The sequence below is a fragment of the Anastrepha ludens genome, chromosome 2, assembly GCF_028408465.1.
Source record: "Anastrepha ludens isolate Willacy chromosome 2, idAnaLude1.1, whole genome shotgun sequence".
Classification (NCBI taxonomy): Eukaryota; Metazoa; Arthropoda; class Insecta; order Diptera; family Tephritidae; genus Anastrepha; species Anastrepha ludens.
The window spans coordinates 27,352,701-27,641,058 of record NC_071498.1 but is presented as its reverse complement, the minus strand read 5'-3'; the positions used below and the strand labels follow the sequence as shown (position 1 = coordinate 27,641,058).

At 36.5% G+C, this 288,358-nt stretch overlaps 19 protein-coding genes and 2 long non-coding RNA genes across 33 annotated transcripts in view; 11 read left to right on the top strand and 10 right to left on the bottom strand.

The window, feature by feature from the left end:
- The window catches only part of LOC128866797 (histone-lysine N-methyltransferase SETD1), a 5,897-nt gene extending 2,043 nt beyond the window's left edge, over window positions 1-3,854 (top strand). The window contains exons 3-5 of the mRNA XM_054107786.1: window positions 1-2,726; window positions 2,791-3,415; window positions 3,476-3,854. The exon at window positions 1-2,726 is cut by the window's left edge and continues 1,161 nt beyond it. Of these exons, the coding sequence (XP_053963761.1) occupies window positions 1-2,726; window positions 2,791-3,415; window positions 3,476-3,649 (3,525 nt within the window). The 3' untranslated portion in view covers window positions 3,650-3,854. The remainder of the gene's footprint in view (window positions 2,727-2,790; window positions 3,416-3,475) is intronic.
- LOC128866805 (uncharacterized) lies at window positions 3,409-4,382 on the bottom strand. Of its 2 annotated transcripts, none has more exons than XR_008454958.1 (3): window positions 3,943-4,382; window positions 3,572-3,866; window positions 3,409-3,509 (listed from the first exon to the last, which is right to left on the bottom strand). It is a non-coding gene; the product is annotated as an uncharacterized LOC128866805 (long non-coding RNA). The 2 variants fall into 2 exon arrangements; XR_008454959.1 differs by having other exon boundaries at window positions 3,572-3,863.
- An 8,041-nt stretch (window positions 4,383-12,423) lies between these two features.
- On the bottom strand, window positions 12,424-19,922 carry LOC128866791 (ubiquitin-conjugating enzyme E2 G1). Its single transcript, XM_054107773.1, has 3 exons — window positions 19,673-19,922; window positions 14,027-14,129; window positions 12,424-12,949 (listed from the first exon to the last, which is right to left on the bottom strand). The coding sequence occupies exons 1-3, from the start codon at window positions 19,716-19,718 to the stop codon at window positions 12,592-12,594; spliced, it is 507 nt and encodes a 168-aa protein (XP_053963748.1). The 5' UTR covers window positions 19,719-19,922; the 3' UTR covers window positions 12,424-12,591.
- An 8,191-nt stretch (window positions 19,923-28,113) lies between these two features.
- Window positions 28,114-68,183, bottom strand: LOC128866768 (protein unc-13 homolog 4B). Of its 2 annotated transcripts, XM_054107744.1 has the most exons (14): window positions 67,953-68,183; window positions 58,973-59,243; window positions 42,062-42,402; window positions 41,952-41,999; window positions 41,718-41,877; window positions 40,805-41,622; window positions 40,524-40,744; window positions 36,171-36,451; window positions 33,707-33,862; window positions 33,289-33,654; window positions 31,041-31,301; window positions 30,782-30,951; window positions 28,636-28,814; window positions 28,114-28,576 (listed from the first exon to the last, which is right to left on the bottom strand). In XM_054107744.1, the coding sequence occupies exons 1-14, from the start codon at window positions 68,033-68,035 to the stop codon at window positions 28,491-28,493; spliced, it is 3,441 nt and encodes a 1,146-aa protein (XP_053963719.1). In that variant the 5' UTR covers window positions 68,036-68,183; the 3' UTR covers window positions 28,114-28,490. The 2 variants fall into 2 exon arrangements, with proteins under 2 accessions (XP_053963719.1, XP_053963728.1); XM_054107753.1 differs by lacking the exons at window positions 58,973-59,243; window positions 67,953-68,183 and adding an exon at window positions 53,012-53,466.
- A 1,983-nt stretch (window positions 68,184-70,166) lies between these two features.
- On the top strand, window positions 70,167-70,717 carry LOC128866779 (V-type proton ATPase subunit F-like). Its single transcript, XM_054107764.1, has 2 exons — window positions 70,167-70,324; window positions 70,394-70,717. The coding sequence occupies exons 1-2, from the start codon at window positions 70,247-70,249 to the stop codon at window positions 70,700-70,702; spliced, it is 387 nt and encodes a 128-aa protein (XP_053963739.1). The 5' UTR covers window positions 70,167-70,246; the 3' UTR covers window positions 70,703-70,717.
- Window positions 70,718-74,926: 4,209 nt separating this feature from the next.
- Window positions 74,927-89,278, top strand: LOC128866751 (YTH domain-containing family protein). Of its 2 annotated transcripts, XM_054107725.1 has the most exons (10): window positions 74,927-75,110; window positions 75,167-75,218; window positions 75,310-75,331; window positions 75,455-75,550; window positions 75,608-75,712; window positions 85,840-85,967; window positions 86,028-86,192; window positions 86,259-86,893; window positions 86,964-87,855; window positions 87,914-89,278. In XM_054107725.1, the coding sequence occupies exons 2-10, from the start codon at window positions 75,195-75,197 to the stop codon at window positions 87,932-87,934; spliced, it is 2,088 nt and encodes a 695-aa protein (XP_053963700.1). In that variant the 5' UTR covers window positions 74,927-75,110; window positions 75,167-75,194; the 3' UTR covers window positions 87,935-89,278. The 2 variants fall into 2 exon arrangements, with proteins under 2 accessions (XP_053963700.1, XP_053963707.1); XM_054107732.1 differs by lacking the exon at window positions 74,927-75,110 and having other exon boundaries at window positions 75,417-75,550.
- Window positions 89,279-91,877: 2,599 nt separating this feature from the next.
- LOC128866706 (glucoside xylosyltransferase 1) lies at window positions 91,878-100,724 on the top strand. Of its 6 annotated transcripts, none has more exons than XM_054107643.1 (6): window positions 91,878-92,046; window positions 92,103-92,388; window positions 93,263-93,605; window positions 93,665-93,766; window positions 97,979-100,313; window positions 100,376-100,724. In XM_054107643.1, exons 1-5 carry the CDS (start codon window positions 91,922-91,924, stop codon window positions 98,023-98,025), a joined length of 903 nt encoding a protein of 300 aa, XP_053963618.1. In that variant the 5' UTR covers window positions 91,878-91,921; the 3' UTR covers window positions 98,026-100,313; window positions 100,376-100,724. The 6 variants fall into 6 exon arrangements, with proteins under 6 accessions (XP_053963618.1, XP_053963637.1, XP_053963628.1 ...); XM_054107662.1 differs by having other exon boundaries at window positions 97,979-100,375; window positions 100,545-100,724; XM_054107653.1 differs by having other exon boundaries at window positions 97,979-100,487; window positions 100,545-100,724.
- A 474-nt stretch (window positions 100,725-101,198) lies between these two features.
- Window positions 101,199-103,034, top strand: LOC128866735 (programmed cell death protein 6). Of its 2 annotated transcripts, XM_054107697.1 has the most exons (5): window positions 101,199-101,371; window positions 101,493-101,868; window positions 101,923-102,003; window positions 102,062-102,241; window positions 102,927-103,034. In XM_054107697.1, exons 1-4 carry the CDS (start codon window positions 101,310-101,312, stop codon window positions 102,104-102,106), a joined length of 564 nt encoding a protein of 187 aa, XP_053963672.1. In that variant the 5' UTR covers window positions 101,199-101,309; the 3' UTR covers window positions 102,107-102,241; window positions 102,927-103,034. The 2 variants fall into 2 exon arrangements, with proteins under 2 accessions (XP_053963672.1, XP_053963679.1); XM_054107704.1 differs by lacking the exons at window positions 102,062-102,241; window positions 102,927-103,034 and having other exon boundaries at window positions 101,205-101,371; window positions 101,923-102,060.
- LOC128866747 (uncharacterized) lies at window positions 102,525-104,055 on the bottom strand. Its single transcript, XR_008454951.1, has 2 exons — window positions 103,968-104,055; window positions 102,525-103,873 (listed from the first exon to the last, which is right to left on the bottom strand). It is a non-coding gene; the product is annotated as an uncharacterized LOC128866747 (long non-coding RNA).
- Window positions 104,056-104,107: 52 nt separating this feature from the next.
- Window positions 104,108-108,289, top strand: LOC128866728 (protein lin-7 homolog C). The gene is made up of 4 exons (XM_054107685.1): window positions 104,108-104,217; window positions 104,279-104,545; window positions 106,196-106,329; window positions 108,006-108,289. The coding sequence occupies exons 1-4, from the start codon at window positions 104,181-104,183 to the stop codon at window positions 108,153-108,155; spliced, it is 588 nt and encodes a 195-aa protein (XP_053963660.1). The 5' UTR covers window positions 104,108-104,180; the 3' UTR covers window positions 108,156-108,289.
- Window positions 108,290-111,930: 3,641 nt separating this feature from the next.
- Window positions 111,931-117,297, bottom strand: LOC128866699 (uncharacterized). The gene is made up of 4 exons (XM_054107611.1): window positions 117,016-117,297; window positions 116,885-116,958; window positions 115,109-115,178; window positions 111,931-113,455 (listed from the first exon to the last, which is right to left on the bottom strand). The coding sequence occupies exons 1-4, from the start codon at window positions 117,157-117,159 to the stop codon at window positions 113,243-113,245; spliced, it is 501 nt and encodes a 166-aa protein (XP_053963586.1). The 5' UTR covers window positions 117,160-117,297; the 3' UTR covers window positions 111,931-113,242.
- Window positions 117,298-123,138: 5,841 nt separating this feature from the next.
- LOC128866680 (poly [ADP-ribose] polymerase) lies at window positions 123,139-149,581 on the top strand. Its single transcript, XM_054107589.1, has 7 exons — window positions 123,139-123,374; window positions 123,434-123,575; window positions 131,518-131,860; window positions 131,921-132,445; window positions 134,148-134,717; window positions 136,641-136,797; window positions 148,291-149,581. The coding sequence occupies exons 1-7, from the start codon at window positions 123,261-123,263 to the stop codon at window positions 149,422-149,424; spliced, it is 2,985 nt and encodes a 994-aa protein (XP_053963564.1). The 5' UTR covers window positions 123,139-123,260; the 3' UTR covers window positions 149,425-149,581.
- Window positions 149,582-162,782: 13,201 nt separating this feature from the next.
- Window positions 162,783-168,162, top strand: LOC128866690 (uncharacterized). The gene is made up of 3 exons (XM_054107600.1): window positions 162,783-163,040; window positions 167,628-167,984; window positions 168,049-168,162. Exons 1-3 carry the CDS (start codon window positions 162,911-162,913, stop codon window positions 168,120-168,122), a joined length of 561 nt encoding a protein of 186 aa, XP_053963575.1. The 5' UTR covers window positions 162,783-162,910; the 3' UTR covers window positions 168,123-168,162.
- A 2,714-nt stretch (window positions 168,163-170,876) lies between these two features.
- LOC128866664 (dnaJ homolog subfamily C member 16) lies at window positions 170,877-192,058 on the bottom strand. Of its 2 annotated transcripts, XM_054107569.1 has the most exons (11): window positions 191,517-192,058; window positions 185,850-186,244; window positions 183,725-183,871; window positions 181,617-181,797; window positions 179,755-179,969; window positions 177,666-177,826; window positions 175,241-175,495; window positions 174,813-175,044; window positions 174,667-174,681; window positions 173,445-173,827; window positions 170,877-171,295 (listed from the first exon to the last, which is right to left on the bottom strand). In XM_054107569.1, the coding sequence occupies exons 1-11, from the start codon at window positions 191,681-191,683 to the stop codon at window positions 171,080-171,082; spliced, it is 2,367 nt and encodes a 788-aa protein (XP_053963544.1). In that variant the 5' UTR covers window positions 191,684-192,058; the 3' UTR covers window positions 170,877-171,079. The 2 variants fall into 2 exon arrangements, with proteins under 2 accessions (XP_053963544.1, XP_053963552.1); XM_054107577.1 differs by lacking the exon at window positions 174,667-174,681 and having other exon boundaries at window positions 191,517-192,054.
- A 1,185-nt stretch (window positions 192,059-193,243) lies between these two features.
- LOC128866654 (60S ribosomal protein L15) lies at window positions 193,244-194,716 on the top strand. Its single transcript, XM_054107558.1, has 3 exons — window positions 193,244-193,332; window positions 193,623-193,946; window positions 194,345-194,716. Exons 2-3 carry the CDS (start codon window positions 193,638-193,640, stop codon window positions 194,648-194,650), a joined length of 615 nt encoding a protein of 204 aa, XP_053963533.1. The 5' UTR covers window positions 193,244-193,332; window positions 193,623-193,637; the 3' UTR covers window positions 194,651-194,716.
- Window positions 194,717-197,747: 3,031 nt separating this feature from the next.
- Window positions 197,748-203,922, bottom strand: LOC128866646 (60S ribosomal protein L10). Its single transcript, XM_054107545.1, has 4 exons — window positions 203,810-203,922; window positions 203,452-203,757; window positions 199,876-200,038; window positions 197,748-197,978 (listed from the first exon to the last, which is right to left on the bottom strand). Exons 1-4 carry the CDS (start codon window positions 203,830-203,832, stop codon window positions 197,814-197,816), a joined length of 657 nt encoding a protein of 218 aa, XP_053963520.1. The 5' UTR covers window positions 203,833-203,922; the 3' UTR covers window positions 197,748-197,813.
- A 2,977-nt stretch (window positions 203,923-206,899) lies between these two features.
- On the bottom strand, window positions 206,900-216,679 carry LOC128866638 (transcription elongation factor 1 homolog). The gene is made up of 2 exons (XM_054107534.1): window positions 216,380-216,679; window positions 206,900-207,141 (listed from the first exon to the last, which is right to left on the bottom strand). The coding sequence occupies exons 1-2, from the start codon at window positions 216,493-216,495 to the stop codon at window positions 207,009-207,011; spliced, it is 249 nt and encodes an 82-aa protein (XP_053963509.1). The 5' UTR covers window positions 216,496-216,679; the 3' UTR covers window positions 206,900-207,008.
- A 2,274-nt stretch (window positions 216,680-218,953) lies between these two features.
- On the top strand, window positions 218,954-251,178 carry LOC128866607 (E3 ubiquitin-protein ligase hyd). 3 transcript variants are annotated; one of them, XM_054107487.1, is made up of 19 exons: window positions 218,954-219,132; window positions 222,033-222,233; window positions 222,290-222,575; window positions 222,637-222,854; window positions 223,799-224,034; window positions 227,254-227,429; window positions 229,208-232,591; window positions 232,651-232,798; window positions 234,500-234,733; window positions 235,558-236,033; window positions 240,400-240,595; window positions 240,655-241,248; window positions 241,612-242,553; window positions 242,890-242,963; window positions 243,937-244,268; window positions 249,757-249,963; window positions 250,032-250,179; window positions 250,455-250,685; window positions 250,747-251,178. In XM_054107487.1, exons 1-19 carry the CDS (start codon window positions 219,071-219,073, stop codon window positions 250,957-250,959), a joined length of 8,358 nt encoding a protein of 2,785 aa, XP_053963462.1. In that variant the 5' UTR covers window positions 218,954-219,070; the 3' UTR covers window positions 250,960-251,178. The 3 variants fall into 3 exon arrangements, with proteins under 3 accessions (XP_053963462.1, XP_053963469.1, XP_053963453.1); XM_054107494.1 differs by having other exon boundaries at window positions 227,239-227,429; window positions 235,582-236,033; XM_054107478.1 differs by having other exon boundaries at window positions 227,239-227,429.
- Window positions 251,179-252,529: 1,351 nt separating this feature from the next.
- LOC128866632 (cytochrome b-c1 complex subunit 6, mitochondrial) lies at window positions 252,530-255,147 on the bottom strand. Its single transcript, XM_054107520.1, has 2 exons — window positions 254,945-255,147; window positions 252,530-252,806 (listed from the first exon to the last, which is right to left on the bottom strand). Exons 1-2 carry the CDS (start codon window positions 255,041-255,043, stop codon window positions 252,633-252,635), a joined length of 273 nt encoding a protein of 90 aa, XP_053963495.1. The 5' UTR covers window positions 255,044-255,147; the 3' UTR covers window positions 252,530-252,632.
- A 2,114-nt stretch (window positions 255,148-257,261) lies between these two features.
- LOC128866590 (rabankyrin-5) lies at window positions 257,262-279,311 on the bottom strand. Its single transcript, XM_054107453.1, has 7 exons — window positions 279,214-279,311; window positions 278,421-279,157; window positions 264,669-264,803; window positions 264,518-264,612; window positions 260,024-260,892; window positions 258,543-259,968; window positions 257,262-257,563 (listed from the first exon to the last, which is right to left on the bottom strand). Exons 1-7 carry the CDS (start codon window positions 279,215-279,217, stop codon window positions 257,425-257,427), a joined length of 3,405 nt encoding a protein of 1,134 aa, XP_053963428.1. The 5' UTR covers window positions 279,218-279,311; the 3' UTR covers window positions 257,262-257,424.
- LOC128866598 (uncharacterized) lies at window positions 266,384-277,544 on the top strand. The gene is made up of 4 exons (XM_054107465.1): window positions 266,384-266,475; window positions 268,275-268,347; window positions 275,176-275,408; window positions 276,700-277,544. Exons 1-4 carry the CDS (start codon window positions 266,473-266,475, stop codon window positions 276,910-276,912), a joined length of 522 nt encoding a protein of 173 aa, XP_053963440.1. The 5' UTR covers window positions 266,384-266,472; the 3' UTR covers window positions 276,913-277,544.
- Window positions 279,312-288,358: the final 9,047 nt, after the last annotated feature.

Genomic DNA, 288,358 nt, shown 5'->3' with positions numbered 1-288,358 from the left:
CATGATAATAATGAAGTAAGTTCAGAGACTAAAGAAAAAACTAAAAATAAAACATCCGCACATGTTAAAAGAAATACAAAAAAGTCGTGTATATATGAGCAAAACGATGCTAGTGATATTTCTTCAAGTGATGACGAAATTCTCCTAAAAAAAGAATCGTCAAGTCCAATTCGAACGAACAAAGAAGAAGACCGGATGTCTTTATCAAGCCTTTCGTCTCACGATGGTGCCCAACGCCGCGAAAAACCGCCTCCACCAAGTGCTATCTTAGGAAAAAATTCTACTTCGGCGGAACCAGTTGTAAGATCAAATTTTACATCCTACTACTCTAATCATGAAAACGGGTATTATAAACAGAATTTGGCTTACCCTTTACTTCATACCGATACTTCTACATCACATCATTTTCCTAACCCGGCGTATATGCATTCAACTTACATGCCGGGTTTTGGAAGTATGACTTACGGTTCATATAATGAGGAGTTCGGTCATTGTACTCAAACATATGCCAATGATAATTATAGAATATATTCAAATTATGCCTACCATCAAAATGATCCTTTCAAGAAACAAATAGATGCAGTGGTGGAGCGTGTGAGCAATGAATTAAAGCAGATACTTAAACGTGATTTCAACAAGAAAATGATTGAAAACACAGCTTATAAAAATTTCGAGTCTTGGTGGGATGACCAAATGCAAAAAAGTCGTCATAAAGAAAGAAATTCAGTGGTAGATGATAAGTTTACCAAATCAATAGCGGGACGGACTGATAAAGCACCAGATATAAACCAGATAATTAATAATCAGTGCGATATATCTGATTTGTGTTCATTTACTAGCCTTGGTCTTCGAGCGTCGATTCCGAAATTGCCATCATTTCGTCGTATTCGAAAAGATTCCATTCCTCAGGCTAAGGATGATTATGAAAAGCATTTAAGTGATCAAGATGAAATGGTTCAAGGTTCTGATTCGGAAAAGGATGATGCTACTTCAGGCATCAACACGCTTCGTAATAAAAGTGAAAAGATTGTTACCGTTTCAGAACTTTTGTCGAATTCTGTTCGAAAAGCCAGCTCCTCTAGTTTTTCGTCTTCAACGTCTGAGGAGAGTAGTGAAGAGGGGCAGTCAAGCGATGAAAGCGCCTTATCTGAGGACGACTTCGGTTCGTGTTCTGAAAATGATTCTGCACGTGAGAATGGAAAGTGTAACGTACTAATGAAACAAAGAGCGCCAGAAATTAGTTCTTGGAAAGAGGAAAGTAAAAAGTTAAAAAAGTCTACAGGCTTGAAAAACTATATTTATTCAGATAGTGATGAGGAACAAAACAGCTATCGAAATAGGAAAGGAGAAAGCAATACTGTAGGATATGTAAAACAGCCCAAAGTACATGAAGACTTTTCCATGACGGCCGATTTAGAAGACATTAGCAAAGACAGTACTATAACGGTTGAAGGGGAAAGTGAGGAAAAGGGCAATAAACTTGAAAGTGATAATTTAAGTGTCACCACTGAAAATGAAGGTTGTACAACATTCACACGCGAATCAGTTCAAGACAAGGATGCCGCAAAATTAGCTAAAAACATATCTAATTTTGAGTATGACCGCATATATAGTGACTCGGAGGAAGAGCGGGAATATCAAGAACGACGTCGCCGTAATACTGAGTATATGGCTCAAATAGAACGCGAATTTCTCGAGGAGCAAGCCCTTAAACAGCGCGAAACTCAAAATGAAAAGGAGAGTGCAGGAGACGGAAGACGGAATCCATATACCTCAAATGATTTTTCAATGCTATCGAATCAAGCTGAAAGTCATACTATAAAAAATGTATCGGATATCCAAAAATCTACATTAACTGCAGAAAGGACAGAAGATAGTACCAATTTGCTTGTCCAGAAAAACGAGAAGAGCGAGGTAAAGAGAGATATAACTTTTGCCATTGCCTCCAGCAAAGATAAGGATGACGTAAAATATGAAGAAAAGCAGGGAATAAAACGAAAAACACAATCGATTACTGTTTCTGTTCCTTCACAAAATACAGCCTCGAAATTGGGTGAAGTATGCAACGATCAGGAACTTAAATTATCGAATGGATTTGACAGAGAAAGAAGTACTAAGCTGCATTATGAAAAGTTGTCAACAAAACAAGAATATAGCGAAGATGTGAAAATGTCGCCATCGTCTGATGGTGGCTCAAGTCAAGCAAGTCAGGCTAGTCAAGTGGCTCTAGAGCATTGCTATTCATTACCGCCACATGCTGATACATCGATGGGCCATAACCTAGAACCAACTCATATTTACTCCAACGGAGAGAATGCTACCGAAAAACAACAAAACTTGGCTCATGACCACGGTGGTTATGTAACTCTTACTTCTTCACAAAGTAACACAGAACTTTTTATTTCGGAAGAACAGATAGTCCAGCGGCAAAATACAAGGCCTGGGCCTGGGCGTCCGCGAAAGGACTCTACAAGAGTTCGAAGAAAGAATGGCTCAAAACAAAAATCATATACGCTTATTGCCGAAAAGAAGTCACTCCCTAAAGAAGTTTTAGTGCAAAAGTTGGCGTCACAGTCTAAATTTATTCCTTTGGAGCTCTTTAAAGTCCGTGATGCCACCGATGAGTTAATGGTACTTTATGAATTTCTTACCAAAGGAATTGACATTGAAGACATCGACTATATTCGAAAAAGTTATGAGATTCATCTCCAAGAAGACACTTATGGGTATTTAACTTGATGCATATTATGACTAGAGCATGGCATGTAAATATTTATTTTTATTTCACAGATTTTGGTTGAATAATACTCATTGGGTGGATCATTGTGTGACTGATCGTTCATTGATCCCGCCTCCGGCAAAAAAACGAAAAAGAGAAGATGAACTTAAGCGACATAAAACTGGATGTGCTCGCACAGAAGGTTACTATAAATTAGATATTAGAGAGAAGGCTAAACATAAATACCATCATGCGAAATCTAGTGCAGATAATGCTTTAAGCATTGATCGTCTCGACGATCAATTATTGCAATCGCATAATAAGTTGATATCTAAAATGCAAGGAATTTCACGTGAAGCACGATCAAATCAAAGACGTTTGCTTACAGCGTTTGGCTCAATTGGAGAGTCTGAATTGTTAAAGTTTAATCAATTGAAATTCCGAAAGAAACAACTTAAGTTCGCCAAGTCGGCCATCCATGATTGGGGTTTGTTTGCGATGGAACCAATTGCGGCCGATGAAATGGTTATAGAATACGTTGGACAAATGATACGTCCTATAGTTGCTGATTTGCGGGAGACTAAGTACGAGGCAATAGGAATCGGCAGCTCATATTTATTTAGGATTGATATGGAAACAATTATTGATGCCACAAAGTGTGGTAATTTAGCTCGCTTTATTAATCACAGTTGTAACGTAAGTATTTGTATGTATGATACTTTCTTGTTAATGGAATTAATTCGTTTTTTTTTACAGCCCAACTGCTATGCTAAGGTCATAACTATAGAGTCTGAAAAGAAGATTGTGATTTATTCCAAACAACAGATAGGAGTAAACGAAGAGATAACTTACGATTATAAATTTCCATTAGAGGACGAGAAAATTCCTTGCTTGTGCGGAGCACAAGGCTGCCGGGGGACTCTCAATTAATCGCAATGTTTTAGTTTTTAATATTACCTCATTAAGTAACTATATGTATATGTAGTTGAAATTCGTGTAATATGGTTTAGCGATACTGCTCTACCCAAATACCTTTCTTTTAGCATTTGTTAATTTGGTAAACTGTACTCTGCAGTGTATGCTACATTAAAAATCTTGTTCCTTAACGATGTATAAAATTCGTTTGGTTTCTGAAGCAGTAATTCTACTAAATGAAAAAATGTTATTTGTGAAGAAAATTGTATACACCGTAAATATGAATATGTACTTGGTCTGTTACTGACCGAAATATTATTAAACTACCAAAGTGTAGTAAAGTTGTTTTAGTGAGGTAACGTGTTCCAAGTACGAGCAAGTGGCTCATTATAAAAAAATGCATCAAATACGGCCGCCGTGGCCGAGTGGGTTGGTCCGTTACCACCACAGAAGTGCAAAGATGTAGCCAACATCGCTAATGCGCTCTCCTCTAACTTGAGGAGACCATCTGATTTTCTGACGCAATATGGGATATGAAAGCGATTTGTTTACAACAGAGGTCAGCAAAATCTGAGATTGTGTTGGTCATATAAGAAAATGTCGAAAAAAGAATTTGTACGCCTGATTCAGATATATTTTATTCCACACTCTAAATTGGCTACTTCATATGTAGAAAATTTTACGTTAAGCATTTTTTCTTTTAATTTGACACCTAGCAATGTCGAGTCCACGATACTTTAGTCGACTGTTCAAATACTCGTATATCGATATTTTCTGTCGTAGGCAACTTGCAAGTCGTGAATAGTCAAGCCTAAATTACAGTTATGCTATGTTCCCACGCTCCGAAATTTGCTTCTCATTCTTAATTCACTTTCCAATTACTCTTCGAAAAACGTAATTCGCCAAATATAATTGTGAAAACGAAGTTCCTTATTTGTCAGGAATTCAGTCTCAATTACCTGGCGACTTATGAACAAATCTTTGCCTTCGCCTTGGCGAATCTATTAAAAGTGGTATCGGTAAACCAGCTGATTTGTATTTGCATATAGTGAAAGGTCTAAAAGTCGTTCGTTTTTAGCTACAACTTCCCGTCGGCGGTGCACTACTTTCTTTTATTGCGATATTTCAATGTTCAAAGCGCCTTGGTATGCGCTAATTCTTATCGGGAATTCTGCACTATTATTTCAACATATTCATTAACTCGTTCAATAAGTCGTTGTTCAGACGGCAACGAAGTGTCATCGGTTCATATTTTTCTTATATCACTAACACAATCTTAATTTTTTCGTAAACAAACAGCTTCGTGACAAGTGATGTCAGCCCATCAGCTGATTATGTCAAATTTGCCAAGTAGCTCGCCTTTGAAATCTCCCCACCATGGTTGTTCAGATAGCATCAAAATAACTTGAGCAAAAACAGTGTTCATTTTTTCGTTTATCACTAACACAATTTTAACCACAAATTTACACAACCATTTCACACACTTCTCCAATCAGTCGTTGGTCAGACGGTAATAAACAGTGATTGGTTGATTTTTTCGTGTATTACTAACACAAGCTTAAGTTTGTTAAACACATCCCAAGTGACGTCAGCACATCAGCTGATTCTGTCAAATTCGCTCAGAGCCGAATAACGGTCTGTTAAAGAGCATGGGTACAGCCAACGCGAAATGAGTACTATAGACGGCGTCTTCCCAAAACAGTTACTTAATTTTTGTCGATTTTGACAAGTCTAACGGCAGGTCCCTTTCCAATATACAGTGGCTCACAGCTTATTTCGTGTGCCCGTTTATCAAAATAAAAAAGTTTAATATTTTTGTATAAACTTTATTTAGAAAAAAAACTTAAACGTACATTCAAAGATAAACTATTTCTTGTTACAAACATACATAAATAAACTTAAATTATTTCTTCTTAAGTAATATGTTTACAGCAAAATCAAAATTATAAGTAAATCCACGTCACACCTTATTTCGTGTGCTCAACCAAACTAGAAAAAACATAATTTTTTTTTTAAATTTATTAAGTTTTTACTAATCTAATATTTTGTAGGGTAGCCTTTTTGTTTTAATACATCTTTTAACCGGGATTGCATGGAGCTAACAAGTTTTCCAGTGTATTCAGGAGATATTTTCTCCCACTCCACTTGCAATGCTGTTTTTAGATCTTGTTTGTTGCTTATGTTATGTTTTCTAATTTTTTGATCCAGAATATTCCATAAATTCTCAATTACATTGAGATCAGGTGATTGTGCTGGCGTTTTTACCACATGAGGGCAATTCCATATAAGCCACCGTTGCACAAATTCCGACTTATGCTTCGGATCATTGTCCTGATAGAACCTGAACCTGTCCCGAATGCCTAATTTTTCAGCACTTTGTAGTAAATTATTTTTTAATAAATTCAAATAAACTGTTTTATCCATAATTTCGACGATAAAAACCAAGTTTCCGACACCAGCTGTTGACATGCAGCCCCAAACCATTACATGACCCCCACCGTGTTTTACTGTACCACGCAGATTTTTCGGGTCCAGCTCCGCGTTGGGCTTACGCCAAACGAAAGACTTTCCATCGGAACCAAAGAGGTTGAATTTGCTTTCGTCGGCGAAAATAACGTCATTCCAAAATATTTGGTCTTTATTAACATGGTTTTCGGCAAACTCCACCCTTAATCTTCTGTTACGCTCATTAACAAACGGTTTGTTTCGAGCTGTACGACCATGGAAATCGGCTTTGCGCAGAATTCTTCTTATTTTTTCAGGATTACATGACTTACCAAGTACTTTTTCAACCTCTTTTGTCAAAGCTGGCGCACTAATTCGTGGGTCTTTCTTAATTTTTCTTAATATCCACCTTTCATCAGCTTCTGTAAAAATTTTGTTTGGAGCTTGGCGTCCTTCGTCAACCACTCTTTTTTCACGAGAAAAGCGTTGAATAATGTACTGTACTGTGGAAGTACTTAAATTTACAATTTCAGCAATTTTTTTCTGCGACTTTCCATTTTTGTAATGCGTAATCACTAATTCGCGCCTTTCAATCGACGTACGGCGACCCATCACGGTATTTTTAAATTAAGCTGGACAACCGACTCCTTTCAATGTGTAAACTAAATAAGGATATAATCTAATATACTATGCAAAACAAATTTCCTATAATTGCTAACCGGTTTACTGGCGCCAATAACGGTAAAAGTAAACACACGAAATAAGCTGTGACGTCAATTTACCTAGTATTCTGTTTTTGTTGTAAATATTCTACTAAAGCAGAAAAAATTTGAATGCATTTATACATGTTTGTAATTAGAAATAATTTATCTTTGATTGTGCATTTAAATTTTTTTTAAAGTAAATCAAATAAAAATAATTTTACAATTCTTTAGCTTAACATACAGCCACACGAAATAAGCTGTGAGCCACTGTAAAACAAACAAAAGTAGGAGAAATTGCATGTGAAATGGCTTTGTAATATTGTGATTTGTGAGATTAAAACTAAACAAACTAATGAAAACGGAGTGCCGTGTGTTAAGTTGTTGTTGTTGTTGTTGTTGTAGCAGCATAAACATTCCCCATACTTACAACGGGGAATGCTGCTGGAGTGACAGTCCTTGGCCGGATATAAATCCGGGTCGTTTCGGTAACGTAGAACCGACTGTCGTGGAAACGTGTGTTAAGTTGTCTTCAAATGCAGTTTTTTGCGTTTTTATGTGGAAGACGCCGTGGCAAGGAAGCGTGTGTGTGTGTGCGTATAATTTATTGTGTTTATTTTTATTGCTTTCGCGTACTTTTCCTCTTCACAAACAAGTAATTCCCCTTCCTTTTGCATGTTTATTCATGAGCTCCCACGACACGGCGAATTCAGAAGGCGCAACAATGTATTATTAATAGGGCAAACAAATTTTAACATCTTAGAGAAAAAAATAAATAATTACAATTCATGGTCCATGAATGAATGGTTGAATAAGAAAATCAATATCGAATATCGTAATCCTTTTGCTACTACTCACTAAAAGTTTTAGAGACTCGCAATACAATTATTTAGATGTTAGTACTACTAAGGAGGTAGCATTGCTTATGACTTGCGCAAGTTATGAAACTTCAGAAATGTTTGTATCCAAAAAGGTGGAACCAAGATATATTAAATAAGGTGTGATTGACAACTCAATGCGGTTCCCTTTCAAGGGGGTTTCTGATAAACGGTTCACTAGACAGGGCTAGTTTACTGGGGCGGCAGCCCTTGGTCGGGAAAAGACCCGAGTCCTACCAGTAACGTAGCACTGGCTGCCATGGGAATGTAAAGGGGTTTCTCTTCTTCCTTACTTATGTCCCGTTTTACTTAGAGTCAGCTCTTCTCCATAATCGCCAAAATTTTCGGCTCGCTTCGGGGTTAAAATTCTTTTTTAAGAGAATGGTTGGCGCGCAACTACTATTTGGAAGCACATAGGTTCAAATCTTCGCGCAGGATACACCATAATGTTATAAAGTTTTTATCTAATGGCGATCGGCCATCGGAGGATGGTTCCATGTGTAGAAGTCCACGCAAGTGGGGAAAGTTACTGATCGCCATTCACTTGGGAGTGGCCAGGACGATTCTTCTACATATGGTTCAAGCAGCTCACAACGGCCGGGATTAGCCCACGTATCCTCTGGGTAGCTTCCGAACACCCGTTCGGGAGTGAGCTAACGTGAGAAGGCGAAGCATTCCAGGATAGCTGGTTGTGCGCTGGGTTTGGGACCCGCCACTTAAAAATCCCCCCCCAATGAAAAGAATTAACAAGCCTCGGATGAGAACTGCCTTTACTGATGACGACCCCTGCAAACGAAATAAGGAATATGATTTGAGGGCATGCACCTGGAATGTCCGGTCCCTTAATGGGGAAGGTGCCTCTGCCCGGCTGGTTGATGTCCTCGTGAGAGTAAAAGCTGACATCACTGCCATCCAAGAGATGCGATGGACGGGGCAAGGTAAGAAAACCATAGGACCTTGCGACGTCTACTACAGCTGCCATGTAAAGGAGCGCAAATTCGGTGTCGGATTTGTTGTGGGAGAGAGACTTCGTCGCCAAGTACTGTCGTTCACTCCGGTGGACGAGCGTCTCGCAACAATCCGCATCAAAGCCAGATTTTTCAACATATCGCTAATTTGCGCCCACGCCCCGACGGAAGAGAAGGACGATGCGACCAAAGATTCCTTCTATGAGCGCTTGGAACGTTCCTATGAGCGCTGCCCCCGCCACGACATAAAAATCGTGCTTGGCGACTTCAACGCCAGGGTGGGCAAGGAGGGAATTTTTGGTCCCACAGTCGGAAAATTCAGCCTGCACAACGAAACATCCGGTAACGGACAGAGGCTGATCGACTTCGCCGGGGCCCGAAACATGGTAGTCTGCAGCACCAGATTCCAGCATAAAAAGATACACCAAGCTACCTGGCTGTCTCCTGATCGAAAAACACGAAACCAGATCGATCATGTTGTGATAGATGGAAGACACGCTTCTAGTGTATTAGATGTACGTACGATCCGAGGATCCAACATCGACTCGGATCATTACCTTGGTGCAGCCAAGCTGCGCACACGCCTCTGTGCAGCAAAAAACGTACATCTACCTACGCAAAGAATGTTCGACATCGAAAAGCTGCAATCACAACAGACAGCCAGAAGATTCGCCACTCGACTCTCACTCCGGCTCTCGGAGAGCACTGCCCAACAAACCGGCATGCGCGAGCAATAGAGCAACATTTCTCGTTCCCTACGTACCGCCGCCGAAGAAGAAATCGGATTCCGACGAGCCCGAAAAAACAATTGGTACGACGAGGAATGTCATGCTGCCGCCGAAAGAAAGGATGCCGCCTATAGAGCCACGCTGCGATCGGGCGCAACGCGAGCCATGTGGGATCGCTACAGAGAGCTGAAAAAGGAAGAGAGACGTATTATCCGACAGAAGAAACGAGAGGCCGAAATACGTGAGTGCGAGGAGCTTGCGATGCTGGCCAATAGGAACAACGCCCGAAAATTTTACCAGAAAGTTCGGCGGCTTACAGGAGGTTTTAAGAGCGGGGCGTTTTCCTGTAAGAACAAAGACGGCGATCTGGTGACTGACGTACAGAGCAATCTTAAATTATGGAGGGGACACTTCTCGAACCTGTTAAACGGTGACAGCTGCGCATGTCATAGAGAATGTGCAGATCCCCAATCGTTGACGACAGAATTGTCGTTCCGTTACCCGACCATGACGAGGTGAGAAAAGCAATATCACGGCTAAAGAACAACAAAGCCGCGGGCGCCGACGGACTGCCGGCTGAGCTATTCAAACATGGCGGCGAGGAGCTGGTAAGGTGCATGCATCAGCTCCTATGCAGAATATGGTCGGATGAAAGCATGCCTGCCGATTGGAATTTAAGTGTGCTCTGCCCAATCCATAAGAAGGGCGATCCTGCAATTTGTGCCAATTACCGCGGGATTAGTCTTCTAAATATCGCCTATAAGGTTCTAGCGAGCGTATTGTGTGAAAGGCTGAAGCCCACCGTCAACCAACTGATTGGACCTTATCAGTGTGGCTTCAGACCTGGAAAGTCTACCATCGACCAAATATTCACAATACGCCAAATCTTGGAAAAGACCCATGAAAGGAGAATCGACACACACCATCTTTTCGTCGACTTCAAAGCTGCATTCGACAGTACGGAAAGGAGTTACCTGTATGCCGCGATGTCTGAATTTGGTATCCCCGCAAAACTAATACGGCTATGTAAGATGACGTTGCTCAACACCAGCAGCGCCGTCAGAATTGGGAAGGACCTCTCCGAGCCATTTGATACCAAACGAGGTTTCAGACAGGGTGACTCGCTGTCGTGTGACTTCTTTAACCTGATGTTGGAGAGCATCGTACGAGCCGCAGAACTTAATCGCTCAGGCACAATTTTTTATAAGAGCGTACAATTGCTGGCGTACGCCGATGATATTGACATCATCGGCCTTAACAACCGCGCTGTTAGTTCTGCCTTCTCCAAACTGGATAAAGAGGCAAAGCGAATGGGTTTGGTGGTGAACGAGGACAAAACGAAGTACCTCCTGTCTTCAAACAAACAGTCGGCGCACTCGCGTATCGGCACCCACGTCACTGTTGACAGTTATAATTTTGAGGTTGTAAAAGACTTCGTGTATTTAGGAACCAGCATTAACACCGATAACAATGTCAGCCTTGAAATCCAACGTAGAATCTCTCTTGCCAACAAGTGCTACTTTGGACTAAGTAGGCAATTGAGCAGTAAAGTTCTCTCTCGTCGAACAAAACTAACACTCTACAAGACTCTCATCATGCCCGTCCTAACGTATGGCGCAGAAGCTTGGACGATGACAACATCCGATGAAGCGACGCTTGGAGTGTTCGAGAGAAAGATTCTGCGTAAGATTTTTGGACCTTTGCACGTTGGCAACGGCGAATATCGTAGACGATGGAACGATGAGCTGTATGAGCTTTACGACGACATAGACATAGCGCAGCGAATAAAGATCCAGCGGCTTCGTTGGCTGGGTCATGTCGTCCGAATGGATACAAACGCTCCGGCTTTGAAAGTATTCGATGCGGTACCAGCTGGTGGTAGCAGAGGAAGAGGGCGGCCTCCTCTGCGTTGGAAAGATCAGGTGGAGAGGGACTTGGCTTCACTTAGAGTGTCCAATTGGCGCCGGTTAGCACGAGAAAGAAACGACTGGCGCGCTTTGTTAATCTCGGCCAAAATCGCGTAAGCGGTTATCGCGCCAATTAAGAAGGAGAAGATCGGCCATCGGCAGTCAATAGTAAACCTCCGCTATTCGGAACTGGCTGTAGGTCTCACTGTTTGTGGAGCAACATCAAGACGCACACCAATTACTTACTTTCATAATGGGACACAAGGACTTCAATGGATCAACTTTTTTCCAATGTGGCTTTGTAGTACTTCTTATGAGAGCACTGTAAAATTCAATAACACTTTTTTAAAAAGAAAATAAAAATATATTACAAAAAATGTTTTCGAAAAGTTTGTTTACGTTTCTCTTTAAAATTAACCCAATCGTTTTTTATATACGTTGTAAAACAAGTGGATATTTATTTTAATTGCTTTGGCATTTATTTTTCAACATATTTGTTTTTTAATATTTTGAAGTTTTGAACTGGGTTAGTTTTCAGATGGCGTTGACAATAAACCAAGGAGAATCTATTAAAGGTGGTATTGGTAAATCAGCTCATTTTGTTTTTTTTCTTTCGCCGTGTTCACGTGGCTGTCAGCTCAGAACGAAACAAGGCGAATTCGTTATTTGTTTTCTAGTTTCACAATACTTTGCTTTGACAATCAAACGTACAGAACATTGTCTTTGATGCCGCCACCTTTAACGAATGCACCTTGCAAGAAACTTAACAATTGTTTCTTTTTGTCAAAAGCAAAAGAGGGCGTCATGCGAGTCTGACACTTCAATAAAACACTTTGCTTATGCATAGATTTCTTTTGTTGTAAAAGCTATCAAGCCTTCTAAAGTCTGTTGCGCGTGTTTCATTGCTCTTTCTTGCACAGATTTGAAAATGCAAAACATATGTAGTTCCATTCTTCCATTATATCAATTTTGGAAAATAATCCTAATTGATACTCTATTGCTATCATGCGCTACTATAGTTCATAAGTTGAAAACATCCGTTCCCTTGACAGAAATTTATTATTAAATTCTTGATTATAATTACTTACGGTTCCTTGGACATCATTAAAATTATGTTTTTCTTAATTTTCAGCACCTGACGTTGAAATGGCAAATGTCCTAATTTTGACAAAGCTAAATCGTATATTATAGGACAAATTGAAAATATCGATAGCTTTTCAATTTTGCAAATTGTGTCACAGTAGCGACTATATGTAGTTAAATGACAAAAATTAAATAATTGATTTTAATGTACCAAATTGTTTATAAATATACAAAAAACGGCAAATCTCTATGAACATTCTTCTTGGCTCTTTCTGACGCATCGGGCAACTTTTCTTTTAAACTCTGGATACGACTCCCTCCATTCTTTAGCAGCATCGACATTAGCTGGAGACTCGTCGTTGGGGTCAGCCAACATTGATATCACAGATATCAAAATGGTTTCAACGGTGTGTACTGGCAACCAGCGTTCAGACGCTTTTTCGTAGCCCCACTTATCATCACCTGGTTCATGTAAAATGGAAATGCAAACATCGCCATTTTTTTCAATGTTGGGATGCCAAATTTCTGTCACAAACTTCATTCGAGGAGGGCGTAGAGGGTATTCCTTCGGAAAATATAAATGTGCTTTGAAAAAGCCCCCTTCACTGCAAGTAAAAAAATAAAATTATCATGAGTTTAATGGTGTTCATAAATATTCGTAAATTATTCCTATCTTAGTAGGAGCTGGTGGGAAAACTAACATATTGTAATTGGGGTTCTTCTGTCAATACATTTATGTTACAGTTGAACACACAAACTAAGTACGTGCAGTAATCAGTATAATGCCACACGCTTTGAAAAAAGGATGTAAAGGAAAATAGGAAATACTGCATTTTTGTTCGTATATCTATTTTGATTTGCGTGCAGCCGGTAACACAATATTATTGTCAATTCCATTGAATTGTTATGCTTATTTAAAATTGGAAAGTGATGATATTGATAAAAGCATTTGCATTTAATTTAAGTTGAAATATTTTGAATACAAGTATAAAAACGAGATATAGTGAAATTGATGAAACCACTTTAATGGGGAAAAGCTGGAGATTCCAGGCAGTGAAAAACCGAGAAGAGCTCACGAGATATTCGTTCCATTTGGAATACAAGCTACAGATGTCATTGCCGCACACCATTAGCCATCGATAGCATAGGAGACTAATAGATAAAATATTTCACAATCCATCTCTTTCGTCTTGGCGGGGGGCCGACGGTTGGATGGTTGGTTGTATCTTTTGGATATCATCTAGTAGTGTGAAATGGCTGACTGTAACGAAAGCCTTCGATAGATTCATCGCTACTAAGACTGTCCTCTCGCAGGGCAGATTTTGGCATTCAGTGTTGTGATGGTACTGTGCACTCTGAGGGCGCCATGTTGATGTGTAGCTGGGTACAAAAATTTCGTGAAGAGAGTTATCGGGGGATACGACTCCCTTTTGTTGGCAGGTTTCCGAGGTTTCAATAATGGGCATACCTGCTTTCCAATTGATAGAATGGAATAAATAAATATTTTTCAAGGCACCTTTTTTGAACAAACTTAGTATAATAATAATGACTAAGTTTTCATGGAATATGTTGCATTATATTAAAGAGGGAGAGTTTAATAATTTCTTTGCAAAAACCAGTGTCATACTTCACTACTACTTCTTTTATAAAAAAATAAATAAATATTATAGATATCAACTTACTAAAGTGTATCCGGAGGTCCTATTATAAGAACTTCCCATCGAAATATGTCATTCTCATCAATCAATCCTGCCGAAAATCCTTCAACGGGATTCTTATTCAATTCTAAAATGAAGAGAAAATATATATTATAATATTAATATTTAATATAAGTGGTGCTTAATCATAGTCCTGAGTTAGAACACGCTTTAGTAAGAGTAATACTAAAAAGATAAAGTCAACCATATTTTTAAGTATATCATAATCAGTCCCATGTTCTACTAGGAGCTTACTTTGCGCAAACTCCATTACTTTACAAAAAATCTATTGCCGAATACTGTCAAACACGCGTTTTGATGTTTACCTAGCTCATTGTTTCCTGTAAATTATTTTCTGGTTGCTCTGGGTGGGTAGCAAATGAGCTATTAAACCAAAAGTGATATGTATACAATTTTGACATTATAAAGAATGAAATATTTTTAGTCAATGGCTTTTAGTGTCTCTCTAGCGCATCAAATTTATACATGTAAGACAGGCCCACAGGCGCGCAATCAACTAAATTTCAAAATTATTTGCAAGATAAATCCCTTGCTGGCAAGATGGCAAAAATCTCATAGAAAGGTCAATGGATTTCAAAGTGAAAATGTTGAATGGTTTAAAACTAAAGTTTTAAATTTTGACCCGAAGTCGGCGCAAAGCATTTCGAAAGTTGGACTTTCCAGTTGCTCTCAAACAGAGCAAAAATACGAGATATGGCGACCTTTTCTTCCATTTGTGGATGGCCCCTTTTTGTTATACTGATATTTGGATTTCGGACCTTTGAGCTGGTGGTTTAACGCCGTGACTGTACTCGTTAAAACACTGGCAGTCCTCGGCCTCGGAGTACGTTCCGAACCCATCGCCTTGGGTTGGTTGTATAAATGCGATTGGTACCTTCTTTACTTTTGGTATGGCTCTGAGTGCAGCTTCATAAGGGGCCGTGATTTAGTGGTACTGGATCAGATCGCCAGCGCCAGTAAGAGGTTACCCCCTAAATTTCTGTAGGCTTTGGGGGTATTGCTGCACAAGTCCCCTGTTAGGCCTAAGCGGCAGAGAGGTGGAGCAGGAGGAGGAGGGTCTACTATGATTGATGTATGGCTACCAGAATCTTAGAACATTACAGCAACCAAAATGCTTTCAAATTATTTAGTCCTTTGAAGAACTAAAAGCATAATTTTGCTTAATTTCAGCAATACCGATATTAGGGTTTTCAGCCAGGAATATCCTACAGGAGAACTACGGCTTATGTTGGCCTATAAAGCACACGAGCATGTGATAGAGTCATCACCTGTGATGCTGAGGAAGGAGAGGGAACGTTTTCGGGTTCATATTGGTCAAGCACAGCAATATCTATGCTGCAATTTATGGGGTTATTCGAAAATTCAGGTGAACTTCTATTTCGCCGCAAAGGGCAAAGAATAACTCAAGCATCAATATAATTACCGATCGTACTTACACCCTTTGTTGGGTGTTTGGCCGAACTTTTCCTCTTATTTGTGGTGTGCGTATTCCCTTTTTTTTGATGTTTCATGTTCAATGTGAACCTATATTCCCCAGTCCGCCTGTAAACTGGTTCAGCAAAAAGTCAATTCATCAGAATAGCTTACCGTTAGGAAGTAAGCAATTCCTGCTGGGCTGCTAACGTAACCACCCCTGCAAGCATTTGCTATAGACTGAACCACCTCTAAGGTACATCATTAGTCAACTCTTTTACTACACTGACGAACTCCAGGACCAAACACACTTACTGGATCAAACAGTATGCAGATAAGCTGCCCTCCGAATGCCGTCGTTGAAGTCCAACCACCACCAAACGCAGACGAAGGGATCAGCTGCCTCTTAAGACCCGCGTTATCTTGCCATCTTCTCGTTTAGAAGATTTATTATAAAATTTTATGCCAAATATTTTTGGAGTACAATTTAATCTCTTATATACCTTTGCTGCAAATATTTTTTTCTCTTTTCCAAAAAATAAAAAAAAAAGGAAAGATCTACTGAGAGGTTAGAGACTTAAAATGTTCCTAGTTGTTTTTTACATATCATGGCGGTGAGCTTTTTTGGATTCTAATATAAGGTAGCGCAAAATTAGTCACCTTATATATTTATAATTCACCAAGGAACCTTATATACACCAAACGGTATTTTGTTGCAGAAAGGGATGGAAGTCAAGGGGCTAATGGGAGTCCGCAGACCCAAACACCGGTAGTTTTCTGAAAATAAATTTAAAAATATACTACATATGCTTTTTTGGTTTTCGTTCAGTCAGCGGAGCATATTTATATTGGTACCAAAGCACACTCTTGCACATAAAGCCATACAAATATCCAAAGTTAAAGCAGCATCTCTTCCCTACCCCAGCTAACATTTTACAACATTATTTTCAGTAAAGAAGTACGCAGCAATTTTTCGAAAAATTGAACTCATTATTAATACCAGCGTTCGAATTGTTTTTAGGAGCATCAAATCTGCTTCAATTTACTACCCTGGGCAGTTAGTTGTCCATATTGGAAGTCAAGCTGAAAATGGGAAAATCACAAGTAATTTTCTCTGTATATTAGATACGATGAGACTAGATTTGTGGGGAGTTGTCCAACCGCAAGCACTGAGTTAGGAAAATCATTGTACTACACTCGGATAGATTGCCGTAGAAAGAAAAGATAGATAAGTTAAATACTATATGGATGGTGAGGCGAATTTGAGATCACTCTTTCACAATTTTTTTGGATTCATTGATGAATCTTAAGAGATCTGGATGAGGAAGAATATGAACCTTATCCATACTCAGTACATCACAACCCAACAGCCTAAGCCTAATTCTAGAAAACACCGGACAGCTACAGAGAAACTGCTCTGCAGTGTCCCCATTCTCAAGACAGGATAGGCATATTGGGTCCCCAATGATTGCCATAGTAGCCATATGATGACCACAGGCATTGGCCCTGTGATTACACTCACCAATACTCTCAGGTTCTCCTACTAAGGAGAAAAGTCACTAATTTCCTGTTTGGTTCTTTCACAAAGCATTGGGCTACTCTTCAGGAACCCAATGAGACCAACGTCTTCTATAAGTCGATGCAGAATTGACACCTAGAAAGGGTTCATGGCCTAGTGGGATGCTTCCAGAGCCTTCATTAGCCAATTTATCAGTCAACTCGTTCCCTGTAACCGCACAATGTCCAGGCGCCCAAATAAAACTAACTTTGTTGCGTTTTGCAACACTGTTAAGGTTTGTTTTACATTCACTGACTAATTCCGAAGAGCACTACTACTTCGAGAATACTACTACCACACCACCTTAAGATTTAAAATTTTTGCAATTGGCGTCATTTGGTGCAGGCGTAAAAAATAGCTTATTTTGTTGAATAGGCACAGTTATTTTTTTAATATAACAAAATCACACCTTTAGGGACTCACTGATCCCGACAACTATCATGAAATTTGTCGATTTTCAAATCTCACTACAAGCTTGGTGAACTTAAAGCAGCTCCTTCAATCCGAAAGCAATACGGTACACTAGAGAGGGCTAGTTTACTGGGGTGACAGCCCTTGGTCGGGAAAACCCCCGAGTCATTCCGGTAACGTAGAGCCGGCTGCCATGGGAATGACGGACAGTGTACAGACAGGCCATAAACGACATTCATCGGGAGACTCTCACCACCTTCTTAAGCTCCCGACCCCCGAATGCCGTTATCGGAGTCCAACCACCACCAATCGCAGACGAAGAGCTCCGACTTCGCCGAGAGTCCCGCGTAACCTTGCCACAATTACATTCTGGATACTGTAGCAGGTTAAACTTCTACTTATCCAGAATCGACCCCGACATACTAAACATATGTCCAGCATGTGAAGGCACCCCGCACGACACTAACCACCTTTTAACATGCCCCCACTCATCTAACACCCCTCTGGACCCAACCCGTCGAAACAGCTAGTTTCCTGGGCCTACCGTTAGATGAGCTAGACGAAGACGACCGGTGATTACGCTACACTGACAGGGCAAAGGTACTGCTAAAACAAGAACATCTGGAAGCAATACAAATAATTTGCAAAAATTTAGAAAATCTTTAATTTATGTTGTTGTTATAGCAGCATAAACATTCCCCATACATACGGGGAATGCTGCTGGAGTAACAGTCCTTGGATATAAATCCGGGTCGTTTCGGTAACGTAGAACCGACTGTCGTGGAAACGCTTTAATTTATGTCGTTAGATATGCATCGAAAAAATTCTAAATAAATATTTAATTTGCATTTTAATTTAATGCAGATTAAATAACCAATACTTTTTATTTCAGTACTAATTAGCTGCTTTGTGCAGCTAAAGAAAAGAAGGTAAAAACATTTTTCCCTCTTTCTTCATGCTACGTAAAATGAAACCTTTTAAAAGTGAGTGTCAAATCTCTCTTGTCATAACATACCCGAACCTATTATAGTTGAACTATTATTTGGAACACTAGACGATATACAGAAAATCTGCGAATATGAAGGAATTGACTGATTTGCTGATGAAATAAGGGATAAAACACCGGGTTGTTCAGAACAGAATTTGGCAAAAACCGATATATTATATTGCTGATATAGGTACTATACGAAAAAATCGACGTAGCCACCGGATAAGCAAATCTTGCATGCTATCCTTCTTGGGCACACTGTATACACTGTGAATTAGGTCTTCTGTCAAAGGAACGATATTGACAAAAGAATCTCACAATATCTTTTTTTACTATCATTGGTTATAAAGCCTGGGCTAAATGTTATTTGGATTAACAACTGCGCTATACAGTTCTCTTCAATAAGCAAATATGGTCTTAAAAAACGTGGTTCTACTAATTTTCTGGATGCTCTCTAGGGACTTTTGGAGGTTAAGAGTTTGATAACGTTAAATGTTGGTCCATACCCTTTCCGATGGGGATGGTAAGAAATAACATGCCCTCTAGACCTGCGCTCACCAATCAATTCTGGCCACAAAGAAAAGTTTACCCTCCCCCCTTTTACAATGAAAAAATTGGTGTAGTTATAGGCAGCATAAATAGATTCGACAATTTTTGGCTTTTTGATGTGCGTATTTTCTACTTAGTTTTCTCTCACGCTAATTTTTTTTGTTAATAACAAAACTCAAGTAGATATATGGAGGATTCCACATAAATATTTGTGAAGAAATAAAAAGTATTTTCGTGTGATAGCACCGCTTATTAGAATTTTAGAATTTACAAAAAATTTAATGAACCGTGCAATTGAATCATGCTATACAAGCGCTTTTGCTTTAAAGATATTGAGCTTTTGAAAATATTGAATTTGCTAGTTTTCATTTTATTCCTGCGGTAACACGCCAATTTCGGCATCGTGATAGGAATGGTGTTTGTGACCAATTCCGTATTGATTTACCTTATTATTGACCACATGTTAATTCAAGAAATTTTCAGCAATACATACATATTTTATTTACTAAAACACCAATTGTCAGTCCAAAATTTAACCACGAGAAATACTATTGGTAATTTAATATACCCATGTCGAATAGTTTTTTTTGCATTTGTAAGAGATATATTTGGTGGAACACTTACTAATGTGAAATCACAATCAAATATTTGAGAACTGGAACAAATAAACTATTTATATATCGAAACTCACCTGCTAATTGTTTTTTTAAAAGTAAAGACGATTGCAACTCAGACATTTTCTAAACCAAGTTCTTGAGTCACTTTTTAAGAAAACTAAATTCTATTGAGACAAATCTATATTAACTACTATTGCTGCTTATAGTTTCTCAACAGTGTGTAATTCCACCACCACTACAATTTTGCAAACGAAGAGGTTCCGTTCCTCCTAACAGCAAAATTTTAGCATCCGCACAACTTAGATATGTGCAAAACCAGACTTATCGATTTTTAACAGTATATGCTTGCCAACTCTACCAATATCTTATGGAAATAATCATGTTTCTTTTCTCAAAATTACATCAAGTCTATTCGATGAATGCATTGTAATACTCTAATGTTATGTTCCCATGACGCGCAATTCGCTCTCTTCGTTTGTTGATTTTATTTTGGTTAACACTTTTCCATGAAAATCAGCATAGACAACGATTTCATGATAGTCCGCAAGATAATTGAGTTTGAATTAGGTACAAATGAGGCAATTCCATTCTACAGATTCATAAGTAAAATCACTCTCTGCTCATTGTCTAAAAATTATCACAGCTGAGAGCATCTGATTCCAAAACGCTTTTCATGTATTATGTATGCAACCATGCTAGAAATGAATAAATTTAATAGAAAACCGTATCAAAACGCATAGAAAATCATATCAAAACGCATAAAAAATATGATAAAAATTTAGATAATAAATCAAAAAAATTATCAACATAATATGATAAATAATCAATAAAAAAGCATTATTACAACTAAGATGTATAATATATTTAAAATTTTCGTTATTGGAAATTTTCCAAGCCAATATTCCATATTCTATTATTTGTAATGTGACCATAAAAATTGCAGCCGCCATAGCCAAAGGGATTGGTGCGTGACTACCATTCGGAATTAAGATAGAACGTAGGTTCGAATCTCGGTGAAAAACCAAAATTAAGAAAAAGTTTTTTCTAATAACGCTCGCTTCTCGGCAGGCAATGACAAACCTCCGAGTGTATTTCTGCCATGAAAAAGCTCCTCATAAAAATATCTGCCGTTCAGAATTGGCTTGAAACTGTAGGTCCCTCCATTTGTGGAACAACATCAAGACGCACGTCACAAATACGAGGAGGAAACAAACACCCGTAAGGGGTGTACGCGTCAATTATACATATATTCTAATGTAGCATAGCAATCCTCCTAAGGTGCCTATCAAATTCACAGTGACTATCAAAAAAATAAGAATAATAGTGTTTTAGCAAATGAGCGTGTCCATGTATACCCCGAATAAGAGATCTCAATTTAAGTCACCTAGCATAAGCGGACCAAAGAGCGTTTGAAGATCTGCAACTTCACCACTGGTGTGAGTAAGCTCTGGTAAACCGTAAGACCCCTATCGAATTGACGAGGCACAAGAACAAGATGGCAACCACCTTTATCGGCTTAGATGCGCCAGCAATTCTAGCCGGCAATTCATATTCCATCCTCCGGTCGATAGGTCCAAGCATCGTGCCACCAGACGACTGCACAAACTGCCAAACAATAGAGCGCCACTTACTTTCTCCAGCGATGAGGTTCCGCTGGCCATCAAAAAATCAAAAGCTTCCAAAGCCATTGGTCCTGATGGACTTAAAATACTGATGCTGAAGAAACAGGATCCTTTCTCCTTTCCAAGGTACACGTAACAACTCTACACGAAACATTTGAGCCGAGGTCAGCTAGAATTCCGCACAGTACCACCACTGTACTCACGCCATAAACACCCAAATAAAACGCGGACTCAACTAAGACCGCCCTGCGAGAGGACTGTCCTGATAACGTTGGATCTGAAGAAGGCTTTCGGGACAGTCCTTCCACGCTACTAAATGATATTCTACAGTTGACCTTCCCGCCGTGACTGTAAAGGTGGTCCGCGAACCATTTGATTGGTCGACATTCGTCAGACATCTATCGAGATTAAAACTCAAAACAGATGAGGATAAAGCAAGATGTTCTGTAGGGGGGTGTTCTTTCACCCTTGCTTTTCAATTTCTACATCTCGAAGCACCTCCAACCTCCAGAGGTGGTGTCACTGGTGTCTTGTGCTGACGATTGTTGGATAATGGCGTCGGGCAATGACATCGATGACTTGTGTTCTAAAGTAAATGTTTATCTTGCCAGCATTTCGCGATTTTTCACTGCGAGGAGTCTCCTGCTTTCCCCCACTAAATCTACGGCGACCCTCTTTATCACCTGGACGAAAAAGGTCAAACTATAGCTAAAGATGAAAGTCGATGACACTAAGTTCCAAAACAGCAACAAGTTCCTCAAATCGCTTGCTTCAGCACTTGGGGCAAAGACAAAGAAATGTTGTTGACGACATTTAAACCAATGGCTGGCCAAGCCAGTTCTGAATTATGCTGCACCCGTCTGGCCATCTGGCATTAGTTATACGCAGTGAACATGTCAGAATACTGCAATCAGAACAGATACGGGATGCCTTCTACTGTTTTCCCTGCAACACCCTCTCAATGAGGCTTCCATGGTCCCGGTTAATGAGCACAGCAAAATGCTCAGTAAGCAATTCTGCTAGATTGTTAGTGCAGAAATTTGCTAGGGCCTAGAACCAATTGGCCAGCCAGTTCTGAATTATGCTGCACCTGTCTGGTCATCTAGCATTAGTGATACGCAGTGAACAGGTCAGAATACTGCAATCAGAACAGATACGGGATGCCTTCTACTGTTTTCTCTGCAACACTTTCTCAATGAGGCTTCTATGGTCCCGGTTAATGAGTACAGCAAAATGCTCAGTAAGCAATTTCTGCTAGAGTGTTAGTGCAGACATTTGCTAGGGCCTATGCCCCCTGCCAGGTACATCAAGAAGCATCTATTCAACTACACTGACTAGATCCAGAATCGAATACAACTACAACTATTGGGCTCGACAATATACAGACAGGCATCAAACGACATTCACTGAGAGACTCTTACTCCTTCTGCAACAACAACAACAACAACCGAGCTGAAGACAGATTCGAAGAAATTTTTGAATTCGCAACTCACATTGCAGAATCTATTGACATGGAGCTAGTACTTCCACCGCTCCTTTCCATTTTTTTATTGGAGATTTTTCAGTTGTTCACACATTTTAACTGGCTGAAATCATGGATGAAGTAATAATTGGTGTGTATTCCATGCTGCTGCACGGATTTATCTAGGATTTGGGCAAAAGGGTCCTGTCGTGTTAAAATATGGAGATACCTCTGAGTATCGGGTATGAGCGCAGTGTACAAGGCAGAAAAGTAACCGTAAGTCACCGTCGACGGAATCCGCAAAAATATGAAGCAATCATATGGGCTAATGTGGAAGGAGGCTTGATGAACACTAGTAAAACCGGGAAAACCACGAGGAATCCAGAATAAGAGTATCATTTTAAGTCCCCAGTTATTATGGATGTGATTGGGAAATGCTGGGCGGTAGAAGTCATAGTAAACTACGATAGACCACAAGAAGTAAGAATCCCAGGAGGCAAGAAGAAAAACTCTCTACTTCATAACGACCTGGTTGCATGAGGTAAGAGGGCTGTAAGGACGAAAGCTAAGAAATTGTTGGAGAAATACTGCGATATATTCGACGGTGATTGTGGAGAATTTGAAAGAACTGCCATCGTGAAACATCGAATGACTCAGTAGATGCAAAGCCGATTTATGAAGTTTTTACACCGAGTTCCACTAGGAAAGCGCAAGGAAGAAAATCAGATAATTCAAGATATGAAGCAAAGTGGAGTAATTGAGGAATCAATAAGCCCTTGGAGCTCACCGGTTCTGTTGATTAATAAGAAAGACGGCAGCACCCGGTTCTCTGTCGATTATAGAAAGCTGAATGAAGTCACGAAAAAGAACCGAAAAGGATCCTTGATTCATTACCACGGACAGATGACACTTTATCCGGTGCGAAATGGGTTTCCCCCTTGATTTAAGAATTGCTTAGGTGGAAGTTGAGGATGGCAATCGTGAGAAGACAGACTTCAGCATAGGAGATGGACGAGCGGGTGGCCATGTGGCGGGTCTGTTTCCAACAAGTGACTTCGGCAACAAATATGTGCTACCAAACCAAGTGGCCAAAACCACGGCTTAGGTTTTTGTGCAGAATTAGGTGACTCGGTTTGGAGTACCGATTGAACTGTATTCAGGCCAAGGAAGAAACTTCAGGTCCGCAGCATTTATGATATGTGTTGCTTGGGAATTAAGAAAACACGTACAACACCTTTGCACCTGCAATCGGATGGAATTGTCGAAAGATTCAACCGCACTCTGAAGGTGCACTTGCGAAAGGTAGCAGGAAAGTGGCAACGAAATTGAGACAAACCCATCCATATGTTCCTGTTGGCCTGCCGCTAATTTTGGCACTTCTTTATGATCCGCTTCCCCGACACTGCAAGCGTCCTGGGAAGGTCCATACAAAGTGACTAAAAGATTGAATGATGTGGTGCTTCGTATACAGCAATGCAAAAGTTAAGTGCTCGTGGGATGAATGTCTTATAACGCTAGCCTCCGGACACCTGACAACCGTCGTTTGTAAACAGTCTTTCTGGAATCCGTCCTGATGCACCAAGATATGTTGCTTCCTTAGAAAAACTGAACCTTGACCTCCCTCTCTGAATAGGAGAGTCCGACTGTCTCTCCTTTTTAGCCACGAATCGGCTTCGAGGAAGTAGAGATGGAACACGGCCCGGACGGATGAAGAAGCTTTCTCACTGGGAAGCATTAGAGGAAGGAAAATGGCTGCTCGTGCACAAAAAAACCGAGCAACAACTAGCACCGTTAGGCATCTTAAATGCCTCGAGTTGGACCTTCACATTGGCAAACCAGTATCGGATGTCCAATGCAGAAGACTAGTGAGAGATCTCTTGGGAGTGGACCACATCTAGGAGCCCTGTATTGTTAATTGTGGTGTAAAAGACGTAAACACAACTGATGGTAAATTAATTTATACTAACTGTCCTCGCCCAAAACCAACGATGTTTTTAAGGAATAAAATAACGTTTCTTCCGTTCATACAATTAATGAAGGCAGATCTGGAACAGTATGGGCAAAAATCCTCACTCCCAAAACGGAGGGGAAGTATTAGATCTGACTCTAGGTAGTCATAACATAGATTCTAACATCATATATTGGCAGGTATCGGCCGAAGAATCAATGTCGGATCATATTGTATTCGTCCTTGGTCTTCCACCCGATCTTCGACAAACTTATAAAAACTTCTGGAAGATCGTTTCATTATTGAGGAAGGCGGGAATACTAATGTTGAATAAGCAAAAGCTTGAGACCGAAACTTAACAGTGCTCACGGAAAAGATGAAAGTTAAGATGAAAAGTTAGGAGGCTGCAATAATTTCCGTGCTAAAAATTTGTAGAAATTTCAAGATAACTATTTTAGATCGGGCACTGTAGGAGACAGATAACTTATACTTTTAACCTGACCTGGTACACAGATAGCGAAAGCTTGCGGATGGTACGATCGGTGCAAGTGTTATTAAAAGATGAATACCCATGGCATAAAAAGGGCAGAGAATGCCTTCGTAGAGGCACAACTTCGAAGCGCATATGCATTCTGTCAGACAGTCAGGCAGCCTTAGGTGCACTGTAGTTTCACATAATAACATCCAAACTCGTTGAGGAATGCTTCACTCTCCTCAATACCCTGGGAGCAAAACAAATCGATTAGTTGGATTGGGTACCAGGCCATGAAGGTTATGATGGCAACGAACAGCAGGACTGCCTAACGAAATCGGGAACCATCTAAAATTTCCATGGACCAAAATCCATTCGTGGGCTCACCAAAGCCCACATAAAGGCATTTTTCAAAGACTGGGAAGACAGGGAATTCAGGATACACTGGATGAAGAGTCTAAGAGAGGGGTAGGCTAAGGGTAGGTTATCCTTACCTTCAGGAGAGCATCAAATAAGATAGAGGGGGTTTACGAACTCTCAACGGATACTACGCGGAACTACAATGTCTTCGTTATTATTTAAAAAAAAAATAGAATCAATAGAAACAAATGTCTGCCGTTTTTCGAAATGGATGATGAAACTCCAGAACAACATTACATACAGCTAGGTGGTGTGACTCTAAATCCATGGCACCAAAAGCTTGAGGAGGTACTCAAATTCATCAGAAGCTTCCGGTCGCAGGGCAATAATAATTATAATGGCTCAATAATAATAATAATAATAATAATAATAATGTGGAAGAACTAATATTATTACAAAAATCAAAACGGTTGTACGAATGGGCGTTACTAGCATTAAAAAAATATTTTGAATTGGATTGTTGGAAACATGTTGACGAACAACTCTATTGATACTGCCACGAATCAAGATGGCTCGGCCAACCATCCAGTTGAGTTATTGAATATTCCAGGCCTCTTCCGGTACAAATTAGTGATTAAAGTTCGCATGCTCACCACTTTTTAGAGTAACATGGATCCTCAACGCCTTTGTAATAGTGCTCCCCTTACTGCCAAAAAGTTGAGCAATAACGACGTTCGATTTAAAGAGATTGCAGTTTTCTGCACGACTTGCTTTTGCCATGGCAATACGCAGGTTTTTCACAAATTAATATCTGTGAATATATGTGACAAATTCAAGCGAGTGAATTCCTTTTCTTTCTCAAATATATCTATATTGTTCATCATGACACAATAGGAGTACTCATACCAATTTCGGTGTTTTTGGCGTTTTGTTAGTTGGCACTTCGACGACCTTTTGACTTATTTCTGTTAATTTGGCAATGGTCTTTCGCATAAGATGAATCATTTGTGAATTAAGTTTGTTTCAGCCACTGGAAGAAAATATCCTTGAAATATAAATTTTTTTACTATTACAATAAGCTACTTATTTTCTTCACTTTTAGATATTTTGAACTTAAACTTCGAGCTTGACCATCAAATATCAATTGTCTAACAACTGATTGTTATTTTACCAACTAGCGATGAAATTGTCAAACTTGTCAACGCGTCGCTGCGTTGATTGGCGCCTTCTTTGAATTTACAAAAACCAAATTTAGGTAAAACTGCCAAGTAACGCAGCAACGAACTCGGTGTGAAGACACCTAATTTTAACTTTAAAGGTTTTTTTACTTCTTCTTCTTGGCCGCCATTGCCTCCATTAGACACAAACTGTGCTTTTGGGTTTTTATTTTGAAATTAAGTTGCCGTATTCTTTAACAAAAGTAAATTATAAAATAAAATTATTATTGCAAAAATGTACTAAGCAATTGCATAAGAACCGACTTGAAGTTTCCAGAAAGTGGACAACCGCGCGCATGGTTTCTGCAGGTACATTATAAACATAATTATATACACTTTAACTGTTTGCTATTATTTGAGCTGAAATAAAATGTTAGTAAATCAAGTAAGATGTGCAAGTATGTGTAAACAGAATTCCGGAACTGTAAATTAATTTTTATTTCCTAGTAAAAAAAATGTTGAACGTAAATAATTTTCATATGTGATTAAATTGAGTACACTAAAAATAAATGAAAAACGTGATTTCCCCAGTTGAAATTAATTTATCGTTTTGAAAATCTGTTAAAGTTAAACGCTATGTAACGATTAAGCGTTTGAGCCACTATATATAGACTGTTGATTTAGAGAATTTGTCATAAAATAATTGTGAAAATGAAATATTCATTACCTGCTATTGTTTGGTTATGTGGTGACATGGTCGCTTTGGAAACTTAACATGCTGATGGAAGATATGTGTCTATCTAAATTTCCAAACCTTTCAACAAATTGTAAGGTAAAACATTTTAGATACTTAACCGGACCCAGCGCCTTTTGATCAGCATATTTGCTTATGGCAAGTAATAAATGCATGTATGTTCTGTGGTGGTGGTGGAGCTGTTGTCTGAGTGACACAGCCCAGACGTCAATGCTATTTTGATACTCCACTGCTTTTTATTAGTCGAACCATCTTAATTTAAGGGGTTATATACAGTTAGAATTAAAAAAAAAAATCGATTTTTTTTATTTATTTTTTCTTAATGTACATACATATATTTAAGAATACACACAGACAATTTAATATCGTTTTGGTGAATATTTCCGAAGTTACACGCAAATTTGAAAAATCATTTTTATCCTATGTAAAGGTCTTTTCAAACTTTAAACGCGTTTTTCTCAAAATGGTGGTTTCAAAGTCGGTGAAAACAGCTAATCCGATTAGTCTCAAACTTTAACAAAAGCTTTTTAAATATATTTTTTAGTATTTGTTCGAAGATGGGAACCGCTATTTTGACGAAAAAATTTTCGATTAATTACTAGATTTAACATTACTTTATCGAAATCTGTTTGGTTTTTTTTATTTCAGAGGATCCAGTTCAGAGATATAGTGGTCACCGCAAAACGTCTTTTTTGAGAGCGGCCCCCGGAGATCAGCTGTAGCTACTTTTCAAATAAAAATGTTTACTAGGCCTTAAAATACAGTTAAAAGATAACAAAATATGTGTACAAATTTTTAAATCAATAAATTTAAAAGTTTTCTCAGAAAAAAATCTGGAAAATTCGCTTTTTTTCGGCCTTCTAACTATATATAACCCCTTAACTATCAATCTGCCTATGTGACGTCATTGCGAATTATTTATGATGAACACTTTTTTTAATGTAAATACGTGTATTTTTTCTTACAAGTATATCAATAAAATATTTCAATTCAACCTTCAATAGTATGGAAAAACGCATAAAAAACCATTTGTTCGCTTCATCGAAAACCGAGTCAATTAAATTTAAGAAAAAATAATCCAACTTTTCATATCCTAAAAACTGTAAGCGCTGGAAATTTACATTTTATTTTTTAATTTTTTTATAAAATCTCGCGCTTGCTTATCGCCCTGTCGATATTCCAATGCACGAATAGTTTCTGATTCTGAAAAAAATTAAAGTAGATGTATAACAATATGAGATCTAAGACTGTACTATACAAACCCATGTACTGCGGTCGAGATAACTCCATGTGTATTTGTTCATTCTCATTTGCCATTAGATCGGCAAAGGTAATATAGCATTCGGCAATATATTGGCTAGACATACCAAAAAGGTCTCTGTCTTTTATGCTGAATAAAATCAGACTATTGTGATGAGAAAGTTGTTCTTCCGTTAAATTGCTGAAAAAAAATTAAAGTATTTTGTACTTTCTATATTTATGCTATGGTATTTACAAGGAGAAACTCGCTTTTCACGTATTCTCTTACAAAAATATAGAAAACAAGTAGACAAGTAGACCAACAAGAATGTTTTGTACACTTGATTGTCACGGCAAAGTGTTGGAAAAGAAGAAAACAAAAAATTAATTCGCTTTGTTTTATTCTGTGCTGACAGTTACATGGACACGGCGAAAGAAAAAAAAAAACTATCAGCTGATTTACCAACACCACCTTTAATAGATTCGCCTTGTGCTGGCTATCATTCCGAAACCGAAATCATAAATCGCACGTTTTAGTTTTAGGTGTAAGGACATTCATGTAAATTCAATGAGGTTCGAAGTTAAATTCGAACAGCTGATTAACAGACAACAGAAATTTCTATTTAATTTTGAATTGAAGATTTTAATAAATTAAACACTTAAAAGGTTTGGAAACATTAACTTGGAAAATAATTGATAAACCTTAGGTGTAATGACATTCATGTAAATTCAATGAGGTTCGAAGTTAAATTCGAACAGCTGATTAACAGACAACAGAAATTTCTATTTAATTTTGAATTGAAGATTTTAATAAAATAAACAATTAAAAGGTTTGGAAACATTAACTTGGAAAATAATTGATAAACTCGTTTAGGTGATTTGCAAACTTTTCAAATTCCTCACTTTTAGGTATAATGGGATGCTCCTACAAGTTTTTTGCTTGTTTTTCTTTTCTTACATATGATAAATAAAGCAAATGCAATTTTGTTAATTTGTGATGTGAAAATATTATGGATAACCTTTTGGTGTTTCTTTTTTTATGATAATTTAGGATTTATTCTGGTATGCGTCAGGGCTGTAAAATTAAATTATATGGTTGCGTGTTCTGAAACTGTTGTACTCTGATCAAGCGAGTGTGTGACATTTTCTACCCTCTATATAAAATTTGGGTGAGCGTTGTTCAGCTGAATTGTGTACACAAATTTGTCAAGAAGAAGCCCTTCGGCAGGCAATGCAAACCTCCGAGTTTATTTCTGCCATGAAAAAGCTCTTCATAAAAAAAATATCTGCCGTTCGGAGTCGGATTGAAACTGTAGGCCCCTCCATTTGTGGAACAACATCAAGACTCACGCCACCAATAGGAGGAGGAGCTCGGCCCAACACCCAAAAAGGAAGGATGTACGCGCCAATTATATATAAATATGTACATATGTACATACATACATATATGCATACATATTTTATTATACTCATTATATGAGCTTAAAACATACGCTGCCAAAGCTCATAGTTTAGAATTTAAATTTTAAGTTAAATAATATTATGAATTAATAAATAAATATGTAATTTGTGGAAGTGTGGAGTTTTTCTTGTTCTTTTCTCATATTATATGTCCAACATTTTCGCAGGACATACAGTATACGCTACGAACTTCAATATAGCACAAATCTTGCTTAATTGACGGCTGTCAGAGCGTTCATAAATGCGCATTAACTCTGCTGTCTGCCTGTGCCTATTAAATTTTAGAAGAAGTGAGATTATAGCAATCCTGCATTCATTCTCTACAGACGATATTCACATTAAATGAGTATGTCAAAGCTATTAAAATCTATCTTACTTTACGTACTGCCGGCCATGAAAGGAATGTTATAACCTGAAAAGAATATTTGACTGGTATGATTTTCACATTACAAAAAAACATACAATCATGAGAATGACTAGTAAAAAAACCAAATACGGTGTTTAAATTCTTGATATTGATTAATATAACATTCAAGAAAAAACATACAATCATGAGAATGGCTAGTAAAAAAACCAAATACGGTGTTTAAATTCTTGATATTGATTAATATAACATTCAAGAAACACCTATTAGTCTAATAACAGTTATATATATACGGAGCCGTAATCAAAATAATTCGAATAAATTGTTATTAATCGAGTACTCACATTGTAAATATTTCGTCATATAAAGGAAATCGAGTTTTATGGTGAACGGAAGTTTTATATGATGGTACATTAGGAAATCGACTCGTCGGATAAAAATGAATTTTGACGAATGAGTCGCAGGATCCATTTGGATCCATAGGCACCAAATTTCTTCCATTTAATATATAAATCTGAAGCAGATATTGAAATAATATATTATTTGGTTAGGAATTAAAAAGAGTAAAATAAAGTTATAAATCCAATGTAAACTAATACTTACAACTAGATCTGTTTCGGTAAAGTTAGCTTTTATTGTGAGTTGACCGAATTCAGAGCACGAAATACTTTTTTGGTGTCCTAGCAGTTCAATATAATACTGATGAATTAAATCGGCCGTTTCAAATGCGTGTAAATCCAATACTTTTTCAACTTCTTGCAATACCTCGATGTCTGAAGTTACAATATTTCCAATTTTAAAACATGATGTCATCACACTTAATGTTTGTTTTAAGTTTCGGAAAAACGAAGGTGGACGCCGTTTCTAAAAAAATGTTTAAAACAAAGTTTATGCAATACAATAACAAGAGGAATCAATAAATATTTTATTTAAGATATAGTCGATATAATAAGAATGCCACATGACGGTTTTACTCGTTTCACATCCAAGGGCTGTCACATCACTATACAAGTACGAGTATATAGGCAATGTTTTATGCTGTTACTAAAATAGTTCACACTCAAGCCCAAATGGATAGGTATAATTTACTTCTTCAATGCAAAAATAAATAAAGCTATTTATTTTATTCATGAGTTTATACTTGTGTTACAATAATAACCTACAAACATACACCTAAGTTATGAAAATTATGTAAATCCTGTTTTTACTACATATATATTTTACTGTATTTGTATACATAATTTTTTCACATGCAATTCTTAACGCTAATTGGTGAACACGAAATGACAAAAAAGACGGTGATGCATATCTTTTGAGTACGGCGAAATTGCACGAGCAGTGTGAGAGCATTGATATTTATTTTTGCGACGGCAAAATAAAAAAGTATAGTGTGGATAATGTTTCGGTTCTAAATCGATGGGCGGAAACAGTTAAATTTACCTTTTTCATTATAAGTGGAACTTCAAAAATATTATTTGTCATTTGTAAGCATATTTGTAAAAACAGTGTAATCGAGCCCTTTTTCAATGATGTAAAAGAAAAACCAAATGCTTTATTATCCAACAAAATTACTATAGCTGTTCTTTGACATCTCCTCCCCAACCAAATGCCGATTCATCATATCCGATATTTCAAAATTTGGACTCATTCGATTAAAAAAATATAGAATTAGCTTTGGAAAAGCATCAATATGTAAAAATTATTACGGTTTATGTAAAATATATGTAATTTTTCGATTATTTGATTTATCTTTGAATAGTTGCGGAATTTGTCTCTCTCATGAGAAATCAACTGTAATTGCTCATCATTCCTTCGCCTCAGAAATCTAGGTAACGTCACTTTATTACCTTCATTTATTGGTTGAATATTTCCCTGCGCGCTCCGAGTGAATTTTAAAAGACATATTTACTCCTGATTTACTAAAATTGAAGGGTTATAAAACTGCATACACAGCACTTTTGTAAAGATTCCGATTACAAAATTTTAAATTTTGATGACAATTTTTTGAAATTTGTTAATTTTTTGTGAATTTTGTACAAAGTTCGGAACTTTGATTCATAAGGTTTTTGTTATACACACAATAAATAATACAAATAAAAAATTTACGAAAAAATTAAGAAAAAAATGTAAATTTCACGTTATATTGCAGTGTTTGAACAAATTTTGTACAAATGTTATTAATAATTTTATAATTCAATTTGCCATTTGGGAGGTTTTAGTAGCAACGGAACAACATACAATTTTGGGCGATATGTGATGAGGAGAAGGACGCTTGTGTTTTAGGTATATTAAGATGTGACTTCATTTTGAAATCAGTGTGGAAGGCGTCAAATAAAGTTTATCACTTATGTTAATTATAATTATTTTTTAATTTAGTTGCATTTAGGTGAGCATTTTTTTTGGATAAATGTACATTTAGAGTTGCAATAAGAGCTAAATGCGTTAAATGCACGCGTTTTCGTAAAACTTATTGTATCTCCGCGTGATTAAAACAACTAAGGAGAAGGTGCTAAGATGATTCCACCTCATCCAAGCGGATAATGTCTTCAAAGAATTTGAGAGATGAGGCTTTATTAACTTTGTAAATCTTTTGAGCTCCTCCAATCAGCCCATGATTAGAAGCAGCTCGCGAGCTTGCAAGTTTATGTGCTTGCTCGCAGCTCGCACAGGTAGACAAAGCGATCATAATCCTCTCATTTCGAGAACAAATCATCTTTCGGGTTCTCTGTCTAGCAGTAAGGCAAATTACTTCAAAAGTTTATTGAAGATAAAATTTAGCAATGGCGTATTGACTTACTTAAGAATGTATATGTGTTTCTATTATATTGTATATTAAAATAAGTGTACTCACATCTAAGTTGAATTGTATAAGGTCGTACATTACAACAGATAGCTCATTCCAAATCGCATCTAAAATTCGTGCGAAGTTAAGCTCATTTAATGTGTCATATAATGTTTTTAACGATGATTCCATGTACATCATAAGCTTTTCCATGGAATTGGAATCTTTATGTGAAACCTCAGCGCCTTCAGCTAAAAATCGTTTAATCGATGGTGCCATTCTCCTGGCTACAATATCAATGAGCTCTAAAATTTGATTCTTTTGTGTATCCAAAGCATTGTCGATTAAACACTTAATTGTACTAGCACAACGATCAGCGTCGAGATTCGTTCGGAAGTCAGATATTTTTTTTATAAGATCATCCGTACCCAACTCCTGCAAAGAAGTATTTTCAGCATCATATTTAGAAAGTGAAAAAAAGTCAGACCTTAATGAATGTAGGTAAGCTTTGTCTAATATAATCGATGTTATTAATTGCGAAACACCATTCAGGAGAAACAATGAATAAATCGGTGTCTATAGTTTGAGATTCAACATGACGCGACATCCTTTTGGAATAAAATACACAGCAACGGCAAACGTCCTGCAAATAAAGTAATGTTAGATGAAATTAGTATGTATACAGCAGCATGTGCTACAGGAATGCCTGCAAATTCTATTAGGAAATAAAGCAGGAATTAAATGGTTTTAATACCGAGGTTGGTTCCTTGCTAAACTTGACAGGGTAGTCTTGCGTAAGTGCTAGCCTGCCATCCCAGAGGTTATGGGATCGAATCCCACGTCAAGCGCGGTCCTCGAACTTTTCCAAATTTACATACTTTCCCTGTTTCTAAAAAACAAAACAAAATCTCATTCCTCAAACCCGAAAACTTATCCTTTCCATCCTTAGAATAGTCTGCGCATTATTTGCATTGTGGCTGCTAAAATAAGCAAAAAGAAAAATACATAGTTACACATTGCATCAGTGGCGCCAGCAAGAGGAAGCGGCCAATCGCGGTAATGGCGCAGGCACACCAAAGTTTAGCGAAGTCCTCAACCATCTGTGCAATCCTTCTGACAAAAAAAATTGAAACACAGATGGCGCTCCTAACAGTAAGAAGGCGTTGTTCCTAAGCAACGACAGGTGGGCATTCCCACTATTTAGGACTGGTAGCGGCAGGATAATCACCTACCCTGTCAGAAATCAAATAGATTCACGTAACCAACGCAAGACAAATAGAACCGTGTACGATGAAAGAGTCTTGTAGAGGACCTATGCTCCCAGGAGGAGTGAAGAAGGAAAAAAGGCTTGACTATAAATCTGACAACTGAATTCTGGCTGTGCGCGTATGCAAGAGCTAGTGGCGCGTACGTATCAGCTACAAATATATGCCCCAAAATTTAAATCTAAGTCTACTCTACCCTATTCACAATGCGGTATAAGCATTCTCAATATCGTCTACAAGGTTTAATCGAAGATATTGTGTGAAAGAATGAAGCCCATCATCAACAAACTGGTTGGTCCTTATCAGTGTGGCTTCAGACCTCGCAAATCTACTATTGGCTAGATTTTTAAAGTTCGCCAAATTTGGTAGAAGACTTCGGGCAAGCATCACTCACCTCTTGTTATCGATTTTAGACTCGTGCAACTTCTTCAATTTGATGTTGGAAAGCATACAACGAACGCTAATTTGAGCCGTCACGATAAAATATGCAGCAAAGGCACGATGTCAGATGATACTGACAAGTTGAAAAGGAATTTGCTTACCTTAGATCCAGCATCACAACCAACAATAATGTTAGTCTTAAAAACGCACAAAGAATATCTCCTGCCAATAGGTGCTACTTCCGGATCGGTAGGCATTTAAAAAGACGTACAAAAATCACGCTCCCAAAAGCCCTTGATATGCCAGTCCTTTTATATGGCACAAAGCACGAATAATGTCTAACAAAGATGGGAACGATTTGCGAGTATCAGTTGGTTAACGGATGTTTCGTTATATAAACTGAATTTCGCCCCTTTGGGAGTACAATTTCCTTCGCCTCGTCGTCTCCTCGGCGCTCTCTGCCTGCATCCACCGAATTGAACGACAATACTTGGCAATATCTATGGCAAAGAGACGAATAAATATAACACTAAGTGTGCTGTATATGCATCGCGGTAAAAGTACTTGTGCGTCTTGATGTTGTGTCACAAATGGAGGGACCTACAGTTCTAAGCCGACTCCGAACAGCAGATATTTTTTATGAGGAGCTTTTTCATGGCAGAAATATACTCGGAGGTTTGCCATTACCTGCCCAGGGGGCGACCGTTATTAGAAACAACTTTTTCTATCGTTTTGGTGTATGATACACGGAGATTCGAGCCTATGCACTTCCGAATGGTAATAACGTACCAATCTATTCGGATATGCCGGCCGTTCTAACGCATATCAAAAAGATAGTATCAGTAGAATAGCTGATTCTACTTCGTTGGAAATTTAATCTGTTCTCTCTGAATGGTCAAACTTTGTTGTTGTTTAAAGCAGCATACCCAGGAGACATAACTGCTCAGTGAGCTATGGCCTGCCGATCGCTGTTACAGATAATTCAAACGACAAAAAAAATGCACACCACTGACAAATTAGATAATTCGAGCTTGGCAGTCTAGAGGTTTTACAACAAAATACAAATGGATATTGGGCAATTGACGTACCTCATTTGACGTGACGGTAGATGAGTTACCGTGTTAAATGGTCCTGAGAAGGATAGATACTTCATATTAACATAAAAAGTAACCTGTGTAAAAGGAATATATGTACCAATGAAGTAGGGTTCCATCTGTGCTTGCGACAGTTCCAAGATTGATAAAGTTTATTTTAAAAGAATAATAAAACGCTTAACTTAATGTAAAATGTTTGAATTATACTTACATCGATAATTTTTGCCACAAAGGTGTATGATCCTTCCACATCCGGCCAATCTAGTTGCTGCCAGAATATCTTTATTTGATAAAATATTGCGAGAGTATCCACTGCAGAGGAGCTATATTTCACGGCGTCATCAACAGCTTGTAACTGATCCAGCTCAATAGCTTTGTCAATACGACTCAACGCCTTAACAATTGAAATATCGAGCCAATGCGTAACACCAGTCATAAACCAACAAAAAAATTTCTCTAATGCGAGCTCGTCATTCGCACATAGTGATTTACCTAAAAGACAAAATAACTTCGAAAATTAATACTCATAATTATAGATGAAAGGGAAGGCAGTCTATTTAAAAAAAACCAAGGAGTACAATACGTCAACTATTTTTAAATAAATTTAAATAATTGGGCTACGTAGTCGGTTAAAAAAATGTTATTACGTGATAAGGACAGGTTAACCAATTGTAGCGGAATTCATTTTCATCTCGAATGAGCAAAGAATTATCAGCATATATATAAAACAGAGCTTTCTCTACACAAATACACAATCGTATTCAACGAATGTAATACATATTCTGATATTTTAAAATTTTCTTGAAAGATGAAAAAACATAAAACGTTAGTGGTATGTTTAGGCCTGCCTAAAAAGTTTTGTAAACCGATTCAACAGAATTTAAATGTTGTTTTAAGTAAACTTTATTAATCCAGTTGCGGGCCCTTTTCAATGATGATCTTTCTCCATTTTACAGGTAGACACTACTCCAACTATAAAGAACTAAAGTGAATGAGTTTTCAAGTGAATTTTAGTCTATTATATTACACATAGTTCCGTTAAAGGAACTTCGGAAAAAGCGGAACTAAAGACAACCCGAAGGTGTAAGACCAGGACTGTACGTTTCTTGCTCTCTGTTTTCGCCAAGTCTTCAAAACTGTTAAATGATCTGAAATTTCCTCGATCCTTTGAATATTCGTAAAAGGTTTTTTTTATAATTTTATAGGAGAAAATACATTTAAAAATTTTTTTTTCGAAGGAAATTTAGTTTTTGTTTTTAACGTTTGGAAAAATTTTGTTTTCGTCGTATAACCTCGCCTTCGCATATATTTATATATATATATATTATTAGTGCGTACACCCTTTTTGGGCCGAGCTCCTTCTTCTATTTGTGGCGTGTGTCTTGATGTTGTTTCACAAATGGAAGAACCTACTGTTTGAAGCCGACTCCGAACGGCAAATGGTTTTGAGTTTTTATGAGGAGTCTTTTCGTAGCAGAAATGCACTCGGATTGCCATTGCCTGCCGAGGGGCGACCGCTATTAGAAAAACTTGTTCTTTATTTCGGTGTTTCACCGAGATTTGGATCTACGTTCTCTCCGAATCCCTAATGGTAGTCACGCACCAACCCATTTGGCTATGGCGGCCGCATAGACATAATATATATTATTTAGTCCTGCCATTAGTTGTGTCACAAGTTAAGTCCGTTATAGATATAAAATTATAATACTGTTTTTAATGAAGTTAGTTTTATTTAATCATTTAAATATTAAAAAAAAAAATTAATTTTTATTCGAAATGGTCACCATTTGCTTTTACACAAGCCTTCAAACGATTAAGCCATTCAGCTATTGCAGCACGCACAGTTTCCATGGATATTGACGTCGATTGCCAAAGATTGTTTGAGACTCTCCAAATTTCTGTGAGGTCTTCGACAGGCTATGTTCTCCAATTCTGAATACAAACAATAGTCCAATAGATTCAGATCTGGGCTTCCAGATGGCCAATCTCCTGCGGCTATGAACCCAGGAATATTGTTTCTTAGCCACTGCTGGGTAGCTTTTGCCTTATTGGCTGGAAGATCCAACGCTCTCCATTGATGAGAGTACTGCTTCACCACGCCTTCTAAGACATCCTCCTGGCACACTTTTGCCACGGTCTTAACCCCATTTTGGCAAAAATGAAGGGATGTAAGGCCTTTACAAGACTTTACCGACCAAATCACTACGGATGCTGGATGATGGCCACGCTGACCCTTGGAACAACATTTTTTGCGCCTTTAAAAATTTTAGCATAGATTCCATGTCCGTTGACTGAAGAAGTTTTTTCAGCCATTCGTAAATCTCACTTGCACTTTTACCAATTTTTTTGTATTACAATCACTGCAATGCGATTTTCCTTAGCTCCCCACTCCATTGTCAACAAGCGAAATTTGCCGCGAAACGGAGTATAATTTATGAGTAGATAATACATACGAACAAATGCAAAAATAACGGAACTTTTTGTCACAGAATTTATGGCAAGATCAAGTATATACAATGAGAAATTGGACTAGTCGAATAGGCTATGTAGCTCATTTATGTTTTTATTATAATTTTAAGTTCTCAAGTTCAAGTTCTCTTAAAAACACATCCATACATACAAATTACTATACATACACACATACAATTAGCCAACTTTTAGCAGGCGTTCATGCAAATCGCTAGTTCTCTCCTCATCTCATTCTGCAATAACACCACGAGTGTGTACACCTTTGGAATAGCATTACATATTAGAAGATGTAAATAAAAGTTAGGTGTATGATTATACGAAAGCCGTACTACAATGTATTCAGTAATAGGGCTTATTGCACTGGTTTACAAATAACTAATCAAGCCATCCAATTCTCATGATCGTCTAAAATCCACATAGAACAACCCTTTAAATACCACTCAATGCACAGGTTTCACAGGTTTTTCAAGAACTTCACCAAGATTGTTGCTAGTCTTGCTCGTCTTTAAAGCCCTATGCCTACATACATACAAAATACGGATAAATTATTATTAGATCTCTTCTTCTCACCAATCGCTGGTATAAATGAACATATATTGGCAACGCTGGAATAGAGATGCCTTAATTTACATGCGTTTGTAAGATAGTTAACTCACTACAGTTTAATGAGGTATAACCACACTCGCTAGCGGCGAATCTTGCTCGATAACATTGTTGTCGCTTTTGAATTCAAGTTTTATGTCGAGTTAGTCGAGAAAAGAGATAGCGAGCAGAGAACTGGCGAAAAGAAGAGGTATATTATCCGCTTTTGAATTATTAAGGGATGCTTTTAATTCGTCCTTAAAATCTGATACCTGCATTCTTGCTGTTCTTGAACATTTTTTTAAGATGTTAATAATATGAAGGTAGTTTTATACCCTATAATCAGAAGGTATCCAGAATGTTTAAATGAAACAAAGCTGAGCTAAGTTTTAGGCAAATTTATTTTATCTCCTTTAAAATATGAACGTTTACCTCAGTCCTCCATGCACCCCTGGTAGACTGACGAAGGGATGGACTTCAGCTCCTTTGACGCATTCTTTGTGATCCCCTCTATCGACTGAAATCGCCTTCCACGAAGTGGTAACTTCAACTTGGGAAAGAAAAAGAAGTCGCACGGGGCCATATCAGGTGAATACGGTGCTTGCACGATGATATTTACTGGTGTTTGGTCCACGTACAGCATCTCTCAAACGCTTCAAAACGAATAAATAATATTCTTTATTGACTGTCTGGCCCGATGGAAGGTACTCATGGCGCACTACGCCTTCCGTTCCTTTAAATTAAACATTCCCGGTACTTTCTGATCATAGGGTATTTGAAGTTTATTACTCTAAGTAATTTGTTGCAGGGAAAATCAACTAATAATATCATACAAAAAAACACAATATCTTTGTTGGCCACTTGTAAATTTTACTTAAGTCTGGTCAATGCAAAAACGGGTATTTCTATTATCATGTGAATAACTTTTTATGTACCATATATTGGAAGAGGTTTCTAGCTTTTATCTTAAATTTTTTTTAGATATGTAAGGAGGCATGAGAAATAAGTAAAAACAAAATCGATTTCTCATATATTTTTTATAATATACAATACAATAAATCGAAAATAATCGTAACTTTTTTTTTTTAATTTGCCAAATGTGTTGAAAACGTTTACAATTAATGAAAAATTAATCAACACCGAAAATAACAAATTTAATTACCTTTAATTTGGTATAACATTTGTTTTGATCGATTAATGGATTCCCCAGATATTAGAAATTTGTATAATCCTCCTTTTTTTCTTCTTTAAAACCCGTTATTTGACCAAATAACATAACAGAAACGAAATAACAGAATAAAATATGTGGATTTTCGGATTCAGCAACCAATTTTGCATTGGAATTGGATGGTTTGGTTATTTTTGATTTTTTTTTTTTTTTGGGTTGTAAACTGCCAAAACTATTCAGGCGTCACAGCGCCAGTAAAAATAAATATGCAGGCTCAAAACTTGAACTTGAAAAGTTGAAACTGTGGAAAATGTAAAATTTAACTTATATACATATTTATTTTACCTAAGGTAACAAACCGCTTTAGTACTAAATAAAGTTCAAAGAGTGTTGTTCCCATGTTTAAGGCTGTCGTATTCAAGGCACGTGGATACTCAAATGTCTCTTCAGATATTTCCAGTCTTTTTATATGCGAACACACGTCTTCTACGTTGCTTTTACAAATATCAAAGATATTTGCATCATAATACTTGAATATAACAGCTGAATAGTTTATTCTTAATTTGCTGAAAGAAGTCAAAGGTAAAATTCAATTAAATAAATAATTTTTTAAGAGTATTACTTACTGATAAAAGTGTTTATCAAAATATTCCATCGCTCTTTGTAAATCAGACCGCACCATTTGTATAAGTTTTATTAAAAATTGCAAGTTTTCTTCGTCCGTTGACTCATCACCCGCAGTTGGTTTACTACCTTCTATTAGGTACTCTAACCATTCCTTAGTACCAGTATTTATTACTTCTATCAGCACTTCATCAACGTTATTCGTATTTTGAACTGTTGTTGAGATAAAGCCATAAACATTTTGGGGAAATATTTCACATACAGGGTCTCCAAGTGTTTTGATTTTCGAAATAATATCTAAGACTTCGCATAATGTGCTAACTATATGTTTATCACTGACATTTCTCGCCCGTATTTTGCGCACGATTGAGAAGCATGATGGTAAAATTCTCTTCGCTCCTTCCCAAAATTCTTTTATATTTTCTGAATCAGTTTGGAAAACCTTCAGAATCGGAATAATAATATCGAGAAGGTTATTGAAAAGCGTAAAGCTGAGCTTATGATTCTCATGGATTTTCGAATACACCGTCCATTGGCTAAGAGCACAATCGAAGTTAGTAAGGCCACTTTGAACTGCATGCTGCGATCGAATTAGCTCTGCATTTGAATTAAATTTGCCATTCCACCAGTATTCGGCTACTTGAGAGGCATCCAACTCGTGCACCAATAGTAGATTTAAGAGATGTCTGTGCTCTTGAATAGCAACACGTTTGTTTTTTTCGGCACTTAAGGTCATACTAACTAAAACCGATCCACGACTTTTGGTTCTAGAGCCCTTTTCTAAATTGTACCACACAGTTAGGCCTGACGTTGGAATTGACTAAAATGAAGGGTAAACTTTTAAGTATGTATTCGAATCAAATAATTATATATATATATATTTATATTTGTATATTTGTTATTATCTGCAAGTACTTTTAGAGTGATTGCTGCACGTCCAATTAATTCGTTGTCATGTTTTCCCGTGGATGCCGTTTGTGCGATTTCCTTCATAAGTTTACTGAGGCCTTTAACACCTTTCACATCAAATAGCTTATTTACTTTTTCCTTCACAGTTTCCGCAGCATCGAAATCCCTAAGGTATATTTAGTGTGTTATAAATATGTAAACATTACTTCGAACTTTCAAAAATAGCACTGTAATTATTACCATATTTCTACTATAAGTACTTCATCTTTAGGGTTATCCGTGATAGGCCTATAAGTAGTATGTATGTACAAATATAAATATGTTTAATTATGGCGTTCAAAGTATCTCACAATGAAAAATGTTCCTCCCAAATCGGATTCAGCGTAGTATGCTTTACAGATGAATTATAGCGATGTGTTGCATTTGATTCCAAATACAGAGTAGCAAAGGGATCAGAGAAACCGTTGGCATCTTTTGACAGCAAATTTTCCGCTTTTATGACTTCCACATTGAGGCGCAATTTTGGAGGTTCCTTTTGCATTGCTAATTTTGCAATTTCATCATGCTTTGTGTCGGAGATCTTAAATACTTCTTGCACAAATTTCATAAGATTTTCTGAACACACGTCATTGGTTTCACATCCAAAATGATTGCATATTTGAAAGAGAATTTCTTCGTAAAGATCTTCAACCTAATAAAAAAAATTATATATTTGTATACGTACGTAATTATTCATAGTCATATAATTTATTTCATTATAATAAAGTTCATGTTTCCTATTAATTATAATAAACGTTTAGTGCATACATTTTAGAGTTTAGAGGGTTTCACCAAGAGAGGTAGGTAATTTCCATAACGGACCGCGTTTTTAATCTACAAATAGAGCTCAGTGCACAACAACTGAAATCAATGTCTGTTCAGATTTCTAAAGTGGGAGAAATATGTGTTTGTAAAAGCACATGGCGTATAGTGGTACTTTTGGGTATGCAGTTACAGTCCAACTTTTACGTAAAAACCCTTTCCAATGAAATCACAAACAAAGCCTTGGATGAGACCGCCCTATTTTAACGACGATTATGTCAAATGTTTTAAGGAATATGATTTAAGAGTTTGCTCCTGATCCCTTAATGAAGAAGATGTTTCTGACCGGCTAGTTGATGTACTCGTAAGAGCTAAGGGTGACATCACCGTCATTCAAGAATTGCGATGGACGAGGCAAAACAAGAAGATCATTGGACCGTGTGACGTCTACTACAGCTGTCATTTAAAGTAGTGGAAATTTGGTGTCGGATTTGTGATGGGAGAGACCTCGCCGCCTAGTACTTTTGTTCCCTCGAATTTCATGCTGCCGCAGAAAGAAAAAACACTGCTAGGTCACGCTACGAACAAGCGCAACGCGAGCCATATGGGATCACTACCGTGAGTTGAGAAAAGAAGAAAGACGTATTATCCGAATGATAAAACGTGCTAGTTATACTAGGAAGTCTGGCGACTTACAGAAAATTTCAAGACTCGGAAGTTTTCCTGCAGGAAAATCTAATGACTAACCCTCAGAGCACACCTAAGTTATAGAGGTAAAACTGTTCTCACTTAATAAATGGTGATAGCAGTGGATATACCAGAGAAGGTGGGAACTCCAATCCCCTATCGTTGGGGCCGTCTTTCCACTACCCGATCATGGCGAGGTGCGAATAGCGATAATGCGTCTAAAGCACTACAACGTAGCGTTCTGGGTAGTATCAGAGGAAAAATAATGCTTCCTTTGCGTTGGAAAAATCAGATGGAGAAGGAATTTGATTCACTTGGTGTGTCCAACTAGAGAAACAACTTTTAAAGAAACGACTTTGTTAAACTCGGCCAAAGCGGCTATAGCGTCAATGAACAAGAAGAAGTACGCTAGGGCCGGAGAAAATAGTATTAGTATAATAGTATTAATAAAATACACACCAAAAGTACCGCGTATGCTTAACCCCTTACTGTATGAATCGAGCGACGATTGTGTGTCCCACTTTCGATGAAAACTTTTCTCATGCGTAAGCACAATCTCGATTTGATACGAGGTTCCCGCTTTTGGCCAGAAAAATTCAGGTTCTCATTTTCGGCAGGGAAGTAGGATCAAATCTCCCACACGTTGTTTTAAGGCAAAGAGTTAAGATTACGATAAAATTCTAAGGATTTTAAGTGGGGATTTCAATGTGACTTTTGCGTTGGATACAGTGCTTCTTTTGACGGAGTTCTTCAACATCTAATAAAATTTGAAACTGTGCAGCAGTCGGATCGAATTGACAACACTAAAATGAACTGCTTAGAAGATACACTTCTTTCATATTTCAAATTTAATTTCCTGATTGTTAGCCTTTCAGTTTTAAGTGAATTTGATAGGAAATCGTAATATAATCAATAGTACTTTCTTTAGTAAATCTACATAGAGACAGGATCCATAACAGATATAATTGAATAACAGAAAACTAAGATTAAAAATTGCACATAGTAGAGAAAAATTATATTAAAAAATAAATCACCTATATTAAATCATAGCCCTTGGAATTAATAAAAGCTGGTCCACTCGATGCTTTAGGTCATGTCCAAAATATAATTCGCTAATTTGACTAATAACACAGGCCTGCGAAATTTAACTTTTTTCAGTTTCTAGAATGGCTGTACTTGTTTCTTGTAGTTTTTTATGCGCTGAAAACGAATCTGACCTTCAAAATGCTCCATCACGTCAGGATTTTTGGTAAATGAAGCCTAAAAGGTCAAAAAATGGCCATTTTAGCCATTTTTGATAATTTTTTTTGGGATAGAAAATTTTTTTTGTTCAATTTTCGACAAAAAGGTCGCATAGTACAACTCTTTAGCTTTAAAACCCATTTTTTTAAATTATTGTACGATTTTTAAAAAAAAAGTTATGACATTTTGAAATTAACAGTTTCAGTTACGCCAATAGACGTTATACCCAACGTATACGTAACTGAAACTGTTAATTTCAAAATGTCATAACTTTTTTTTTAAAAATCGTACAATAATTTTAAGAAATGGGTTTTAAAGCTAAAGAGTTGTACTATGCAACCTTTTCGTCGAAAATTGAAAAAAAAAAATTCTATCCCAAAAAAAATTATCAAAAATGGCTAAAATGGCCATTTTTTGACCTTTTAGGCTTCATTTACCAAAAATCCTGACGTGATGGAGCATTTTGAAGGTCTGATTCGTTTTCAGCGCATAAAAAACTACAAGAAACAAGTACAGCCATTCTAGAAACTCACCCTCGCAGGACTGTGTAATGAATGGCCGGTCATGGAATTCTAATTAAGAAAATGTTGCCTCTTGCGGATTGAACATAGGAGATTAAGCACTGCGTGAATAATACAATTTCTTTCCGAAAAGACCAGCACTGTCCAAGAATCCACCCGAGTCACAAGACTCAATAAATCTGTCAAAAGATGTTTAGACGCACTACACAGGTATGTGCTAACAAGCATTATGAGCTATCAAGTTAAAATAAAAAAGGGGAAAAGGGGCTCACCCAGACACCCTGGACTAAAAAAAAAAATGCTCTGACCAAAATTGAATCTCCTCAAAATAATATTAATCCCTTCGTTGATCTCGACTGTTTACACTGCTGTTAGAGATTTATACAACAGCTGTTTCTGACTTATTGTTTTTCAATATCGCGCAAAAAATTAAAAATGTCCTTTGTAGTAATAAAAGTTGTAATATTCTTTCTAAATATTCTCCATTGAATGGAAATAATGGAGGAATTATTTGATACTAAGCGTCAAGCAATGAAACGTTGTTGCTTGCAAAACGATGCACCAAATACTACAAAGTCAATTTGGACATATGCAAGTATAATTTTTGTATACAAATTTTCTTAGTTGAATTAATCTAAGTATTGCACATAATTAGATTCGTAAACAGTTGTTCTACCAGCCGATGCATTTTTTTTAATAATTGCAGCGCTCATCTTTTCGAAAATTATGTAATTATGTAATACGCTAAAAGGTCTGGAGAGGAGAAACACCAACTAACGCAAGGTAATTACATTGAACCGTTTGGCCACTCTGTGCGAATTTGACAGAATCAGCTGATGGGCTGATATGTTTACAAAAAAACTGAGATTGTGTTCGTGATATAAAAAAATCAACCAGTGACACTTCGTTGCAGTCTGAACAACGACTGATTGGACGAATGTATGAAATTTTTGTTCAAATTTCGGCTGGCAATAAGATTTGATTGTGTTAGTGACATACGAAAAAAATCAGCACAGTATTCGCTCATGTTGTTGCGTTGCTATCTGAACAAGGACTGATTGGACGAGTGTGTGAATACCTGTGAAATTATCCATGGTGAAAAGATTTTTAGAAGTGGTCTATGTAGCAGACCGTCAGTCGGTTCTGACAGAATGGATTGATCGAATGACGTCACTTGGGATGTGTTTGACAAAATTTAGCTTGTGTTAGTGATATACGAATACACACACCAAGTTTCAGTAAGATCGGTCCATTTCCTCGTGTTTGGCATTCGTTCGAATCGATCAAGTCGAGTCATTTTCGTTTTCCATCACGAAAACGTACCAGCTCACGCCTCAGCACTTGTAATCGCAAAATTTATGAAAATAGGGTTCCAACTCGTTTCACATCCCCACTATTCTCCAGACTTCGCTTCCTCAGATCCCTTGAACTACTATTTGTTACCCAGTTTGAAGAAATGGCTAGCGCGAAAAAGATTTGATTCAAACGAGGAGGTGATTGCAGAGGCGAATGAGTATTTTTCAGATTTAGAGTAACCCTATTATTCGGAAGAAATGAACAATATAGAACAGCGTTTAACGAAGACTAAAAGCCTAAAGGAAACTATTGGGTTTTCCGGAAAGTAATTGCCGATTTTACATACAGACGGCGTTGATAATTGTTTTGAACAGCTTGTGCCTATTTATTTTAATTTTTTCTTTCAATTTTAATATTACTTTATAATTTCCATAAAGGAGAAAGCGCAGTGAATTTTGCTAAAAAGTGTCATGATTTGTATGGTGATAAAGCCTTAAAAGACAGTGTCGAAATTGGTTTATCAAATTCCGTTCTGGAGATTTTTCACTTAAAGATGAGCCACGTTCAGGTCGGCCAAATGAAGTCGATGAAGACGTTATCAAGGCTTTATTCGAATTAGATCGTCATGTAACTTTGCGTGAGATTGGAGAGAAGATAAATATACCGAAATCAACCATTCATGAGCATATAAAGAGTCTTGGACTGGTAAAAAATCTTGATATTTAGGTACCAAATGAATTGAAAGAAATTCATTTAACAAACCGAATAAACGCTTGTGGTATGCATCTTAAACGTAATGAAGTCGATCCGTTTTTGAAGCGGATTATCACTGGTGATGAAAAATGGATTGTTTACAATAACGTCAATCGAAAACGACCATGGTCGAAGCATGATGAAGCGCCACAAACCACTTTAAAGGCTGATATTCACCAAAAGAAGATTATGCTGTCAATTTGGTGGGACTGGAAGGGTATGGTATACTTTGAGCTGCTTCAGAAGAACCAAACGATTAATTCGGATGTCTACTGCCAACAATTGGACAGATTGAATACAGCCATCAACGAGAAGCGACCAGAATTGATCAATCGTAAAGGTGTCATATTTCATCACTCGCCAAAAACTGATAGAGATTGGCTGGGAACTTTTGATGCATCCACCATATAACCCTGACCTTGCACCATCAGACTGTTTCGGTCTTTGCAGAACTCCTTAAATGGTAAAACTTTCGGCAATGATGAGGCTATAAAATCGCACTTAGTTAAGTTTTTTGCAAATAAAGGCCCGAAGTTCTACGAGCGCGGAATAATAAGTTTGCCGGAAAGATGGCAAAAGGTTATCGAACAAAATGGAAAATATATAATTGATTAAAGTTCATTCTAAGTTTTAATAAAAATGTATTTACTTTCTTTTAAAAAATTGGCAATATCTTTCCGAACAACCCAATATGTCAAAAAAAAGGTTTACCCCAAACAATTAAGTAGCTTTTATTTTTAAATAATTTACCAAAAAACAGTCAACCATAGAACACTTGTCAGATGGCAGATAACGCACATTCATACTGATGCCTTTTCCTTCACTCAAGATCGGAGAGATTCTGATAGATCGCAGATGTTTTGCAATGTTTTCTCTGGCATAATTTCAACCACAACTGCTGCTTTCCTGGACAATATTTAATTGTTCTAAATGGAAGTGCTATTTGTATACAGTACATGACCGTGATTATATACTGGAAACCTTATCGGACGATGCAGATCTTTTTGAGACACTTTTCATCACAGAAAGTTGATTGAAATGACTGATATAATTTACCTTGATCGGATTTAGGTTTTTTTGAGCGCCTGTCTAAATGAGTGACGCCGCTGCCAAGCGAATAGAGGTATAATTTGCAAAATGCCTTCATTTCTACGCACGTTAACCATTCTCGGTTATTTTGCCACTCCAAACTGTAATTTTAGCAAATATTTCCTTTTTTTAGGATTCCGCTTCCTTTGTGGAAACTTCGGTAATGACATTTCATGGTGTTAGTACATCTATATATATAAAAATTAAGCCGAAAAAAGTGTGCGTTTGTCCGGGGTAATCTCAGCAACGCGTGTAAGGAAAGCAATGAAAGTTTCACACATTGTTGGTGTTGCTTTGGCAAAGGTTTCTGTGAAGTTTGGTTGAAATCCGATAACGCGTGTGTGTGCGTTGCGTCGCTTAAGTGAGTGTGTTTTTGCTATTTGCCGCACATACTTTTTGTACCGCACATAGCATTCATTAGAATTGAATACATTTTGGTTGTGTGTGTCTGGGCCGATTATTATGAAATTTGGTATATATATATATTTTTCCACGGTGAAGGTTAGTATAATATGCTTATTGATTCCACTCTAGGATGTGTTTTTACATTGTGGGTATCAAATCAAAGCTACTGATGAGTGCTTTAATACAGAGTATTTTTTAGACCTCTGAGTGACCAGGGTCTCGAGATATAGCCGAAAAGGTGGACCAAGGTACCCTTGGATGTGTTTGTACAATATGGGTATCAGATGGAAGCTGTTGATGAAAGCTTTTAAGGGAAGTAATTTTTACTGCCCGTTTCCGGGATAAAGAAAGGAGATGGAGATGGAAGAGGAAAAGGAATAGCTACAGGAAGAGGAAGAGAAAGAGGAAGACCACTAATTATTAAAAATTAAAAAAAAAAATTCTAAAAAAATTTTAAAATGTTACATATTATTATATAAACGTTAATCTGAAGTCAGTTATAGTGAAAAATTCATTGTATCATTGCCGGCGTGATTGGTGATCGTTTCCTTAATTTTTTGCAGAAAGGTTATGCTAATATTATATGAGATATTACCTATATCATTCATATATTTACTCACAAATATACGGTTGAAGCAAATATATGCCAGTTTTTTTAATATACTTCGCCTGGAAAAGTTTATATAAATTTAAGAAGAGTAAATATTATATAACTTATTTTATATCAGACTTCACGCAAAAAAGTCATTTGCACCTGAACACATAGCTGGGTTAAAGCGGGGGGGAATAGAACAGTTCTCTTCTCCTTCTCCGCTTTTTCGCACACGTAATTGTATGGGATGAGTGCACGATGGCACATAAAAAGTCACTGGAAGCGCTTGATAGGAGATTACGAGATTTACGTAGTTAAAAATGAAATGTTTGGTTGTGCCTTAGTGCTGCTGGCAGGTGATTTTAGACAAACACTGCCTGTTATTCCTCGAGCAATTGTAGCAGATGAATTGGCTGCATGTTTGAAATCATCATATTTGTGGAGACATGTTCAAACACTCAAACTAACTACAAATGTACGTGTTCTAATGCAAAATGATCCATCAGCTGCTGAATTTTCACAGCAATTATTGGATATTGGAAATGGCAAGGTTCCTGTCGATAATTTAACTGGCTTAATAACTTTACAACCAAACTTTTGTCAAATAAGTCAAACGAAAGAACAATTAATTCAAAGCATTTTCCCAAATTTGCCTCAAAATTACAAAAATTATAATTGGCTTAGTGAACGAGCCATCATGGCTGGCAAAAAATAAAGATGTGAATGCGGCTATTTTGGCTAACATACCAAGTCCAGAACAAACATATCGATCCGTTGACACTGTTACAAATCAAGATGATATTGTAAATTATCCCACTGAAATTTATTATGTTGAGAAACATAAATCAACCACGACTATGTAATGGCACTCGATTAACAGTTAAGAGATTGATGAATAACGTCATTGAAGCAATAATTTTGAATGGAAAATACTCTGTTGAAGACGTTTTAATACCTCGAATACCTATGATACCATCGGATATGCCGTTTGAATTCAAACGTCTTCAATTTCCTGTTCGCCTTGCATTCGCGATTACTATTAATAAGTCACAAGGCCAAACTTTATCAATTTGTGGTATTGATTTAGAATACCCATGTTTTTCTCATGGCCAAATTTATGTTTCATGCTCAAGAGTTGGTAAGCCATCGGTATTGTTCATTTATTCAACAACGCATGGAAATACGAAGAATATTGTATACCAAAGAGCATTACAATAAAAAAAGTAATAAAGTAAATCACATCAAACGTTTTTTAATTGCTACTACTATTCAAAACTGCTTTCATTACTATTCATGCGCGAGAATTTTTATAAAAAACACACAGTATTTTTCGGCTTAATTTAATTAATTAATCTAGATTTTTTTAAAGACGACCAGCGAAACGGGCGGGTTTTCGCTAGTTGTACAATAAATGTGTGGTCCTATGCTCTAACTTGGAACTCTAGGAATTGATGATGATGAGATCAGATGCAGTAAATGTGGTAGATCGTCAAATTTAAAAATTTGTTGTAGATCTACCGCATATCCGGTAGAATATTTCATACTGCTTTTGTTACGTCAGATAATAAATAGAAAGACGATTTCATGTTTTAAACTTATCAAAAACAAAACTGATTTATCTTGGAATCCCGAAGTCTCATTATAATAAACTTCTACTATCGGTTAGACCGTTTAACAAAAATTTATTAGGAAAATACTTCTGCACTCACGATCACATCTGAAGTCGTACATTTGTAGCTCGCAATGACAACAATTTTGATTAAGAATCCTTCTATACTGCGCTGTTTGACATTTTCCTTTTAACGGACAACTCAGTGTGTCTTAGATGACTTAAGTCTATGTAGTATTTCCTGGAGCTATCTGGATAGTAATAATTTTCTCACTCCATCTAATCTTATACCTTAATTAATAATTTGCTTTGTATTGAATTATCGCAGATCAATGCTGTTTTAAATGATTTAGGCCGTATTTTGGATTTGATATTAGTTAGTTTTTATATTAATTTTAAGTTCTCACATACATCTAGAGGCAAATCACAAGAAGAAATGCAGGCGGCCGCCGTAGCCGGATGGGTTGGTGCGTGACTACCATTCAGAGAGAACGTAGGTACGAATCTCGGTGAAAGACCAAAATGAGGAAAACGTTTTTTCTAATAGCGGTTGCCCCTCGGCAAGCAACGGCGAACCTCCGAGTGTATTTCTGCCATTAAAAAGCTTCTCATAAAAATTATCTGCCGTTCGGAATCGGCTTGAAACTGTGGGTCCTCCATTTGTAAAACAACATCAAGACGCATGTCACATATAGGAGGAGGTGCTCGGCCAAACACGCCAATTATCCAAATATCTTGAAGATTGATGTATTTTTTAGGCTCGGTGAAGTTATGTAGTGAATTTAAAGATCTATGTAATTTTTTAGGCTTAGTTTCACCACTCCTAAAAATTATTCCAAAATCTTTTGCAACGTTGGCATTCATTCGTCGTAATTGGTTTTAATTCTTTGATCCTTAAAATTTGAAGTGACGTATAAGATGGAACCATGAACTGGACCAACTTATAAAAGTGGAGAATGTTGTGTGGTTCATCAAAGCTCAGAGACTAAGATGGCTGGCAACGAAAAATAATAGACGCTAAAACATTTGGAACCTCTTGCTTTGGATTGACGAACTAGCAGATAGGGAAACACAAGGTTAACAACTGGAAGGAATCAACCAAGGATCTGGGCAAACGGAGACATTTTATGCAGCAGGCCAAAGCTCACACAGAGCTGTAACGCCAAATGATGATGATGGTGAATAGATGCGAGTCTGTTCAGAAGGCATTTATTCGCATGCGTCTTGTCATTCTCGCTGTTTATAAAGATATATTTTTTCTTTAAATGCTATGTATTCTTGTCCGTGTGTTCTGTTTTTGATGCCACTTCCGGTTCTATTGATTGTCCGCATTTTCTTATGAAAATCCACGTTAATGTTCCCCAAAGCGTTCCTCCGCTGTAATGAAGTCTATCATGTGGAGTCACCAAACTATCTATAGCATGAATGCTCCTTAAGGAGTGTGCTATCTCAATTTAGTGCTTATTCTTCTTGCTCAGAACTTGATTTCCCTTCTTCTAAGCTAACTTTTAAGCCTTTCGTTAGACACTAAACCAGTTAGTCCCAACTGATTTTAAACCTAAGACCTGATGTCTTCTTTTCGGCACATAATAATCTATTATTAATATTATTATGAGTGCATTCCGCACTACAACCTAAAAGTGTGTGTGAGTGTATGAGTGTAGCTATTCAATAATTTTGGTAGAATTTTTTCTCAAAATGGTTTGTTTCCATTGTAGGTCGGGTTTTTTTCAGCCAACGAGTTACATGCGTTTACCTTCAAGTTAGCAATTTGTGTGGGAAAGCTTATTTACAACTGAAAGAATGAAAATGGCAAAATTTAAATTTACCGCTTTTATTTAATTTGTCATAACTTTTACACTTTCCGCCCGATTTGTACGATCTGAACGTTAATATTTTCGTAATAAAATTATCTTTCACAAGTTTATCAACGTAAATGAATGAAAAAACACGAACAGTTTTTTAAAAACTTGAAAATGTCTTAATTTTTGGACAAAAGACACATCATCGCAAAGACGGTCTAATATGTCTTTCAAACGATACCAATAAAATGTCAGTTTCATTCGATTTTATGGAGTTTTTTATCTGCAAAAAGTCCTAGAAAACAGTTTTTTTTTCGTGCCTATATCTCGAAAACACTTCTTTACGAAAATAAATGTCTTTTTCGCGACCCAAAATTACTCTAAACGAACACTTTGTTAATGAGGTACCACTTTTTAAGAAAATATTTGTGTACCAGCGAAATACAGTATGTCGTGATGATTGAATGTAAACAATATAATAACAAAACTCATTTTCCACTCACAGTCATTAAATGGCATGCAGACGTAGCATATTGTTCAATCAAATGCCTGTGGACTCCGCGAAAGTGGTTGCTTGCTATACTCCCATTTCTGTTCAATATTTTCGGAAAATCATTAAGGGATAAAGTTGAGGGCCGTGGTTGTAGTTTCTGATTAGAAGACTTTGAGTTCAAAGATAAATATTTTATAGCTTTACTCGCGGTATTATGGAAATTTCGGTTCTGTATAGATTGGGGCAGTGAAATAGAACTCATCGTATTTTTTTTTTTTAATTTGCACACAACTATGTATTCATATTCTGTAAAAAACACTATTATTTAGCACTTTTTTACGAGTCTGTAGGTAACAAGTATAGTAGTATTAAATCGATGCGGATAAATTTAGCAAAATACAAATATTACGTAATTTCTTCTGAAAACAAATAAAGTTAAATAACCGCCGCTATTAAAACTCGCAATATGGTTACTGGCGAAAACCAAAAATTTGGAGACGCTTCCGATATATTAGCCAAAAGAATGAACTCTATCAGTATCTACGTAAATATTCTTGTGCATACAAAAATATATTGACCATGAGCCAGTCCGCATATTAAGGTGTATAGTACATTGAAAAATGTTGAGTGTATGTACTTCGTGGCGGCAGTGTTTATAATATACACATTCGCACGCACGCCAGGAAAATAAAATAAGTTCGTTTTCGTCGACCATTCTTATTTTTAGAATGTTAATGAAAATGTTCCGAGTTCATAGAAGAATATAACCGTTCTACAAACATATAAGCTTCTTATAAGTAGTATAGAATAAAGACATGTTACTCTTTACTTTATCCCGAATGGAGGCACTCGCCTAACGCAAATTCTATTCGGCAGCGGCAAATCTATCGGAAGGTGAAAAACTTGATTTTAAGTTATAAATTTGCAGAATTTTCACATGTGCTCTTTTTATTGATTTATCAAACAGCCGCAGTAAGAAGAAATTGCTTCTAACGTTCAATTGCAGCATTTGTAGTTATTTAGTGCAGCAAATGTCTTATTTTGATTTTGATGACTGATAAAATATAAAAGCAAGTAAGGAAGTGCTGAATTCGGTCTGGACTGGACTAATTTACAAGGTGAAGTCCAAAATAAACAAGACTGAGCTGAAATAGAAACGACAGGAGCTTTGTTCTGATAATTTCGAGTTTATTTATTCAAAATAGTTCCCTCTGGCCTTGATACACTGTTTTGTGTGATCTAAAAGCTTTTCGGAAGTGTTTCAGGCCATTGACCAGAATGTCCTTCAGGATGTCGGTACAAGCCTTTTGGATGGCCTCTACGGACGCAAAACGTTTTCCTTTCAAGGCCATATGCAATTTTCCGAATATGTAGAAGCCATATCAGACGAATACGGTGAGTGATTGATAGTTAAAATGCGATTTCTAGTTAAAACATCAGTCACAAGAGTGGATCGATGAGATTGTGCAATATCATGCAATAAGCGTCAGCTTCATATTTCGCGGTACTCAGGGCGAATTCGACGAATCCGATGCAACAAACGCTTCAAAACGCCAAGATAGAAAATTGCATTGACGGTTTGGCCCATTGGCACGTACTCCTTGTGGACAATTCTCTTGGAATACTAAAAACCAATGAGCATCGACTTGATTTTTACTTCTCCAAAAGCGATTTTTTGGGTGGTGGCTCGTCTGCGGCCTTCCATTCGGCACTTTGACGCTTATTCTTCAGGTTTATGTTAGAAAATCCACGTATCATCACCATCTACGATGTTTTAAAGGAAGTTCTCGTCTTTTCTCAACTCTTTAATGAGGTCTTTCGAATGTTGAATTCTGAGCAATTTTTGGTCCTCAGTTAACTTTTGCTGAATGAAACGTGCACAGACCTTTAAGCTCATCTGTAAGCCCAACTCATCAGTTAAAATACGATAAATCGATGTTTTCGATTCCATGAATTTCAGCGATGATTTCGGTTCATTTTTGATAAATTTACGAGCAATTTTGATGGAGTTTTCGGTGATTTCTGATTTTGAGCGGCCCGTCTGCTCATTGTCATTTATGTCCTCACAACCATCTCTGAAACGTGTAAACCACTCATGAATTCTGGCACGGGTTTGAAACGCCATAAACTTTTTTCATCAATTCAAATGTTTCGGTAAAGATGTTACTGATTTTAAAACAAAATTTGATATTAGCTCTTTGTTCGAAACTTATTTTTGTACCGATGACAGAAACATGCTAACACTTTAGACGCAATAGCTTCGCTTCCACTGAACCGAATGTCACCAAGCTTTCATTAGGAGTCAGCTAGGGAAGTAATTTCCAACGCACTAACTCATTAAAAAGATGGCGCCATCAAAAGCATTTCTATGATGTCAGTCTTGTTTATTTTGGACTTCTTCTTGTATATACGCGCGCCTATTATAATAAAATTTAATTGAGATCGGCTGCTAATTTTTGAAATGAAATCAATTCATGGACAATGAGATTTATAGCTTACAACATCACACGGGGGGACTGAAATTTAGTTTTAACATACAGCAAGTGGGTGTGATTTTTATCTGATGCTCTCAATAATATTTTTGTCGAACATAAATGAGAAGCAAGCAATAGGTGTACCAAGTCTTGAGCGAGTTTGATTGAGTTGTTATTGAGATACACGCATTTTTTCTCTTTTTGGGTTCATCACACTTGCACCAAATGTAATTATTTTGCTTCATTTATGACAGAGAGATATCTCTTTTTTTTCTTTTTTGAAAAGTACCTTTATGGGAGATATGAGCCTGGTTATCGACCTATTACGCCCATTTTGAAAATAGACCATTTGTAGTAAATTAGGTGTCCCTGTTGGGACCTACAATTTTATGCCGCCTTTCAACGGCAGATGTTTTTTAAGACAATGCAAAATTGCATGTTGTATTTAATTTCCTGCCTTAAGCTCAACTTATTGAAAATAGTGTTTACAATTTGGCGACCATAAACAAAAAAAATGAAAAGAACTTATGAAAATAATATATTGAAGAATATTTGCAACATTCGTATAGAGGCGAGCTACTTTACATAAGGAGCAATATGTAGTTGTCATTCGTTTTTTTGAACAGTAATTTTGTTGCGATTATGGTAAAAGCAAGCGACCGACTGACAGCCAATTTCCTACACACTCATTTGTGGAATGAAGATATAAACATCCCACTGCAATAGTGCGTAGCATAAAAAGCAATAAGCGTATACTTATAATTTATGTATCTTCTGATTCTAGAGTTAATCAGATATTTACTTTACTTATTAAAATACAATTCGTTCTTTAGTAACGCATGATCATGCCTATATGTATGAACTGGTTTACATCAGAGAAGCATTCCTCTCAAATTACCTGGCGTATCCTTTGTTGCGACCAGGACGAAATCTTTTGAAGAATTGAACTGTGTAAAATTAAGAAAAAATGTGTAGCTGTTGTAAGTTTAGAGTTGGGTCTTTCATGTTTTATTTCTACATTTTCTACAGGAGCATGCATATATTTATTTTTAAATGCTCGTTCGATTGTGGAATAGATACTGTCAGCTTACTTCTGAGTAAGGCTCATTTCGAGAACCTTTTGCCCAATACATATTATATGTTGTGGTTCATAGCCGTGGATAGCAAAGTAGTATTAACAGTGTCATAATTTCTATTTTTATAGGTACATCCGTCAGTGTAAAAAATTACTAGAAGTGGTTCCGCTGTAACATTTTATGGCAATACATTTTTGCAATTGAATCTATCCATACCCGTCCATACCCTGTTCTTTATATTATAAAATATCAAATTCTGTCTCTTAAGTTTTGTTCTGTAATATAAACCATGATAAAAATATAATAAGATAGAACCACTGAGAGGCATTTTTTCACACTCTTATTTCCATTGTTTGTCCTGGTTTTGTATTTTTATTCAAATAAATTAGACATCAGAAATAATGTTTGTTGGGAGCAGCACCTGATTTACAGGATTTAGTTTAAGTTTTAAGGGTAATTGCATAGTTTTTATATAAAAATTAAGTATTGTAGTCTAATTTATAACATTGTAATATTTTTTACTCGTTACATCTGGTCACCCTAATTCTGGTACTTGTACTTGCATTATATAATATTAATACACATTATCCCATATTTGACATTTCCTAACGTTCGTATAGACGTACATTCTTATGTACATATACGAGTATAATATATTATATAAGCTGTGCTAAGCAAACATTTCGAGACTTGCATTTCGACATCAGCTGGGACCGGTGAACTTTAGTAATGGTAAAAATGACAACAAATACACACGATCACGTAAACCTTAAATCGAAAAATAAATTATAAAGTTGTGTGAAAATAAAATTGTTTTAATGAATTTGATAATTAATAGCTGCCAAAAAAGCTGGTGACCGAATGTTAAAAAATTTAATTCTTCTACGCCGCTAAAGTGGGGCGTATGTGGTGGTAATGGCATCAGGACTGTGTCCTAACACAATCAGTGGGATCATTCAAAGGGCGCTAGGTGAGCTCAACTCATACTTTTTACCACTACATACAAAGTACCCAATTTTACCCTACCACTGGCACAGCGCAAAGTTAGGTGCAATCTTGGACTACAAACTTAGTTGGAAAATGAACATTGAAGAAAGGGTAAGGAAAGCAGAAATTGCTCTATTTGCTTGCAAACGTATACTTGGAAGAAGATGGGGTCTTCAACCTAAATATACTTTATGTCTGAATAAGGCAGTTATACGACGAATTTTAACATACGGATAGGTAGTTTGATGAAAAGCTCTTGCATTTACGGTCGGGACATCTTTTTGAGTGGCTTTTGGCCGAGCTCCTCCTCCTATTTGTGGCGTGCGTCTTGATTTTGTTCTACAAATGGAGAGACCTACAGTCTCAAGCGGACTCCGAACGGCAGATATTTTTTTAATGAGGAGCTTTTTCATGGCAGAGATACACTCGAAGATTTGACGTAGCTAGCCGAGGGGCGACCGCTATTAGAAAAAACTTTTTCTTCATTTTAGTGTTTCACCACGATTCGGAATGGTAGTCATCAATTCAGCTACGGCGACCGCCGCGTAAACCATAACGTTACCTTAATCTGGGTCCCGTGACATCGGAGCATTGAAGGAGACGAAAAAGCGGACGAACTGACAAGAGGGGGATCTGCCATGAATAACATTCTTGCAGAATCGGTATTCACAAACCTGGGTGCAATCAAGAATCCAATTTTCTTAACATATCTAAAAATCATGGAACGCAGATGGAGGGACCAGACAACATGCAAAATTAGCAGAACATTATAGCCCACCTACAACCACAAACAAATGTCGATAGGGGGTTTACGTTGGTCTGGTTTAAAATATAGAACGACTGAAAAAGTATAAGGTTTCAGAATTCATTTTCACGGGAAGATTAGTCGTGCGGATAAGTAGTGTACAAGTAGAAAAAACGATTAGATAACTTATTCACTGTATATTCCGCCTGTGAGGGGAATATTTCCAGCAATGTGAACCCATAGTATATTCTGGACATATCAGTATTTAACTACGGTAACGCGCTAACCATATTTATAGCTTTTAATAGCCTCGAACACTTCTAACAAATCCAACGCTACCAAAAGTGTTCTTTATCGGGATCGGCTTAGGCTTCAAACGCGATATAAATTGAAGAACAAGTATGTAATGAAATACAAACATAAATAATTTATTGGAGTAGGTACAATAAAACCAATGCCTCATATAATTTTCGGAAGCACATGTAAGTATGAATAATCTACTATATATGGGTCTTTAGGCCTTATTATGCAGACACAATGCAAAAATAATGTTCTGATACAGAATGAATTAATCTGGTTAACTTCTTGACAATAAGATTGAATTTTGAAAGGTACTTTTAATTATTTACATTTTATTCACAAAACTTTAGTTTAAAGAGCCACTTATATATAAATCATTAATAACTCACGTTCATTCTTATTGCCTCATCAATAAATTTTTCTTTACAGCTTTCTATATCATGGATATCGGAACTCTCTTCCAGAACAAGAGGTGATAAATTTACGGATTCACAAGCACCTTCAGTAGGTTCATATGAATTATCCACTGTTATGGTATCATTTGGACAGTCCTCGGGAAATGGTGCAAGGCTTGTTTTGAGATTCGTTTCCTCCATATGAGATTTCTGCCTTAAAAGGTATCCGAATTTTTCGAAAAATCCGCCATCAGCATCCTGTAACCTAAAGTATACAGATAACCATTATGCAGTTACAATAAATTGTGTTTTTTTACTTATGTTATGTAATAATTAGTAACAAAAGTATAATAATTTAAAAATTAGTTCAACAAATTGTCCAAAAGCTTTTTTTTACGAATTATATGATTTAGGTAAAAATCGACGGCCTGGAATGGTGAGTGAGTACCTCGGGGTAGACCTAAAACTGTAGGACTCCCCGTTTGTGGAACAACATCAACACATACACTCCAAATAGGAGAAGGATCTCAGCCAAATACCCAATGAAGGGTGTAAACGCCAGTTGCTTCTTGCTGTTCTCTAAGCTGAAACAAATATTTTCAATATGGTTTACTATGGTATAAGTGGAAGATTTATATTGATGTGTTCTCCCATTGATATAGAAAAATTATTTATCTCTTTAAATATCTTGTGAATCAATGCTGTTTAGATAGCCTCAAATGCCTTAATGTGGGGTAGTTAATATGCCTTCTTTCCACTATCGGGTAGTGTATTAACTATCACATAAATTATCATTAGTAGGCATCACTGCAAAATACAAAGCGACCCATTTACTTGAATTCTTATATTGCCTTTACTTTTTCAGAAAATATTTCGTACAATTTTAACTACTTCGCCATATCGATCGCATTGTAAAAGCTAAGCAAACAACTTTTTAAACACGTTAACTTATACTTGACTCTCTGTTTGCATAATCTATGGTGTTTTTAACTGAATTTTTTTTAAAGGTCTATAGGAAGGACAGATGTGAGGTGAGGCCACATTTATATTATTATATGTAGAATATTACAACATTCAAATGACCACTTCGGCATCGCTGGCAGAGCTTTAAGCGGTCGATCTTCCGGTAGTGACCTCTCGAATGTCGCCTTCACACTCGTTCAAGGCGGATGACTTGTTGGCGTGTACAAAGAAATTGATATGTCCTCAGAGAAAACAATTGATGGAAGTCTTCACGAAATGACCAAATCGTAACATTTCTCCTTCATTCCACTCCATCTTATTCTTCATTCGATCGTTCCGTCAGCACGGATACACCGATGTTGTCGAATTCTAGCCACAGAAGTTCAGTTAATGTCGCTGTACACCGTAACAACCGAGCCGGAGCTTCGATATTTTATTAATTTTCAAACGTTCGTCACAAATTTTTTTTTTTTCTATCTAGCATATCTCTCTTCAAAAGACTTCCATGATAGTACGACTATAAAACAGAAAAGAAAACACTTTCGATACCTCTCGACGGCTTCTTTATGGTCGTTCCTGTTACCAGGATTTGTTACCCTATATTTTATTATTATTACTGGTAACCCATCGGCTCCAGCCACTTTGGTATGTTTTAATCGTATTATCGATATTTGTACTACACTAAGGTCGGGGAGGATGCTTCCATGTGTAGAAGTCCACGCATGTGCTGAAAGTACCTGATTGCCATTCACTTGGGAGTGGCCAGCACGATTCTTCTGCATACAGTCCAAACAGCTCACAACTTCTGCACTTATCCCAAGTATCTTCTGGGTAGCTCCTGAACATCCGTTTGAGAGCGAGCTAATGTTAAAAAGCGAAGCAACCCAGGATATCGGGTTGTGCGCTGGGTTTGGGTCCTATCACGTAAAAATCCTTCCCCAATGAAAAACAAATCAAAGCCGCAGATAAGAAGGGCTAATTTTGATGGCGAACTAAGGACTATGATTTGAGGGCATGGAAAAGTCCGGTCCCTTAATGGGGAAGATGCTCCTACCCGGCTGGTTGATGTCCTCGTAAGAACAAAGACTGACATTACTGTCATTCAAAAGATGGACCGGGCAAGGCAAGTTCGATTTATAGTGGAAAGATAATTCGTCGCCAAGTACTTTCATTCACACAGGTGGGCGAGCCTCTCGCAATAATCCGCATCAAATCTGTTCATTTGCGCCCACGCCTCGACGGCAGGGAAGGACGATGCAACCAAAAATTGATGATCGACTTCACCGGAGCTCGAAACATGGTAATCTGCAGTACTACATTCCAGCATAAAAAACGCGAAACCAGATCGATCGTGTTGCGATACTTGGAAGACAGTTTCTGGTGGTTTAGATGTACGTATGATCCGAGAACCCAACATGGACTCGGATTTTTACCCTGTTGCAGTCAAATTACGAACACGCCCTTGTGCAGTAAAAAAAGTACATCTAACTATACAAAGAATGTTCTATTTCGGAAAGCTGCAATCACAACAGACAGCCAGAAGATTCGCCATTCGACTCTCACTACTGCCCTTGGAGAGTACCAACCTACCAACAATCCAGCATGCATAGAAAGTGACCAACATTTCTCGTTCTCCACGTACCGCCGCCGAAGAAGGAATCGAATTTCGGTGAGCCCGAAAAGATAATTGGTACAACGAGGAATGTCATACTGCCGCGGAAAGGAAGGATGCTGCATATAGGACCACGCTCCGATCGGGCAAAACGCGAGCCATGTGGGATCGCTACCTGGAGCTGAAATAAGAATAGAGAAGTATTATCAAAATGAAGAAACAAGTCGGCGGCACTCGCATATCGGAAACCATGTTACTGTTGACAGTTATGATTTTGAGGTTGGAAGAGACTTCGTTTATTTAGGAACTTGCATTAACACCGATAACAATGTCAGCCTGAAAATCCAACGTAGAATCTCTCTTGCCAACAAGTGCTAAGTAGGCAAATGAGTAGTAAAGTCCTCTCTCGACGAACAAAACTAGCACTCTACAAGGCTCTCATCATACCCGTCCAAACGTATGGCGCAGAAGATTGGACGATGACCACATCCGATGAGGGGTCCCTTGGAGTGTGAAAGAGAGAGAGAGAGAGAGAGATGGAGAGAGAAAGATTCTGCGAAAGATTTTTGGACCTTTGCATGTTAGTGACGGCGTGTATCGTAGGCGATGGAACAATAAGCTGTATGAGCTTTACGACGCCAAAGACATAGTGCATCGAATAAAGATCCAACAGCTACGTTGGTTGGGTCATGATTTCCGAATGGATACAAACCCTCCGTCTCTGAATATATTCGATATGGTACCAGCTGGTGGTAGCAGAGGAAGAGGAAGATCTCCTCTGCGTTGGAAAGATCAGGTGGAGAAGGGCTAGGCTTCACTTGGTGTGTCGAACTGGCGCTGGTTGGCGCGAAAAAGAAACGATTGGCGGCCTTGTTAAACTCGGCCAAAATCGAAGGTCGGATTCTCATAGTTGTCTTTCCATATCCTAATTGTGTTCTAAATGTCGTTTATCAGGTCGCCGTATTCGTTTTTAAAGAAAATCGGACCGGACTTCAAACTCTAACTCGTCGCCCTTTCTAGTAGAATTTTTGGTCGTTTTTCCTGCCGGAATGCACTAGCGCACGTACGTACTTCGTCCTCTCCCTGCTTTTCGGGTAAAATACCTCTCGTTTTCTTCTTCAATTCTCGTTATCTCTCCAACACAGCTCGTGTGGCGACCGATCTCAGTGTGATCCTATTTGTGGCATCTCTTTTTTTCGTGACAATTCGACATCGCTTGCTCATTCGGGCGCACTGAAAGCCAATCACTTCTTTAGCGTATCAGTAGTCCCAGGCGACCCGATGGGCTCTTCATAACGCAGAACCAGTCGGTAAATTGCTTCAAATGTGGCCACCAGCATTTCTGTGACTTTGCCCGAAGTATTACCACCGATCTGAGATCTTTGTGCCGGTTTTGGACTTTAGGTACCCAATTGCGCTTGTATACGCTGAGAAGAAGAGCAAACTATCAAAGGTAATGCCCAGTGACTTTGGGTTGTTAACAGTCGGTATTGGTATGTCATCGCGGTGGAAAGAGACGGTGAAAAGATTTTTGGAAGTGTGCTCTTTAACAGACCGTTATTCGGTTCTGAGCGAATTTGATAGAATCAGCTGATGGGCTGACGTCACTTGGGATGTGTTTACAAAAAAACTGGGACTGTGTTGGCGATATATGAAAAAAATCAACCAATGACACTTCGTTGCTGTCTGAACAACGACTGATTGGACGAGTGTATGAATATGTGTGAAATGATTGCGCGAATTTCGGCTGGCGATAAGATTGTGTTAGTGAGATACAAAAAAAAGATATACAGTATTCGCTCATGTTGCATCGTTGCCATCTGAACAACTAATAATTGGGCGAGTGTGCGAATATATGTGAAATAATAGTGCAATTGTATTAGTGATATACGGAAAAACTCAACACCATCTCCAATCTTCTTGCTTCGTTGCTATCTGAACAACGACAGATTGGACGAGTGTGTCAATATATGCTAAATGATTGTGCAATTGTGTTAGTGATTTACGGAAAAAATCAACACAATCTCCACACTTGTTGCTTCGTTACCATCTTTACAACGACTGATTGGACAAGTGTGTGAAATGCGAAGTGTGAGCATGCGAAATGATCGTGCAGAACTCGGCTCAAAGTCCCAATGTTTAAAGAGCAAACCTGGTAAATCGATCATCCTTGCGGTGGAGAAAATCCAGAAGGTATGGCCAACATTCGACAGTTAACCAGCTCTCAGCGATTTTGAAGGAGAACCAACTGATTTGCTGACGTAATAAGGGATATGGCATGGTTTGTTTACAACAGAGGTCGGCAGAACTGATAATATGTTATTAATATACAAAAAAATCATCGTAGCCACTCCTCATATTGTGTCTGAACATTCACGCATTTGAAGGCAGCACGATTCTGCTGCTGAATCGCCTATTACATGGCAGCCGAAGTTACTTTCACAATTTTGCTTCGGATGGCCGAAACTTGTAATCTATCGTCCTTGGAGTATCATCGACTTTGACCTTTATGTAATATGAACTCCTTCGTCCAGGTGCAGGAATAGGGCGCCGCGGATTTAGTGGGGGAAAGTTGGAGCAATCGTCAGCGTATGAGATAATTGAAACTCTGGTGGTTGAGGAAGCTTCTAAATATAGAAGTTAACAAGAGAAGCCACCCTTGCTTTATCATCCTCTGTTTAGAATTTTGATCTTTAAATATTACTGACAAGTGTCAACCACACAAGTAATTTACGGAACACATCTTCAGTCCCAACGGGAGAGTTGATTCTTGAACATCATCCAATAGGGTGGGATGAGCGACAGTTGCTTTATTAAAAAATAATATGACAGCGATGATTCGCGGAAATACAATCGGCAAGTCTATCAATCGAGAAGACAATGGTCGATGAGACCACATTGCAGTATAGTGAACTATAAATGCTAGGCACCACCGCTGTACTCGCCCACGATCCTTGCGATGCACTTTGTAACCTTGACTGGTAATCAATGAAGAAGTACTGTGCGGTTTGCTTTTTTGGACCGCAGCTATTAGTATTACGTGCCGGTTACTGAAATCAGCTATCTCAGCAATCGTGCTCGAGAGTCCGTTAAATTGTAATATCTTAAAGTTCCTCAGAACAAAACCCGCATTTAAGCGAGAGGTGTGAGGGATGCGTGAGATTGCCTGCGTTACCTGTTGCGCATGCCGTTGTTCTTGTGGCCTGAAGGTAGGCAATAGCCGCGCCAAAAGGGGCGATTGCGAATACAGAGATCTACAGCAGGGGACAACGCAGTCACTTGTTCTATCTGTAGTGGTGTCTAAACCAAAACACCTCCGAAGGTGACACCAGCTATTGCCAGAATAGTACTTGACTGATATCAGATTCCGAGATACTCTGGCCTGACACACAGCACAGATAGTGTGGGGATCAAGAGTTGCTGGTGGGCCATCACACTGGATTTGAAGCGGAATTGGAGTAGAGGCGTTCTGGGATGAATAAGGGGAGTGATACTGCTCTGGTGGACTTCAAAGAGCCGTAAGGATCCCGATTCTGAAGCTTAAAGTAGGCGTCGGCACATTACGCGAAGTAGAGACCTTAGAGGTTGGCGACGCCAGCATGTGATTACAAACCGTGTTTTTCAGGTCGGTAACAAGCTCTCACCTTCCCAGGATACGTACAGTAAAGGCAAATTAGTGGAAACAGCACCTTACTCACTGATTGATACAATTGGAAATCACTTCACTATGCATGCAAGGACTTACCTCCTGAAGCAATAACAACATCGCTCACGAAGCTAGGAGTAAACAGTGCGCCCCGTTTATAGGGCGTATGTTAATCGGGCAGAAAATAAACGTAGGATTAGGTAAATATATATTAAAAAATGTCCGGTCAGGGGTACGCCTCAGAGTGGGATAATCTCACTACTGCTGTGAAACCTGGCAGTCAAGAGTATTCTTCAAGAACAGGAAGATAATTGCATACGACGATATTATAATAACAACCTGAAGAAGACGTGAGCTTATCCACAGATCCCTCAATCCCTTTTGTGTAACAGGGGAGGTCTTGGAGTGAATCCAGAAAAAACGAAATAGCCTTTGGGGAAAGCCCCTTAGAAAAACAGAAAGGGTTACTGGAACCGGGGACCCACCTATACAGCAGTGGTGGGGTTAATTCTGTATTATGGTATTTTAATGTAGTGGAACGCCTTTGAGAAGGGTGTTAACATTACGAGGTCTGACAAGGTTCAAAGGCTCGCACCTGTACTTATAATAGATACAAGTCAATCACGCCATCAAAAGCATTAAATACTAAACTTGCATACAGTAGATCTGCATGTAATAGTCGTATATGTTTAGCATCGTGACCATAAAACATAAACTTAAAAAAAAAACAGGCAGAACTAATTACGGTCACGATAAGATCTTGGCTTAAATTTCGGAGCTTTCCGTAATGGTGGACTATGCACTTCCGACTACAACTAGTATACATTTTAATAACATCTCGCATAACAGAGCAATAGAAACTAACAGTACAGTACAAAATGCAAGATTTAAAAGCAGATGTCGAAGATGATAAATCAGATTTTTTTTTTATGGCAGAAATACACTCGGAAATTGGCTATCGCCTGCCGAGGAACGACTACTGGTAGAAAACTTTTACTATCATTTGGTGTTTATTGGCGAGCTACAGCTGCCGCCGTAATTTACGTATACTTATTTCCGAGATTTCAAATATATTTGAAACCGAGTTGATTATTTCGAAACTTTCAAATAATATGTAATACGTGCGGGTACTCGGTATCTCTCTTCCACAAACGTTACGAGTTGCCGCAACAAAAGTTACCGTGTCTGAACGCACACATATGCACAGTGTAGAGAATTCAGAAGATGTGACCAACATCAGACCGTTAACTATCAGCGATTTTGAAGCAATCAGCTGATTGGCTGACGTAAGAAGGTATGTGACAGGGATTTGTTTACGACAAAGCTGGGATTGGAGCCCAACTTTTTAATCTATCCTCCTTGCCCATATGGCTCCAGGAGGCGAGGTATAACTGGCAAACTATCGATGACACTATCGATGTATCGAGTTTTTTGCTTTTTCGCATTGCTATGGTTACTTTGTATCCACTACCCTAGGAGAAGTGAGTACCATAGGTGGCATCATTAAAAACCAGTTACTTTATTTTTCGCGATTTTGACAAGTCTGACGTCAGCTCAGTTCGCAATACAAAACAAACGAACAAAACAAACAAAAGTAGGAAAAATTACGTGTTTGTGAAAATTCAGTGAATGGCTTGGTAGTTTTGTGAAATTTAAAGAAATGAAAACGAAGCGCCGTGTGTTAAATTGTGAAAGCACAAATTAATATAAAGTCTCGAAATGCAGTTTGTTTGCGTTTTTATGCGGAAGACGTCGTGCAGGAAAGTATGTGTGTGTTCTTGTGTTTGGTTGTTTCCACTGCTTTCGCCTACTCTTCTTCTTCACAAACAAGTAATTCCCTTTCCTTTTGCTTGTTTATTCATCCGCTCTTGCGACACGGCGAATTCGGAAGGCGTAATCTGTTTCGCTATCATTCTTGTCCACTACCAATAGTAGCTTTTTTGATTAGTTACATATAACTTGTACCGGCGCAAAGCACTTGGGTCGGCAAAATGCATACAATTTCAAATAACAATCTTCCAGCAATGGTAGGTAACATTTGTCAATTTTAGAAGAGTTGTGTGAAGAAAATTATTGACGACGCTATCGTGCAGCTTGATTAGTATTTTGACTTGCGAAAATCCCTCGAGGATTCAGATCCCTTTAAATATTTGAAAATTACTATATGATTGCGAATTACAGTCGTGGCCAATGATAAATTATATTTCTGTATTTTCGTAGCAAAAAAAAGAACACATGTATACTGTCAACATCCACGGAACTTCAGCAAAACTGATGTAATCAAGAGTAATAGTCATGCTGCCCTGAAAACCAAGTCTTATTTTTCCAAAGAAATAATTGCAACTCACACTAGAATAAGTGATGTTTAGATTTTAAGTCATTCCTTTTTTTGAACTAATTTAAAAATAAATAAGTAAATTCTAAAAATTTTTAACGATACTATCGATTTTTTTTCTTTCTAAACATCAAAGATATTAATTTAAGCCGCTATCGATAGTTTGTAAACTCTAAGGTGAGAAACTTGATAATTAGAAAGTCTTTCCGAGAAGGTAACAGGAGCTGGCACTCGCCTTTCGCCCACCATACAATTACCGAATGGGTTTAATGAAAAGCTTCGCATATTTCTAAGGGTGGTTTTTTATGAACTGGGAAGCCTGTACATAATATATTTCTGAAATATGGAGCATTCATCTAAATTTTGCGCTTTTTCACATATTTACAAATGTCATTACGACGAACACTCTTGTACATACCTGCTTTCGTGCTCGGTTGGGGGATTAGCTTTTAATACCTGTAGCTTCTCAAACATATCCTTCCACATATTTTCCTCATCCATTTTAAATTCGATCGATACGTCGCTTAATGTGCGCTTATTGTATTAATCACTGATATTATACCAAAAGTAAAGCTTAAAACCGAAAGATGACTCAAAACAAATGACATTCTTTTGTTTATACTTGTACATACATAGAAACAGGTGTATCTGGTTAACTATGTCTATCTAATACAGCGTTTACACTCAAGAATGATAGCATACGAGATAAACGATCAAGTCAATTTTTTCTTCAGTTTGGCAGTCAGTGATATCAGAAGAATCGACTAACTAGGGTGAAGTTTAAGCCATTTACAATATAAATATGTACAATTATATTTTAGGTTATAAAATACCGTTCTTATGATACTTCTAAAACTTGTTTTTTGCGAAAATACAAAAAAGTTACACAAGAAAATTCTTTTTATGGAGGTACATATATTGTAATATAATATATTCAATATTTTTTATATTCTTTATAAATCGTTTGTCAATTACACACTCTAGCTACGTTATCAACAGTATTTCTGCGTATAACTATTATGTTTTCTTTATAACCGGATTTTGACTGCGCTTCAATATAATAACCCTCATCAGTTCAACGCCGCTACTTGTTGTTTTTCTTGATAAGAGGTTTTAGTGTAAGAATAAAATATATTTGTCGCTGATAGTTATTGCAAGCTGGTCGCCGTTCTTGAAATCATAATACGATTCGGCTATCTCGAAAATTTTAACACAGCGTGTTTTGACTGGAATAAGATTGCTGATCGCTTCACACCAGGCTAATCATCGTGTTTTACACGTTCAACTCTTTTTATCTACCGGCTGTTTCTGTCAAATTTCGGTGGGCATAACGAACATATTGCAGAATCTGTTAGGTTTCGACAAGCTGGTACCCATCGCCATTGCTCTTGCGTAATGCAGGCGAGGATTTTACCTTTTCGAAGGACTGCGAATGCTTTGTATCTCCTTTATGATGAGCGTAACCATAACAACGCGTGAATTACTCCAAAAAACGTGCTGTGCTAGGTGGTGCGCATATTTTACCCAGTACAAAACTAACGTTAAGTGATTCATTATTTTCTCCACAGCGCCGCAGTTGAAAACGGAACTGAAATCCTACTCGCAAATCGATTTCGATCACTTCTTGACACATTTTGATGGCTTGCTCTGGGCATCAAATTATTTTCTTTGTTTGCATACTTTTCTACGCTTTATAAATATAGCATGGACCATTTTTTATTTAGCTTACGAAATTACTACTCATAGCACAAGTTACTTAAAATTAATTACATATAATATAATAATTTCAAAAACCAAATAGTGAAGCTCAAAAGTTTTTAAAAAAGCTGCCCTTCAAACATAAAATTTAAGGTGAATAGTATGACGCATAAAGTTGAATTTACGCATAGATCGAGCAATAGGAGCACTACCTTAGGATACACCTACCATTATCAAAAGATTTAAGGTTTATGATCAACAGGCGAGAAGGATATGAACCCGTTCCACAAAAATTTAAAGAGAAAATGAATTTTAGAAATTCATCATTCTGAAGATTAATAACAGCCTCTCTGGCGTTTAATTGCCTACAATTTCTCAAAATGATTTGCAAATATACTCATCGCTAACCGTAAATAAAGAAAGATGCTTGCTGGTGTAGTGCATGAATCAATGAAAAAAGTAGGTTTGACAACCAAGTGTATTTCGCGCCTTGTAAATGATACATTCGATTATTTTAACAAATACATCGGTGTTTAAAAAAAAAATATTTACAGGGCGATCAGTTGGATGTGAAAAAGTTGCCTACCTTATTTACATTAGGCACAACTATTCGTATATGTATTGTATATTAATGAATGAATGTCGTAAATGAAGTCAAAAGAAGTTCACTTTCAAAATAGTGCAGAATCTAAGCAAACCCAGAGTTGATCGAAGAATTAGAACGACTCAAAGTTACCCGGCGACTAATTTTGTTGAAAGATCGTTTACATCAGACGTTTGTTACCTTTAACAAAAAACTGCATAATTTAACACCCTATTATATTTCAAATTACATGGATACAGTGGGCTCAGGTATTGCTGAACTAAGTGTTTTCTCTAACTTGTAAATACATTATATCAAGGTCACCGAGCAACATTCGGAACGGTAGCGTCAGAATGAAATATTTAAATTTTATTAATTTATTTGAATTTATTAAAACATCTTATAATTTTGTGTAGCCCTTTTGTTACCTCATGTCCACCCATCGTTCATCATCTAGACGCTCCATAACCACCGACTCTCGTATGCTTATTGGCATTATGGCTGATTTGGTAAGCGAAGTGAAATATTATATAATAAAGTTTTAAATATTCATTATTCAATGAAATATTTGTTCATAGGAAACGACAATTGGGTTTTTGTTGGCAGGCATTGGAGAAGTTTCTGGTCCAGAATTAGACAAAAATTTTATGGTTGTTAAAGAAGATACACCGGTACCGGATATGGAACATTTTTTTTCTTATTTATGCAACCGCAAAAATTTAGGTGTAATTTTTTTGGGAAGTTGTATAATACCACATTTGGCACAAGTCATACCCCATGTTGTAAAAACCATTCCAATTATTTTAGAAATTCCTACTAAAGATACAATTGTCCACGAAGTGGAGCGTAAGCAAGGAGCTTTAAAAAAAATGAAAATAAAAAGATAGAATATTGTACGAGAATTTTACTTATTTTCAAATAATGTGTTGTAGCAGCTTATAGATCTCTGCTGAGTGTAGTAGAGCTATCAGTCATAGTCAATTTCATTCAATTTGGAATTACAGTGAGAATTGTTAAATAAATATATTTAAGTGGGACTATGAAGAGGTGGTTAGCGTCATGCTGGTTACCTTATGTTGCATGTATACAGTTATAGATAGGAAGGAGTTTATCCTAAAAGAGTGTCCAGAACGTAACTGTGCCAGGATAACGCGAGTTGTTACTGTAGCAATTTACAAAACCCTTATTATTGCGGTGGAGTCATCAATCGTTGTTGTTGTCGAAGCATAAATGTTCCCCATACATGCACGAAGAATGCTGCTGGAGTGACAGTCCACGGTCCGTTAACATAACACCGACCAAGAAACACCGGAATCACAGGATAACAATATTCTGAGAGTGAGAGTTTGTGATTTGAAGAAGAGCTTCTAGCGTGCCCAGAAGCTAGCTGAGCTTCCTTCAGAACACTGTTCGTGTGGTTCCTGTGGTAGTATCATGGCATAAACTGATTCCTCTCCTTTTTGACGAAGAGCATACTCTGCTCACTGTGAAGTTGATGATCAAGCGACACAAGAAAATGTTCCGTCGCTATCCTGAGCGCAGTATTTTTGCAAGTTACTCTGTTTATTTTCATATCATTTTTCGTTATTACATTTTACCAACTTAGGCGTTTTGGTACTGAGAGACCCTAAATTTCAGGCAAAGTTTCATAGTGTGGCTAGAGTAACTATCGATTGCAGGGAATGGGTTTATGAGTTTGAAGTTGAGTGATTGCTCCCATACAGAAAATGTGAAGCACAGATATACTTAGAATAAGTTAGAACTTTCACAGTAGAGGGATTGGATACTGAAGAGTTTTTAACTGGTAAGTATTCATCGGCTCCGTAATGCGATTTCAGAACGTCTACAAAGTTTCGATCCAAAGGAGTTAGCGGTTTTTGCGAACATAATTATTTTGCTAATTTAATTTTTTTATAAATAATATAAATTATTATGAATTTTATTTCATTCCTATTATTTATCATAACTATTTTAGGTTCGGAGATGTTTGCGTGCAAAGAAAAAAGTAGCGAACACTGGTGGGTTGGATTTAATTATAAGAATTATAAAATAGCATGAGCAATGTAGTTTGCTTTCATACCGTAGAATTTCAAAATCTATAAACACAGATTGTCAGTTCAGAGCAACTATAACTTAATTTGAAAATATATCTACCAGATAAATAGAAAATAAGAATTACAACTCCATCTGTTTAATGTGCCTTTTTTTAGGGTAATTAGTTTTGGATTAAGGCGAATTGAATATCTAAGGTGCCGCCATTAAAAAACAGTGACTTAATTTTTCGCGATTTAAACAAGTGTGACGTCAGCTGAGTTCGCAATACAAAACAAGCAAATAAAATTAGGAAAAATTACATGTTTGTGAAAATTCAGTGAATGGCTTGGTAATATTGTGATTTGTGAGGTTTAACTCATTGCAAACGAAGTGCCGTGTGTTAAATTGTAAAGCACAAATTAATATATAACCTCCAAATGCAGTGTGTTTGCGTTTTTATGCGGAAGACACCGCGGCAAGAAAGTGTGGGTCTGTGCAAATAATTTCTTGTGTTTGACTGTCTCCGTTGCTTTCACCTACTCTTCCTCTTCACAAACAAGTAATTCTCATTCCTTTTGTTTGTTTATTTATAGCCTTTTACGACACGGCGAATTCTATCATCCCTTGAATTGGCGGGGCTATGGACGACCCAAAGTGAATGTCTTTTAGATATACTTTGGATGTTGTCCAGAAGGCCGGTTTTTGTCTATTGAAGACCGGTCTCTTTGGCGCCGTCAAACGCATTTCTATTTTGGCCATTTCTTATTTTGCATTGACGCGAACATCTCTGACCCTTTTCAAAGACACCCATTGATCAAGCGTGAGGTCGCCTCCCGGGATTGGGATCAGGTGTTTTGATAATACTAATTTAAATAAGATCTTGCGGTGGTCAGAAGTAATAATAAAGGGTGGAGTTCGGTCGTCTACGGTAGAGCACCATATCGCAGCAAGTCCACCGGTATTCAGGGAGTTGGACCGGTATACGGGAGACTCCGTTCGAATACAATTGGCCCGTAATCTAGATACGCAGTGTTCTGTAAAAGACAGAGTTACCTCGTGTGGGATATTATTCCTTAGCATTTACTCTTAACTTGATATGAGAAAGGCTAGGTACTTTGTTACCACTGTGATACTTCACATATTTGACCCTGCTAATCGCTCAATCCCTTCTCCGACCTTAAATTGTATAAAAAACGTCTTCTCTTAAAACCGTTTAAAATAAATTTTAACACATTCAACGGGAAAATGGAAAATCACACACGACTCTGAGTTTACCTTCCGAAAATCCATCTTGGCGCGGGACGATTGTGGTGATGCGACCAATTACCCATTGCTTCGTAGAATGTTGTCTTCCTGTATTAGAACATGGGAGTTAGAGTTGGATATTCTTTTATCTACATCGTGTGAGACCGCTGAAAAGAATATTGACATAGTCTAGTGGTCGACGAGGCTTCCTCTTGCGGTCAGTATGCCCATCACACTTATTGGAATCAATCGTTTTCCTGACCACCAATTAAATGTGAGACTCCCTAATCCCTATGCAGCTAAATAGTTGATACACGAAATGGCGAGCCGCCAAAAATAAGACGCTGGAAAATAGTCCCAATTTACAATTGTATAATAATTTATTTCCATTAAAACGAAATAAATTAAAGTAAGCCGCCTGGATTTTCTAATTTTCACAAAGCCTCTACTTTACTCTTCGGCTTCTGCTATTAATTAATCATATATTTATGTAATTTATAGTAACGACTGCCACCGTATCCGAATGGGTTGACGTGTGATTATCAATCGGGCACGAAACTGAAATAACTAATAAAGTTTCTCTGATAACGGTTGCCTCTTGAAAGGCAATAGAAACCTGAAAGTATATTTCTGCCATTGAAAAGTTCCTCATAAAAAACATTTCGGAGGCGGCTTAAAACTGTAGGTAGCGCCAATTGGGGAAACGGATCAAGACACACAGCACAAATAGGCAGAGGAGCCCCGCCAAGCCCCCGGCAATGGGTGTAAGTTCCAATTACTACTATATATAACAATTTGCGCATACACGCTTTTTTCGTGTTTGGCCAAGCTCCTCCTCCTATTTGTGCGTCTTGATGTTGTTTCAAAAATGGTAGGAATTACAGTTTCATGCCGATTCCGAACAGCAGATATTTTTATAAGGAGCTGTTTCATGGCAGAAATATATTCGGAGGTTCGCCGTTGCCTGCCGAGGAGCGACCGCTATTAAAAAAACTTTTTCTTCATTGTGGTCTTTTATCGAGATTCGAACATAAGTTCTCTCTGAATTCCGAATGGTGGTCACGCATCAACCATTCGGCTACGGTGGCCAAATTACTATTATTACTATTATTATATTCTACTGAAGACTGGGCGTGGGCCTTATGTAAATATGTATATATGTAAATAAAAATATTATATACCTTGTTTTAAGAGCGTAGATAACTGAATTCGAAACTTAATCTCTTTAATTTGTAAATTTTACTAACATGGTTTTGTCAACTATTTTTTTAAGTATTAAATAAAATTTAAATTAAATGTTATTCGTTATATTTAATTTTATTTTACTTTAACTTACTCTGTTTGTTGTTGTACGTATTTTTTGTTTTTGCTAGCAATTTTTTATTTTATATTCGAAAATTGCGATAATTTCCATTTTATAATTCACTAAAAAAATGTGTTTCGTTTAAACGATTCTGTAAAAAAACTCGCCTTCATACATTTAAAATGAACAAGTTATGTAGCAAATTAATTGCAAAGTCTATTTCCTAATTATTTTTAACTTGTGGCCAACAAATTGACTTCGAGCCATACTTAAAATTTTGGTAAACGTGTTTACTACGGATGTGCTGGGTAAACCAGAAATTCTACAAAATTAGAATATACGACAGAACTTATGGAATTACGAATAACAAATTCATGATCTCGGTGTAAAAAACACTATAGTATATAAATTCGATAAGCAACACTGGAGTACAGGCCGTTGACATATTCATTTAACGAACTTTGTTAGAGATGCGTGAGGCAATTAAGGGAAAATCTGGTATATGGAAATGAAACATATCTGAATTCTATGCGTCGAATCGTGTATTCGTTGTTGGTGTGTGTGTGGGTTTTGTTCGCTTCTCAACTTCTTTAAGTGACGAATTAAATAAAAAATATACAATTTTAAGCACATATTATTTGACTACAAACTTCAATCAAGCATTAAATTTTAACAAACGTCTTTTCTTGTTTATATTTATAATTTTTTAAGAGGTAAACAAAAATTATATTCGATACACGGTCGATAAATCTTTTTTTTTTTTTTGCAGAAAAGTTCAATATAAAAATTTACAGCAAATGTCATCAAGCGTATCAGATCAGGTATTTTTAGTACTGTTTAGTTAAAAAAGATTTAATATTTTAATATTTAAAAGTGTTTTATCTAATAAATGTGCATATTTTTTTAATTCAGATGAAAGTGCCCGGAAACACAGGTAACAGTTGCTGAAAAAAAATGTTGTAAAATCGTATCACTAAAAGCTTAAGGAAAAAACTTGATAGCCTATATTTTTAATTTAGACTAACTTTTATCGTGTTTACTTGTTTTTATAAAAAAGCAAAAACTGTTGAGGAGCGGAACATCCCATGGAGTCAGCAAGTCGATGAAGCTTCATATGAAAACTTATCGTCCCCAGCAATCGATGAAAATATATGTACGTTGCTATGAATTATGTCTCAATTATTGCAATAATATATTTATTAAATTTAAGGCTCCCACCACAGCTCAATGCAGTTTCAATTTCCGCCATTTAATGTAAAAGAGAGTCAAAATGTTTCCTGGAGCAACCAAAAACCAAGAAAACCAAACAACTATGGTAAGTTTGAAGTTAATTTTTGCAGACTAGCAGACTAACCCATGCCAAAAAAGTGTACAATAGTGATATGACAGCATTCAAAATATTAAATTAGCAAAACTAAGAAAATTCAATTTCTATTATTGTAACAAGAATTTCCCAATACTATTTAATTTGTTTAACCAACACTAAAAATATCTTAATTATAATCATGCGTGGCCGACTTTTGGTCTATCTTCTATTGGGTCAGTTTTTCTTTTACCGGGAAGTCTGGTGCAATTGTTGTAAGATGTTTTTTTTTTGTTGACTTTGCTCTCAGTTGTCGACTTGACATCTTAATACCATACAAGAGTTTATTATCTAACAAGCTACCGTAGTCGGTTAGAAATGATTTTATATAAGATCTTCGATTAACATTAACTAAATGATATGATACGGATGTGATTTTTCCTACCTTTTTATCAGATGACGACTTAATTGTGGGTACTATGAGGCTCGGTTTAAATTGCTGAGAGAGAAAATTGAAAGTCGAAAATATTTTGTGACCCAAGAACTACCAGTGGGGGAGTGGAGCTCTCTATGTCTTCTAGTAGTGTTGTTTGTTGTGTATGGATTTAGCAAGTCCTGCCATTCTTGGTGAAGTCACATGCTGTTTCGGCGGGTTGGGGGCACAGAGGTGTTATAAGGGTAGTGTTAATGGTGCACGTGAATAGGTGCAGACATATGTTGAGTATGCCGGGGTCGATCCTAAATAGAGTTTAACCTGCTTTAATATCGGGAATGTAATTGTGCCAAAGAAAGCTTGATTTCACGAGGCAGCTGAAGCTGTTCGTTCGCAATAGGTGGTGGTTCGACTCCTTAGTTGTGTCGAGACCTAATGCCACTATGTTAGTTAATTAAATTTCCCTTTCTGAAATATCGTTCACAACCTAATCTCCAGCAGTCTTCGTGTTATCGAACACATATTTTTGAATTTTATCCCGCAATAACTCATTTTGAATATCTGAAATGGAGAGGTTGGTAGTTTGGGATGGAGCACTGCGACATTAACAACTTTTTTCAGAATTCGCAGATTTCATGAATTGATCCCCAGTTCATTCAGGTAGTAGTTTAGGGCTCTGTGCCAGAAGGGGAGTTGTTGCTCCATTATTTGTGAATTTGTCGGCAATCTTATATGCTTCAATCCCAATGTGACCCGGTACAATCCAAAGTTGATAAGTTATTCCAAGTGAGTTTAGCTTGCCAGTATAAAGGGAAAAGGCACTTTTCGTATTAAAGAGAACTCAGCCAAGACGGTACCTTTTTTATTTCATCTTATGAGAACTATCTAAATATTTACTGATAATCTTACAGCTTCTATATAAATAAAATATATGCACTTTTAATAAAAATAATAAAAGGCAATTAAAGCAAATATAATTGTTATTGCTTTGCCATTATATTTATTTATGCGAAGATATTTTTTGATAACTGAAAAGCTTAGTTATAATACGTTCACATATAAGTAGATGATCTACTTTTTCGTGCTTAACTCCCAATCCGTAATTAAAAAGCGAGATTTCCCATACAAAATTTCTCCCCCAAAACCTGAGGTTTTAAAATAATCCTAGGTACTAACCATACTTTTTGACATATAACCCTGTGTTTTCTGTGTAATAGATCATTATTTTTACACGTGTAAAGAAAAACGACAAGGTAAACACTAAATAAAATTGATTCAGCAAAGAAAACAGATTTGTAGACATAATTCTAATAAAATGTTTGTTAGGTATTATTAAGTATGCATTCATATAACAGAAAAAAGCGTTTGTCCTTAAACGTGTGCCCCCTTATTACTTATTGTAAAATGTAATATCGAATTTCGTATGCGTATTGCTGCCATAATTTTTTGAAACCTCAGTAACCGTCGTTGTAAACTGTTTATTATTAGCAGCCAATTGCGCAATTAAATAAGCTATTTCTTCTCTTTGTCTTTTGTTCATATCGTTAATAATAATTAAACAAATCAAAAACGCCGAAATATTCCACCAAAATAATTTCTATGAAGAAAAACGGGTAGATTAATTTTGTGGATTTATTGGTAATTAATGCATATGTGAACGTACTTTTACTGACTTCATCAGCGTTTGTTTAATCAGCTAAACATCGACGAAATTTGTTTCCAACAAGACTTTGCAACTTGCCACACAGCGCGAATAAGAATTAAATACACATGCCAGATATCGTAATCAAAAAATAAATGCCATGAATTATCTACCAGATTTTAACAAAAAAAAAATAATTTCTACAATATTTCTGTTTTATATTATTATTTTAAGTTCTCATGCTTTAAAAGAAACACCCGTTATATGTAGTTTTGTAATTAATTTTTTAACATATATCAAATGTATATGTAACACATATATGTTCACGCTCCCAAAGTCCTCATATGTACCGACAGCTTGTCGGTCCTGAAAGCAATCTAAAATCCAACCTATACCTCGATTACAGTCAATTCAATTACAGATAAGCTTATCGAAAACGATCAAAAGATTAAATTGCTATGGATACCTGGACACATTGGTATCATGGCAACGAAGCAGCAGATCGTGTCGCAAAATCGACTAGCTCAACACCTGTAACAACAAAGAACACAGTCGAAAAAGTAGATGTCAGGCGATTTATACTAAACCACATCCAAAACGTAAGAGTACAGAATTGGTTTAATTTCAACCACCATTACACAACCAAAAATCGAGAACTCACGTCGCCTACTTATCCAATAAATGTTTAAAAAAATCATATTCAAACCTTATAAGACTCCGCCTATGTCACACTCTTTGCACCCATCAACAACTTCTAACAGGCAGTCCACCGACAACTTGCCCGCTCTGTCCACATGTTTTGACTCTGAAGCACATTTTTTCTGAAACTGTCTTCTCAAACACAATTGGACTACTCCTCAAGATTCCCCAATGACGTGAACATAAATTCAATCAACAACTTAATCAAAAATCTAAAATTAGAAAAAAATAGATGCATTATATTCATATAAGAAGAGCTGATAGCCCTGGCTACTAATGCTCATTAATACATTTTTAGCAAGTTAATTTATTTAATATTGTTAATGAATTATAAAATGGTTATGTAATGGTAATTTCTGCTCAAGTCGTGGAGGTAATCGACTGCAAATTATTTTCGTTTGAGTTGTAGCTTAACTATTGCCAAAACATTTTCAATAGGGTTGATATCAGACGACTGTGAAGGCCAATCCAAAATTTCAATCCCATTTTGCTGTTTCCACTCTACACACCTTTGGCCTCGATGCTTGGGAACGTTGTCTTCTTGTAAAATCCAAGTTGGCTAGTTCTTCCAAACAGCTGACGGTAATACTGCTTTATGGTAAATTGTATTGATCAGAACTGTATTCAAACTGTTGGTAAACAAAAATAATAGGCCAAATCATTTTTTGGAGAAGCAGCCTCAAACATGAACCTTTTTTTTTTTTGCGGTGAGGTTGGGTAAAAATGCCTTCGCACTATATAGTAACCGTCGCTACTCCCTCCTCTTCTCTTGAATTTTTCCCTCCACCCCGGGACTGCTTCCGCATTGCTTCTAGGTAGAGGGCCAAGACGGCGTCCTAAGAAGGGCACTTACTTACTCACCCTGCGTCCAGGATCGCCTGTTTTGAGAAACCTATGCTCAATGCTCTTCAGCATAACTTTCTATTTCGCACTTCTTTTTTCGGATAATATCCGTTATAATAATAGTTAACCTCACCGTGCTTTCTTTCTACCCACTTTTTTAGATCGGGTATTAGTCTCGCTGTCCACCATACCGTTCAGAGTTCCATCTTGCCTGCCAAAGTTTGAGCGTTTGAACTCTAATATCGGAGAAGCGTGGTACTGGGATTCCTGTGTTTTTTGCCTCCCATCTCCGTTTGCGCTCTTGTGCTAGAATATCTATAGAGATGGTTCCGCTGATAACTAACACCACTGCTTCAGATACTGTTCTGTATGACGAAGCCACCCTGAGAGCGCAGGTGCGTTGCACAAATTGCAGAGTTTTCCTCCGGCATTGCACCCTTAGCGAATCTGCCCATATTTCGCATCCGTATAAGAGAATCGAGTTCGTCGTGTCTATTAAAAGTTTTCGCTTGTTCTGCGTTGGGCCTCCCAGGTTTGAGCTTACTTAACATGCCGCTTACTTTGGCAACTCTTGTGGCAGCGTGGTTTATGGGCGCCCAGTAAGTTAGCCTTGTGTCTAATTGCACTCCTAGGTAGTACTTGACCACTCTTTTTGTCGATAAAGTGACATCGAGTACTTGTATGCCTACTTCTAATGGGATACGTCTGTTCGTTAGAAGGATTAGCTCTGTTTTCTCTGTGGCCAGCTTTAATTCATGGTCTTCTAGCCATGTCTGAACTCGGATTATCACCTGATTTAACTTCCTTTTGGCTTCGTCAGTGTTTCGGGCGATTATTACAGCTGCAATGTAATCTGCGTATCCCACTAAATTCACATCCTCAGGCATTTCTATTCGAAGGATTTCATCGTAGCTTATATTCCAAAGTTCAGGTCCGAGTATTGATCCTTGGGCCGCACCTGCTGTTATTTGATTAGTCTTACACCCTTCTCGCGTTTCGTATAAGAGCACGCGATTGCTTAGATAGCTACGAATAATCTTCAATAGATTATTCGGGATCTTGAATTTTACCTTAAAAGCTTCAATTACGTCGTCCCAACTGAAACTGTTGAAAGCATTTCTAATATCCTGTGTGGCTAGTAATACTAAGCGTTTGGAGTATCGATTACCTGCCTGGGCATGTTCTACGCTAGCTATTACATCTTGGATGGCTCCTAAGGTAGAACGTGAACCTTAACAGTTCGTTGAAGTTGTCGATTATCAGTTGTACACCAAAATCGTAGTACGCACCTATTAAAAAAAGAGTTATCCGTCAATATTAACCCCTTTTCCTTCAGAATTTGCCTTAGTATACGTTTTTTTTTTCTTTTCAATGTGTCATAATGAGTTTTAGTAGTTTTTTCAATGTGCTCTGGAATTTGAGCACGTGCTCCTCGAATTATGTCTTTGGATACATTAAAACCAGGTTTCTTTAAAACTGCTTCAGTTGTAACGGAAATAAAAACATTACTGTTGACGAAATTTGTTTATATTTTCTGTAAGCAATTTGGTTTGTTTATTGTCGCGCAAATCCTTTGTGAGGTATTTGGCGGATCTTTCCCTCCCTCTGTGTTTTGCGGTCTTGTTGTTTTCCTACAACTGGAGACGTCTACAGTTATCTACATATGCCGTCTAATTGCAGAAATACACTGCCGGTGTTAAAATCAACGCTGGGACCGCTATTAGAAGCAAATTTTTCTATAATTCATGGTCAAAGCGAGCCGAGTAGGAACTAATAGCCTAAAGCAACTCGAAAAAATTGTTTTTGGATGTTAAAACTGTCAAAGAGCCTACTTGTAGTATGTGAGGATTACATTAACCTTCCGTTGGTCACCCTCTTTAAAACATTTGGTTGGGCACCCAGGTCTGACCTTTTTTCGTCCTGTTCGAGGATCAAAAGGTTATATCCATAAATTAATAGAAAGTTCAGTTTTAGCTACTTGGAAATTCACGTCCAAAGTCGAAAAACTTTTGCCAGGCCCGGGTACCCAACGAAGGGTTAATATAATGCCTTTATTCCACTGAACAAATACTCTTCAGATATCTCTTCAAAATGATTTACTACTACAGCAGCTTTCAAAACAAAGTGCAAAAAAACAAAAATTGAAAATTCGAAATTTTTCATCCCGCATCCCGTTAGCGCTTCTTGAGCAGATGTTGGTGCTTACGTGCACGAGCGAGTGAGTAGGAAAGAGATGTTTTTGATACATATTTATATTAATGAAATAATTTTAGATATCTATTACATGTTTATTTTTCTATTTTAATATTAATAAAAATATTTGCTCGATTCGTTCTGAATCTGTCTCTGTCGTCATATTTTTCCTCTGAAAATTAAATTCGTAATGAATTATTTCCATGAGAGCATTATTTAAACATGTAAATATATTTAAATTCACATATTATTGTTTACTTTCGGAAATGACTTACTTTAGTTGCTCATGCGTTAACTAGCAAAAGTCCAATTTATCATAATTTTTAATTCAGCCATGTCCTTCTGGTAGGAAACAGGTGGAGTATTTCATCTGCGCATGTCGCTAAACATACATATTTTACACTTTGGCAGGGCTCGAAGTATGTTGCGTAAAACTTTATCCATTTCATGTACAAATTTTTATTGCCATCTGAATTCTGACAGACCCTTAAAAACAAATTCAACCTTGCAACTTTTACTTCCTTCATCTTTGAACTTTAGCATTAGTTTGAGCGGCTTTTGCCCTTGCGAACTGAGTGCAATTTCGTGGTGTTAATTTTATGTACATTATTATCGTTGCCTGTTTGCATTCAAATGTGTAACTCGCTTTTTCCAAGTGGTTCATGTTGCTAGCTTGCAGATGTGGTAGATGATTTTTGCGTTAGCTTCTTCATGCCCTTGTTTAGATCCCTCGAAAATTCCACGCCTTCGGTTTGAATTTGATCAACAATAATAAAGTATTAGGTGCGCAACTAAGTTCATTTGCGGGAAGGATTTTCCTCTTTCATTAAAAAAAAAACGGGGGCTGAAGCGCATCGAGAGCTGCAAAAAGTTTATGGAGATGCTGGTTTAAGTGAAACAATGTGCCGAGATTGGTTCCATCGCTTCAAAGATAATGATTTTAATGTGGACGACCGTCCGCGTAAAGCAAGACCAAAAATCTTCGCAGACGCTGAATTGGAGGCATTTCTCAACGAGGATCCGTGTCAAACGCAAGAAGAGCTTGTTTCAGTATTAGGAGTTGCCCGGGAAAAAGTAGTAGCCAGCGATGGGCCATACTTTCAATGATTCACTTGTAACCATTTTTTTTTTTTCAGAATAAAATTGTATTTTCATCAAAAAACAACGAGAACTTAGTTGCGCACCTAATGCATTCCGTCGTTAAGTATTCGTGTCTGCGAGACCTCTCAATATGTTTTAATTGACGATGGAAAATATCAATTACACTTGCATTGCATTGTACACTACAATATTAAATATGTTATGAATATGTTTCTATTCTTTAAACCAAAGAATCAGCGTTGGCGTAATTTTGCTTTCCAAAAGCTTTATTAGGACTGATTTGTCTGTAGTATACATTTTCTCATCGACACGGATAAGCGTTATTAGGTAGGATGAAATTTTTCAACGTCTATTCTCTGTTGAGTCGAAATACCAACCGTTTTATTTGCATCTCATGAATTTTTCCAGCATTCTCACAATAAATACCTACCGATCGTTTTCCAGCGTCAGCATTAATTGCGTGTTCAAGTGTAATGCCCAAAATATCGATTCTCAAAATCATCTCTCAATTCGTAACAAATTGTTCTGCGTATTTTTCTTCGTTGAAAATTAAAACTAAAACAAAAATTGGCGAGCTTTGCTAAAGTGGAGGCAATCAAATTCAAATTTTCGGTGTGCATACTTCATCATGGCTTCTTCACAATCTTTGTGCTTTGCAGCAATTGATTAATAACAGAATTCTCATCTTGAATATATGTAAATTCTTTTGCTTTGGTGGTAGTTTTGTTTATTTTGACTATCAGAATTCCGACGCTATCTCTGAATATGCTTTACCGGATATTCCCATGGCAGCCGGTTATACGCTACCGGAATGACTCGGGGATTTTCCCGACCAAGGGCTGCCGCCCCAGTAAACTAAAAACAATAAGCTTTAAAAGGTTCGAATGCATTTTTTTATTGTAAATTGTATCTCCCATTCAATGGAATATACAGGGCCCGCCATCTATCGTTACGGATTTGAACTAGGTATTATTTGAAGAATGGTAACACTTAGCTGTCATCTGATTTGACAGAAAATTAGTTTTATTCTTCCGCTGAACGAAAATGGTTGTGTATACGCTCAAAGAACGCTGGGAAATATTGCGACATTACTTTGAAAATCATGGTAATGTTGCAGAATGTGTACGAAAATTACGTACGGCAATGGGAAGAAGAAAAGCACCGAATGAAGCGTATGTGCGTTACTTTGCGAAAAAAGTAAGAGAAACTCGATTGCTTATTGACAAACCAACGCGTGACCGACCAAAAACCGTGCGTACACCCGAAAATATTGCTGCTGTGGCCGAGAGTGTTCGTGAATCACCAGGAACATCAGTTCACCGTCGATTTCAACAATTGGACATTTCGGAGACATCATTGAGACGAATTTTGCGTAAAGACCTTGGTATGATGCCGTACAAAGGCCATATGAATGAAGTTGTGTTCCATCATTAACAGGAAGGATTGTACATCAAAATAAAAAAAACCGTTTGGAAAAATATTGAGTAGTTTCTTTTTTATAGCATTTTTAATTCCGTAAAGTTATATGGCGGGCCCTTTATAATATTTATAAACAAGAGGCTTACAATGAGTTTGACGTTATGCGTAAGTATGAATGATACTCACTCACACCCTAACGCTAAACACAGAGGATCACAGGGGCGAGTCCATTATATATATATATAATTGGCGCGTACACCCTTTTTGGGTGTTTGGCCGAGCTGCTCCTCCTATTTGTGGTGTGCATCTTGATGTTGTTCCACAAATGGAGGGACCTACCGTTTCAAGCCGATTCCGAACGGCAGATATTTTTATGAGGAGCTTTTTCATGGCAGAAATACACATTGCCTGCCGAAGGGCGACCGCTATTAGAAAAAGCGAGTCCATTGCAATCTAGAAAAACGACTGATGAGAAAAACTGGTGGCCCTCGAAATTTGCTATACTTTCTACGGTTATAATTTCTATCTGTTATCAAATTGTACGCTAAGTTTTGTATGTATATTAAGTATAAGGTGCTCAAAAATGAATCAATTTTGTTTTTATTTTAATTTTACTAAGTAAATAAAAAAATTACTTTAAGTAGTGGGCATCTTTATTTGGATTTTTACTATTTTTCTGTTAAGTGGAAAGGATGAAATTCGACAAGTGGCTGTCATCAGTCTTGATACACATTTGTGCCAGTTTTATTACAAAATTTCCGGTGATAACTGTTCGCATTCCTATCGAATATTCTGCAATTGTCGGAGGCTTGTTAACAGAAAACTGCGACTTCAAGTAGGCCTTATTCATGTAACCGCTTAAGTTTAAATGCGTCTCGTGCCTCATGATAATTTTCTACAAAAATCGTCCTCTTTGTTGTTGAGATTCAGGGCTGTCAAACCCAGTAATTTACAAGCACTGACAGCAGTGGCAGCAGGCATTAACTGATGCACTGTTTGAACTTTGTATGCGAGTATTTGTAAATATTTCACTAAAACTTGTTGTGGGGACCGTCTACTGATGCTCAACTGCGTGGCCCTGATTGATGTTTCTTCTATCTCAACGATATCGGCAGCCACCACCGTAATACTCTCGCTCGAACTACCGCTACGATAGCGAGTCTGTTCGAGTCCGGCAGCTAAGCGCCAGAGCGTTTGCCCAGTTAGCGCGATACGACGTCCATATCTCGCTGCGTTAACACCACCAACCGATTTTTGTGTAAAACAAATCAACATAATTATTCCACGCTCTTGCTGAGAATAGCGCTTCATAAGTATATGGAATTCGACATTTTTGCGTTCATGCTTACTCGCATTAGCTAGAGTGATAATTTTCCCCTCAATTGATTTTCACAATATTTACTGTTTATTGTTAATTGTTGTGGCTTGTGCAATCCTTGCAAAATTGTCGGTTATTTGGCCGAGCTCTTCTGATTTGTGATGTGCGTTTTGGTGTTGTCCCATAATTGTTTTCACTGTAGGTCCCAGTTTCACGCCGCCTCCGAAATAGGTTTACCATTGCCTGCCGAGGGGCAACTGCTATTAGAAAAAGCATTCTATCCGCTATTCGAAACTCTCATTTTACTATAGCGGTTTTCGAAACCAAACACCATCGAATGGTAGTTACGCACCGACCCATTCGCCTACTGCGACCGTCGATAACAATCTATGCAATACCAAAAAGGCTCATAAAATTAAGATTTCTTTACATTACCTTTTCCATCAAATTATTCTCATTATTTATTTAAAAATATGAATTACTTTCTTTAGACTCGAGTAAAAAGCATGGAAAACCAGCAACATATAGCAATACGAAGAAAGATGACTTCCAATCGAACCCATGGGGTAACCAAAAAAAAGGGAAACATGTAACCGACAATTCTTCAAATATTAACAGAGTAAGTGAAATCTTTTATAAAATAAATGCCTCATTTGTATAAAACGATCTTTTTTCTTAGTCGATCAGAACGGAAAATATGTACGCGTCGAGTAAATTTGATAGCAAGGCAATTATAAATATACCAACAGAGGAAAAGAAAACAATTGTGCCACCCCCTACTTCTGTGCCCAAAAAAACGACTTGGGCATCAATTGCTTCGCAACCAGCAAAGTTGACTTCAAGGGTAGTGAATAGTTTATAAATTAAATAACTTTATTTTTATTGCTTATTAACGAAAATATGATTTTAGACTAATCTTTCAACATTAAGTCATAAAAAGAAAGGTCCGGGTATGCCTCCGCCACCAATGGTGCCAGGGAAGCATAACCTGGATGTAAATACATGGGAGTTGCCAAATAACAATCCTCCGCCTGCACCATCGCCTCCTGCGTCAACTGATACATCATTTGCAGAAACTGATCCTAATTATACGGTCGGAATCGGATGTGATTATGAAATTGAGGTGCACACAGATAGAAGTTATAAAGGAAGTCAATATGTTCGCGAAGAAAATAAGGCGAATTATAATAACAGTAATTATGGGCGTGCCCGAACTTCGCCAACTAATAATTCACGTAAGAGTTGGTCCGTCCAACCTCTTGACCAAAGTAGTCGTGGACCTGGAAGTGCAAGTGCAGGTCAAAGACGTTCTGATAACATAATTGGAAATAGTGGTCATCAAGCCCGATTCACTGAACGTAGAAATACTTATACGCGTTTGGAACCAGAATCTGCAGCTCATGATGTCGACGAACCTCGGTTGGAACAAAGTTTAAACGTTGAAGAACTTACTCCGGAAGCATCGAACGCAGTGCTAGAAAAATTGCATGACAAAAATAACTACAATCCTTTGGAAATCGACTTGAATATTGCAACTTCAGCAAGGTATGTCAAGTTTGCAGTATGAGTAAAATTAAGTAATTAATTTAAACGCGTCCATACAATATTTTTACAGATTTTTTGTTATTAAATCGTATTCGGAAGATGATATTCATCGGAGCATTAAATATGAGATTTGGTGCTCAACTGATCATGGCAACAAGAGACTAGATGACGCTTTTAAAGAACGACAAAAGGAGGGTGGAGAAATACTTCTCTTCTTTTCTGTAAATGGCTCCGGCCATTTTTGTGGCATGGCTCAAATGATGACCGCTGTTGATTACAATTCCACGTCCAGCGTCTGGTCCCAAGATAAGTGGAAAGGAAAATTTAAAGTTAAATGGATTTATGTTAAAGATGTTCCCAACACCAAACTAAGGCATATTCGTCTAGAAAATAATGACAATAAATCTGTTACAAACTCACGCGACACTCAAGAAGTGCCCAATGCTAAAGGTATCGAAGTTCTTCAAATACTCCATTGCTATAAACACTCTACGTCCATTTTCGACGATTTTTATCATTACGAAAAAAAACAAGAAGAGGAAGTTTCAAAAAAGCCAAATCCGTACGATAATTTAACAATGGCATCACCCGTTAGCAGACATTACAGCCGTCAAAGTGACGACCGAGATAGGGAAAGGGATAGTCGAGGAATCGGCGGATCTCAAAAATATTTCATTGGCGGTAGCACTAGTTTTCGTGAACGAAATAATTCATATCGTGGAAGTTTTCATAACAATTTCAATGACCAACGCCGAAACGACAGCCACAGAATGGGCCCCGTTGCAGATTCACAACAAAAGGAAAGGGATGATCGAACTGATGCTGACGTGGATAGAGATAATAATGAGTATGGAAGCCGACACGGGCATAAATTTGATTATGGACAGCGTCTGAAGCACAGAGAGCGAGATTTTAGTGAAAAAGAAACGAAATTCCGGACGTCATCAAAAGAAATATTAAAAGTAAGTTGGCAAGAATTAGCACGAATTAGCCCCAATAACTTTTTTTCCTTTTCTGTAGGACAACGAATATGACTACTGATAAAGCATGAATAAAAAGCTGACTATGAAGAATATTAAATATGCACATATTATTACGGAGATAAAACAGTAATACGATGGTGAATTATGAGAACAATATATTATGAAGAGATCAATTATGTTGTTATTCTTATGTTGATTTTCGCTGAAAAGAAAACCTTGCACATATTTTGTCACATTTTGACGTATAATGAGGAATTCTTATTATGTGATTGGCAAAACAAATGTTGAACCAATCAATTGATTATTTAGATCCAGGGTTTGCAACGTCATTCCATAGAGTTACACTGTAATTAATAAAAAAATAATATGACGTACATTCACAAATTCATGTATATACATTATTATTTTGAAGTAAACGTTATTATATTTTACGCATCCGCTGCATGCGAATTTTGCAACATAAAAAAAATAAATAAATAAAATCCGACGACCTCAAATTTCAAGGGTACTGACTGTATTATCAAAACCGTTTGTTTCAAAACTTCTCAATTTCACGGATTTTTTACGCAAAAATTAAATGCAGAGAGTTATCAAAAACTAAAAAAAATCCATAAAATTCCTTAATATTTATTATATTAAAAAATGTCAACTAAAATTTTAATTTTTAAAGCCAAAGAATTTGGCAAACCTACAGACGACACTTTTAAAGTTAACTCACAAAAGTTGTTCTAGCTTCCAAACGGCCTCAAACCAAGTATTTAAATAACAGAATGCTGGATCTCGTAAATTAATTTTTTAAGATTGGCTGTTGAAAATCATCAGCCAGCATTACAACCTCACGCATCAAAACTTTCGAAGGGGTTTTATTAGAGTTTACATCAATGGTATCTGAACTCACATTCTGACACCTGAGAACCTAGTCCTTTTATAAAATACCTTTTTGTCTGGCTTTTGGGTACTGACACCATTCCAAAATAAATAAAGTGTCGTAGAGAACGTTTTTACGCCAACCCCACCTAAAAGTCCTTGCCAACGCTATGTTGACCGAAGGTAGTACTGTAAGAAACTCATTTCCCAGAGAGCGTCCCATGATTTCAAGTTTTGAGCTGACAACAATGGCGAATCACGAGAGAATGAGTAGTTCTAGCTCGTTAAATGATTACGAGTACAACTACTTACAAACAAATTCACTGCTTCTAACCCGAAAAAACACATTTTATTCACATCAAACAAGTTAATTAAAATACGGTGTTAAAACCTCAAAACTATTGTAATAGTATTATTAGAAAGCAAAAACACTACAAATATTCTAAATAAATTATATTTAAGAAATTTTGCACGTATTTTTAAATATAAAAAATTACAAAAATTCTTCAATAAACTCCCAAACTTGCATATTTTACCAGAGCGGCACCATTAGAAAATGTAAATGTAATTGACATTTGATGTTGAGTGCCATTTGCCATTAAGCGACGCGTTACCGTTACTTAGGACGATCTATTGCTTAGCGCAAGTTCCATTTGCTTTACATCGGCACCCATCTTTATTAAGCCGCAAATAAATGCTCAAAATCGTGTTGGTCAATTTATATGTGAAAATTCCAATCCACTTATCATAGTAACGTTAACACGAAAGCACGAAACAGTTGAGAGATTCAAACGTCGCAGGCAAGTTTTGCAGTAAGCCGATTTTTTTGAATCCTGGAAAGAAGATGGTAGGCAAAAAGTTCTTAACGAACCCCTGCAATGGTACTGCTGTGAAGATAATAACCAAATGAATGAATTTAAGATTCCCCTTTTTTAATCGTAACCCTTATCAGGACAAATTTACTGTTGCTTCACATAAACGTGTTGACCTAATGTAAGTCTGTTTTGTAAACTAATGACCAAACGGTGGCTTTGAACGCTGTCAGAGTAATCAGCTGATTTTTGAAATAAAAAATAAAAACGAACAAATTTTAATAAGACGCGAAACTAATTTTATACATTTTTTAATGTTCACCCCTGTTTTGGTAATCGACGAGTGGTTGCGGCAGGAGTTATACTCGATGGGTCAGTACTCGATCCAGGAGAGATTTTTTCTCTTTAGCATCCGCGAAGGATTGTGTTGCGCAAATTCGAAGACACAGCATGGGAAACAATAAAATGTAAGAAAAACGCATTTGTTTGCCCTTTTCTAAGTAAAAGATAGTTTAAAAACTATATTAACAAATTTAATTTTATAGGAAGCGTAGAATAAGCATGGGGCAAAACAAAAAAACAACTGGACATTGCAAAAAAATGTTACCATCGTAACGAGCTGGAACGATTTTAGGAGTGCGGGGAAGAGGACCGCCAGTTTCACTATCCGTTCGAAGTGGAATCGAGATGTGAAATTTCGGCAACTGTCAAAATTTCGGTCATTGTTGTGCACAAAGTCTTTTAAATAGGAATCATAAAAATTTTGTTAGCCCGATTGTAATGGATGCAGAATTTGTTTTCTTTATTATTTTCAGTAGTAAATTACAGTCAATAAAGAAATTATCACGGAAAGTATTTATAAATGGGTCATTATATTTATTTACTGTAAATACTATTATTAACCTTTCTATAGAAAATAAGTGCCGAAAATTGGAAAAGTATCAGCTCAGCATTTGCAACAAGGTTGCAAACGCTTATATGTGTTGCGATACTACCGCCTTTATTACGTGCCTAGAACAAGCCCTGACGAGTTTTGCTGCTATTGAACTGGCCAAGTATACTTTGTGTATTTTCGGCACGTAGAAATTAGTTCTATTGTAATTATCTTCGCATCGTTTACGGTAAAAGTGAGGATGTGTCCGCCGCACTCAATAATGCCAGCAATATTTGCGACCCTGTTACTTGTTTGATGGCCTGTTGCTGATACTCGACGCAATATTACAGAAGTTATAAATAAGTTTGAATATAATTTTGAGCTAAAAACAATAAATAATCAATATTAAACTTTAAAGTTGTATTAAATAAAAACTCACTTTTCCTCTTCCATTCAACTCCGCAGTAAAAACTTTTGTACCACGTTTGAGCAGCTAGTGATGGTCATCCGATAATCAACATTTTATTTTTTATTGCAGATATTTTGTGACAGAACGTAATGGTGTTTCCTAAAAAGTAACTCTGCCGCAATTATTAAATCTGTTTCTCGCCGCGACGTCGGCATCTTCCATCACTCGTGCGTTTACCTTATGGATGGCCTATCGACAGGCAGTTCAAGTTGTAGTGATCTAGGAGATGTCGTCCTTTTTTCGCCCATAATTTTTGGCGTCCATGAAGAGGAAACTCTGCGGACTCGCATTACAACTGCAGTGTACAACCAATTCGCTTTTTTAACCCTCATCTTTTACCTATAGCCGCTTTTCTAGACTTGCTTTCGATGTACAACCAATCCGCGTTTTTTTATCCTCATATTTTATTCCTAGCCGCTTTTCTAGACCTCCTTTCGATATTTCGGTTTCAGTTGAGTTTTCGGTTTTAAATACTCCCGACGTACTATACCTCGGTAGCAAGTGTAAGTTCCAGCATATTTAGTGGAGGGCCTTGAAAGCAGATAGTTTATACTTCTTTATGAATAGCACCACTTCATTTTATGTGGAGTTGACATTCAATCCACTCCCCCTGAGTCAGCTATTAACAATGCAGAGAGCATTTTGTATCAGTTCGCTCAGAAGTTGGAGATACTTTGGTGATGCTGCTAATACAATTTCCACTTAAATGATGACATAATAGCAGTAATTTGCAAATTTAAAAGTAGAAAATTGTCATAGAATGTCAAAATGTCCATGAGAATGTGAACAAACGAGCAAAAAAGCGGACCACTTTAACAGCTGAGACATACAACCGAAAATCAGTTGCTTTAGTGTCATTATCTTGAATGAATTCGCCTTGTTCCAATCGTTGAAATATTTTGACAGTTGATCCAACCAGTTGGATGGTGTGAGCCTTGCAGAATAAGTTCCATGCAGAGAACGTAAATCAATTTACGTTCTCTGTAAATACATTAACGTTCTCTGCATTATGTTTTATCCAAAATGCGGCTTAAGTTAATAAGTGCGTTTCTAGTTTTATTTGTATTAACGTTTACGTATCTAATTTTCTATCGATCTGTGTTCAATATTAATTATCCTTTAGTGAATAATGGCCATTTCAATAAAAGGTTGCTCCAGTAATTAAAAATGTTATGAACACGCGTTTAAATAGTTTTATTTACAGATCTCCGGTTTTTAATATTGCCGTGGTTGTTTGCGGTCATAGATTACAAGAATCGTTAGTAATGATCAAATCGGCTCTTCTGTTTAGCCAATTTGATGGCGGAAATATACATTTCTGGATATTTGCTGAGAATCTGCTAAGAACTGAACTTAATGAACGATTAAATGATTGGCGGAATTTTATACATTTCTCTTTTGAGGTGATGCCGCTAACTTTTCCCAAACAGAATAGAAAGGAATGGCAGTCACTGTTCAAGCCGTGTGCCTCTCAACGGCTTTTTTTGCCGGTAAATAAGTAATGAGTTTATTTTGTTTATTTTTAGTAATCACCCCAAATAATCAATTTAAAAAAGTGGTTCTGCTAAGTTTTGGGGACTCAAGCCACAGGTCGTGCTGCGGATGTACAGCGTAGTGGTTTTACCAATTTTAACGTATGGATGCCTGGTTTCGTGAGAAGTTCTTCGGAAGACCTATCACTAAACTGGGGAAGAGTGCAAAGGACTATACGTCTTGGCTTCACTGGAGCAAGTAGAACTTGCCCCAGTGGTACCCTGAATTGTCGTTTTGCACTTACTACCCATCGACTTTTACGTTATTTCCGTCGCTGCTTAAAGTGCAAAGCACTGCACTGAAGGCGGTACCTCTGTTGTTGTTGTTGTTATATAGCATACTAAACCCTGTCAGAGCAATGTAAATTTCCGTCGTCTCTATCTAGTCCACCGTCGGCTCTATCTAGTGCACCGTACCTGGTACCTCTGTCTTCACTGACGGTTCCAAGATGGAATCGGGAGTCGGAGCAGGGATTTTCTGTAAATCGGTCAATTTATCTATTTCCTTAAAATTGCCGGATACTGCTGTCTTTTCGATCCTGCAGACATGCAAAATGCTTAGGCAACTTGGCAGCGAGGAGATATTAAACCTTTTTTCGATAGTCAAGCCGCGATCAAGGCTCCCTTACCAAGCCATAGTGCAGATGCAAACTGTTCAACTTCTGTAAGGAGGTGATCAATCAGCCGATAAGCTCAAAAAAGAAAACTTCACTTCCTTAGCAGTGGTAATATATATCATGTCTGCCAACATACATTCAAAAAGATTTCATCATGGTATTTTCTCAAAAATGATCTTACATAAAATAATATAACATTTATTTATTTATTACAGTTACTACTTCCTGAAGTTGATTCCGTTTTGTATGTGGACACAGATGTTATTTTCTTGTCTCCCATATCTGACATTTGGAAACATTTTCAAAGATTTAATGCCTCACAGTTTGCAGCTCTCACCCCGGAGCATGAAGATGAAAACATTGGTTGGTACAATCGTTTCGCACGTCATCCTTACTATGGGCGGATGGGAGTAAATTCTGGTGTCATGCTTATGAATCTGACACGAATGCGCGTGCACAAATGGGTCTCGCATATAGTACCTATATACAATGAATACAAACTACGTATCACATGGGGTGACCAGGATATAATAAATGTTTTCTTTTATTATAATCCAGGTAAAGCTTCACATGCATATTTACCTTTAAATAAACATAACAAATTTTTAATTTTTTAGATTCACTTTATCTGTTGTCCTGCGAATACAATTATAGACCAGACCACTGTATGTATATTAGTGTGTGCAACGCATCTGTTGAAGGAATAAAACTGTTACACGGTAATCGGGGCTACTTTCATTCTAATAAGCAACCTCTTTTTAAAGTAGTGTATGAAGCAGTAGAAAGCTACAAGATTGGCTCAAACCCCTATTATTATTTTGTGCTACCACTAAATTCATCATTAAATGAAAATGCGGTAAAAGAAACAAATTGTGGACTGCTAACGGAAGAAACGATGTATGTTGCACGACAAATATTTGGGGTGTACCATAAGATTATGTATGATTGAAAGCTAATTCTAGGTACTATACTCTTTCTTATATATATGCACTCTTCAAATATGTTTTTACGGAAACTATGTGCAAAACGTGAGTTGTATTTGCTCCATAATGCTTCAAAATCGTGGCAGTGTTGTACTTCGGTCCTTTGTCCAATACCGGATTTGACAATCTGATTGACAATTGATTTTAGTCTAATCAGATCGAAAAACCTAATAAGCTAAATATTAAAATGATAAAAAATATTGGGTACCGTTTAGTTAATTACTCAACGATTTCGGGTTGTTGTGCCCAAATGGTTGGCTCGATCAAAACAATTTTAACACAAACTTGTAGTCAAGAGTCCAATCTTAAATTTAAAAGAAAATTTACAAATTTCTGGGCACAAATTTATTAATAAACTCAGCTTTTTTTTTTGTAAATTTCGGAATTAAGCATACATTCATTACTTTTATTCTGCCTTAAAGCAGCCATTTAATAAATTTTTATGTTCACATCGACTTAATACATTATTCTATTAGTTAATGCTTCTTTTATTGCTTTAGTTTAGACTAAATTTATTAAATATAAAATTTTATTAGAAATTTATTAAATAGAGAATCTTATTAGAAATTTATTAAATAACATCTTTATGAAAATCACGTTTGCGCTTTGGATAGCATATTCAAATTAAATGGCGATGAAGGCATAGGGTGGTGGCATTCGAGCAACAAAAATATTTTTTAAACAAGATATGTCAAGAATGGAATATATGACAAAATAGGTAAAATTCGTTTGTCGCGCATTCGCAACTCAACTAAAACTTTCCATCATTCCATTTTAAAGCCATTTCTAAATTAAAGCCGAATTCAAGAAGAACAAAGCTACTCTAATCATACGCCTTGATGGCGACATTGAACTGTGGAATTTTAGAATATCTACGAATAATAAGACACAAAGAGAACAAGCAAAAACCCAGTAAGCATAAATGATATTAGTGGCATTATTTGTTTGTTTACGAGTTTTGGAATTGCTTTATATGCATATAGTAAAAGTCTGCAATAAACAGTATTTTAACATAAAAGTTGATAACATTTTCGCCGAAAAATTAAATATGTATATATAGTGCATATGTATGAAAAAATTCAGTATTTTTGATCCAAATAACTTCACACTTTATCTGCCAAAATGATGTTTTTACATTGCACCGCAACGGCTGCCCAAAAGTTTGTAGATGGGTTAGAGAAGAGTGCGCGTACTTCTATTAGAGCTTGAACTGTTTTCTTTCCAATAGGTTTAAATACCACGCCCTCTCCGCCTACTACCTCAAAATCAGTGGGTAATTAACTAAACATTTCCTAAAATATTTATTGTTTTGTTCACTTCCATAGTCACAATACACTCTCCCAAAGAGAGATACTGACAAATGTTTACTCGAAACCAAAATTTTCAGAAACTTGCAAGTTTCAATGAAAGCTAACTGCCAGGAGTTCTTGTCGAAATTTCGAGCAATTTCATCACAGTTTAATTAATATTTCGATAGTGGAATCCTTGATTAAAGTCAACGACTCCACATTACTTCGATCATTAATACGTCTATTTTTTCCATCTCCTTATTGAAATTAACTGAAAATTAAAAAAATATATATGTACATACTTACCTTGTTCTATTTTTTCTGGGAAAAATTTGTTCAGCCAGCATAAACTTCCCATCTTCCTCTTTCATATTCGCCTTCCATGCCAGTTTTCTAGACATCGCGAATGCGATTGTGATAATTCGGTACAATTATTTGCATCACGAACACACCAAATAAAACACAGCTGTATATACCAACATGAAACTAAAGTGTAATTCCATTCGCTTAAGATTATTTATTTTTGTGCTGCTATTTAATTAAATTCATGTTATATAAATAAGCAATAATAATTTGTAAGTAAGGGTAGAGGTTGGTCGTGTTTGGTTATTTTTCCACAATATATTTAATTGTTGCGAATATAACCACCTCACCCGATTAAATGTAAAGATGATAGTTTACAACGTCCCCTTAGTATAACAATAGCCTATGTGCTCATAGGCTATTATTTTTTTATTGAATTTTTGGATTCTCCATCGACGATTTTATATGTGGTCAAAATTTTGTGAAATTCTAATTCCACAAAGTGGGTCAAAACGTCAGTCAAAAAATAATAAATATTTACAGACATAACGAGATTTGAGTGAGAGCTACTTTCGACAAAAAGTTTGAAATTAATTTTCTCAAAACATCAAAAAAATTATAGGCTATTTTAATACTAAGGGGACGACAAGACGGCAGCAGAATAGTGCTCGCTCATCCGCACGGAAGGCCCAAATATTATATACTACAAGACTGAGACTGAATTACTTACAATGTAGAGAATATTAAGGTGGCAACGAAAACCGCTAATTTGTTCTTATTATATTTGACAGCTAGGTGACATCAGTAAAGAAAATAAACAGGCCCTTGTATGCATGATTTATTTTATCTTTTCACTTGCTTTCGCTTATTTATTTAGTGTACTGAAGTCACGACAATCTTGTATTCTATCATTCTTGATATCGGCCCTTATTGTCTTGCTGTGACTGTATTCAAACGATACCTAGTTTTTAATCAATGTAGTCACAGCAACAGTTTGACGAACAAGCATTTACAAGATCTCTTAAGAATTAGTCGATACTAGCATGAATTAATAGCATAATTAACAATTAGAAAATTAATACATTTCATTTCCATTATTTGGTTTTATGCAATATTTTTAGCATTAATAAAATATATACGTAAATAAATAAAAATAGTGAGTTTAATTGTCTTCAAAATTAATTCATCTAATATAATTTTTCTTTAAAATCCGTCTTTATTTATGTAAAAATTAGAATATTAATACATTTTAATTTAACTTTTCGCATTGATTCTAATTAAAACGTTAATTAAAAATCTAAAAAAGAAATTGAAGTGAATTAAACTAGCTTTCATATTATTTTACATAATAAAATAATTCCCCTTTATTATTTCCTACTCAAATGCTTTCGTATCAACGTTGAGCGCATAGTTGCCAACTTGGTGCTTGGAGTACTAGATATAGTGCTTTTTAATTAAAATTAAAACACCAAAAAAAATGGTTGAGTACCTGGTGGTCATTTTAGTGTTTTTTTTTTTCTGAACTCAAATGCAATACCACTTTGATCAAAAAGTTTCCGGAATATATGTATTTAGAAAATTCAAGATACAAGTTTATTCCTCAGGATTAATATTATCTCCTTTAACGGCACATTTTTCGAACTCTATTTTCGGTATAGCCATCAGAGCCATATCAGGTGAATTTGATGGCAGTTGGATGGCCAAAAAGTCACTGAGAATAATAAAATCACGGTGCAAATTCATAAGATATATAATAAAAAAAATTATATTATATAAAAAAAAAAAAATTAAAATTTCCAACTTTTTGGAATGCATACTCCTGTTCCACTAAAAATCGGTTCGAGTAAACGGTGTAGACAACTTTTTCACACTCAACTTTTAATTCAACTTTGCATTCAACAAATCGCCTGTAAGAATTTAATCATCTATACATTTTTTTAGTACTGTAATAATTGAATGCAAGCTGTTCAATCAGCTGTTCGCGTGACGTCATTGCAGCCAACATAAATAACAAATTCCCATGTTTGTATACGCTGAACAGATAGAATTTACTTATGCGTATGCGTTTATTGAATAAAAACTATAATAATTAAAAACAAAATTTGCTCGTGAGTTTTTTTTGTTTTTTTGTTTTTTTATAGGTTATTTTGTGATTGGCGATTAGAAAAATTAAGTGTACGGTAGCAAGTTGAGTAAAAACCAATCAAAATAAGGCATCAGATTGCGATTATTTCACTTTCATTTAAGTTGTTACTCGGGATTTAGAAATTTCTCAATCGCATCTCACAGGTATATTACTAAAATTATTAAAATTTCATTATGTATTGCTTATTATTCCAATTTTTATTATTTACAGCAATGATCTTAAAACAATTAGAGCTCCAACATTTACTTCGAAGCTAACAGAAGGCTGGTATCGATGAAATAGAGTATGACGGTTTGGAAAACCTTGCCGACTACATTAGTTACAGACTGTAAATCCCCAGCACTTGCCCACAAAGTGAATCTGTTAAAACATGCTCTTGGATGAACCATTTAAATGAAGATGGATTATCTGTACCAAGTAAACCTGTGATGGAGTAAAAGCAGCAATTGAAAGATATTTTTAATACACATAACTAAAGATTTTTTCAAGAAACATATTGGCGGTTCTAGTGACATAAACTGCTATATTAAATTTAAAAAATGTGTATATGTCTCGAATGTATATTGCTATAAGGAAAAAGCTATACTCAATGGAAAAATATGCCAAAGAATCCGGCCAAGAAAACAAAAATATTGTTACGAACGGTGACAGTGTTCGCGAACCAACTGGCAACAATAGCGAGTAGACGAGATGCCAAAACAATAACATGAATTCGCCTTGTTAGCGAGAGCAGATAGTGAGACAGAACTCTCCAGAAGATGGGAGCTGCCCTATCTGGAAACTGCGATAGTTATTAAGCACACTTATATAAGCAGAGCTGCAGACGCATAGGGCATTCCATCTTAGGATGGGCATGTAAGCGAGTGAACGAAAAGTAATATAGTCATGCAGTCTTAAGGTGAATGTGTACATATGAAGTAAAGCAGTTTTTTGCCATTAATTTGTGACTTTCATTTGGCAATCCAGTGATCGAATCCAGAGAAATTATTATGAGAGATTTATTAGGATTTTAACGTAAGAAAATTCGTAACAATATGATAAAATAATTAAATAATTGAGAATGTAAATAATATATTCATAATAAACTAAAATATTTCTCGAAATTAAAACTAAACCTTCAATGTTATTCGCTAACTATTAATATTTGAACCAAGGTACCTGCAACTGAGTTAAAAGATATAAGTGAGCCGTAAACAGAGCTTCATGTAAATATTATCACAACATATCTCTTGTGCATTAAACTTTTTCAAACATCCAACTATAGCATGCATAAATTGGCTATCTTTTCCACGAGTATCTAACAGCAACTTCCAAAGAAGAGCTAGTCGAAAGACATTTTTAAATACATAATAGAGCCTCGCACATTGAAAACTTTATCAACCGGCTTTAGTCGGCTTCCCTTATTCTTCCTCATTTTAAGGGATATGCACTTAATCGCCGCCAACTAAATAGTTGGATGTGCAGCCAGATTGCGAGCAAATTAAAGTCTATGGACTATCGGCTGACTGTTTGCTCAGCAAGGCGCTCCTTATCGTGCATCCATTGCAGACTTGGTCGACCAACGTGTCATACAGCAGTACGTGCCCATAAAAAAATTGTAATTTTCAGAAAAAGTCAAAGTTGTCGTAAGACATCTAATAAATGTTATGCGAATTACCTTGGAAACGTTTGTAAACCTCTGAGAGATTTTTTCGTTATGTTTTAAACTGTAAGCAAATTATAGCACTGAAAGCCCTCGTAGCCTGCCTGCTAATTAAGTTAGGGTTGTTTGGTATATATTCCCTATAAATAATAATAATAAGTGAATTGTAATGTTTATAAAAATTTAGTAATTTTTTTTTTTTTTGTTATGATTTAAAATGTTTTATGTAAGTGATTTCAAAATTGAAAGAAGAAATAACTTGAAAGAATAAAGAAAGAAAGCGCTATAGACAGAGGCTGATGCAAAAGCAGTTTAAATGTAATATAAATTAAAACCTAATCTGTAGTTAGTACAAATGCAACCCTGTGAAAGCAATTGCCTAACGGTTAATTGTGCAGTGTGTACTTCACCACTAACCGCAATATTTAGTTGGATCAATGTGCTCACCTACTGCCTCACCCGATCAAATAGTTAGTCATCTAAAAAGTCTGCAGTGTGCAGTGGTTGTTATGACTATCGGTTACAAACGAAGTTTTGTAAAAATTATCGATAGTCTATCGGTGGCCTCGATAGTATTGACTTTGATACGTAAGACGACTGTTACACGCTCAATATTTATCCAGGATCACGATATGTATTGAACTTAGCATGTGATATTGATAGATCACGATCCATATCACAAAATCTTTAAATATCTCGCGATATATCGTTATGAGTTGTATTTTGTACTAAGTAGAAAAACCGAGAAAAACGGTGATTTTTTCAAAGAAAAAATATATATATAGTGTGCTTGTATATTTCTTCATCTTGAAACCATATTTTTACTCCTACGCTCTCTCTTTTACGCGACCCAACAATATGCATCACCCAATAAATGAACTTCTCGAAGAAAAAGTTGAATAGGTAAAAGTATGCTGGAGACTAGGTTTGTTGAAAGTGATTAGTTAAGTGCTCGTTTAACCCAGGTAATTGTTGCCTTCAAGTAAAAATCGCCTCATACAAACACCCTCGTAAGCTTACGAGATGGAGAAAACACAATTATGAGACCAAGGAAATAAAAAAAAAATCAACCTTACTGTATAACAAAACATGTTGATGGTTGCTACGTGCTAATTTATACTATAAATTTTCCAGCAATAAGAAAACGTGACAGCAAATGGGAGCAGTTCGTCAATATGGTGTTGATAAAGATGTGTGGAATAAAATAGAAAAGAGTTGAGTAGAATTAAGGAATTGGGTATGTGAAAAGCGCACATTACCTCCGAAAACAAAATTATACAGTAATCCAACATCGAGATCGCAACCTTTTTTGTCGATATGAACTCTCAAAAAAAATTACTCCGTTATCCCTAAAGTAATTTAATCTTATAATCATTATTAATGGATAAATAATTCATAAATTAATGATTTTGAGGTTTTGAGTAACCTCCTGAATCTATTTTTATTTTAATTAATAAAAATAAAGCTGCATGCTAAATGGTGAAAGCAAGACTTATAACAATGCCTTCATGCGATTTTTTGTCTCCTCCCAAACAAATAATTTCTCCTCCGTTGGATTGAGTATTCGTAGCGTTGACGTCTCAGTGAATTTGTATTCTATCATTTTTAAAACGAATTGCCTAAAAATGAAGTAATTCGGTCTCAAAGTTTTGTATGGCGATTTACGCTATTCGAACGGTAATTATTTCAATCCATTTTAGAATTCACAATGAAAATTAAAAAAATAAAGAAAAACTTTAGTACCATCGAAAACAATCGATAGTCAAAACAAAGAACTTTTTAATTAACAGTTGTGTGAATTATCGATAATATCGATAGTATGCGAACTCTATTTCTAATGTAAATAGCGTTAAGTTTGCTTGTTGCATTGATGAATTAACATACGTGTTTGTTAAAAGTATGGCTTACAGTTTTCAATCCTCGGTGCCTGATCAACAATTCTTGTGGGATGTATTCCAAAGGTAACATACGATTTGCGTAATTAAAAAGCTATTCGAGCAGATTCTGTAATTCAATTCAATTACAATGAAGTTCACTCGGAACTGAATTACAGAACCTGCTAGATTGTCACTTTGTTTTTAGGGTCGACAAAGATCGTAGCGGCCATATATCTGCTGATGAGCTGCAAATAGCTCTTTCCAATGGTACATGGAGCCCATTTAATCCAGAAACAGTCCGTTTAATGATAGGTATGTTTGACCGCGAAAATCGTGGAACGGTTTCATTCCAGGATTTCGGGGCTCTATGGAAATATGTTACTGACTGGCAGAACTGTTTTCGATCTTTCGACCGGGACAATTCAGGAAATATAGATAAAGAGGAACTTAAAACTGCACTGTCTTCGTTTGGATATCGTTTATCAGACAATCTTGTAGATATTCTCATTCGTAAATTTGACCGCTTTGGAAGAGGAACAATACTGTTCGATGATTTCATACAATGCTGTATAGTCCTATACGTAAGTCCATTATGTATTATATTTGCCTAAAATTTTAATAAAAATTCTCACTAGACTCTTACATCGGCATTCAGGCAGCATGATTCGGACATGGATGGCGTTATTACTATACATTACGAACAATTTCTCAGTATGGTATTTTCCTTGAAAATATGAGCATTTGAACAAATATATGTATATTTTTGACACTTAGTTAACCCTTGAAGCATCTCGTCGGATTTTTGTTCTTGCTGCTTGAGAAACCGTTTTCCAAATCCACTAGGTTTTCAATGCCGTGAAATTTGTAAATAGTCTGTTAAACTCATCTGACAGTAGATTTGTGAAACATGATATTTGGGTAGTGTTGGCTCAAAGAGAGAGATGTTTTCGATGAGTAAGTATGAGTCATGAGACGTAACTACACATGCCGGGTATACGTTATCAGGTAATTCCTGGAATCCGAGTGAAAGTAAATATACAGTAGGTTCTGTTTTTATGCGGTTTTGAAATAGTGCGGTTTTTTTTTAAATTACAAAATGCATGTCGACCTATCGGGAATTGTACATATAAACAAGATTCTAAACCAGCTAAGCAAAAACTCATCACAGATTACATCAGAAATGCTAACCCTACAAGTATGGAAGATATATAAAGATATAATTTTCAAAGATACAATATTTTGTTTATGCGATTTTATTTAATTATTTCAGATTCATACGGTCTATGGAACGTATCTATAGTAATAATATGGGACTAGTGCCCTTTTTTATGCGATTTTATTACATTATTTCAGATTTATGCGGTTTTAGCATTTGAAACGTATCTATAGTTTTACTATAGAACTAGTAGCTTTTTTTATGCTGTTTCTTGCGGAACGTATCTACCGCATAAAAACAGAACCTACTGTATAAGTAATGTGGATAATTCGTTCGTTCGCAATGTAACTTGCGGTAATTCATTTTTATATTAGTTTGTTTAATTTAAAAATCTCAAATCTTAATATCACAATATTCACTAAGCTGTGCTCTAAATATGCGAAATCGTGTAAATTGTTCTCCATTTGCTTGCTTATTTGAAAGATGACGTCATCGGTGGTTAAAGTCGCAAAAAATAAAGTAGCTGTTTTCGAAAGGTGCCACATTCCGGGTCTGTCTACCATCGTTTATCTCCATTACGGCTTAAAGTAGATTACGTAGTCGGCTCAATTATGAATGACTTTTTGATGCATTTCTTTAATATCTTACAGACCTACATTAAATTTTTTCCTACACATTTTACTTTAAATGGGCATAATTTCCAACACACCCTAACGTGCAAATTCAATTACGTGGACAAAATATTTACAAAAAGTTGAAAAAAAATCGTTTCGACCTTAAGTCTAAAAAAATTAAATATTTCACCCTTAAATCTAGCGAAATAAAATATCACTTCAGTCTTAAACCTAAAAAACATCTTTAGACTAAAAATCTTCAGTTCTAGGTGAGGTCAGGAACAACATAAATCGTCTTGTAAGTATTCCAGAAATGTTTTTAACATTTCGGACAAACTTTATATGGCGCATTCAATCTGTTTGTTACTTCCACCTGCAGCATTGTTGCGTCTCATTATTTTTCTTTGCTGCCTCAGGTTGCTCAAGTGGATTTTGCCACTGTCAGTTCCTGATCGTAGTACGTAGTGGTAGATATAATATTTGATCGGCTTAATTGATCACGATTCGGCTCTCTCCGGCTTTGCAAGTCAGCCTATATTCTGCAAAAACAAAAAATAGTACAAATGGAATCTACATGCTTGCTTTTTTCCATTCGATGACGGTTCTTCTTGATGGAACATGAGAATTAATTATCCTCATAATTTCTTCCCAACGATCCGATCCAACTACTGTGTTGTGAACGATTGTCGTTCCCCTTTCGCCTTCTATTTGAGTTCGGAAATCCCAAATTAACTACATAACGATCGGCTGTTTTCGCGTTGCCCCATTTGTTTTAGCCGTTTACTTCGCACCGTCATGGTATGCTTCTAACTCTTACTGTAAGCAGGATGTTCAACGTAGTTCGTGATTTTTCTATTCTATTTTCTTTTGTTGCAACATTATATTGTATAAAACGGTATAGTGCCATTACCTTTGATGAACTCGCTTTCTGCAGTACAAAACCCCAACGAATAAGTGGCAGACGAAGCAAAAGCTCACTTCAGCCAGATGATTATGTTGTAAATGTGTCATTTTCAAGGTGAATAATGTGGCAACATTAGTTAGGATAACAACATATCGTGGCTATCTGTCATAATGTTTATCGATTGAAACTTTATTGACGGTAAAAAATTGCTTAGGAAAAATGTCCGAGCAGTGTGAGCCTTTAACATTATCCAAGGGTAATTTGCATTGCTGTAATAGAGTAGTGGTTTTCAAAGTAATTATACACATTAATTCTAGATATAAAGCGCGCCATAGAATTGTTGGAAAAATTACAATCCAGCGGCGACTTTCCAACAACCAAGCTATCTGCACTGCAGAAGGTCCTTCAAAGCGACTTTTTAAACGCTGTGAGGGAAGTTTATGAACATGTATATGAGACGGTAGACATACAAGGATCACAAGATGTACGAGCTTCAGCTACGGCGAAAGCCACTGTTGCTGCCTTTGCGGCAAGCGAGGGGCACGCACATCCTAGAGTTGTAGAATTACCAAAAACTGATGAAGGTATTGTACACAACTATCAACTACGGGCACATATTTGGAAGCACTTCTTAAATTAGGAAGTGTGAAAATGTATCAGTATAGTTAAAAAAATTGGGATATTTCATCATCCATCTTATTTTGGTTCAACTGCGCCTATTATATTGAGTATATAAAAATATATACATATGTGACATATTGAGCGAGATTTGAAGTCTGTAAGGAGCCCCCTTTCGTAGCCTTTGGCTATATAAACCATATATAAATCCTCATTGGCCACATAAACCACTCTTTTTGGATTATTTTTAAGACTTACGATACGTTGGCATAGAGATTGCCTTCAAAATTTTATATAAATCCGCTGAAAAACTTTGAACCAATTATCAGAAAAAATCGCTGCCCCTTTGGTCAATTTTACCTAATGCACATAAGTTTTCAGAAGTTTTATATATATAAGCGTAGAGAGAACAGCTTTTAAATTTTCATAGCGATAGTTAGGGGACCAATTTGAATAAAAAACAAGGAAATGTAAAAGTAACGAAGTGCTAAATTCGGCCCGTATCAAATATTATATACTCACTCATATGTTAGTAAAGTTTAGTTTGGGCTGACTGTTTTTTTGTAAATAAATTAACTCATAAGCAACATACAAGCGATAACTGTAACAGTGAACGGTTGGACGGAAATTTAGTCTTAACATACAAAAAGTGGGGTAATATTTACTTGATCTCAGTAAAACTTATGATGAATCTAAATGAGATGGCGAGTAATATATGTATATATAATTGGCGCGTACACCTTTTTTGGGTGTTTGGCCGAGCTCCTCCTCCTATTTGTGGCGTGTGTGTTGATGTTGTTCCGCAAATGGAGGGACCTACAGTTTCAAGCCGACTCCGAACGGCATATATTTTTATGAGGAGCTTTTTCATGGCAGAAATACACTCGGAGGTTTGCCATTGCCTGCCAAAGCGAGTAATATATACATATGTATATATAGTTAGTGATTCACACTTTATTGGGTGTTTGGCCGAGATCCTCCTATTTGTGTTGTGCGTCTTGAAGTTTTCCCACAAATGGAGGGACCTACAGTTTCAAGCCGACTCCGAACGGCAGACGGTTTTTTATGAGGAAAATTTTTATGGCTCAAATACAGTCGCAGATTTTCCACTTTTTCTTACCATTGTCCGAGGTTTCGAACATGAACACTACCGAATGGTGGCGAGCAATATGCGTACTAATTTGCAGAATAGTTTGTATACAAATATTATTTTGTAATGATGCGAAGTGGGAAACACTTAGTGAAAAATCGTAAATTTAAATCTTTATCAAGCAGCCAATTACAACTGTCACGGTTTTGCTGAAATTTTATTATTGAGTTTTATTAATTAACGTACGTGGATGTACAGCAAAATACATTTTTTTAATTTCCTTTAAAGCCGAATATCGATTAACCAGATGAAATTAATCAGAAATCACAAAAATAATAATGCCCTTAACTATCTAGGACGGCTTCACCAGTAACCCTGTAGGTACACTTAAGTACGAGTTTCATAGATATAGATGGACTTACTAAATGATGAAATTAAATTTTCTAAAGAAGTTGTGTTTTTGCCCATTTATGTAATATTACTATTATCAACAATTTTTTATTTTCAATTGTATATTGTTTTTTAGGACTAGGATTCAATGTTATGGGAGGAAAAGAACAAAATTCACCCATTTACATATCCCGTATTATACCAGGTGGAGTGGCTGATAGGCATGGTGGACTAAAAAGAGGAGATCAACTTTTATCTGTTAATGGCGTTGTGAGTATTAACATGTAGTTTTTTCAAATGTGCCGTTTTTATTATTTTTCCTTTTTTCTAAGCAATACATATAGTGGTGAAGAAAATTATTGTGTTGGCTTTGGATAATATGCAGTTGTCTTTTTATGAAAACCGTAAGGAATTTTGAAATTCAAAGTCAGTGCGAATTTTAAGGAGGGTTTCTGACACTAAAACCTTATTCCCAGTTTTCCGTTACCATAGTATTGTATACTTAAGCTATTTGTTTCTCAGAGGCCTCCCACCCGGTCATCGTCATCCCCCTGTCTGTTGTTAAAGGGGAATTGCACAAATTATTTCTCAAGAAAGCACAGATCAGATGGAGCTACATTTCTTCGTGTGGTATTTCAAAAATCCTATGGCTCCAGTGCAATAATTTCACGCTATTCAATTTCCAAACTCGTAGCTGTGCTTATCGGTCACTGGACGATCGGCACTCACACAGAAAACCTGTGCTTATCATTTAATCCCTATATCTAATCTGTGTGAACCTTTTAGAGAAGGAGACTATTGAGTGTTTTTTTTGTAAATGGCCGGGTTTGGCAGCTAGACGATTAAGGTCACTGGGTGCTTCTTTTCTTGACAGCCTGGGGCAGTGCTCCAACCTAAATCTTATCAACCTTCCCCTTTACATAAACAGCTCTGGTTGGCTGTAGATATCTGCAAGTTAGAGGTCTCATAGGGGAAGCAAAACGGCGCTACTTGGGTAGTGCCAGTCTAGTACTTAATCCATTGAAATGCGTTTATAAGTTCCATCCTTTCTATGAAAAAACCGAAGCACCAATCGCAGAAAACTGACAGTAAGAGTGCTACTAAGAGTTAGAGCTTAAAAGTGAATGTATTTTAATATAATAAATAGTTTCATTTAAAGGGTAACCTGATGTTTCGCTGATAAAAACCGTAAACTTTAATGAACTTTGCAAAGCAAGTTCAAGCTCAAACAACCTATGGTTGATAAATGTCAAAATAATTGAAGGTTAATGCATTAGTGGGGAATATTCAGTATAACGCCGCACGCTTCAAAAAAAGAAGGATGTAAAGGAGGGATAAAGGGCCATCCTAAAACCGACAACCGCACCCTCCGGGAGCTTACAGTTTTTAAGTAATTTATTGGGCAAACTGTAATTTAGCGAAAGGCTCGTGTTGCCAGACACCCCAGAACACAATGAAGTGTGTTAGAATTTTACAGTGACGTTGACTAGAAGGGTGTTTGTAAATTTTTAGAATTTTTACATATTGATTCTTATTCGATCCAATTCACTGACTCACCATCTCGGCAGTCAATATTTTACGTGTGGGCAGTGCCCGCGCTCTGGATTGTTTAAAAACATAGTTTGATTTATACAATAAGAGGAAAGAAGGAAGGAATAAAAATATACAAAGCTTGAAGGTTTGTTATATAGAAATATACGACATTACCCTACAATTATATCTTCTATAGATTATGTGAAAAAAATTCTGTTAAAACAGACCTGTTAAAACATATATGTATATAGTAGATTGTATTTACCCTTTCACGTGATAGCATGAAAATTTGACTATAGATTAATGTATAAATAAATAATTAAGGAATAAATAAACAATGTTTTATCTGACTTATTAAATAAATATTGTGAAGGCTAAACCTAGTTTCACTGTAATTTTACCTTTTTTTTTAGTCTGTGGAAGGCGAAAACCACGAAAAGGCTGTTGAACTTCTTAAGCAAGCCATTGGATCTGTGAAGCTTATTGTTCGGTACACCCCTAAAGTATTAGAGGAAATGGAGTTGCGATTTGATAAGCAACGTACCACACGTCGTCGCCAGTGATTCCGAAAGCGAGAGAAATTTGGTAAATCGGGCAAAATAGTTTTATAAGTGAAACGTTAGTTGAAATTTGATTTCAGTATTTATTGTAATTATTTTGATTAAAGATCAATAAACTTCAAAGTAATATAAATAAATTTGCTATTGGGCACTCAATAATGATAGATGACGAGGTTTGGCCATTCGAAGCAAAATTGTTAGAATAACTTCGGCTTCCACGTTATGGGGGATTCTGCAACAGGATTTTGCCCGCTTCTCTTACACGTTTTCTTACTATTTTCCATTCACTCATCGTTCGGCGGCCGCCGTAGCCGAATGGGTTGGTGCGTGATTACCATTCGGAATTCACAGAGAGACGTCGGTTCGAATCTCGGTGAAAGCAAAATTAATAAAAAAACATTTTTCTAATAGCGGTCGCCCCTCGGCAGGCAATGGCAAACCTCCGAGTGTATTTCTGCCATGAAAAAGCTCCTCATAAAAATATCTGCCGTTCGGAGTCGGCTTGAAACTGTAGGTCCCTCCATTTGTGGAACAACATCTACACGCACACCACAAATAGGAGGAGGAGCTCGGCCAAACGCCTAACAGAAGTGTACGCGCCAATTATTATTTTTTTTTTTTATCGTTCAGAAAGCAACAAACTAAGTCGAGCAATAGCTGCGTTGATTATTTCTTATATCAGCAACACAATCTCAGTTTTTCCCACATTACGTCAGCAAATCAACTGATTCCTTCAAAATCACTGGGAGCTAGTTAACGGTCTGATTTTACCACACCTTTTGAAATCTCTTCGCCGTATTGGGCACTGACATATATTTATTACTTATTTAGATGTTTTTAACCAATGACAAAACCCAGGTAGAACTAAGTAAAGCAAGTGCTCTGCACAAGATGTGGGTGTAAAAGCAAACTGAGGAATTTATTGAAAGAAAATAGTCTGCGGTAGTAACCGAATTGTTTTTGCCTGACTACTAATCGGATGGTGCCGGATTCAAAGCTTGTGAATATAAGTACAATATTTTATATACAATAAGAACAAAAATTTTTCATCGGAACATCGTCGAACATAATATCCAAATCGAGGAAATCCTGAACTGAGGTGAGCTGGTGAGTTGTATTAATGGGTATGAATGGGAGAGTTGTATGAATGGGATTTGAAGTTTTAAAAAAGACATATGAAAAAATACACATGGAAGCATAACTTCCTTTAGTGCCGCACTTAAAGTGAAAAGTGTTTGGCATTGGAAAGGAGGTGTGGCACCTCCCATACAAACTTAAATTTCATAGCGAGTGTACAAAATAAATGAATCTTCCGCAATTTCAAAATCTTAAACCAATTCGTATAGATCGCTGCCAAGGAAAAAAAAACACATTTTATCACAATGAGGTGTATTGTCCAATTCGAATTGGATAAAACTTATTATTTAAACTATCGTTTGGAATAGGTTCGAATCTCTGTGAAACACCAAAATGAAAAAAGTTTTTGCCAATAGCGGTCGCCCCTTGGTAGGCAATGGCAAACCTCCGAGTGTATTTCTGCCATAAAAAAGCTGTAAATAAAAAATATCTGTCGTTCGGAGTTGGTTTAAAACTGTAGGTCCCTCCATTTGTGGAACAACATTAAGACGCGCACCACAAATAGGAGGAGGAGCTCAGCTAAACATATAAAAAGGGCGTAAGCGCCAATTTTTGATATATATAATTGGCTATTGTTCCGCTATGGTTCCGTTTATTTCTAGAAATTTAAATTTTACAAGTACATATCTATACTAATATTATAAAGAGGAAAACTTTGTTTGTTTGTTTGTAACGAATAGGCTCAAAAACTACTGGACCGATTTTAAAAATTCTTTCACCATTCGAAAGCTACATCATCCACGAGTAACACGGATTACATTTTATTTTGGAAAAAAATAGGGTTCCGTAAGATATTTGGATTTTTCGGACACAAACTGAAAAAAATCATATATATAAAATAAAGTCAACTTTTTGTGTGTGTTCGCTAACCGGCCGCGTCTGCACCGAATTAAACCAAACTTACCCACATTGTTAAGAAGGTATTGAAGATGGTTTCCGTATAGTTTGGATACCTATTGGTGGATAGGGCTCGAGATATAGGTCAAAACGTGGACCCGGGTAACCTTCGGATGTGTATGTACAATATGGGTATCAAATTGAAGCTGTTGGTGAATGCTTTAGTACAGAGTATTTTTCATGCCGCTCCGTGACTAGGGTCTCGAGATAGAGACCAAAACGTGGAGCCTAGAATGTGTTTGTACAATATGGATATCAAATTGAAGCTGTTGGCGAATGCTTTAGTACAGAGTATTTTTCATACCGGTCCGTGACTGGGGTCTCGAGATATAGGTCAAAACGTGGACCCGGGTAACCTTTGGTTGTGTATGTACAATATGGGTATCAAATGAAAGCTGTTGATAAGTTCTTTAATACGGGGTAATTTTCATACCTATTGATGACTAGGGTCTCAAAATATATGCCAAAACGTGGACCCGCCGTGTCTTTGAACCGAATTAAACCAAACTTACACACATTGTTAAGTAGGTAATGAAGATGATTTCCGTATAGTTTGAATACCTATTGGTAGATAGGGTCTCGAGATATAGGTCAAAACGTGGGCCCGGGTAACCTTCGGACGTGTATGTACAATATGGGTATCAAATGGAAGCTGTTGGTGAATGCTTTAGTACAGAGTATTTTTCATGCCGCTCCGTGACTAGGGTCTCGAGATAGAGACCAAAACGTGGACCCTAGAATATGTTTGTACAATATGGATATCAAATTGAAGGTGTTGGCGAATGCTTTAGTACGGAGTATTTTTCATACCCGTCCGTGACTGGGGTCTCGAGGTATAGGTCAAAACGTGGACCCGGGTAACCTTCGGACGTGTATGTACAATATGGGTATCAAATGGAAGCTGTTGGCGAATGCTTTAGTACAGAGTATTTTTCATACCGGTCCGTGACTGGGGTCTCGAGATATAGGTCAAAACGTGGACCCGGGTAACCTTTGGTTGTGTATGTACAATATGGGTATCAAATGAAAGCTGTTGATAAGTTCTTTAATACGGGGTAATTTTCATACCTATTGATGACTAGGGTCTGGAAATATATGCCAAAACGTGGACCCGCCGTGTCTTTGCACCGAATTAAACCAAACTTACACACATTGTTAAGTAAGTATTGAAAATGGGTTTCGTAAAGTTTGGTTGGAGCACTGGCAACGGGTACAGCGTTCTTTTGAACCAGCCATAATGTCGCTTACTTTTTTAACGCTTGGGGCGGAACTGAACTGTCAAATTGACAGTGTGAGTTACAATGGGTCAATATTTCTTTCTGATTTGGATGCCATAAGGAAAAAACGTAAGTGCAACATGTAAAAATTGTTTGTGAATTTTTTTGGAGTGGATTTTGGAACAGTGAATAATTTCTTACGAAATTTGAGAATTTAATGTGAAATCCGAATGAAATTATGTGTTCGTGAAAAAAAAATTTTTTTCGTTTTTTTTTTTTTGAAAAATATAAATGGATAATGGTTAAAAAAGCTCCAATGCTTAATAAAACATATAAATTGAAACGAAAAATTCATGGATGATCAGGAAAAAAGACGATTGTTTATTCATATGCGTTGATTTGAAATTTAAAAACAATCTTCTTTTTTCCTGATTTTCAATTTATATTTTATATTTACTCAAAAACAAATAGAAAAACAAAAAATATTGTTTATGCCAAAGCGCTTGAATAAAGAATAAAGAAATAAATAATACGAAAATCATATATTTTCTGTTCTAAACCATATCTATTCTATTTTAGTGTGCCCAGCGAAGGGGGCCGGGTTTGCTAGTTACAAATATAAATAATAAACAAATACTCACCGCGATGCGTTCTCCCACTTCTCTGGCTGACCGGCGACTACTTTAAGAATGTTTTCGTCATGTTTATATACAATTTTAAATTGCATAAATTGCATTTACCCTACATTAATATAAGCAGCGAGAGAGGCGGAGAAACGCATCCCGGTTTACAAAAACGTTGGTTATATACACAGCAAATTTATAATTACAAACGCCGAATAACATAAATAACTGCGCAACTGAATATGGGGGACTCCGCAACAACCTTTAAGGTACTTGACCACCTTGGAAAGCTAAAAAGTACAACATATTCAATAATTTTTTTTTCATGTTCTGTATAATATATTAAAATAAATTTTTTTTTAAATTTTTATTTAGAGCTTATATAATACAAAAAAAATTGATTTATTAAAATTTCTTTTTTTAACATATATCCAGGAGGCGCCAAAGTCGAGGCCTGAAGAAAATCATGTCTTGCGGCGGACAGTTAATCTTAGAAATGGTAATTCTAAAACAAAAGAGAGAAACAAAATTTTCAAAAGGAAGGTTCCTTGCGTGAGAATTTACCACAAACTGACAAAAAAAAAAATAATAAAAAAATGGCGGATGTTTGAAAAAAAGTTAAGAAAACACCCCTGTTTTTCACAATGTTATGCTTAAAAAGCAATACTTTATTAACTTTTTTTTTGCAAAATGTGGTAAATTGGCATACAAAACATCTTAACAAATAAAACAAGACCAAAATCATTAAAATCGGCTAAGCAGTTTCGGAGATAAAGTGTCCGCCATTCGAAAAAAAGTCATTTCTGGAAAAACGCGTTTAAAGTTAAAACTTGCTATTTTCTTTCAGCTGAGTCAGCAAGTAATGAGTGCAGGATGCGCCTGCACATTTTCACTGATTTCACTTTGTTAGAATTCGAATTTAAAAAAACAGTTTCAGGTGATGATTTTTAAAAGTATAAGGATTGAAAAAATGTAAAAAAAAAATTTAATTTTTTGAAACTTATAAGGTGGTCAAGTACCTTAATGAATGCGCCTTGCAAGATTCTGACCTAAACCTTTTTTTGTTCTCTCTACCAGAATCATTGCCGAGCACAATTAAAAAAAAAAATTGTAATTTGATGGTGAAAATAGTAGTTTTATTTTCGATCTGGGAAGTTTGCAACTACGTCAACGTATTTTTTTTTAAATAGTTTTAAATATCATAAAATAATTATTTCTATGACGGGTGATTATGTTCAGTTAACTCTTGCGTAATACCAGGCAATGGCACTTGAGATGAAACGGATGTAGATATTTGCACCGCATTAGTCATTGTATTTGAGTCCGGAACAGATGATTGCTCTGATCTAGAACCATTGGTTTCACAAATTTCATCTTCAGAAACATCTGTACTTGAAACATCGCCGACGTTACACAATGGTTTTTGGGTCTGAAATAATGAACAGTAACACAATAGAATAGAAACAAAATAATTTACTGATAGGACGAATTTTATATTTAAAAATATCCTTTAATGTGCACATGCCAATTCAATAATATTTGTTGATATATGTTTCAGAAGCTTTACTGATCATACTCATGCAAGTCTAGGGTTTCAATATTCGTACAAGGTTGTGCTTACACCAGGCTGTATTTAGTAGTCTGAAGATCTTTATATGATGGATAAACAATACATCGCAGATGTTTCGTTTATTTGGCAAGGAATATTGCAGCACGCAGAAAAGTTTATTCAGCAGCTCTTATTGTACTAGGACCATATTTTTATTCCCGCGTCCTTGTGCCCACATAACGGTACAAGAACGTGACAGATATGTAATTATACAAGTATATAAACATTTTTACAATTTTTGAGAGTTGGTGTTGGAAGATAATTAAAAAATTCTCTGGTTCGTCAATTTAGAAGCAGATTTGAGAAAAATGTCCTTTATTTAGTCTGTCAAATAGAAGCGTGACCGCGACAACTCAACTACGGGTCCATTTTGAATCTAACAAAAAGGTTTGAATGGCTTATAATATTCGTTCTAGGCAATAAAATCTATAGTCACTTCCATTAGCGACAAAGGCTTCACTAATTTACGATATAGTTTTTTAGGCCAACCCGCAATTTAATTTTTTAATTTAGCATGAATTTTATAAAGGAAATTTCCATAAAAATTTAACGTTTCTTACACACGAATTTTCAATCTCGCAAGTCCTATTTATTTTATAACTAACTCTTTTTCTAAGTCCATCAGAAAATAAAAAATTCCCGCTGTTTCATTCTGGATTGACAGCCACATGGACAAGGCGAAAGATAAAAACAAATCGGCCGAATTACCTATACGACCTTTAATAGATTCGCCTTGGTCTAATGAGACTTTGCTTAATATCAGAAAAGAGAGATGACAGCTATACCAGAGCTAATGGCGAATCCTGCTCGATAACTTTGTTGTTGCTTTCACATGTAAATTTTTGTCAAGCGAGAGGAACCAAAACGTAGCTAGCCCAAAAGTGGCGAATCGAAGATCCCTCTGATAAAATTATTCCATGTATTCTATCTCGTAAATAATGCTGTCAGGCCTCGCAACTCACCCCTCCTCGGTCTGAGAAGGAATTTAGCAATTTCAGGAGACACTTGAATGTTTGCAAGTGTCAGTAATGCATCCATGATTACCAGGAAACTTAACGTTTCCACGACAGTCGGTTCTACGTTACCGAAACGACCCGGATTTATATCCGGCCAAGGTATGTAAGTATGCGGAATGTTTATGCTGCTACAACAACAACAACAACCAGGAAACTTAAATAATACCATTCTCTAATTTTGTTTTGTTGGTGCTTCTCTTGTTAATAAAAACCCACTTTGTAATAAAACTTTTACTAATACAAAGTTTGATATTTCTGTAATTTCTTCACATTGGGTTCAACCGAGAATCCGAGGAGCCACCAAAGAAAAAAAACTGGATGGCGAGCTTACAAATTTTGTGTAGTAATATGGATCCACCCCAATCTGTTTTCTATTAGAAAAGCAAATGAAGTGCCCATATGACAATGCATGAAATAGCACTAACTCATTAGGAAACATGCCACCTAAGTAATGTACCTGATTAATTCGAATAAAGTTTCCTTGCTTTATTCGCGTTAAGCGCATTAACAAATCGGGCTGAGCTTTCCTTTTCTACCACGATATATTTGGTTATAATGTCTAAGTGCGTGGACCGAATTTAAAAATTATAACACGCAAATGTAGTCACTATATCAGCCTTTTGATTTATATTCTTTTTATAAATTAAAATTAAGAATTAATAGCAATATTTAACGTTAAAAATGCATCTTTTTTTCATAAGCTTGAAAAAATGCCCCATTACAGAGGCTTATTTCACTTAAATACAAACACAGAAAAGTAACAAAATCACTTATAAAGATTCTTTATTACATTAACATTCGATTTAAAGTTATTTTTACTAAATAATAGTCCAAATTCTATTATTACAAATGTTCTTCTAACCGTTTGTAATACCGTGCAGAATAAATTTGAGGAGCGAACTGTCAAACGAACGATGAGAGAGAGAAGAACAAAGCGAAATAAGAAAAACCCAGTCAACCAAAAGGGAACAATTCTTTCATTATTATTTTTATTATTTATAGGGGCGCTTTTTTGATTTCAAATATACATATATATTACAAAAAGAAATATTTTTACAAATACTGAAAATTTGGAATAAAAATCGCGCGATTTTTAGTCAAAATTTTCGCCTGCGGCGTTTTTTTTGATTTCAAATATACATATATATTACAAAAACAAATATTTTTACAAATACTGAAAATTTGGAATAAAAATCGCGCGATTTTTAGTCCAAATTTTCGCCTGCGGCGCTTTTTTGATTTCAAATATACATGTATATTACAAAAACAAATATTTTTACAAATACTGAAAATTTGGAATAAAAATCGCGCGATTTTTAGTCCAAATTTTCGCCTGCGGCGCTTTTTTGATTTCAAATATACATATATATTACAAAAACAAATATTTTTACAAATACTGAAAATTTGGAATAAAAATCGCGCGATTTTTAGTTCAAATTTTCGCCTGCGGCGCTTTTTTTGATTTCAAATATACATATATATTACAAAAACAAACATTTTTACAAATACTGAAAATTTGGAATAAAAATCGCGCGATTTTTAGTCCAAATTTTCGCCTGCGGCGCTTTTTTTGATTTCAAATATACATATATATTACAATAACAAATATTTTTACAAATACTGAAAATTTGGAATAAAAATCGCGCGATTTTTAGTCCAAATTTTCGCCTGCGGCGCTTTTTTTGATTTCAAATATACATATATATTACAATAACAAATATTTTTACAAATACTGAAAATTTGGAATAAAAATCGCGCGATTTTTAGTCTAAATTTTCGCCTGCGGCGCTTTTCTGATTTCAAATATACATGTATATTACAAAAGCAAATATTTTTACAAAAAAAAACATTTTATAAATAGTGAAATAATGCAAAATCGAACATTTTTTGACCTAAATTTTCGCCATCGGCACTCATAACTTTTACGATAAAACAACGTTTTCATAAGTGCTATGAAATATAAAACCCAAGTTAAATGCTTGCTGGGTTGACGACTGCTGTATACTCTTCTCTTCAACTGTATTTCAGTACAAACTGCAAATGCGGTCGGAAAAAACCTAATTTTTAAACATCTCCTGGGAGTTCTATAGGGACACTAGGAGGTTGGGACTTTCACAGTTATAATGGTGTAACCTTGCTCTTTCTAATGGGCGTGGTGGGTGGTGCCACGCCCCCTCCCTCTCTGCCCCCCATTCAAATATATCGTGGTAAACGTAAAGGAACGTTTTTCCACAAATCGTAATGTTGCTCCACTCTTCGTAAACAAGTTTCACATATAGTTTTAGGCAAGAGATCCGTAGGTGAAATCTGAAAATACGAATATTCCACACCATATTTGCTTTAAATAATTTTCAATAAACATACGGTATTTAGCGAATACCCGTTGATCTTCTCCACCAAACACAGCTCCATACCCTGGTCTCCATATATATGAATTACAATTCTGTGCACTTCGGAGCAAAGACGACAAAGAAATCCTGATATGCAAGCTCTATCTATGCTACCCATATCCTTAAACAACGGCTATAGTACCGCGGTAAATAACTTTAAAATTATTATTACAAAATTAAACCTAATGTATTTTTTATTACGATAATTCAATACTACTTCTAAATTTACCCAGTCAAACAAAATAGTCAATAAGAATACTACCCTTTAATCGATCCACACACGGTAAAAACGTTGACATCATCCACAAACTTTTAAAACCAAATAGCGGGTACCAGCTGGTTGAGTAATATAATAAATTCTGCTATCCTGTTCCAATTAAGCGAAAGTAATTATAATTATAATTAATATTTAGTTGGTCAAATTCTATTTTGTAAACTATTAGAAAAAAATGGAGAAAATTTAAATTAGCTGATTAGCGTTTTCTTTTTTCAGTAAACGTACAATTCGTGTCTGAAACGCATATAGCTCTTATGAATGCCTGGTATTTACCCCTTTCAACGAAGTTTGCTGTTTCCTTTGCACATACCAAATGCGCTAAACGCTCGTCGGTCGCCATATCCGCATTTGTGTACATAAATCTCATAGTTTCACCCAAAAAGATAGTGCATGCACATAACCAGCTTTTGGCCGCCGCCATGTCTGAATAGTTCTGCTGCTAACCCCTTGATCATTGGTAATCCGTCGACAACCCCTGGGTTCGGAACCCACAACGTAAAAATCGTTCTCCAATGAAAATCAAAACGAAGCCGCGGATGAGAACTGCTTATTCTGATAGGGAATCATAGTCCTTAGGATTTGAGTGTATGCACCTGGAATGTCCGGTCCCTTAATGGGGAAGGTGCCTCTGCTCGGCTGGTCGATGTCCTCGTAAGAGCAAAGGCTGGCATCGCTGCCATTTAATAGTTGGACGAGGCAAGGCAAGAAGAAACTTGGACATTGCGACATCCACTACAGCTGCCATGGAAAGGAGCGCAAATTCGGTGGTGGATTTACAATGAAAGGGAGACTTTGTCACCAAGTTCCTTCGTTCAGTCCGGAGAACGAGCCTCTCGCAATAATCCCCGTCAAACCCATTCATTTGCGCCCACGTCGTGACGGCAGCAAGGACGATGAGGCCAAAAATTTCTGTTCTGCTATCCCCACCACGAAATAAAAATTCCATGACGACTTCAATGCCATGATGGGCAAGGAGGGAATTTGTGGACCCACAGTCGGATAATTCAGCCTGCACAACGGAACATTCGCGATTCGTGAGAGGTAGCACTGCTCTCGGAGAGTACTACCCAACAATCCAGCATGCACGAGCAAAGGAACAACATTTATCATTCCCCAAGTACTGCCGAAGAAGGAATCGGATTTCCGTACGCCCGAAAAAACAGTTGGTACGACTAGGAATGTCTTTCTGCCGCGGAAAGAAAGGATGCTGCATATACATAGGGCCACTCCATGGCGGCGGGGAGCTGGTAAGGTGCATGCGAAATATGGTCGAATGAAAATATGCCTGCCGATTGGAATTTAAGTGTGCTCTACCCAATCCATAAAAAGGGTGACTCTGCAATCTTTCCAATTAGATGGGGTTTTACCCTTCTAAATATTGTGTATAAGATTCTAGTGAGCGTATTGTGTGAAAGGCTGAAGCCCACCATCAACCAACTGATTGGTCCTTATCAATGAGGCCTTAAACCTGGAAAATTCACAATCGACCAGAATTCACAATACGACAGGTCTTGGAAAAGACCCACGAAACGAGAATCGACACACACCATCTCTTTCTCGATGCCTGAATTTGGTGCCTTCGGAAAACTAATACGGCTATACAAAATAACGCTGCCCAATACCAGCAGCACCGTCCGACCACACGAGGTTCCAGACACGGTGACTCGCTGTCTTGTAACTTATTTAACCTGATGCTGGGAAAGATCGTGAGAGCCATAGAACTTAATCGCTCAGGCACTATTTTTTATAACAGCGTTATGATTTCAAGGTTGTAAGAGACTGCGTTTATTTAGGACCCAGCATTAACACCGATAACATTGTCAGCCTTGAAATCCAACGTAGAACCTCTCTTGCCAACAAGTGCTACTTTATACCAAGTAGGCAAATGAGTAGTAAAGTCCTCTCTCTACGAACAAATCTAACACTCTATAAGGCTCTCATCATGCCTGTCCTAACGTATGACACAGAAGTTTGGAGGATGGCAATATCCGATGAGGCGTCATTTGGCGTGTTTGAGAGAAAGATTCTGAGGAAAATCTTTGGAACTTTGCACGTTGGTGACGGAGAGCATCGCAGACGATGGAACGCAGAGTTATATGAGCTTTACGACAACATAGTCATAGTGCTACGAATAAAGATCCAGCGGCTTATTTGGCTGAGACATGACGTCCGAATGGATGCAAACGCACCGGCTCTGAAAGTATTTGATGCGGTACCAGCTGGTGGTAGCAAAGGAAGAGGAAGGCTTCCTCTGAGTTGGAAGCATCTGATGGAGAGAGACTTAATTTCAATTGGTGTGTCCAACTGCGCCGGATAACACGAGAACGAAACGACGGGGCGTTAAACTCGGCCGATATACAACGAGGCCGAGGTTGTGTATCGTCAACTTTCACCTTTAACTGCAGTTTGAACTTTTTCATTCAGTCGGTAAATAGGGTTGCCATGGATTTAGTTGGGGGAAAGCTGTAGATTCACTTTTGAGCACTAGTCATTTTGGCAGCTTGCGTAGCCGTCTTGTAGCTATCACCCTAAAGTAGTTTTCTCTGATTTGTTTAAATAACATATTTTGTAGTTATTTAATTAACGTTACAAATTAGATATTGATAAAAAGAGAAAGACTCTTGGAGTCGATTTGTTATAATTATAGCTGGTTTTAACACTTTCTAAATAATATATTGTTGGGCATGTTTTCATAAACAATATTTAGTGACGTAAATATAGGAAATAAATAAACCGTTGAGTGTAAATGTATGTGTACATTATTTTTTGACGTGATAACGTCTTACAATTCGATTTAACAGGCTGCACGCACGAAAACATGTGACGTTACCTTGCTCATTAGTGTTACCTTGCTCATATGTCGTTACCTTGCTCATTAGTGTTACCTTGCTCATATGTCGTTACCTTGCTCATTGCCGTTACCTTGCTCATTTGTCGTTACGTTGCTCATTGCATTGAATGAACTGCAAGCGAAAGCGCGGAACGAACGACAAAGCAAACAAAGCAAACGAACGGCAACGTTCGACATCTTGCTTTCTCCTACTTAAGTGAGCGTATATATGTATGTATATGCGCATATGTACATATATAAATTCACGTATTTGTATTTGCATATGCCTTCTTATTGATTATTATTAATTTGATTCACTTGAAGAATTAAAAATAAAACCAAGTTTGTTAATAGTACCTGTTTTTTTAATGTTATTATTACTATTTTTTTTATTATATATGAAGGAAAAAATGTATGGTAATATTTACCACATACCTTATAAGATATGTTGTATAGTAATATATGTATATAAACATGCATATGCATATACAATTTCGCGCAATTTTCAAAGAGAATAAATCTATATGTAAAGATGCAAACAAATCATATGGACATATCAAATATACGAATCTATTCCGTAGGCAAGCAAATGTAAGCTAATGTGCTTGAACTGCAAGCGAGAGCGCGGAACGAACGACAAAGAGCACAATCGGCCCCGCGTTCGGCAACGTTCGACATCTGGCTCTGTCCTACTTGAGTGAGCATATATATGTATGTATGTATATGCGCATTTGTATATAAATTCACATACTTGTATTTGCATATGCCTTCTGCCTGTGTCATTGGTAATGAACCATTTCTCTATTGAGAATAGGACGATGATAGAAAAAGTAGGAAATGAAAGGGAGTGTTTCGAGTGTAAAGTGTCTTGAAAAAGGCAAATCGATGATGCTGCGTCTTAGTGTTGTTGACTTATTAACGCCTGATACACAATCGAAATTGAAGATGTCTTTCATGAATTTGATAAATGTTTCGTAATTTTTCACGTTTGTGTAAATGTAACTTGACCTATTCCATTGCAATTCCATTTACTTCCTCCTCTATATCCATACAAAATATCTATCAAACAAATAAAATTAAAATTTTGTTTTGAAAATTGCAACCATTCCATCAATATTTTCTTATGACGTTGTCACGTTAAACTATCGTCAGTAAACCGACTTTACAGACAACCTCTTTTTTGACGTGATAACGTCTTATAATTCGATTTAACAGGCTGCACGCACGAAAAAATGTGTCGTTACCTTGCTCATTAGTGTTACCTTGCTCATATGTCGTTACCTTGCTCATTGCATTGAATGAACTGCAAGCGAAAGCGCGGAACGAACGACAAGGCAAACAAAGTAAACGGACGACAACGTTCGACATCTTGCTCTCTCCTACTTAAGTGAGCGTATATATGTATGTATATGCGCATATGTACATATATAAATTCACGTATTTGTATTTGCATATGCCTTCTTATTGATTATTATTAATTTGATTTACTTGAAGAATTAAAAATAAAACCAAGTTTGTTAATAGTACCTGTTTTTTTAATGTTATTATTATTAATTTTTTTATTATATTGTATATGAAGGAAAAAATGTATGGTAATATTTACCACATACCTTATAAGATATGTTGTATAGTAATATATGTATATAAACATGCATATGCATATACAATTTCGCGCAATTTTCAAAGAGAATAAATCTATATGTAAAGATGCAAACAAATCATATGGACATATCAAATATACGAATCTATTCCGTAGGCAAGCAAATGTAAGCTAATGTGCTTGAACTGCAAGCGAGAGCGCGGAACGAACGACAAAGAGCACAATCGGCCCCCGCGTTCGGCATCTGGCTCTGTCCTACTTGAGTGATCATATATATGTATGTATTTGTATATAAATTCACATACTTGTATTTGCATATGCCTTCCTCCTGTGTGCATGGTACTCGTAATGAACCATTTCTCTGTTGAGAATAAACGATGATAGGAAAAATAGGAAATGAAAGGGAGTGTTTCAAGTGTAATGTGTCTTGAGAAAGTCAAATCGATGATGATGTCTCTTGGTGTTGTGGACTTATTAACGCCTGATACACAATCGAAATTGAAGATGTCTTTCATGAATTTGATAAATGTTTCGTAATTTTTCACGTTTGTGTAAATGTAACTTGACCTATTCCATTGCAATTCCATTTACCTCCTCCTCTATATCCATACAAAATATCTATCAAACAAATAAAATTAAAATTTTGTTTTGAAAATTGCAACCATTCCATCAATATTTTCTTATGACGTTGTCACGTTAAACTATCGTCAGTAAACCGACTTTACAGACAACCTCTTTTTTTGTCTTATTCCTCGCCTTCTATTTTCCCTACTTCTTTTCTTTTGTTTACTTTCTGTAGTGACGTCACGGCCAATGGGATGGTGCAAACTTGTTTTATGTTATCTTTCTTGAAAAGATTGTCATCGCCGATTGCTAATAATATGGAGAAGCAAAAGATATAAAATCAATATTACAAAGTTTTGGAATTCTAAGAACATTTAAATCCATTTCACGTATATGTTGCTTACACGTAATTGTTTTATGCAAGCAATGTATTCACATTTTTTTACGAATGGACTCACAACTCTCTCATTGTCTTCGTCATTCTCTATGAATTTTCGACGACAGTAAATACGGCAAATGATCTGATTTGATATATTTTGGAAATTTAGTAAGTTTCATTAATGTATTATTATAATCTACGTTTCACTAAAATGTTAACTAATAAAAGAGAGCTGTCTTCATAAATGTCGGGACGCCTAGGCTACTCAAAACAATATTTTTTTTCTTGACAGCTAATAGGTATTTTCCATTGTCTTAAGAACATTCTCTTGTATAATCTGAAGGTGAGTAAATACCAAATACTTGTCCCGGTTATTCAAGTTCTACATATGGCCTGTGGAAGTTGATCTCTGTAAACAGCTGTTAAGTTAAATCGATTTGCATCACTACTCAAACGATTATTTTTCGAAATAGAAAATTCCCGGCATCTATTATTGAGCGGGTTTTGTGTTTTAGTATTTGGAGTGAAGCATAATTAATTGGAAATAATTTTTATTCTTTATAATTCTGATGGATTTAGAACTACCTTATAAAACTGAATATGCTAAAAGCGGCAGAGCCTCTTGCAAAATGTGTAAGACTAGCATCCCTCAAGGATCGCTTCGTCTTGCTGCCATGGTTCAGGTTTGTGAAATCTGTAGAAGGATAGCAAAACAATAATTAACTTATGTTTTGTTTTGTAGTCTGCGTTTCATGACGGAAAGCAACCGATGTGGTTCCATGAGGATTGTTTTTTCAAAAAGCAACGACCACAATCTGTAGGCGATATAGAAAACTTTGAAAACATTCGATTTGAAGATCAGAAGAGATTAAGGTTGAAAGTTGGTAAGCATTTGCATACAATTGTGAAACTAATTGTGATTTTCTGTCATGATAAAAAGTTTGCTCTACATTTTGGCCACAAAAGTTTTGCTTTGTTTGTTTAAGGGAGAGGATCTAATTAAAAAATAATTACATAAAAATGTAGTCGATATATCACCGTTCTTATTTATGGTATTTTTTGTTATAAATTATCTAAGAATTAATGTAATTTAACGTTAAAAATATTTTTTTTTTTTCACAAGTTTCAAATAATGCCTTATTGCTTTATGCTGTAAGGCTATTATCTTCGAAGTGTTGGAGTGCGAGGAATTATAAAGTGGTTGAGGTACCTCTTACTAAAATACAATATTCACCAAGTTTCATTGAATACATTATTACATTTTGCGTAAAATTGCTCATGACGGATTACACTAAAGCCAATGGGCGCTATTACAAACACTTATTTTACTTTTGAATACAAATACCGAAAAATAACAATATTAATTTATACATTTTCTTTTATTGATGGAACAATTGATTTGCAACTTATTTTACTAAATAGCACTATATATTTTTTTAAAACTCTCATTAAAAATGTTTAAAACGTTTGTAATGTCGTACAAAATAAATGGTGCTAGCTTTCCAATACTACCACGAAAAGTTTGCTTATAATGCTTAAGTTCGAGAACCCTATTTAAAAATGTAACTCACAAATATAGTCAATATATCAGCCTTTTGATTTACAACACTTTTATAAATTACCATTTAGAATTAACAGGAATATTTAAAGCTAAAAATGCGTATTTTTGCATAAGTTTAAAAATATGCCCTGTACCACATGCACCTTTTACTTAAATGCAAACACAGAAAACGAACAATATTCACTTTATATTTATTTTAAAGCTTTTTTTGCTAAATAATAATCTGTATTATATTAAAATTCTATTATTACCAATGCCCTTCTAAAAGTTTGTAATACCGTGCAAAATAAATGTGCGGGACGCACTGTCAAAGGAATGATAATGAGAAAACATTAGCAAGAAACTCCCCAGTCAACCAAAAGGGAACAATTTTGTATACCAATTTTTTTAGAAAATATAAAACAGCGTTATGAAATCGGCAGGGAATATCAGTCCATTATACTGCGGTAACAGAAAGGAGGATTTTATTGATTGAGAGCTATGATACTGAGCATGTTCGTGGGCCGAAGGTTCACGCTATTCTGAGTCTCTATTCTGCATTAAAAATTATTTTGAATTATAAAACCTTATCTAAATGCATATATTTTAGGGTATAACTTAAGAATACGCACCGCTGGAAAAACCCTGGATAGAACTTTTGTGGTTTTTAAAATGAGTGAAATTAACCCTTGGCTTTCGATAAAATAATATTTTCATAAATATTGAAATTTTCAACAAAAACATTTGTGCCGGTGGCGTTTTTTTTTTGGTTTTGTTTTTGTTTATAAACACTTATAAATTTCGTGATAAAACAACATTTTCATATAAAGGGTTTTTCAATTGGCGCGGGTTGATTTTGGCGCCCTGTGGCAGCCATTTTGTTTTGGTGACATCTGTCGAATCTTTTGTTTATTATTCAGTTGTTTATGCCAAATCATCATGGCAAGTTACATGATTGAACAGCACGCTCAAATGATAAAACTTTATTATCAAAATGAGTTGTTGTTGTTGTTGTAGCAGCATAAACATTCCCCATACTTACATACACTCAAAATGAGTGTTCATTAACGCAAACGTTGCGCGCATTGCGCCCATTTTTCGGTAGACGTGGTGGCCCTTCCAATTTCTTATGGCCCATATTGAACCATATGGACCTAGACGACATGTGGTTCCAGCAGGACGGCGCTACGTGCCACACAGCAAACGCCACGATTGACATTCTGCATGCATACCCGCCCTTATTGAAAAACCCTTTATATTATAAATTATAAAACCTTAACTAAATGCTTGCTGGGTTAACAATTGCGTTAGACATTTCTCTTCAACGTACAATAAGCAGTGCACGACGGTATTTTATGCTTTTCCTGGGGTTCTCAAGTTGGGCATTTTATAGTTACAATGGTGGGCCCTTCCTCTGTTGTTGTTGTTGTTGTTGTGTTGTAGCAGTAACTTTGGCCTGTCAGTGTAGTGTAAATCACCGGACGTCTTCGTCTAGCTCATCTAACGGTAGGGTCAGGAAACTTGCTGTTTCGACAGGTTAAGTCCAGAGGGAGAGGGGTGTTAGATGATTGGGTTTGATCGGGCATGTGAAAAGGTGGTTAGTGTCGTGCGGGGTGCCTTCACATTTCGGACATATGTTTAGTATGTCGGGGTCGATTCTGGATAGATAGGAGTTTAACCTGCTACAGTATTCAGAACGTAATTGTGTCAAAGTTACGTGGGACTCTCGGGAAAGTTGAAGCTCTTCGTCTGTAACGGGTGGTGGTTGTACTCGGATGACGGCATTCGGGGGTCGGGAGCTTAAGGAAGTGGTAAGAGTCTCCCGATGAATGTCGTTAATTATCTGTTTGTACACAGTCCCATCCAGTAGTTGTCGGTCTGTTTTGTCCTGGATCTCGTCCGCGTAATTGAGGAGATGCCTCCTGACGTGCCTGGGAGGCGGCTAAGGCTCAAGCAGATATCTGCATGGGTGGGACCTGCGTTAAAACCCTAACAGGAACTGCCTGCTGAGCAGTTTATTATGCTCCTTTACAGGGAGCATATGGGCCTCGTCGTGTAGATGTTGAAGTGGGGACATCAACAGACATCCTGTCGCAGTCTTAAATGCAACTTTTTGTAAGGGAATGCCAAAACTTTAATGTCGCAAGTTTGCTAACCTTTAATTATTGAATCATGTATAAGAAAACGGGTTTCGGTTTATTTCTGTTTATTTATAAAATTTTATGTAATTGCTACATTCGTAACCGAATGTGTTCCGATCGTACTAGACGCCTTTGAATCGATTATCGCTAATTTAATGCACGATTAACTGAAGAAACTATACATCACGAAATAGATCAGCATACTGGATCTGATGAACGGCTACGGACAGTTACCAATGGAAATCTTGAGTTAACAATACGTTCTTAAGTAAACAGCGTTCATCATCCCAGGACATGGACTATTCAAGTGGCGGCAGATGCTCTGCGGTCTCCATGTAGCTTCAGCAACTTTTCAACGAACGCTCGTTTCGGTTCCGACATGAAGCCGCATCCTTTAATTGCCATGGGAAAACATTCCACTTATAAGTGAAGAGGTAAGGCTACGAAACGTAAGGTGGCACCAAACTATGGACTATTCGAAGTCCTTACTGGGAGAGCATACTAAAAGGAGATTTTAGAAACTCATTACCCTTCCTGAGGACAAACTTAGAATGCTTACTGAAATAAATTTATTGATGCCTTTCCATTGATGAATAATAAATGTGCTTGTTTAAATTTTCGTGATGCGAGCTTTGAAGAATTTATTATTTCTATTTTATAATAAATTTGAATAATATTCTTAAATTAAATGATATCAGTAAGAGCTTTGATACTTTTATGTTCAACATCTAGATATATTTTCTAACACTTTGTCTCCTCTTCCATGTAGGTTATGTAAATGGCATGGTAGACCTCAGCTTTGAAAAGTTGAAACATGAAAGAAACAAGTAACACAAACTATATAAACGCTGTCAATGCCTTTGACAAATTTCTTTATAATCAGTAGATAAATAGGCTTGAATCTAAACTTTGGAATTTGATTGTTTTATACGTGCGGTTGTTTACTAAAAACTGTCGAGCACTTCGCTAAGTTATTCACATCGAACTTTGCGTGCGATAATGATATTGACGCCACTGTCCATCCCACTTAGATTTTGGATCTCTTATTTTTCTCTGAATCAGATGCTGCTAATGCTATGTCCCTAAAAAGTGATATTGATGGTTTCTGCTCTTATTTTTATAAAACATAAAACACACATACATAAACAGTAAAATCTATGTATGTTTTATGCCACATCCTAAATCATTTTCTACTGGTCCCTTTATTAATAGTTGGGAGGAAATAAAATTAAGTCTCGAATTACAGAGCTGTTTTTAAACTGTTTTGTTTTTAGATTTTTTTCGAGTTTTGAACTTCGACCTCATAGTCTTATGCGCCCTTTTAAACTCTTTGTTCGAAAAAATCGTAAATTTTTGCATTTAAAAGTATAGCTGAACCGCACCAACATGGATTTGTGCCGGTCGTTCCACTGTTACCAATTTATCATCTTTTTAAGATAATTTTCAGCGAATTATTATATATGCCTTTGACAAGGTTTTACATGCAATATTGTTATATTACATAAACTATGATGCATTGGGTGTAATGCCATTTTCCTAACATGGTTAAAATAATCATATTTTCTCAACAGATTATTGTTTGTTGAAATCGAAAATGCAATTCTAATTCTTTTGTCGCAATATCGAGCGTCCCCCAGGGTAGCAGCCTGGCCCCTTTACCGTTTTTCTTGTTTATAAATGATATGGGTACTTGTTTTAAAAATTGTAGTTTTTTTATTGTTCGCCGATAATCTTGGATGGTTCGTAGAATAAAATATACTGTACCTCTCACGTCCTGTATTTATAAAATGATTTAAGTTTATAATTTTTTTAGTTGGTGTGACAGTAAAAAGTTATCGTTAAATATAAAAAAGTGCTTTTATGTGGCATACATTAAATCTCAGAACACTTATCCTCTTAAATATTTTAAATTACCAGATAATTACTGTTAAGGGGTTATATACCTTGTGTTGGACTAAAAAATCTAAAATTTTTTATGACATATTCTAAAAGTAAAGGGTGGCGCAAAATTAACCATTCAACTTTTTACTAAAACAAAAAAATATTTTGAATGACGGAAATCTTTATTTTGACCCTTACGTGCCCTTACGATATTTGCAAATATTATAAATCTTTCCATAATTGATTAATTTTGCGCCACCTGTTACATCATCTTAAAAATATAAATTCAAAAAATCATAAAGATCGGAGCACTAGAACGAAAGTTACAGACCGTGGAGGCGCGCGAACTTATCCATAAATGAAGTGCATGCAAATCTTTAGACGCGATTATCTCGAAGTCGTGGTTTTTGAAAATTACTGTCGCGGTGATCATTTATCAAAAACTATTTGATCGATTTGCATAAACTTTTTGACGTGATAACGTCTTATAATTCGATTTAACTGGCTGCACGCACGAAAAAATGTGTCGTTACCTTGCTCATATGTCGTTACCTTGCTCATTGCATTGAATGAACTGCAAGCGAAAGCGCGGAACGAACGACAAAGCAAACAAAGCAAACGAACGGCAACGTTCGACATCTTGCTCTCTCCTACTTAAGTGAGCGTATATATGTATGTATATGCGCATATGTACATATATAAATTCACGTATTTGTATTTGCATATGCCTTCTTATTAATTATTATTAATTTGATTTACTTGAAGAATTTAAAATAAAACCAAGTTTGTTAATAATACCTGTTGTTTTAATGTTATTACTAATTTTTTTATTATATATGAAGGAAAAAATGTATGGTAATATTTACCACATACCTTATAAGATATGTTGTATACTAATATATGTATATAAACATGCATATACATATACAATTTCGCGCAATTTTCAAAAAGAACAAATCCATATGTAAAGATGCATACAAGTCATATGGACATATCAAATATACGAATCTATTCCGTACGCAAGCAAATGTAAGCTAATGTGCTTGAACTGCAAGCGAGAGCGCGGAACGAACGACAAAGAGCACAATCGGCCCCGCGTTCGGCAACGTTCGACATCTGAGCATATATGTGTATGTATATGTATGTATATGCGCATTTGTATATAAATTCACATTCTTGTATTTGCATATGCCTTCTGCCTGTGTCATTGGTAATGAACCATTTCTCTATTGAGAATAGGACGATGATAGAAAAAGTAGGAAATGAAAGGGAGTGTTTCGAGTGTAAAGTGTCTTGAAAAAGGCAAATCGATGATGCTGCGTCTTAGTGTTGTTGACTTATTAACGCCTGATACACAATCGAAATTGAAGATGTCTTTCATGAATTTGATAAATGTTTCGTAATTTTTCACGTTTGTGTAAATGTAACTTGACCTATTCCATTGCAATTCCATTTACTTCCTCCTCTATATCCATACAAAATATCTATCAAACAAATAAAATTAAAATTTTGTTTTGAAAATTGCAACCATTCCATCAATATTTTCTTATGACGTTGTCACGTTAAACTATCGTCAGTAAACCGACTTTACAGACAACCTCTTTTTTGACGTGATAACGTCTTATAATTCGATTTAACAGGCTGCACGCACGAAAAAATGTGTCGTTACCTTGCTCATTAGTGTTACCTTGCTCATATGTCGTTACCTTGCTCATTGCATTGAATGAACTGCAAGCGAAAGCGCGGAACGAACGACAAGGCAAACAAAGTAAACGGACGACAACGTTCGACATCTTGCTCTCTCCTACTTAAGTGAGCGTATATATGTATGTATATGCGCATATGTACATATATAAATTCACGTATTTGTATTTGCATATGCCTTCTTATTGATTATTATTAATTTGATTTACTTGAAGAATTTAAAATAAAACCAAGTTTGTTAATAATACCTGTTGTTTTAATGTTATTATTACTATTTTTTTTATTATATATGAAGGAAAAAATGTATGGTAATATTTACCACATACCTTATAAGATATGTTGTATACTAATATATGTATATAAACATGCATATACATATACAATTTCGCGCAATTTTCAAAAAGAACAAATCCATATGTAAAGATGCATACAAGTCATATGGACATATCAAATATACGAATCTATTCCGTAGGCAAGCAAATGTAAGCTAATGTGCTTGAACTGCAAGCGAGAGCGCGGAACGAACGACAAAGAGCACAATCGGCCCCGCGTTCGGCAACGTTCGACATCTGGCTCTGTCCTACTTGAGTGAGCATATATATGTATGTATGTATATGCGCATTTGTATATAAATTCACATACTTGTATTTGCATATGCCTTCTTCCTGTGTCCATGGTAATGAACCATTTCTCTGTTGACAATAGGACGATGATAGAAGAACTAGGAAATGAAAGGGAGTGTTTCGAGTGTAAAGTGTCTTGAAAAAGGCAAATCGATGATGGTGCCTCTTGGTGTTGTTGACTTATTAACGTCTGATGCACAATCGAAATTGAAGATATCTTTCATGAATTTGATAAATGTTTCGTCATTTTTCACGTTTGTGTAAATGTAACTCGACCTATTCCATTGCAATTCCATTTACCTCCTCCTCTATATCCATACAAAATATCTATCAAACAAATAAAATTAAAATTTTGTGTTGAAAATTCCAACCATTCCATCAATATTTTCTTATGACGTTGTCACGTTAAACTATCGTCAGTAAACCGACTTTACAGACAACCTCTTTTTTAATTATTCGAAGTTACAACCTCGTGAATCTGAACGGTTCACTTTTTATAAATTTGTGCATAGTTCGCTGGAATTAATTTTTTTTTTAATTTTTCAATCCCTCAAAAATTGTTTTTTTTTGGTGCAAAGTGGTTTTCATATCGAGAAAAAAGTTTTTTGCGTGAATAAACCATTCAGATTCACTATAAAAAATTTTTCTACAAATTCATTTCATTTTTTTAATTTCAGTTGAGCTGCTCATACGCTACTGTGATCACCGCACGCCTCTTCTAAAAAACGGCGTTTCAGGGGAGGGGCGATATCAACAATAAATAATATTTTTTTGAATAAAAACACAAAACTGTATTCTTCGAGAGTTACCCTGGGTGTAGTTCTCGACTCAAGTTTCGCTCTAATGAAAAATAAACCATTACATATGTATTTATATTTTCTTTTATGGACATAAGATGGATCCTATTTAAAAAAAAAATCGTTACTTTTAATTATAGATAAAAGTTCGGCTGAACCAGTTGTTAGCTCTTCTAAAAAGGGGAAAAAACGATCAGCTACGGAAAATTCTGCACTGAAAGATTTTGGTATCGAGTACGCTAAGTCTGGCAGAGCCGCATGCCGTGGATGCGAACAAAAAATTTTAAAGGACCAGGTACGCATTCGGAAAACAGTATACGATACGGAAGTTGGAATGAAGTATGGAGGTCAACCATTGTGGCATCATGTAGAATGTTTTGCTCAGCTACGTAGCGAACTTGGCTGGTCTGAAAAGGGCGATTGTCTTCCCGGATTTCAAAGCTTAAAAAAGGATGATCAATCTGATGTCTTAAAGCTTTTACCGTATGTAACTAAACATAATTAATGAATTAAAAGTTATGGGTTTTTCTTTATTTAAAATAGGGCTATTAAACTCGAAGCTGGGTTGGAGCCCAAGAAGGCCAAAATTGAGCAAAATTCTAAAGAGGAAGAAGAACTCGATAAGGAAATAGAAAAACAGTCTAAACATATATTTAAGCTTCGTGAAATGGCAGCAGATCAAATGCAAAAGCAAGACATTAATTCTTTGTTAGAATACAATAATCAAGAACCAACGACCGGAGATTCGGAGAAACTTTTGAATCAACTAGCAGATATGTTGGCGTTTGGAGCTTTGTTGCCTTGTCCTCAGTGCAAGGGATGCCAGTTATTATTTAGCAAGTCTGGCTATTTGTGTAATGGACAATTAACAGAGTGGACAAAATGTTCAAATCTTATAAAAGAGCCAGAACGTAAGCCTTGTAAAATACCAACAAATTTGAAGGAGAAATATAGCTTTTTACAAAAAATCAAAAACAAGACGGGTTGTCGGATTGTTAAATATATCCCCCCCAGTATCGCAGTTATTTCCAAAAGTGTGCAGGCAAAAACTGAAGATGAGTCAACTGAGTAAGTATATTTCTCAAATTATTAATAATTATAAATATTTGATAATTAATATTTATTTAGAATTAGATAAAAAAAAAAATTATTTATTTACAATTATATGCATATAAAATAAAGCTCGTTCTCATAATTTTACATATACTATGGATTCAGCGGGTGCCTTATATTTCATTAGTAAAAGTACTAACCAAAGCTTTCGGTTGGGTATTATTAATTTTTTAATAAAAACAAAGTAGTTATTTAAAGCATATCCCGGTTATTATTGTTATCACTACTGAGTATTTTGTGGTCGTTTTCCTATGGACTCAATGTCAAAGTGAAATTTAAAATGTAACATTTTTAGAACAAACAATTTTTCCGTTGGCCGCTAAAAAAACGTTTTAACTTTGCAGTAGTCGTTTATCATTATGAAGAACGTTTGTTTGCATAGCCTAATATAATATGTTAATATATATATATATATATAATTGGCGCTTAAACCTTTTTTGCGTGTTTGGCCGAGCTCCTCTTCCTCTTTCTTGTGTGCGCCTTGATGTTGTGGCACAAATGGAGGGACCTACAGTTTTAAGCCAACTCCGAACGGCAGATATTTTTTATGAAGAGCTTTTTCATGGCAAAAATGCACTTGGAGGTTTGCATCTCTCTGACGAGGGGCAACCGATATGAGAGACAACCGGTTTCGTCATTTGGTGTATCTTGCCCATAGCAGGCTTCGAACTTGCGTACTTATGAATGAACCAATCGGTTTTTACTTCTGGTAAGCGCACCAACATGGTGGTGATATCCTGCCGGGCAGCTGGTATAATGGCTCTTTATATGTAAAATATTTCGCTCGACATCATCTGACCGGACAATGTACCGGTGTCTTATTTGAATACCTCAACTGAAGCCTTCACAGATCCCCGGAGCTTACTAGAGCAGCATCACTTCCTCTCTTTCTAACCACTCCCTCCGCACTCCAAATTCTGTGTGAGGTATATAATATACCCTATGATCTGAAAGTACCGGGAATGTTTAAATAAAACAAAACAGAGTTCAATTTCAGGCAAATTTATTTTATCTCCTTCAAAATATGACCCGTCTGAAGCAGCACACATGTGCCAACGTTTAACCCAGTCCTTCATAAACCTCTGGTAGGCCGACGAAGGGATGACCTTCAGCTCGGGTCTTTGATCTCCTCTATCAACTGAAATCCCCCTCCATGAAGTGGTAACTTCAACTTGGGAAACAAAAAGAAGTCGCATGGGGCCATATCAGGTGAATACGGTGCTTGCACGATGGTATTTACTTGGTGTTTGGTCAAATAATCCAGCACAATTTGGGCTCTGTGCGATGAAGCGTTATCATCATGCAAAATTCAATAATTGTATGCCCACATTTCCGGCCGACGATCCGATGGCGCTAAAAAGTGGCAGATGTGTGTCTTACAGTCCTACCAACATAAGAAAAAATATGGACCGGTTCCCACGTGCGCGGTTCGTTTAAATTAAACATTCCCGGTACTTTCTGATCATAGGGTATACCAGACATATCGAGGAAAACTTTTCGTATTTCCTCCGTAAAGAAATGTGCGTTCGTTATATGAAGAAAATGTGGTGAAACCATAAGGGTTTTATATGATTCTACCTATGTATACTAAAACTTTTTGCTCATGATATTTAAGAAGTAATCATTGATTTGAACACGTATTTTTTTATTCTTTCAGACCTAAAGTTAAACGCGAACGGCCACCTCTTTACAATATGAAGTTTGCTTATATTGGTCCGAAAAATGGCGAAAATAAAATAAAGGTGCGTTTGAGTAAACTAGGTGGGGAAATTACAACAAAAATAACTGAACATACTGCGGCAATATTTTCAACAAGCGATGAGGTAGACCGTATGGGAGCTCGAATGAAAAAAGCAAAAGAGCTTGGTATTCATGTGATACCTACAAATTACTTGGATATGGTAGAAAGTAGCTCTTCAAACGTAATTAATTATATAAGCAGTACGACTATTTGTGATTGGGGCACTGATCCCAACTTGCGTATTGTGCCAGAGGTCGCAAGTACAAATAAATCAAAAAGTATTTATACCAAATCAGTCGCAAAATCAATGACGTTGAAAATCCAAGATGGATTGGCTGTGGACCCAGAAAGCGGGCTGCAAGACATCGCCCATGTTTATGTGCATAAAAAGGACAAATATAATGTTGTTCTCGGCTTAACAGATATTCAACGCAATAAAAATTCTTACTACAAACTACAGCTTTTGGAGAGCGACACTAAAAACAAGTAAGACATACAGCCCTATCGCTAACTTCATATTGACAAATCCTTCCCATAAATTACAATTTATAAAAAAAATTTGCGAATCTTTCTTTTTGTGTCATTTTGTAATTTGTAGGAATGTAGCATGGAGTTAGCGCTAAGATTGATAATTTTTATCAAATCAAGCCATTCTTTCCTTAATATATCTTGATTAATAGTAAATATGAGCCCGTCAGAGTAAAAGAAAGACACCAAGACTGAAGAAGAAAGCTAGTGCAAATGCGAGAAATGCGAAAACTTATTGCCGTTTTTTTGCTCACAAGCAAAGCACATTGAACAGGTAGTAGCAGTAGAGCAAAAACTAGAGATTTGTATGATGGTTTTGTTTTTGTCCCTGAAAATTGTTAGTTTAGAGTGACTTAAGCAGAATTTGTCAATTTAGAGACTAATTAAAACGAAAAAAATCAAAACAGCTGCTTTATTGATACTACCTGCTCAATATGTCTTGCTCTCAAGTATAAAGTGGCAAAAAATTAATCATCCAACTTTGCACCACTTTATATATGATGTTCCATTTATTAACCCAGTTTTTTTGTTTTTATTTTGCCCTGAATCTGATAGAGTAATATCTTTTTTTTTTCAATGATAAATATAAAAATTTATTTTTAAGAAAATGTTTGAGGAAATTTTCAAATTTACGCGATGGTCACGTTTTTTCATATTATTGTAAATAAAACGCGTCGCAAACGGTTTTTGTTTTGAAAGAATGACCCCATTATCATTGGAAAAATGGATTTGTTTCAAACTGGTGAGTCTCAAACTGGTGGATCAGATTCATCGGATGAATTTGACGTATCAAATGGAGCTGGGTACAGAGTATAAATACCTTTCAGATTCATCCGATGATAAATCGGACAGCGAGTTGGAAGTAAAACGAGGTCAACGTGCTGGACAACGAGGGGATGTTTACCATAAATATTTAAACAAATTCATAAAATTTACGATGTTACATTGCTCACAAAATAACACAGAAAACTTTACTATCCAATGAGAAATATGCGGAACATTTTACATTTTATTTATTTATTTTATACTTAAAAACGAAAACTTGTTATTTATTCTTTGAACGCAAATTGGCGCATAATTGAAAGTGGCGTTATAAACCGGAAAGAGCATTGAGGGTAATTTCTAGCAATACAAAATTTTTTCGACACCAGAACAGACTTCGCTCTTTCTAACAAACTTACAGAACCGCTACTAAAATGTACGAAATTTCGAAGTGGCTTTCTATGCATATTTGAAACATTCCTTAATTTATTTGTTAATTTTGCTGTTCAGCTGAGCAGCGGATGCTGCCTTTGAGTTATACAGGTTAATTTGTAAAACTCATCCTTAGAGACAGGCTGTAGACCAAGTCAACGCAAGCGTACACCGAGCTCGGGTCGAACAGGTGCCCAACGCGGTTTCGGATACATCCTCTGGGAGATGACATTAACGATCACTCGTAGTACTTTCTGATGGTTCCGTAACTTACTACTCCACCATAGTCGTCGAAAGCTAGGAGCGCAGCTCTATTGGGCACAAAACAAACGTACCGCAGCTTTTCCTTGCCTTCGCCAACTCGGTCTATCCTCCAGCTATCTGTGGATAGTCCTTCGTTGCCAAGTTGGATAAGTTTCGAAATTTCTTGCGGCTTGGAGGGATCAGCTGGCACCCAGACTCAGGTCCAGGCCCACGGCGTGATATTGTTCTTAGTATCTTGGATTGTTGTTGTTATTGTATTATTTATTTATTATATATTTCCTCTGCTGTCATCAGTAAGTTTATATATGTCCATCATTTTCGAACCAAATATTGAAAAACCAGCTTAGCGATATGAATGAACCGCTCTTTATCCTCTCATGCCTGCTAATCTTTTGATCTATATATTTTCTATTTTTTGTACAGGTACTGGATTTTCCGTTCTTGGGGCCGAATTGGAACCACCATTGGAGATCACAAATTGCAAAGTTTTGCAGGCCTAATTGAAGCCAAGCAATCGTTTTATGAAGTTTACCGTGATAAAACTGGAAATGAGTTTGATAATCGCCGTCATTTTGTTAAGGTATGCATGTTTCCCATTGTACTGATTTGATTATTTTACTAAAAAATTATAATGTCGATATTATGTGTAGACAGTTTACAAAAATTAAAAAAACTATCATTAATGATACTGATCATCATTGATACTGTTGAGAAACCTTCGATTCGAAAAAAAATTGGAAAAGTTTTGCATTATTAGCAAACAACTTATTTCTAATTTTTATTATTTACACTTTTGGAAAAGTCCTTTGACTGTTTCATAAAAAAATATTATTGAAGCAAAACAAAAACCGAACAGGAGGAAGAAGGAAGCAGGGTCTTTGGATTGGAGAATGATGACCGAATGATGACTATTGCGTTAATTCTTGATCCTTAACCTTAAGCCTTATATCACAGCCATTTTTTTAATACTTTATGGTACTGTTTTTTATCACATAAATTGCAAGTGCACAGAATATTAACAACAAAGTCCTTAGAAACAAAACCAGTTTCTTGTTATAAAGGGTGACCAATTTAGGGCTATCGCAATTTAAATTGAAATATATATAGAGCTAAAACCTAACGCTAATGAATTGAACACCATATTCACCAAATTTAAACATCTTCGAAAACGTTTGTGAATGTTAAGCTAGAAAAGTTTATAGATCAGATATCTTGACTTATCAAAGCGATTAAGCAAGCCATTTGACTGAACTATATACCCCAGTTGGACGATTCAAAAACCCCTTGTAACCCCTTGAAAGTCTCTAGTCCTCACGATATTAAAATTGAAGAAAGAAAATTTTTAGATATGCGATTCAAGTGACGCGGAGTGTAGGTATAGTAAATAAGGAGTTATGTACTTGCGATCTATTGCAGATAATTGCTTATGTAGTTCGCTTTTCTTACTGATTTCAAACAAACTCCTTTGTTGTTTATTATAAATGTAAAAAGGGTATTGCTTTATATAAGTTACATTTCTCTTAATCTAAAAAAGAAAACAAATTTTTTAGCAGGACTGCGGCTATTGAGTAAATATGCATTTATAATGAATTCTACACAAATTGGTTTGACCGTATCGTGATGTAATTCCAATAACCTGATTTTGTACTAAAAAGCCAAGGTAGATGCTGCGTGTCGGAAATAGGTTAGTATTGTCGAGTCAGCACACTAATGCACTCTATTTATGCCGGCAAGAGATTTGTTAACTTGGCTAGGGTTAACTCTCACAATCGACACTGTTGACAGTGCACGCTGTTGTTGGTTGTGGCTAAAATTTTCTGTTTAAGTTTGTGTTATATTTCAATTAAAGATTTTATGTATAAATATTCTCGGTTTATCTAAGGCTTCGAGTTTACATTATGCTTCTTAAAATTGTCATATACTTTTTAAACATTGGACGTCTATCTTAACTAGGATTTTCTCTAAATTATCCTTAGCATTTATGTTGTGTGTTGTATTATCCTCGTCTGATGAGATATCGTATCGAGTTGACGCCAACATTTTCTATTGCGAAGCGAACGTTCGTGTCGGATCTCGATTCTTACGTGACTATAAAGGTTTTATGTCAAAGTTTCGGACCAATCGGAGCAAAGTTGAGGGAGTTACTGCATCCTTACCGAGGAGATTTGACAATTTTGTTGTTTTGCAACCGATTTTTATGCTTTTTGCAAATTAAGAAAGGCTAATGCTTCTGGAATTACGTGCCGAAACTTCAAGCCAAATTGAGCGAGTTATAGCACTTTTACTGAAAGGCTTTATGTCAAAGTTTCGGGCCAATCAGAGCAAAATTGAAGGAGTGCAGCTTTGTTTATGTCAAAGTTTCGGGACAATCAGAGCAAAATTGAGGGAGTTACAGCATCTTTACCAAGGAGATTTCACAGTTTTGTTGTTTTGCAACCGATTTTCATGCTTTTTGCATATTTGGAACGGCTGACGCTTCTGCAATTTCGTGCGTTCAAGCTAATCAGAGCAAAATTGAGCGAGTTACAGCATCTTTACAAATGAGATTTGACCGTTTTGTTGTTTCACAACCGATTTTCGTGATTTTTGCATATTTAGAAAGGCTGACACTTCAGGCTACGTGCCGAAATTTCAAGCCAATCAGATCAAAACTAAGCGAGTTATAGCAGGTTTAAAGTATGAAAGGTTTTATGTCAAAGTTTCGGGCCAATCAGAGCAAAATTGAGAGAGTTACAGCATCTTTACCAAGGAGATTTGACAGTTTTGTTGTAGTAGGTAAAACAACAAAGAGTGTGTCAAATCCAAACGCAACCAATTTTACTATCGTTGTATTATATAATATTTAAAATGGAATACAATACCGTCTAGAACAGCAAGGATGATGACTATGATGAAAAACAAAATTGTGAGGGGAACTTCGGCTGCCTCGTCGCTTGTGAGATTCGGCAGCCGAATTCTGCACGATCATTTCACATGTATTCACACACTCGTCCAATCAGTCGATGTTCAGACCCAACGAAGTGTCATTGGTGGATTTTTTTTCGTATATCACCAACACAGTTTTTTTGTAAACACATCCCAAGTGACCTAAGCCCACCAGTTGATTCTGTCAAATTCACTCAGAGTGAATAACGGTATGTTAAAGAGCACCCCTTTAATAATATTTTCACCATGCTATAACAGCACCACCAACAACATCTTGACCTATCAACAATAAATTTCCATGGCATAAAAACACCATTAATGTAAACAAGCAAACGCGTATGTAAACAAACGATTATAAAATATGTACAGAGAAGTACGTATGTAAACAATGCAGTAGAGCGCTGCCAGATATTCAAAAGTTAGCTTGAAAAAGATGGAGATGATTCTGTTTTGGTGACATCTGTCAAATCTTTTATTTATTATTCAGTTGTCTATGCCAAATCATCATGGCAAGTTACACGATTGAACAGCACGTTCAAATGATAAAACTTTATTATCAAAATGAGTGTTCATTAACGCAAACGTTTTTCAATTGGCGCGGGTCGATTTTGGCGCCCTGTGGCAGCCATTTTGTTTTGGTGACATCTGTCAAATCTTTTATTTATTATTCAGTTATCTATGCCAAATCATCATGGCAAGTTACACGATTGAACAGCACGTTTAAATGATAAAACTTTATTATCAAAATGAGTGCTCATTAACGCAAACGTTGCGCGCATTGCGCCCATTTTTCGGTAGACGTGGTGGCCCTTCCAATTTCTTATGGCCCATATTGAACCATATGTCCCTAGACGACATGTGGTTCCAGCAGGACGGCGCTACGTGCCACACAGCAAACGCCATTTTATTCCATTTCAACATCTACCCGCCCTTATTGAAAAACCCTTTACTTACACTGAATAGCCATACTGTATCGAATATTCTAGCAACCAGTTTCTGGTGTAGCGCCATTCTGAAACATCCAGCAACTTTTGACATTTTGCTTTGATTAGCTATTCGTGTTCAATATGTTTTGCGGATGAGTACCTAATGCACTCTACATGCACGTAAAAAGTTTAAAGCTCGAAATAAAATTAAGGCCGGCGGGCCAATTAGATGTCCTAAATTCAGTAGTTTTCGCGAAGCGTTGTAGGATGAGAAAAAAACAATTAGCCAAATGAAGTTTTGGGGATAGTTTAATATATATTTGAACTAAAAAAAAAAATTTTTACAATCTCCAACAATATATTGTAAGCCGAGTTATCAATAGATTCCCAGAGCGCCTTGCCACTGAAGTATCCAACTTCTGTACAAGATACAACTTGCAATTTTCATCTGAAAACAAAAAAAAAAAAGATTATTAATTTTGATGTAATTATCTTCGATGTGAACTAAGAAAATTGGGAGAAACACGTAAAATTCGAATTTTTGGGGAAGGTAGAAAAAAAAAGTGGTTTTTCAAGGAAACAAAAACTCTTCAACTGGGTAAAAAAGTCGCTTAAAAAAGTTTTTGGATGTTTTTTTTAGTTCACATAGAAGAGAAAACAATACTGAAGATAACGCATTGTGAATGAAATGGATAGCTCGTTTAGTTTTTTTGCAATCGTGTACATAAATTAGGTAAAATCGTGAAAATGAAAAGCCGAGAAAACGCGCTTCAAACTACAACAATAAGCGCACGGTTGCTCGACGCCGCACTACGCTCGGCTCTGTAGCTCTGCAAATACTTGGAATTTAACTCTGAAAATTTGTGTCTCATGTTCTTGAATATCTAAGCTATTGATTTCAGGAAAAAAAAAAAAGTCGATTTTTTTGATCTTTTAATTGGCCCGCCGGCCTCAAAAATTACGCCACCTGTATAACAAAAAAAATATATCAAAGAAGGAATTAGCAATAAGCGACAACTACATTACAAAATTAAAAGTTGGTTGGTTGGTTGGTTAGAGTGGTGATTCATCCAGAATCCAACTAGCGCTTCCGCACCATTTTGTTGCCACATCCTCGTTACCAAATTGTTTAACAGTTATTTGCAGCAGGACTATATCCAGTCTGTGCGGTTTAGGAACCTTATTAGGTTGTTGACGTCTACGCCAGACAGTTGCTCGAGACTCTCGAACAGCGGTTTGCCCAGGGTTAACATTCTGTCCTTCCATAGGGCAGGGCATTCACAGAGGAAATGGAAGATTGTTTCCTTTTCCTCCGGTTGTTTACAAATGTGACAGTATGTGTTGTGAGGGATGCCCGTTTTGGCGGCTTGTTCTCCGATAGACCAGAAGCCAGTTATGACTGCCGTAAGTCTGCAGGTGTCCCGTCGTTTCATGTTTATTAATGTCAACGATTGCTTGAGGTTGTAGGTGAGCCATAACGTTCTGCTGATTTTGCATTTCGTCTGGTCTCTCCATCTACAATCTGCAATTCGAAGGTATTTTAGGGAAATTGCATTCTTGACCGCACCTAGTGGAGTGAATACTGGTACTGCAAGAGCGCTATTCATGGCAGATCCCCCTCTTGCCAGTTCATCAGCTTTTTCGTTACCTTCTATGTTCCGGTGTCCCGGGACCCAAATCAAGGTTACTCTATGGTTTTCACTCAAGTTGGTGAGGCTATTCCTACTTTGCTCCACCACTTTAGAGGTTGTTATAGTCGCGTCCAGCGCCTGGATTGCGGCGTGGCTATCCGAAAGAACAGCGATATTGCCCTTAAAAGAGGAATCTGCGATTAGTAACCTACAGACTTCCCCAATTGCTAGTACTTCCGCTTGGAAGACGCTGCTGGTATTAGGGAGACGCACAGATTTTTTAATTCCAAGTCTATGAGAATATATACCAGCTCCAACACCACAGTCCATTTTACTGCCATCTGTATAGACTGTGGTATCGAAGTTGTTTAGAGAGAATCCCTTATTCCATTATTTTTTAGATGGAAAGAGTGTGGCAAAATTCCTATTGAACGTTACCATCGGGACGATGTAGTTAGTCCTCACCGAGGTTAACTGAGTTTGTCGCAATAATAGACTAGCGTGACCATAAGTTTTTCTTTTCCAGCGACCCGCTTCATTTAACCTAAATGCACTCATGGTTGCCGTCTTCTTTATATGTAGGTCTATTGGAATAACGTGTGTCAGTGCATTGAGAGCCTCTCTAGGACATGATCTGATTGCACCGACCGTTATTGCACAGGCTGATCTTTGTATTCTGCCGAGTAATTTGGTATTGTACTCTCTCCCTAGAGCTTTCCACCAAACTACCGAACCATACGATAAAATGGGTCGTATAACCGCCTTATACAGCCGTAATGTATGCTTAGGTTGAAGACCCCAACTTCTTCCAAGCATACGTTTGCAGGCATATAAAGCAATTTCTGCTTTTCTTACCCGTTCTTCGACGTTTAACTTCCAGCTAAGTTTGGAGTCCAAAATTACCCCTAAGTACTTTGCACTGGTTGATAAAGCCAGAGTTTGTCCGCTGATATTTGGTAGGGTAAAAGTTGGTACCTTGTATCTGGTGGTAAAAAGCATAAGTTCTGTTTTACGCGGGTTTAAACTTAGCCCACATCCTGTGGCCCAAGAGTTAAGCTCGCCTAACGCCCTTTGGATGATCCCACTGATCGTATTTGGACACAGTCCTGACACCATTAACACCACATCATCAGCGTACGCCACCACTTTTACCCCACCTCCGTCAAGTTTTGTTAAGATTTTGCTTATCACACATAGCCAAAGAAGTGGAGATAATACTCCCCCTTGTGGAGTGCCCCCGTGGACCTTCTTGATTATGTTGATATTACCCATATTAGCTTTGATGATCCTCGTTTCTAGCATGGAGATGACCCAGTTACTAATGCAACTGTCCACCTCCAGGTCTATCAACCCCCGTTGGATGTCATCTGTGCTAACATTGTTAAAGGCGCCTTCGATATCCAAGAATGCCGCCATGGTATAATGTTTGCTCTCTAGAGAGCCCTCTATTGTTCCGATAACCTCGTGAAGCGCCGTCTCCGTAGATTTGCCTTTAAGGTATGCGTGTTGTGCAGTTGATATACCAGAGCTCTCCAAAGAGCTTCTGAGGTGCGTATCCAAAAGTCTTTCAAAAGCTTTTAACAGGAAAGACGAAAGACTGATTGGCCTGAAGTCTTTCGCTGATTCATGTCCTCTTCTACCTACTTTTGATATGAAGACGACCTTGACTAGTTTCCAGCTGTCTGGAATTTGGCCTAAGTTTAAACACGCTTTAAAAATTTCCTCTAGCCATGGTAGGATACAGTCCAAGGTTTCCTGTAACATCTTTGGAATGATCCCATCTGGCCCCGGAGATTTAAAGGGTGAGAAAGATTTGATTGCCCATGCAACTTTTTCTTTGGTAATAATTTCATTTGCAAGATGCTGTGGATTATATTGGCTCCGCCCAATGTTTCCCCTCTCACTTTCGTAAGCGCTGCATCCCGAAAAATGCGTGTTTAGCAGAAGCTCTAGCGATTCTTCTGCTGTAGCAGTCCTAGTTCCATCAGGTTTCTTGACCCAAGAAGCCATAGAGTGGTCTTTGGAAAGAACCCGGCTAAGCCTAGCGGAATCCCTAGTGGATTCGATTGACGAACAAAATTCCCTCCAGCTCTCTTTTTTGGCGGCCCTGATTGCCTTCTTGTACTGTCTCCGACTTTCTCTATACAATTCCCAATTTCCCGTCGAGTAGCTGAGGTTAAACGTTGATCTAGATTTTTCCCTTAGTTTTAAAAGCTCTCTACTCCACCAAGGAGGGTGAGTTTTTTTGCTAAATTTTATGGGGCAGGACGTTTTGTAGGCCCTACTAAATGCCTTTTCCAGTGTTATGACCCTACTCTCAAGGCTTTCCGTGAGAGTGATTTGAGGGATAGGAGTCCCTCCTATCCTCTTGTTTATTGCATTTTTGAACCTCTTACAGTTGGTTCTTAAAGGATTTCGATACGGTAGGGGTGGATCTACCTTAAGATCCAAATCGTAGAGGATCCAACTATGATCAGAAAAGGACCTTTTATTGGATACCCTCCAATTATCTACCCTTACTAAGCTATTTCCAGACAGTAGAGTAACATCAATCACTTCCTTCCATCCTCTGAAGTACTCCGTACTAGGAAAGGTGAAAGTGGGAGTGTTACCCCTGTTACATACCGATAAGTTAGTATTAATAATAAAATTATATAAAGACTCACCTCGGTCGTTTGTCTCGGAGCTTCCCCACAACGCATGCCTCGCGTTGGCATCGCATCCGAGCAGCAGGTTCTTGTTTCTGGCTTCACACACAAGCCGACGAGCCTCCTCGGGTGGTGCTGGCCGATCATGTGCCATGTAGATGGAAGCCAGTATGATGCCGACACCGTCAGCGGCTTCTACCTCCACAGCCGTCACATCCTGTGAACAATATGATGGGATTAAAAATATGTTCAAATGTTTCTTAGCTACAATACAAGATCTGGGGTTACCTTCAGTCCGTTTGTAGAAAAGGTTGTGGTTGTTCCCAGTGAACCCCTTCACCTCGGTGCTCCGCACCCAGGGCTCCTGGGTTAAAGCGATGTCGACGTCCTCCTCCGCCAGGAGAACGGTTAGGTTGTCCGTTGCAGTCCGCGAGTGCTGCAGGTTTATTTGGACAACCTTGAGACCCATGCTGCTTGTCGCTTTACAATTTGACGGCGTCGCCAAGCTGCACTCCCGGGTGCTGCTTATTAACGCCATCGTTTTTGGTAGATGCGGCGTCGTCAAGTTGCATGTCTGTGAGCAACTCGTTGGCGCCGTCAACCTTGTCCTGTTCATCCTCCGGATTTGCAGATCGGAATATCTTCAGTTGCGTTTTCCTGACGCCGAACCGAAGTTTATTGTCCACTTTTCCCAGTGGCTCGATACTCTCCTCCGATATTTGGAGAAGGAAGGACACACTGTTCTTTTGCGGAGCCTCCGCTTTGATGATGCTCCAGTCATCCATCGGAACAGTGCGGTTGTGTGCCTGCAAGTATGGAATAAGTTGCTTGGCTTCGAATTCCATGTTCGGGATCCAGATGCGAGCCCTCGGCCGTCGAGGGATTTCGCTGGCCGGGATTAGTTTGAGCCTCAAACCTTCCCAGTCGCTCTGGATCTTGCCCACAACTGTTTGCAGGAAGTTAAGGGAGAGTTGATCGTCGCACTTGATCACTCTGTATCCGCGGACCACCTCCATTGAATCAAATCCTGGCACATGACCCTCCGGGTTTGCCATGATATGATCGACGACAATGCGGGACAGCCGTGCCTCGATTTCGGACCACTTATCCGATGCAGGTTTACCGCGGTTTGTTATTTCATCAACCAACGCTATTTGCAGGTGATCCCATGCCACCTCATTAAATGAGCGTTTGGTTGGTTTTGGTATTGAAGCAGTGTGAACCGACACTTTGTGCTTCTTTGTTGGTTTGTCGCTTTCGTCCTGCGAACGATTGCGTTTCACGGCTACTGCCTTCTGGGTGGCCTGGAACGCCAGGTACTCATCGACCACCTTTTGGCACCTTGCCTTATCGGCCGCGTCCTTTGGATGAGTTTTACCTTCAGCCTCATTTTTATTTATTCTTCCGAGAATAGTCAGAGACCTCTGGTAAAGCTGGACGGGCCTTTTTTAACGTTTTGGCGCTTTTGCCCCTTGGCATCAGCGGATGTGGATGGTTGATTAGAGGTTGATGGCGTGCTGTGGCCCACAGCTTTGCCATCAACCGTCTCTTGGCTGGAGGCCAAGAGTTCGTCCTCTGAGGAAGTTCCCAACTTCCTCAGTTCGTTGGTGTCGGTCCGAGTTGTCCATTTGTCCATCTGTTGTGTCAATGGGTGCGCCCGTTTATCCGTTCGTTTTGGGTCTGTGTCCGTCCGTTTGTCCGTCTTCTTTGTAGCCTTATCCGAATTTTTTTGTTTATTTTGTTCGTTCATTCTGTTTCGTATGGTCACCTGCCCTTCCAGAAGGCTGCACATGTCGCCATGTGCGGTGACCAATGAGGATTTAGGGGAAATAAACAGTCCGCCATGGCAGCGCCCCATACCATGGTAAGGCCACCGTTACAACCTGAGGCGGCCTGGTGTCAGGAGGGCTCCGTTAAAAGACAGCCTAGTTTTATCCCCCGGCTGCCAAACGCACCCAATAGGCACGGGTCGCGTTACACCTTGGGTTGAGGGAGTTTTTTTAACGAAGTTTACGTCTTCGACCTGTGTGGTTCACGGGAGACCTACTCTCCTACCTTCCATATCTGGGAGGCGTTCCCCTATCCACCACCTGGGGACGCGCCCTATAGGGATTAAAAGTAATTCGCCAACAAATTCGTCTGGGATGACGAGTCTAATCGAGCTATGCCCAACGTCACTGCATGCAATTTTAGTGAATATGTTGGGTATGACTAAAATCTTATATTGATACTTCGTTGTATTTTGTGTGTTCATGTGAAACCACAAAAGTTGGTTCCCCTAGCGGGCTCAACGGATGGAAGTCCCTGCTCTAAACTATCCAGTGACGCATCAAAACGAACGAAAGAATTTCATCTAAATGGTCCAGCCGTATTTCTCTGAACTTCGTAGAGATCTCTATCCGCAAACTGGAACTTGAGGGTCGTACCGGGACAGTCTTTCCAGTTAGCCAGGATGGCAACGAGGGGAAATCTCTACCAAGTCTGGTACCTCTGTCTACACTGACGGCTCCAAGATGGAATCGGGAGTCAGAGCTAAATTTTTCTCTAAATCAGCCGATTTATCAATTTCCTTAAAACGGCCGAATACTGCTAGTGTTTTTCAGATAAATGTATTTGCTATTCTGCAGGCATGCAGAATGCTTAAGGAACGCGTAGGGAGGGAGATATTAAAAATGTTTTCCGATAGTCAAGCAGCGATCAAGGCTCGCACGACGCCATGAAGCTGATGAAAACTGTTCAACTTCTGTAAGGAGGAGATCAAAGCTCTTGGGTGTGCAGTTAACATTTCTTTGATCAGCGTTCCAAAATATAGGAATATAGAAGGAAGTGAAATTGCTGATGAGCTTGCGAAAAAGGGGTCGACTGAATTTTTTTCAGAGGTCTTCCACCCTATATTTATTATTAAAGGGGAATTGCACAACATATTTCTCAGTAAAGCGAATATCAGGAGCTCTATTTTGTGTGTGCTATTTATAAAACCCGTTGTCCCAACGCTATTTAATTTCCAAACTCCTACCTAGGGCCTACCGGTCATTGGATGATCGGCACACACGCGGAAAAGCTAGGTTTACCATTTAATCCCCATTGCAGAAGCTTTGAGGACCTTTCTGAGAAGGAGGATATTGAGTGCTTTCTCTGTAAATGCCCTGCTAAGACGATTAAGCTCACTGGGAGTTCCTTTCGTTGACAGCCTGGGGCAGTGTTCCAATCTAAATCCCATTACCCTTCTCCGTTATATCAACAACTCTAGTTGGCTGTAGTTATCTGCTGGTTGTAGATGTCTTAATCATAATCTCAAAATGGCGCTTTAGAGCTACTTGGGTATATAAAAGATGATATTTATTTTTTGAATATAATATCCAGCATATGTCCGCCGAGGCTACGAGTTGCATGTTCCATTCGATCGGTCCAATAAATCGATTGTTAAGAGCGCTGTATGGCAAGTTGCGCCATCTTGTTGAAACCAAATGTCGTCGATGTTTAGCTGATTGATTTTTGGGAACAAAAATTTCGTCAGCGTGGCTTGAGCGATTGAAGCGCTCGTCATTCACCGTAAAAGCAGCTCCTTCCTTATTTCGAAAGAAATAAAGACCGATGATGCCTCCAGTGCTCTATGAACTTCCCGAATATATATATATATATATATATTTCTTTTTTTTAATAAATTTTCACGATTTGGGAGCATTGTTCTGGCGTTAAACGCTTCATGATGACTAGCCAACCTTTACTGAACAGAAGTGCAACACAGTTTGCCATTCTCCGTTGTCATACCATAGATACTGAAATTGATAGTTCTCATGCAGCTAAAAAATCACCCGATATAAGGATTATCAACCAGACTGTTGTTTAAATATTACAAGTACATACTACTTTTGAAATGCAGCCCAATAAGCAATCATTTATTTATTTATATTAACGTTCAAAACCATTGTTTACTCTTCAGGTTCCTGGTCGAATGTTCCCAATCGAAATCGATTATGAGGACGAGAAGATAGTTAATGACACGGAAAAACTCAAAATTCCATCAAAACTAGACACATCGGTTCAAAGTTTAATGAAACTATTGTTTGACATTGACACTATGAAAAAAACAATGATGTTATTTGATTTGGATATGGAAAAAATGCCATTAGGCAAACTAAGTCAGAAGCAAATTAAAGCAGCATACAGTGTGCTCACTGAAATTTATGAGCTCATACAGCAGAATGGGGGTAAAGCCAACTTTATTGATGCTACTAATCGATTTTATACTTTAATCCCACATAGTTTTGGGGTTCAAAGTCCCCCAATTTTGGATTCCATTGAGCAAGTTGAGAAGCATCGCCAAGTCCTTGATTCTCTTTTGGAAATTGAATGTGCTTTTAGCATGTTACAAGCTGAAAGTAAGGAAGAAGACGTAAATCCACTGGATAAACATTATGAGCAACTAAAGGCAAAACTTGAACCTCTAGATAAAAATAGTGAAGAATTCAAGACACTTGAAACTTACGTCCGAAACACCCACGGAGAAACACATAAAATGTATGAGCTGGAAATCGTTGACATATTTAAAGTAGCACGTCAGGGCGAATCGCGACGTTATAAACCATTTAAGAAACTTGAAAACCGGAAACTTCTTTGGCACGGATCTCGACTTATAAATTTTGCTGGTATTTTGTCACATGGCTTGAAAATTGCACCACCCGAGGCTCCCGTCACAGGTTATATGTTTGGAAAGGGAATATACTTCGCAGATATGGTCTCGAAATCTGCAAATTACTGTTGCACTACTTCTCAAGATTCCACAGGTCTAATGCTTTTATCAGAAGTAGCTCTTGGCGATATGATGGAATGCACCTCTGCAAAATACGTTACCAAATTACCATCAAACAAATACAGTGTTTTAGGTCGTGGGCGCACCATGCCTGATCCGAAAGAGTCGCTTATACGAGAGGATGGGGTGGAGATACCACTTGGTAAACCAAAAACTGATACAAATTTAAAAACTTCTCTTCTATACAACGAATACATTGTATACGATGTTGCCCAAGTAAATATCCAGTATCTTTTCCGTATGAACTTTAAATACAACTTCTGAAACCTATGAAATAAAGATTATAATTTTGGTAGAACAACATGCCATACTCGTATTAAAATATTAATGATAACTTGCGAATATATGTTATAGCTTACATTGTCGTAATTGATGTACTTTTGTTCAATAAATGGTTTTGACAACCCCTCATTAAAAATTATCTATTGGTATTGAATGTTGTAGGGGGCAGTACAGATTTATTTATTTATTTTATTTTAAAAAGCTTACATGATAATAAAAATATTAGGTAAACTGAAGTAAACGCTGTGCTAGCAGCAGAGGCTTTCACCTAGCTGGTGATGTATGTTGGGTCAGATACGACAGAGTAGGTCGGTTTTCTTTAGAAATTTATAAATTGAGTATATATAAATGATTATGTAAACTAAAATAAGCACATATTAGGTTGTTCAATGAAATTTGTTTTTCGATGAGAGAGGGTGTTGCTACTAGCCTAAAGCTTTTTTTGTTATGTTTGTTCACTCTTAATATGAACGTATGTGAAATTTCCTTTCAATCTGTCAATTCATTCTTTAGTATCGACGGTTGGACAATGGTGTTGGTTCACTCTGGACAAATGTTGGTTCACTCTTCATGTGAACGTATGTGAAATTTCATTTCAATCTGTCAATTCATTCTTTAGTATCGACGGTTGGACAATGGAAAAAAATCAAGTATCGTGCAGTAATTGAACTTTTATTTTTGGAAGGTTTAAAAACTTAGCTCTCTGGTCTTATTCAGGCAACAGTTCTCCCACCCTGCAATGTATGACTTAACGCACCGACGAATCGGTGAACACCAGAACGATTTACTGATCTTCTGAATGATATTCTCTATTGCGGAATGACCTGCATCGTCACGACATGCCTTCACCATCGTGCTAACTGATACGACTAACTTAGACTATCTCTCTTTAGTCACTTTGCACATTAGTCGATAGTTTCCATTTCATAGTCAGTTTTTAGTAGCTTATTGACAGACTCTTCCGCTTGTTGCTTTACTTATTTACTTATATAGCCTGATCAAGCATCACAGCCCGTGCGGGACTACGGCCGACTGCAACAAGTTACACCAAGCGATGATACGGCTCCCTCGACTTGGTCCTTCCGTCGGAGGCATGGTCTTCCCCTACGTCGTTGTCCTCTAACTTGCCATGTGAACACCTTTGCTAGAGCTTCTGCATCCATACGTCCGACATGTCCTAGGCAGCGCAAGCGCTGAATATTGATACACTTAACTATATCCACATCGTCGTAGAGCTCATACAGCAAGTTTGCTCGTGGTTCATTTGGCGGTAATTGTTATCGCCAGCACGTAGGGGACCGAAGATTTTCCAAAGTATCTTTGTTTGGAATATCCCAAGAGCGGCTGTATCAGTCAGCGAAACAAGATGCGTGAGTAAAATAAGCGTCATGTTGAGTGCTGGTTTTGTCAGGCGAGAGAGATCTCTGCTACACATTTGCTTACTGAAACCATAACAACACCTATTATCAAGCGTGATTCGTCGGTTTATCTCCAGGCTAACATCGTTTATTGTTGTCACGGCGATGCGAAGATATATGAATTCCTGGACAATTTCAAAAGTATCCGTTAATCCAATTTTTTTAGTGGACAGCATATACTTTGTCTTACCATCGTTAACCGCCAGACGCACTCTAGTTGACTCTCTTTGGATAGCGGAAAATGCTGCTATAAAATCTCGCTTGCAGTGCCCTATGATGCCAGTGTCATCAGCATATGCTAGGAACTGGACACTTTTGGTGAAAATAGTGCCATTTCGATGAACACCGGCTCTACGCAGTACCCCTTCCATGAGGAAGTTGGAAAGGTCGCACGATAGTGGACCGCATTGTCTGAAACCTCGCTTGGTATTAAAAGGTTCGGAGAGGTCGTTTACTACCCTGGCAGAGCTGGTCTTGTTGCTCGATGCCATTTTGCAAAGCCGAATCAGTTTTGCGAGAATACCGAACTCAGACATTGAGATGTATAGGCGATCTCTTATCGGGCTATCAATAGCAGCCTTATAATCGACAAAGAGATGATGGGTTATGTCATTATCTTTTTAATGGGGGTTTTCCAGGATTTGGCGTAGTTTGAAGATCCTTTTTATTTATTATGTACAAACAAACAAAGCCAAATCAAAAATGTATGTTTCATAAGATGCCCTTCTTCCATTTCCAAGTAGGCATGCCATCGTTGTCTGAAAGATAGTTGAACTCTTTCTCAGATTTGTTGGCATTTTTCTACTAATTCGTAGCTGCAGCTTTTTGCTAATACTTTCAAATATCCCTAAAAACGAAATCTGTAGGGTATAAAAAAGGCGATCATAATACGTGCCTGATATTATTGCGTAGAGTATCTGAGTATTATTCCCATATTTTTTGATGATCAAGTTGATTTAAGACCTGCACTCGTTGTACAGAGAAAGCAGCTGCGCGTGGAGGATTAATTCCTAGTTTAGCTAATATACTCAGCGTCTTTAGCCCTATATTATTTTCTATCCGTACTAGAATTTCATCCTCTACTCTAGGAGTATTCTATGCAAAATGCATCGGTATAACGAAAGGCTGGAACCTAGTTATCCAAAATATATACTCATCCATTTTCTCTGCTCAGTGTACTAGTTTTTCCCCGTTTTGGTGGGACAAGTTCAATGTGGGTCTAAAATGTTGAAAAACGCATCCACAATATGTATTATTTTAGATATAGTTGATATCGACAAGTTAAAGCTGTTTGACAAATCCCGGAGCTGTATGATTCATCACCATCAAACTATAAAAATACCAACAATTATGTATGTGCCTTCTGGTAGTGGGATACGGTATACTAGATAGGGCTACTTTTCGCTGAGATTTACGAAGAGTTTTCTGATATACGGCCGGCCAATAAGCGGGCATTGTTTGCTCAATAAAGTGGTTTATATTTAGTCTTGCCATAAGTTCTGGCAATTATATTAATAATACATTTTTTAATAAAGTTAGTTTTATTTAATCACGCAAATATAAAAAAATTAATTTTCATTCGAAATAGTCACCATTTGTTTTTACACAAGCCTTCAAACGATTAGGTCATTCAGCTATTGCAGCGTTGCACGGTTTCCATGGATTTTGACGTCGCTTCTCGAACCAAAGATTGTTTGAGACTCTCCAAATTTCTGTGAGGTCTTCAGCAGGTCATGCACTCCAATTCCGAATGCAAACTGTAGGGCAATAGATTTAGATCTGGACTTCCAGACGGCCAATCTCCTGCGGCTATGAACCCACTTTTGGCCCGATCTTAACCACTTTTCCGCAGAAATTAAGAGATGTAACGCCTTTACAAGACACTCCCCACCAAACCATTACGGAGACTGAATGGTGTCCACGCTGAACCTTTGGAACAACATTTTTTGCGTCTTTAGAAGTTTTAGCATAGATTTTGTCGTTTCGCTTATTAAAAACTTCTTCAACAGTGAAACTTTTCTCATCTGCGAAAAAAATATTTTCACGACCGCATGTTGACCAAGTGCAGCTGCTTGCATCTGAGGAGTCTAATTTTCTTTGACCAGTTGAGCGACGGACGGCTTTCATGTGGAGATCATCTCTAATTAGTATTGTCTTGGATCTTTCGATACATTGATTTCTTAGGTCATGATTTTCTCCTTTCTAAGGGGATTTCTGCGAATTCTTTCTCGGCTTTTAGGGCTACACTGGTTCGAACCACGTGAGGACGACCGCTTCTTTTTCTGCCTGCCACTTCAGATGTTTGGGAAAAACGATTGATTGTGCGGTAAGCAAACGTCCTTAAAATCTCACTTTTACCACACTCCATTGTTAACAGGCGAAATTTGCCACGTAACTGCGTATATGTAATTTATAAGTAGATAATGAATATGAACAAAGGCAAAAATAACGGAACTTTTTTCTGAGAATTTGTTCACGTCGTATGCATTGCAGAATTTCTCACAGAGCTTATGGCAAGTCTAAGCAGAATTTCTTCCATTCTTTTGGTACAAAATCAAAGCACATTTAATAATAGCTTTGTTTCTCTTTCAAGTGTGACCAACATTATGTGCGATGTAATGAAGAGTTGATTATCGATATTATGGCCGTGGCAATAACCTTGTTTCGCAATGCCGCGCGTCTTATTTTCTCGGACCGGCTTTTTGTTCAAAATAAGGAAATCTGAAAATTCGGTTTACATTGTACAAAAAATGTATTATAGTCATATACCTTCAATGCTCCCACCTTCTTATTCCTCAATTCAGGCTGTGTGATATGCCGGTGATGATGCCACTCACGAACACATTTTCTTTCTTCTAATAACGATCCCATGGAATGGAAATTAGGATTCTGGCAAAAACTATTATTGGTTTTGTTCTAATATTCCTATGTTATTACAACCTAAATATTTACAAATACCTTTACCTATTACTCATAGAGTATCCATAGAGTTGAACTTAAAAGAAAGGTGGGCATAGGAAAGAAATGAATATAAAAATCTTTTTTTCATAAAAGAAAGAAATGAATTAAATAAATGGACTGCGTGACATTTCTGACTTTCTTGTATGCAATATGCACTACCGCTCTTTACGTCATTCTGCACTTATTTCCCCTTGATCTTCAAGTTCAATCCATTGCCGCTCAGAGCGCTTTTAAGTTGAAGGAGGTTGGCTTCTGTAGGAAATCTCCAGTAGGACATGATAGCATTTTGAGGCAGATTTCTCCTTCCTTCTCTGTACTTCGTACAGATCTCTCCATCCGCAAACTGAGTTTTGTGGGCTGTAATAGGGCTATCTTTCCCAGCAGGTTGGATTGGAAGGAGCGGAGAGTTTGCACGCACATAGGTACCTCTGTTTTCTCCAAAGGATCCAAGATGAAACTCTTCAGTTGGAGCGGGGGTTTTCTCTACATCAGCCTCTACACATCTCCTTTAAACTGCCGAGAACTAGTAGTTTTTTTTTTCTTTCAAAAAGAAGTCTTCGTAATCCTGCAGGCATGCAAAATGCTTAGGGTTTGCTATTGGGAGGGAGACATAAATATCTTTTCCGATAGTCAAGCTGCGAACAAGGTCCTATCGTGGCCATGTTGTAGCACTCTTTTGATCAACTCCTGCAAGGAGAAGATCAAACGTCTCGAATGTGCAGAAAACATTTCTCTTAACTCGTTTCCAGGTAATAGGAACATAGAGAGGAATGAAATTGCCGATGAGTTTGCTGGGAAAGGGTCGACAAAATCCGATTCAGTTGTCCTCATCTCAGACACCGGTGTCGCCTTGACCGGTGTTAAGGATAGTTGGAGTTCTATCTTATCGTGTGCTATCTTAGGAAGAAGGACGCTTAAAGTGCTAGCGATTGCCCGCCATTCAATTTCCAAACTCTTAGCTGTGGTCACCGGTCACTGGGTGATCGAAACTGATGCGGAGAAGCTTGGACTTCCGTACAACCCCCATTGCAGAAGCTGTGGCGATCCGGCACAGAAAGAGACTATTGAACACTTTCTTTGCAAATTTCCGGGTCTGGCGACTAGGCGTTTGAGATTCCTTGACGGTAGCCTGGGGCAGTTATCTAGCCTAAATCCTGTTTCTCTCCTCCACTACATCAAGAGCACTAACTGGCTGCAGATGGTTTTTCTTCCTTTAAGTTTTGCAATTTTTCGCAAGCTACATTATTGTGTCAAAACGCCACCTAACTTGATATTCCCATTTACCTTAAAGGCTATATCCCGATCGTAGCTATGTATATCTCGATCATTGCAAAAACACTTCAACGTATCATAAGTGTCGTTGTATGTCGGGTTACACAGGTTAGGTTAGGTGGACCTGGCTGTCTGAAAGCCATTACATAGTGTTATCAGATGGAGCTAGACCTTTACGTTTCTTCGTAGTAGACATCTTGTAATACGTCTACGTCTTCTGGGAATCTAAGTAAACTCTTAAACTCTATCCCCGGGAGGCATTCTAACTTCTCATATTGTAAAACTCCTAAGCATTTCAATCTGGTCGTAGCTAACGCAGGGCAAGAACATAGAAGATGTTCTAGTGTTTCCCTCTCTTCCAGTTCAGTGCAAAATCCGCAGCTATCGTTGTTTGTGATTCTTATCTTGTATGCGTGCGACGCTAGCCATTTGTGGCCTGTCAGCATACCTACGATATTTCTGCTTTCTTTTCTGGACAGAGCTAGTGCGAATCGAACGTATTTATCTGCACTCTGTGTACACATGATTTTCGCGGTTTTACAAGTGGCTATTCCGCCTCTTGTTTATCCGTGCTTTCATGTCCGCAGCGATGTCATTGTAATTCGTTTTTAAAGGTTTCAGAATGTCGTTGTCTTGTTCGAATTGTATGTAAACAGCGCTTTTGGCAATCTCATCTACAATTTCGTTTCCTGCAATGCCCTAATGTCCGGGTACCCAATAAATATGCAACCGTCTGACTGCGGCTAGTCTCTCTATGGCTTCCTTGCTTTTTAGAACATTTTTAGATGAAATTTCATATGAGTTTATTGCTTTTATCACCGCTTGGCGTTGCTTAATGCTTCTAAGAATGCTATTTCCGCAGCCTTACCTACAGCAAATACTTCTGCTTGGAAGACGTTGAATACTTTCCATAGGTTTTTTATATGTCGGTTTTCTTAGCGCAGTCCATGTTACTGGCATTTTTCTTCCTATCTAATATTGTATATTATATTGTACAGTCTAGTTCAGGCAATCGCCGCGCAAAGACGTGTTATTTTCGCTCTTCCGTTGTAATTAAACAAAACTAGTGATTTCCTTTAGTGCTTAGTGTTAGCTGTTCACTTACAAATCTACCACATTCTTTCTTTTCGGTTAAAATTTATAGTAGCACAAACAGTTGAAAACCAGTGCAGTGTGAAAATGAATAGGGCTGACCCCCCCTTTTCAAACAGGTTTCGGCTACTTGACCCGGACATTGACCAACCTGGCAAACGCACGAGATCTGACGATTTCGTACCTCTCCCTCAACACAAACAGAACGATGATCACATTCCGCGATATCTCGTAGCGACTGCGGTGGCACCAAAAGTTGGTGAAGAAATTCGCCCTCTTTCGTCATACAATGTATTCCAGATCGACAAAGGGCTTAAACACATATGCGTCGACTACACTGAAGTGTCTGCACTAAGATCCGGAGATCTGCTCATCAAAACCCTAAACTTAAAGGCAGCTCAAAAGTGTCAGAAAGCAACTTTTATAGGAATAATTCCGGTAAAGATTGCTTCACATAAAGGACTTAATACCTCACAAGGAAGAATCTTCTCCAGGAATATCATCAACCTCCTAGAAGAAGAATTAGTTCAAGGTCTAGCTAGCCAAAAAGTGATTGAGGTTAAGAAAATCATGAAGAAGTATGGAGATAAACTAATACCAACCGGAGCAGCAGTAGTTACTTTCGATCTGGTTCGTAGGCCGGACACAATCAAGCTTGGATGGGAAAGAGTTCGCGTACAAGAATATATTCCAAACCCAATGAGATGTAGAAACTGCCAGAGACTTGGACACACCAAAAATAGATGCCGGAACATGGAACTTTGCAAAGAGTGCGCAACGCCCCCTTCACATGAAAAATGCACCGGAAAATATTGTATAAACTGTGACAGCACCACTCATCCTATGATTCGGCCTGCCTCAGCTTCCTAAAACACAAAGCAGTCAACAAAATAAAAATCGAACGTCGCTGCACCGTGCGAGAATCATGGAAGATATATAACAGTAAACCTTCCGCCTACCAAATCGAGCCTTTCAGAAAGCAAACAACAAAACCAACAATGGCACAAATAGTTAAAAACACCAAACCTAATATAACAAAAAACCCAGAGGAACAAAACGAAACAACAAACACAAAAACTAACCAAAACAACCTACCAAACAATAGTTCACAAACAATTAACAGCACACAAAAGAATATTGATGTAAACAAAGAAACTAAGGTAACAAATGCAGACACTATCAGATACACACAAACAGAAAATCCAACCAAACAGAATACACAAAAAAACAACACGATCACCAGACACAATAACATATCCGCAGAAGATAATAATATGGAAACATCCCCAAGTAGGGAACCACTACTATCTGAGCTAAACGACATCACACCTAATACACACAAAAAGACACCGCCGAAATATACAGAAAAAAACTGATTCATTCTTTAAATACCGTAAATGGATTTCGGCCTAAACCTCTCAATAATACAATGGAATATTCAGGGATTTATTAATAATAAATTTGGACTGAAATACCTTACTTCCACACATAATCCAGATATCATATTGTATTATTACAGGAAACTCATATCATAAACAAAAACCAACAATTATTTCACCTACCAAACTATCAAATATTTCACCACAACAAACATTTAACGTATGCAAAATCAGGAAATATACAATAAACGCTTCAAATCATAAAACATCCACTAACCAACTTTTGCATCAAACCATAACCATACACGGACTAAAAGACTTACATATTACAAATATCTACAAAGAAACGGACATAAACTTAAACAACAGCTGCTGCAAGACTTACCACAAATAAACTCAGGACATCATATAGTCGCAGGGGACCTAAACGCTCAAAATACACTTTGGGGATCTCAATACAACTCAAGAAGCGGAAATATGTGGGAGTCCTTTGCACATGCTCGCAATCTAGTATTTTTAAATAATGGTGCACCAACACTCCTGAACACAAGGAACACACTTACTTCAGTAGATGTATCTATGGCTTCAAGTGATTTGGCAGGTTGCTTGTCCTGGAGCTGTCCATCCCAACCTATCGCAGGCGACCACTTCCCAATTTTTATACAGAATGGAAGCACCAAGATCGAGAAAAAATTTATAGGAAGATTCAAGGAAAACAAAGAAAACTGGGAACTTTTCCGAAATAAAACAGAACTTTTTGACAATCAATTTCCTAAATCAAATAATGTCAACCAAGAAGCTGCCTTACTTAAAAAGATAATTAGAAAATCAGCAAATGAATCCATGCCAACCAGCCGATGTCCGAAACAGAAAAACTCCCCAGTATGGTTTAACGCAGAAATTAACACCCTTATACACGAAAAAAAGAAAGCTTGGAAAAAAGTTAGGGACAGAGAAACTCCAACAAGGATTCTTAACTTCAAAAGATTGTGTGCACAGGTTAGAAGAGCCTGTAAAAAGGCAAAACAAGAAACGTGGAAATGCTTCGTAAATTCCTTAAGCCCAACGATAGATGCTAAAACATTATGGAGCAAAGTAAGAAAGATTAAATCCAATACCATATCTAGTTTTCCACCAATCTTTACAGAAAACACCGTCATCTCACACCCAGAACAAAAAGCGAATCACCTAGCAAGAGCATGGAGCTCAGTAGGGGCAAACGCCAAATTCGATAGAAGCCTCATACAAGAAAAATTAAATATGAACATTGACAGCTTGGAATGCCCTGGAAACAACCTAAACTTCTTTATAGACACAGTAACACTCTCAGAATTGCATTTTGCACTCCAAAACGCAAAAGGAACATCGCCTGGCATGGACAAAATTACTTATACCATGATAAAAAATTCGTCAAGTGTCCTCAAAACAAGATTGTGCCAACTTTACAGCAATATTCTTAAAACAGGTATTTATCCACATGACTGGAAGCAAGCAGTACTAGCGCCCATTCCGAAGACGGGTAAGAACCAGAATTCAACCGAAGGATACCGACCCATTTCCTTACTCCCTGTACTATCGAAAATTTTTGACAAAATAGTGACAAGAAGATTATGGGAAGCATGTGATGAAAAAATACTCAAAATTCAACATGCACACATGGCAAACCACGGAGCACACACACTTTGTCACCTATTAGAAACAAAAATAAAAAACAACTTAAACCATCAAAAACACTGCTTAATCGTGTCTGAAGACCTCGAAAAAGCATTCGACAGGGTAGTATCAACAGTTGTAATAAAGGAGCTACACGATTGGGGCATACCCAAAGTAGTTTTGAAATTAGCATCATCCTTTCCCTCGCACAGAAGAATCTCCGTGAAAGTAGATGGTTACCTATCTCAGAATTACATACTAGATAATGGAATTCCGCAAGGCTCCCCATTCTCAGTATTTATTTTTAATGCTTACACAAATACACTGTCAAAAACATTAAAAGGGATAAGTGGAATTGACTTCATTGGCATCTATGCAGATAACATCTTCGCATTGTCTTCAGGTACTCAAGAGAACGTATCACAAAGCCTCAACGCCATTGACAAAAGAATACACGAATGGTCGAAAAAAACGGGAGCAGTAATTCCAGCCGACAAAACTGAAGCTTTGCACCTTTGCCGAAAGAGAAACTGTAACGCAACATCTATCACACTGAGAAACAAACGCGTCTAATTGAAAACCAAAATGAGAATCTTGGGTATAACCTTCACAAGGAATCTTCTATGGAATGAGCACATAAAAACAATCACAACAAAACTTAGTAAAGTACAGAACTTACTCAAAGTTATATGTTCAAGGAAAAAGGGTCCTCATATCGAAACAGCACTTGACATTTGCCGGTCACTAACCGAAGGAGTAACACAACACTGTATCAGGTTCTACTGATACACCTCTGAAAATAATAAAAACAAAATAAATACAGCGTTTAATCACTGTTTTAGAATAGCAGCTGCATTACTAATGGCAACACCAACAGAAGCTGTAAGAGTCGAAGCGCGCTACAACGACTTTCAATGGCTACTCCGAAGTCGATCCGCAAAGCTGGCGGCAAAATCAATCACAACGGTGTCGCATCCCCTACATAACGACTTTTGGAAACGCATAACCAGCCGAAACCCGGTTAGTCAGAGCTATAGAAGCACCTGCAGCATTGCGGCTATATCTAAATACCTACTGGATACGCATACGCCAATACCACCTAAACCACCAGACACATTTAAGACAAACAAAAACATTTCAATAGATATTTCACTAAACACTTTCCACAAAAATAACACCTCACAAGAAGCTTACAACAAGATATTCTTAACATATAAAGCAAACTGTAAAGCTGATATTTTTTATTATACTGATGGCTCTTTACTCGAAGAATCACCATCTTATGCTGTTGTAGAACAACGGAAGGACGAAACCTTCCAAACAATCCATCAAGCTCTTCTTCCACCAAATGCTGGTATTTTCAATGCCGAACTAGCAGCAATTAGTTTCGCCATTCACCACGGTGCCAAAAACAACAAACGGACTGTCATATTCTCGGACAGCTTGAGTGTGCTAAAATCGCTAATAAATAGAAACAGTGAAGCGCACCGATATGTAATGGGAAGAACAAATACACAGAACGAAATTAAACTAATATGGATACCAGGTCATATGGGAATAACAGGCAACGAGCTAGCGGACAAATCTGCGAAACAAACGTTTAACGTCCCACTCGTAGCGGAGACTCCTTGCTTAACCACAGTAATGACAAACTTCCATAAATTCTATCTCAGAACACTAAGAGATAGCTTGTGGGAATCGTCAACCTGTTTCTTAAGGGCCCACAACCTCAAATGCGAACGACCAAATTACCACAAAGATCTCTCACGCGAAAAGTGCATCACAATAGCCAGAACAAGAGTAGGTGTAACGAAATTTATATCTGAACGCTACTACAGCCGCGTAACCCCACGAGAATGCAGGCGGTGTAATACACTCCTTAGCATAGAACACATTCTAAAGGACTGCCCCATCTCGAGCTACAGCAACAATCTAACAACAACTCTAGACTGCAGCAAGGAAGTTACAATTAAGATACTAAACGACGCCTTCAAAAAACACAATCTGCTGCATGAAATTTGAACACGCTTGCGAGGCAAAATGGTCCAGTAACCGAGCCTCCAAAATATATTTTACAAATTAATTTGTAAAGTATAAATTTAATAATAATAATAATAATAATATATTGTAATTCCATGATAGTTTACTATCCAAAATTACTCCAAGGTACTTTGTGTGGTTTTTATGAGTTAGTTCCTCGTCGTTTAGCTTCGGGGGTTGCCAATAGGGGATCTTGTACCTTATAGTGAAAAGTATCATATCCGTTTTATCAGCATTTATCCCTAGGCCTGCCTGTGTTGCCCATTCGTGCACTGCTGCGAGTTTATTATTCATTATGCCACTCACGGTGTTTAGGTATTTGCCTGTCACTACTATGGCTATGTAATCTGCATATGCTACTAGTTTCGATGCCGTACCTTCAAATTTCTTTAGTAACTCATTAACTGCGAGTAGCCAGAGAAGTGGCGATAGAACACCACCTTGTGGCTTACCTTCGCATGCTACTTTAGTGAGTTTAGCCTCGTTCCATTCCGTCCTTATTATTCTACAACCTAACAGGTTCTTTACCCATGAATAAACAGCGGGTTCTGTTTTTCTTGTACTTCAGCACCTTAAAATGACTTTCCTCGACACATTGTTGTATGCTCCATTAATGTATAGGAATACTCCTAAAGCGTATTCCTTGTATTCTAGAACTTTCTATATAACTAACCCTAATGAGTGTAACACAGTCTCTGTGGATCTGTCTTTAGTATATGCATGTTGTGCCTTAGACATAAAGTCTGATATCTTATTTTCTCTGATGTGCGCATGGACCTATATTCCTTTGAGAGTATTGAGTTGTTCTTACCCGCTTTCGTACACATGAAACGACTAAAATATATTTAGGGGATTCGCTAGTCATTTTATGAATTTTCACAATGTTGAAAAATAGTTGGTTGTAAATAGTTTCAAGTGCTATAAACATTTATTTAACTGTTAACAACATTACGACATCAAGCAATACGACACTTGTGACGCCTTGAGAATTGCATAATTATTTTCTAGGTACACAACTCAAATATCTACTTAAATTGGACTATAAACACGATTTCTAGAAACATCTCTACACCTGATTTTATATTTTATACATTCTCAGTACGGGCCGAATCGAAGCATTAAACATCAATTACTGATTTCAAGCTTTGTTTTCAGAAGTATAAACATATGTACAAATATATAAACCATTATGGATTTTTTTGTGGCATTAATGCATAAATTACGCTTTATTTGTTTGCTTTCAGTTTTAATATAATTATTTTTTGTGCTTTCTTGCATTTTGAAATTCAGACCCTATTCACTTTTTCTAAAAGTATTTAGTTTATTCAAACACATACATGCGTACACACACACATATATTTTAAGGTATTTTGTGGCAGTGCGTTTAGTACTCGTATAATTGTATTTACTATAATTAAAATGCACGGCAAATCATAGATTCCGTTAAAGTGTTGTCATTACGTGATTTGATTTTATATCTTCATTGCAGTTTGATTTCTCTTTTGTTATAAGGCAATAGGTGTGAATAACTTCTACGTCGAAAGCTTTGTCAAAGGTTTCTTCAAAAGTTATTGCTTAATTCGCATTCAGTATTTAAAACTGTATACTGAAGTACGCTAAAAATTTCTCTTTAGGCATATTCTTTTAAAAAATATGCATACGAGCATAGGATACTTTTTTAGTGTTGCGTGTTTTATATACTTTTCGACACGAAAATGCTCCGCGGAATATTCGCAAGATACTTATTTAAATGCTTTCGAAAATTCTCACAAGTCTACCTTTGGTGCGTATATTTATTTATTTTTCTCAAAAAAATTCATTGATGCAATCGTTCAATTCGAAGTGACTCTTATTTCAGAGAACGTTGAAGTGCAAATTTTATTAGTATTAAGCATGGAAACGCCACATTTTGCGCGTATACCAGTGTACTCTACTTAAATGTGTATAATAAAAACTGTCAGTGACTTATTTTCACGTGAAACTGGTGCAAAAAATAGTGGTTGCATAATTAGATGAATCGATGGTAATAAACGAGTATGTTGTGACACCCTCAGTGGATTACGGAATTTATGTACAGTTAACTGGGTTATGAATATGAGCGACTGATATTTTAAGTGTGAGAATTTCGTTTCATTCATAAGAAGGAACCAAAATATTACACAATTTCCGAATTCATGGATATACGAGGGTCGCCTTTTATATTTTGCGCCAAATAATGAGAACACAGTAAAATAATAATGGAAATGACTTTATTGTTTTCAAAATATTCTCATTGGAAGTCAATATACTTTTCCATTGCATGGAACCAATTTGCAAAGCACTTTTACCACTCAGAAGTGTATATCTCCAAAACGAGCTTTTTAATGGCTTCAATAGTTTATTCAGGCGTTGGAAAAACGTTAGCCTGGCTTTTTATTTTGAAAGTTCGTGAACAAAATCCAGGTTGTAAGGCCCATTAATTCGATGTTTTGAGTGCTCAAAAAACTCTCGTATGTAAGCCGATACGTGAGAGCTCACATAGCTTAGGTGAAGGATGGTTAATCTTTGGAGTTTTTGGATGGCCCTCACAAAATTCATCCTGCAAGGATGGACGGCCACGTTGGCGTTTCTCAGTGGCTAAGTGTGGTGCTTGATAAGTGCACTCCTGACTCGATAATCAACTATCGTAATAATCATGGCACGAAAATCTTCATGAGTTAATTCCATCTCTTGAGCGAGATGAATTTTTCAACTAACTGAAAAAGGAACAAATAAAGCTCGTATGTGAAAACGTTATATAGTTTATGCTAAAAAATACCAAACTATCCGAGTAATATATCGAACTACAGCTCATCACACGTAGTGTTACAAAGATGCAAAATATAAGAAGACCTGGTTCTCCTGCTCTGTGGAATGTGCTGATTTAGAGATTGTGAGGTTTATCTAATACATAATTGCCCATTTGAGAAGCAGTTAATGTCTAGATACTATATAAACTGCATTGATTTTTACTTCGATCGAAGTTTATTCACTTCATGAAAAATAAATTAAATGATTGTCCAGAACTAATTGGATTAAATTTTATGAGCTGATTTTGTTCAGAATTATAGTGATTCAAATCCTTATCGCTTTTTAGATGGGTGTTCAAATCAATCTGAATTCAAACTCTGAACTTTGGGCACCTAAGTTGTTCAGATGACGATGTCGAAAATGGAATCGTAAGCTTAAAACCTCATAGATTAATATCGATGGGCTTTCTGTAATTTTTCTAAAGAAATGCCCGGCAGTTATTTCTCTTAATCTCTTAATCTTGAATATGTCACTATCTTCAGGAAGCTAACAAATACATCCCAAATTTTTAAAAGCGGCAATAAATATGAAGTAAGTAATTACTTACCAATTTCGACAATTTCTAATCTTTTGGAAACCATTGTCAAAGAAAAGATGTTCTTTTCCACTAAAAGCATAATTTCGTGCAATCAGCACAGTGCCTAATCTCGCCGTTTTTGGTGAATATCGTATTAGAGTCTTCTCAGCAGGGCAGCAAATTGACTGCAGGGATTTTTCCAAAGCTTTCGAAAGAGTATAATAAAAACTGAAATAAATTATCTTCGCTTCGATTGCACTCTGTTTTCTCCAGAGGGTGAAATCCTATTTATGCGGAAGGCGTTTTGTGGTCAGTCTTTGTATTATGATCAGCGATATTAGCAATTGTTTCTGATCCGCTAATTTTCTGTTATAACATATACTTCAAACAAATATAGGCAAGTTTTTTATGTGAAGACTTTCTTCATATATCATGTCACTTTTTCCAAAATCCCTATATTCTTTCATACATCTAAGCATATATAATATCGTACTTCAATCTGTTAAAGAATCCAAAGATTTGTGTGTAGTTTTTGACAGTTGACAGTAGTAATCAGTTTGAAATCATGTTCACGAAAAAGAAAATTGTGGGGGAAACTTCGGTTGCTACGTCACTTGGGATATTCATCCGAATTCTGCACGACCGTTATTCGCTCTGAGCGAATTAGACAGAATCAGCTTATGGGATGACGTCCCTTAGGATGTGTTTAACAAAATTTAGTTTGTATTAGTGATATACGAAAAAAAAATTAACTAATCTACTTACACATTCATGACGCTTTGCTGCCATTTGAACCACGACTGATTGGACGAGTGTGGGAATTCGAGTGAAATGAGTAGGCGGAATTCGGCCGCCGAGTACTCGGTGACGTGGCAACGGCGCCAAACAATTTGACGACCTCTTATCCCAAAAATACAAAATTTACTTCCATCTGAAGAAATGACTTGTTTTCGAAACTCTGAAGGCTTATTTATATAGGGGGCATTCTTTCTCAACGGGGGACCCCTATCCATATAAAAATGTTTTTGACCTAGAGAGTTCTAATAGGGCTTAAAATTTAGCTCTTTTTATGTACTTTTCAATACAGAGTGGCCAAAAACGAAATTCAAGATGGCTCATTTAATATGGCTAAAAATGTAATCAAAATTCATTAAATTCATTCTAATAACCTATGCCAAAAAAATTCATTTCAACGGAAAGAATTGTACGAGGTCTCAAAATTTAGCTAATAAAGTTTACTTTAAAATACAAAATGAAAAATTTAAAAATCCAAAAAGGCGGCCACAACATGGCGGCCATGCCCAATCCACCTCGACTATCGCAGTTTTATCATGTGAGCTACCGGCTGGATTTTGCACCTCACGTATAGATCGTCGTTATTTATGGTGTTGGGCCACCAGATCTTCAATATCCTGCGTAAACATCTGTTCACACAGCTTTGAATTTTGTTTTCGATCCAATTATTTGTGAGCCAGTTTTCCGATCCATACAAGAGTACTGATAGTTCATTTGTCTTAAAGATCCGTAATTTTGTATGTACGCTGAGGATGCTCGAAGACCAGATAACTCGGAGCTGTGCATACGCGCCGTTCGCCTTATTTATTCCTAAAAATTAAAAATAATAAATGAGACAGCAGGCAGCTTTGTCGTACGCCAGCACTGGTGAGAATGCTTTCCGACAGATTACAAAATCCTGCATTTAAAGTTGTTGTAGTGCGCGCGTACTATAGATATTAGTTTCGCCGGGATCCTTCGAGCGTGTAATGCGTTCCATATGTTCTTACGAGAAACGCAATAAAAAAAATCAAAATTCCATTCAAAATCTCATAATAGCTTTGCCAATATTTCGGAAACTATTTCCGTCTTTATTCTTCATTTTATAATTATTTTGGTTTCTGATACATCTGATAATTTATTTTCCTTTGGTTTCCTTGTTTGCATATTATTATCATCAATTATAATAACAAATAAGGAAAAGTAGTCGAAAACGAAAAAAAAAATTAATAAAGTAACGGTATTATTAAAAGAAACAAACTGTACGCAGACTTTCTGGTTGCCATATGAGCCATAATGAAATGTAAACAATGACGTGAGGAATCTTATTATTTTTTTTTTTTGCTTTTGTAACTTAAGAATGTAATGAAATAATAAATAAATAATGTATGTTTTAACTGCAAATTTATATTGTTTTTTAATCAATTTAAAAATATTTGCAGATGTACACATACTTTATGGGCTGTGTGTATATATGGATACGAATAATTAAGGGGTTATATACAGTTAAAAAGCCGAAAAAAGCGAATTTTCCAGAATTTTTTTTGAGAAAACTTTTAAATTTATTCATTTAAAACTTTGTACACATATTATGTTATCTTTAGCTGTATTTTAAGACTTAGTATTAGTAAAAATATTTATTTGGAAAGAAGCAACATCCGATCTCCTGGAGTTTCTCTCAAAAAACCCGTTTTGCGGTGGCCACTATATCTCTGAACTGGATCCTCTGAAACTAAAAAACCAAACAGATTTCGATAAAGTAATTTTAAATCTAGTAATTAAATTTTTTCGAGAAAAAGGCTCTTTCTAAAAAAAATCGATTTTTGATCTAAATTTCGGCCTTAAATTGTTTATAAAAAAAAATATTTATCGGTGAGAAAAAATCTTTGATTAATAATTAAAAATATATTTAAGAAGCTCGTGTTAAAATTTGAGACTAAACGGCTTGCCGTTTTGGAGTAATGTTGGTCACCGACTTTGAAAACACCATTTTGAGAAAAACGCGTTTAAAGTTTGAAAAGAATTTTACTTTACTTTGAAACGCCTTTTCAAATTTGCGTGTAACATTGAAAATATTCACCGGAACTATATTAAATTGTCTGTGTGTATTCTTAAATATATGTACATTCAGAAAAAATTTTTTTTGAAAATTCTAACTGTATATAACCCAGACAAATTATAAGTAAATTATTTTAATGCTACTTTTCGAATAAGTATTTTATTTTACTTTGCAAAATTCCTACCTTTCAGATAACAATGTTGGATATAATTATATTCCACCCTCCAATATTGTACCAATACCACAGGCAGAATATGGGCCACCACATGCCGTGTATGGACCGCCGACATTTCACAAACCTGTAAACATATATCACCCTAGAGAGCATTGGATCTTAGAAAAACTGAAGAAAAAAATAAATCTCTTTGCATTCGGAAAGATAATATTGAAGTTGCTTATATTCAAAAAGATTGTCAAATTTATTGGAGTTATTTGTTTGCTCCTTTTCCTTCCGAAATTAAAAGAATTATTCAAAGACGACACGTCGATGGAAGACATGTCAGCAGAGGAAGGTAGAGCGAAAAATAGAAGTATACTCACAGATAAAGGTAAAATATTATTGAAAATAAGCGTTTAAAAAGATTTTTTAAATATTACATTTTTTTATTTCAGGTGTACTTGAGAGACATATTTCGGAATTAGAAGATTTCATCTCCAGGTCAATTACATCATATGCATCAGCATAATACTAATAAAAATATGTTTATTTATTTTCTGTAATACCAATCAATTGTGTTTTATTCGTGCGTAACTAATTGTATATGTATACAAGTATATACATTCCTACTATAACGGGCCAAAAATAATTATTAGCCAGAGTAATTGAAGCCCGAGTGTTTATACATAAAATAATAACAAATTTTAACCAAACTAAAAGTGGTTATCTGTATATATTTTAGAGGCAACGGTCAACAGTAAAAATAAAATAAATTAATTACTGCATTAGTTTACAAGTAAGTATATTAGCTGCTTTCGATTCGCCAGGAAAAATTAGCAAAATTTGAGAAAGTGTAAATAATTTGGTACGTTTTTATTTGCGACTGCACATATGGACTATTCACAAAAGGCTAAATTCGTGCCATATCTTCATAAATACTAGAAAGTCCTGCAGTCCGTTTCTGTAAGAAATCGATAAAATTGTCCATTTCATTTCGCATTTCGGAAATCTTGGCGCGCATTTTCATCTCGGCGGTTGTTAACTAGCAGAATTGCCGCATCTGGGGATCGGAAAACCCACACGTGAACGTCGAGAAGCCAATAAATCCTCAGAGAATCACAATTTGTTTTATTATTTTGGAGCAGTGGTACCATTGGCTCATTTTTATTTGAAAATGCTACTGGAAACGTCATTTCGGTCAACGGTGAGCGCTACAAGGGAATGAATTGGGTACGAAAATTGTAGAGATATACTTAGGCAATCTTTGATTTCAACAGCATGGCGTGCCCTGCCACAATATTTTGCATGTCAAGTTCGGTAATCGTGTTATAAGCTTTCTCGGCGTTTATCACTTGCCAATTGGATGTCAATCGGAGCTACGGTTTGATGTCGTTAAACTTTTTTTGTGAGGTTCCATGAATGATAGATATTATACGAAAACCCCGTTAACGATTCAGACACTTATGGTTAATATTGAGCAAGCCACTTATGTTTGTTTGATGACAGGAGGCACTTCGTTTTGTCCTTGTTCACCACCAATCCCATTCACTTTGCTTCTTTATCTAGTGTGGTTAGTTGAAAACAAGCGTGGTTGGCAAATTGTGAAAGATTGTGTGTTTTTAATTTAATTTAGGAATTTCGACAAAAAGAAACAGGTGTCAAACACAACTACATAAGTTCAAGGCAAGAGAATTAGTGAAAAAAAAATCCAATGTTGACGAATTTGTTTCAGAATCGCTCCTCTCATGAAGCCCAAATGCAAATGCAATTTTATCCCCTGATGCTTGCTGGCACTTGATAATGTACGTCGAGACTTACACATTGTAATTTAATACGATTCGGGTGCTTGTCGTTTGTAAATAATAATCAAAAGTAAGAGGAGATCCATGACGAGTATAATTAAATTTGAATCATCAATTAAGTAATTATCTATTTCGACTTTTTTAAATAGCACCCTTCAAATGCAAACAACAGTTATTAATTTTTTATAGTGTAAAATCTTTGATCTCTTTATTTAATAGTATTTTGCGGTCCTGAAAAGGGCCTTTTTGTGTTATTAAAAACAATTAAATAAATAAAAATTGTATGTGGATACCTTAATAAAAAAATTATTAAAGCATTTCCAATGTATGGGATGTAAATAATAATATTAAATTATATTAAACAATTATAATAATAACAATTACAAAGTATACTTATGAATTTATGGTATGTATGATATGTATGTGTATCTGGTATAAGTATGTGAACAGAGTTCCTCTCCTTAGAAATCACTTATTCAAAAAGCTTGAGATATTTTTAATAACGCGTTATTGTTAAATGCACTAATCATTAATCTAGTATTTTTAACCCAAATTAAATTCCACGTCATTTTCGACGCCTTCAATTGAGAAATGCTTTATGCATATACGACTAGTTTTCGGGTTGAATGCATCTTCTTTTCGACAGAACTAAATCCACTTTCAGGGGTTATATACACTTAGAATTTTCAAAAAATTGATTTTTTTTCTTAGTGTACATATATTTAAGAATACACACAGAAATTTTGATATCGTTCCGGTGAATATTTTCAAAGTTACACGCAAATTTGAAAAGGCGTTCCAAAGTGTTTGAAAGTACAAGGCAAACTTTAAACGCGTTTTTCTCAAAATGGTGTTTTCAAAGTCGGTGACCAACATTACTCTAAAACGTCAAGCCGACTAGTCTCAAATTTTAACAAGAGCTTCTTAAATATATTTTTTAGTAATTAATCAAAGATTTTTTCTCACCGATAAATATTTTTTTTATAAAGAACTTAAGGCCGAAATTTAGATCAAAAATCGATTTTTTTTAGGAACAGCCTTTTTCTAGAAAAATTTAATTACTATATTAGATTAAGATTACTTTATTGAAATCTGTTTGGTTTTTTAATCAGAGGATCCAGAGGATTTTTTTTTCTCAAAAAAATTCTGAAAAATTCGCTTTTTTTCGGCCTTCTAACTGTATATAACCCCTTCATAACAAAGCCGCTATCACAGTTTTGATCCGCGCACTTCATTTAGATAAAAATATTAATTTTAATTAAATAAAAACTCACTTGAAATAACGCACATTAAAATTACGCACTTTCGCACATTTGTATTCACCGTATTCATAAACCGTTGCCATGGCGGGAGCATCACTAACACAAGCTAAATTGAAATACATCCCAAGTGGCGTTAGCCCATCAGCTGATTCTGTCAAATTCGCTCAGAAGAAAATAAAAGTGTGTTATCAAGCGCTCCTCTAAAGAATCTTTTCACCATGAAACAAACACATAGTAAGTTTATTCGATAATTAATAAATAATGAAAGTGAGTTTATCTACAACATTTAAATGAATTTTTTAAGTAGCTAATTTGCATTCTTAAGTAATAGATAAATAAACATTGTTTAAATTATTTTATTTAAATTGCTAAATTTTGTAATGTCATAATTACAAGCATATTGGTAAGTGACTAATAAATCGTTACTTAGTAGGGAAATCGGGCCAGTAGTTTATATGGTATCTGTGCGTAGACCCCTCGAATAATCTATCCAACCAATTACTTAATCCGTCCAAAAGATTTTCCTCCAAAATAATTTTTGGTTCAGAGTCAGAGTCATCCGAATTTATTTCAACGAATGCTCCTATTTCTGGATCGCTAGTTTCTCTCAAGAGATGTTTCGTCATTTTCACCAAACTCTGTAAACAGATAATAAATAAAGATTATGCAAAAAAAAAAAAACTAAACTCGAACAGTTTATATTATATATTTCATATTATAAATATGCTATACTGTATGATGGGAGTGAACCATTTTTGATTATAAGAACATACAGTGATGGACAAAAGTCACCATACACTCTCTATTTTCGTCCACGTCATTCAATTTCCAAACTCACAACTGTGTTTACAGGTCATTGAACGATTGGCACTCACACAGAAAAGCTGGGTTTATCATTTAGTCCCTATTGCAAAAGGGAGAGAGAGACTTTCAGAGAAGGAGACTATTGAGTGCTTTTTCTGTAAATGTCCGGGTTTGGCAGCTAGACGATTAAGGTCACTGGGTGCTCCTTTCTTTGACAGCCTGCGGCAGAGCGCCAACCTAATTCCCATCAATATCTTCCAATTCAGCAACAGTTCTGGCTGGCTATAGATATCTGCCTGTTGGAGATCTCGTAATGGTATCGAAATGGGGCTTTAGTGCTACTGAGGCAGTGCCATAGTGGTACCTCAACCATTTCACCTACGTAGCTACAGCAGCCAATCCTTAACAATGTGTGCCTTGAAGCGTTATCTTGTTGAAAGCACCAAGCTCCGAATTATCAACCGCAGGTTTCAAATTATTTTCCAGTAAAGATTTTTATTTATAACGATCCATGCTACCCTTAATTGTTGCTATTTTTCCTACTCAGATGCCGCAACAGCTCCCGAACCATTACGTCGCCGCCACCAGATTAGCTCTTTGTCGCATATGAGCCCATATATGGTATTGTAATTTTGATATAATTTTATTTCCAAATCGAGTATTATAAAATACTTCAAACTATTTTAGTCCATCTAATATATATCTAGCAATAATAAAACGCAAATAAATTGTCTATGACTTTATGACATATCGAAATAACCTCACTTTTGTGCAAGTCGGTGAAAAAGCAGAATTGAATTGCGTGTGATTCAGTTTCAAAAAACGAAACGAGTAAGTATTTTTTTATAAAAAAAAAATATTTTCATGCAGTCGATATACTCATCTTTCATATGTGACAATAATTTTTCTACTTTTCTATACGATACAACTAGTTTTTATAAATGGTTCTGTAAAAAAAAATTATATATATATATATATATATAATTTCATAATTTGTTTCTTATTGATAATCAAATAGAGCTATTTCCATCGTGAAAATGTTTTTTTCAACACTTTATTAATTCATGCTGTAAAGTGTTAAGTGCAATATTTTCCCCCTCCAAACTTTCCAAATATACGCCCTTCCATCATTGCTAAATATACCATATTCAACTTTGATTTATTTGTGAACAAACTTTCTGCCCGAAATCCATCCCCTTTTCTTTATGTGGTTTGGCGAATTTCAAGTAAAGTTTACGGATGCCTAAATCACGACTGAATTCAGTATTACTAAAGCAGCAAACGTAATACGAGGAAAGAAAAAAAGTTCTTTATTCTATCACAACACACCATACGTTCTGTGTGTAGACTTTTATCAAGACGAATCTATTAAAGATAGATTTGGTAAATCAACTGAGTTTTTTTTTTTTTATTTCGCCGTACCCATGTGGCTGTCAGCTCAGAATGAAACAAAGTGAATCCATTATTTGTTTTCTACTTTCTCAATACCTTTCTTTGACAATCAAAAGTACAGAACATTGTTGTTGGTCTAGTGTCACCACCTTTAATGAATGCGCCTTGACTTTTATCAACGCTAGTTTTGCGTTTTTCACCCAAAAAGAATGGATTTTGCAGTTATTGTGATTAGAAAAATGTTTCAAATACAACTGTATCAACACATTTTTCAATAAACTTTTTGGACTTTCAAACCAACGCAAATGGGGCGTATATGTAGACTTTTGTCCATCACTTTATATGTAAAATAGAACCAATATTTTTTAAATTAATAGAAGCATCAAGAGCAATATTAGAGTTACATTCAAAGAATATGTCAAATGAAACTAATGACTGTTATGTTGCGGCCTATGCTTTCTGCCGGAAGAAATTGAATCTACTCATAAAGTATTATTCAAAAATAAAATAGGTGCATCCATGTGCCAGATGATTAAGATGAAACTGTTTTTAAACCTTAATTTACTTACATATATTAACAACAAAACTTACCTTCCCATCGCGGATTGACTCTGGGTGTTTAGCATGATACATGCAAAAGTATTTCCTGTGACCATTTAAAGCAATTACTGTACCCACACAATTCCTGGGGTTTATATTTAGAGTTTTGGACTCGCACAACGAGAGTCTCAGTATTTCCGAGTACCAAAGCAAGCCTTTTTCTATAAGCATATGACCGAATAATAAAGTTTTGGATTTACGATATGGCCATACAGCTTTATGAAATGCAGGAATCAGCTTTGGTCGGGTTTTTATATCGGTAACTAAGATTATAGTCCTGCACCCCGGTTTTAACAGGCGAACCATTCCATTATATTTTTCAGCTCTAAGTTCATGTAATTTCAGTTCTGGAGTACTGCGAGTTTGTTTCAATACTAAAATAAAGAAATAAATATTTGATGTGTATTATTTCAATTCAAAATTTCAACGAGAAATACGAATATTTTATAAATAATCACTTCACAAAATGAGGGAATAACGATTTTGGTGCATGCAGAGCCAATCGTTGCCGTTGATCTAATTAATTTTTTTACATAATTGGGTTAAAAAACTGTAGATCCCTCCATTCGTGGAACAACATCAAAACGAAGGCCACAAATAAGAGGAGGAGCTCGGCCAAACCACTAGCAAAAGTGTACGCGCCAATTATTTATTTATTTAAATTACAATAATTATTATTCAAATTCTAAAGAGCCTAAATTCTTTCGGGTAATTTTCCTGTATTTTCAAAATTTTGTGAAGACTAAATAATGCCGAATTTATATTCTCCATTTTAAAATTCTGTATACAAATTTTTGAGCCGTCTTTCTGTTTTTTAAAGTACGCTAAAGAAAAAAAAAGGGAATAAAAATAAGTGTGCACTTGTCATTATCCGTACGGTTCCCAGAATTTTTAACACAGAATTTTGAAATACATTATTTCACAATAAAGAATCATATCAAGTAGAATTTTACAATACAGAATTTTACCCTTCAGTTGTTGGAGGTGTGGCCCCAAGAATAAGAGATTGTAAAGTTGAAAAGCAATCTTCCATGTTTCAAGTTAGTTGAAGCGTAGGTGGAAATTCAAAACGTAATACAGCCACTCCATGTGAAATGCAACGAGAAGTGGTGATTTCCTGCAACATGGCCTTTAAATTTGCTCAAATTTTGTACATAGACTAAATTCATGCTCAAACTGACGGAACATAAAAAATGTTGAAATTTACGTATACCTGATATATCATTCGCTATCAGTATCAATATCATCATAAAGTATTCCATACGATTTGATAAATATTAGTTTTCAGAACACAAAAACGAAAAAAAAAAATTAGTAATAAATTAATGCAAACGAGTTAAATATTTAAATATCACTTACAACAGTTAGGGTTTGTTTTCAGCTGCCCCTTTTCTTTCAAGCTTTCTTCTTCAGCTCGAACAAAGTAGACCATAATATAACCAACAGCAAACATAAATACGACGGTCCCAACAAGTGATAACATGGCTAGAATAAGTTCTTTTTCCAAATTGTCAATCAAATACTCGCTCAAATAGCCCAATTTGGTTATCCATCTACTAACTATGGATTGTGTATGTTCATCAAACAGATTCTATGAAAGAAGTAAAATTTTATTTACAATTAAGAATTTTGAAAGAAAATTAAAGAGTTAAATTTGTATCGATTCAGAGAGTGAATAGATAAAGCCCTGTTAATTACAAGAAATCTTTTCCAGCAATATTTCAACTGATATGTGAGGGTCGGGAACATTTAAGCTTAGCATTCATAAAAATGTATTGGTTACTTACTTGAACAAAAGCTTCGTATTCGAAAGTCTCACTTGTTTTTAAAAGTCTTTGAATGGTTTTGTCGAGATATCTCTTGGTTACATTTAAAACATGTTCATTTGAATCAAATAAATTTGGTTCCATATTAAGCTGAGCTCCTTTAATCCATTCATATTTTATGCGAGTTTGATCGTACCGCCAAATAATCACAATTTGATAGAGCTGATCTGTGTCTGCGCCTTTAGAAATCGCGTTAATAAAGTTGATTTGTTTATCCTATAAAAAAGAGGAACTAGAGCTTTTTAAAGGTAATGTAACATTTTATTTATATGTCCGCATATAAGGGGTATGAAAGAAACAATATTTGTGTCCCATGAAGTAGCTAACAAAAGAAGACATCCAACCCAGTTTCAAATAATGAAAGATTCACGTGGAGTATTGTAGATGTGTATGAAAGCAAAATAAAATGATTTACACCGTCAATCTTATTATATATCCATGTAATATCCAAATCTGGTAACTTTCACAAACAGAATACCATATTTTTGTTGGCAGCAACAAACATTTTTGTATGCAGTATTCATTGCATTGTGCGTTATCTGCAAGGAGCTGAATATACCTATTTTAGTCTAACAGCTATAAAAGCACCTGCAACATTGTGGCTATATTTAAATACCTACTGAACACGCATACGCCAATACCACCTAAACCACCAGACACGTTTAAGACAAACAAAAACATTTCAATAGATATCTCACTGAATACTTTCCACAAAAATAACACCTCTCGAGAAGTTTACAACAAAATATTCCTAACATATAATGCAAACTGCAAAGCTGATATTTTTTGTTATACCGATGGCTCTTTACTCGAAGAATCACCGTCTTAAGCTGTTATAGCTCTTCTTCCACCAAACGCTGGAATTTTCAACGCCGAACTAGCAGCAATTAATTTTGCCGTTCACCACGCAGCCTAAATCAACAATCGGGCCGTCATATTCTCGGACAGCTTAAGTGTGTTAAAATCGCTAATAAATGGAAACAGTGAAGCGCACCGATATGTAATGGGAAGAATAAATGGACAGAACGAAATTAATCTAATATGGATACCAGGTCATATGGGAATAATAGGCAATGAGCTAGCGGATAAATCTGCGAAGCAAACTTTTAACATCCTACTCGTAGCGGAGACTCCTTGCTTAACCACTGTCATGACAAACTTCCATAGATCGTATCTCAGAACGTTAAGAGATAGCTTGTGAGAATCATCAACCTGTTTCTTAAAGAGCCACAGCTTCAGATGCGAACGACCAAACTACCACAAATATCTCTTACGCGAAAACTGCATCACAATAGCCAGAATAACATTAAGTGGCAGACGGTATAATACACTGCTTAGCATAGAACACATTCTAAAGGGCTGCCCCATCTCGAGCTACAGCAGCAATCTAACTACAATTCTAGACGGCAGCTACGATGAAGATACTAAGCGACGCCTTCAAAAAGGACAACCTGCTGCATGAAATATGGATGTAAGGCAAAATGGGAGAGTAACCGAGCCTCCAAAATATTTTTATAAATAAGTTTGTAAAGTATAAATTTAATAATATCTAATAATAATAATAAAACAGTGGCAAGCATTTCATGTAATGTTGTTTGAGGCTTTTAGTTGCACCTTATAATTACTATTTCAAAAGGATCGTATGTATATAGGTCTACCTGGCAACAATGCTAAATTATGCAAACTGTTTATGTTTGTAAGCTGTTCATAATAGTGTAGATATGCATATTTATATATTATATGTAAAAGGCGCAGACATCCGTTGCTGGATGTTTGGTCGAGCTGCTCTTCCAATTTGAGGTATATGGATATATTGATGTTGTTCCACAAACGGAGGGACCAGCCGCTATTAGAAACAACCTTTTTTATTACTTGGTGTTTCATGCCCAGCGTTTCGAGCCCGGGAACTACCAAATGGTAGACACGCATGAACCCATTCGGCTACAGCGGTCTACACACATATTTGCTAGTAAATTGCAATAAGCATTGGTAGTAACGAAGGTACGTCATGCACAAGAGTGATAGCGATAGGGCGGGAGCTCGAAAACTATTACAAGAGAATCAAGAGAATTCCTTTAGCATAGGATTTAAAATTCCCCTGCTTAGAAGCGTTTTTTTTTTGTTATTTCATCGAGTTTTGGTTCGAAGCTACCGGAATTGCAAGTGATAGTGAAATATTTAACATAGTTTTTGCTACATTGCCAAATAAACGCATGGAAATAAAAGTTGTTTTAGATGTTCTACCACATGCTAGAAAGTACGAATACACTAAAGTCAGCGTGTATATACACGGCACCTGTCGTGAATTGGGTAAAAAAGGGGCCAGTTATACAATGCTACGCAGATTGAATTTTTTAAATGTAGTAAATATTTTGTAGCAATTTACCTTGAATATATACGCGAATCTTACTCTTTCTGTGCTGAAATCAGTCCGAAGAGCAATATTTCGGAAGGCAACGCGAGCGTAATTGTACGAGTCATTGTTTTCTGTAATCAGAATAACACATAGGCGTTTTCGTGGATGGCTCCATTCAGCTGGACATACTCCTGAAAATTCGAAACATTTAGTATTTTTTCTTTTTTTCCTTTTTCTTTTTTTATCTTTTATAAAAATTGCAACAATTTTAAAAATATTACAGTAAATAGGTAATGAAATGAGAATTGAAATAAGTACGATATCCCATATATAAGTTTATACTTATAAGTATTTAAAGATCAATTTACTAATAATATTAGCTCAACGTCGCTTCAACAATAAAACAAAATAAAACTATATAAAAAAAAGAAAAACTAAATAAGTGGATGCGGTGAAAACCGGCATAAATCATGTTAAAATAGAGCGGTTACTAAATTGCAACAGAGGACCATGTCTGCGGAATTGATAGTCATAAGGTGTGTTATTTGTCATAGCTGTGTTCTGCTCTATCATGCTGAAAAGATTTCTAGAAGTGCGATCTTTAGCAAATCGTTATTTGCATCTGAGCGCATTTGACCAAATCAACTGATAGGTTGTAGTCAGGTTGGGATGTGTTAACAAAAAATCTGAGATAGTGTTGGTGATATACGAAAAGATCAAGAAATGACACTTCGTTGCCCGTCTGAACAAGGACTGATTGGACAAGTGTGTAAATACATGTGAACTGATCGTGCGGAATTCGGCTGAATCTCGCAAGTGACGGGGTAGCCGAAGTTCCCCTCACAATTTTTTTTTCACCATAGTTAAAGAGTAAACCTGGTAGGGGCACGAAATGAAAGCTGCCAATAGTTTAGGAAGTATATATAAAGAATGGAGGGGCGTACAGTTTGGCAGATGGTTTTTCGTAAGAAAATTTTTCATAGCGGAAGTACACTCGAAGGTTTGCAACTGCCTGCCGAGGGACGACCGTCTATGTAGTCTACGAAGTCACTTTTGCTAGCCCATCGTTGGAAAGATGGTATCCAAGAGCAAATTGGAAAGGGTACAAAACATGCGTATCACAGAAACCCTACCTTCTACCGCACCAAGGCTCTTGAGACTCTATTAGATCTTCTACGCAAAGATATTTAAGGCTAATTCGAAGTAAACATAATCATTCGAAACTCATGAGATCCCTGGAGAGATTTTAGATTTTAGAACTAAAAAGTTCTGGAAACATTTCCGTATATACACAGGAACTAGGAAAATAAGTTTTCCACAAGAATCCCAAAAAGTTGTGAGTGTAATAAAGTTATATTAATAACTTTGATACAGGGTCAAGGCTAAATAATAAGGTCAGCAGTGGCATTCACTCAGAAGTGGTGCAACTGAACTTAAATCCTACGTCTACCTGACGACTGCAGTATGAGAATCTGATTTGTGGTCAAGGGACGCACTCGGGAAGTACAACCGATCACTATTTAATATGACAGAAAAAGCTATCATTAAATATCTACAATGCAATAATAATTCCCCTAAAGTAGCAATTGAATGTGGAACTATTCTAAATGGCCTGGCTAATCGGTGCACCACAAATATTGTCTGGGTCCTGGGCAAAATTACATCGCAAAATTGTTGAAAATTACATCGCGCTCATGCTCACGCTGACTAGGAAGATAACTAATCTTAAATCAGTCAACTCTGGATCAGGTCGGTGTACATATTTATGGTGAGTGGCAATCACCGTCACCTAACTTAGCTTTGCTTATGTGAAGAGTGTAACATAAATTCTTAGCTGTCAAAGCGAAAACAAAAACTGTATTATTGTATGAACTATCTACTAGGCAATACATACACATGTGCCTATTCAGCTCCCATAGATGTTTGTAGAAGAAGAATTGTGAGCTACTACACTTTTATCTTTCTTCAATATCTTAAATTAAAAATTAGTTTAGATCCAACTTGTTAGTTTCGGGTGCAATAGACCGCGCAGTTTAAAAAATTAAATCGTTTATAACTTATACTATACCAAACATTCAGCCCCCAAGTACTGAGTATTTTGACTTGCAGTCATACATACCTTCCATAACTTGTTGCGATGAAAGCCTTGGTAGCAAAAGATATTGATTTGAAGAAATTATTTTATTTAATGTTTGTACAGGGATCTCAAACAAGGCAACAGAGGCGAGAGGTTTGCGGGCGTCTTCATTAAAAATGAGAAGATTGTCCATATTTGGGTTAACTTCATACCGACTCTGAATGTTCCCACATTTACTGTTATTTATTTGAACGAATCTGTTAAAAAAAATAAGTAATAAATTCAACTTTTAACTGATTGGCTGTATTGATAAAATCATTTAAATGGCGCTAGCAATAAGAGCTAATAAAATTTTAAAATAAAGGTTTGTTCAATAATAAGCCGAATTCAAAAGCCACTTATAATACGTTCACATATAAGTAGATGATCTACTTTTTCGTGCTTAACTCCCAATCCGTAATTAAAAAAGGAGATTTCCTATACAAAATTTCTCTCCCAAAATCTGAGAATACAAAATAATCCTAGATAATAACCATACTTTTTGACATACAACCCTGTAGACTTTAAGAAGGCATTCGACACTATCATATGAGACGCAATATGGCTGGCACTGAGTAGAAAGGGAGTTCCCGCCAAGATAATCCGCCTCATCAAAGCCCTCTACGAGAACTCCGAACTGGCAGTGCTTCACAAAGGCGATATCAGCGATACATTCACTACCAACGCAGGTGTAAGCAAGGTTGTCCCCTGTCGCCCCCTTCTCTTTGCCATTGTCCTTGATGACGTCATGAGCCAACTGCCCTGCACAAAAATGGCAGCGTATGGGAGTTAACCACAATAACGCAAGGCAGATATTGGTTGACGGATGCCCGGTGGAATTCGTTGAGAGCTTCTGCTACCTCGGCTGCATCATCGCGGCAGATGGTGAAGCAGATGAACATGTCAACTACAGGCTAAACAAAACTAGGGCGGCATTCGTGCGAGTGCATACAGTATTGGGGAGTTCGCAAATCTCCAGGCGCACTAAACTTCGAATATTCGGCTCATGCGTAAAGGCAGTATTGTTATACGGAAGCGAAATATGGCTGGTCTCTAACACCATCACACAGAGGCTACAATCCTTCATCAAAAAATGCCTCTGCATCATCTGCAGAATATTCTGGCCAAACACCATCAGTAACGACGCGCTGTGGAGATTAACGAACGAGGAACCCATCCTTAGACAAATCAAACGCAGAAAGTGGCGTCACTCCTTGAGAAAACCACCAGATAGCATCACGCGAATGGCACTGGGCTGGAACCCGCAAGGGAGCAGAGGACGCGGTCGACCAAAAAACACGTAGAAAAGGTCAATGCTGCGCGAACTAGCAGATGGTGTCATCTCATGGGAAGGTGCAAAAACAACTGCACAGAACCGTGTACGGTGGGAGTCTTGTCGAGACCCTATGCTCCCGAGAGGAGTAAACAAGGAAAAAAATTAACTATGCATTCATATAACAGAAAAAAGCGTGTGTCCATAAACGTATGTGTAAAAAGAGGTGTAAAAAGTAATATCGAATTTCGAATGCGTATTGCTGCCATAATTTTTTCACGGATTTCCTCCAACTGTTTATTATTAGCAGCCAATTGCGCAATTAAATTAGCTATCTTTTCTCCTTTCCTTTTATCGTTAATAATAATTAAGCAAACAAAAAACGCCGAAATATTCCACCAAAATAATTTCTATGAAAAAAACCCCACAGTATTGACAGCTGATTGTCAATTTTTCAGGTAATCTGCCATATGTGAACGGGTAGATTAAGTTTGTGGATTTATTGGTAATTAATGCATATGTGAACGTACTTTCAGTGTAGAGTTGTTAGACTAAGAAGCGATCCTAGTAATAAACTTATTGTTAAACTTACCCGAATGCAACTCTATGCTGAAAAGCGTATGCACTTATTAAATATCGTAACCTTGTTTGATTTCTAGGTTCAAAGATCAGCGCACGCACTCGATTATCCATCCAACCACCCAAAAAATCATCCACATTATTATCATCTATTTTCTTGGTGATTGCGTACGGCATTTTTTTTCTTATGAACTCTGTAATAGAATTGATAAAATGTTTATAAAAAATTGTTCATATTATCCTTATTATTTTGTTAGTTTTGAAATTGAAGATAAAATAGAAAACATGTAAATAGAATAGAACTTTTCAAACCGTAATTCTTCATTGACCTGTAGATATACCTTTTAGAAGCTCAACGATCGAAACTATAGTATCACAACTCAAAATTGTATACACGAATAATGGCAATAAATTTAAAAAGCTTTACACTGACAAACTGTGGCAAAAGATCCCTTGAACTACTGTGTAACCGGAAATAGACATGAGCACAAAAGTAACCTTTGTTAACCTTCTGTTAAAAAATATGGCTGCTGGCGCAAACTCACGGAAATTGCTAAACTACTCACAGTCGAACTATGTACCAATAGATGACAGTCTGGTGGATATTTAGTCTGATTACAACTACTTGACCCTCGATACCAATTTGACAGACTTTGATCACGTCATAAAAGAGACGAGAATATACTTATCCATGAAACTGTTACCGTATCTCATATGCGAAAGTTCATATAGTAAATCTTCAATTTTATTGGACCACACTTAGGTACATCGCTGGTACACATGATTTTGATGACCTGTTAACTCTCAACATTGCACAAGAATCGCTAATATCATAGAATCTAATGAATGACAGACAAAGATAAATACATATGTAGTTTCAAAACCAAATTAATAAAATCTATACTATAAAGGTGAATGTATGTACGTTGTCCGCGCATCACTACGAAACGACAACACCAAATGACGTAAAAATTTTTATACATTCATATTTTCACCCAATGAAGGTTATAGGCATGTTTTTATGATGGAACTCCCTTCCCACAGTCCCCAGGCCGCGCCACCACTCTCATTCGTCACTAATAATCGAATATTTGCTTAAATTTAATCAAAAAAATCATAGTTTTTCCTATTTCCCAGTATTTATAGCACACTCTAGACTTCATAATCCGCATAAGCTGTTCAACTATGACCCAAATGCAAATTTCAAAAACGGTTTGAGATAGAAAATTAACAAAAATAATTTTGCTTGATATCTTTCTGATTTATTGTTTTGATTTTATTCAACGAGGCATAGCAACGGATGCCGGGTATTGTAATATTATGGTTATTAATAAAAAATTATTTTCTATGAAATTATTATTTGTAATTCTTTTATATATATATCCTAAATCCCTCAAAACTACTCCTACGCGAGCGGGGCCGCCGGTTAAAGCTAGTAACATATACTTTCCAGTACTTAACGCACTGTATTCAATAGTCTAGATAACACTCGCGAAAATGGATATGATAGTAAATCCCATATCGCTGGATGATAACGATGTCAAGAGTATTGTAAAACGATCATGGTAAAACAATAAATTCTGAATATTATTAACCTTTTAGACTGGCTGGAGGACAAAATTTGTGGAAAAAGACCCAGTTTGCAAAAGAAAAAAATTTTTTTTCATCAGAACAATGCACCGTGGTCACAAGAGTATTTTGACAATGGCTAAAGTCCATGAATTAAAGCTTTGGAGCATCCACCGTATTCACCAGATTTGGTCCCTAGCTACTTCCATCTGTTTCCAAATCTAAAAAAAATATGTGTGTGGAAAGCGTTTTTCATCAAATTATGAGGTCATAACGCTGTGGAAGCGTATTTTGCAGTTCTTCCAGATTCTCACTTCAGGGATAAGATAAATTGTTATCTCGTTCGAACAAGTGTATTGATGTTCAGGGAGACTATACTGAATATTAAAGTGTATTTCAAACCATAAACTGTGTTTTTCTTACCGAACCGCAAAACTCATTCAACAACCTAGTACTTTTTAATTTGAAAATTATCTAATACATATTAACCAAGTAGGGAAGTTAATATGTATTATAAATAGTTTTAAAAATTATCATCTGGAAATTACTTACCTTTAATTTTGGCCACTGTATAAACATTTTCACGGTATATGTAACTGTGTCCATCCAAAATTATTATCAAAGTAGGTATACTACTCACACCAGATTTTTTAACTAAAAGAGGTTCATAAGCTGCATTTACCGCCGCAAAATAAATTCCTAGAAAGTAAATGAGCATTTATCAGAAATGATGGATATGAATACATATTTCTCATATTTCCTATTTTATAAAAATGTTCGCTTTAGTAAACCTATCGTATTAAAATATTTGTTTCATATGTAATCCAATTCCTGAAACAAATTTCGGCGGTTCCACACAGCACTTAGGAATGTTCAACGTTCAAGCATTCAATCAATTGATCAAAAATATATATCATGATGAGAAGTATATCCCTATCTCCTACCGGCGCGCCATGTGAACCTCAGATATGCTCTCTCTTAGTTGGGGTGTTTCTGCAGGCTGTTCTTATTAGACAACCTCCACTGCTTCCCAGCTTTCCGGGTTGGAATTCATTGCAACGATGGTAGGCAATGCTCCTTTTTCTGCGCTGAATACTTCTCAGCAAATTAGCAAAGTGTTCAAAGTATTTACGTAGGCTATTAAAAGTTTAATCCAGCGGCTTTTGGTGTTCTCGTTCCAATTTTCTTGCCACTGTCGAACTTCCTCGAAGCTGATGGTGTATACCTCAGTACGCTCACGACAAGTAACACAAATTACAAAAACTGCATCCCCAGACACTACTGATGCAATACGCCCTTCTCTTTTGCGCAGGACAGATCGTGTAAGTGTGTGATACTTTCTATACTGCCCAATGCGTTAGTCCATATTTCTGTCCCATACATTGTAAAAGCACTGATTAGACAACCAAGATTAGAGATTCTTAAAGAGTGACTTTGGATCACCGACATTTGCCATTAGACAACACTGTGCAGCGTGCCATCTTTGCGCGAATGTGGTCTCAGAATGTGATTTTGTTATATGTACATATAGTTTCACATCGAAGTACTTCGCACATTTACCTGCTGTAACGGTTTAGCTCCCTCTCATCACCGTCATCAGTAGAGATGTGCTTCCTAGTGAGCAGAACGATTTCTGTTTTGGCTGATGTTAATTGTAGTCCTTGCTCGATCATCAACCCGCCGGCACCACGCTTGATTAAGCTTCAACTGTGCCAGCTGGATGCTACGTGTTGATGTAAGAGGGGCAACGTCATTTGCAAACGCAACATTGTTTCAGTTAGCCTCTATAAGCTCTCAATCACTTTACCTGCAGTGCTCGGCATGCAAACTTTGCGGAATGATGATGGAGAGTTCGGGCATCCTTTCCCTTTGATATTTGTACAAGGCGCGCCGTTTTCCATTGAACGGAGAAGAGCACAGCTCTCCGACAACGTTATATATGTTCACCATCATATTAGCAGCTTCTTCCCGCTAACCTTATTGCTTTTGCTGGACTTAGCCAGATTTCAAACAGCGCAGTGGTGTGTTGAGTTATTCTGCTCTGAAAAGTGTAACTTCAGTCTACCTCGAATCGGTTCGCCTATCTTTTCTTAGCAGATGGGAAGGAAAGAAGACGTCCACAATGTTCCCTCTGATCCGCCCCCATATCCTAAGTTGGAAGACGAACTGTTTTCATTACTATTTTATATCCCTTCATTCCTATTTTTACAACCGCCGTAGCCGAATAAGTTGGTGCGTAACTGCCATTCGGAAGTGCAAAAATTCGAAACTCCATGTATGCAATATCAAATGATAGAAAAAGTTCTATCTAATAGCGGTCACCCATCCTTAACCTCACCCCCCCTTTTTTACCTCAGCGGTGGCTGGCCAACGGGATGTAGTTTTCCGCTCGAATGCGAATACTCTGCAGCCTGTAGACCGAGACTTCTCGCGTCTTTAAAACCGGCACTCGCACTATTCTACTTTTCCGTAAAGCGTTACTCCAATTTTTTAATTATAATTATTATGAAATGCATTCTTGAAGTAGAGTCGTTTTTTAATCAGTCTGCATACATACATATTTTATACGCTAATTGTGAATGCAAATACTTATATACATGCATACATATTTATGTAAAAATATACAATTCTTTGCTTCTAGCTTAGTCAATTACCTTACTTGGACTAAGTTAATTACCTAGTGGTTCCAGAGCGTTGATTAATGTTTTAAACGCGCTAATAAGTCGTGTGCAACGAAAGCACCAGTCATTATAAAACATCACAATGTACGGTGTGGTTTTGCTTTGGGGAACTATTTTATTATCATAGATTTTAGTGGTGATGGAGATTCTATGATAAAAACTAATATCGTTTTCAACGTTAAACTGTTTTCCAAAAAAATTTTCAAACTGATCTGAAGAAGGTTGACTCCGATACAGATCGTTTTTCGGTGGAAAATAGTGTGACTCTTCATTGTATATTCCATACTGATCGTATATGCGCCTGCGATTAACGTCACTCAGCAACTCATATGCCTGTTTGATTTGAACGAATATTTTACTAGCTTCGGGATGTTCATTTTTATCAGGATGCCTGTTAAAAAAATATGAACACTGTTATATGTAACTGTATACTGCAAAACAACACACAAAAAATATATAGCACAATTTAGTGAAATACACGAACATTTAAATAGATTTCCTTGATTTACAGTTAGTCATATAAAATGGCAATGCTAAAGACGAATTGCTTCTTTATTCATAACTAAAAAAGACAAAACGAGTATAAAAAGAGCAAAATCGGTCTAAAATAATCTTTGATTTAAAAAATTGTACCGAGACGATTGAGCAAACCCGATAGTCGATTTAATTATATAATTTATTTATTTATTTCAATAAATTTTTGGCACTCACTTTGTATGTAAGTCTGCAGTATTTTGGAACGTTATTGACGAATAAAACGATGCCGTTTTATGCCACAAAGAAATGATACCTATTTTCGGCCACTTTTTTGGGTGTGATAAACCCGTCAGTATCAATCCCTGCTAGTGGTTTTGCATACTTTATAATGACAGTATTGGTATTATTTATATTCAAAGGGCAAATAATTATTTCTTTAATATATAATTAAATTTACAAGAGGTAGTAATATCTCCGTAGTTAGCCCATTTACTAACGATAGAAAGAAGTGCATCTGAAGGGTGTCCGCTGGCAGAATTAGGTTTTAAATTTAATGTTGCTCCCTAACCGCTGAGCGTTTGAGTGGCCGCCTAGGTCCCCCGTTCCTACCCCTATTGACTTTACTCTGTGTGGGTACCTCAAAAGTAAAGTCTATAAAACAAACCCAGCGACCATTCCATTAAAGAAAATATCGTAACGGTCAACATTTGGAGGATATAATTAAAAAAAAATATAATCCGCACTTGTTTTTTTTGTAACAGATATTGTATTAAAATAAACTTTTATCATTAGTTATTCTTTTTTCATTTAGCCTTTAAGTCTTTATTCCGTCACCATACACCCTGTATGTATATACGCATATATTATTATTATATTATATATAGCGCTTGGCCAGTCAGTGCCACAACTGTCATTATTTCTGTGGAGATATTAATGTATATGGGGCAAACAGATCAAATATACACCATCCAACAATTTTATAAGTTATATACAATATCTCCGTGAGTTTTTCTCAGATTTCCTTGAAATTTCGACACAGCATGAAGGAAGTTTTATGTTTTAGAGGAAAATAAAACCCAAAATTCGATATTTTAAATATGAATCCACAAAACTCCTTCAAAGTTTCCTTTGGTTAGAGTTACCCTATGTAGTAGGAGTAAGTAGTAGTCTACTTCAGTTAAAATCATATAACTCCGTTAGTTGCATTCGACTGCAGTACGAGGATGGCTATTTATATTTCGGGCCTTGCACACTTCTAGTACCAATAGTTTGATATATTTTACCATAAACGTATGTAGAATATTTTAATGTGTGATCCATATTTGTGTTCTATACAGTGGCCTCCACACTTCATCTCAACAAAACATGGAAAACCGTGAACAAGGACGTATTTTTCACAATTTTCGACCAGGATTGGCAAGGCGAAAATACATCGATAAATTAAATCATTATACAGCGAGCAAGCACTATCCTTTAGCTCCTTCAAAGTCTAGTACAATAAATTTTCTCGTAGTCGCTGTTCGTTCCTTGAAGGTCGACAAAAATCAATTGTATCAGATCGACATGTTACATACTAACAAATTGAGGCATCCTTTATGCATTACTATGACGAGCATCAATGGTATATTGGATAATTACGTTGTATTAAATTAAAAAAAAAAACGCATTGGAAACGCGGCTGGACAAAGCGCTTTGAAAATCGATTCAAATGAAAGGAAAAATGTATTGGTTATTGCGAATATTTGTTTAAACAATAAAACCGATTTCAACCACCAATTCTCAATTTCCATTGTAAGGCCAGAATTATAAATAGCAGTATTATAAAAGGCTACGTATTATATACTATTTTTGAAGCATGGAAAAAACGAAAGAAATTAACAACAAGGATGTGAATTATTAAATAGAATCCGGCTTTATTCCAATGCATTAAGTTATATGTGCAACATCTTTACACATTGAGTGCCATGTCACACGTTTTTGTACGGCACCTAATACTTTCTGGACTACCATGTCGTTCGAAAGCGTAAAAATATCCGTTGGAATATTTTGTTGCGAGCCTGATCTCCCAATGAATGTGAAGGACTTGTCTTCATCTATGTCCCAATCATCTCCAGTATCGTCAAGGCCAACATTAACATTAGTAGTCAGTATTCGAACCATCTGACTAGCTAGTTGTCATCAATCAAAGAGTAATCGCTCGAAAAATTATCATCATTCCCTTCCAAAACTTGAAATATGATATCTTACTTTATGAAAGGTTTCGATTCGCCATTTTTAACTTATTGTTGTAAATAAATCTGCAAAATTAAAATAAAAATAAAGAAAAATAAAAAACAAAGTAAAGCCAAAATAAAATCAAGGTAAAACAAATAAAAACAAATACTTAAGCAAAATAGCAAAAAAACAACGCGTATCTACTTCATATCAAAATAGTTATAAGATCCAAAATAAACCCCAAAACAGTGCGGGAATGGCTCGGAAGTCAGTATATTTTACGTTCACACCGCTTTATAACAAAAAACATGCTTGGACTCCGGTGAAGATTTTTGTCAATTCCGCTTGGCACTCAATGTGTGAAAGCAGTAAAGCAGTAATGAAGTCGATTATTGTACACAGGATGTTTTACAACCATCATTAAAGCCTGTTTGTGTGGGAAGAAACATGTAAAGATAAATCTGTATCTGCGTGAAGCTTTATGAAGAGAGTGTAGGTTGTTACTTTATTCGATAATCGCTATTAAACAGTGTGCGAAACAACGACAAGCCTGATACTTATTTCGATTGTTTCAGTGGAAATTAAGAAGACGTTTGCGCGCTCCTAATTCTATATTGCAGGTAAGTTGTTTATTCTCAAACATATGTTATTATAATGTGCTTAGCATGAAACTTAACTAACGGCTTATGTATAGTGGTTCTTATGCATAATATCTTTAAGGGCAGCATGTAAGTGAATTCAATATACATATATATGGTACATATATGTATAGTATTATTATAATGATAACTAAAGTAAGCTCATGTAGTAAATATAAATATGTATGTACATATGTATATAATATTAATATATATCATAATTCCATATTAATTAATTTATTATTATTTATTATGTGTAACAATTTTATTTATAAACTATTTGGTGCCCTCGCTATGGATGCAATAAAAAATAGAAAGCGGTATCCGGCGCCAAAACTCCGACATATTTCGGACTAAACAAAAGGATTATTGTGAAGCTTTTGACAGCAGGTTACTAACAAGTCCGAAAGGTGTTCTTTACAAGAATTTTCCCGCTCTAATTCTTCTGTAAACTATACTTGTAGATATTTATGTATATAATAGTCCTTGTTCCGGAACCATAGTACTGTATACGATGCGAACAGCTCTGCTCCCAAAATTTCGTCACGATAAAAATTGTGTACTGTACTGGCGAGCAGCCCGCCGAGGAGGATTACATCAAAAGATGGCTGGTTCTGGAAGAGAAATCTCTTTCTGGTCACCGTTTCATTGAATTACGAATCGCAAAGTAACAAGCAATTTGATTGGTTACTTTAAGGAAGAATGTCCGCCAAGACGAGGCGGTCCCAAACTTTGTTAAAAGTCAAGGAAACTTCTGCAGGTATTCAAATCTCAAAAAGAGTATCATATCTGACAGAAGGAGTATTAAATTCGAATTCATTCGTCAAATTCCTCACATTTTTATTTCTGGTTGTGTTCTATTAAAGATTGAGCAAAAATTAAAAAAAAATCAATAAATTAATAAAATATAAATTAATAAAATATATTTCAAAAACTTAACTCAAGCTGCATTCCTTTATTCATTCCAAATGTTTCTAAGAATTGTTTGTTTTTACGTATAAGTAAAAGGTTCCGGAGAATATGTTACTGATACTCCAAACGGATTCTTTTTGTGACTTACTAGAACGTTTTGTTCAGCTGTATTTAAAGGAACACCTTTTTATACTTTTATAATCATTTATTCGCTGTTCTGAATAAATGAATTATGTTTATGAATAAATAAATGCAGCGTCAGTGTTCTTTCAATTATTTGAATAATGTAAACTCTTTTCCGCTTTAAAATTAAAGGAGTGCAGTATCGGTGAAAGTTATTATGCACGCAAGGCATTTGCACATTCAATTCAAATTAAGAAAATAATTTAAAGTTCCGGTATCCCCATATAACGTTAATTAAAAACAAATTTACAAAAACAAGTAAGACTAAATTCGGTACAGACCGATCCTTATATACCCATGCACATTTTAATAAAGGGTTTATTTAATCAAACTCACAAGGCTATAGCTCGTAACAAACGGACGCAAATTTAGTCCTAACACACCGCTTCATTTCGTGTGAAAAATATGAAGTACAATAAATATTTCTTTATTGTAAATATTTTCCGTTTTCTATGGCTTAATTTTAATTTTTTACATAAAGTTGATATTTTTTGACGTAGACAGATATTTATGTCGAATTTAAATGGGATTGTTGTTGTAGCAGTGTAAACATTAGACGTACAGATACATATCTAAATGGGGTGAGGAGCGATACACGTTCCAAGTTTGGGCGAGATTTATGAATCCCATTTAAAAAACTATACTAGCAGCTTATTTATTTTATTTGTACCCAATTTCAGTTTTGTTGCTTTACATCACGTTCTTCCGTTTTACCTTGAATAAAGGTACCAAGGCTTATTGAAATATATTAATATTTGTCAGTATTATCGTACGTACGAATGGCCCGACAGACTAGGCTAAATCGACTCTTCTCGTTCTGATCACCTTGGTCCACATACACTTTTGTTCAAAATAATAGTGGCGCGACGAATTATCCGTTTTTTTTTGTGCTAACCTTTTATGTTTTTATAAAAGTAGAAGCATTCTAAAATGTACACGGGTAAATAAAGTTTCTTTCAGACAAAATTTAGCCTCGCTTACTTGTTTTGACTAATTTTAGTCTGGTCTTCTCACCATAAATTAGATTTGTGATTACCAGATGTTATACATTCCATTGCATATACATACATACTTTGTTAATTTTGTAAACAATTACTCACAAATTAGTTTCGCATTTGCATTGCAGCGGATTCGTAATTGGGAGAACTCCCTCTTTCCTCCCATACATCTCTTAAACATACAGTCATTTATATTACAAACTTCTTTAAATATAGTTCCAAACAGTATGAAAGCACTTACCATGCCTTAACCAAATGTTTATATGCCCTCCTAATAACCTGAGGAGTAGCATCCTCCTCTATTCCGAGTATTTTATAAGGACTATTGTTTTCAAACGATCCTGACACAAAGCCAAAAATCAGCACGCCAAAATATATCAAAGAAACAAATCTTATTTCCCCAGGCATTGTTATATTTGGTTATTTTTATTGATTAACTATTAACTACATTTCTAAAAATTCTTGCAATTAGGGATTTTGCGATACTACTCTTATAATCGTGGTATCGATACTTTTGATCGAATAGAAGGTATATCCATATTCAATACCTATGGTAGGTATTATTTGTACCCTCGGAGGTATTTCCCTTCGATATTGAGTACGAACATTTTCACAAAAGAAAACCCAAAGCATCTTGTAGGCATACTACTGCCATGTCTGCATATATACGTGTGCTCATTTTGTATCTTCATTATTGCCAGGGCTTATCCTACCACAAGTCCAAAAGAAATTCGATTGCTTCTCTGTGCCAGTGCGTCACTTTTTTATGTAATGCATGTATGTATGTATAATTGGCGCGTACACTCTTTTTGGGTGTTTGGCCGAACTCCTCCTCCTATTTGTGGTGTGCGTCTTGATGTTGTTCCACAAATGTAATATGAATACATAATTAATAATATTTAAAAATGTTGTATTAGAATTATGTCTACACACCTCCTTTCTTTGCTAGCGTCCATTCTATTAAGTTTTACTTTGACGTTTACCTTACATTCACAATAATAATTATCAATACCACAGAAAATAAAGGGCTCTATGGAAACAAGTATTGTTATTATATAAAGGGTGGTTAAATTAGAGGGCCGACGTTGAATGTGAACCACACCTACACGTCAACGACACCGCTGCACTTCTTTTTTTGAGGTTATTTGAAAGAAATGGTGTACTATACGTCGATAAACCAGCAACAATTCAAGAGCTAAAGGATGAGATAATTCGGCACATTAATGGCATAGAACCTCAATTATGACTCAGCGTCATCGAAAATTTGGACCATCGGATGGAGGTGTGCCGCCGAGGCCGCGGCGGCCATTTGGCCGATATTTTGTTCCATACGTAATAATTATCATAATAAAGAGAAATGATAATAATTTCCTGAAAAAATTGTATTTTATTCAAAATCTACAAAATTTGTAAAGAAAATTGTTGTTAAATATTATTAATTAGGGATTCATTTTACAGAAAAAAGCGTGTGTCCATAAACGTTTTCTCCTTTTATTACTTATTATAAAATGTAATATAAAATATCCCATGCGCATTGCTGCCATAATTTTTTGCAACCTCAGCAAACGTCGTTTACGGATTTCCTCCAACTGTTTATTATTAGCAGCCAATTGCGCAATTAAATTAGCTATTCCTTCTCCTTGTATTTTCTTCATATTATTAATAATAATTAAAGAAACCAAAAACACCGAAGTATTCCACCAAAATTATTTCTATGAAGAAAAACCTCTCAAAGCAGTATTGAGAACTGATTATAGATTTTGCAGGTAATCTGCCATATGTGAACGGGTAGATTGATTGGTGGATTTATAGGTTATTAATGCCTATGTGAACGTATTATAATACACAAGCAAATATTAAATGAGCAGCTGTAGTGTGTAAATGCTAGCTTATTAAATTGTGTTTGAAAATTATCGAGTTCTCTTTACTGTTCGTAAATGTAGAAAAAATATCGATATAGTGTATTAGATTTTGACGTAACTATATTTTAACTGTAACCAACTTCAAGCTCATCCTGTCTTTTTGGCGTGGATTCTTCACATGAATAGACGTCTTTGGTTAGTATTCGAATTTTAAAGGTGTTAAGGTCAATTTAAAAAATAAACGATTTTGGGAAGATTTCATACGCTTTATGATGATATTTTGCTATGCACCACTCTGAATTATATATGGTGTTGAGATTTAGTGATTCTGAAGCGAAATCTTGAAGAAATTATGTGACATTTTGGCTGCTATTAAAATATTAACAACGTTCATTTAATTATTTAGCCAATGAATACATTGATAAAAGCAATGAATAAAAAGACCGATGATGTGACGTGAGTTTAATTATATGATTTGTTGCTAGGTCTTTTTGAGCAAAATGGGTGCCTATCGTTATATGCAGGAATTATACAGGAAGAAGCAGAGCGATGTAATGCGTTATCTGCTTCGAATTCGAGTATGGCAATATAGGCAACTAACGAAACTGCATAGATCCCCTAGGCCTACTCGTCCTGACAAAGCTCGCCGCTTGGGATATCGTGCTAAGCAGGGATATGTAATCTATAGGATTCGAGTTCGACGTGGAGGCCGCAAGCGTCCAGTACCAAAAGGATGCACATACGGTAAACCCAAGAGCCATGGAGTCAATGAACTTAAACCTTACCGTGGATTGCAGTCAATCGCAGAAGTAAGTATTGAAATACTTTATTTTATTTATTTAAAGCTTCAGCACAAAGTACCACAAACTAGTAAAAAATGTGGGGTTATATCGCATTTAGAACCTATTGAATTCAACAAGTTTGGCAATTACAAGTTTTTTTTTTACATGTCGCGCATGTTAATATTATTATAATGTATGTATAAAGACTCGTTGAATCCTTTGCTTATAAGGCCACCGATTTTACACCTTCAATTTTTTTGATTAGTTTATTTGAGTATGTATGTACCTATATGATGATACCATTACTTCATAAATAAATCATGCTGATTTATTCAACTTCCTTAGATGTCTGATTTAATTATTTTCATCTGAAAACTTTACATATATATTTTATAAAGTTTTAATAACCACACTTTATTTTATAGGAACGTGTTGGACGTAGACTAGGAGGTCTACGAGTTCTAAACTCTTATTGGGTAGCTCAGGATGCTTCTTATAAATATTTTGAAGTTATATTAGTGGATATACATCATAACGCGATAAGACGTGATCCAAAAATAAATTGGCTCTGCAAACATGTTCACAAACATCGCGAGCTTCGTGGATTAACCTCGGCAGGCAAGAGCTCTCGTGGAATTGGTAAAGGCTACCGCTATTCGCAAACGATTGGAGGCTCACGTCGTGCTGCATGGAAGCGTAAGAATACTTTGCAAATGCATCGTAAACGCTAGAATTGAAATACTGTGTTTATTGATATATCATTAAATATAATAGAAAATGCGTTTTCTATAAAATTATGTATTTTTTTTTTAACTTTTGGAAATATGTATGCCTTTGAAGAGTTGTGTTAAATTTATGCTCAAGGAATCTAGGTTAGTTTTATGTTTTCTACTTTGGCTTAATGCTTATGGGGGTGCTGGTAATGTACAGGTAAGTGGATTAATATTACTGAGCATGGGAAACATAAAATGTAAAGGTTTACTGGCAAAAATTGTGAGTGCCACAGAATCAAGCAAGGTGACCATCTAGCGTTTGGGATTTGAGCTACTGCTTTTTTTTAACACCATAATCTATGATGTTATGATATCAGTAATTTCACCTATTTTTATTATATCGTATCGAGTGATCACCACCAGTGGGGGAAAATGCGGGCAAAAGTACCAAACATAATTTAATGCGCTGCATGTGTTCATAAGTCAACTAGGTGTGATTTTGACTTTACTGATAGAGGCCATTTTAAAATCGTGTGTGATTAGTACGACGTTCCCTCGGTAGTCGGTTCTACCTAATGGAAACGAACCGGATTTATATCACTTCAGCAGCATTTCCCGTATACATACATATATGGCTATTGGCCTCTGGTGACGGTCAAGCATTGTTTGACAAGAACTTTATATGTGTGCGTGTCGGCTGATTGACGCTAATATCTAAAATTTTTGATTTTCATCATTCAAAAGCCGACAACAAGTATGTGTGACACGACGACTCCCGACTGCACTAACACACACAAAGCTCAGTCAAGCATGCTGGACCGTGTCCAGAGGCCATATTAGTCAAGCTATTACAATAACACTACGACCCTAAAAAGCGGTTTTCGCAATATTCCAACCAGAGTGCGAAGGCGCTCAAAATTTGCTCTTATTTCTTGGAGTTGTTCGTAAAAACAGAAACCTTGAAAAATCTCGAAAAAAATTTCAACGCTACGGAGTCGCAAAGGGTACGTTGGCCACGCTCGATTATTACAGTAATGCAAATCCTTTTGATAACCTACGCTCATACTCAACTGATTAGCTGCCGCAATATTGCATATATTATATCGCTCCGCAAATGTTGAAAAATATGGGCCTGTGCTCACTTGAAACTTGGTACTAAAATTAATTTAATGTCACCATTTTGCGTCCTCTCGATCGAAAATGCTAGAATAAATGAGGAATATAGATAATATATACGCTCGATTATTACAGTAATGCAAATCCTTTTGATAACCTACGCTCATACTCAACTGATTAGCTGCCGCAATATTGCATATATTATATCGCTCCGCAAATGTTGAAAAATATGGGCCTGTGCTCACTTGAAACTTGGTACTAAAATTAATTTAATGTCACCATTTTGCGTCCTCTCGATCGAAAATGCTAGAATAAATGAGGAATATAGATAATATATACATATGATCAAACAGACTTGTGCGAATACGCCTTAATGAAAATACATAATATGAGCGTGTCAGTAGAAAATAATCTAAATTGTTGAAAGAAAATATCAAGGCGCTCTTGTCTTTCGCAAATGCCCATAGGAGCAAACACGTAAAATTATGGAAAAGAATACTTTTTACGGACGAAACTAAAATTAATGATTGTTCCTGATGGGGAGACTTTTATTAATCATGAGAAAAAGCAAGTCTTAAATCAAGGTACAGAGCAAAGAGCACAACGTAAAACACGGTGGAAGTAACTTGAATGTTTGGGGATCATTTTCTTGGAATGGAATTAGATGAATAGAAAATAAATGGCAATATGACAAGGGTATATTCAGAAACGCATTATAATGCGCAACGTACTTTTGCAGTGTTGGCAATGCGTTCAGAAATGCAAATATGGCAGTACTGCAAATGCGTCGCGTTCCAAACCGACATTTTTGTATCAAACGTCATGCATTATTTGCAGGAAAAAATTTAATACTGCCGCTGATTACGCTAATATGATGTCTGATGAAAAGTGAGCATAAAACTAATTTTTTTAGCTTTTAATGCAAAGATATATATTATTAAATATACGTTATTAAAACAATATTTTATTACATTTTTCTTGATTTTAGCGATTATCTAAGTACATCGGAAGTAAAGTTGCTTCTCAGAGTCCGACTGTGCATGGAAAGTGAATTTGCTTCAGGGAGGAGGAAAAAGAGTGTTTTGTGGAATAAGATGGCGGAAGAAATAAAAAAAGTGAATAAAGATTTGAAAATAGACGGGCAAATCGCGCGGCGAAAATTTTCTAATTGTTTCAAAAAAGATTTTTTTTTTTTTTTTTTTTTTGAAAATTGGAAAAGTAATGAATTACAATCACAATAAATTAAAAAGCATTAGCGATTTATTTTTGGGAATTTTTCGTTTTAATGAACATCTTACTATATGTGATCTTCTTTTTAGCTTTACACGTCTTTTTTTTTTTTTAATTTAGCAAAAAACTATAATTTTTTACTTCAAATATATCGTCAACAACTAAACTCAATAATACTTCCATTTTAGTGTAAAACGCGTTCATAAATGCAACAAATCTTTTTGCAAATCGTTAACAAATCTATCAATTGCATCACTTGTCACATTGGCAGTGCTGCCAGCGTTGCAATTACTGCGCATTTATAATGCGTTTCTGAATATACCCCAAGTTTGCTTATCTTGGTATAATAGAAAATGCGGAAGCGCTATATTCCTCCGAGTCCATGCCATTAAACTGGTTATTCATGCATAACAACCTCAAGCACAAAACAACAGGTGAAAAATTGGATTTCAAAAGAAAAAATGCAGTTCTGGAATGGGGAGCACAAAGGTCTGACCCTCAAATCTGGCTCTGTCGTCGCAGCCCTTCTACATTAGGATAATAAAAAAACGTTTTCTTACTTCAATATATACATATGTATTTAAACTCCTATATGTAGTATTTAATATTGAAGAGATATCGTAGGGCGAATAGTATCTTAGTTAACCACCTTAAAACGTTTTTTCTTAGTAATTATTAAACTATTGTACATTAGCTTAAAATAGTCTGCAAGAATGTATCTATTCAAAGACAAATACACAAAAAAAAAGTCGAAATTAAACAGTCTTCGTAAAAAAATTTGTAATCAAAACATTGATGCCATCAACATTTATTTAATCTTTTGTTTTACACTTATTTAAGCATAAACGTCACGCTGTGCTTTCTCCCACGCAGCGATAGGGCCATGTTCCGGACGATATTTGACATTGCAACCGTCGTGTTCAAGGCGATTATCATCACGGAGCTCTTCATAACGGTCACGGTCATATTTGGTGAATCCCCATCTCTTTGAAACGTATATCTGAAAACAATAAAAGGATATTATAAACGACATTCACTCTTAAATCCATATATACAAATAATTATTAAAGCGATTTGGCTTAGACCTATGGTATTATTTGCATAACTCTATCCGGTCAGGGATGGCAAGCTTGAAATAAATATGCCCACTATTGTCTGGAAACCATCGATATTGGTTCGATCATTAGAGGTGAAAACCAATTTGTAGTGGGTGGCTTAAATGGGCATCGTGATCGTTGACAATAAATCCTGCTAAACGTTCATAACAGTTTAAGCAGAGCAGACAGACTATTCCACGCCCTTCCATAGTATCAGATTTTACGTATCGGCATGACTCGGGTTTTCGCAGCCCCAGTAAACTAGCCGTCTAGTAAGCTGAACATCACCCATCATCACGACTCCCTCCCAGGATCGTGGGCAAATCCAACAGCCCGCTTGACCTAACAACTGCGAACCCCGAAGTCTGCTTTGGTGGATGTGCCCTGTCAGTGTAGTGTAATCACCGGTCGTCTTTGTCTTTTGTCTAACGGTAGGCCCAGGAAACTAGGTGTTTTGATAGGTTGGGTCCAGAGGGAGAGGGGTGTTAGATGAGTGGATTTGATGGGGCATGTGAAAAGGTGGTTAGTGTCCTGCGGGGTGCCTTCACATGCCGGACATTTGTTTAGTATGTCCAGGTCGATTCTGGATACGTACGAGTTTAACCTGCTACAGTATCCAGAACGTAATTGTGCCAAAGTTACTCGGGGAAGTTCGAGCTCTTCGTCTGCGATACGTGGTGGTTAGACTCCGATAACAGCATTCGCGAGCTTAGGAAAGTGGTAATGGTCTCCCGATGACGAAGAGATAAAGCGGACAAAATGGTTAGCGCTAGCGGTGGTCAGCTAGTGTAAAATCGCCCTTGAGAGTACAGTATTAGCAACGTTAGATCTCTCTAAGGCTTTCGATACAGTCAGATATACCCGCAATTGTTCGAGTATTATCTATAGCTACTGCGGGACAAAAAAAAAACTTCAATCGTAAAATTTTAGAAAGTTACATGCAAAGAAAAAAAAGCTTAAATTTTCTTAACAATTTCCGAACTAAAGAGGTCTGAGCGTCCATTATAATTTATGTATTTACTTTGTCTTTTTCAATATTTTTATTGTAACAGATGAAATGGAATGGTGATTTCCTGATTATTTGGAGGAAAAAATAAAAATAATAATTATAGTTTTTGAAATGGAAAAGCTTGGATTTACAATCGGGGACCATGCACAATATATAAAAAAAAAACCGTACATAAATTGTTATTGAATATGAAGCTACATATCTATACTATAAAGGTGAATGTCTGTACGTTGTCCGCGCATCACTACGAAACGACAACACCAAATGACGTAAAAATTTTTATACATTCATATTTTCACCCAATGAAGGTTATAGGCATGTTTTTATGATGGAACCCTTCCCACAGCCCCCAGGCCGCGCCACCACTCTCATTCGTCACTAATAATCGAATATTTGCTTAAATTTAATCTAAAAAATCTTAGTTTTTCCTATTTCCCACTATTTATAGCACACTCTAGACTTCATAGTCCGCATAAGCTGTTCAACTATGACCCAAATGCAAAGTTGAAAAACGGTTTGAGATAGAAAGTTAATAAAAAATAATTTTGCTTCATAGTTTTCTGATTGGTTGTTTTGATTTTATTCAGTGAGGCATAGCAACGGATGCCGGGTATTGTAATATTATGGTTATTAATAAAAAAATATTTTCTATGAAATTATTATTTGTAATTCTTTTATATACATATCCTAAATATCTCAAAACTACTCCTACGCGAGCGGGGCCGCGGGTTAAAGCTAGTATAATATAAAGACAGAAGAGTTTTCTTAATTTATTATAATATAATACGAACCTTCTGACGTCCAGGGAACTTAAACTTAGCACGACGGAGAGCCTCAATAACTTGAGCCTTGTATCGATCACTTGACCGCACCGACATTATGGGTTGGCCGATACGGACACGAGCAACGGTACCCTGTGGCTTACCAAAAGCACCACGCATTCCAGTCTGAAGCCTGAAAGATAATTTTTTGATAATTTCGTGTTTTCCTGCAATTATTTAGTTTATAATATAGTTTTTGTCAGTTTTGTCATGGTAATCATTAGGATCATATCCCAGTGCTCAAAATGTTTTTCATCATGTTTATTTTATTTATTTATCCTTATCCTATTAAAACCATTTTAAAAAATCCTTCTCATAGTTATTAACAAAACGTCATTGAATGTTTTTAACTTTTTCTTTCACATCTGCACTAAATCGGTATTGGCTGAAATTAGGGATATGTGCTCGAAACAAAGCTGTCTGTGCCGATGGGTAATTTTCTTAGTATCTTCCAAAAGGAAGTGATTAAGCAGAGCTAAATCTATAAAGAAACCTTCATAATGAGCTCATTGCTATTCTAAGCCACAGTCAGCCTGCATTCAAGGTCTTGCCAACATTTGAGATTAAGTCTTCATTAGTAAATGAGTGCAAATGTTTATTTTTTTTTTGCACACTTGCCCACAAGTATCTCGGCCACTGTGATACCTAAAAACCTGAGTCTGCAAGTGACGTATATTTTTAAAAATTTACGGGCTGCAGTCTCAAAGTTTCGCACAGATTATGTGGACTTCTTGTGTATTTTTAACTGAATAATAAATTTGTACTTGAAGACAATAATATTTCTTCTTCGGTGTCACTCATTTTTTCAAACTAAAATAGTGCTGAAAGGGAATTTTCATTGCAGTTAGATTTCGCTATGCTCTTCTGCTCTTTTCGGTTTTATAGCAAGGAAAGATCTAAGGCAACGGGACTTAACTTGACACCAAACTATGGTGCATCTCATAAATTTCTCTAAGGACAAACTGAGGATGCTTACTGCCATTCTCACTATAAATTGCGAAGCCATTCCGCTCGATCGGAAAATGGTTCAACGACTCCTGTAGACCTGTCTGGCGAAATACTAATATACTTGATTTCAAAAAGCAATGCCAAAGCGTCTCGACTTCATACGGCCAGAAGTCACTTACGTTTAGGCTTATTGAGGGAACGGGCTTTGGATCAGGTGTGGTGATCAGTAATCGACAAAAAAAAGTCTTAATATCCTAGTGCAAACCATTTTAAATGAGTAGCTGGATTGAATTTTTGGCTGTCAGCACGGGGAAAAACTTTCCTTTACTACCACGATATATTTGAATGGGGGGCGGAGAGGGAGGGGGCGTGGCACCACCCACCACGCCCATTAGAAAGAGCAAGGTTACACCATTATAACTGTGAAAGTCCCAACCTCCTAGTGTCCCTATAGAACTCCCAGGAGATGTTTAAAAATTAGGTTTTTTCCGACCGCATTTGCAGTTTGTACTGAAATACAGTTGAAGAGAAGAGTATACAGCAGTCGTCAACCCAGCAAGCATTTAACTTAGGTTTTATATTTCATAGCACTTATGAAAACGTTGTTTTATCGTAAAAGTTATGAGTGCCGATGGCGAAAATTTAGGTCAAAAAATGTTCGATTTTGCATCATTTCACTATTTATAAAATGTTTTTTTTTGTAAAAATATTTGCTTTTGTAATATACATGTATATTTGAAATCAGAAAAGCGCCGCAGGCGAAAATTTGGACTAAAAATCGCGCGATTTTTATTCCAAATTTTCAGTATTTGTAAAAATATTTGTTTTTGTAATATATATGTATATTTGAAATCAAAAAAAGCGCCGCAGGCGAAAATTTGGACTAAAAATCGCGCGATTTTTATTCCAAATTTTCAGTATTTGTAAAAATATTTGTTTTTGTAATATATATGTATATTTGAAATCAAAAAAGCGCCGCAGGCGAAAATTTGGACTAAAAATCGCGCGATTTTTATTCCAAATTTTCAGTATTTGTAAAAATATTTGTTTTTGTAATATATATGTATATTTGAAATCAAAAAAGCGCCGCAGGCGAAAATTTGGACTAAAAATCGCGCGATTTTTATTCCAAATTTTCAGTATTTGTAAAAATATTTGTTTTTGTAATATATATGTATATTTGAAATCAAAAAAAACGCCGCAGGCGAAAATTTTGACTAAAAATCGCGCGATTTTTATTCCAAATTTTCAGTATTTGTAAAAATATTTGTTTTTGTAATATATATGTATATTTGAAATCAAAAAAGCGCCCCTATAAATAATAAAAATAATAATGAAAGAATTGTTCCCTTTTGGTTGACTGGGTTTTTCTTATTTCGCTTTGTTCTTCTCTCTCTCATCGTTCGTTTGACAGTTCGCTCCTCAAATTAATTCTGCACGGTATTACAAACGGTTAGAAGAACATTTGTAATAATAGAATTTTAATAGAATTTGGACTATTATTTAGTAAAAATAGCTTTAAATCGAATGTTAATGTAACAAAGAATCTTTGTAAGTGATTTTGTTACTTTTCTGTGTTTGTATTTAAGTGAAATAAGCCTCTGTAATGGGGCATTTTTTCAAGCTTATGAAAAAAAGATGCATTTTTAACGTTAAATATTGCTATTAATTCTTAATTTTAATTTATAAAAAGAATATAAATCAAAAGGCTGATATAGTGACTACATTTGCGTGTTATAATTTTTAAATTCGGTCCACGCACTTAGACATTATAACCAAATATATCGTGGTAGAAAAGGAAAGCTCAGCCCAGCACGGTGTACTGAGAGATGTATCACCGTTTACTTATGCGTTAACGTAACATCAGACTCAGACATGTATGTTAACAATTGACTTACAGTTTTCGAAACTAAAATTTCTTGTTGCTATAAAATCTTGTATCAAGAAAATGGTTTCTACCTATTTCACAAAATATATTGTGTCGGCAAAAGCAAATACATTGTCTTCCAGCTCTGCTGAATTTTGAAACTAAATTTTCTTTAGAATATATTTACCTTATAAAACTACGTGGTTATTGCTTCGTAGCAATAACTCACTCGTCACTAAATTATATTGTTAATTATGAGATATGCGATTGTTTAAACATCCCGGCCTCGACCATTACTACACTTTGTTAAATTATTTGTGCTCATTCGAATAGCTTAGCACGTTATTTGTTCCCATTCAAATATTAAACGGGTAGCATTTCAAATAAGATAGTGGCTAACTTCTCAAATGTCGCTTTGCATTTTAATACCACTGCAATGTTCTTAGCAAGTCATTGGCGTTCTTTCACTAGGGTGGACGTGTACTTTTTCATAACCAATTACGGTTGTATATCGCAAGCAATAACTTTAAACTTTGTCCACTTTTTGAAGCCAAAAACTTTGGCGCTTCACGTTGTTTCTTGTAAACTTATTCAACTTTCTACCGACTTGTAATCTTACACTAGACGTTTATTTTAAATAATTTAATAATAAAAAATTAATAAATAAATAATTTGTAATTGGCTATATGTAATTCCACGTTTTAGTATATATTGCACACATAATAACTTACCTATCAGCTCCAGCACACGACAACATCTTATTGATTCGGATCACATGGAATGGGTGAAGGCGCATACGTATGTGGAACTGGTCTTTACCACAATACTTTACCAAATACTTGTTGCAGCAAATTCTTCCAGCTTCCAAAGCCTCACTACTAAGTTGTTCATATTCATCAGAAACTAAATGCACGCACAAAGGAAAATCTTCAACTGATGCCTTCTTTCTTCCCAAATCAAAAATACGAATTTTAGGATCTGGAACACCACGACAAAATCTCGACTTTGGGTAAGGTTTATTCTTACAATAGCGATAGCTGTAAGAACTTATTTTTAAAACAACGAATATAAGAACTTTCTCAAACTTACCATCTCGCTGGACGTCGACCCATTTTAAAACTTCAAAATGTAAGAAGACCGAATCACGTCCACTACACTACAAAGAAGTCAAAGGAAAAGGAAGTCTCTATTAAACACGATCATAACACGTTTTAGGAAACGTTTACTAAATTTGTTAATATAAAAGGGTAATATTAGAACTTTAATTACACTGTGGCTCCATACACAATTTTACACCGAGTTACAATAACTATAGCTGAATGTACATACTTTTAATTACTGCGCTATGCATAAAAATTCCTGCGCTTCGGTATAAAATTGTAGTGCTAATGAAATCATCATTTGCTTATGCCAAAGATTTTTGTCAAGGCGAATTGAGTACAGAAGCTGCCGTTTTCCCAAAACAATTACTTTACCTTTTCCGATTTTGACAAGTCTGTCGTCATTACAGTAAAACTCGCACTTTGACGATTTTCTTGACTTCTTGCTCTTGGTGCTTAGCAAATGAACTGCATTAACTAAAGGCAGAGCAATTAACATAACAAATTGCACATAAGTTGCGAAAGTAAATGCCTGATGCAGAGCAATTCGTAGAGTTGCATGCCTTGAAAATGAAATTTCATATGTTTCATATTCAAAGAAAAGACCTGAAGCAAAATTGATTTAACTGTGTTTCCATATATATAATTAATTTATTATATTAATTATTATTAGCCACAATGGGTCGGCAACGGTCTAAGTGGATTGGTACGGAGACCGAATCGCCTATAAAAAAACTAATCAATATTTTTTCAAACTTTTTTTTTATTTTGAAGATTGAACATTGTCATTTATGAATAAATAATAATATCGTTCAAATGACTGCTTTACAGTAGGCCATTCAATCAACCCTATTTTTAAGCACATTTTCGATTGTTTGGGCTCCAATTTCATGAATGGCAACTTCGATTTCGTGTTGCCAACGGGCTTAAATCACAGCTCCGAGGCGGCCAATTGATATCGGAATTTCGGCTGATTATTCGGTTTTCAAAAACGGTAGCCAAAACTTCGAGTGTAACTTTGGCAGTGTGACAAGTTGCACCGTTCTGTCGAAAAAAAAATGTCGGCTATGTCATCTTCTTCAATTTTTGGAAACAACTCATTAAGCATGTCACGGTAACGCTCACCATTTGCTGTAACCGCGGCTCCTCGCTCATTTTGAAAAAAAAAAAAAAAAAAAATGGCCCTATGATGCCGCCAGCCCGTGACTTGTTGTGGATGCATTTGCTTCTCTACAGTTACGTGCCCCAAATCCGACAATTTTGCTTATTGACATAGCCACCGATGTGAAAATCAGAAAAGAAGACTCACCACTTTGGAAATGGGTTTTCAATATTTTCCAATTTTGTTCAAGCGTATAGCGTCCCATTTCGTAAATGTCAAGCCCATAAGTAAATTATGAACTCCTTTGACATGTCATTTGTGTACCATTCTCAAAAAGCAAACGCTATATGGCCCACCCTGTATATAAAATAACTGACCAATTCGGCGTCGCTTCGTTTTAATTCGTGAGCGAACGTAAAGCTTACAAAAAATCGCTCAATTTGAAGATTTTGGTAAGTGTTATTCAAATATTGTTCGGAACGGTGAAACTTCGTGAACCGCCTGGCAACAATAGCGAGCGATTGTGATACCAAAATATGAACATGAATTCTCCTTGATGGTAACATCAGAACTCGCCAGAAGATAAGAGCTGTCATATATAGAAATTGCGATATTATTAAGCACATGAATAAATGCAGGGGTGCATGCGCATGGACGATTCAGTTAGAAATTATACTTGCGAGCGAATAAATGAAAAGTCATAGAGTAATTCAGTCTTAAGCTGAACGTGTACATTTATAAGTAAAGTGTTGGAAATAAAGTAAAGCAAGTGAGTTGTCATTAATTTTTATGCTTTATTCAGCAATCAAATGATCGAGCTCAGAGTTACTGTAAGAGATTTAAGATTGTTTCCACTTTATTACGTTTTTATTCAAATAAAATATCTAGCAATTATTCCTCCGAGTTCGATCACTGGATTGCTACAAGAGGAATTGAGTACTGAAGGTGGCGCTATTAAAAAATAATTACTTTTCTCTGACGTTAGCTACCTTCGCAATACAAAACATTGTTAAAGCACAAATGAATATAAAGCCTCCAAATGCAGTTTTTTGCGTATTTATGCGGAAGACGCCGTGGCTAGAAAGTATATGTGTGCGCGCATAATTTCTTGTGTTTGGTTGTTTCCATTGCTTTTGCATAGTCTTCTTCTTCACAAACAAGTATTTCCCCTTCCTTTTGTTTGTTTATAGATGCACTCTTGAGACTCGGCGAATTCGGAAGGCGCGATCTCTTTCTCTATCATTCTTGGGATAACTTAATTAAAGGGACAAATTAATTGAAACACATCTTGCTGGCTTTATTGAATCACTTCGTTATTTTTCGATTCCTCTTAGACACATTTGACTTACGACTCAATACCATATGCGCATTCATCTCTGCTTATATACATGTGCTTTATAACTATTTTTATGATATAATAACGTATTTTCTAGATTTTGGCAACTCCTATATTTTGGTGAGTTGTGTCTCGCTCTCTAGTGTGAAGCGAATTTATGTTTTTGTTTCGTTATCTTATTTACTCAGTATTGTTTGCATTCGGTGCACGAAGCCTCTGGGTTCGTTATAATATGAATGACATCATTGTATTGGTGCAAACGAAAACAAACTGATGTTTTGTAAACATGTAAACAAACGAAAACAGCTGTTTTAATTTTCAATTTTATGTATTTCACGTAAAACAGACTTAGCATACATACACGTCGATAAGTGTAGGCACTTTGAGAGCAAGCCAAAAGGCAACTTCGAGTGAAAAACCTTGACGACAACTTTTAATGGGATACCAAACAAGCCAGAACTAAAAATTTCTGCATCCTTCTAATCATTTGTCATATATTTTTACACATTTGCCACTTTGTCCTTGAATCATATTTATACCAAATCAAATTTAATAATTCTCAAAGTACATTTGACTCCATAAAGCTATTAAATAATTATACATTTAAAAGAAAAAAAAACTTTTTAATATATTTAAATATTTATTTAATATTAAAGTAATTAATAGTGCACTCTATATGAATGAACATACATCTTGGATAGTAAAAAAGAAACTAAATATATGTATAGATAAAACAGAAAATGCTAACCATTAGTTAGCAGTTTCACAAGCATCCACCCAATCATTGTAAACATCAATGGGTTCGGATAAAAAGTTTATACTAGTTTGAAAATCTTCGAGGCAAACTCTGCAAGTAACCTTCGCAGTATTACGGCTTTTGTCCCTGAAATAAAAAAAAAAATGTAATTTAATATCAATTTAAAAACCTAAAATACGTTTATGTACATTTCATTCAAATGAAAGAATCTAACTTATTTTTTTTAAAAGGTATGTTGTTGTTGTTGTAGCATCATAAACATCCCCATGCATATATGAGGGATACTGCTGAACAGTCCTTGGCCGGATATAAATCCGGGTAATTCCGGTTACGTAGAACCGACTGTCGTGGGAACGATAAATCCAGGTCGTTCCGGTTACGTAGAACCCACTGTCGTGGGAACAAAAGGTATGTAGTTTATATTGATGTTGCTTTTCGTAAAATTGTTTCTTAATGTTTTTGAGTAATACCAGATTCAGGAAAGATTTTATGCTGCTTGTCAATTCAACGATAAAATATGCTAACAATTTGTTCCAAATTTTATCCAAATTAAATTTTTCTACCACGTTTAAGATTTATGAATTCAGTAAGATTTCAGCTGAAATAACCGGCCTAGATAAATACTTTAGTATTATTATCGATAGGTGGTCCCTTGCTCTCTTAAGTTTGAACAAATTATTTTGAAAACAGCGCTCGTTTTAGAAAGATCGTATCCTTAGCTTTTTATCTGAGGCGACTGAGTTTCTGAATAAAGACTTAAAATCTCTCTGGGTCCCATAAAGTGTTCGAGCCCTGTTCCTAATTTAGACTTAATTATTCTCTTATCTGAGTATGTCAAGCCAGTTTCTGTAATATTCTCGATTGAAACAGTCGATTTGAAGTCACACTTATTTGTGTTTCTGTTAAAAAAAAAATTTCGAATTGATCAACAACCGTGGTAGTCAACTGACGTGCTCAAAAAAAAAAAAAAGACTCGTGTCGATTAGCTTATAGAAATATTGAAGAAATTCAACTGAGGTAGTTCAAATCACGTCTACAACACCGTAACAGATGAGCTTAATCCGACAAAAGTGTACCACTATATATATATATATATATGGGGCATTCTTTCTGAACGTGAGACCCCCTGCCCCCAGAATAGATTTTGACGAAAAGAGGTCTATGAGGGCTTAAAATGTAGGTAATTATGTTTACTTTCGAAAGCAAAGTGGCACTTCTTGAACTTCAAAATGGCGGATCCTTCCTTCCTTATACTCCACAAGCTTGCTCACAAGAAAATTTTGCTTGCGCAATTTAAGGAAGATCGTGTTCTACGACTTATACAACCTTTAGAGCCAATTTAAAGACTTAATTAAATGACAGGTGTCACTATTGCTGTCAATAATTGAAAAGTCATTTAATTAAGTCTTTAAATTGGCTCTAAAGGTTGTATAAGTCGTAGAACACGATCTTCCTTAAATTGCGCAAGCAAAATTTTCTTGTGAGCAAGCTTGTGGAGTATAAGGAAGGAAGGATCCGCCATTTTGAAGTTCAAGAAGTGCCACTTTGCTTTCGAAAGTAAACATAATTACCTACATTTTAAGCCCTCATAGACCTCTTTTCGTCAAAATCTATTCTGGGGGCAGGGGGTCTCACGTTCAGAAAGAATGCCCCATATATATAATTGGCGTCTACACCCTTTTTGGGTGTTTGGCCGAGCTCCTCCTCCTATTTGTGGTGTGCGTCCTGATGTTGTTCGACAAATGGAGGGACCTACAGTTTCAAGCCGACTCCGAACGGCAGATATTTTTATGAGGAGCTTTTTCATCGCAGAAATACACTCGGAGGTTTGCCATTGCCTGCCGAGGGCAACGTTCTCTCTGTGAATTCCGAATGGTAATTACTCACCAACCCATTCGGCTACGGCGGAAGCATATTAATTTTTTTGCAGTAGATTAAATCAAAGCTATATAGAACGGAAAAATAAAACCTCTTCTAATGTAATTGTGCCGAACTCTGGTGGCTTCCAGCGTAGCAGATATTGCCCGTTATTTTTTAATGATATTAACTTTTGCTTTTCATTAGTTAAGTTTCTAATGTATGATGATGATTTAAAAGTTTACTCGATGGTTAGAAATGTAAATATCTCAAACATTCTACAGGTGTACAAAAAATCGATTACTTCTCAACATAAAGAAATGTCAGCAAATGTTGTAGTACACAAGAGTTCTTGTTTCTCATTCCCTTAATATAATTTTCTTTATTTTTGAAGTCTATAAGGACTGTAAGAAATGTAAATTCATAGACAATTTTGAAATCTATATATATAAAAGAAAGTCATGTTAGTTACACTATTTATAACGCGAGAACGGCTGAACCGATTTGGTCGAAAATTGGTGGAGAGGTAGCTTAGAACCAGGAGACGGACATAGGATACTTTTTATCCCATTCGAACGCGTTTCCGTGAAGTCGCTATAAAATGTGGTATAACAAAAACGCATCTGATATGGAATAACAAAACGCAAATGACAGCTAAACGTCATTTTGTCTATGGTTAAGTAGAAAATTTTATAATATAAATTTTGTCAGAAATATATAATCGCAGTAATTTGTATTCTCTTTGAATCATCATTATTAATGCCGCGACCAAGACGATCGAATCTTTCCCGGCAAAGCCGTAATGCAAGAAGGATACGAAACATTTCGAATGAAACGACTGAAGAAGCACAAGGAATTGCCCGTGAAGAGCGCCGCGTTAGTATGACTCGACTTCGTGCTTTCAATCACAAGAGCAAAGCGAAGCAGCCCGTGAAACGGCTCGGTTGGCAATGCGAAGTCGTCGAGCGAATAACAGAGATCAACAAGTAGATCATTTTCGACGCACAAGAAGAGAATTATCAAGTGCTGATTTGAATCGAGCAGCGTTTCGATATAATTGCAACACTGGTTACTGCTTGCATCCTAGCGTTTGCATTGGGCCAATGAACGTTGTTTGCGAGCATTGTGGCGCATTGAAGTTTTCCGGAGAAACGCCCGGATTGTGCTGCCTTAGTGGAAGAGTGATATTGCCATTATTCCACCAAACACTGCCAGTAATTCCAAGATCAACGGCTGCTGACGAAATAAACGCTTTCCTCAAATCATGAAATCTATGGCGCTATGTGAAGAAACTTCAGCTGACAACAAACATGAGAGTTGCATTACTTAATGATATATCTACTGAAGATTTCTCTGAGCAATTACTGAATATCGGTAATGGTCGAGTACCTGTCGACGAATCGATTTCATTCCCTCAGAATTTCTGCAACTTTGTCTTATCGAAAGACGAACTTATCAATAAAGTATTCCCAAACATCATTAGTAACTACAAAGTAATGAATGGTTGAGTGAGCGAGCAGTTTTAGCTGCTAATAATAAAGATGTAGATAACCTAAACTACATACAGTACAATTCCTCTTAACCGGTCACCTCGGGACTGCATACCTGGCCGGTTGCCGTTTTGGCCGGTTAATCCGAAGTGTACTTGTATAATATATTGTATACATACATATAAAAAAATGGAGAAGCATTTTTTACATATTTATGTATTTCATATTTACATATGTTAATGTGTTACATAAATAAAATATAAGTGTAATAATTATTTTTTGAAAAAGTCTGTGAATTTATTCTGTTTTTTAACCTTCAGTGAATTTCTGAATGCGACATCCCCCCATTTTCTAATCACCACAACGTCTAATGCTGTTGACTCATGTTGCTGCTCAATGTATTTCATTGCAATTTCCATCACATTTTGGCTTCTTCATGAGAAACTACTCTCATCATCTTCCTCTTGTTCTTTGTTTGCTAAATCTATGATTACGTCATCATTCAAAAATTCATTTTCAAGGTGTTCGTCACAGTTTATCATCCAAATTTCCAAATCTTCTGCCTGTAATGATTCGTTACCCGATAACTTTTGAAGGTCTTGTAAAGTAGATTTGTTTTCTTCTTCTTCAGTCCCTGTTTACAATTAGATTCTCAACATCTGGCCAAAGTTTTCTCCAAGACTTAACAAACGTTGAAGAGGGCATTTTTTGAAATGCTGTAACTAACATATAGATAACGTCCTTGATATTGATCTTTTTGATGACTTCTAAAAGACCTTTGTCTTCACTCTACGAATGTTGCAGAATTTCAGAAACAAGTTTACGCCTGTATCGTCTCTTTAAGCTTTCGATCACTCCTTGATCCATTGGTTGCACTAAGCTTGTCACATTAGGAGGAAGATAAACTAATTTTATGTCATCTACAGCGCAGTCATGAGGATGGGTTGGAGCATTATCTAACACAAGAATTGCTTTAATAGGCAAGTTTACCCTTTTTAAATGTTTTTTAACTTTTGGAACAAACTCCAAATTAAACCACTCTTTAAACAAGTCTGAATTCATCCACGCTGATTTTTGTGACTTATAATAAACCAGAACGGAAGATGGATTCAAGTTTTTGAATGCCCGTGGTTTAGCAGACTTGCCAATAACGAAAAGAGGAATTTTATGAGTCCCTGCTGCATTCGAACAAACGGCCACTGTAATACGTTCTTTGTTCTTTTTGAAGCCAGAGGCAGACTGCTCATGACTGCCTAGAAAAGTTGTTTTTGGTAACATTTTAATGTTTAGCCCGGTCTCGTCCATATTATAGACTTGTTCTGGAGATAATTCCTCTGTTTCAACCATTTCACCAAACTTAGTCTTGAATTCTGTCGCACCAGAAGTATCAGCAGACATTTTTTCTCCACTTACATGTGCGAAATGAATTCCGTGTCGCTTCTTCCATCGATTAAGCCAACCATCACTTGGCACAAAGTCACGTCCAATATTAATCTTCTGGTAGATAGCCAAAGTTTTTCTTTCAAAATTGGGCCGCCAATCGGTGTACCTCTTCGACGTTCCTGAAGAAACCAGATCCACAAAGCTTCATCGACGACCTCGCAAATCGGTTTTTTTCTCGTACAACGGCTACCCAGATTTCTATCAGATTCCATTTTCGAGCAAAACTCCTCAATGGAACGCCTATCTCTTCGCCAGTCATTTACAGTGCTTTTTCCAACATTAAATTCTGCATATGGGCATTTTCACAAAAAGGTCAACCACGAGTGCAAAACTCAAACTGTTCCTGAAAACTTTTTGTTGATGAATAATAAATCTCAAATGTGTTTACTTTATAAATATAAAAGAATTTTTCTTTTCTTTTAATTTTGAGCCGAAATATACAACGAATATACAAAATTTACAAAAATCTAACTCTTTTGACCAAATATACCAACTTTTTTCCTTGTAATATTCCCTTATTCAAAGCAATACTATGATGTTTTTATAATTTAAAAATCTTCTACTGATAGTAACATAATGTTTAACAAGCAGAGAGACTTAGTGGAGATCGAATAACGGTAGTTTTTTTTGATTAAAAAATAAAAATAAATAATTGGCGCGATATTTTTATGAAGAGCTTTTTCATGGCAGAAATACACTCGGAGGTTTGCCATTGGCTGCCGAGGGGCGACCGCTATTAGAAAAAATTTGTATTAATTTTGCTTTCACCGAGATTCGAACCAACGACCTCTCTGTGAATTCCAAATGGTAATCACGCACCAACCCATTCGGCTACGGCGGCCGCCGAATGATTACTTCTGCTTATATTCGTATGTCGCGTCCGTTACCGAAAGATAGCATTTATTGTTCTCATTAGTGCAAAAAGTGTTGAAGTATAAATTGCTTTCAGACTTTAAGCAAATAACTTATTTCACTTAAGAAAAGTAGCCATTGACTCTCGACAAAAACGATTAATAAAATTTATTGGTGTTTGAAATTTGTCGCGTCCGTTACCGCGAACCTTAAATTTTAAATAAAGTCGTAGAGATTGCACAAGATTAAAATTGAAATTAAAAAGAACAATTTAGCAGCTAATGAAATTGTTATTCAAGTTGATTTTGCTGAAAATTATCGCTTGACATGCCAAAACAAAATTCAAGATGCTCACTTTAATTATAACCAAGTAACAGTGTTTACGTGCGTAGCTTGGGTTTTTGGTGAAACCAAGTCCTATGCTGTTATCAGTGATAGATTGACTCACAGTAAATTTGACATTTACTGCTTTATTTCCAAAGTTATCAATATCTTACAAAACCAGTACAAAGGAGTTACCAGCATTTATATTTTCTCTGATGGAAGCACTTCCCAATTCAAAAATAAATTTATTTTTTCTAGTATTCCAAGACCTGCAGCTGAATTTCATTGCGGAATCTTAGAGTGGAATTTTTTCGCCACTTCACATGGCTAAGGTGCTGTAGACGGAATAGGTGCCGTAGTTAAACGAAAAGTCTGGCAAATCGTTAAAGCAAGAAATATCATTCTCGGTGATGCCTTATGCTTCTATGAATGTGCTAAGAACAACATTGATGGAGTTAAAATTTTGTATATCTCTGGAACACAAATTGATAGTTTTTCTAATCAACTGTCAGAGTTATGGCAAAATGTTCCATATATCAAAGGAGTTAAAAGTATGCATTGGTTTTCATATTTCGACAGTAAATGTATTGAAGTTGCTCGGACGGCCTATTCATTAAAGAAAATAATTAAAATAGACCATCATAAAAACTAATAACTTTCTTCTTAATTTTTTAAGTCGTTTTTACTGTAATATTACTTGAGTTTTTATTTTCAATAAAATTTAAGTGTTATAATGAAAAAAATTCTATTTCCTAGCTCATGGAAAATTTTGTCGCGTCCGTATTTCTTCTTTACTCAATTAAAAAAAACGAAGAGAAAATTATCATATTTCATAAACCTACGAATAACAGTCATCTGTTCGCATTTATTAACATATATATTGTATTTATATAAAAATCCTTAATTTGCTGAATTTTGTATATTTCTGAATGCGCCTCAAAAAAAACTTCTATTTTTTGTCGCGTCCGTATCACTTTATAATTGCTTATAACTACGTACTTATTTGTAAAAGATCTTTCCCGTATATATTAAAATCTAGCACTCGGTCAGCCCTTTAAAACAATATCAATATATATAAACTTTTACTTTGTCTTCATTGTTTTGGACGCACTTAAAAGCGTACAAATGTCGCGTCCGTTACCGTGAAAATGCCCATATATTTTCGCTACGGATTCACCATTATCAATCCGCCTTAGCACTTTTAAACGTTTATCCATCGAAACCACAATTCGTTTTCGCTTTGCACTCATTGTTAAGGAAAGAAATATGTTATGTCCGTACCCACAGCAAAAACAAACCAAATTGATCAAAACGACAAACGACAAAATCCTATCTAACATCGTTTATAGTTTACTTCGCCGGGATCTCCCCGTAATATCAGGGAGCCGCATCGCCTCGCCGGTGAATGTCTTGGAAAATATTGCATTGCGCTCGGCTGTTGTAAACAGGCCGGTTAATCCGTCGACCGGTTAATGCGAAGCCGCTTAAGAGGAATTATACTGTAATTCAAAATGATATCATTGGAACAATGTATTCATTCAAATCCATTGACGGTGTAACAAATGAAGATGAAGCCACCAACTATCTAATTGAATTTTTAAACTCCTTGGATGTGCCTGGCTTACCGTCGCACAATTTACGCCTAAAAGTTGGCTCCGTAGTAATATTCATGCTTCGAAACATAAGCCCACCAAAACTTTGCAACGGTACGCGTTTGGTGGTAAATAAATTGATGAACAATGTGATTTACGCGACGAAAATTCGAAGGTGAAGAAGTTCTCATTCCGAGGATCCCGATGATCCTAACCGATCTTCCGTTTGAGTTTGAAAGACTTCAATTTCCGATCCGTCTTGCATTCGCCATGACCATTAACAAATCACAAGGCCAATCCTTGAAAGTTTGTGGTCTGAATCTAGAAAATCTATGTTTCTCACATGGTCAATTATATGTGGCATGTTCATGGGTCGTTGTAGGTTCTTGCACCTGATAATAAAACAAAAAATCTCGTGTATCACAAGGTGCTTAACTGAAGAGTGCAATCTATTAAAGCGTCATTGAAAATCTTGATTAATAAAAAAATTAACTTAATAAAATCAAAAATCTGCTTTGCCTCTAGGGGCCTCGCTATTGCCTCTAGGGCGGAACAAAGTTCACCGGGTCAGCTAGTAAATAAATAAAATTCCCCATAATTCTTTTCATTAAAAAAAAAAAGTGTTATTCATCTATATAAAACTTCTGTATACTTATTTTACCCCTGGAATATAATGGTGTGTGGATGTCTTGCATCATTACGTGTTGGCCCCGATTGTTCAGATTAAGCGCAATGGCTAGAATTATGTACAAAGAAATTACTCCGATCGTTTGCTGCTGGTTGAATTTTACTAGCAAGATTAGCCGTCCAAAATGTTAGTAAAAGTCTATTACCATCATTTTGCAAAAACTCTTGAGTGTAAAATTTTTGGAGAATCATGAAGAGACAGAGGCTGCAAGAAAACCGGCAAACAAAACGACGGAAAAGCCAGCAGTGTACTTCATGAATAAACGATGTGCGGAAGTTTGTTGTGGAATACATTGCCCTCTTAAAATTTATTGATCAACTTAAATTTAAAAAATTCATAGCAACACCTTGTATACAAATCTTATAACTTTAATTTTTAAACGTTTCTCCTGTAATTTTTGTAATAAAACGCTCGTTTTGACAGATTTGGAGTCGGATGATTTATATTATATTTACAAATGGGTACGTTTGGGGCGAGTGTCCAGATTTCCCACCACATTTTTTTTATCCCCAAAGTCGGAGTTCCTCATTTCAAAACCATGACAAAATATATGTTATACATATATATTTATTTTACTTTTGACTATTTACTACCAATTATGAAAATGATAACAGTAAATCTAACAATTTTATTTCTAAAATTATAGTGATTTAGAGATATATAAATATAGGAATAGACGCATATGTAAATAGGAACAAACCAGATTTGATGTAGCAATAGAAATGAGACAGCAATTGAAATTACAACAGTTTTATCACAACTTCTATTATTGTACAGAATTAAGTTAATCATGCATTAGCCCTTTGCGATTACTTAAACGAAGTCAGTGTAGTCTTTTTATAGCCGAGTGGACTTTATTATCGTAACATGGACAAAAGTTGTTCATATCCCGAACAGTTCGGAAGGAAATATGATGGTCAAACAATTCACCGAGGGTTTTATTTAAAATGTACAGTTTTTCCACTTATCAATGTCGAGGTCAAAACGCAACGACTGGTATAACCATCGACTTTTTTACCAAATTTTTTCATTTGTACCACGGAGTAGATATGTAATCACCGCAAAATGTTCCAAACTAGAATTCTGAAATTCGTACGTGTTTACCTCTAACAACTTACATTTTTACCTCACAAGATTTTTCATGATTACAGAAGGGGCAATTAAACTGCTGATCCAAAGGTTCAATATTTTTCTTCTTTGGCGGTGGTTTTCTCTTCGATTTTCTCCGGCCCATCTCGCTCTAAGCAAACTTGATTAATTTCAACGCGTACACAAGTATAGGCGCTCACTTATTGCTTTTAATCCTCTTTGAAAATTAACTTGTAAGAGCTTTACGATAGAGAGATACTCCAAATGAATATATACGAGGTTTACGCAAATCAACGTTCAGAGACGATTTGTTGCAGGCAGGAATGTCAAATACGCATCGACACATCAAAAAATCGATATTTACCATCGAAATATAACGATTCAACCACGATTTTTTATCAGGGCATCGACTTTTATGTTTATATGCTCATATTTTTATATTTCCAAATTCTTCAGAAATGGAATTTCATACATTTATACAAAATGTCGTAACAAGGTGAATTTATTATAGGTGACAGCAACCACATATAAGTTTAACCCTACATGTATTTGTTGTTGCGTTTGGTCCAAGCATCACGTCAAAATCAGTAATCAAATGTAAACATACGAATGTAAACATACCAATACATACAAACAGAGCATATCATTTTGACGTAAGCGATATCTACGGCGAAAAATTCAGCTGGGTGAATGCTGTCACCTATAATAAATCCACCTTGCGTCGTACAAAGCAAAGATGACACATTAAAAGGTTTGCTCCTCCAAAATAAACTTACGAGGGTAGTTCATTCATTGTGAGAGCGAATTCGTTTAAGATTGTGGTACTAGGCCAATAACATACATATGTGAAGATAAAATATATTGAAAAGTTATCCTTTTATATCCCCGCCTTTTTTCAAACAAATCGGGGCCTTTCTCATATATTTTTATATATTTATAAAAAATACATAATATACCTTCTCATATATTATATTTTTATATATTTATAAAGTATACATTTTGTACATAAGAATGGCCCGACGAAGTAGAAAACATAGGAATCATTTATTTGTGAAGGCAAAATAGAAAAATAGAATTCACTTATTTATTGTGTTACATATGCAAATACTTAGTTATCAATTATACTGTTTAGATTGATATGTGTAATTAAGTGACCTGAACCACATCAACCGTTCTGATTCTTCGATTATAACCTTGAAAAATTATCCTTTTCCATCCCCGCCTTTTTGTAAACAGATCGGGCACTTTCTCATTTATTTATATATATTTATAAAAAGTTTTTTTGAATTTAAATTTCTTGGAAAAATTCGCTAAACACCAAATGGCACGTACAATTCACACTTTGATAATAAGATTTCAGTGATTCGTTATATCATTTTACGCTGACATTTTGATGTATAAAGAAGAAAAAAAAACAAATCACCTGTTTTACTGCCATCTCTCTTTATTTGTTAGTGTCTTTGGCCCGTCCTTGTTCGAGAGCCGAAAATCGCTTTCTCTCCTTCTATCGAGCTCGTGGTTTCGGAGGTTTATTAATATTTTAATTATCCATTAGTATATCGCTTTGAAAAATAACAATGTTAACAAACTCACTTTGGATAAATTTTGTCAAATCTATTAGCTATTATTGCCAGAATTAGAGTTGCCAAAGTGTCGTCATTTTATATAATGTATTCATACTTGTCATACTTGTGTAGTATAGAAAAAAAGTGTAAATGTATTTTTGGAAACTGTTTGCATAGTGTGTTTCGGGCTTTGGTCTTCCGTTTCTACTTTATTGATGTGCCTTGGATAAAAGATTATCGAGAACAAACTAGAGTTAGAATAATCTAAGGCGAGTTCATACCAGGTATTATCAAGAATGATAGAGAAACAGATTACGCCTTCCGAATTCGCCGTGTCGTAAGAGCGGCTGGAAAACCAAGCACAATTTAACACACGGCACTTCGTTTTCATTAGTTTGATTAGTTTAAATCTCATAAATCGCAAAACTACCAAGCCATTCATTGAATTTTCACAAACACGTAATTTCCCTACTTTTCTTTGTTTTGTATTGCGAACTGAGCTGACATCACACTTGTCAAGATCGCGAAAAATAAAGTAACTGTTTTTTAATGGCGCAACCAAGGCGCATTCATTAAAGGGACTGGAACTATACCAACAACAATGCTCTGTACGTTTGATTGTCAAAGCAAAGTATTGGGAAACTAGAAAACTGTTATTTAATGGCGCCACCATAGTACTCAACTCGCTTTGAGGTGTTATTACTTGAGCGCCTGCCTAGTTTGATACTTATCTTGCGATTTGGTATTTCGAATGTCAACGTCACCTGACTGAAGCATTGATATTCAACATCAGCACTTATATATATATATATGTTTAGTTATTGCTATTTAGTGGTTTGAATGTCAGAATTTCAATAAGTACATACATTAATTAAATCAACCAAAAGAGCAAGGCTCTTTTATATGCAAACCAACAAATCGCAAGGAAAAAACAAATGAACTAATATACTTTAATAAAGTAACCTTGTGTGGTTTTGCCTTGGTTGTAGCTGTGTGTGGGAACGCACTATTATGACAAATAAATCGACTTTATACAGTGCCTTGCTTTTCTGCATACATTTCCTGGTAGAAAGGGGTTTGTTGAATTAAATTTGTGGGAAAAGCGATATGATAACTGTTGTTTATTTGTTCGAGTCAAAAATAATTAAATAAATAATGTCTGCAATTCAATTTCTAATACAGGCGCTACCGGGCACAGATGAGCAGTTGATAGACAGGTAATTTTTTGCATACTCAATCACAAATTAGTTTTCGGGCAGGTACCAGATGTTTTTAAGTCGCTTTTATGTTCATACAATCATATACCTATATATGTCTATATATGAGCTTCAGATTTATTTGAAGTCACTTGGTTTATCCTTCCCATGCCCGTGCCAAAACAGTGAATTCTGCCATGAGATGTGCTTAGTAGGCTTCGTAATAAGTATTGAAATAATATTAATTATTTGAAGTTGAGTTAAACGGAAATAGTGGTTATTTTATATAGTGGAATTTACTTGGTTGAATTTATGGCGATTAGTCCTTTATTTCCGGCAGCGACAATGGAAAAAAATAGTTAACTTGTTTTAAGGCGCATTGAACAGGTTGCAACTGTAGAGAAAAAGCAAGAACAAAGTATTTTTGTTTTTGTTAAAATCTTTAAACAAATATTGGCAGCTTAAGGGTAATTTAAACAAAATTTTCCAATTTAGAGGCCAAATTTCAATTTTGCTGCTGCGAAATTGCCTTGGTTCGTAGAACATTTTATGAAGATTACAACAGTACTAAACATTTTACGAGGAAACATAAAGAGGAGATGTCAAAGTTCAATTTTACGCATTTTAGAAACAGCAATATCTCGAAAACTACTTACCATTTACAAAACTAATTAAATCGTTAGGAAGATAAATGAAATACATTTTTTGTTGGTGTAGCAGCTTACTAAACCCTGTCAGTGCGATGTAGTCACCGTTCGTCTGCGTCTAACTCTCTAATGGTAGGTACAGAAAGCGTGCTGTTTCGTCAGGTCACGAAAGGGGTTAGGTGAGCAGGTTTGATAGGGCATGTGAATAGGGGCTTAGGATTGTGCGCTGTTCCTTCACATGCTGGCAGATATTGAAACGATATTGAAAAGGATTTTCCTTCTCATCTCACAAAATAATAGGACTGCCGGCATTAAAAATATGCTACGTCAAATTTTCAATAAAATAAACGTTTTATTTCAAAATTGTTGGACAAATAATGATGCCAATTCACAAGTTTTCTATGGGGTTGAGGTCGCGAAATTGAGCAGGCCAAGGCATAACCTCAACCCCGTTGTCAGTAAATCTAGTTGGTATGTTTTTGATCCTTATACTGTTGCATCTCGGTGGCATATTTCATGTGGCATATGGTAACATTACCTCGTCTAATATTTTCATATATATAATTGATTTATGATGCCTTCAATGAAATAAATTGGGCCTACTCTGCTAGCTGCCCCGCAACATTACTTTAGCACCTCCATGTTTGACCCTTCTTTACGTGAAACGTGGACTATATTCGTGTTGGGTAGGCGTCAAACATACTTTCTTGAGCCTGTGCTATCAAACAATTCGAAGTTGCTTTCATATGACTGCAATAAATTTACTCACGGGCCGGTACAACTGCCCTTCCGCAAACTCTATACGGACTTTCACGTATTTCTTTGTCAGTAGCGGTACTTCCGTGAACTTCTTGCTAATAAGTTGTATTGCACCCAATGTCGACGCGTACGTTTCGGCAACTGGACTAACATTAGCACTCCTCTTATTTTGTGCAAAGCAATAAAAAATGACTCAGAAAATTAGTATTCCTGCTCTCAGGATTGCTTCTCAGCCTAACTTGGAGAGGACAGACAGTATGGAGTTAGTGTTAATATTGTTCAGCTCTCCTTCTATATTTAGGAACACTGTCAGAGTGTGTTGTGTTAAACTTTTTCTATAGTACCTACTCACTATCTCGTGCAGTGGCGTTTCTGTGCAACTCATTTTAAAACGACGTATTGGGATTATAAGATGAACGAAGTTCCTATCCTTTCTCTAAGATATGTGTCTAAAATTGGTTTTTTTGGCCATACGCCTGAAATCCCCTGCTTTGGGAATAAATATGATTTACCTGTTAACAGCTGAGTGTAATATAGCTGTAAGATTGAAAAGCTCTTCTATCCATAAAACAACAGCGTCTCTGAGGCTCCATAACATACCCCATAAATCAAGTCTAGACCTGGTGCTTTAAGTGGTTTGGCATGTTATATAGCCCAGAGAATCTTTTTTATTAGACACGATTAAATTACTTTCGTTAAAGGCAGCACTACATGATCTCTAATGGTATGATTTTTGTCAATATCTGCAGATATATTCGTATGTTTTATTGAAAATTTGTGAGCTTTTGAATTGTTCTTAAGAATTTTTTTCACGTTTTCGCATAGCCATGTTCACACACAATGGATGATGTTTTCATTTCCGCAGTAGTTTTATTGGCAGAAGAATAAGTTAAAAAAACAGGTCTTTACGAGTAGACCGTAAAATGTTAATGGATGCTTGTAGTCCCTTTAATTTGAATGATCGAACCTAAGTCCTTATAACAGAAATAACAATATCGAATTAAAATTATAGTATTTAGTTTTATTAATCGGAACATATTTGCTTTAGAACACGTGCTACATTTCTTGTGACTTCCGCTTCTTATCCATCTCATTCGGCACACTTAATACGTCGATAGATCCTTACCCACTGACACTAACTTGGCTTCCATCCTCTCCCAACAAGTTCGCTAAACTTTTATAGCAAGCGAATCCCCAGGGCTCCTTCTGGAAATGGCGTCGTCCTCGCTGCCGTTATCGGCCACCCCAATAATGATGAAATCTGCTTATTTGACGAATTTGCTAAAGAATTTAGGTTTCTTCTCGAGAAAAGTAATATCTTCTAGGGAATATAGCCTTTTTACTCATGATTCTGGTCGCGTTATTTCGCTTTCACCCTCCCTGCCCCCCTTAATCGTTTAATAATGCCTTTTATCTAACTCTGTAGTTTTGTTAAACTTGACTCCCTTTAAAATTACTTCGAACAGAATTATTTTAAATTATTTAACCATTTCTCTTGACGTTATATCTTTGCAGGCTTCGAGAAGTATCTGAAAAAATTAATAGATTTGGGTTCGGTACACATCGAATATTTGAACAACTCAAAATCCCAGTAAAAGAAGTTGTTATTGGTCCAAGCCATATTGGAGTGCTTTTAGAAGACGGCAAGGCATTTCGCGCAGCTTTTTCAATTAATTCAGAGCGTCTCGATTTACATAGGCTCGATACCAACAAGAAGTGAGTATTGTGGACGTCTACTAAGTTCATTAATAACATTTTTTGTTATTTTTCAGCAATGCAAACAATAGTTCTAATGTTTCTACTAATTCTAAAAATGTTGCTCCATCGTCATCGAGGCAACTGGCACGTTCAAGAGCTCGACTTATGCGCACAACCGGAAGATCTGGATCTGGGAACCAAAGCTCAGGCTCGCGTAGCACAGGTGTAATTATTGGTGGTGGTCCCTCAAGTCGTCCTATTGTAACTGTGCCAGCAACTTATGTTCCTGAAGAGTTAATATCACAAGCTGAGGTAGTTCTACAGGGTAAAAGCAGGAATCTGATAATAAGAGAGCTACAGGTATGAATTTTTATGGTTATTTAAGTAAATGGAGCAAAGTTTTATATTTTAACATTTTCAGAGGACTAATTTAGACGTTAACTTGGCAGTTAACAATTTGCTTTCTCGGGACGACGAAGAAGCAGAAGACACTGAGGAAGCAGGAGATAACTATGTCCCGGAGGATTTAATATCTTTACTCGATAATGGATTTCATGGTGATAATAGCAGTGTGATAATAGATCCATCCGATGGTCTTTTTTCTGAAGAAATATTTAGCAACTATTCCAGTATTCGCAAGTAACTAGACTAAAATTTTATAAAAATTAACATGTCGTAACCTAGCATAAGTGCATTGTTTCTAATGAGTACTGCAAAAAGTTTTTCGGTCTACAATCTCGTTATAATTATTTTTCCTCCTTCTTATCCGAAATGGAACTAGAGATCATAAAGGAACCTTCACACGTTCCCGTGATAGTTTGGTATATGTTAATAACACAGATTTTTATATCCGTCTAAAAATTGTCAGTTCAGCAGTAAACCTTAAACATTTAAAATGGAAGTTTATGCTAATATCACAACAACAATCGAACGTGAATACACACTGACAAACACTAATACGCCATTTGCTTTCACTAGCTATGAAGCAAACGTCTACTAAATCATTGATCTTGACTGAACTTTTACGTTCTTAATCTATCACCGCCGTGATACAGCATTCTTTCGTTATTTTCTCGAAATCCCTTTTTGTATCATTGTTGCATCCGTAGACTGTCTGGGTTAGGGAAACTTTTTCTTTTTCGGCCTCAGCAAATACCGCTTTCAGAGTTTAAGCAAATTACGTTAAATTTCTCGCTTATAAGAATGCAGCAATTTGCACTTTAGTTGCATATCTCAGAAGGCTCATGAAACGGCACACTGCGTTGTAGTATTCATGCCATAAGAGCAATTCTTTTAATGAGTAATAAATTATCAAAAGGTGATTAGCCGTAGCACATTAGCGTGTATTAACAAACCGTATGAAGAATAAAGCTTAAATAAATAAAGCCATAAATGAGCTTAATCAAAATCTCAGGTAATACTCCTGTAATCCTCCGCTCCTCCACCTTCCCTAAGCTATTCATATAGACATCTCTTAATATAGTCGTACTATTACTCGTTTCATAATATTTGAAGAGAATTTTTGTATACAATATTTTGTGTTTTATTAACATTTACTTACTTCGTTTAATTCTTCAATACAGTTTGCTGTTCGATCGCATACGCAGTGAAAGGAACCAGTCCAGTTCTAGTAACTCCGATAATCAAGGCAGGTCGACAACTACCTCAGGTGGCGTACTGTCTGGAAATAATAGCTTGTCTGCGCAAATATCTTCTGTGAGTGTCGATCGTGAGGCATTCAGTCGTTGGAGAGATCGCCAATATTATGGGCCGCGACGCTGGTTAAATAAGGATGATTATGTTTGGGATAATAACGGAGGTTTGTATTTAGATGTGCATATTTAGAAGTAAATATTAATTGTATATTTTTAATTTAACACTCATAACGAAACATCGGTCAAAATGACCGATAGTGAATTTCGTGCTGGAATAGTGGCTAAACTGCTTGACCTTGACAGCTGCCCCTCCTCCTACCTTCCTCCCTCCCCCTACCATCGCCACTGAACAGGTTTTCATTTAGTTGGCGTGACGCTATTGTCTTGTGCACATCCCAAGTTCGATTTCGGTCGGTCAGATTTACCGTGTGTTTGTATTCAAGCTTTATAGGTTTCGTTAATTTCAGTTTCATGTTTTTTTTAATGATTGACATGTCAATTATGTAAAATAAAAACTTTTTTTGATTGTAAATGCTTAATAATTATTGTAGTACCTTATTATTTACCTCATTTTAACTGAAAAAAAACATAACAATAAAAAAAACATAAAAAGTAACGATTTCGGTCAAAATTACCTTATGTTTCGCTTAGTGTCACAAAAATCATGTTTCGTTATAAGTGTTAAACAAGTTTTTTGTTCAATTCCAATTTCACAGCAACTTAATTGGCTGTTAAAAAGTTGTTAGGTTGTTGAAAGTCCTATCATAAAGTTATTTATATACCTATTCAATGAAATCATTGCGAGCCCTTATCGCCAAAAGGATGTAAGCAACAAAATGTTCGATCTTCTGTTTTGATATACATAAATCGATAACTTACCGCTTCTTACCCCCGTCAAAATTTCAAATCCTCTCTGAGTAAATCAACTGTTATATGTGATACTGTTATAAATTGTAATAAAAAAAAACACATCTACTTAAGAATTTAGTTGTAGTCGCTTTTGTCCTTTTGGTGAATAGAGCTCGATAACAAAATTTTGAATGCTTTCCTTTATTTGATAAACCATTATATTGTATTAAACAAAACAATTAAAGCTTCGTACGTTGAAATTAATTTACATGCCTATGTGAGGCTTGAGTTTGAAAGCATATAGTTGCCAAAACAGGATACGTTTTTAATAGACACGAGATTTTTATACAAAGACATATCATACTTAGACTGAAATTCTTACATCCATCGACTAGTGTTACTAAGGAAAAATTCAAACTATTCCACTCTTTTCGCAGTCATCCTTTTTTTGGTTCCAAATATGTATACTAATATTTGTACAAAAAAGACTGCTCTTACTGCACAGGAATAGAACTCACTCATCAATCGTTGATACAAAGCCTTTAAAACATACTTGCTTATTAGGCCGGGTCGATTTGTGGGGAGGCAAAAAAATAGCCCATTGCTCTGTGAAAATCATATTCTAGGGATCAAAATAAGAAACTTTGCCAAAGGAACCATACCTCTAAAACGAATTCTGATGTCCCCCAATTTGGGTCGAACTTTTTAGTTTCTTTTCTCATGTAAAGGCCAATAATGGTGATATTTTGAAATTATTGTATGGGGAACCCCCCAGGGGAGTTCCAGGGGGTGTGCCACTGGCATGGGTGGATCGGCCGTCCAAAGTTTGTGGGGGTCGGTCATACATTTGGACTCGATTGGACCACTCTAAATGGATCAATGTGGGATTTTTCGTTCGACCCAAATTGGGGGACATCAGAATTCGTTTTAGAGGTATGGTTCCTTCGGCAAAGTTTCTTATTTTGATCTCTAGAATACGATTTTCACAGAGCAATGATTTTAAAATCGACCCGCCCTATTACTTATGTATGTATATTCAATTAAAAAAAGAATCAACCACTAAATTACAAGAATAAAATAGATAAAAAAAGTTGGAATAACTTTTTTCACATTTTTAGAGGTGTGACCAAAATCAGACCGTTAATAACCGGCTCTCAGCGGTTTTTTTTTTACGAAAACACTGAGATTTTGTTGGTGATATACGAAAAACTCAACACAGTCAATATTCATGTTGCTTCGTTGCCGCCTGAACAACGATTGATTGGACGAGTGTGTGAATACGTGTGAAATGAGTGGGCAGAATTCTGCTGCCGAGTACCATGTGACGTAGCACCCAAAGTTACTCTCTTAAGTGAAATCAACACATACCGATCTCAAACTACCTTTTGTGTATGCCTTGCTTGAGGCAAAATGAGCAACACCTGTACATGAGAGTAAGGGGTAACACCACTGTAGAGATTTCAAAAAATTGATTTTTTTTTATAAGCTTAAAAAATTCTTTGAACCTTTTAAAATACAGACCAAAAAGTTTTATACGTTACCGAAGTTTATTTCATAAATATTTTAAGCTTTTAACCAAGCGTTAGTGACTGCTACCTAACGACTTACCCAAATTTCCATACTTTAAATGCGTTTTTCTCAAAACACGTTTTCTGAAATTGGCACGCAGCATAACTCAAATAATTTTTAATATTTTTAATCAGGTTTTTCACTACGTCTGTATAATAACCTTCTTAAGAGAAGAGCGTAGGGGTTTTTCGATAGATTAATTTAAACGATTGTTATAATTATTTAAATGCCGTTTTTTTAGTCCAAAATAGAGTTTTTTCCTTGAAATGCTTGCTAATTCCACAAAAATAAATATTTTTTAAATCCCCTACGTGTTTCTCTAGCTATTTTTATCTAGATTAAGAAAAAAAATGTTTCTTTGTTCCAGATTAAAATTTGCACCCTCTGTGCTGCGTGCCGCGGAGCTCCTTCAAGAGAAACCACATTACAAAAATGTCTCCAATGCCGCCATTTTGTAAAATTTTTCGATCAAACTTTGTAGTTTTGTATTTTAGTATATAAGTAATAACTTCCCAAATCAGAGTGATTCCTTTCCATTTCCTTCTGTAAAAAAAAATTCTTTAAAAATCGTGTTTATTTTACGCGTGTACAGTGGTGTTACCCCTTAAGTGAACGGAAAAGATCAGATATTAAAGAAATAGTGGTGGAAGTGGTTTCAAAAAATAAATGTTAGATGTTTGTGGCGTGCGACTTGATGTTGTTGCCCAAATGTAAGAGCTTTATAATGGCAGAAATACACTCGGAGGTTTGGTTGGGGGCTAGGTTGGAATATACAAACCCCGGTACATACATATTTTTGGACTGTATTTTATAAGAAGTAGAGATTTATTGAGACGGGATATCAAAATCGCTCTCACGGAAAGATGGGACATTCTCATATATATATATAGATGTATAAATATGAATTTAAGTTCGTGATATATAATGTAACATTATTTTTATTATTGAAGACTTGAAAAAAAAAGACACGACATCAAGTTCTCCAATTTGGATTTCGGAGGAATTGCAACCTTGGCCGGACAAAAATGGCACAATTAAATTCAAAAGAATTGGAGGATTATATTCTGACTTCATTGCGCTTTCAGAAACGGGAGAACTGCATCAGTGGAAGTGGTCAGAGCCGGAGCCTTACAAAGCGGAGGTAAACTTAAATTACCAATTCATATCATATACAAAGAATAGTAACACATTATTCTCCCTCATAAGCACAGTCGTTCTGAGATGTTGACTCTCAGAAAGAAATTTGTGTGCACATTGTGTAATACATTTCTTTCAAATTAATAAATTTCTCGTTGAAAGTTTTGAGGCTTTCATATATTCGGTATTTGAAAGCATTTTTACAATTTAATCAATAATAATTTTATAAACAATCCATTTTTAGAAATGAGTACGTAATTGATAGAGAGATTCGATTTGATACAATTTTTCTTTATTTTGTATACATATTTTGATCTTTTCGCTTATTTAAAATTCTCTTGGTACATCTGTTCATCACCTGGGATCCTATGTTAAGCGAATTTGACCAAATGGCTCATTGTTAATATAATAATATTGTTAGAATTAAACTAATGTTTCGCCTTTATTAGTGAGTTGAGAGTATATATAATTTTGCTTGCGAAAAGAAAATAAACTCTTAGTCCGTATTCATGCTAAGGATGTAAAAATTCGTATCCTCATGCTTTCTTCATACGTCCTGAGTAAAAAGTTTGGGGTGCTAGATTTTACGAGTATATACATTAACAATACACATTTCAGAGAAGGAGTTTGGTCGTTTCCTTTTTCCATTGTAACCTCTGAAGTTCAACCAAATATTGAAGTGAAGAAGGCAGCAGGCTTGCTCTGATAGAATCCACTATTCTTATGCTTGATCTGACATATAAGCTGAAGAAGATTTCTTGAACAAGAAAGAATTCTCAACTTTACTTTCTTGCGCTGATAACACTATGCATGGTAGCATATGATATCTCAATATTCCGCTGAAACCAAATATGAATGATAGTCGAATATTAAAAAGAAAAACGGTTTTCGAGATATTTTAAAATTTCGATTTTTAGAATTTAAAAAAGTAAAGCTACTAAATTTTCAATATATTTACCTTTCGCGAGCCAAACTTGAAGTTAATTTATTTTTGTTATTCGGCAGCCGTAGCCGCCGTATATACATATATTTATATAGATATAGAAAATTTAATAGACTTTGCGGCAAATCAAGCATTATGTTTTGTGTCGTTATCCTGTTAAGATACCCACTTCAGTGATATTTCCTCATCTGCATGTGGCAGTATACCTATCTAGGATTTCACCGTACTTGCTGTTCCATGATATAACCAATTCTATATGTCGGTCCTGTACCTTAATAGGAGGACATAAAATGATTTAGATTCTTTTAGATTTCAGGCTTAGATAGTTTGCGAAGTCCAAGAATATGTTTTGACCAGAAAAAAAAAACAATTTAAGAGATAAAGCGTTGTGTTAGTGCATCGAAAAATGCAAGGTCATGTTAAAAAACAGCTGATCTCGTTTGTTGGTTTCATTTTGGTATTTTGAATTTAAAAGTTATCTGTTTTGTTGTTTACACATTCTAACCACAAAACTGCACCTTATGTGAATTCGCCTTGACCTGAAATGTTTGGAAATTTTTCGCAAGTTTTTCTTTCTCATCTTATCTGAATATGTAAGTATTAATATTAATTAATTTAATATTTATTAAATAAAAATAAATTGGAAGAGCATTTGCTTACTAGTACTAATTAGTTGGTAAAGTTCGCAATTTTTATTCCCAGATTTAAAACTTCACAGCTATTCTCGAAGAAAAAGATTAATTTTTAAAATTTGTGATTATTTTACAATTACTGTATATTTAGTTGGTAAGTGTTAAAAAAATATAAAGATGGTTGCTATTCTTATTTACTACTTTTAGATGGAAAATGTGTATCATTCAAAAACTATAAGTCTAAATGTAACGGAAAAAGTAGAGCAAATTTCTGCTAACTTTATTCGCTGTTCAGTGGTAACTGAGACTGGTCGAGTAGCAACTTGGATGGACGATCAATTAGGACACCTGGGAGCTAAATTCGAACACCCAGCAATAATGTTTAATGAATTCGTTATGGATCCAATAGCATCTATTAATGTTTGCTCTTTATATACCGCAGTAAGGACTGAAAACAACAATGTGTATTGGTGGGGTGTTTTACCTTTTGATCAACGCCGATATCTTTGGGACAAATTCCGCACAAAGACTAAAAAGCCATTTAAATCCATAACCTCAGATATCAGTGTTGGAACGCAGGTGATAATGAAAAAATGCCCTATTTATCAAGCGGGCTCTATTGGTTTTACGTGTTTTAATGGCATACCAAAGATAGGTCAGTTGCAGAATTCTGTCTGGGATTTTAGCGACGTGTGTCGATTCAAGATCATTTCCATATTAACACAATCTAGTACAGAAAAACCTCAGTTAGGTTCCTGTTGTCCAGTAAGTGCTGAAAAAGATTGTATAAAAACTCCTAACTCATCAACGGCTAATATGCAACCATCAAGTAGTAAAACAATTAGTTCTACAAAGGAAACCACGGATCGCATTGATATGCCACCACCTCCTTCACCTGCATCAAGTACATGTAGTGATACTGGTAGTGTGACTTCTCATAAACGCGTAAAGAGAATGGCTACTAAAGACGATATCGAAAATAAAAAAGATGAAGAACTTTGGCAATTAAAAGATGTTGTGTTTGTAGAAGATAAGGTGGGACCTGTTGGAAAAGTCTTAAAAGTCGATGGAGATTTTGTAGCGGTTCGTTTTCCAATTTCGTCAACCACCACTGCCGGTACTGCTAGTGGCAACGGCAGTGAAGGTAAAGACGATGATTGGCAACAGTGCCGACTTTTACGTCGGGAGGATGTTCAGGTATATAAAACAAATATGACATCCCGCGGCCCAGATTGGCTGCAAAAGCTTCCTAGAAAAGTCAATATAAATAACTGTAATGAAACAACTGGTTTTCAATTATTAGCCATGGCTGTCGACGTCCGGGGTATTCATGTTATAAAAAAAAATGGAAGCAAGATTTCCTATAGCTTGTTTAATCTATATAATAGCAAGCAAGAACAAAGTTGCCAATTTCCTACGGATTGCGTGTCGTTTTTAGGAGCTAATCCCAATAATATAAGCATTATCTGCAATAACGATAACAGTGGCAACACCAGCAATATTCTAGTATGTGATGGAAATCGGGCTCTTTACCCTATTGCTAAAGATTGTTTGGGGTCAATAAAAGATCCGCAATGGCTTGATTTGCCACCTGTGAAAAGTGTATCGATGGGTATGATACCCTTATCTGGTGCAGGAAATATTAAGTCTAAACTATGTTTGACTGCATTACTCTTTGAAGACCAGAAGCTTATGCCTCATATTTTGCGGTGTGACATTAAAAACGTATTTGCCATACTTAGTCATTTAGAAAAAGAAGAACGCAATGAAATTGTTGCCATTACAGAGGAGCGTTGTGATGGGGGACGTAATGTTTTTCATGCATGCGTTGTCATGTGTGCACCCACATCAAACAAAGAAACTGAAGAAAAGAAATCTTTTTCTGGTCTTGGTAGATCAACACCTTTAGCTAATGCTGTATTTTCAAATTGTCCGAACCTTTCAAGCCATTTGGATGTAAACAACAGTGCCCCTGTGGCGAACGCAGGATCTTCGTCAGGTACGAATGCAGCTAGTGGTAGTATGCGAGAAAGTCGGTCGGTTAGCTTACGAGAAATGATGAATCGTCTAATTAATACTGAGCCGGAGCAAAATAATGCGGGGCACAGTATGGCGTCTATAGATGATCAAATTTATATACCGCAGTGGTCAGTGGAGGGAAATAGTGCGAATCCGGTAATAAATGATGTTATTAGTGGTGAAGTCGAAGATGAAATCTCGAAAAATATTTCAGCCACTGTTCCAAATATGAATTCATCCACAAGTGTACCTACACCAAATTATGTTTATGAACCGATGCAACGCCGAGAGTATGCAATTTTGATTTTGCAACAAATGTGTTCATCTGCAATATTCCGCCCTTATTTACATCAAATGCTCAGTTCAAAGGATTCTCAAGGCCGAACGCCATTTATGATATCAGTATACACACGCGCCTACGAAGCCGGTATAATACTTCTTAACACAATTTTGAGCTTGTCAGAAAAAGATACTTCGCTTAAGAATTCTATGATATTTCCATCAGGATCACCGCCTGATCAGTCTCCTTTATATGTTATATGTTATAACGATACATGTTCTTTTACATGGACTGGGGCCGATCATATTAATCAGAACATTTATGAGTGTAAAACATGTGGCCTAACGGGGTCATTATGTTGTTGCACAGAATGTGCTCGTGTTTGCCACAAAGGTCATGATTGCAAATTGAAACGAACATCTCCTACTGCTTACTGTGATTGCTGGGAGAAGTGTAAATGTAAAGCCCTTATTGCTGGAAACCAAAATAAACGTTTCGCTCTTTTGTGCAAATTGGCTTCGTGTACTGATTTAGTAACAAAGTTCAATTCAAAAGGTGAATCAATTTTGCTCTTTCTCATACAAACAGTTGGTCGCCAGACAATAGAGCAGAGACAATATCGGGCCAATGCGCGAGTACGAAATGTGGGAAGCGGCGGTGCTAATAGCAATTCGCGTAAATCTTCTTCTATTGATATCGAAGCGGATATGCCAGAACATGATCTTGAACCGCCAAAGTTTGCACGAAAAGCTCTTGAACGATTATTAGTTGACTGGCATGCAGTTCGATCTATGATTATGACTGGTGCTGAAAAAAATGAAAATGCTCCTCAACAGCAACCGAATTCAACAGATGCTTCAAATACTGAGAGTTACAATATGTATCTTCAAAGTCAACAAGGTTCCACACTTCTAGATAAATTCACACACAATTTATTTGTGAAATGCAGTGGAGATCATTTGGAGACGCTATTAATGACACTAGTTCGTGAAATGCAAGATAGTAATATTCCGGGTCGTAGAAAAGATGCTGAATTAGTAGCTCGACGATTTGTACGGTCCGTTGTGCGTGTCTTTGTTATTTTCAGCTTAGAGAAAATGCCAAATCCCGAGCGGAGAAAATCAAACTTGGCTTCAAACAAACACATTCAAAGCTGTGTAAAAGTTTTTCAATCATTGTATAAAATCTCAATAGAAGAACTCTGCGAGGTATCCGAGTCTCTGATTTCACCTGTGCGCCTTGGTGTGGTTCGGCCGACAGCTCCATTTACGATGTCTTCTACAAGTATTGATGTAAGCGTTTATTCTTATATGGTATGTCTTGTGTACACTACATGTTATTATCTTTATAGAGTTCGGATGATTTATTTAGCGTAGAGCCACTTGCTCCTTCGTCCACCACAGAAACGCCACCTGAACCAGTATCAAACCAAGACGGGAACCTTTCTAATACATCTGGATATAACATTCAATCAAATTTTTCTATTGATAATATTGACGGTAAGTCGTAAACAAGGGTTATTAGTGTAGAATTTTGAAATTTGAGATGTTTATTTAAATAACAACATGTGACAGTAGAGAGGTCCGGATTGAGTGTTTAGCCCGTTTGAGCGTAGTGTAGTCGGTTATCCTCTTATAATCCAGTCAAAAGTAAAGTAAACCGTTGGCGCTCATTTAAACTGACTGATTTCAATTTGATTCTGATCTTATTCGGTCAATGTTGGGTCCTCGGATCGTACGTACATCTAAAACACTGGAATCGTATAATTCATTATCGCAACATGATCAATTTTCGCGTTTTATGATCAGGAGAGCACGATTTTTATTACATTTTTCATTGCACGAGTGCTTGGGCCCAGTTATGTCCCGATCATCATCTCGGCCATTGTATACTTAATTAACAGTTTTATATTTTTACACTAGTTTAAGAATCATATTTCTGGTTTTGGTTTTAGTAGTTGCAACTTTAACCTAGTAAATAATGAACTTTACTCAGTTGATCGGGACTCGCTATTGAAAGCATTCTGTTTTGTAGAGTCAATTGCTCAATTAATTTTGGTTCACTCGCATTAACTCTGGATGATGTAGAGTAGGGTATTCTCAAGGAAAGCCGATATGGATGGATTTTAAGAATTGTGCAGCTTTTTCTCCTATCTACCTCGCCTATTCTCTAATTTTCAATAAATCTTTTGAGTGTGGGGAGTTAATTAAAACGTGGAAGGCCACTTTTTTTCTTCTATTCCCATAGGTGATGATACAGGTAATCTAGGTACTTACAACCCTATTCCTCAACAATCAACATATCGCAACTATTTGAATACATTGTAATGTAATATAGAAAATGTGTTTCTCACTTAAGCACTAACACTCTAGCGATCGACCAATATGTGTCTGCAAGGTCAACTACAAGTCAAGTTTAGCGTCTTATCTACTTCTTATTTTATAATAACTTTGATAATGTAAATCACTCACTTTTTTTATTACTATGTTTTCTAATATTTGCGATATTTATCAATGATATATATTCTTAAATTGTCTCTTCTAAATATCTTCTTTACGCTGAGGGTTTAATAATCTAAACTACCATATGTTTCAGTGTTTTCGTGCATCCTTTTCTAATTCCCGTTTCCAGATCTATACGAATTACTATATTGTTAACTCTAGACTTACTACTCAATATGAAATCATGGTCATATCATTTCCAAATCATATTCCAATATTGCCGTCGTATGCCGTTTTAGTACTGACTTCATTGACCCTTCATTCGTATAAGTGTACACTAACATTACTTTTTGTTTCATTAGTTCGTTCTAAGCTAGAATATGTATTGTTTTATAGGATATCATTTTGAAAGACTTGAGTAGGCATAAAAAATGTTGTCCAATTTGCTCTCCGCTCCTTAAATTTTGATGATCCTGTTCTAAGAAACAGCGGACTTTTGCTCATCAGCATTTCAAGCCATGAAAATAGTTGAAGAATATAGTGGATGTTTACTTGAAACTTGTCCTACTTTTGGAACTAACAGACCATCTTTCTTAAGCTGTTGTGAAAATAAAGGACTTAAAGGGCAGTTAGAAATTTTATCTCTGTTGATAAAGCTCACTTTATAAATCTGCTGAGATAAAATCTAAACCAGAGTTATAGCTTCTTTTTCGATTATTTGAATAATATAATAAGTGAAACCCTTTTTTTTATTTGCAGTAATACGAGATGCACATGAAAGTGAAGAAACTAACAACAGGGGAAACAGTAACAATGGGCAAGAGGAAGATATTTTAGATTCTGGACGACATGATGAGGTTATTCAGGATGATGAAAGCGACAATGATTTTCCGTTTAACGATCCAGAAACTGAGTCCGATTCTGATGACAACCAAAGCAATCAAGATGCGCAACGAAGTGTTCAAACTGGTGCTACAGTGGGTTCTGAAACAGGTGAATTTTTTAGCTTTGGAAAACATTATACGTATGTCATTATTATGTAAAGAAGGGTGAACAAGGTACAAACACCGCAAATGTATTTGTCGATAACATTAGTGTACAAATATTTTCTTAAAAAAGGTATCTAGTTAATAAGTGTTTTTTAGAAAAAAAAAATATTTTAACCATCTTTTATAGTTGATACTCTTTAAAAAAAAAATTATAAATGTTAACAATAAAATATAATTATATTACGAAAATGTAAAGCCTAAAACTTAAAAATTGGTCACAAAATGTAAGAGTTATGACAAATTACAATAAATAAAAGCGGCCGATTTAAATTTTTGCCACATTCAAGTTTTGCAACCAGAGAAACGATAAAGAAAATTATTTTCGTTACACTTACAAAATCAATCAATTAAAAAGAATGAATGAAAATTAACAATTTTCGAAGAAATTTAAAAATTGTCTTATGTTTTGAATTTAAATGACTGTAACTCAAAAAGTACGGTTCTGATTGATATAAAAGCGGCGGAACATACCTTTCGAAGGATATCCGACGGTTTTATTTGCTTTTCTAGAGTTTTTTGATAATATCTGTAAAAAGACCTATAAAAGAGAGGTTGTTCCTACATCTAAAGAACCTTAAAGCTTATAACAGCTTTGTTCTTTGCAGGATCCAATAGTTTCCCGATTATTTATTTATATATTTTTTTATAAATATATCTTTAGGATTTCTAAGTTTTGTAGGCTTTATCGGACCTTGATACAGACTGCATAATGGCCACCACAAATGCATTAGTTCCTTGTTTAAGAATTAATTGTTTTTACATTTCTAGATATTGGGGTTCTCTTTCTCGAAGATGAGTCTGGCGATTCGTCTCCTCAGGAAGAGGAAGCTTCTGAAGATGGTGAAACAGATGAGCACTCTGACGATTTTAATTTCGCTGATCAACAATTAGAACGTCGAAATAATAGCTCAAATGTTCGTACTGATTTAGCCCCACAATCTATGCAATGGGCGATTCGCAGTAGAGACACAGCTCGATCTTCTGTTCGAGTTCCAGCCGGATCAAACTTAGTTTTTATTGACCCCATGGCATTGCGTCGATCTACTGTGCCAGCGAGTTCTACGGTAGCTGTTCCACCCCAAGATCAGCATACCATGGCAACAACTGCAAGTAACTTGGCTCGTGCATTCGGAATAATAGTTCGGCAAATATCAGATCTTCTAAACAATTTTGCTTGCCAACTTACCACTGATGTCGAAAAACCTACATATAAGACCCAAATGGAGGAAGCAATTCAGCTACAAGTAAGTATTATATAAATTCATATGTGAACCTCCAAAAGATTTAAACTTCTAGGTACTGTCATGTTCTTTCTGTAATGAATAAGCGTTGTGGTTAATGTGGTATAATCGTGTAATAAGCGTGAAGCTTCTCCAACGCTTGAGCTGGCCAGATGTATTTTCTAAAACTAACTCACACACTTCCAGTGATTGGCTTTGGGCTTCGTCTCAATTCTTCATAGTATCACTGGATTGTTACTCTGCCTTGAATGTTGAATTATGCCTTGCCCTTACCAAATCTGAAAAAACTCAAATCAGCAGAAATGATTGAAGATGCTACTAAGAAATTAGAAGGTACTTTAATCAATTGCTTTGAGGAACTGTGTCCACTCAGGCAAAGCAGACAAGGGAAAGCGGTTCCTTGGTGGAACCCTGAACTGTCGAAGCTTCGTGTACGGTCCAGGAAACTTCTTAATAAGGCCTTGATGGCCAAAACAGAAGAGGACTGGGCCAATCATCGACTTACACAGAGAGAATATAAGAAAAAAGTACGGCAAGCCAAACTTGAATCCTATAGAAATTTCTGCAGTAACGTCGAAGAAATGAGGGAAACAGCGAGACTTTGTAAGGTCCTTCATTTAGACCGCTCAGTAAGGCTGGATTCCATTCGAAAACCTGAAGGTTCATACACCATTTCCAAATCGGAAACGTTTAATGCTCTACTCGAAACCCACTTTCCGGGTAGTAGAACTCTCTCTGAAGCTGAGAGTGGCATGAACAATGACGGTGGCAACGGTGGAACCTCTAGGTACAGCTGGTATATTGCTAGTCGGATAGTGACAAGGGAATCGATAAGGTTTTCCTTATCTTCCTTTGAGAACTTTAAGTCCCCTGGATCTGACGGAATATATCCAGCAATGCTTAAAAAAGAAGGAGACAGGCTGATTGAGGCCCTGAAAAGGATCTTCACAGCCTGTCTTGCATTTGGTTATATACCATCCCAATGGCGACGCGTAAGAGTAGTATTTATTCCGAAACCAGGAAAAGATGACTATTCCCTAGCAAAAAGTTTTAGACCAATCAGTTTGACATTGTTCATGTTGAAAAGTCTGGAACGAGTGGAGGAGAAACATATTCGAGTGGGGGTATTGCCGAGAAGTTCACTTAGTAGAAATCAACACGCTTACCAGAGTGGAAAATCATGTGAATCAGCCTTACACGATCTTGTTAGCAAGATTGAAGCTGGGCTGGAAGCTGACGAATACACAATGGGCGTGTTCGTGGACATTGAGGGGGCTTTTGATAATGCCACTTTCGGCTCGATATGTTCTTCTGCCGAACGACACGGAGTTAATCAAGCCATTATAAAATGGATATACTCCATGCTCTCTGAGAGGCTGTTAACCGCTGGTGGGATCGATGACGAGCAAATCACAGTCAGGGCCAAGCAAGGATGTCCCCAAGGAGGTGTTCTTTCTCCGCTGCTGTGGTGCTTCGTCGTAGACTCCCTATTAGCGGAGATGCAGGAACTCGGCTTTCACGTCCAAGCATATGCGGACGACGTCTGTGCGCTAACATCGGATAAATACTTAAGGAGGCTTTGCACGAAAGTGCAGAGGATTCTTGACAAAATCGATGATTGGTGCATGAGACAAGGTCTTTCCGTTAATCCGAACAAAACAACCATAGTCTTGTTTACGAGAAAACGGAAATTGGATGGACTCAGTCTTCCAACACTGAAAGGTGTGACACTTGGTCTTTCCAACGAAGTTAAATATCTAGGAGTAATCTTGGATAAGAAGCTGAACTGGGAGACACACGTTTCACTGAAGGTGAATCGTGCATTGAAGATTTTTCAGCAATGCCGTAGAGCCTTTGGCAAAACTTGGGGTCTGAAACCTGCTGTGGTCCTATGGATATACACAGCACTTATCAGACCAATCATCACTTACGCTTCTGTGGTCTGGTGGCGACGGAGTATGGTTAAGTCCACAATCCGGGAACTATACAGGCTGCAAAGAAGTGTATGTTTGTTTATGCATCACGGGTGCCATGAGTACAACCTCTGGTGATGCCCTAAATGCTATGCTTGATTTGCTCCCCCTGGATCTTAAGATACAACAGGAAGCAATAAAAGCAATGTGTAGACTCCATAAATATGGTTTCTGGCACGAAGATGGAACTTCGGGACACAGAGAAATCTTTAAGTTGCTGTCGGAGCAGTATCCACTGTTTTTGGCACCTAAAGATGACCTGATACCCACAGTTTCATTCGGAAGGAAATTTGATGTCAGATTTCCATTGCGTGAGCAATGGAGCAATCCAGAATGCATGCAGGGAGGTTTGACGGATATTTTCTTTACCGATGGGTCCAAGACTGAAATAGGGTCTGGAGCCGGATGGTACTTAAACAATAGTAATAAGTATCACTATGCTATGGGGGGAATGGCAACTGTTTTCCAAACAGAAGTTTTTGCCATCCTAAAAGTAGCCGAATGGTTAATCGAGAGGAGATGGAGCGGGAAACAGATTGCAGGGCTGCATTGAAGGCCCTGGAGAACGCGAAGCAAACCTCAAAGATTGTTCAAGAATGTAAGAAGAAGCTTAATTCTGTCGCAAGACAAACAGGCTTGTACTTATATGGGGTCCGGGACACTCCGGTGTTCAAGGAAACGAAATTGCCGACGAATTGGCCAACCGTGGATCAGCGGTGCCCCCACTGGGGCCAGAGCCAATAATCGGAATCAGTCCCGCAGGAATCAAGAATTGGATCAACGATTATGTAGGCAATCTACATAAAGAGCGATGGTCCGGTCTAGAACGCTGCAGAACTGCAAAGTGTTTTGTGACAAGTCCGAACAGAAAACTGTCAAACTTTCTACTAAAACTTAGACGGAAAGACATTCGGTTGATGGTCGGCATCATTACAGGACACAACCCATGGGGTCAGCATATGACCACCATTGGAATCATCGAGGACCCGGTATGCCTGTCATGCTTGGAGGAGGCGGATAGCACTGAGCACTTTCTCTGTGAGTGTCCTGCCTTTGCTAGAGCGCGACTACGAGTATTGGGTTCCGATGTCATGAGAATGAGTAATATTCGTTCTCTAAAACTGGAGGATATTTACAGATTTGCCAAAGAATCTGGAAAATTCTCACAGGACTAACTATCTATCTCTGTCTCTACTCTTTCCTATCTCTTTCTCTGATACTTTTCTCCCTCCCTCCTTGACTATCTACCCCCTTTCCAGAGCTTTAAATACAATGGGCTTTTTAGCCTGAGTGTTTTAGGAGCCACCAAATCTCCTGGTGCTCCTTGGCTCGACCTCTTCAAATTCAATTCAATTCATGCCTTGCATTTTTTTTTTGTTTTTATGTCTTGTTTTCGTAAATCGTGTAATAAATCAAAAGTTTCTCCGACGCTTGAGCTGGTCAGATGTATTTTTTTAAACTAGCTCACACACATATTGACACAGTTTTTCGTAGCTGCGAATCAATCCGTCTTGGGTTCTTGTTTGCAAAAACACATTATTTTGTAAGAATAATTGATACCCCGCAACTAAAACACGATTTTTATAAATATTAAGGCCTCTTCGCAATTGGATGAATTGTGTAGTTATGCATAGAGAACAAACAGGAGGCATACTGACAGAAATGCATTCGCTTATAGAGATTGTGTATCAAAAACGATTGATATGAGGTACCTGTTGGAAATTGCAACTTCAACCTTCATCGTATACATGAATCTGAGCAGCCGGTAGCAGAGTTTTACTGCTTAGTTGTTTGTAACATGGAATCACTACTCTATTGAAGCGCCCCAAAATATTTAATTAAATCTGAAGATAGCAAGATAGAAACTGAAATTTACAAGATTTTCATAGATTTGTTTAACTGTTTTTTTTTTGTTTTTTTTTTTTGTTTTTTCGAAAATACCATATTGTTCGGCTTTCGTTGATGAACTTTTACAAAGCAAAGAATAGCGCAGTATGTTGTTAATGCGCATTAGATTTTAATGGTTTGTGTCGAATATATATATATTGGCGTCTACACCCTTTTTGGGTGTTTGGCCGAGCTCCTCCTCCTATTTGTGGCGTGCGTCTTGATGTTGTTCCACAAATGGAGGATCTACAATTTTCAAGCCGACTCCGAACGGCAGGTGAGGAGATTTTTCATGACAGAATTACACTCGGAGGTTTGCCATTGCCTGCCGAGGAGCGACCGCTTTAGAAAAATGTTTTTTCTTAATTTTAGTGTTTCATTCGGCTGCGGCGGCCGCCGTATTCGAATTAGGTGCTGTCAAATTGTTTGTGCAGTTTTATATTTTTATTTTATTCGAAAGAAATTTTCAATCAGAATATTTTTAACTGACATTTTAATATGTGTTGCAGATCTATATTGAAAAGCGGCTAAAACGCACTTGGGATTGGATGTACGCAATTATGGACGGAACAGAACCCCAATTAAAGTTTGGTGCTTATTTAACGAATTTTACCGACCCAACTCATCCTCTTCATCCCCTTAATCTAAATGCCCAAAATAATTCTAACCAAACCAGTTCTTCATCAGTTGGGATCAATATGATAGGTATAATTATGTTATGAACATTGAAAAGAAAAAAATATTATTACAAGTTTATTTCACAGGCTCATCAACTAGACGAGATTTTTTCACATATTGTTTATCTTTGATGCGAGCTCATACCTCAGAACATCGCGATGCTTTGCCTGTTCTGGATATAACAGCATTCCGACACATAGCTTATGTGTTTGATGGATTTATTTACTATATGCGTAATAACTCCAATTTTTATGAAACAGCTGACCATTTTTCAAACGCAAACATTGCGAATGCGAACGAAAATGAAGATACAGATGACGAGTTCTCTAACGTAACAAATGAAGAAATGTTTCCTGACAATAATCCTTCTACAGCCACAGCTGTGCCTCTATCAGCAACAACCCGCCGACATTCCTTTTTTATTCGATCTGATTCAACTTTAAGCCTTGGTTGTTTAGCACCGGACAGTTTTGACTTACCATTGGATGTTGCAATACCTCTAGCTGATAAACCACACCTTCTTCAGCCAAATTCAAAGCGAGAGGACTTATTTGCGAATATACCGGTGCTCTCTTCAGCCGTAGAAAATACAAATGCAGTAGAAAATATGACTGTAGCTCCAATAAAGCTGGGATTTTCCAGCTACAAATCAGCAAAAAGTTCTGAAAATATGGAGGAAGGTAAGAAAAAAGTTTTTATACATTTCCATTTATTTAAATTTTTCTGTAACAACTAAAGTTTTCGTAAAATTTTTTTATCGAACTTGCGTTTGCAGATGAAAAAAAGCTCAATTTATCTTTTTGCACTACACTCGGCAAGGCTGAGTATTAGTATTATTTATACTCTACATATTTTACACTTATTCTTAATTTTATTACAATTTACATTTAAGTTGATTGTTTTTTGACTTATACAGATTGGACAGAGTGATTCCCTAGATTTTAATATAGCCTAGGCTTTTATTAACTAAAATGTGTCTTCTCTAGAAATTTTTATTAAAACTAGCAATTCTGAACATCTTTTACTTTGCTTTGTTTGCACAGAAATAAATTCCAAATTCGGGAGTATTGAGCCTATGGAAATTGGTGAAAGTATACCCGCGCCCGAAACAGAACCGGCAGTTAGTAATTCTGTACATTCCGGTCGACCAGAAATCATTATTACTCCAAATAAATTTCAAAGAACGGAAGAGGAAATTGGTCATGCTTCAACTGCACGTAGTGTTATCGTTCGAGCGAGTTCAATAGTCAAAAAGCCGGAAAATGAGAAGAACACAACACGCTTGTCTTTACAGGAAAATTTTAAGCGAACGAGCATGTCTGTAAATAATTTTCCACCACGAGGAATAAATTTTTGCAAACAGTTTTCTTCCGTGACGCCATCTTGGAATATTTTACTTGGGCGATGGAAATTAACACTGGACCTATTCGGGAGGGTTTTTATGGATGATGTTGGAATGGAGCATGGGTCATTACTACCAGAACTACGTGGATTTCCGGTAAAAGAGATAAGATTTCGAAGACATATGGAAAAGTTACGCAACGGACAACAACGCGATCTTATATTATGTAAACTAGAACGCAATCGTGAAAGTTTAATAATTCAAACATTTAAAGAATTGAATGCTCAATTCGGAAGTCAAGCAAGACGAACACAAACCCCATTGACTTTTAATCGCGTAAAAGTTACCTTCAAGGACGAACCTGGCGAAGGATCTGGAGTAGCGCGCAGTTTTTATACATCAATCGCTGAAGCATTGCTAGCCACTGCAAAAATGCCGCATTTGGAATCTACTCATATTGGCATAAACAGTAAATATGGGGCTCCATTTTCAAGTATTTTACGAAATCGAGGAGTCTCAAATAGAGAGCCCCCCACACTACAGAGGCGCGCGTCGGGTAATAAAATTTTTTGGCGCACTTCTCGTGAAAGAAAACTACTGAATTATGATGCTAGACCATATATACCGACTTCGACCATTACAGGTTCGTAAATTTCTTAACATAATATCATATTTATGAGAAGTAGTAATAGCATAACTAAATTTTTTTGGCTTACATTTTGGCGTCTCTTTATATGATATACACATTTACACGCTAAACATACACCCAATTTAATTCAATTAATAACGAAAAAATTCATAGAGGGTGCTCACAGTTTCCAAGAGCCACTTTTCAAAGTTACCACATTTTTACTTTAGAAGAAAACTGTGAGTACCTTAAGTGATCGGAAAACGTCGTGGAATAATATCTGTTCTATACATTAACATTTCTACCCTTTGAAAATTATTTCAACAAATTTTTTATTTGCTTTATTTATAGATAATTCAGCAGATAACTCCAATGATCATTTATCAGTGCATTTACAGCAGCTCGGCGAAAGGCTTTTTCCAAAGGTATGTAAATGTTATCACTCCTAGTATTTCTTTTTTATTAAGGGTGATCAATTTAGGGGCATCGGATTTTAAATTGAAAATTCAAATTGATTGGCCAATCTTTATTATTTTTGTTTAGACCCATTTAAGATATTTATTATTAAAGATAATCCCTTTCAAATGTTGGCCGTAACTGCGACGTAATTCGGCCATCCGTAAACACCAACTTTGAATGACTCGCTGGAGGACTTCGGTCGGTATCTCGAGAATAACTTTAGTAATGTTGGCTTTCAATGCCTCAATCGAAGCTGGTTTATCCACAAAGCATTAGGCTTTACATATGCTCTCAAATAAAAGTGCAGATCCACTGGTCCGAGACGAGAGATAAATTGCTCACCGAAATGAGGACGCAGTAAATCCTTTGATTCACGGGCTGTATCGCCGTCTTGTTGTAACCACTTGTTGTGGGCATCACGGGCTTCAATTTCCGGCATCAAAAAGTCGTTTATCATGGCGCGATAGCATTCGCCATTCACTGTTACTTGGCGACAGCTTTGTCTTTTAAGAAAAATGGGCTGATGATTCCTCCAGTCCATAGGCCGCAACAAATGTAATGGCTGTTCTTGAATGGCTTCGTGTTGCTCTTCCATCAAAATGCGGAAATTTTGCTTAGTGCGATTTGATCTTAGCGCGCGATAAACACTTCAAAGAGCACCTATATTCGTAATACAATGGTACGATTTTAAAACGTGTTGAGGCGTAAGTCTTTCCATGATGAAATATCAACGACTACTGAACAAAATTATGTATTTAGCTTGACAGTAGTCACGCGAAATCTGTCAAGAAGACGCTATTGGAAGAAGTACATCCAACCTGATCACCCTTTAGATATAACACAGAAAGAAGTTGAGACCTATGTTTTTTAGTATAGTTATTCTTTTTGGATTTAACAGTTTTGATATATATAATATAATTTTTAATTATAAATTTTCAGATTTATTCAATAAATGCTACCAATGCGTCCAAAATAACTGGTATGTTGCTTGAAATTCCGACCCCCCAACTCCTATCTATTTTGTCCTCTGAAGATACTCTAAGACAAAAGATTAACGAAGCTCTTGATATAATAACATATAAACAAAAATCAGAAGCAAATAATGCGTCAAATCAAACTCAAAAGAAAATGATACCTGTCGTTTTGCTTGAGCAGTGCCAAATTGAAGACAATGAACCATTATTTTATTCACCTGGTAAACGAGGTTTTTACACTCCAAGACAAGGCTACGGCTCGTTTGAACGAATAAATGCATTCAGAAATGTTGGAAGGTATGTATCGAGTTCATCAACTTAAATTTCAAATTACGATTCAAAAATAAAAGTATACATTTATCTACAGTTATACACAAACAGAGCGGGCTAGTTCAGCTCTTTCAATAACATCATACGAGATTTCATTTAATTGTTAGTGAATTTCTTGTTTTTTGTTGCATTGACATTCACTTTTAAATCGGTTCTTTCATATATAAACACTTTCATACCCCTGAAGCTGGTAGCACTGAAGTATACAAAATTGTGAAGTTCTCGTCAGTAGTATCAGAACCCATCGAAAGCACAAAAAAAATAACGAGTTAATGTTTTCTGTTTCTTTTTCCCTTCTTCAACCATTCAAGGGTTGTATGAAGTCCTTAGAAGCAGGAACGGTAATCGTTATAAGTTTTACAAAGTTTTTGATATATGAAAATTCGAGACCAAAAAATGAAACTAACACCTGGTCAGGCGTTTGATGTTTTTTTCATGTACTAAAAAGTGCATGATGATTGTTTTTTGCTATTTACGATGTATTTTGAGTTAGAATTTGTGCGTTATTTCTTTTGTAAACAATTTTTTAATCTAAATTTTAACCTTTTTAATCTGAATTAAAAAAAAATTCAAAAAGCAAGTTAGCAAAAAAAATCTATTCAATTTTATGACTGAGGGCACTACATATATAACTCTAACATTTCTACTGAAGAGAAAATATCTCAACTACTGGTATCTTGTTGGTGACTACAGCTGTGCACCGAGGAGAGATATAGTCCCCGAAACACCTGCCCCTCTCGACAGGAATACCCTTCCACGCCTTTCTCGCAAGTCTTCAGAGCTCTTTGATATTTGGGAGATTGTCTTTGACAACAGCCCAAAGACTTTCACTGAGATTAAGATCAAGTGACAGACCTGCCAGCAAATGACCTCAACCCCATTTGAAACAAACAAATTTCTTGTTTGCCAACTTGCTGACATGCTTTTTGTCGTTGTCTCGCATTTATAGGTATATATATGGTAGCGTAGTTGACTATTATCTCTATCTACAATTTTGCATCTATGTTTTCTTTATCGAATAGGCTGGTCCAGTCCCGTAGTAGGATAATTTGGCCTTCGCACAAATTGTCTGCGGCCTTTGGAACCAAATAAAGTAATTTTGATTTCATCGGACTATATCTTCCATTTTTGAACTGGCCTGCGCGATTACTCTTCAGCAAATTTTATTCTGGTCTGTGTGTGTCGTGTCTACATTATTGGTAACATTCTCGGGATTATTTCCTAAAGTAAGGGTCTAATGACCTTCTTTCTGATTGTTGACAAGTCACATTAAGATTTATCTGGTTGGTTGGTTGGCTTAAGTGGTAATTCTTCCAGAATCCAAATAGCGCTTCCGCACCATTTTGTTGCCACATCCTAGTTACCAACTTGTTTACCAGTTATTTACAGCATGGATATATCCAGTGTGTGCGGTTCAAGAACCTTATCAGGTTGTTGACATCTAAGCCAGATAGCTGTTCCAGACTCTCGAACAGCGGTTTACCCACGGTTAACATTCTGTCCTTAGGGCAGGGCATTCGCAGAGGAAATGGAAGATTGTTTCCTTTATCTCCGGTTGTTTACAAATGTGACAGTATGTGTTGTGAGGGATCCCCATTTTGGCTTCTTGTTCGCCTACAGACCAAAAGCCAGTTATGACTGTCGTTAGCCTCCAGGCGTCCCGTCGTTTCATGTTTAGCAATGTTGACGATTGCTTAAGCTTGTAGGTGGGCCATAACGTTCTGCTAATTTTGCATTTCGTCTGGTCTCTCCATCTACAATCTGCGATTCGGAGGTATTTTAGGGAAATTGCACTCTTGACTGCACCTAGTGGTGTGAATACCAATTCTGCAAGAACGTTATTCATGGCAGATCCCCTTCTGGCCAGTTCCTTCGCTTTTTCAATGCTTCGATGTCCCGGGACCCAGATTAAGGTAACTATGGTTTTCGCTCAAGGTGGTAAGGCTAGTCCTGCTTTGTTTCACCACTTTAGAGGTTGTTGTAGCCGAACCCAGTGCCTGGATTGCAGCTTGGCTATCTGAAAGAATAGCGATATTGCCCTCAAAAGAGGGATCTGCGATTAGTAGCCTACAAGCTTCCCTAATAGCCAGTACTTCCGCCTAAAAGACACTGCAAGCATTAGGGAGACGCCCAGATCTTTCAATTTTAAGTCTATGAGAATAAATACCAGCTCCAACACCACAATCCATTTTACTGCCATATGTATAGACTGTAGTGTCGAACTTGTTTAGTGAAAATCCCTTATTCCATTCCGAGATGGAAATAGTGACAAAATTTCTACTGAATGTTACCGTCGGGACGATGTAGTTAGTCCTCTTCGAGGTATACTGGGTTTGTCGCAGGCATGGCTATGAACTTTTCAGCGACCCGCTTCATTTAACCTAAATGCACTCATTGTTGCCATCTTCTTGATATGTAGATCTACCGGAATAACGTTTGTCAGAGCGTTCAGGGCCTCCCTAAGACATGGTCTAATTGAACCGACTGTTATTGCACAGGCTGATCTTCATATTCTGCCGAGTAATTTGATGTATTCTCACTCTAGAGCTTTTCACCAAACTACCGAGCCATACCTTAAAATTGGTCGAATAACCACCTTATACAACCATAATGTATGCTTAGGTTGAAGACCCCATCTTCTTCCCAGCATACGTTTACAGGCATATAAAGCGATTGCTGCTTTCTTTACCCGTTCAATGTTTAATTTCCAGCTAAGTTTGGAGTCCAGAATTGCCCCTAAGTACTTTGCACTGAGTGAAAGTGAGAGGGTTTGGCCGTTAATGTTTGGTGGAGTGAAAATTGGTATCTTATATCTGGTCGTAAATAACATAAGTTCTATTTTACGCGCGTTTAAGCTTAGGCCACAGCCTGTAGCCCAAGAGTTAAGCTCGCCTAGCGTCCTTTGAATGATCCCACTGATCGTATTGGGACACAGTCCTGATGCTATTAACACCACATTATCAGCGTACGCGACCACTTTTACCCCACCTCCATTAAGTTTTATTAAGATTTTACTAATAACACATAACCAGAGGAGTGGAGATAATACTCCCCCTGTGGAGTGCCCCTGTGGACTATTTTAGTTATGTTGATATTACCATAGTAGCTCTAATTATCCTGGTTTCTAGCATAGAGATGATCCAATTGCAGATACAATTTTCCACCCCTAAGTCTATTAACGCGCATTGGATAGCATCTGTGCTAACGTTATTAAATGCGCCTTCTATGTCAAGGAAAGCTGCCATGGTGTACTGTTTGCTTGCTAGAGACCCCTCTATTGTTCGGATTACCTCGTGAAGCGCTGTCTCCGTCGATTTGCCTTTGAGGTAAGCATGTTGTGCAATTGATATACTAGAGCTCTCCAGCGAGCTTCTAATGTGTATGTCTAAAAGCCGTTCAAATGTTTTTAAAAGGAAGGACGACAGACTAATTGGCCTAAAGTCCTTCGCTGATTCATGTCCCCATGACTCTAACAGATTTCCAGCTATTTGGAATATAACCTAGGTTTAGACACGCTTTGAAAATTTCCATTAGCCATGACAGAATATTATCAAGAGTTTCCTGTAACAACTTGGGGAAAAATTCCGTTAGGGCCTGGAGATTTGAAAGGTGAAAATGATTAAATTGCCCATGCTACCTTATCTTTTGTGACTATTACATTTGCAAGATGCTGTGGGTCATAGCGGCTCCGCCGAATTCTCCCAACATCGCTATCGTGAGCGCTACATCCCGGAAAATGAGTATTTAAGAGAAGTTCTAGAGACTTCAGCCATAGAAGTCCAAGTGCCATCTGGCTTCTTGACCCAAGAAGCCATTGAGTGACCTTTAGAAAAAATACGGCTGAGCCTCGCAGAGCCCCATACAATGTTTAGCGCGGCTCAATGTATTGTTATAGAAAAACGTATACGGAACTAAAAGTATTATTAAAAATTTGACTCGAATCCGTCCGAATGCCTCTACTACTTCAGTTGCACTGATATTTTCACAGTAAAAAAAGAGTGCGTAGCACAAAACTTAACAAGACCTTTTTAACATGATAACTATGGTGAAAAGATTTTTAAAGGTGTGTGCTATTTAGCAGATCATTTTATTCGGCTTTCAGCGAATTTTGACATGATTAGCTGACGTCACTTGGGGTGTGTTTACAAAAATAACTGAGATTGCGTTGGTGATATACGAAAAAATTAAGCAATGACACTTTGTTGCCGTCTGAACAACGACTGATTAGTCGAGTTTGTGAACCTGTGTTTGGACGAGTGCGAGAATATGTGTTAAGTTATTGTATTGTACAAATTTCGGCTGGCGATAAGATTGTGTTAGTAATATACGAACAAAATCAATACAGTCTATGACGAGGAAGACGAATGTGTGAATGCATGTGAAATGATATACGATTGTGTTAGTGATATATCGAAAAAATCAACACAATCCTCCATTCATGTTGCTTCGTTGCCTTCTGAACAACGACTGAGGTGCGGTATTTTTTCGGCAAAAAAAATTATTAGCGGTGGATATTTAAATTAAAAAAGAATTAAATATTTTTGCTATATGCAATTGCTTTTTTTTTGTACATCCTTTGTAGGGAGTTTGGGCGAGCAGGAGCAAAAAGTTTTATGCCGACTCCGAACGACAGGAAGTTTTCTTTGACTTTTCATTACACTCGGAGATTTATTATTGCCTGTGAGGGCACTTACATGCATTTTATGGCTATATTTTATAAAGTGGACAGATTAGCTAGACAACTTAGGCACCTCATTAAAGCTTCGATAATTGAAATTAAATGCATACCCCTCTGCTCAAAATAATACTTACCCAAGGGTACTCCAACTTCAACATAACGAAACGTGGATAAATTCAAAATTTAAAAAAAAAGGAAATGCACATTGCTTCTTTACACATATAAAAATCAAACTTCACTCCAAACCATGTTTGATGGGGTTTGGTTTTTTGTGAAACGAACGTAGAATTCCTTTCCTATTAGTAGACGAGCATTCCTTTCTGAGTCATTTCCAAACAGATGAACTTTCGTTTCGTCATTGCATAAAGAGATTAGCCACTTTTTGGTTCCCTCAGCTCCTACGCAATTGATGTGATCTCTGGAAAGATTAACCTCACGCTGAAACTTTTTGTTCGCATCAACGGAACTTTTCTGGCTATTCGTCCTGATCTGCTGCTATTGTCTCCGATGGGTCCTCTTGGCAAATAGTTATAATATGCCGATCAAGAGTTGCGTTGGTTTGTATTGCCTTCCATTTGGTGCATATGTGTATATTTATTTCCATTCCTTTATGCTGTTACATACAACCGTTATGTGCAAATAGTGATGATACTCTTGCGTACACTAATAGGGGCGCGGGTACAAAAACTAAAACTTACCTGCACATACAAAATTTATATATGAGTAACTTTGAATTATGCACATTTATTAAAATATTAAATTGATATTTTTTTCTAGGTTAATAGGCTTGTGTCTGCTGCAAAATGAGTTACTTCCACTATTTTTGCAACGGCACGTTTTTAAATTTATACTTGGGCGAAAAGTTAAATTCCACGATTTAGCATTTTTCGATCCAATAATATACGAATCGTTTAGGCAACTTATACAGAATGCCCAATCAGATGAAGGCGATGCCATGATTCAGCGCATGGAGCTATTTTTTGTGTAAGTGAAAATGAGAATTTTTACACATTTCATATCATTGTCATAATAATGTATGTATGTGCATTTAGTATCGATCTAATGAAAGAGGAAGGTGGAGGAAGCGTCGAACTGCTACCAGGAGGACGTGAAATTCAAGTTACTTGCAGCAATCTTTTTGAGTACTTAAGACGTTACACCGAATACAGATTAATCAAATCGCAGGAGAAAGCTTTAGAAGTAAGTTGTCCAAATATTTATTTGCTTATTGGCGCTTAAACCCTTAGTTGGGTATTTGACCGCACTCCTCCTCCTATGTATGGGGTGCGTCTTGATGTTTTTCCACATATGGAGGGGCGTACAGTCCAATGCCGCATAAGGTTTTTTGAGAAGCTTTTTCAACTTATTATAAGTCTACGTGGTATTGTTACTGCAATGTAATGGACAATTTGCAAGACATCCACATGTTTTTTACTTTTATATATTAGTGAAAACTAATTCACTTTTACTTACAGGCATTACGAGATGGAGTGTTTGACGTGCTACCAGATAATTGTATGAACAGTTTAACCGCTGAAGACTTACGTTTGCTCTTGAATGGTGTTGGCGACATAAATGTATCGACGTTAATATCTTACACAACATTTAATGATGAATCCAGTGAGGGATCTGATAAGTTATTGAAATTTAAGAGATGGTTTTGGACTATAGTTGAAAAAATGAATACGTCGGAGCGGCAGGATTTGGTAGGCATTGTAGTGTTCATTTTAAATATTATTTTTAGACGAATTTTCTTCTCATTTTAAGGTATACTTTTGGACTGGTTCCCCGGCACTACCAGCGTCAGAAGAAGGCTTTCAGCCGCTGCCATCGGTAACAATAAGACCAGCTGATGACTCTCATTTACCAACAGCAAATACATGTATCTCAAGGCTGTACATACCCTTATATTCAAGCAAAACGATTTTACGGAGCAAATTGCTTATAGCTATAAAATCGAAAAACTTTGGTTTCGTATAAATTTCAAATTAAGTGATTGTATCTGATGCAGAGTGAAAACCTGCTAAATCCATTTATGATAAGGGTCACACAATACTAAATCTTAAGGCATAATGATTTTGTCTTATCCTGTATGATATACTTTGGACTATAAGGATAAAATTAAAATTGCTTGTAAACCATTTAAATATGATTTCGATCACATAATAAACTGTAAAATATATGAACAACTCAAACCAATCTTAGGTATTTGATAATATTTTACTACATTTTATTGATATTTTTTATATACTTGTTCACTCTGCCCGGGAGCATAGGGCCTCAACAAGACTATTCCATCGTACACGGTTCTGGGCTGTTGTTTTTGCGTCGTCACATGTGATGTCGAAGCTAGAATACAATTTCATCTACTGCATAATTCTTGAGGTGTTCAGCAATCTCCTCAACAAAATTTTTTTTCACTGTCTTTTTCTGCCTCCATTATTAAAAAGTTTCTTTTTCTAGTTATTGTTCAACATTTGTTATTTTTGTTTAAGTTTATTCTTTCATTTTGGTTTGACAGCTAATTTCGATAAATTGTTAAAAATTAGGGCAGACAATGATTTGTTCGAAAGACGCAAGGTAATTGGGACTGAATTACTTACAAGTCAGGTAATTCGCTCTAAGAATTTTGTAAGTAATTAAGAACTTATATTACTACACAATTTTTCAAATTAGCTTAGAAAATTCCGTAATTTAAAGTACTTCATGGTATCTCAGGATTTGCAATACTGCAAATAATTAATGATATATAATATATATAAATGTAGTTATAATTGGCGCGTATTCCCGTTTTGGGTGTTTGGCTGAGCTCCTCCTCTTATTTATGGCGTGCGTCTTGATGTTGTTCCACAAATGGAGGGACCTACAGTTTTAAACCAACTCCGAACGGCAGATATTTTTTTATGAGAAGCTTTTTCCTGGCAGAAACACACTCGGAGGTTTGCCATTGCCTGCTGAGGGGTGACCGCTATTATAAAAAACTTTTCTTCATTTTGGCCTTTCACCAAGATTCGAACCAACGTTCTCTCTGAAATCGGAATGGTAGTCACGTACCAACCCATTCGGCTACGGCGGCCACTGAGATCCGAATGGTAGTCACGCACCATTTAATGATACTTAAAAATAAATAAGATACTTCAGAATATTTCAATGCAGACTTCTTCGCCGATATTATTCGATACCTTTTTTACTTCGGACATTGCATCTACCGCTCGAACGAATATGACTGAGGGTATATTCAGAAACGCATTATAAATGCGCAGTAATTGCAGCGCTGGCAGCACTGCCAATGTGACAAGTGTTGCAATTGATAGATTGGCAGTATTAAAATTATTCCTGCAAATAATGCGCGACGTTTGATACAAAAATGGCGTTTTGGAACGCGATGCATTTGCAGTACTGCCATATTTGCATTTCTGAACGCATTGCCAACACTGCAAAAGTACGTTGCGCATTATAATGCGTTATTGAATATACCCTGAGCTATTTTCTTACGTTGAAATTTTCTATACATTAGCATATTCGTTTTAAAAAATAAATATTGTACTGCTCAATTGAGGATTTCAGGTTTATTTGAAACTGTTTTATAATTTTTTAGTTAACTGTCGCATAATTCAACTAATAATATTAAATAGATATGGAACATCAAATTTTTATTTAAGCTTGGAAAAAAGGTGATGAGCAGCGCAATGGTCCAGTTCTGCAACATAGTCGAAAAGCTCTTCCATACATGTTTCGGTTGTTTTGGACTTGCTATTTACTCTATCGTTGCACCCTTGGTACTTGCTGTACAAAGCTTGTATATTTCCCTTATTTTGGCATTTTTCCTAAAAAAAAAGAAATAATTTAAAGGCATTGCTTGCTAATTGTATTTTGTGTAAAATATCTTTAAGTTAAAATATTGATAATAAATCAGAGTCGAAGATGCAGTGTTAGACTTACCCGATCAAAAAACAAAAATAAACTAAAAACTAATCTACTACATAAAAGGCGAGGTACTCTTCTTAAGCTCTTTGAACTTAATAGCAAAGGTAAACTTCTCAAGAAATACTTTTATGCTTAGGAACTCTTAGATTGACAGTATAGTATATGAAATAACCTTTTTTGCTCTGAAAGTAATCACAGCAAGCGATAAAAAGTATGATTCAGGATACGAATTTAGTGTGTGCAGTCCATTCATGCCGAAGATGTCTATACCTAGTTGGATGATGTCTTATAAAGAACTACCTATGTATATAAATATATGCAGTTGAAAACACTGTCGACTAAGAGGAGCGATGGACGGGATATCGCTAAAAAAAGCATCGAATTCTCTCACGGAGCCAATAAAAAATTCTTTTGAATTTCTCTGAATAGTCTCCAACATGAAATGGACTAGGGCTTGTTCGAGCTTCAATCAGAACCGCATAGTTGCATGATTTCTGAAAGTATCACTTTCGATTTAAAATTCTGGCAACATTTTCAAAAGCATCACGTTCGAAGTGTCAAAAACTCGGCAAATTTTGCGCGCGAATGCAAATAAATCGGCATCAAAAAATTTTTTGTTTGCCGAACATCAGAAAAGTATCATTTGAGCAATTGCAACAGAGTTGCAAATTGTCATCAGTGCAGCTGTATTGCAGCTTTTATTACGTGCCTCGAACAAACCCCTACTCTATTCCTAGACTCAACTTCGACAGATTCTTTAAGATGAGCATACCATCAAGAAGAGTGTGGCAAAGACCAAGGCCAATGAGAGAAGGGGCTATGGAGTATTTTTGAATGAATTAGGGCTTGAACTATCTGTTCGACTACTGCAATGTCTATCAGACAAAAGTTTTAAGTATAAAAGAAGTGGCTACGTATCTAAATACGTTTGCCGTAACAAAAACTACTATAATCAATGAATACGGCTATACTAAGATCAAAGGTTGCACAGGAATGCCGGGCAGCCCTAAATGAGATTTGTGCCGTATTCAAAGCTAGCCTTATTTAGGTTTCGGGGGCAGAGACAATGAGGAAAATTGTTAAGCTGATGAACTAGCCTCCGGGCTGAAGGGACTACTCTTCAACTACTCAGTGAATACCTATGGCCACGAGCAAATTATTAATTAAGAATAACATTATCCAAGAAACTAACAGGGCATGGAGAGATGAAGACACATGCATAACAGCGATGTCTATGGCCGCAAATAAATAAGAAAAAGACCAAGGAACTGCTTAGTCTTTCAAGAGAGGATGTATCAAAGGTCTGGGCTTGTATAACCGGCCATTGGCTGCTGGCAGGCATTCCTTGAGACTAGGAGGTTTCTCCCATGAATATTGTAGAGACGAGGAGAATGGAGAAACAGTTGAACATTTCCTGTGAAAATTAATGCCACATCATAAGCCTCTACAAACCGATTCATTTAATACCATTTATCCAGGTGCTAACGTCAGATAACCTCGATATCACTTGTAGTTCTCGTAAGCTGCTACAAATACATCGAATATGCACAATTTTTGATCGCTCACACGACAGGCGATTCTACATCAACGGAAAAACTCGGATTTATATACGGCCAAGGACTGTCACTCCAGCAACATTCCTCATTCATGTATGGGGAATGCTTATGCTGCTACAACAACAATTTTTGATTACATAACTTGTGGGAATATTTCAGCTTGTTACACCAAACTTTAAGTTATAAGTGTGAGAGGTTTGGCCTTTTTTTTCTATTTCCTGTGCTTTTTTCATGTCTACAAACACCCGCCTTTAAGTTAATTGCTATTTATATATATTATAATATTTTGTATGAAGAATTTGGTTTGGATGGATTTTTTTCCCACTTGAAATAAGTGACAGGACTATTTATTTTTAACACTATCACTCTCAATTCTACTTAAATATCTAAAGCTGAAACTATTAAAAAATGTCCAACTCGAAAGCACTGCAAGCAATTTAAAAACTTATGTATTGAAGACGACAGCGTGGACGATTATTTACCCTCAAGGCAGTATGTGGATCAACAAGCTCAGCTTCCTCTTCATCTTCCGCTTTGACAGTAGGAATGAATTTATCCCCAAATAATCGTAAAAACGCCATTACTATAAGATATTTTAACCCGACAGATTGCAATAAAGAAATACACTCTGAGACCGAATTATAATATATTGTGATGCAACAATATCAGAAATGTGCTGATTTTCGATAGCTAAAACAGGGTATCCAATACTTCAAACAAATTTGAGTACCCAATACTTCCTATTCAACACTCAATATCGATTCATTACTTTAGCCTTCATGACAATGTGATTGCTGAAGTCCATTGCCTACGCATCTCAAATTTACAAGAACTAATTTCATTATATTTTATATGAAATCATCTAAAATACACATCTTGTACTAGGAAGACGCTCATTTCCACAATTTTGGTAGAACATATTTTTGCAGGCAAAAAACGTGCGTTTAAGGATAACTCTATACAAAGAAATGTAAATTATCATGCTGATTTTAACCGCGAAACACTGTAATTCTGCAAACTACTACGAATATGACAAGAAATCATATTTTGAGAATCCAATTTTTCATATTCAGCAATGAATGTAATAATACGTTCACATATAAGTAGATGATATACTTTTTCGTGCTTAACTCCCAATCCGTAATTAAAAAGCGAGATTTCCCATACAAAATTTCTCTCCCAAAATCTGAGATTATAAAATAATACTAGATAACACCATATTTTTTAACATACAACCCTGTGTTTTCAAAGGTAAACTAAATAAAACGTCAAAAGTAAAAACTAAATAAAATGGATGTCGGCAAAGAAAACAGATTTGTAGACATAATTCTAATAAAATGATTGTTATGTATTATTAACTATGCATTCATATAATGAAAAAAAGCATGTGTCCATAAACGTGTGTCCTCTTATTACTCATTATAAAATGCGTATTGCTGCCATAATTTTTTGAAACCTCAGTAAACGTCGTTTACGGATTTCCTCCAACGGTTTACTACTAGCAGCCAATTGAGCAATTAAATGAACTTTGCCCTTTCTTCATATCGTTAATAATAATTAAACAAACCAAAAAGACCGAAATATTACACCAAAATAATTTCTATGAAGGAAAACCTTTCACAACAGTATTGACAGCTGATTCTCAATTTTGCAGTTAATGGTAATTAATGCATATGTGAATGTACTTTAATACATACATATGTATGTATGTATATACTAGACTCCGTGACAAAACGATAGCACACCAATATTTTAACGAGGATTTGATTATTTCTGTTCTGTTTTTTCAATCTTCATTATTTTTGTGGAAAGATATTATTGCTCATTGTCTAATAAAAAAAAATGGTAAAATTCCACAAACTTTTCACTCCTCCTTTACGGTTTTTAATCAGCGTTTTGGTATGCAGCTTTCTGGCCCATTAAATTTGAGATTAAGATCAAGTTTGTAGTCCCTGAAAAATTTCGCTGAAATGATCAATGATCTTATGATGAATGTGTTTTCTTTTTCCATGAAGGTGTTGCGCATTATCGCCATAAAATTTTGTGCATTTGCTCTATATATAATACAATACAAAAAATTTTGTAGCATTAATTTAATACGCACCTAACTTTTTGTAACCAATTTTAGAGAAAACCCCTTTCTTTTTTAAATTGACTTTCTCCCTCTATCGAACTTTTATACAAAGTTTATAAACCATGTAAAAAATTTATAATTTTGAAAATCCAAACATTTCGGCAGCGAGTATCGATTAATACGTAAAAGTATCGATCATTGTTATCGATTCAGCCCATTTAAAGTTAAGTTCTCACAGCACGTAATTATCGCCCGTTCGTAATATGTTCCCAATTACCCTTCGAATTACATTCAACATAGTTGCTGACTTAATAAAATTCTGTTATCGATAACTTTACTGCAACTAACAGTAGCTGGAATTCGAAGGCGCTATGCTATCTTCCCGCGGCACGTAATTCGCGAATTACCCCATTTTCCACGGCGCCTTCGTAATCCACTTTGACAGCTTCCCTCTTTTGTACTTGTTCCTAGCTTTTTACTATTTTTATTTGCTGTAAAAGTCTGTAATGAAGAAAAATAGGAAGGTAAAACTAAGGTTTTACTTTATTTTATGGCCAAGAATGTATGAATTAATTCCTTCTACTTTCCAGTAAGAAAATATGCCAGTAAATGGCAGCAGCCGGTGAAAAACGCTGATGAAGATATGGGGTGATAAAATTAACGAGTAGCCTGTCTCGAATTTTTATTTACCGCATTTTGATCAAAGATCTGAACTACTGAAAACAACATTCTAGAATTTATTTTTACTTCGGAACAGACCTTTTATTTACATATGCTCATATATAGTGAATATATTTATTATGTCAATGCCAAGCATTTCATTACATAGTGTATAGATTATGTACATGCACGTATTGATTGCACATATTGTTTGACTTTAGTATCTTCTCACTGCAGACTTCCGTTTCCTCCTTGTAAAACAGTAAAACAAGTTTCGCACACACGAGCTGGCTTATTTAACCCAAATTTAAGAATTGGGACGTCGTTATTGGAACATTTGGAACATAAAACACGCCCACAATGACGGCTGAAATTAGATAAGGTTATATGTAGCTAGTATATTAAAGTTTCATTTTAATTCATAGAAATGAAAATATTTTACAGATTTCAATATTCGTTATAAATTTCTACATTAGTTTTAAGGGTATTTGATTGCTATCTTAATTTCATGGAATGAAAAATGTTAAACTTGGAATTTTTTGAAACGGAAGATTTATTAGATGCCTCTATAATTAAAAAAGGTGACCATTTGTTGACCGGCGGTAACGGGCGTTATTTTTTAAAAGATGCGCAAGGAGCACTTAATGTTATTGAACGTGTAAAAAAATAAGAAAAACAACTGTATTTGTCTTATTCAATGTCAAAGTTTGAGAACTCTTTTTGAAAAATCTATATAAATGCAAAAAATCGTTTATGTTATTCACTGTTATATATATACACACTATATATTCGTAATTCGAGTTTTAAGTCTTGATCGGAACAGTTTACAAATTTATGAGGCGTTTATCTGTTTCTTCTTGATTGGCGCAATAACCGCTTAAACGATTTTAGCCGAGTTTAACAAAGCGCGCCAGCTGCTTTTTTCTCGTGCTAACCAGCGCGTTTATGCTGCCCCTTAAGTTTGCATTTAGCACTTTCGAACATTGATTTTTCGAAATATGTTCATAGTGCCGCGTTTATTAAATGTGCATTTTGGAAAACGCACTCAAAATGTTTTTCGAAGCAACCAAATTTTCGAAGACTATGGATTTTTAGATTCTTAATGCAGAAAATATATAGGATTCAATGGCAATGAAGTAGATAATTTTGTTGCATAATAAGGTACATGCGTTAAATGTACATTTATCGTTCATAATAAAGGGTATATTTCATGTACAATAACCACCACAGTGACGTACTGTTTTTGTACTTCCACACAATGAACACATATGTATATACTCGTACCTATTTATAATTCGTCAATCTCTTTATATAGCAAAAGTTCTTTAAATTGATATTTAACTTACCAGTGATGTTTACGTACTGTTAGGGAAAATTTTATGCGACATTCTTGGCATACATCCGATTCGGACCATGGAGACTCTTGAGGTAGTTGATCAAGCAGCTTGTATATTAGTTGATCTGTGGCCAATTTGAAGTTGAATATACTAATGCCATCCCTATTTTCCGTACCGAGGCATGCACCATATTTTACCAAAGCTTTGCATAATGGCGACTGGCCACGCATAAAGGCCAGTAAAAGAGGCGTATTTCCATCTGAATCTGGAGTATTAATAGAATACTTTGGCATGCATTCAAAGAATAAGTCGCAAATAATGGCTGCTGAATTATCTTCCCCCATACGACAAAGTTCATGAAGTGGAGTTCGTCCTTTGAAATTTACCGCTTCTGCATCTATTCTTGATTCAGTCAATAATTCACGAACTATACTTAAATGACCTCCACGTACCGCAATATGTAAAGCATTATTCCCCTCACCATCAACCGCATCATAGTCTGCGTTATTCTGCAACAAAGCGGATACGGCAGTTAAATTTCCTCGTTCAGTTGCAACATGAAGTGGTGTCTTTTGAATTGCATCTCTTTCATTGACACATGCGCCTGCTAGGATCAGAGTTCTCATTATCATTTCATTCCGCGATGATGTAGCCAAATGTAAGGATGTACTTTGATTCACGTCGTGCACTCTTGAATTGACATCTACTTGAACTGATAACAAAAACAGTACACCTTCCAAATCATCTTTTAGTATTGATATGTGAAGGAAATTACGTCCGCGATGATCCATCTGTTCTGCAGCGCTTGGCAGTCGTTCTAGAATTCGTTTTGCTGCTTTATGATTACGAACAATAAGAGCTTGTGCGAAAGGAGTGTTCCCATCGTTATCACGTATTTTTAAATCAATATTTGGATGACACAACAAAATAGAAACAATTTTTTCCTGGTGGTTCCTTACCGCTATATGGATAGGGGTTTGATTGTTAATGTCTAGTGCATTCACATTTGCCCCATGGTCTATGAGTGCTTGCAATACTTTGGTAAAACCGCAATGGCAGCACAAATGTAATGGGGAAGCTTTAAGGTTAGCTTCATCTCCTCCTTCGTCATTAGGTCCGGGATGGCGAGGAGAATCAATATCACATTGACTTTTTATTAGAAAAATTGCTATAGACTCTTTTTTCTCATCTATAGCACGATGCAGCAAAGTTTGAAGACAATTACCTGGTCCAGTATGCCAGCAATCTGTATCAACACCGTGGCGTAATAATATTTGAGCGATATCTTCATTTTCAAGCTCAAGACTCATCCAGAGTGGTGAATCCTTCGTGTTGTTTGAAAAACAACTTAAAGACACCCCTTTAGCACATAAAGTGTCAACCACTTGGGGCATATTATGCTGAATAGCAAGCTGTAAAGGCGATTCTTGATTTCCTATGTTCAAAATTCCATGTTAAAATCATTGATACAAATAAAAGGAAAAACTTACCTGTTAAACAATTTGGATCTGCACCATATTGTAGAAGCAAAATTGCAGTTTCAGTATCGTTATTTAAAATCGCTTGATGTAAAAGTGCCATATCTTGACCATTTCGCGCATTAACGTCCGCTCCCCCATCTATTAAAATAGGAACCAGATGACTTCGCTTCAAATTTATACTAAGGCTTAATGGTGTATCTTCATTCTCATCTTTGCAGTTGAAATCTGGAATTTCTTTCAAAGTCGACGATATTAATTTATGGTTTACGAATTTCTTTATAGCATCAACAGCGTTAGCTTCTACTCCCAAATGTATAGGTGAGCTCATATGAGACAAGTGACATTGAATGCTGGGATTAGTACCAACTTGTAATAATTTGGCAACTAAATTTGATAAGTTCTTTTTTGTGGCTATATGCAGTGCAGTCAGTCCTTCGCCATTAACATGATTAACATCTGCATGATCTGCTAAAAAAATTGCTGATTCCTCCAAGCTCTCTTTAGCCAAAATTTGTAATAAATTATCTTGAGTAGAGCCTTTAATTGGGTTTGCGTTGGCGCCAAGTTTTAATAACGTCGTGGGCAATTGCGGAGCGATTGTTTTATTTAGTAGACACAATTCTAAGGCGGTTTCCTCATTCCTCGTTTGTAAATTAATATCCAGATTAGGCAAAGGCAGCAACATATCTAACATTTCATTGTTACCAGACATTACAGCTAAGTGAATAGGAGTTTCACCCTCAGCATTTTGAATATTAATATTTGGATTTAATGCAAGTATTTTTTTGCCAATACTTAGTATGGAAGTAAAAACTTCTGGATCAGTTTCTACAGGAGAATATTTGCAAATAACATGAAGAGCAGTGTCTCCCGTTTTCCTGCAAGAAATTTAAATCTATTAAACAAGAAGGAATCACATGCTCACTCATATTGAATGAGATGGAGTATTTAATTTAATTTTGCAATCAATTTCTATATGTTATAAATATAGTTCTAAATAAATAATATTGGTACGACATATTTTCTGCGAATAATAATGAAAAACATCGGTGTGTCCAGGCTTATGAAGCTTCGGTAAGATAGAAGGTTGTTTCCAAGAGCGTTTTTATTTTATAATTTATTGCAATGTGTATTTGGGTTTCTACTTCTTATGTTTAAATGTATTACACAATCTCTAATTATAATAAGCTGGATCGCGATATTGACAAAATTCAACTTTTGTGAAAGTAAGGCTAAAAAGAGATACCAGATACCATTTTTCTAGATCAATTCGTTTACACTTTTTTGACACAGATTTGTTTTTAATTAAATTTCTCATACGCAGTTTTTAGTGATAAAAAATATATAACTAAATCAAAAATGTAAATATACCAATGTAAAATTTCCTGCTGAATCCTAATATGATAAAATAAATTAGTAGAAATGTTTCATAATAATAAAATTTTGTTACATAAAAATAAATAAATAAAAACAAATTCTTTCTCTGAATATTGCAATTAAGCAGTAGCTGTTAATCGCAATTACAATTTGAAAAACATCAATTAAGTAAATAAATAAAGAGCAAAGCGAATTTTTGGAAGCAGCAGCACAAAAACAAAAATTGTAATCGCCAAGGCAAAGGAAAAAAGGTAAATCAGCTGATCTGTGAAGTTCCCACAAAAATAGTTTTTTTTAAGTGTTAAAGATAAATAAAACAAAAACTTTATTATTAAATAAAGATGAATTAACCTCATAGTAATAATGTTTTTTGGTGTGTCCAACCGGTTAGCACGAGAAAGAAACGACTTGCGCGCTTTGTTAAACTCTGCTAAAATTGCGTATGCGGTTATCGCGCTAATGAAGCAGAAGAACCTATTTGCAAGTCACTAACAATGAATTATCTTCTTAACCATTTGTATTTCTTCCCGCCCAATTTTGATGCTTTAGTGAGAAATATTCCGAACGGTTTCATAAAGATATCAAAGCAATTGAGAAACAATACAGGGTGAGTTAATTAGACCACATGTTTTTTTTAAATCCTCACCCGAATCGCATGCGAAATGCATTCTTTTAGTTTACAGCAACGAGTTTTTGGAAGCACGTAAGCATATACTCCACTGGACGGGAAAGCAACCGCATGCACGTCTATACGGAAGAAACATTAATAAAGCTTTGCGGATATATCTACTTCGGGCATCCAAGTAGCATAAACTTTTAGTCTAGGACGTATAAGGAATAATAGCGAAAACAATAATACTTCTCCACATAAAACTATAATATCGCAAGAAATACATATAAGTACATGGCAGATCCATGCAATCTGTGCCGTAGTAGAGATGACCCCTCTGCACGAGCTTTTTTGCAAAAGCAGATAAATATATAGCAGCAATTTTACAAATTTGCAAAAGGGCAACTTTTATAACCTATCTCATGTTGTTGTTTTTTAAATTACTTTTTATTATTACCTAGAAGCCAGATATTTCGTTCTCCTTCACTGTAACCTCGTTCAAGGTACTCCTGCGAATTACTCATATTTCATACATGCCATTCGTGGTTACTGCCAGGATATCGTGCTTTTGCACATCTGTTCCGCCTTTTATGACCGCAAATTGAAAATTTTGATAAAAATAGTTTTAACTAAAATATTAATTTATATCATAGCAGCCTTTACTTTTGTCTAGCGGTGGAATTTTTCCATTGGTGCACATATTACTGTCAGGAAATCGCGTTCAGGAAAACAAATCCATTTATCTCTTTTCCCTTCGTTAATCAATTCCAATTTAATTCACTAAAGACATTACGGCCAACAATATTTCCGGCACCGTGGACACTGTTTATTGCGCTATTCCTTAATCTTTTCGACACCATGCTTATATCCACCCTCTGCGAGAAACATCCAGTAATATTTGAAATACTCATACTGATTTTAAATCATTATTATCGTGAATTATCATGGTATACTTGTAACCTTAATTGTTTAGACCAGTGACCAATCACGCTCTATTTACCACTGGGCCTCTGCTCCCAGTTGTCAGCGCTTAAATGCTTTAGGCTGTGTCCGACTTCGTCTCAATTTAAGGACCTAAACTGAAGGATGATAGATTTACCAGATTTGTTCTTTAACTATGGTTAAAAAGAAAATTGTGAGGGGATATTTGGCTGCTACGTCATTTGGGGATTCGGCAGCCGAATTCTGCACGATCATTTCACATTTATTCACACACTCGCCCAATCAGTCATTGCTCAGATGGTAACGAAGCAACATGAGCGAAGACTGTGTTGATTTTTCTTGGTATATTCCTAATACAATCTTATTGCCAACCAAAATTTGCACAATCATTTCACACATATTCACACACTTGTCCACACAATCAGTTGTTGTTCAGACAGCAACGAAGTGTCATTGGTTTATTTTTTTCTTATATCACTAACACAATTTCAGTTATTTTGTAAACACATCAAAAAATCTTTTCACCATGGCCTGAACTAATATTCCGCTGGAGGTTTCCTGCACTGCTTCAATTTAGGAAAATAACTGCTAAACTGTGCGAGTTCGTTTGACAGCCTAAAATGTTTCTTTTCAAGCACAGCCTTAACATACAAAACGGCCGGTTCAACGGCAAAAAGAAAAATTTTGATCTTTTAATTTTAGTTCTGAGAAGGAAGAAGTTACACCGTCACACGATCACCCAGCGTTCGGACAGGACTTTCACAACAACAAGAACGTAAATGCACTCAGTTCAACTGTCCAATCTTTGCAATTGCTCACAAAAAATATTGAGCAAACCCTTGCGATCGACTTTTAATACTAATTAACTCTTCTTTATTTCTACCGACCATAAGGTCGAACGATTTTGGATCACGTCGATTCATGGAAAACTTTAAAGAAAATTTTAAACGGTCTCTTCGTTTATAATCTACACAGCTTCGCAGCTCATTAATATTTAGTGAAAACTAGTAAGAACCCAAATCAAAGGAATCAGCAGAAAAAAGTAATTGCGACAAGGCACATTAAACAGGTAGTGGTAGCACGACTCCTTTGGCTATATGCCGCGATGTCTTAATTTGGTGTCCCCGCAAAGCTAATACGGCTATGCAAAATTACGTTGCTCAATACCAGTAGCGCCGTCAAAATTGAAGGACCTCTCCGAGTCGTTTGATACCAAATGAGATTTCAGACAGGGTGACTCTCTGGACACAGCAATGGTGTAGTAAAGTCCTCTCTCGACGAACAAAACAGAAGCGGGGACGATAATTCTTTCGTACCTTCTTCTTTGTGGAAATATTATATATTAAAAATAAAGAAAGATTAAATTTTGCCTCATAGTTTAACAAAAATTGTTTTTGGGAATGAGGATCTGTCTTGTGGCGTGACGATATATCTAAAGATTCTAAACAGAAGTCTGCAGGAAGGGATTAAGAGTGGATCAGGCGCACGGCACGCTTAAAGTTTAAACTTACAATTAAAATAAATATATCTGCCTAGAAAGCGTATGACCAAGAATTTAAATTCATAATACGCACCTTGCTATTAAATTCAATCCACAGCCATTATCCAATAAAAAGTTCGCCGAAAATTCATCGTAATTTTTGATAGCTCTTATTAACAAAGTAAGCCCCTGAAAGTCAAATAAAAATAGCATGCACGATTTTTAATACGAATTCATTTTGATACCTCTGCATCATACGAATTTAAATCTGCGAATCCTTTATTGACAAGAATTTGAGCAATGGGAAGACTTTTCGCTGCCAAAGCTAATTGAAGTGGTAACTGCCCTTGGTCAGACAAACAATTAGTTATTTCGGATAGCTGAAATTATGTAAAGAGTAAAATAGGTTAGAATTTAAAAATTGTTTTTAACCATCTATGTTCTTCAAAACTTTCAAATCAGCTATATATCTTATGACTGGCGGAAAAATCCGAGGAATTCTAATTAATGAACTAAAGAGATTATTTTTAAAATTTTTTTTAATTTCATTGTTACTAGTTATCGCAATAGCAAAATTAAACTTTCTAGCAGAAAAATTGCAAGAATTGCACAGTTTGTTTAAACAAAATGTTTAAAGAAATACACAAGGCTTTCATAATTCTCTTTTTGTGGCATCGTTATTCCACTTTATAATCATGTTATTTGAACGGGCGTACTATATCCAGGAAAATAAACTTGCGCAAAGTGAGCTAATCAAATTCTCGGTGGGTGATAGGAGTGAATTTGGTTAAATAAGATTTCCTTCTCGCTATGAGTCTTTACAGTACAGTATCTATATATGTTAACAGTAACTCTTTATAAAAAAATGAAATTATTAAGCTAATTTTTCCGGATCGTATACATTTTCGACATATGAGCACTTTCATAGTAATTTCTTAAGAAAATTAAGGATAGATAATCTAAGTTGTAATAGCGCAGACACACCAAATTTAGCGAAGTCCTCAACCATCTGTGCGATCTTTCTGGCAGAAAAATGTGAAACACAGATGGCGCTCCAAGCAGTAAAAAGGCGTTGTTCCTAACCAACGATAGGTGGGCATTCCCACTATTTAGGACTAGTAGCGACAGGCTATTCACCTACCCTGTCAAAAATCAAATAGATTAACAAAACCAACGCAAGACAAGTTTTGTCGAGGCCCTATGTTCCCGAGAGGAGTGAACAAGGTAAAAAAAAATTACAGTTGAAAAACTGCAAAAACAGACACTGCATACGAGCAATTGTCGACTTATAAGATCAGAGAAACTTCTTGCAACGAATTAATGGAGGACATGACATTTTGCGACAATTATTTTTTAAACGAAAAACACATGACGTCGTGGCGTATTTCGTTAGATTGAAAGTTGAGTAAAAATTAATTAATTTAAATAATGTAGAACATTTAAACACGGGTTTAAAATTAAGAGCAGCCTCTGTGAATTGCATGCCTTCAATGTATTTGCACATTCTATGCATATTAGCAAATCATTTAAAATATCGCCATTAAAACTAGTTCAATGCATATACATATCTCAGTGTTTATCATTTCTATTAAAAATTTTTATTTCGCTTATCACTGATGGAATGGATTTTCATAAACCACCTTCGGTGCGGTGAATTCCTGTCTAAATTTCTCTTTCTCACATGAATCTTTTCTCCTAATGTTGAAAATTTGAGGGTACAAATTGTGGCAGACCAAAACGCGCCGATTGGTACCTATAAATTTGGCACCCGGGCTTTAACTAGATAATTACCCAAATAGAAATACCAATTGGATGCATTTAATGAGAAAACCTGTCGTCAAAACACAGCATTATAGCGAATTATCGAAAACTTATCGAACTCATACAAAACATCGATGTTTTTCGAAAAGGCCTAAGACAGCAGTGTTAATGACAAAATAAAAACTTATATTTCACTTGTGTTAGTTATAACTGCTAATATCTCATCCAGATATTGAAAATTATATTTTTCTTTTTAATCGTATTTTAATATTCTTAATCATAAGTGCAATGGTATAGTTAGAACTTGCAAATGAATATATGTAGGCTGTATGCTGAGAAAGTATGAAAAAAACACCAGTTTACGCCCTTACAAATAGTTCAAAAATTTTACCAAATTCGTTTATTTAAAAAAACAAAAACTAGTGCTGTGTTAACGGATTACCGAGGATACGGGGTGGCGGCCGAGATTGGTCTCAAAAAAAAAAAAAAAAAAAAACCATTCGATTACTACACAATTCGTCACGGCTTCAAAATTAATAATCTGGAAGCGAATAGTGGTTTTGATTTCTATCCTTAATTATTATAAGAATATAAACACATTAGTAGCCAAAGTTCACTGTTTCCTCACTTGTGGTACTCTGAGTTGTGTTATCACAAAATTGCGGGCTATTAGGAATCACTTCGGTGATAAAAATGTATAAAAATTTGCAGGCAGAAGGAAAGTTTTTAGCAGCATCATTACTCATTTATAATTTTTTTTTATTCATTTTTCCCATGTGCCACACAAACTGGATAATTACCAAAATAAGTGACCTGAAAAAACCATCACTAAAAACCGTCATTTAGTTAGTTTTACGTTCGGCACCCAAACATTGCATACATTTTTAGTAACAAAGTATTCAATTTACTGCGAATATTTTTGGCAAATGCAGTTGAAAGATATTACCATGTGAAAAGAGAAAGTGAAATTTCGTATCTTGAGTAATTAAAAATTACTCTTATTTTAGTTTGGGGAATTTTATATATTTTTAACGCGTTAAATCAGCATATCAAGGAATAAGTTTTAAGATCTCATTGTAATTTTTGATTTTTTGCTTACTGGGGAGAGTTCCAGTTTATGAAACGTGCTTTTTAGGGATAACAAATGATTTATTTCTATTTCTCTAAGAATTAGTCTTGGGCTAGTGATCTGTAAGTATTGATAAAGGAAGAGATAATGCAGTGACGCAGATGAAATTGCAGAAAATTGTAGCAGTGTGATGGTGACTAACATACAGAGCTGCATCATTTATTTGCTTTCTTTTCTTTATTGTTGATATTAAAAAATTTAGCATTAAACCAAATTGGCTTAGCTTACTTTCGCCACTTTTTCTTTGGAACAAACTTATTAGCAATGTGATGCAAATTGTACGATTTGACTCCGTTGGAATATTTTGTAAAGCTAATTCAGGCGAGTCAAAAACCGTCAACAAGGGCTTGGGATATTTATAGGCAGCATGTTTTTTTTTCCAGCTACATAAATTAAATCTTAATTCATTAACAATGAGACCATTTTCATTTTAATAAGCCATAAGATTTCGTTTTTCTTATTCTTTTAAATTTAAAAAAATATTCTTAAACTTAAAACCTTCTGAAACACGCTTTATCCTGTGCTATTATCATTTCGATTAATTTGACTACACTCAAAATTTAGGCAGGACAAACGATTTTCCATATGGCGCCATTAACGGAACGGTACACCTAAAAGTAGTAAACATTTTGTGTACCTCGATAGAAATTTAGTTATTTTACATTCCATTCTATAATCATTTGATCAGGGTACAGATATGTATCTTAATGAAAAATTATATATCCCAACTATAAACAAACAACAATTTTCGGAGAGATGATAAAAAAAAAAAAAAAAACAAATTGGTGATTGATTCAGTTATATCTCAGCATACAGCCAGATTTTTCAACATTCCAATTAGTAACTAAATATTACAAAGTTGAACTAGTACAACATTAGTCAGGAAACCACAAGATTTAGTTTTTCTAGTAAATAATAGCCTGCACATTAGAATTATTTGAAATTTTTTTAAATTTAACAGGTCGGGAAGTCCTATATCAGCGTCGAATTTATAAGTCTGGCTACTTTAGTGTTAATCATTTTATCATTAACAGGTTCGTATTTAAGACTTAGCTTTAATATTTTGTACAAAACTGCAAAGGAAATACGCTTATTTAGAATTTAAAGTTAATATCATATTAAAAAAAGGCTTGCTTTCGGTGTAAGACATATTTTTATTCGCTGTTTTTTTCCAATCCTGACACATTTACAATTTTTGGTTACTTATACAATAGACATCAGACATCTTCTCTGTCCTGCGTGGTATGCCACTAGGTTTAAATACTGTGACCTATCGTTGGATAATACTGATAATCGTAAGGATATAAGTGTCAGTCAGATCAATGGTTTGAGCTTAAAACGAAATGGTTTAACGAAGAGTAGCAGGTAAACTGCTACTGTGGTATCTCAATAGATCGGCAAATGTCTAAGGGAGCTGGTTTAAAGAACGATTGCTAGCCTCTGAACGCATTTTATATTTTGTATTAACTTACTATTAACAAAATCCTGAATGGCACGTTGGGGCTTCCGGGACAGGTGAACTATACAGTCCCGCCTATACTTGCCATTACAACGTTCACGACCCGCCTACCCTCGAGGGAAGAGTGGGAACGGGACGTGGCAAGACAGGGCGAGTCCATCCATGCATACACAGATGGCTCAAAGCTCAAGGGCAGGGTGGGCGGAGGTGTATATTCCGAGCATCTAGGGATCTACTTCAGTTTTCATCTTCCCGACTACTGCAGTGTCTTTCAGGCTGAACTGATGGCAATAATGAAAGCGGGGCACTTGTAAAGTGTGATGCGATACCTGGAGATGATATCTACATTTACACTGATAGCCAGGCGGCGATAAAATCCCTCACAAAACAGTCGACAACCTCCAAGGTATCCATGAAATGCCGCCCATTTCTTAACGAGTTTTTTCACATGACAGCATGGGTTCCATTGGGCCATTGTGACATTGAGGGGAACTGCAGAGCCGATGAACGTGCGAAAATCGGTACCAAATTGACAGATTGCAAACATGTAAACTACGTATCCGCGAAGAAATTATAAGAGTATCGAATGAAAGATGGTGTAATGAAGCCACTTGTAAAATCGCCCGACTCTCAATGTTAAACGCACGGAACTGCTACTAAGAAGAGATAAGCACAGTCGTAACACACTGATTTCAGTTCTTACGAGTCACTGCCTAATCGGTAGGCACGCCCAGAAAATGAGTGTGCAACACATGATTTCTGCTGAAGTTTTCTAGACGAGGAAGAGACGATCCGCACGTTCTTTGTCACTGTCCTGCTCTATTCAGACGTAGACTTGCCATTTTGGGTGGACAATCCTTTAATGAATTGGAAGATCTAGGCTCTGTCGAAATTAAGGATCTTACAAAATTGTTGAAAAATACACATTGGTTTTAGGAGGGATAAGGGCTAGTTCCACTCGCGGCATCACAATGGGCCTTGAGCCTGATTGTGCCCCACAGTGGACAACCGCTTCAACGTAACCTAACCTATTAACTTACGAAACTCATAAATTAAGTTTTCGTAGCACTGACCAATTTTCGTGGTTTTATTTGACAATTTACCATAAGAATGTTCCACGCCTAAAAAAAATTCAAACGCAAAATTTTCAAACTGAAAAAGAATTTTTTTGTTATATGTATAAACCATGTAAAATTTAGACATTATATTGAAAAATTAACCTTTTAATCTAGTCACATTCACTTTCATTTCATGTTGAGATTTTTATTAGAATTAAAGCAAAAATAATTAAAATGTATTAATCTTCTGAATTTAAATTAATTAAAAATTTACTTTAAGTATAATATGTAAATATAAAGCTTGAAATTATATTCAAAAATCCATCTTTAAGGTAATTAAACTCATATTTTTTTGTTTATGTACATACATATGTAGTTTATTAATGTTAATATTTGTATTATGTATTACAAAATATATGTAAATATTGTAAAATGTATTAATCTTCTTATTAGTAATTAACACTTCAATATTAAGTTCAGCTTATTAAAAGATCTTGTAATTGTCCGTCCGTGAGATTGACACAATCACAGATTACAAGACAATAAGTTTCAAGATCATTTCTTAATAAAGTACGCTGAGACCGCGTTCATACAGAGCAATTTTTGTTGCTTCAACTCGTGACTTGTGGAAGATGGGAGACGAAGAAAGGAGAGGGGCACCGAATTACTCGTGCTTCTCGTCCTTCGCAACGTTGTTGTTGGCTGTAGACAAAAACTAAAACGGAGTGCACACACAAGTGACCGACGGGAAACACCAAACGAGTATGCGCGAAGTTCAAGCAATAAAAGTTTTACCTGTATGAACGCGTCTAATGTCGTGTACGTGTGAAAGCATAAGAGAAAAATTTGGCATTCAACTGGTTGAGTCAACTACTAAAAATTTGCAGCAATTGCTACATTTGAGGTCAAGTTGGTTGAAGATGTTCAACTGTTGAATGAAGGTCAAAATATTTTAATCTCAGCTCATAATTCATCCCTAAATAATGTTTGTGGTTGATGTTGTAGCAATATAAATATTTTCCATTTGCAAAATGCTGCCGGATATAAATCCTAATCGGTCCGGTAACGTAAAGCCACCTTGTGGTCCGTGACCGTGATCCGTTTTCAAAAACTTCTCATTAGAAGCCCTGAACAATTATTTTGATCATATTACCTTTTTATTACTGGTTTTTTCATTTCCTTCTATTGTCTTATTTCATTAATAATAAGTATCGCAACTACATCGGAATCTATTTTTGTGCATAATGAAGTTGTCAAAGAAATTTAATTCGAAGTTAATATGAGTGAATCGAACGACCAATAAGTTGAATGCCAAGTTGTATGGTGTATGTCTTGTTTTAAGGTAAATTTTTATTCGTTCATAAAAATGCACCCTCTGTATTATTTTTCATATTGGTAATTTAGCGAATTACGCAAGGCAAATCTATTAAAGGTGGTATCGGTAAATCGGCTGATTTGTTTCTTTTTTTCCTTCCCCGAGTCCATGTGCCTGTCAGCACAGAATGAAACAAGGGGAATTCGTTCTTTGTTTTCTACTTTGTCGTGACAATCAAACACACAAAACATTGTTGTTTGTCTAGTGTCACAACTTTTAATGATGAATGCGCCTTGAAATCAATAATAGAAAATAACCTATTTTAGTTGACATACTCAGTTTGAGTTGAAAGGCAATTAACTATGTATATATGTATATGCGACCTGATTACTTAATAGTATTGCAAAGTAAAAAAACGCTAAACGTCAAACTGCTGGAAACACCAATAAAACATTGTATAATTTGTTTTTATGAAAATATCGAACCAAATATTATATGTTTTTCAGAATGTAACAAATATATATAATAAATTTTTTAGAATTCAAAAAATATACAAATTTACCAAATATTCTTCCGAATTATTCATTTCGTATTGTTTTTCATTCACAAATTTTACAAACAAGCCATATAAATATTTGGACAGATGACATCAGTGTAAAATGTGAGCTGTTTTAAGAGTACAGGTCGGATACAAAAAAGTCGGTCGCGATCAACTTAGTGAAACTCCTTAAGGGGTTACATGGGTTTCCTTGGTTCAAAAAATCGATTTATTTATTTTTTTTGGCTTATTAATTTTATCCTAAATTTTTAAGTCGATCCGAATAATAAATTCGGAGATACAGCCTTTGGAATGTGTGCGCTCCAAGCCACTTTTATTGTTATTCAAAACTTTAAACGCGTTTTTCTGAACTGTGTTTTCAAAGTCAAATGTTCTCGAAAACTACTCAACCGATCATGATGAAATTTTCCGCAGGTGTTCAAAATACAATTTACTCGTGCTTGAACGAAGGATTTTTTTTTTTTTTTTCAATTACAACTATTTAAAAAAAAAAAATGTCAAGCAAATTTGACCGAAATTTTCATTTTTTTTCCAAAAATGTCTGCCAAAATTCCAATTTTTACTTTTTTTTATTTCCTTCGTTCAAGCACGAGTGTATGGCCTTAACTAAAGCACTTATTTTTGTTTTTTCATTTTTGATGAGCCTGTCAGGAGTTATGCTGACATCGCGGACGCATCTTTTTTTCGAGGGGTCACCGGAAATGACGTCACAATGGAGGAGTTTTAATTTTTTTTTTGAAAATTTCAGAAATTATTCTTTAAATAAGTATCTATAAGACAAAAAAGTTTGAATTAAGTAAATAATTTTTACATAGAAAAAAATATTGAAAATAGGCCTTTTTTTACCCGACGAAACCCATGTAACCCCTTAACGAATTAAGCTGCGGAACCCAAGATGTTAAATCAAATAAAATGCAACAAATTTATTTTTTGAGCGATTTCTGCGCCATATTGTTTTGTGTGACGAAAGGGCGAAAAGTAAACATTTTATTATTGTAATTTTCACTAAATTTTGTAAGACCCAAATACAATCGCCGCTTTGTATAACACAAACCAAGGCGGATCTATTAAAGGCGGTAGCGTAGGCCAGTTGATCTCTTTTTGTTTCGCCATGTACATTCGGATGTCATTGAATTGAATAACGAAACGTATTACTTGCATTGAAATTTGTAATTGAAAATTAAAATTTTGTACTGAATTTAAATTCAAAAGATATTATGAACATTTTAAAATAATTTCAACACGGCCAATTTTTTATTTCTACTTTGCCTTCACAAATAAATCACCCCTTTGTATTCTACTTTAACGTGATATTCAATGTTGTTGTTGGCCTAGTACCGCCACCTTTAATGAAACGCACAATGTAAGCAAAGAACCGATTTTGTGCTACTTTTTTTCTTAAAACACCGTATCTCTTTTATATTATAGTTGGTTCATAGCCAGAATCCATGCCATACCTTCCATTGAAGGGTTTTATTTCCATACCGTGTGAGAACAGATACGTTGACAAAGGACAAACCCGCTTTACGAAAAAGCTCGTAACTTGTTATATAGTAAGGAGTATCACTAACTCCATTGATAAACCGGGTCTCTGAGATATAAGTACATCCGATTGAAAATATTTTTCTGTTGTCTATTAGTGCTCGCATGAACTCAGAAAATTATGTAAATGATCATCATCTTCGATAAAGCTTCTCTGTATACATAAGTTTTGAAACAGGTGGAAAATATCGCTTTTGCTGAAAAAATCTTGTTTTTCGAGTGCACATTTTTTAAATACGTTAATAGCCGAAATGTCGCCTTTGGGACTTCGAAAAGCCAAGAGTGGCCATAGAGAAGCTAATATACTCTGATCGTGTAACTACGAGGCTCCGACTTAACACCGTTAGAATTTTTGTTGTAGTGCTTTAATAAATATGGCTGTTAGCAAATGTGGAAATTACTTAAATTATTTATTTATTTTGCACGGTGTTGATGATGTACCAATGGGCCGACCAACATTTTCTGAAGTTTTGAACACATTGCAGTCATAGTTATGCCTCTTATGGTTAAAAGTCTTTAAAGGTGAGCTCTTTAACAGACTGTAAGCGAATTTCACAGAACTATCTGATGGGCTGACGTCACTTGTGGTGTGTTTACAAAAAAACTGAGATTGTGTTGGTGATATACGAAAGAATCAACCAATGACACCTCGCTGTCGTCTGAACAAAGACTTATTGGATGATTGTGTGAATATGTCTGAAATTATCTTCACTCATGCTGCTTCGTTGCTGTCTAACGACTGATTGGATGAATGTGTGAATACATTTGAAATGGTCGTGCAGAATTCGGCCGCCGAATCCCCCAGCGACGTGGCAGCCAAAGTTCCCCTCACAATTTTATTTTTCACCATAGCTAAATAGCAAACCTGGTAGTTTATCATTCTCGTCCAATCAGTCGTTGTTCAGATAGCAACAAAACCATATGAGCGAAAACTGTATTGATTCTCGTCAGCCGAAATTTGCACAATCATTTAACACACACGTCCAATCAGTCGTTGTTCAGACGGCAACGAAGTGTGATTGGTGGATTTTTTTCGTATATCAGTAACCCAAGCTAAATTTTGTTAATCACATACCGAGCGACGTCACCCCATCAGCTGATTCTGTCAAATTCGTTCAGAGCCGAATAACGGTTTACTAAATGGCACACCTCTAAAAATCTTAACACCATGGAATAATATACTATTTATGAGCTAATTGGTGAGGCAGTGGCTCTCAACCGGTGATCCAGCTGTTACTGAACAATATTTTTTATGGGACTTTAAAAAAAAACTACAATAGTTAACGGTCAACTTTAAAAAACATAAATTATAAATATTTTCGAATAAGAGGTGTTATTTTGATATTCAAAGAAAAATGCTATTTTTTAATATAAATGATCGGATGTTTTCATTATAAAGAGGCAGGACAATATCCTTTTCATGAAATTTTCCATAACCGAATTGCAAAGTGGTTGCCCTATGTCCTCGATAGCCTCACGAATTCCATCTTTGAGGTCTTGAATCGACCCTGGGCTGTTGGCTTAGACCTTCTCTTTCACGTGGCCCCAAAGACGAAAGTCACAAGGTGTTAAATCACAAAATCTCGGTGGCCAATTGTAATCATCTCTTCGAGAGATAACACGGTTCGGAGACATTTCCCGTAAAAGATCAATGGTTTCGTTGCTTGTGTGGCACGTAGCGCCGTCTTGTTGAAAATAAAAGTTGTCCAGATCAATACCATCCAATTCCGGCCATAAAAAATCGTTAATCATTTCTCGATAGCACAATCCATTCACCAATAACACCTGTTATTGGAAAATCCTTTATAACATAAGGCGAAAGTTCTGGCAGCTAATTTTACCAATTTCAATCTAAATCAATTATAATAATTACAATAATAATAATAAGTATTTGATAACATATTTTAAAAAATTAAAATGGTTTTTTAGATTCCTGTATGGCGATAAAATGTTTCAAGTGCAGCGTTACATCGGAAAAAATTATTTTACGAAACGTAACAGTTTTCACACCAATGTGTACGAAATTTGACGAGTCCGAAGAATTCATAACCGACTGCCCATTTTCAACAATGTGCCTTAAAACAATATCAACACTTCATTTGCAACACGAAATGCAAGATACTATTACGAGAGGCTGCGCTAACCAAAAAGACACTACACAGGTTCGTTACACTTACACTAAACAATGACATATTCATATTGGTGCGTACATCCTTTGTTAGGTGTGCGTCTTGATTTATGCCGCCGCCAAACACGAAAACTGAAGATGGTTAAAAAATTAAAACCACTTGACATTCGCTCATGAAATCGCTCATTCAACGATATGGAGTGTTTGGAAAAATTCTTAATTTAGTTGAATCTTCTACATACATATATATTTCTGCCTAAAGACTCTACCCACTATTAGGCGTGTTCATATCCACATGTACTTTAAGAGATTTCTCATTTGTTTGAGGAGGAAGTTGCCACTAAAGTTGTTTGTGTTGTTATTATTGAAAAATCAGCAGGGGCTGTGTAAGATGTGGCCCGAGGCTTGACCCTCATGGACATGAGACATGAAATAATAGAAAAATTGCTTCCAAATCTCATAGAAACCATTCGCTGTTGAGAAGCAACATAAATTTGACACGACCAAACACCTAGCAATTGATGTACTTATACGTGTCGTTCGTTTGATACGTCCTAACAAAAAATCCAAAATGCGGCTTCAACGTTTTCATCTAATAAGATACTAACTACTCTCTTTTGCAAACGACGTGTACAAGAACTCTAGGTAGTTTATCAAATTACGTGGAAAGCAAAAATATAAAACAAACTAGTCAAGCTGATATAAGCAGCAAAGATTTGACGGAATTAGCCATTTTCTTTCGCTTTTCGTTCACAAATTTCACGAGTAACTACATATGCATACATAAATTATAAACGAGTTCGAACTTTGCTTTACAAGTCCAATGCAATAGAATGTCGATATTGTAAAAAAGAATAAAGGTATTGTAATGAATTTTTTACATAGTATAACAGAAGGTGGTAATTTCTGCATACATTTCTAAAAACAAAAAAAGTTTTAAGTTGGCTCCGATCGGCAGATATTTTTTATGAGGAGCTCTTTCATGGCAGAAATACACTCAGAGGTTTGCCATTGCCTTCCGAGTGGCGAACGCTATTAGAAAAAACCTTTTCTTCATTTTGGTGTTTTACGGAGATTCGAACTTACGTTCTCCCTGAATTCCGAATGGTAATCACGTACCAACGCATTCGGTTACGGCGGCTCCCATTGTTGTCATGAAATATCTACCATCGGTTATTTTTCAGCAAGCAATGGCAAATGGCTTTTAGGGATGAATACCACAGTCATACGGCAACTAGGGCTTGATTAAGACTTTGGGTTGAAAGATGAGCATACATAAGTCTTAAATATTATAAATTTTAGACAAATGTTTTAATATTTTGCAGGTTTTTAAAAACCGTCAATGGCAACAAGAACATTCGGTCCAAGAAGTTTACGATGAAGGGTGTATTGAGTTTAAGGAAAATCATTTGTCCGCCTCGGGAAAAACATACTGCTACTGCCGTGGTGATCTATGTAACTCAGGACCTCGGGAAATCTATGCTGATCGCGTATTATTAATGATATACTTTATTTTATTTTCCTTTTTGTTCCTTTAGTATAAAATTAAGGGTTTATTAAGACTTTCCCTATGTGTTCTCTTGAAATTATACGTAAATCGACCATTAAGAAAATACGTAAATACATTAATATAATGTATAATTTTATGCATATATGTAATTCGTTTACCATAAAGACTCTGTAACTCTAAGAGCTCATTTAGCCAATACTTGGACATCATTTTACGTAACTCAGGTCAACCTACCAGCACCAGGTGTTTCTGCTTCAACTTGATTAAGAAGATATAGAGAGCTGTAGGTTTTATATTCCTAAGTTATGTTTTTTTAAAATTGAAAACCGCGCGGGAATCGAGCTGCCAATAAACAACTAATAAGGCTGTGGAATCGTGATGACATGCTGAGTAACAATTTTTAAGTTTCTGCGAAATCTAAGTTTTGGCTAACAGAGGTCTTAGATTCCTAAGTTATGTATTTTACGTAAATTCAGAGCTGTGAGAGAATTAATCTATCATATAATACACATATTTTGCATTATTGCTTCAAATACATACACCATGTTAAATATATTTTTCGTACAAATGTAAAACATATGGAAATGTGTCAAAGCAAACAAATAAGCAAAATAAAACAATGTAAACATGGACGATGAAAAATATCGCTGGTGCAATCGCGATGACAACCTCTAAATTTCTATGAAAACTAAGATAAGTCTAAGTCTTGATTAACAGAGCACAAAGTGGTGAGAAATAAGGGGTAAGTATAACGCAAGGATGATAGATTACCAGGTTTGCTATTAAGCATTGATGTCAAAGGTGAGTTTTTTAAAATACCGTTATTCGGCTCTGACCGAATACGACAGAATCAGCTGATGGGCTGACGTCACTTCGAGGTGTGTTACTGAGATTGTGTTGGCGACACACGAAAAAATCAACCAATGACATTTTGTTGCCGTCATCAGCTTGGTTCGCAGGCGGGTGCCTTATTTCGGCCAAAAACTTCTTTTCAATAAACGTATTGTTTGAACTACACAATATTGTCTTGGGATATATGTTTGCTTTATTTCCTTATGTTGTTGGAGCGTACAAGGCGTCCCAATCGAAAGGCAATACGACGTAAACATAAATAAAAAATAAATAATTGGCGCGTACACTTCTGTTAGGTGTTTGGCCGAGCTCCTCCTCCTATTGGTGGTGTGCGTCTTGATGTTGTTCCACAAATGGAGGGACCTACAGTTTCAAGCCGACTCCGAACGGCAGATATTTTTATGAGCTTTTTCATGGCAGAAATACACTCGGAGGTTTGCCATTGCCTGCCGAGGGACGACCGCTATTAGAAAAATGTTTTTATTAATTTTGCCTTCACCGATATTCGAACCAACGACCTCTCTGTGAATTCCGAATGGTAATCAAGCACCAACCCATTCGGCTACGGCGGCCGAAGTAAACACGTAGGTATAAATTTTAGTACCTAAATACTTTATATTAACTACTTTTAAATTTCTTAATTTCTTAAATATATGAATTAGCGCTTTATGTTTTAATACTTACTTTAGCATCATTCTCTAGCAAACATAAAAGCACAACATCTTCTCTTAAAAATCTCACTGCAGCATGTAGCGGATAGTTTGTTTTGATTTTAAACATATTATAAAGTAGAGGCCCGGACATATGTTCAAAGTCCACAGGAGTCAAGTCGTCCCAGTGGGTTGATATCAATTCTGAACAATATTTTAGAAGCGTGGTTGCACCCACTTCTTCAGCAACACAGTAAAATTTTACACAGGACCGAATGTCAGCCCAAACGACTAAAGCACGTTCACACAAAGTCGACAAACCGGGCAATTTAAAGGAATGAGCTGCCCTCAGAAGTTCTAAAGCAAATCGGGAGTTTTTCAAATCAGCAACGTCTGTATAAATCCATCGTAAAAGGGAAACTCCAACATCTTCCTCAAGTGTACTCCAATCAAGTTCGTTTATATTGTTTAATACTTCCTCATTCCATTTTTCTGAACGTGCATGTAGAACAAATTTGTGGGCAGGTTTAGTTACATCTCCAATTCTAATGCATATATCAGAATAAATGCTCTTATTATAAAGAGTAGCCACTGTCGCAACTAAGCGGGGCACAAAGCAGCTTGTAGTGGAATCATCTTTACATGATACAGCGATTATTTCACCATATTTCCGCTCAAGTTCAGCAAAGCTACGCTGTAACTTTGTGTACTCTTCTTTTAATAGGTTAATTTGTTTTTCTAAGGCACCAATTGTGCTGTTTTCATCACAACCTGTAATTAATAGTCCTTTAAGTCAGGGCTAGAGCTATAATTTTTTATATACTCACCCATTTTGTTAATTCAAAATTCACGACCCACTTTTGTTTATAGAAATAAAAACAATGTAGAACAAGTGCTGTTCGTTAATGTTTATCTATCGATTACTTAGGCGACCCCCACACGATAAACATTGCGGTATATGGGTTGACGAAAAAAATATTTTTGGTGGATCACGTTTCACGCGCGATGTATTGTTCACGTTCAATATTTATGATGTCAGTATTTACATAATTTTTGTGCTGCTACATGTTAATAGTTATTTGTGCTTTGCGGGCTACCTTCTCATCCCGGACATACGTTGTGTCTGTTAAATTCTGGATAAGTAGGAGTTTATTTAGTACAATATCTACATCGCTGCTATGCCAAAGCACACGGAAGCAGCTGTAGCTCTTGTTGTTGGTTCGAAGTGATGAGTCCAAAGAGATAGGGAGTATAAGATAAATGGGTTTAAGGGGCACGTGAATAGGTGGTTAGTGTCGCGTGGAGTACCTTGACATGCGGCATATATTTTGATTATGTCGGGGTCGATTCTGGATAGGCAGAAGCTTAACCTATATTGAAGGCAACTGAATGTCATGGTCAACGATCTGCGGTGGTTTCTGCGCGAGCATCCCAGCGGTAATTACTTGCTGATCATATTGTTATGGTCCTTAACAGTGAACCTAGATGCTTCGCTATGTAGCTGTTATAGGAGACAGTGCAGGTGTGGCTATCCTGATTGCAGTATTTTGGCAAATTTGCGTCTTTTCCTACTGTGTGTCACTAGTGCGACATATACGAGCAGGCAATACATAATTCCTTCATGCAGGTGGTGAATAGGGTAGCTGTGGATTTAGTGGGGGGAAATTGGAGATTCCTCACAGTGAAGAGGCGAGAAAAACTGGAGCACAGGTCATTGCAGCCATTGGCTGACGCCAAAGAAAATCTGATAGTTGAGGAATCGTCGCAATATAGAAGTTGAAAAGCAAGTAAAAGGACACCACCCTAAGGCACTCATTGCTTTATTTCGATTTATTAAGATATTTAATCACGAAACACTACTGTCGACCATACAGGTAATTTACGGACCACCTCTTCAGTCCTGACGAGAGAGTAAATTCTTAAACATCATCGAGCAGTGTGGAATGGTTGACCGCTCCGAAAGCTTTCGATTGTTCCAACGCTACTAGTTATTTCTGACAGAAGGGATTCAAGAGTTTTCGCTGCTGGTGAAAGGTGAGATATCAGACAATCTGACCCTCTTTGGTTGATCAGTTTCTCAGGTTTCAGTATTGGAATTACTGTTTCTGTTTTCCACTTTTCAGAGATAAGAGACAGATTGAAACTCCTAGCGTTATAGTCTACTCTCCTTGAACCCAAATTTTTCAAAACCGGCATGGTTATACCGTCGGAACCAATTTATTCGGAGCTTTTACCTGGAAGGACACAATCGAAAGAGATTCGGATATCTCATAAAACTCCCTAAGGTCAAGCTGAAAATGCTCACTCACATTCTCGCAGTCACCGGAAATTGTGCAGCCTTCTGTGAAGGTTAAGGATATTGTCTTCTGACTGTTATCGTTTTTGGAATCAACCACCGGAAAATTTAACATATATATTGTATATCTCGAGTTCGATGCCGTAGGGAGAAGAAAGAATAGACGTATAGGCCTAATATGGGCAGAAGAAAGGCACATATGCACTCAGCTCAAGCCAGCTACATCTTAGGTTTACTTAGAGAACCGGGTTTGGATGAGGTATTGTGATGAGTAGGTGCCCTACTCCTTGTCATGTCGGTCTCCTTGCCGCGGGGATGAGGCTTAAGTGGCGAGTTAACCCCATGCTATGGAGATTAACTTACCACGAACTAAGAGGGCAGCTCCATATAGGAATTGGGTATCCACTCATCCGCGGAACGGCGGAATTGGTGGCCAGCCAATTACTATGTGGAGAGTACCGTACCGACAACCTGGCAGGAGGTATAAAATGCATTTCATCGCAATGTGGAGGTTAACAAAGGATCTCTCTGCACGAGGTAACCCACTTTCGGGAAATCCTCGGCTCGGGCATCGGATGTGCTGGCCCGAACCCCACATTCCCCTATGACCGGAACTGACACCCAGGGTTCCGGAGGAAGCGCACTACTAGTGGTGAAACATGGCACATTGGCTATGCCAATGGAGAGCCGAGTGAGTGTGAGCGATATATCGAAACGATCTGAAGCAACTGAACAAGTTGTGGAGGATGTGGAGATGGCGGACAACCTCTCAGTAGACTCAGACGGATCTCTGGTACCGAGTAAGTCTTTGACAACGGTTAAACCTGGTGTGAATCAGGTAAGTACCGGTAAAAAGACCGAAGTTATTGGAGAGTCGAACGCAGGTGTTGGTCCAACCGCAAGACAGATCAAACGAAGAAGACAGAAGGCGAGGCAAGCCGAAGCACTAGCTAAGGCAAGGACTCAAGCTCCGTCAACTTCGACACCTTTAACGGAAACGGGAAAGCGTGGCAGAACAGAGGATTCCTCTGTAGCGCTGCGCTCTTCCGGAAACGAAACGGGGTCTGTGCCAACGACCGGGAAGAGGAGAAAGGCAAAGAAGAGGAAAGTCGAGAGACGGAATTCGGAAATGCCTGCATCCTCGACCCAATCCAAGGCAGACAAACCTTTGCCTGACAAGGCAGAGGCTAAGGGACCTCAAATGTCGAATGACACTCTTCCGTCAACGTCTGGCGAATCATTCGCGAGAATGGCAGCAAAGGCAATGACGGTGGAGATACATAGCGACAAACAAGATGGTCTACTGTCCAAAGGGCAACAAGACTATCTTGACAGCTATCTTTGGAAAGCTATAGGTGAGTCGAAAGACGCGCCGACTTTCGAGGGGAAAAGCGTGGTGGACGGCATCGTAAAGGTGCACTGTTCCAATGCTTTTTCCCGAGAATGGCTAGAAAAAGCGATAGCAAAGATTCGAGCCTGCGAAAACAGTAAGTTTATTCTTGTTGAGAGTAGCAAAGAAAGGCTGGTACGAGCGAGTGTCTGGATTCCGGGTCCTTCCTGTAATTCAGCAGAACTCCTCAAACGCATCCGTGTCCAGAATAAGGATCTTGACAAGACTCTCTGGAGAGTATACTCGTGCATCAGCAGAAATCCGCTACCACTTCGGAGGCGGGTTCCCACCTGGTACTGGGTATCGATCTTGAGTCCCTCAAGGTTCTTAAGTCGAAGTATGGGTGCCGTCCTCACCTACATCTGGGGCGGATCCAGTTCCGTGTCCAGGATAAGGTGGAGGACAAAGCGTAAATATACTCAGTCTCATGACTGATTCATGATGAAGTAATATTTACACAGATAAATCTACAGCATAGCAAAGCGTATACGGCTCTCTTGTTCCGTAGGCATGCAAAACTGCAAAGAAACCCACACATAATACTTATACAAGAACCATGGGTATAGGCCTAATATGGTTCTTGGAATATGTCACAAGCGTATCTGTGGTCTAGGTGCTATGTCGTGGGGACAAATACTTCATTGTGAAGGGAATGTGAGACCGCGAGCATGTATTATCATGCCAAGGTTGATCGAACACACGATGTTAAAAGAGCTATGCTCCGGAGATATCGTTGCTGCAAAAATAAAGTACTTGAAAAGTGGGAACAGTGTCGAAGCTATCATAGTTTCGGCCTACCTACCCTACGACTCTTTACAGCCACCTCCTTCGAGGGAGCTAAGAGAAGTGGTCAAGTACGCAGAATCCAATAATCTGGGGCTAATAGTGGGTTGTGATGCAAATTCACAGAACATTGTGTGGGGAAGCAGCAAATGCAACCCCAGAGGTCTCAAGTTACTGGATTTTATCCTGTCGTCCGATTTGGTCATTCAAAACACTGGTAACAAACCAACTTTTGTGACCAGAAGGAGACAAGAGGCGATTGATTTAACACTTAACAATAGGTCAGTTGGCAATCAAATCAACCGATGGCGAGTTTTGGAAGAGGACTCTCTTTCTGATCATCGTCTTATCGAATTCCGACTGGGAATTGACACAATATCAATACCTTCCGGTAGGAATCCTCGAAATGTGGACTGGGACAGGTATGGCGAGTTTGTAACAGAGCGATTACCAAACCTGAAAAAACTCAAATCAGCAGAAATGATTGAAGATGAAGATGAAGAAATTAGAAGGTACTTTAATCAATTGCTTTGAGGAACTGTGCCCACTCAGGCAAATCAGACAGGGGAAAGCGGTTCCTTGGTGGAACCCTGAACTGTCGAAGCTTCGTGTACGGTCTAGGAAACTTCTTAATAAGGCCTTGAAGACCAAAACAGAAGAGGACTAGGCTAATCATCGACTTACACAGAGAGAATATAAGAAAAAAGTACGGCAAGCCAAACTTGAATCCTATAGAAATTTCTGCAGTAACGTCGAAGAAATGAGGGAAACAGCGAGACTTTGTAAGGTCCTTCATTTAGACCGCTCAGTAAGGCCGGATTCCATTCGAAAACCTGATGGTTCATACACCATTTCCAAATCGGAAACGTTTAATGCTCTACTCGAAACCCATTTTCCGGGTAGTAGAACTCTCTCTGAAGTTGAGAGTGGCATGAACAATAACGGTAGCAACGGTGGAACCTCTAGGTACAGCTGGTATATTGCTAGTCGGATAGTGACAAGGGAATCGATAAGGTTTTCCTTATCTTCCTTTGAGAACTTTAAGTCCCCTGGACCTGACGGAATATATCCAGCAATGCTTAAAAAAGGAGGAGACAGGCTGATTGAGGCCCTGAAAAGGATCTTCACAGCCTGTCTTGCATTTGGTTATATACCATCCCAATGGCGACGCGTAAGAGTAGTATTTATTCCGAAAGCAGGAAAAGATGACTATTCCCTAGCAAAAAGTTTTAGACCAATAAGTTTGACATCGTTCATGTTGAAAAGTCTGGAGCGAGTGGTGGAGAAATATATTCGAGTGGGGGTATTGCCGAGAAGTCCACTTAGTAGAAATCAACACGCTTACCAGAGTGGAAAATCATGTGAATCAGCCTTACACGATCTTGCACGAGATTGAGGCCGGGCTGGAAGCTGACGAATACACAATGGGCGTGTTCGTGGACATTGAGGGGGCTTTTGATAATGCCACTTTCGGCTCGATATTTTCTTCTGCCGAACGACACGGAGTTAATCAAACCATTATAAAATGGATATATTCCATGCTCTCTGAGAGGCTGTTAACCGCTGGTGGGAGCAGTGACGAACAAATCACAGTCAGGGCCAAGCAAGGATGTCCTCAAGGGGGTGTTCGTTCTCCGCTGCTGTGGTGCTTCGTCGTAGACTCTCTATTGGTGGAGATGCAGGAACTCGGTTTTCACGTCCAAGCATACGCGGACGACATCTGTGCGCTAACATCAGATAAATCCTTAAGGAGGCTTTGCACGAAAGTGCAGAGGATTCTTGACAAAATCGATGGCTGGTGCATGAGGCAAGGTCTTTCCGTTAACCCGAACAAAACAACCATAGTCTTGTTTACGAGAAAACGGAAATTGGATGGACTCAGTCTTCCAACACTGAAAGGTGTGACACTTGATCTTTCCAACGAAGTTAAATATCTAGGAGTAATCTTGGATAAGAAGCTGACTTGGGAGACACACTTTTCACTGAAGGTGAATCGTGTATTGAAGATTTTTCGGCAATGCCGTAGAGCCTTTGGCAAAACTTGGGGTCTGAAACCTGCTGTGGTCCTATGGATATACACAGCACTTATCAGACCAATCATCACTTACGCTTCTGTGGTCTGGTGGCGACGGAGCATGGTTAAGTCCACAATCCGGGAGAAAACGGAAATTGGATGGACTCAATAATTCAACACTGAAAGGTGTGACACTTGGTCTTTCCAACGAAGTTAAATATCTAGGAGTAATCTTGGATAAGAAGCTGACCTGGGAGACACACGTTTCACTGAAGGTGAATCGTGCATTGAAGATTGTTCAGCAATGCCGTAGAGCCTTTGGCAAAACTTGGGGTCTGAAACCTGCTGTGGTCCTATGGATATACACAGCACTTATCAGACCAATCATCACTTACGCTTCTGTGGTCTGGTGGCGACGGAGCATGGTTAAGTCCACAATCCGGGAACTATACAGGCTGCAAAAAAGTGTATGTTTATGCATCACGGGTGCCATGAGTACAACCTCTGGTGATGCCCTAAATGCTATGCTTGATTTGATCCCCCTGGATCTTAAGATACAACAGGAAGCAATAAAAGCAATGTGTAGACTCCATAAATATGGTTTCTGGCACGAAGATGGAACTTCGGGACACAGAGAAATCTTTAAGTTGCTGTCGGAGCAGTATCCACTGTTTTTGGCACCTAAGGATGACCTGATACCCACAGTTTCATTCGGAAAGAAATTTGATGTCAGATTTCCATTGCGTGAGCAATGGAGCAATCCAGAATGCATGCAGGGAGGTTTGACGGATGCCCCCACAGGGGCCAGAGCCAAAAATCGGAATCAGTCCCGCAGGAATCAAGAACTGGATCAACGATTATGTAGGCAATTTACATAAAGAGCGATGGTCCGGTCTAGAACGCTGCAGAACTGCAAAGTGTTTTGTGACAAGTCCGAACAGAAAACTGTCAAACTTTCTACTAAAACTTAGACGGAAAGACATTCGGTTGATGGTCGGCATCATTACAGGACACAACCCATGGAGTCAGCAAACGACCACCATTGGAATCATCGAGGACCCGGTATGCCTGTCATGCTTGGAGGAGGCGGATAGCACTGAGCACTTTCCTATGAGTGTCCTGCCTTTGCTAGAGCGCGACTACGAGTATTGGGTTCCGATGTCATGAGAATGGGTAATACTCGTTCTCTAAAACTGGAGGATATTTACAGATTTGCCAAAGAATCTGGAAAATTCTCACAGGACTAACTATCTCTATATCTGTCTCTATTCTTTCCTATCTCTTTCTCTGATACTTTTCGCCCTCCCTCCTTGACGATCTACCCCCTTTCCAGAGCTTTAAATACAATGGGCTCTTTAGCCTGAGTGTTTTAGGAGCCACCAAATCTCCTGGTGCTCCTTGGCTCGACCTTTTCAAATTCAAATTCAGGTGCCCAAAGGTTGTAAGCACAATCACCAAAAGTGGTTACTAATCTGTCATCGTGCTTCGTTGAACTAGACAGGGGCCTTACGGTGGACCATAGCCTACTCATACCATAGGTGAAGTTACAGGTCTTCAGCTGTTGAACCCATTTTGCCCGCTTATGTGTATTTACTTGTTGGCGAATTTCCATATTGAGATCTATTATTCGTCGATCCACGGGATAGTCCTGGTCTAGGTGGTCACGTTCGTTTGCTAAAACGGCTACTTGTGCTTAAGCTGTCCAGCGGATATGAAGCGAGTCGCAGCAGCAATGACGACGTGGGAAAAGGGGCTAGGTAAATTCCACGAAGTCGTCCTAATTAGCTTCGATATCTCGTAAAGTATCAATCAATTAATTTAAAGTTTATGATCGTTGTCAAGGTGGCATTGTACATTTTACAGTTTTTCTTTGATAAAGACGAAAAAGCAAGCCAGGCCGCTGAAATTGTGAATCGTGTTTATGGTGCCGATACTGTTACAGCGAGATGTCGAAAATGGTGATAAAATCACAGAAATAATCCGGCATGTTAGTAGTCGTAGCATCGCGAGGAATACTGTCTCCAAGTGTGTTTATATGGAAATAGTTCAACAACTGAAACCTTAGAGGTCCTATGTTCTATTTGGGACAAAAGGCATTGATGATTCTAACTATCGGCGTATGCTTCTAGCTCCTATTTCTGGTCGGCTGTGCCGCATATGTCCTTTTCTTTTTCTTTTCTACTTTTTATCGTGACATTTATAATGGTCTAGTGCCACCACATTTAACAAATGCGTCTTAAGGGCGACGTCTAATTTATTTAACTTGCTACGCAAATTCAAAATGATTCATTGTTATATCTTTGTGTTTAACTCAGTATGTCCTCGTATTTATTTATCATTTATTTAAAACAACAAATAAACATGAATTTAATTAAATTTAAAGATGGCCATATGTTCTTGGTGAAGGCAAGTGAAGTTGAAGTTTACAGGTATTAAGAAGCAGGCGAAAAGCAAAGGGTATTGCCGGATATAATAATAGTTTTGCTGCGTTATTTGATACCGCTACCTAGTTGGTACCGCATTGAATACTTTCAGAACCCTAACGTTTGTATCCATTAGGGCGACATGACCGCAGCCAACGAAACTGCTAGATCATTATTTGCTGCGCTATGTCTATGTCGTCGTAAAGCTCATGCAGTTCATTGTTCCATCGCCTGCGATATTCGTCGTTGCCAACGTTCAAAGGTCCAAAAATTTTCGGCAGAATCTTTCTCTCAAACACTCCAAGTGACGTCTCATCGGATATTGTCATGGTCCAATCTTCTGCGCCATACGATACGACGGGCATGATGAGAGCCTTTTAGAGTGTTTGTTTTGTTCGTTGATAGAGGACTTTAGTACTTAGTCCAAAGTAGCACTTTTTAGCAAGAGAGATTCTACGTTAATGAGAGTTAGTGCTGGTTCCTTAATAAACAAAGTCTCTTACAACCTCGAAATCATAACTGTCAACAGTGACGTGGGCGCCGATACGCGAGTGCGACGACTGTTTGTTTGATGATGAACTCAACCTCGTTACCATCGTGCTTCTGAGATAACTGCAGCACATTTCATTTGGAATTTTTTATACTCCTCTCGATTTAACCGAACCTTCTGGTTCGCGACTTCTGCCAGAGTTCGTTACCAACTATGGTCGTTTTTTTATTGGTTCTTCTTTGATGTATTATATCTGTCACTTCCGCAACTATTCTCTCGTGCAACCCATCGTTTTTAACATACCCAAAGCAACTACCGTATGCTCTCACACTTGCGTTTTTTCATTGCCCATGAATAAAAACGTGTAAAGACAAAATATAAAGTATATACATATATACATATGTATAATTGGCGCGTACATCTTTTCTGGGTGAATGATATGACTATAAATGAAGTGTTGACACAAGAAGTAGCATAAAAAATCAAATAAAAAGGGATAAACATTAAAACTGTATTCCAACAACAATTTCATATTTTATTTATTCTTTATTTAACTTTCTCTTCGCATGTGTATGT

Bases quoted from the DNA above. Each gene is read 5' to 3' on its own strand.
- LOC128866791 (XM_054107773.1), bottom strand. From the start codon at position 19,718: ATGTCTGAGTTGCAATCGTCTTTACTTTTAAAAAAACAATTAGCAG. The intron at 14,130-19,672 runs GTGAGTTTCGAT...TCTTCATTTTAG, and splicing joins TTTAAAAAAACAATTAGCAG to AATTGAATAAGAATCCCGTT. The intron at 12,950-14,026 runs GTAAGTTGATAT...TTTTACTTGCAG, and splicing joins GGACCTCCGGATACACTTTA to TGAAGGGGGCTTTTTCAAAG.
- LOC128866768 (XM_054107744.1), bottom strand. From the start codon at position 68,035: ATGGATGAGGAAAATATGTGGAAGGATATGTTTGAGAAGCTACAGGTA. The intron at 41,623-41,717 runs GTACTTGCAGAT...CCTTCATTTTAG, and splicing joins GTGCAGCAATCACTCTAAAA to TCAATTCCAACGTCAGGCCT. The intron at 36,452-40,523 runs GTAAAATAAATA...TTTGTCTTTTAG, and splicing joins AAAGCGGTTTGTTACCTTAG to GTAAATCACTATGTGCGAAT.
- LOC128866779 (XM_054107764.1), top strand. From the start codon at position 70,247: ATGTCCACCCATCGTTCATCATCTAGACGCTCCATAACCACCGACTCT. The intron at 70,325-70,393 runs GTAAGCGAAGTG...ATTTGTTCATAG, and splicing joins TTGGCATTATGGCTGATTTG to GAAACGACAATTGGGTTTTT.
- LOC128866751 (XM_054107725.1), top strand. From the start codon at position 75,195: ATGTCATCAAGCGTATCAGATCAG. The intron at 86,193-86,258 runs GTAGTGAATAGT...ATATGATTTTAG, and splicing joins CAGCAAAGTTGACTTCAAGG to ACTAATCTTTCAACATTAAG. The intron at 86,894-86,963 runs GTATGTCAAGTT...ATATTTTTACAG, and splicing joins AATATTGCAACTTCAGCAAG to ATTTTTTGTTATTAAATCGT.
- LOC128866706 (XM_054107624.1), top strand. From the start codon at position 91,922: ATGCGGCTTAAGTTAATAAGTGCGTTTCTAGTTTTATTTGTATTAACG. The intron at 92,047-92,102 runs GTTGCTCCAGTA...TTTTATTTACAG, and splicing joins AATGGCCATTTCAATAAAAG to ATCTCCGGTTTTTAATATTG. The intron at 92,389-93,262 runs GTAAATAAGTAA...TATTTATTACAG, and splicing joins CTCAACGGCTTTTTTTGCCG to TTACTACTTCCTGAAGTTGA.
- LOC128866735 (XM_054107697.1), top strand. From the start codon at position 101,310: ATGGCTTACAGTTTTCAATCCTCGGTGCCTGATCAACAATTCTTGTGG. The intron at 101,372-101,492 runs GTAACATACGAT...CTTTGTTTTTAG, and splicing joins TTGTGGGATGTATTCCAAAG to GGTCGACAAAGATCGTAGCG. The intron at 101,869-101,922 runs GTAAGTCCATTA...AATTCTCACTAG, and splicing joins AATGCTGTATAGTCCTATAC to ACTCTTACATCGGCATTCAG.
- LOC128866728 (XM_054107685.1), top strand. From the start codon at position 104,181: ATGTCCGAGCAGTGTGAGCCTTTAACATTATCCAAGG. The intron at 104,546-106,195 runs GTATTGTACACA...ATTGTTTTTTAG, and splicing joins ATTACCAAAAACTGATGAAG to GACTAGGATTCAATGTTATG. The intron at 106,330-108,005 runs GTGAGTATTAAC...CTTTTTTTTTAG, and splicing joins TTTTATCTGTTAATGGCGTT to TCTGTGGAAGGCGAAAACCA.
- LOC128866699 (XM_054107611.1), bottom strand. From the start codon at position 117,159: ATGGGTAGCATAGATAGAGCTTGCATATCAGGATTTCTTTGTCGTCTT. The intron at 116,959-117,015 runs GTATGTTTATTG...TCGTATTTTCAG, and splicing joins ACGGGTATTCGCTAAATACC to ATTTCACCTACGGATCTCTT. The intron at 115,179-116,884 runs GTGGAAAAACGT...GTGGTAGAAAAG, and splicing joins GTGGAGCAACATTACGATTT to GAAAGCTCAGCCCGATTTGT.
- LOC128866680 (XM_054107589.1), top strand. From the start codon at position 123,261: ATGGATTTAGAACTACCTTATAAAACTGAATATGCTAAAAGCGGCAGA. The intron at 123,576-131,517 runs GTAAGCATTTGC...TTTTAATTATAG, and splicing joins GAGATTAAGGTTGAAAGTTG to ATAAAAGTTCGGCTGAACCA. The intron at 136,798-148,290 runs GTATGCATGTTT...TTTACTCTTCAG, and splicing joins ATCGCCGTCATTTTGTTAAG to GTTCCTGGTCGAATGTTCCC.
- LOC128866690 (XM_054107600.1), top strand. From the start codon at position 162,911: ATGCATACGAGCATAGGATACTTTTTTAGTGTTGCGTGTTTTATATAC. The intron at 163,041-167,627 runs GTGCGTATATTT...CCTACCTTTCAG, and splicing joins TTCTCACAAGTCTACCTTTG to ATAACAATGTTGGATATAAT. The intron at 167,985-168,048 runs GTAAAATATTAT...TTTTTATTTCAG, and splicing joins AAGTATACTCACAGATAAAG to GTGTACTTGAGAGACATATT.
- LOC128866664 (XM_054107569.1), bottom strand. From the start codon at position 191,683: ATGCCTGGGGAAATAAGATTTGTTTCTTTGATATATTTTGGCGTGCTG. The intron at 183,872-185,849 runs GTAATTAACTTA...TTTACTTTCTAG, and splicing joins CAACGCTCTGGAACCACTAG to GAATTTATTTTGCGGCGGTA. The intron at 175,496-177,665 runs GTAAATTGCTAC...TCTTTTTTATAG, and splicing joins GATTCGCGTATATATTCAAG to GATAAACAAATCAACTTTAT.
- LOC128866654 (XM_054107558.1), top strand. From the start codon at position 193,638: ATGGGTGCCTATCGTTATATGCAGGAATTATACAGGAAGAAGCAGAGC. The intron at 193,947-194,344 runs GTAAGTATTGAA...TTTATTTTATAG, and splicing joins GATTGCAGTCAATCGCAGAA to GAACGTGTTGGACGTAGACT.
- LOC128866646 (XM_054107545.1), bottom strand. From the start codon at position 203,832: ATGGGTCGACGTCCAGCGAGATG. The intron at 203,758-203,809 runs GTAAGTTTGAGA...AAGTTCTTACAG, and splicing joins GGTCGACGTCCAGCGAGATG to CTATCGCTATTGTAAGAATA. The intron at 200,039-203,451 runs GTAAGTTATTAT...ATTATCTTTCAG, and splicing joins TCGTGTGCTGGAGCTGATAG to GCTTCAGACTGGAATGCGTG.
- LOC128866638 (XM_054107534.1), bottom strand. From the start codon at position 216,495: ATGGGCCGGAGAAAATCGAAGAGAAAACCACCGCCAAAGAAGAAAAAT. The intron at 207,142-216,379 runs GTAAGTTGTTAG...TTTTTATTTCAG, and splicing joins AAATCTTGTGAGGTAAAAAT to GGACAAAAGCCGTAATACTG.
- LOC128866607 (XM_054107478.1), top strand. From the start codon at position 219,071: ATGTCTGCAATTCAATTTCTAATACAGGCGCTACCGGGCACAGATGAG. The intron at 219,133-222,032 runs GTAATTTTTTGC...ATATCTTTGCAG, and splicing joins GATGAGCAGTTGATAGACAG to GCTTCGAGAAGTATCTGAAA. The intron at 241,249-241,611 runs GTAAGAAAAAAG...TTGTTTGCACAG, and splicing joins TTCTGAAAATATGGAGGAAG to AAATAAATTCCAAATTCGGG.
- LOC128866632 (XM_054107520.1), bottom strand. From the start codon at position 255,043: ATGGCGTTTTTACGATTATTTGGGGATAAATTCATTCCTACTGTCAAA. The intron at 252,807-254,944 runs GTAAATAATCGT...CTTTTTTTTTAG, and splicing joins ATCCACATACTGCCTTGAGG to GAAAAATGCCAAAATAAGGG.
- LOC128866598 (XM_054107465.1), top strand. The intron at 268,348-275,175 runs GTTCGTATTTAA...ATGGTTTTTTAG, and splicing joins AATCATTTTATCATTAACAG to ATTCCTGTATGGCGATAAAA. The intron at 275,409-276,699 runs GTTCGTTACACT...AATATTTTGCAG, and splicing joins ACCAAAAAGACACTACACAG to GTTTTTAAAAACCGTCAATG.
- LOC128866590 (XM_054107453.1), bottom strand. The intron at 264,804-278,420 runs GTAAGTATTAAA...ACATAATTTCAG, and splicing joins TGCTAGAGAATGATGCTAAA to CTATCCGAAATAACTAATTG. The intron at 260,893-264,517 runs GTGCGTATTATG...AATTTCTTGCAG, and splicing joins GGATTGAATTTAATAGCAAG to GAAAACGGGAGACACTGCTC.